At 46.1% G+C, this 287,366-nt stretch overlaps 5 protein-coding genes and 2 long non-coding RNA genes across 17 annotated transcripts; 4 read left to right on the top strand and 3 right to left on the bottom strand.

Moving 5' to 3' along the window:
- Positions 1-20,547: 20,547 nt before the first annotated feature.
- LOC142066924 (uncharacterized) lies at positions 20,548-28,072 on the bottom strand. Of its 2 annotated transcripts, none has more exons than XR_012663828.1 (3): positions 27,767-28,072; positions 26,569-26,818; positions 20,548-26,225 (listed from the first exon to the last, which is right to left on the bottom strand). It is a non-coding gene; the product is annotated as an uncharacterized LOC142066924 (long non-coding RNA). The 2 variants fall into 2 exon arrangements; XR_012663829.1 differs by having other exon boundaries at positions 20,548-25,431; positions 26,127-26,225; positions 26,569-28,072.
- Positions 28,073-28,123: 51 nt separating this feature from the next.
- On the top strand, positions 28,124-84,049 carry RLF (RLF zinc finger). 7 transcript variants are annotated; one of them, XM_075115041.1, is made up of 9 exons: positions 28,124-28,352; positions 33,262-33,416; positions 40,034-40,115; positions 52,201-52,333; positions 62,219-62,421; positions 68,093-68,160; positions 68,427-68,563; positions 76,252-76,393; positions 78,890-79,645. In XM_075115041.1, the coding sequence occupies exons 1-7, from the start codon at positions 28,140-28,142 to the stop codon at positions 68,437-68,439; spliced, it is 867 nt and encodes a 288-aa protein (XP_074971142.1). In that variant the 5' UTR covers positions 28,124-28,139; the 3' UTR covers positions 68,440-68,563; positions 76,252-76,393; positions 78,890-79,645. The 7 variants fall into 7 exon arrangements, with proteins under 7 accessions (XP_074971142.1, XP_074971143.1, XP_074971136.1 ...); XM_075115040.1 differs by lacking the exon at positions 68,093-68,160 and adding an exon at positions 29,339-29,472 and having other exon boundaries at positions 28,173-28,352; positions 78,890-84,049; XM_075115037.1 differs by lacking the exon at positions 68,093-68,160 and adding an exon at positions 29,339-29,531 and having other exon boundaries at positions 28,192-28,352; positions 78,890-84,049.
- Positions 84,050-94,228: 10,179 nt separating this feature from the next.
- ZMPSTE24 (zinc metallopeptidase STE24) lies at positions 94,229-121,845 on the top strand. 3 transcript variants are annotated; one of them, XM_075114475.1, is made up of 10 exons: positions 94,229-94,400; positions 95,981-96,127; positions 103,522-103,608; positions 104,273-104,389; positions 108,528-108,680; positions 113,213-113,354; positions 115,870-116,030; positions 117,488-117,592; positions 119,586-119,729; positions 120,030-121,845. In XM_075114475.1, the coding sequence occupies exons 1-10, from the start codon at positions 94,284-94,286 to the stop codon at positions 120,252-120,254; spliced, it is 1,398 nt and encodes a 465-aa protein (XP_074970576.1). In that variant the 5' UTR covers positions 94,229-94,283; the 3' UTR covers positions 120,255-121,845. The 3 variants fall into 3 exon arrangements, with proteins under 3 accessions (XP_074970576.1, XP_074970578.1, XP_074970577.1); XM_075114477.1 differs by lacking the exon at positions 108,528-108,680 and having other exon boundaries at positions 94,236-94,400; XM_075114476.1 differs by lacking the exon at positions 104,273-104,389 and having other exon boundaries at positions 94,238-94,400.
- Positions 121,846-123,373: 1,528 nt separating this feature from the next.
- Positions 123,374-170,533, top strand: KDM1A (lysine demethylase 1A). Of its 2 annotated transcripts, XM_075114472.1 has the most exons (20): positions 123,374-123,712; positions 126,770-126,935; positions 131,708-131,767; positions 135,380-135,513; positions 138,357-138,435; positions 139,419-139,511; positions 140,274-140,380; positions 142,331-142,412; positions 144,269-144,363; positions 150,800-150,942; positions 151,480-151,570; positions 152,306-152,440; positions 153,716-153,789; positions 154,480-154,591; positions 154,985-155,117; positions 155,891-156,078; positions 156,549-156,663; positions 161,047-161,174; positions 164,114-164,260; positions 165,373-170,533. In XM_075114472.1, the coding sequence occupies exons 1-20, from the start codon at positions 123,428-123,430 to the stop codon at positions 165,556-165,558; spliced, it is 2,553 nt and encodes an 850-aa protein (XP_074970573.1). In that variant the 5' UTR covers positions 123,374-123,427; the 3' UTR covers positions 165,559-170,533. The 2 variants fall into 2 exon arrangements, with proteins under 2 accessions (XP_074970573.1, XP_074970575.1); XM_075114474.1 differs by lacking the exon at positions 131,708-131,767.
- Positions 170,534-177,103: 6,570 nt separating this feature from the next.
- LUZP1 (leucine zipper protein 1) lies at positions 177,104-218,888 on the bottom strand. Its single transcript, XM_075114471.1, has 4 exons — positions 218,750-218,888; positions 185,383-188,653; positions 180,520-180,684; positions 177,104-178,953 (listed from the first exon to the last, which is right to left on the bottom strand). Exons 2-4 carry the CDS (start codon positions 188,533-188,535, stop codon positions 178,915-178,917), a joined length of 3,357 nt encoding a protein of 1,118 aa, XP_074970572.1. The 5' UTR covers positions 188,536-188,653; positions 218,750-218,888; the 3' UTR covers positions 177,104-178,914.
- A 2,553-nt stretch (positions 218,889-221,441) lies between these two features.
- On the top strand, positions 221,442-225,058 carry LOC142066685 (uncharacterized). Its single transcript, XR_012663761.1, has 3 exons — positions 221,442-221,581; positions 223,197-223,295; positions 223,424-225,058. It is a non-coding gene; the product is annotated as an uncharacterized LOC142066685 (long non-coding RNA).
- Positions 225,059-225,658: 600 nt separating this feature from the next.
- On the bottom strand, positions 225,659-226,889 carry HTR1D (5-hydroxytryptamine receptor 1D). Its single transcript, XM_075114478.1, has one exon. It carries the CDS (start codon positions 226,793-226,795, stop codon positions 225,659-225,661), a length of 1,137 nt encoding a protein of 378 aa, XP_074970579.1. The 5' UTR covers positions 226,796-226,889.
- Between the last annotated feature and the right edge of the window lie 60,477 nt (positions 226,890-287,366).

The raw sequence follows: 287,366 nt of genomic DNA on the forward strand, positions 1-287,366 counted from the left end.
GGAAATCCCGGCCCGGATCCGGCCCCCGGAATGGACTGCCGCGGAAAAATCGGACAGAATCCGGCCCCCGGAATGGATTGCTGCGGAAAAACCGGACGGGATCCGGCCCACGGAATGGCGTGCCGGGGGAAAAACTGGACCAGATCCGGCCGCCGGAACGGTGTGGCCAAGAAAACCTGGACAGGATCTGGCCCCCGGAATGGATTGCTGCGGAAAAATCAGACCGGTTCCGGCCTCCGAAATGGCGTGCCGCGGAAAAACCGGACCGGATCCGGGCCCCGGAATGGACTGCCGCGGAAAAACCGGACCGCATCCAGCCCCCGGAACGTTGTGGCCAAGAAAACCTGGACCGGATCCGGCCCCTGCAATGGACTGCCGAGGAAAAGCCGGAACGTATCAGGAAACAGGAATGGACTGCCGGGGAAAACACGGACCGGATCCGGCCCCCGGAACGGTGTGGCCTAGAAAACCCTGACTGGATCCGGTCCGCGGAACGGACTCCCTTGGAAATCCCGGACCGGATACGGCCCCCGGAATGGCGTGCCACGGAAAAACCGGACCGGATCCGGCCCCCGGAGTGGACCGCCACGGAAAATCTGGCCCGGATCTGGCCCATGGAATGGAGTGCCGCAGAAAAACCGGAACGGACCCGGCCCCCGGAATGGACTGCCGCGGAAAACCCGGACCGGATCCAGCCCCCGGAATAGAGTGCCGCAGAAAAACCGGACCGGATCCGGCCCATGAAATGGACCGCCGCGGAAAACCCGGACCAGATCCGACCCCGGAATGGCATGCCACGGAAAAAACCGGACCGGATCCGGCCCCCGGAATGGACTGCCGCCGAAAAACCGGACCGGATGCCGCCCCCAGAATGGAGTGCCATGGAAAAACCGGACTGGATCCGGCCCCCGGATTGCTGTGCCGCGGAAAAACTGGACCGGATCCAGCCCCCGCAACAGACTGCCGCGGAAAAACCCAGACCGGAATAGACTCCGGAATCGACTGTCGGGGAAAACACGGACCGGATCCGGCCCTGGAATGGACTGCCGCGGAAATCACGGACCGGATCCGGCCCCTGGAACGGACTGCCGGGAAAAACCCGGACCGGATCCGGCCCCCGGAATGGAGTGCCGCGCAAAACCGGAACCGGATCTGGCCACCGGAATGGACTGCTGCGGAAAAATCGGACCGGTTCCGGCCTCCGAAATGGCGTGCCGCGGAAAAACCGGACCGGATCCGGGCCCCGGAATGGCGTGCCGCGGAAAAACCGGACCGGATCCGGCCCCCGCAATGGACTGCCACGGAAAAACCGGACCGGATCCGGCCACCGGAATGGACTGCCGCGGAAAAATCGGACCGGATCCGGCCCCCGGAATGGACTGCCACGGAAAAACCAGACCTGATCCGGCCCATGGAATGGACTGCCGCAGAAAAACCAGAACGGACCCGGCCCCCGGAATGGAGTGCCGCGGAAAACCAGGACCGGATCCGGCCCCTGAAATAGAGTGCCACGGAAAAACCGGACCGGATCCGGCCCCCGGAATGGACTGCCAGAAAAACCCGGACCGGATCCGCCCCGCGGAATGCAGTGCCGCAGAAATCCCAGACCGGATCCGGCCCCCGGAATAGTGTGCCGCAGAAATCCCGGCCCGGATCCGGCCCCCGGAATGGACTGCCGCGGAAAAATCGGACAGAATCCGGCCCCCGGAATGGATTGCCGCGGAAATCCCGGACCGGATCTGGCCCCTGGAATGGATTGCCGCGGAAATCCCGGACCGGATCTGGCACCCGGAATGGACTGCCGCGGAAAAACCGGACCGGATCTGGCCCCCGGAATGGACTGCCGCGGGAAAACCCAGACCGGATCCGGCCCCCGGAATGGACTGACGCGGAAAAACCGGTCCGGATCCGGCCCCCGGAATGGCGTGCCGCGGAAAAACCGGACCGCATCCAGCCCCCGGAATGCACTGACGCGGAAAAACCGGACCGGATCCGGCCCCTGGAATGGACTGCCGCGGAAAAACCGGACCGGATCCGGCCCCCGGAATGGCGTGCCGCGGAAAAACCGGACCGGATCTGGCCCCCGGATAGGAGTGCCGCGGAAAAACCGGACCGGATCCAGCCCCCGGAATGGACTGCCGCGGAAAAACCGGACTGGATCCGTCCCAGGAATGGAGTGCCGCGGAAAAACCCAGAACGGATCCGCCTCCGCAATCGACTGTCGGGGAAAACGCGGACCGGATCCGGCCCCGGAATTGACTGCCAGAAAAACCGGACCGGATCCGGCCCCCGGAATGGACTGCCAGGAGAAACCCAGACCGGATCCCGCCCCCGGAATAGAGTGCCGCGGAAATTCCGGACCGGATCCGGCCCCCGGAATGGATTGCCGCGGAAATCCCAGACCAGATCCGGCCCCCGGAATAGAGTGCCACGGAAAAACCGGACCGGATCCGGCCCCCGGAATGGACTGCCGCAAAAACACCGGACCGGATCCGGCCCCTGGAATGGCGTGCCACAGAAAAACCGGACCGGATCCGGCCCCCGGAATGGACCGCCGCGGAAAAACCGGACCGGATCCGGACCCCGGAATGGAGTGCCGCGGAAAAACCGGACCGGATCCGGCCCCCGGAACGGTGTGGCCAAGAAAACCTGGACCGGATCCGGCCCCCGGAATGGACTGGCGGGGAAAACCCGGACCGGATCCGGCCCCCAAAACGGTGTGGCCTAAAAAATCCGGACCGGATCCGGCCCCCGGAATGGACTGGCGAAGAAAACCAGGGCTGGATCCTCCCCCGGAATGGACTGGCAGGGAAAACCCAGACCGGATCTACACCCAGAATTGAGTAGCGAGGAAAATCCCGGACTGGATTTGCACTGGAATGGACTGGCAGGGAAAAGCCAGACCAGATCTACACCCGGAATGGAGTAGCAGGAAAAAACCGGACCGGAACCGCCCGGGGAATGGACTGGCGGGAATAAACCGGACTGGATCCACCCCCGGGATAAAACCGGAGCGGATCCGCCCCTGGAATGGAGTGGCGGGAAAAACCCAGACCGGATCCGCCTCCGCAATTGACTGTCGGGGAAAACGCGGACCGGATCCGGCCCCCGGAACGGTGTGGCCAAGAAAACCTGGACCGCATCCGGCCCCCGGAATGGACTCCTGCGGATATCCCGGACCATATTCGGCCCCCGGAATGGACAGCCGCGGAAAAACCGGACCGGATCCGGCCCCCGGAATGGACTGCCACGGAAAAACCGGACCGGATCCGGCCCCCGGAATGGATTGCTGCGGAAAAACCGGACCGGATCCGGCCCCTGGAATGGACTGCCACGGAAAAACCGGACCGCATCCAGCCCCCGGGAACGTTGTGGCCAAGAAAACCTGGACCGGATCCGGCCCCTGCAATGGACTGCCGAGGAAAAGCCGGAACGTATCTGGAAACAGGAATGGACTGCCGGGGAAAACACGGACCGGATCCGGCCCCCGGAACGGTGTGGCCTAGAAAACCCTGACTGGATCCGGTCCGCAGAACGGACTGCCGCGGAAATCCCGGACCGGATACGGCCCCCAGAATGGCGTGCCGCGGAAAAACCGGAACGGACCCGGCCCCCGCAATGGACTGCCGCGGAAAAACCGGACCGGATCCGAACCCCGGAATGGCGTGCCGTGGAAAATCCAGACCGGATCCGGCCCCTGGGACGGACCGCCGCGGAAAAACCGGACCAGATCCGGCCCCCGGAATGGACTGCCGCGGAAAAACCGGACCGGATGCGGCCCCCAGAATGGAGTGCCGCGGAAATCCCGGACCGGATCCGGCCCATGAAATGGACCGCCGCGGAAAAACCGGACCATATTCGGCCCTCGGAATGCACTGACGCGGAAAAACCGGACCAGATCTGGCCCCTGGAATGGACTGCCGCGGAAAAACCAGACCGGATGCGGCCCCCGGAATGGAGTGCCACGCAAAAACCGGACCGGATCCGGCCCCCGGAACGGTGTGGCCAAGAAAACCTGGACCGGATCCGGCCCCTGGAATGGACTGGCGGGGAAAAACCGGACCGGATCCGGCCCCCAAAACGGTGTGGCCTAAAAAACTCTGACTGGATCCGGTCCCCGGAATGGACTGCCGTGGAAAATCCGGACGGGATCCGGCCCCCGGAATGGACTGCCGTGGAAAAACCGGACCGGATCCGGCCCCTGGAATGGCGTGCCACAGAAAAACCGGACCGGATCCGGACCCCGGAATGGACCGCCGCGGAAAAACCGGACCGGATCCGGACCCCCGGAATGGACCGCCGCGGAAAAACCGGACCGGATCCGGCCCCCGGAACGGTGTGGCCAAGAAAACCTGGACCGGATCCGGCCCCCGGAATGGACTGGCGGGGAAAACCCGGACCGGATCCGGCCCCCAAAACGGTGTGGCCTAAAAAATCCGGACCGGATCCGGCCCCCGGAATGGACTGGCGAGGAAAACCAGGGCTGGATCCTCCCCCGGAATGGACTGGCAGGGAAAACCCAGACCGGATCTACACCCAGAATTGAGTAGCGAGGAAAATCCCGGACTGGATTTGCACTGGAATGGACTGGCAGGGAAAAGCCAGACCAGATCTACACCCGGAATGGAGTAGCAGGAAAAAACCGGACCGGAACCGCCCGGGGAATGGACTGGCGGGAATAAACCGGACTGGATCCACCCCCGGGATAAAAACGGAGCGGATCCGCCCCTGGAATGGAGTGGCGGGAAAAACCCAGACCGGATCCGCCTCCGCAATTGACTGTCGGGGAAAACGCGGACCGGATCCGGCCCCCGGAACGGTGTGGCCAAGAAAACCTGGACCGCATCCGGCCCCCGGAATGGACTCCTGCGGATATCCCGGACCATATTCGGCCCCCGGAATGGACAGCCGCGGAAAAACCGGACCGGATCCGGCCCCCGCAATGGACTGCCACGGAAAAACCGGACCGGATCCGGCCCCCGGAATGGATTGCTGCGGAAAAACCGGACCGGATCCGGCCCCGGAATGGACTGCCGCGGAAAAACCGGACCGCATCCAGCCCCCGGGAACGTTGTGGCCAAGAAAACCTGGACCGGATCCGGCCCCTGCAATGGACTGCCGAGGAAAAGCCGGAACGTATCTGGAAACAGGAATGGACTGCCGGGGAAAACACGGACCGGATCCGGCCCCCGGAACGGTGTGGCCTAGAAAACCCTGACTGGATCCGGTCCGCGGAACGGACTCCCTTGGAAATCCCGGACCGGATACGGCCCCCGGAATGGCGTGCCACGGAAAAACCGGACCGGATCCGGCCCCCGGAGTGGACCGCCGCGGAAAATCTGGCCCGGATCTGGCCCATGGAATGGAGTGCCGCAGAAAAACCGGAATGGACCCGGCCCCCGGAATGGACTGCCGCGGAAAACCCAGACCGGATCCGGCCCCCGGAATAGAGTGCCGCGGAAAAACCGGACCGGATCCGGCCCCCGAAATGGCCTGCCGCGGAAAACCCGGACCATATTCGGCCCTCGGAATGGACAGCCGCGGAAAAACCGGACCGGATCCGGCCCCCGGAATGGACTGCCGCGGAAAAATCGGAACGGATCCGGCCCCCGGAATGGACTGCCACGGAAAAACCAGACATGATCCGGCCCATGGAATGGACTGCCGCAGAAAAACCAGAACGGACCCGGCCCCTGGAATGGAGTGCCGCGGAAAACCAGGACCGGATCCGGCCCCCGAAATAGAGTGCCACGGAAAAACCGGACCGGATCCGGCCCCCGGAATGGACTGCCAGAAAAACCCGGACCGGATCCGCCCCGCGGAATGCAGTGCCGCAGAAATCCCAGACCGGATCCGGCCCCCGGAATAGTGTGCCGCGGAAATCCCGGCCCGGATCCGGCCCCCGGAATGGACTGCCGCGGAAAAATCGGACAGAATCCGGCCCCCGGAATGGATTGCCGCGGAAATCCCGGACCGGATCTGTCCCCTGGAATGGATTGCCGCGGAAATCCCGGACCGGATCCGGTCCCTGGAATGGAGTGCCGCGGAAAAACCGGACCGGATCCGGCCCCCGGAATGGAGTGCCGCGCAAAAACCGGACCGGATCCGGCCCCCGGAACGGTGTGGCCAAGAAAACCTGGACCGGATCCGTCCCCTGGAATGGACTGGCGGGGAAAACCCGGACCGGATCCGGCCCCCAAAACGGTGTGGCCTAAAAAACTCTGACCGGATCCGGTCCCCGGAATGGACTGCCGTGGAAAAACCGGACCAGATCTGGCCCCCGGAATGGACTGCCGCGGAAAATCCAGACGGGATCCGGCCCCCGGAATGAACTGCCGTGGAAATCCCGGAACGGATCCGTCCCCGGAATGGTGTGCCGCGGAAAAACCGGACCGGATCCGGGCCCCGGAATGGACTGCCGCGGAAAAACCGGACCAGATCCGGCCCCCGGAATGGCGTGCTGCGGAAAAACCAGACCAGATCCGGCCCCCGGAATGGACTGCCGCGGAAAAACCCAGACCGGATCCGGCCCCCGGAATGGACTGACGCGGAAAAACCGGACCGGATCCGGCCCCCGGAACAGAGTGCCGCGGAAAAACCGGACCGCATCCGGCCCCCGGAACAGAGTGCCGCGGAAAAACCGGACCGCATCCGGCCCCCGGAATGCACTGACGCGGAAAATCCAGACGGGATCCGGCCCCCGGAATGGCGTGCCGCGGAAAAACCGGACCGGATCTGGCCCCCGGAATGGACTGCCGTGGAAAAACCGGACCAGATCCGGCCCCTGGAATGGACTGCCGTGGAAAAACCGGACTGGATCCGTCCCAGGAATGGAGTGCCGCGGAAAAACCCAGAACGGATCCGCCTCCGCAATCGACTGTCGGGGAAAACGCGGACCGGATCCGGCCCCGGAATTGACTGCCAGAAAAACCGGACTGGATCCGGCCCCCGGAATGGACTGCCAGGAGAAACCCAGACCGGATCCCGCCCCCAGAATAGAGTGCCGCGGAAATTCCGGACCGGATCCGGCCCCCGGAATGGACTGCCACGGAAAACTCTGACCGGATCCGGCCCCCGGAATGGACTGCCGTGGAAAAACCGGACCAGATCCGGCCCCCGGAATGGACTGGCGGGGAAAACCCGGACCGGATCCGGCCCCCAAAACGGTGTGGCCTAAAAAATCCGGACCGGATCCGGCCCCCGGAATGGACTGGCGAGGAAAACCAGGGCTGGATCCTCCCCCGGAATGGACTGGCAGGGAAAACCCAGACCGGATCTACACCCAGAATTGAGTAGCGAGGAAAATCCCGGACTGGATTTGCACTGGAATGGACTGGCAGGGAAAAGCCAGACCAGATCTACACCCGGAATGGAGTAGCAGGAAAAAACCGGACCGGAACCACCCGGGGAATGGACTGGCGGGAATAAACCGGACTGGATCCACCCCCGGGATAAAACCGGAGCGGATCCGCCCCTGGAATGGAGTGGCGGGAAAAACCCAGACCGGATCCGCCTCCGCAATCGACTGTCGGGGAAAACGCGGACCGGATCCGGCCCCCGGAACGGTGTGGCCAAGAAAACCTGGACCGCATCCGGCCTCCGGAATGGACTCCTGCGGATATCCCGGACCATATTCGGCCCCCGGAATGGACAGCCGCGGAAAAACCGGACCGGATCCGGCCCCCGGAATGGATTGCTGCGGAAAAACCGGACCGGATCCGGCCCCCGGAATGGATTGCTGCGGAAAAACCGGACCGGATCCGGCCCCCGGAATGGACTGCCGCGGAAAAACCAGACTGCATCCAGCCCCCGGGAACGTTGTGGCCAAGAAAACCTGGACCGGATCCGGCCCCTGCAATGGACTGCCGAGGAAAAGCCGGAACGTATCTGGAAACAGGAATGGACTGCCGCGGAAAAATCGGACAGAATCCGGCCCCCGGAATGGATTGCCGCGGAAATCCCGGACCGGATCTGTCCCCTGGAATGGATTGCCGCGGAAATCCCGGACCGGATCCGGTCCCTGGAATGGAGTGCCGCGGAAAAACCGGACCGGATCTGGCCCCTGGAATGGACTGCCGCGGAAAAACCGGACCTGATCCGGCCCCTGGAATGGACCGCCGCGGAAAAACCGGACCGGATCCGGCCCCCGGAATGGAGTGCCGCGCAAAAACCGGACCGGATCCGGCCCCCGGAACGGTGTGGCCAAGAAAACCTGGACCGGATCCGTCCCCTGGAATGGACTGGCGGGGAAAACCTGGACCGGATCCGGCCCCCAAAACGGTGTGGCCTAAAAAACTCTGACCGGATCCGGTCCCCGGAATGGACTGCCGTGGAAAAACCGGACCAGATCCGGCCCCCGGAATGGACTGCCGCGGAAAATCCAGACGGGATCCAGCCCCCAGAATGGACTGCCGCGGAAAAACCGGAACGGATCCGGCCCCCGGAACAGAGTGCCGCGGAAAAAGCGGACCGCATCCAGCCCCCTGAATGCACTGACGCGGAAAAACCGGACCGCATCCGGGCCCCGAAATGGACTGCCGCGGAAAAACCGGACCGGATCCGAACCCCGGAATGGCGTGCCGCGGAAAAACCGGACCGGATCCGGCCCCGGGAACGGACTGCCGTGGAAAAACCGGACCGGATCTGGCCCCCGGAATGGACTGCCGTGGATAAACCGGACAGGATCCGGCCCCCGGAATGGACTGCCGCGGAAAAACCAGACTGGATCCGTCCCAGGAATGGAGTGCCGCGGAAAAACCCAGAACGGATGCGCCTCCGGAATCGACTGTTGGGGAGAACACGGACCGGATCCGGCCCCGGAATTGACTGCCGGAAAAACCGGACCGGATCCGCCCCGCGGAATGCAGTGCCGCAGAAATCCCGGACCAGATCCGGCCCCCGGAATGGACTGCCAGGAGAAACCCAGACCGGATCCCGCCCCCGGAATAGAGTGCCGCGGAAATCCCGGACCGGATCCGGCTCCCGGAATGGACTGCTGCGGAAAAATCGGACCGGATCCGGCCCCCGGAACAGAGTGCCGCGGAAATCCCAGACCAGTTCTGGCCCCCGGAATGGATTGCGGCGGAAAAACCGGACTGCATCCGGCCGCCGGAACGGTGTGGCCAAGAAAACCTGGACCGGATCCGGCCCCCGGAATGGACTGCTGCGGAAATCCCGGACCGTATTCGGCCCCCGGAATGGACAGCCGCGGAAAAACCGGACCGGATCCTGCCCCCGGAATGGACCGCCGCGGAAAAACCGGACCGGATCCTGCCCCCGGAATGGCGTGCCGGGGGAAAACCAGGACCGGATCCGGCCCCCGGAATGCACTGGCGGGGAAAACCCGGACCGGATCCAGCCCCCGGAACAGACTGGTGGGAAAACCTGGACCGGATCCGCCCCTGGAATGGAGTGGCGGGAAAAACCCGGACCGGATCCGGCCCCAGAATGGACTGCCGCTGAAAACCCGGGCCGATCCAGCCCCCGGAATGGACTGGCGCGGAAAACCTGGACCGGATCCAGCCCCGGAATGGACTGCTGGGGAAAAGCCGGATCGGATCCAGCCCTGGAATGGACTGCCGGGGAAAACCAGGACCAGATCCGACCCCGGAATGGAGTAGCGGGGAAAAACCGGACCGCATCCGCCCCAGAACAGACTGGCGAGGAAAACCAGGGCTGGATCCTCCCCCGGAATGGACTGGCAGGGAAGACCCAGACCGGATCCGACCCCGGAATGGAGTAGTGGGAAAAAAACAGACCGGATCATCCCCCAGAATAAAACTGGCCCGGCTATGCCCCCGGAATGGACTGGCGGTAAAATACCGGTCCGGATCCAGCCATGGAATGGACTGGCGGGAAAAACCCGTACCGGATCGTCCCCTGGAATGGACAGCCAGGAAAACCTAGACTGGAGCCCCCCCCCAAATGGACTGGCGGGGAAAACCCGGACAGGATCCAGCCCTGGAATGGACTGGCAGGGAAAACCCAGACCAGATCCGGCCCCCGGAATGGACAGCCGCGGAAAAACCGGACCGCATCCGGCCCCCTGAATGCACAGCCGCGGAAAAACCGGACCGCATCCGGCCCCCGGAATGGAGTGCTGCGGAAAAACCGGACCGCATCCGGCCCCCGGAACGGTGTGGCCTAAAAAACTGACCGAATCCGGCCCCCGGAATGGACTGCCGCGGAAAATTCGGACCGGATCCGACCCCCGGAATGGCGTGCCGCGGAAAAAACGGACCGGATCTGGCCCCCGGAACGGACTCCCTGGGAAATCCCGGACCGGATCCAGCCCCCGGAATGGACCGCCGCAGAAATCCCAGACCGGATCCGGCCCCCGGAATGGAGTGCCGCGGAAAAACCGGACCGGATCCAGCCCCTGGAATGGATTGCCGCGGAAAAACCGGACCGGATCCGGAACCCGGAACGGTGTGGCCAAGAAAACCTGGACCGGATCTGCCCCCGGAATGGACTGCCGTGGAAAACCCAGACCGGATACATACCCCAGAATGGACTGCCGCGGAAAACCCAGACCGCATCCGGCCCCCGGGAACGGTGTGGCCTAGAAAACTCTGACCGGATCCGGTCCCCGGAATGGACTGCCAGGGAAAACCCGGACCAGATCCGGCCCCCGGAATGGACTGCCGCGGAAAACCCGGACCAGATCCAGCCCTGGAATGGACTGCTGGGGAAAACCAGGACCGCTTCCGCCCCCGGAATGGAGTGGCGGGGAAAAACCGGACCGCATCCGCCCCAGAATGGACTGGCGAGGAAAACCAGGGCTGGATCCTCCCCCGGAATGGACTGGCAGGGAAAACCCAGACTGGATCTACACCCAGAATTGAGTAGCGAGGAAAATCCCGGACTGGATTTGCACTGGAATGGACTGGCAGGGAAAACCCAGACCAGATCTACACCCGGAATGGAGTAGCAGGAAAAAACCGGACCGGAACCGCCCGGGGAATGGACTGGCGGGAATAAACCAGACTGGATCCAGCCCCGGGATAAAACTGGAGCGGATCCAGCCCTGGAATGGAGTGGCAGGAAAAACCCAGACCGGATCCGCCTCCGGAATCGATTGTCGGGGAAAACGCGGACCGGATCCGGCCCCGGAATGGACTGCTGGGAAAAAACCAGACCGGATCCACCACCAGAATGGATGGGCATTAAAACCCGGACAGGATCCGCCCATGGAATGGAGTGGCGGGGAAAACCTGGACCAGATCCGCCCCTGGAATGGACTCGCAGGGAAAACCCTGACCAGATCTACACACGGAATGGAGTAGCGTGAAAAAAACAGACCGGATCCGGCCCCGGAATAAAACTGGACTGGATCTGCCCCCGGAATGGACTGGCTGTAAAAAACCGGTCCGGATCCGGCCATGGAATGCACAGGCGGGGAAAACCCAGACCAGATCCGCCCCCAGAATGGACTGGCAGGAAACACCCGGACCAGATCCACCCCCGGAACGGAGTGGCGGGAAAATCCCAGACTGGATCCGCTCCCGGAATAAAACCGTACCGGTTCTGCACCCAGAATGGACTGGCGGTAAAAAACCGGTCCAGATCCAGCCCCAGAATGGACTGGCGGGGAAAACCTAGACCAGATCCGGCCCCGGAATGGACTGCTGGGGAAAACCTGGACTGGATCCGCCCCTGGAATGGAGTGGCGGGGAAAACCAGGACCGCTTCCGCCTCCGGAATGGAGTGGCGGGGAAAAACCGGACCGCATCCGCCCCAGAATGGACTGGCGAGGAAAACCAGGGCTGGATCCTCCCCCGGAATGGACTGGCAGGGAAAACCCAGACCAGATCCGACCCCGGAATGGACTAGCGATAAGAACCAGGAAAGGATCCGCCCAACGGAATGGACTGGCTCGAAAAACCCGGACCGGATCTGGCCCCCGGAATGGACTGCCGCGGAAAACCCAGACCGGATCCACACCCGGAATGGAATAGTGGGAAAAAAACAGACCGGATCCGCCCCCAGAATAAAACTGGACCGGCTATGCCCCCAGAATGGACTGGCGGTAAAAAACCGGTCCGGATCCAGCCATGGAATGGACTGGCAGGGAAAACCCGGACCGGATCATCCCCCGGAATGGACAGCCGGGAAAACCTAGACTGGATCCGCCCCTGGAATGGACTAGCGGGAAAAAATCGGTCTGAATCCGCACCTGGAATGGACTGGCGGTAAAACCTGGACAATATCCGTCCCCAGAATGGACTGGCAGGAACCACCCGGACCAGATCCACCCCCGGAATGGACTGGCGGGGAAAAACCCAGACCAGATCCGCCCCCGGAACGGACTCCCTGGGAAAACCCAGACCGGATCCGCCCCCGGAACAGACTGGTGGGAAAACCTGGACCGGATCTGCCCCTGGAATGGAGTGGCAGGAAAAAACCGGACAGGATCTGGCCCCGGAATGGAGTGGCAGGAAAAAAACTGACCGGATGCGCCCCCAGAATGGACTGGCGGGAAAAACCCGCACCTCATCCGCCCACCAGAATGGAGTGGTGGTAAAACCCGGACCGGATCAGCCCCCAAATATGGACTGGCGGGACAAACCCAGACCGGATTTGGCTCCATGAATGGACTGGCGGGGAAAACCCAGACCGGATCCGGTCCCGGAATGGACTGCTGGGGAAAACCCGGACCGGATCCGCCCCCAGAATGGACTGCTGGGGAAAACCTGGACCGGATCCAGCCCTGGAATGGACTGCCGGGGAAAACCCGGAACGCTTCTGCCCACCAGAATGGAGTGGCGGGGAAAAACCAGACCGCATCCGCCCCAGAAGGGACTGGCGAGGAAAAACAGGGCTGGATCCTCCCCCGGAATGGACTGGCAGGGAAAACCCAGACCGGATCCGACCCCGGAATGGACTGGCGATAAGAACCTGGAAAGGATCTGCCCACTAGAATGGAATGGCAGGAAAACCCGGACCTGATCCGCCCCTGGAATGGAGTGGCGAGGAAAACCTGGACCGGATCTGCCCCTGGAATGGACTGGCAGGGAAAACCCTGACCAGATCTACACCCGGAATGGAGTAGTGAGAAAAAGACAGACCGGATCCGCCCCCGGGATAAAACCGGAGCGGATCCGCCCCCGGAATGGACTGGCGGGAAAAAACCGGACCGGATCAGCCCCCAAGAAAAAACCGAATGGGTCCGCCCCCAGAAGGAGTGGCGGGAAAAAAAGGGACCGGATCCGGCCCCGGAATAAAACTGGACCGGATCTGCCCCCGGAATGGACTGGCTGTAAAAAACCGGTCCGGATCCGGCCATGGAATGCACTGGCGGGGAAAACCCGGACCAGATCCGCCCATGGAATGGACTGGCAGGAAACACCCGGACCAGATCCACCCCCGGAACGGAGTACGCGGGAAAATCCCAGACTGGATCCGCTCCCGGAATAAAACGGACCGGTTCTGCACCCAGAATGGACTGGCGGTAAAAAACCGGTCCAGATCCAGCCCCAGAATGGACTGGCGGGGAAAACCTAGACCTGATCCGCCCCCAGAATGGACTGCTGGGGAAAACCTGGACCGGATCCAGCCCTGGAATGGACTGCCGGGAAAAACCCGGACCACTTCCGCCCACCAGAATGGAGTGGTGGGGAAAAACCTGACCGCATCCGCCCCAGAATGGACTGGCGAGGGAAACCAGGGCTGGATCCGGACCCGGAACAGACTGGCAGGGAAAACCTAGACCGGATCCGACCCCAGAATGGACTGGCAATAAGAACCTGGAAAGGATCCGCCCACCAGAATGGACTGGCGGGAAAAACCCAGACTGGATGCCCCCCCAGAATGGACTGGCGGGAAAAACCCGGACAGGATCCAGCCCTGGAATGGACTGGCAGGGAAAACCCAGACCAGATCCGACCCCGGAATAGAGTGGCGGGGAAAAACCAGACCGCATCCGCCCCAGAATGGACTGGCGAGGAAAACCAGGGCTGGATCCTCCCCCGGAATGGACTGGCAGGGAAGACCCAGACCGGATCCGACCCCGGAATGGACTGGCGATAAGAACCAGGAAAGGATCTGCCCACAGGAATGGACTGGCTGGAAAAACCCAGACTGGATCCACCCCCGGAATGGAGTGGCGGGGAAAACCCGGAACGGATCCGCACCCGGAACGGACTGGTGGGAAAACCCAGACCGGATCCGCTCCCGGAACAGACTGGTGGGAAAACCTGGACCGGATCCGCCCCTGGAATGGAGTGGCGGGAAAAACCTGGACCGGATCTGGCCCCCGGAATGGAGTGCCGCGGAAAACCAGGACCGCATCCGGCCCCCGGAATGGAGTGTGACGGAAAATCCGGACCGGATCCAGCCCCGGAATGGACTGCTGGGGAAAACCTGGACCGGATCCAGCCCTGGAATGGAGTGGCGGGGAAAAACCGGACCGCATCCGCCCCAGAACAGACTGGCGAGGAAAACCAGGGCTGGGTCCTCCCCCGGAATGGACTGGCAGGGAAGACCCAGACCGGATCCGACCCCGGAATGGAGTAGTGGGAAAAAACCAGACCGGATCCGCCCCCAGAATAAAACTGGACCGGCTATGCCCCCGGAATGGACTGGTGGTAAAAAACCGGTCTGGATCCAGCCATGGAATGGACTGGCGGGGAAAACCCGTACCGGATCGTCCCCCGGAATGGACAGCCGGGAAAACCTAGACTGGATCCGCCCCTGGAATGGACTAGCGGGAAAAAATCGGTCCCGATCCGCCCCCGGAATGGACTGGCGGTAAAACCCGGACAATATCCGTCCCCAGAATGGACTGGCAGGAACCACCCAGACCAGATCCACCCCCAGAATGGACTGGCGGGGAAAAACCCAGACCGGATCCGCCCCCGGAACAGACTGGTGGGAAAACCTGGACCGGATCCGCCCCTGGAATGGAGTGGCAGGAAAAACCCGGACAGGATCCAGCCCGGAATGGAGTGGCAGGAAAAAAACTGACCGGATGCGCCCCCAGAATGGACTGGCGGGAAAAACCCGCACCTCATCTGCCCACGGAATGGAGTGGCGGTAAAACCCGGACCGGATCAGCCCCCAAATATGGACTGGCGGGACAAACCCGGACCGGATCTGGCCCCCGCAATGGACTGCCGCGGAAAACCCGGACCGGATCCGGCCCCGGAATGGACTGCTGGGGAAAACCAGGACCGGATCCGCCCCCAGAATGGACTGCTGGGGAAAACCTGGACCGGATCCAGCCCTGGAATGGACTGCCGGGGAAAACCCGGAACACTTCCGCCCACCAGAATGGAGTGGCGGGGAAAAACCGGACCGCATCTGCCCCAGAACAGACTGGCGAGGAAAACCAGGGCTGGATCCTCCCCCGGAATGGACTGGCAGGGAAAACCCAGACCGGATCCGACCCCGGAATGGACTGGCGATAAGGACCTGGAAAGGATCCGCCCACCAGAATGGACTGGCAGGAAAAACCCAGACTGGATCCGACCCTGGAATGGACTGGCGGGGAAAAACCGGACCGCATCTGCCCCAGAACAGACTGGCGAGGAAAACCAGGGCTGGATCCTCCCCCAGAATGGACTGGCGGGGAGAAGCCCAGACCGGATCCGGCCCCGGAATGGAATGGCGGGAAAACCCGGACCAGATCCGCCCCCAGAATGGACTGGCGGGAAAAACCCGGACCGCATCCACCCCCGGAATGGACTGGCGGTGAAAACCCTTTCCGGATCCAGCCCCCGGAATGGACTGCCGGGGAAAACCTGGACCGGATCGTCCCCCGGAATGGACTGGTTGTCAAACCCGGCCCGGATCCACCCTCGGAACGGACTGACCTGGGGTGGAAGCACAGTCCTACATTTTGTCATGCACTAATCCAAACTGCACTGGAACAGGGTCATGTCCCTTAATATCTACAATACATCGATGACACTATCATGTGGGGCAACAAAGCAGAAGTGTTTCAGAAGGGAAAAGGAGTAATTCAGATTCTTCTGGAAGCTGCTTTAGCCATAAAAAGAAGCAAGGTCAAGGGACCAGCAGAGGAGATTCAGGTTTTGGGAATAAAATGGCAGGATGAATGACATTATGTTCCTATGGATATGATCAACAATATAGCAGCTATGCCTCCACCAGCTAACAAGAAAGAAACACAAACAATCCTGGGTCTTGTGGGATTCTGAAGAATGCATATTCCAGGTTATATTCAGCCTGTGAGCCCTCTCTGTCAAATAACCCAAAAGAAGATTTATTTTGAGTGGGACCTTGAGCAACAACAAGCCTTTGAGCATATCAAACAGGAGATAGCTTGTGTGGTAGCTCTTGGGCCTGTCTGGACAGGACCAGATGTGCAAAATGTACTCTACACTGCAGCTGGGGAGCGTGGTCTGACCTGAAGCCTCTGGCAGAAAACATCAGGAGAAACCCAAGGCTGACCACTAGGGAGATGGAAGTACCACTACACCCTAAGAAAAAGATACTAGTAGCATATGAGGGGGTTTGAGCCACTTCAGAAGTTGTCAGTACAGAAGCATTTCTTCTCTTGCCTTTGCGATTGCCCATGCTACACTGAATGTTCAAAGGAAATATCCCCGCTACACATCATGCAGCCAGTGCTACATGAAGCAAGAGGGTAGCATCGTTCCATGCAATGGGTTAGACTGGGGAAACTCAACTGTCCAGGAATCCTCAAAGAGATCATAGACTGACCCGAATGCAGAGATTTTGGAACATTGCCTGAGGACCTGGCTTGTGCCCAAATGGCACCACCATATAATGAGTTATCAGAAGATGGAAGGCACTATGCTCTGTTTGCTGATGGATTCTGTTGTGTTGTAGGAAACTATTGGAAGTGGAAAGCTACTGTGCAGAGTCCCACACAACAAGTCATTAAAGCCACTGAAGGAGAAGTTGAGTCAAGTGAGTTTGCAGAAGTGAAAGCCATCCAACTAGCCCTAGAGGTTGCTGAATGAGAAAAGTGGCCAGTACTGACTCATAGATGGTGGCTAATGCCTTTTGGGGGTGGCTACAGCAGTGGAAGAAGACCAATTGGCAGTGCAGAGGTAAATCCATCTGGGCTGCTGCATTGTAGCAAGTCATCACTGCCCAAATAGAAAACATGGCTCTAAAGGTACGTCATCTAGATGCTCACATGCCCAAAAGTCGTGCCACTGAAGAGCATTGAAGAAATTAACAGCTAGACAACACTGTCAGAATTGAAGTAGCTCAGGTAGGCCTGAACTGGAAGTGTAAGGCTGAGCTATCGGTAGCTCGATAGGCCCATGAAACATCAGGACATGGATGGGCTCATGATCAAGGTGTAGACCTGACCATGGAGGCCATCACACAGCTCACTCATGAATGTGAAATATGTGCCACAATCAAACAAGCCACATGAGTAAAATCTCCCTGGAACAAAGGGTGGTGGCTGGGTTTTTGATATGGTGAGGCCTGGCAAATTGACTGTATTGGACCACTGCCACAAACACACCAAGGCAAGCACTACACACTCACCATGGTAGAAACAACCACCAGTTAGCTAGAAACATGCTACTACCCAAAACACCATCTTAGGCCTTGAAAGGCAAATTCTGTGGTGACATGGTAGCCCAGAAAGAATTCAATCAGACAGTGGGACTCATTTTCAAAATAACCTCATAAATTCATGGGCCAAGAAACACAGCATTAACTGGGTGTATCACATCCCCTATCACCCACAAGCCTCTGGAAGGGTTGATAGATATAATGTACTATTAAAGACTATGTTGGGCAGTGGGGCATGGAAACACTAGGATATAAATTTAGTGGAAACCACTGGCTAGTTAACACCAGAGGATCTGCTGACCATCCTGGTCCTGCCCAGACAAAACCCCTACATACTGTGGGAGGAGATAAGGTCCCCGTAGTGCACATAGGGAAGTGGCTGGGAAAGGCAGTGAGGATGGCTCCTTCCATGGGAAAAGGCAAACCCATTTGTGGGATTGTCTTCACTCAAGGACCTGGGTGTAGTCGGTGTGTAATGTGAAAGGATGGGGAGACCTGGTGTGTGCCTCAAGGAGATTTAACCTTGGGGGAAAAATAACCTTTGATGTGAGTTGTATGTTGTAGAAATTAATGTAGCAGGAATGACCTGAACCAATGAAGAGTGAGCTTTGCAAGGGACCAGGCAAGTGCAACGATGGCCCAAACCAAGCTGGTGTTGGCATCCAACAATCAAACATGCTGCTTCTCCTGTCCTGAGCACCCATCTTGACAAATGGGGCCCAAGTCATAGCCTGTTCTTACAAACATTTGGAGGACTGTAAGAAGCCCATGGAATGGGACAATAATATCTATCTGTTAAGGGACAGGGGGTAGTGGTTAATGAAAATGTATAAATCTGTACGTTGGGTATAAAGATGGTTTCAGCATGTATAAGTTGTAAGTGTTGGTAAGAAGGGATTTCCGTAAAGAGATGGGATGGTTAGAAGATACATAAACATATTAAATTACATGGGACCTGAACATTATGCAAATGGTATGGAATAAGGGGTGGAGACTATATTGACCCTGGCTGGGATGGAGTTAACTTTCTCCTTAGCAGCCCCCACAATGTTGTGCTTTGTATTTGTAGATAGAGAGTTATTGATAACGCACCATCTAATTCTCCCACGGCAGAAGGAGGCACACAGTTTGTGAGCACAAAATGGACAACAAACTCATCCCATACCCCTAAGAACTGATCTCCTTCTGTGCTTTCGCAGAGTCACGGAATGGTGGGTGTTGGAAGGGCCCTCTGGAGATCATCTTGTCCAACCCCCTGCCAGAGCAGGCACACCCAGAGCAGGGGCACAGGACTGTGTCCAGGCGGGGTGTGAATGTCTCCAGGGAAGGGACTCCACAGCCTCTCTGGTCAGCCTGTGCCACTGCTCTGGCACCCACACAGGAATTGAGTTTTCCTCATGTTCAGGTGGAACTTCCCGTGTTCCAGCTTGTGCCCATTGCCCCTTTCAGATCACCACCATGTCTCAGCAGTTCCACAGGGCAGGAAAACACTTGAAGGCTGACTCCAGATGGCATACCCTGTTTGTGAAGGATGCCTGAGAGCTGGACAGGTACGTTGTACAGGTACATTCCAAGCCAACAAAGGAAACCTCATGGATGGTCTTTACTCCAGGCCACCCCATCAAGGAGAGCCTGCTGACAAAGCATTATTACTTCAACTACAGGAAGCATCACACTCGCAGGCTCTGACCCTGCTGGGGGTCTTCAATCACCCTGACACCTACTAGAAAAGCAGCATGCCAAGCTGTAAGCAGTCCAGGAGACTCTTGCAACGCGTTGAGGATAATTTAATCTAGGTATCATGTTTTTAGCTGGGATAGAGTTACTTTTCTTCACTGCAGCTGGCACAGTGCTGTGCTTTGGACTTAGTATGAAAATAATGTTGATAACACACCAATGTTTTAGTTGTTGATGGCAGTGCTTACACTAGTCAAGGCCTTTTTTAGATTCCCATGCTCTGCTGGGTGCACAAGTAGCCAGGAGGGGAGGGGGCACAGCTAAGACAGTGGATTCAAACTGGCCAAAGGGATATTCCATATCATGTGATGTCATGCCCAGTATATTAACTGGGGGGAGCTGGCCAGGGGGGCAATCGTGGGTCAGAGACCAACAGCGTCATTCAGTGGGTGGTGAGCGTTTGCATCACTTGTTGTTTGGATTTTTGTTTTGTCCTCCTCCCGAGGGTTCATCTCTTTTTTTCTCTCTCTCTCATTATTTCCTTTTTCATTATATTACTATTACTGTTATTGTTGTTATTACTGTTTAAATTATTAAACTGTTCTTACCTCAACCCGTGAGTGGCTGCGTGGTATTTAGTTGATGACTGGGGCTAAACCACAACACCAGGTTATAGACAGCCCAGCCAAAGGATAAGCACCTGTTGCTTACCAACATGGATGAACTAATTAGAAATGTCAAGAGCAGTGCTGTCCTGGGCTGCAGTGATCATGCTCTAGTGGAAATCACAATCCTGAGGGACAGGGGCCAGGTGAAGAGTACAGTCAGGACCCTGAATAGTAGGAGAGAAACCTGCGGTTGTTCATCTGGGAATGGGACTCCTGGGAAACTGCTCTCGGATAAAGGAGCTGAACAGAGCTGGCAGGTCTTTAAGGACATTTTTCTTTAAGTGCAAGAGCTCTTGATTCCCAGCTATAAGAAATCAGGGTAGCAAGGCAGTTCAGCATGGCTGAGCAAGGACATCCTGGACAAATGAAAGTGTAAGAAGGAAATGCACAGGCAGTGGAATCAGGGGCATGTATTCCGGCAAGAATGTAGGGACAGGGCCCAGATGTGTAGGAAGGGGATCAGGAAAACTAAGGCACACCTGGAGTGGTTCATGGTGAGGTATGTGAAGAACTGTGGTGGGTTGACCCTGGCTAGATGCCAGGCGCCCACCAAAGCCACTCTATCACTGCCCTCCTCAGCCGCGCAGGAGAGAGAAACTATAACGAAAGGCTCATGGGTTGAGATAAGGACAGAAAGAGATCATTCGCTGATTACCATCATGGATAAAACAGATTCGACTTGGGGAAATTAGTTTAATTTATTACCAATCAAATCAGAATAGGATAATAAGAAATAAAACCAAATCTTAAAACACCTTCCCCCGACCCCTCCCTTCCTCCCGGGTTTAAATCCACTCCTGTTTTTCTCTACCTCCTCCCCCTGCATGGGGGTAGTTTCTGCTGCTCCTTCCTCTGCAGGGAACAGACTCCTCACACTCCTCCCCTGCTCCAGTGTGGGCTCCCTCCCACAGGAGACAGCCCTCCACAAACTTCTCCAACATGATTCCTTCCCACGGGCTGCAGTTCTTCACAAACTGCTCCAGCGCGGGTCCCCCACGGGGTGCAGTCCTTCCGGAATAGGCTGCTCCAGCGCAGGTCCCCGCGGGGTCACAGCTCCTGCCAGCAAACCTGCTCCAGCACAGGCTCCTCTCTGCACAGGGCCACAGCTCCTGCCAGGAGCCTGCTCCAGCACGGGCTGCCCACAGGGTCACAGCCTCCTTTGGGCACATCCACCTGCTCCAGCGTGGGGTCTCCCAGGGCTGCAGGTGGATAGCTGCTCCACTGCTAACCTCCAGGGGCTGCAGGGGGATACCTGCTCCACCGCTAACCTCCACGGGCTGCAGGGGGATACCTGCTCCACCGCTAACCTCCACGGGCTGCAGGGGGATACCTGCTCCACCATAATCTCCAGGGGCTGCAGGGGGATACCTGCTCCACTGCTAACCTCCACGGGCTGCAGGGTGGGTATCTGCTCCACCATAACCTCCAGGGGCTGCAGGGGGGTATCTGCCCCACCGCTAACCTCCACGGGCTGCAGGGGCACAGCCTGCCTCACCACGGTCTTCAGCACAGGCTGCAGGGGAATCTCTGCTCCAGCGCCTTGAGCACATCCCTCCTTCTCTTTCACTGACCTTGCTGTCTGCAGGGCTCTTTCTCTCACAGTCTCACTCCTCTCTCCGGCTGCTGCTGCACAGGGTTGTGGTTTTTTCCCCCCTTCTTAACTATGTTACCCCAGCGGCACTACCACCGCTGCTGATGGGCTTGGGCTTGGCCAGCGGTGGGTCCGTCTTGGAGCTGGCTGGCATTGGCTCCATTGGACCTGGGGGAAGCTTCTAGCAGCTTCTCACAGAAGCCAGCCCTGAAGCTCCCCACTACCAAAACCTTGCCACGCAGACCCAATAAGAAGGGTTTCCACAGGTACATTGGTCAGAAAAGGAAGATTAAAAAAAATTTAACACCTCCCCCCGCCAGTAAATAAGACAGGAGAACTAGCGATAAGTGACATGGAGAAGGCTGAGGTACTCAACAATGTTTTCGCCTCAGTTTTCAACAGTAATTTCTCTTCCCACATCTCTCAAGCCCCTGAACCCCAAGGCAGGGACTGGGGGAAAAGCATTGTAAGTGAAGATCAGGTTTGAGACCACCTGAGGAATCTGAACAAAGACAAATCCATGGGACCTGATGAGATGCATCCTAGAGCCCTGAGTGAATTAGCTGGGGTAGTTGCCAGGCTACACTCCATTGTATGTGAAAATCTGTGGCAGTGAAGTGAAGTCCCCAGTGACTGGGAAAAAAACCATCACTCCCATTTTCAAAATCAGTAGAAATGAACTGGGAACTATCAACCAGGCAGCCTCACCTCCACATCTGCTAAGATGATGTAACAGATCCTCCTGGAAGATGTGTCGAAACATACAGAAGACAGGGAGGGGACTGGAGACAGTTAACATGGCATTACCAAGGGCAAATCATACCTGGCTAATCTGGTGGCCTTCTATGACAGTGACTGCATCAATGGACAAGTGAAGAGCTATGGATGTCATCTACCTAGACTTCTGTAAGGCCTTTGGTATGGTCCCACATAACATTCTTGCCACGAAATTGGAGAGAGACAGGTTTGATGGATTAACTGTTAGGTAGATAAGGAACCGGCCAAATGGCTGTGTCCAAAGAGTTAGTCAGTGGCTCAACATTCAAATAGTAATGAGTGGTGTCCCTCAAGGCTCTGTACTGGTACCAATATTATTTAATACCTCATCAGTGACATAGCTAGTGGGACTGAGTGCACCCTCAGCAAGTTTGCAGATGGCACCAAGCTCAGTGGTGCAGTTGATACACAAGGGGGAAGGGATGCCGTCCAGGGCAACCTTAGCAGGCTTGGGGAGTGGGCCCCCGCAAACCTCGTGACGCTCAACAAGGCCAAGTGCAAGGTTGCACCTCGGTCAGGGCAATCCCCAGTATGAGTACAGGCTGGGGGATGACCTGCAGAGGACTTGGGGGTACTGAGTGATGAAAAACTGGATATGAGCTGGCAATATGCACTTGCAGCCCAGAAAGCCAACATTATCCTGTGCTGCGTCAAAAGAAGTGTGGCCAGCAGGTAGAAGGAGGTGATTCTCCCCCTCTGCTCTGCTCTGGTGAGATCCCAGCTGAAGCACTGTGTCCAGTTCTTGGGTCCCCAGTATAAGACAGACATGGACCTGTTAGAGTGGGTACAGGGGAGGGACACGAGTACCAAGAATTTCACGCTCATGGTCTCATGAAACACATTAGACTGCTTTCTTTGGGCATTGTTTATACTACAAATATTACCTGAAGGCTTTTATGGGATAGAAAAAGTGCAATTTCTTTTTAGACTACTGATCGTTGAGCTCACTGGTCAAAGTAGAAGGGCCTTTCAGTTGTGCCTTGAGGGAAAAACACTCCTGACAGAAAGACTCAAAGAGAAGATCAAAGAGAGAATGAGAACTAGTCACACCTCAGGGGAAAAAGAAAATAAAAATCTGAGACTCATACTGCATGCTGTTGTATTTCTGTGGCTCTCCAGGGAACATGCCACCATTGTTGGCAGGAGCAGCAAAGAAACTTCTGAGCTTTTGTGCCTGCAGATACAGAAGAAAGGAACAGATGAAAGAAAGAAATGGTAAAAAAGGCAGAAAGCAATCTAAAATGGAAACATCACTCAAACAAATGGTATTTTATCCTTTGGCTTTTCCTGCCTGGGAGAGATGATTTAGGCGACTTTCCAGCAGCAGGCCATTGGTGTTACTAGATACCTACAGGAATGTCCAACCCTGACAGTAGCTCCCTGCACTGCATAGATTCCTGACTCTTCAGCTGTACTCCTCTGGCAATGCACACTCCTGATTTTGACAGACTTCCTTCATAGATGTGGTACTCTGTGCGTAAGTGAGTGCACGCATATGTTTTCTCCCCACTTGACCACAGACGACTTCTCTAAAATCTTTTTGAAGCTAAATATCCAAAACTGATGACAGAAGCAGAGAACTGAAATTCTAGTTGTGGCATAACAGCCTGAAGTTAAAGTAAGCGTAATTCTAAAAGTCTATAAATTCATACAGGGTTTTCTTGCCACGACTTTGTGCCAGTAAAACACATATGATAAGACTGCTTTTAGCAGAGCAGGAGCAGGGAAGGAGGTTGGTTGGGCCTCTTGGTTAAACTCATAGATGGGTGTCTCCTTTGGATGAGCAAGGGTTGAGTGGTGTCTCTTGATTTGACTGACAGTATTCACCCTTTGCCCCGCTCCCCCTTCAATGCACACTCCCCCCAGACCTGTTAAAGCTTCTGTGGCAGACTTGTGGAAAAGGTGGCCAATGAAGCAACATTTTATATAATTTTCTTCCAGTGAATGTTTAAAATTTACAGTTAATTCTATTACCTTTCATTAAAAACACAACTGCCAATGAAACTTTTTATACCTTTTTATGTGTATATATATGTAGCTGTATTATTAGAAGTGCTTATAAACAAGGAGGTTGGACTTCAGTTGGCAACGACTCACAGGAGTTGTTAAATCCCAGGTACCTACTTTGGGATGGAACATGGGCTAAGGACAATGCCCTGCCCCTAATGGCCTTTAATGTTTCTCCAGGGTAAAGGGAAAGGTTTATCTTCCAACTACTTAAATGGCTCTCTTACACATATGTAAGTATAAACATATGTTTTATCTATCCATATATATGTATGCATTTAAACATGTATAACTAACATACACGTATGAAGGTGTAGAAACACATATAAAATGCATTTATCTCTGTTATATATACGGATATAAACACTCCACTGTCATCCTCCACTGCCCTCCCTGCAATGTCTGCTATTCGCCTCCAGGTGTACTCAGATCCCCACTTTTTCCTTCTGCGCATCCAGCGTTCTGTCCTGCTGCTGGAGGATGAAACGCAGAGGCCTCCTGCTGCCCCAGCCTCACTTCAACAGGAGAGCAGAATCAAGACCCAGGGAGGGGGAGAAGGTTAAAAACAGCAGAGAGGAGGGATGGAAAAGAGGCCTTTCTACAAAGATCTGTCCTCCTCCCTCCTTTCCTAATAATGGCTGGGAGACAGGTAAGGCTCAAAGTCACATGTACTGGCTCTCAGGTTGCCTCTTTACTGGAGCCACTCCACGTAACGGATGTCCTGCAGCATCACACAGTTGGCCACTCACCTGCAGTGTCCGGGGGTGATGGGCAGGCGAGCTGGCGGCACACAGACAGCTTGGTAGCAGGCTATGGTGGCCTACAGTTAACAGAGTCAGATGTACCAGGTCAAGTGTGCCTGGAAGGCTGCTGTGGTTCTCTCCTGAGCATGGTGTGAGAGAGAAACCAAGGACTAACATTCCGCAGGGACCTTAGGGGCTGTCACAAGCCAGCCAGCTCTACCAACTGATCTGGTTGCTGTTTGTTGACGTCATGGATCTGCCAGGAAGAGTCTGTTCTGGCCTCCCCCCCACTGTCAAAAGAGGTGTTGGCATTGACAGCGCTGACCTGGTAGATGCCTCTTGCCCCTTCCAGCTGAGAGGAAGGGCAGCAGGACACAGCAAGCTCAGAGTGAAGGAGGACAACTTCTCTGGCCATGCACTCACCTTCTTGTGCTCCCAGCTCAGGACTCTGTGCCATAGTAAAAAAATATCAGTAGAATGACAGAATACTTTCCAGTTGGAAGGGACTCCAGAAGGTTTCTAGTCCAACTTCCTGCTCAAACCAGGATCAGCTATGAGGTCAGGTGAGGTTGCTCAGAGCTTTACCCAGTCTTGGACACCGCTCAGAGCAGAGACTGCACAAGCTTTTTTGGCACCTTACTCAACTGCTTGGCTGTCCTCACAGTTAAAGTTTTCCCTTAGATCCACGACCCCATATAATGTCTTGTGCAAGGAGGGGACTTTCCCAGATTTTGGAAAGGGGGAAGGGTCCATTCTGAAGGGGGAACAATAGCACACTACACACACACACCCTGCCAGCAGTAGATTTCTCATACTTAAAGACTGTTGTTCACCCTACCATGCAATCCAGACTGGTATCTAGCAGACACCCTCTCCAAACAGGAAAAGTACAGAACTATTTAACTTGTAGGAGAAAAGTAGGACTTGCAAAAGCCCTGAGCGGACCTGCGGCCTGGGAGCTCCAGGCTTGTTTTACATCTCTCCTTCCCAGGACACCTTAATAGGCCCCCTTTGGCTTTAAATCTGCAGGAGGGTAGTTTTGTCACTCCTAACACATCTCTTAGTTTTCACCTACCTCTCCAAATGTTAAGCACTTCACTTCCTTTGTACCACAAAGCTACGACCTGAAATCATACAACTTACTTGCAACTAGTGAAAGCTTCCCAAATGGTTCCATGTCAGTTCATCCCAGGTCTTCCTGACTTCTCCACTCCTCTCCGTGTCTCATTTACCTTGCAGTGACTGAGGTTGAAAAAGCAGGTAATTCTTACCAGTTGGACAGAGACATGTTTCCCTCCCACTGTTCATGCCCAATTAGGCAGAGTATGAAAACGAAAAAGTGAGATTCCCATCTCACTGCAGGGTAGAAACCCAAGCACATGCTAATAAACAAGCCAGGGGTCTCCCTGACCTAAATTCTCAAATCAAAAGAGGAAGCTAAATCAAAAAAGCTACCCAGACTAAACCAAAGAAAAATATTTTGTTTGTTGGTTTTCAATTGTTGAGGTTTTTTTTCCTGCAGAAAGAAGGGACTTCACTCCCCTCCTTCCTAAGCAAGACAAATGAAGGATGCCAAAATACCTACCTGTAAGCGGATTTCTGGCCTGGGAGCTCCAGGCAACTGTGTTCCATTTCAACCTCTAAATCAGGGTGGACTTCAGGGATCCTCTTTGCAGTTAGATGTGGTAAAAACAAGCCTTACTGGCACTGATGGCTTCCTGAGAGGTTTCACAACCTCTACTGCTGGGCTTGCTCCCCTGGTTTTTTACCCTGGTGGGTCAACTTGTCAACCAGGGCTTTCCTCAATTCACAAATATTCTGCTTTCAATAACGTGCTTTTAAACAAGACATTAAAATAAACATAGTCTAAGTTAACAAGAAGACTATTCCGGCATGAGTGGCTGATTACGCCAGAGGGCTGTGCTGGCATCCAGCAAGACCTGGACAGGCTGGAGAGCTGGGCCCAGGGGATCCTCAGGAAATTCAACAGGAGAAAGTGGCAAGGTCCTGCCCCTGGGGAGGAACAATCCCCTGCACCAGCACAGGCTGGGGGGGACCTGCTGGAGAGCGGCTCTGCTGGGAAGGCCCTGGGGGTGCTGGGGGGCAGCGAGGTGACCCTGAGCCAGCACCGGGCCCTTGGGGCCAAGGGGGCCAGCGGTGTCCGGGGATGCATTGAAAGCAGTGTGGCCAGCAGGGCGAGGGAGGTTATCCTCCCCCTCTGCTCTGCCCCAGTGAGGCCACGTCTGGGGTGCTGCGTCCAGTCCTGGGCCCCCCAGTTCAAGAAGGGCAGGGAACTGCTGGAGAGAGTCCAGCGGAGAGCTACGGAGGTGATCAGGGGCTGGAGCATCTCCCTTGTGAGGAAAGGCTGAGAGACCTGGGCTTGTTCAGCCTGGAGAAAAGAAGGCTGAGGGGGGATCTCATTGATGCTTATCAATATCTGAAGGGCGGGTGTCAGGGGGATGGGCCGGACTCTTTTCAGTGGTGCCCAACGCCAGGCCAAGGGGCCACGGGCACAAGCTGGAACACGGGAAGTTCCACCTGAACATGAGGACAAACCCCTTCCCTGTGCGGGTGCCAGAGCAGGGGCACAGGCTGCCCAAAGAGGCTGTGGAGTCCCTTCCCTGGAGACATTCACACCCCGCCTGGATGCGGTCCTGTGCCCCGGCTCTGGGTGTGCCTGCTCAAGCAGGGGGTGGGACGGGCCGATCTCCAGAGGGTCCTTCCAGCCCCCGCCAGTCTGGGATTCTGTGACTATCTTTCAGGTAATCCTGCTCCGCGACTACCTTTATGGCACCCAGGTCCCCGTCGGTGCGGGTTCTGTGATGGCCGCCGCCCCTGCACGACGCCCCCGCCCGAGCTGAAGCCGACTCCGCGGCCGCCCCGGGGGCACCAGCGCGGCGCGCGCGGCCCCGCGAGGCGGGGGACCCATGAGGCAGGGTGGGCGCGCGGCGGCGCGTGGCGGCACCCGGCGGCTGCCCCCCCGCCGCCCCCTTCCCCCTACAGGAGACCCGCGCGCGCTCTTGCGGCGACTCCTGTCGCGTTACGTGACGCCGTGCGCCAGGAGGCGCCCGCCCACTGCTCCAGACGGCTGGTCGCGCGGACAGCGACGGGCGCGCCGCGTCACATGATGCACACACGTGACACCGTCCCGGGACGATGAGGTCAGCGGCTGCGAGTCACGTGATTCCTGCCTACGCGCAGTGGGGCCGGGTGCAGATGGCGGACGCCGAGGCCGAGGCGGCTCCGCGGCCCGAGATGCAGCGGCTGGTGGCGGCGCTTCGGGCCCGCCTCTGGCAGCTGCAGACGGAGCTGCGCGAGCAGGAGGTGTCGGAGGCTTCGTCCCGTGCCTACTGCCGCGGCTTCTGCCAGGTGGGGCCGGGCGGGGGCGGGCCGCGGCGCGGGGTGGGCCGGGGCCGAGCGGCGGGATGGGGATGGCGCCGGGGCCTGGCCTCCCCCGCGGCGGTGCGCGTCCGCGGCTTCCGGGGCCGGGAGCTCACGCTCCGGGCGCTCCGCTCGCTTCTCCGGAACTGCCGCGGCGCGCTTGGCGGCACCGCGCGGCGCTGCCGAACGCGGATGTACGCTCCCGGCCCGAGTGACGCCGCCGTTGGCGCCCCGCTGCCAGCCCGGGGCCGGGCCGCCGCTCCGGGACAGCCGCTTGGCTTGGGCTCCGGCAGGCCTCGGGCCCGGCCAGCCGGCAGCCGCTGGGGGGTCTCCGGAGCAGGCGGCCGCACCGCGTTCCCTTAGTGCGGGGTTGGCTTATTTCCTAGAGCTCCGCTTACCTGTTCTTTACCGCTCTCGGGGTCAGAACTACGTGCTCCGCCTCGATTGAGACACTCCGTGGGATAAGCAGTGCTTGCTGCTTTGTGAAAGCCTGCAGTTCGCCGAAGTCACTGAACGGGCAGCGGTCCGGTGATCTTGTCCAAATACTTGCTTAAGGCAGTGCAGGCTAAGGATCTGCAGTTTTTGACTCGAGCCTCTAACTTCCAGAAGAAGAGCTAAACTTTATTAAAATCGCAGTGATGAAGATAACTTACTCTTAAATAAACTATTCCAGTGGTTAATTCGTTTTTGCTTTCCCCACAGCATCATTTACTGTGAGCTCTAAGGCTGAGTAATCGCTGATAGGTTGCTGGGTTGGAGAGCTGTCCCCGTTGAATCTGAAGAGATTATGGTTTCTAAAATAAATTTTAAAAAAAAATCTGTTTTACAAGCTAGTCTAACCACACCTCAGCTGATACAGCCACTGTATTTGAATGGTGAATGGCAAAATCGGATGCCATGAGACAAAAAAATCCTACTGGTGTGTTGCAGATAAGTGATATTATCCTTCACGGTCTTCCGTTTTGCATCCACAGGTTGTGTACTTTGCCATACCGTTCTGGGAGGATGTTTATCTCACCGTTTACCGAAACAACAGAAGCAGTTTATTTGTTAGGTTTCAAAACTCTTGCTTCTCAAGCTGCAGAATGCTGCTGCTGCGTACCGCTATGTATGTCCCAAATTAACAATACTGTTAAGATATGTGACCTTGCATTTACACAGAGCCAGGTATAATGCACGTGGTTCTCTCCGTGTTTCAGGTTTTGCTAAAATTGTTGCCAGTGGCATTCACTGTATCAGAACATTGATGTAAATATTCAGCTAACACTTAGTGGAGGTTGTCTAGATTATCAGTATACATAGAGGTCCAGTCGCCCAGATTAGTTTGGTGCATATGAAGCTTTAGAGGAACTTGGATCAATGGAGTTTGATGGGAGACAGTTCTGTTACCAACCAAACAAAACCCCCCAAACTCCGTCCCACAAAAATTGTAGCCCTCTTTACCATTCAGGAACACCACAAATACCTAATCTCATTTTAGAACACTGTGATGGATCATACAGATAAAAATGAAAAAGATCTGTCTTGGGTTGCCATCAGTTTGGTACATTTCTGATTGTCATGGCTATATACCAAGAGGTACAGTGGAAAACATGAAATCATGAGTCTGTCAGGCAGCAACCTCAACGGAGTGTGAATCTGTGATGTCATCATGCAGTCAAACCACTGTGGTTAGGATGTTATTTTACATGTTGGTTTCTCCTTCTGACTGGGGATGTTTGTGAGCGTTGCACAGACTTTGAGTGATAAAACTTAAAAATAACTTAAGGTCTGCCCCTGAGTGAAACTTAAGGAGCTCAACTTTATTTTATATTAATGGCTTGGAAGGTACCGCTGGCATCTTGTCGTGAGCTTATTAAGCTACAGCAGAATGTGCCTGGTGTCCAGGATAACACAACAAAGAAACTCATGAAGCCTAAATAGTTGCTCAACTCTGCAGCTTCGTATTGTGCAAGCGTGAATGCTTTTCCCATTCACCTTAGGAAAAGCATGTCTGTTGGGGAGCTCAGCGCATACCCAAACAGCCAGCCAGAATGAATGGGGTGTGTCTGTGTTTGAGGTTGCGCTATCGTAAATATGAAGATCAGTTACCGGTGAAGCAGAGGTGGTAGGACATCAGAGCATTCCATCTGCCAATACCCAGCACCTCTTGGCTTTCTGATATTATTAAAGGTGACAGAGCTGAGGACTGTCGGTTGCAATCAGGTGTGTTTAAGAAGAGGTAGATTATTTTCTCTAAACAGAGACTTAAAGCTGTAATAACAGGTCAGGCAACTTGGACATGTTTGAATTGGTTCTGTGCAAAAAGTTGATGCTTCATAAGAAATGCAGTTCGGCAGGTATTCCAGCTTTGCAGGACACGAGAATCTATACAGTATTGAGGACCTAGGCTGGTCTGTAGACCATCCATCCTAGGTGAATGTGTGCGGCCTCTGCTCTTCTCATCCCACTCACCAATTAGATGTGTTATTGTAGTCAAAGGAAAGAGGATAGGATAAAGTGTAAGTGGATGTGTGTTAACCTGACTTAAAATGTTTGAGTACTCTCTTCAGGTAAATAGACTATAAAATTGTTACTTGACTGTTAAGCATCTAGGTTACATAATTTCTGACAAGGTAAAAAATGTCTACTATTATCGTGTATATAGACCGCCAGGAAAAGCCTGTAGCGGACTACTAAAACTTACATGTATGTTGCTTGTGAAGTAACAGAAGGGCTCAGTTATTGCATCTTGCTTATTTGTCAGTATGCTAATACTAATAGTGTAATAATATTCAAGAATACATATCTTTGAAGTTTAAGCTATTAATAAGTCTCTTGCCTAGAATCTCTATCTGGGGAGAAGTTTCTGATAAACGGCTACTCAATGAATTGCTAATATCAGCTGAAGGCTTTGATCTCAGTGCTAGGATTGCACTCAGGAGAGGGTGTGGTGTTTTCTAGTAAATTTATTTAATCTTAGGAAATATTCTACCATTTTCTGTGGTTTACACAGACCAAATAGTTTATGATCTGAGTGTCAAAAAAATTGATTACTAAATTTGGCTTTTAATATGGACTGGTTTTAATGGATGTGTTTTTAGAAAAGTGCAGAGATCTGTATGTTTGATCTTCTATTTCTGTAATCACTGAATAATGGCGTTACTGCTGGGTTTACTAAACAGATGACTTTACGATAGTCATCAATTGAGTATCTCCAGGGATTACAGCTTGACAGCCTTTGAATGTAATTGAATGCTTCTAATGCCATATATAATTTGAGTTAACAAATTTGTTAGAGAAGCACTTAGACTGGTTAGTTGTCATTCATTGCTTCTGCTCATGATCTTTGTGCTGTGTTTAAGAATGCTTTCTGTAAACTTCCAGTCTTCCCTTCCTTTCCCCGACCCCTTCTATGTCTTTATTAATATTGTGTAGGTTTTGGGGTAGGTTTGTAACTTCCATTCGCCTAGCATTTATAGTACTGCTACTGAGTTCCGGGAGAATAAGCTACAAAATGGTCTTGATTTTTGCTGATTCTTAGATGGTACTATTTTTTTTCCCCCTTAAATATCACACATGATTGTGCCAGTCTACTGGGTGTCTGCATTTTTTTTTTTTTACCCTAGGACTGGTATTGTATATATCGCTGACATAACACCGGATAGTCCACAGAATAGTCTTAGAAGTTTCTGGCCATTATAATGGCACTTGTAAACTTATAATAGCACATTATAAACTGCACTTGGTTTTAGTAAGCTCATTGTGGGTCCTGTTCAGTAGTGTCCTTAGTCATAATCTGATATGATCATGTGTGTGTTTAAGGTGTTAAAATAAATTAGCTGTGTCAGAGTCCCAACTTGAAGTGATTTGAGGCCTGATATGACTTGATCATCCTCTTGGGACAATTTGGCTTGTATTGCATTATAAGGTGAGGCACTCTGACTTTTTTTCCATACTGTCTTGGCCTCAAGGGCTCCGCAGAGCACAGGGTTGGTTTTTTTTGTTGTTTGTTTTCTTGGCAGCTGGCCTTAATCAAGATTGGTACCTGGTTTGGTTTAGGGAGGGTGCAGTGTGAGAGAGGGATTGTAACTGGTAGGAACACAAGCATAACTGGTCTGGAGTTGTGGGAGTGCATGTGTGCAGAGAAAGGATATTGTGAAGCATGCAGTCAGTAAAGCTAAGGTGTCCTTAGCTCAGTGCCCTGCTTGCTCTCAGTATTACTTTATAACCTCTAGGAAAAGAACACAGTAGTGCAGTGAAGTTTTAAAATGGTTAGGAGATACTACTGTCATCCCTGTGCTGATTTTTGAAACTTATTTTGATTTCTCTTAAAGCTTGCTGGGTTTTACATTGCTTCTTCAGTACTGTGCCTGGATAATGTAGGATTGCTATGGTCAAGTAGTAAAATCTAGGGTAATTCTGCATTTGAAAAATGACTACGTAATGGTCTGATGTGGGTCTTGTATCCCCTTCTGATGGCTTTATGTTTGCTCTGTGGGTAATGCATGCATCTTTAAAATACTGCAGCTGTAATAATGTTCTCAATCTTGACCTTCTTGCCTATTTTTCTGCATTCTCACTAGTACTAAAGATTCCAGTGTTACATATGTGGTTCTGCCTCCATAGCAGTTTTACAAAAGAAGCTGAGTGCAGAACTTCTCCCTGAATTTTTGACTTAACAGTTCACATTTCTGTGATTTCTACTGAGTAGCAAATTAGATGCAATTCTGATAACTTTATCAAAATAATAAAATAAATGAAAATATTTTTTAATAAAAGGGAGAACTCCTTCAGAGTAAAAACTTCTCACTTCCAGAACTCTTCTACTGTATATGCTTGACATTGCATATTGATATTTGGTTTTTAGACAAAAGTGTGTTATGAGAACTTCTAATGATAACTCATTTTCTTTCAGACACTACTTCAGTATGCTGGCAGTCGGGGTGCATCGGAACATATTTTACCTTTTTTGGAAGTATATCGAATCTCCATCCAAAGCTTTGCTAATGCACGACCCTACTTGACTACAGAATGTGAAGATGTTCTTTTGGTACTTGGCAGGCTAGTGCTGTAAGTTTTAAGTTGGTAAATTAATATTAAAAAAAAAAAACAAAACTAACTGTACTTTAAATGAGAGGGCAGGTTGTTGAAATAGTGTAACACTTAATTTGACAACTGTATTTAGGATTTATTATTATCTAGTAAATGTCTTTAGTGTTTTTTTAATCATACTACAAAAATGTACTTGAGCATTTTGTTGATTAACGTGAACAAGTGGTAAGGCTTTGTTCTTCTGTATTTGGATAATTGTACAAGTATTAGGAGGGTTCTGTTAGTTCTTAAACATTCTGAAAATTATTATTATTTTCTGTAGAAAAAGCTTAGTGTGGTCCTCATTAAACAGAAGCTTTAATATTAGACCTTCGTGCATGGTGTAATCAACCTGTATCACTTGCTCTGCAGTTGCTGCTTTCCGTGTGTCCTCTCACCCCTAATGCAAGGTAGTTCTGAGCATGCCCCTTTCTGCAAAGGATAAGCTGTTTTATATTTATGGCAATCGAAGTTGTACCTGTGGGCTGTTGCAATAGAGTAGCAAAACAAGAGAGAGTAATTCAACCTGAACTCTTTGACAAGTGACTGTAGACATGACTTAAAGCACAGCAATTCTTCGAACAAGAGAGAACTCTTTTACAGTCCATCAGCTAATTTGGAATAACTTGTAGCTTCTCAAAGTCTGTTTTAAGTGCAAAGCAGCTATTTGTAATCAAAGAATGTTCCTGAGGGCTTTCACATACATTGGAGTATAATCAGTTATTACCCCTAGCCTGAAATGATAACCTGATCTGCTGGTCATTCCATGTTGGTAGGTTCCATTCAAGGGGGGGGGACACCCAAGATCTAGAACCTTGAACATAAAGGTCACCATAGAATAAAAGTAGTTCTGTGGCAGTTTTTCAGTGGGCTGTTTCTCGTTATCAGTAGCTTGCTTACTTGACTTCAGACCACAAAGCCTTCTTTACCAGAAAGATTTTGCAATGAACTCCTTAGTCAGATGCTTTTTTTTGTAATGTACTAACTTGCAAGATAAATCAACAGCTCAGAACCAGATATCTCCGTGTGGTGCCTTGAAGTTCTTTCTTTGGAGTTATGAGAAATATGTGAACTAAGAATTACTTTTTTTTTAAAACCTTCTGTCAAGAAGGGAAAACGCGTAAAAGCAGGAAAAGTCCATCTTCTTAATATGGAAACCTGAAGACTTAAACTGCTAAAACACTTACCTGGTACATAATGTATGTATTTTTGGCAAAATATCTTAATTGGTTGTGCAGACTGTCCCTTTATGGATAGAGTTTTCTCACATTCATCATATTATCATTGATTAGCTTGTGTATTCTGCTGTTTCCTACTCACATCACTTAAAGTCTGTCTTTCACTGTCTTTGTATGCAGGTCATCTATACCTGGAGTACTTTCTATATATTTGCCACTGTTATATACTTTGGGGCAGGAATCCCAATTCTGTCTCAAAATTGCTTATCAAAATTGCTTTTCTCTTGTTGAGAAAAAAACAGAATATTCTGCTTCTGCTGGAGGTTGTTTGCTGTTGCTTGCATACTCAGAAAACTTTGTGGTGGAGGACAGTAGAGAGGTTGGCTTGCTGAATCTTCTTTGTTCTTGTTATGATTATGTTTCAGAGGAATCTAAAGAATGAGAAAGACAATGAGTGAGGTTGCAGATAGGGTGAGGTAAATGGCATACCTAACTGAGCTCTCCCAGGTTTTTCTTTTACATAAGAGTTTCCAAGGGAGGGAGAGAGAAGTTAGATCAGGGAATTAAAGATAAAAATTCCATTCCATGAGGGAGGAAGACTATTACCTAGTTAGGGACATGACAGCGTACTGTTCCCATGTGACTGTGATTTTCAGGGAGACAACTGGGTTACCCACAGCTGTCATACACTATGTATTTTCAGACTTGAAGCCCGAGGAGAAACGAAAGGAGCAAGCTTCCTGTTTTAAAGCAAAAGTGCTCTACTTACTATTGAAATCCTCCTCCCCTTCCAACATCCCTCCTGGAGAAGGGGGAAAGAACTTCTTCCTCCTGACATCATTCTCTGCAGGGCGAGCCAGTAACAGCAAAACTCAGACTGTCCCTTTCCCTGGCACCTGACCGGGCCAATTTTCACAGTAAATCTGACATGATGTAGAGACTGTGCACCCCATAAGAAACATGATGCTCATATGGTGCGTGACCTTGTTGGTCCACTGTTTAACTTTAGGAAATAAAAGGAAAGCTTGGAGTGATTGCTCTTGTAGTTTATAGATTTGGTAAGTGACTGTGGGGTACAGGAAAGTTCTTCCTGGTCCTGGCCATGAAGTGACGTATCTGCTTTTGTCAAGTAGAACTCAGACTGCTTGTTTCCACAGCCACGAAGCACAACACATTCCCCTCACCCCGCAATATTACTATTCCAAAGGTATTGCCTCTGTAGAATAATTAATAAAGAAGTAGCCATATCAAAGGTGTCTTTCACCGAGATTGGCCTAGCTGGCTCTCCTTGTGAATCTTAGAAGGCCTTTGAAGCTGATTATTCACGTGAGCTCCTGTGAGTGCTTTTTTTCTGAGGATACTGTGTGAGGGGAAGGTGCCATTCATGTTACCATCAGTATGAAAATTTTACTTCCATCTGAAAATGGTTTATATGGTCCTATGATTAATAGAGTGAAGTTAAAAAAGTAGAAAGAGGTGTACCTCGTTCTCATTGTGTTTGCCAGCAGCTAATATTTGACTGCTTTCTATTTTTTCCTGTTTGATGTGATGGCACTGTTCTGAAAGGGAGTTTACCATTTCTGTATCTTTGAAGGAGGTGTTTATATGCTTTTTTTCAACCATAAAAAGAAAGGAGATCTGGATGACATCTGGTCTGAGTAGCAAAACTGGATTCAACCGATAAGACCAGTCTACCTCAAACCTCTTGAGCTGTATCTCACCTAATGGTTATGCCTACTGAGTCTAACACAGGTTGCTTCCAGGAAGAGTGTGCCTGCTCTCCGTAACACCTCCGTGAGGAGGCACATGTGGTGGTTTGCTGCTTTGTCTATCTAACAAAGCCTTTTTCAACCTAATAAACTGTTGTAATTTGATTCACTAACTCGCATTTACTGTTCTGTTGTCTGTCTTTAAGAGCTAACTCAACTCTTAACAAATGCAGGATAATTCCTGACAACAGGTGAACTATTCCTGCTGATCATCTGATGTATAATTAGTCATCCTTTTAACTCCAAGAAGCTTAGGATAAGAAAAGTTTTCTAATACAATCTAAAGATTAACACAGTTCTGAAAGCTTTTAAAATACACTTTTTTAAAAATTTCTGTCTTAAAATAATAGTGAATGAAGAATAAAGTGATTTCAGAGTAACTGTATGCGAATAATGTGTTGATTTTTGCCTGGAGTTAGTCCTTCCAAAATAAAGAAATCAAAATCTAGGAGACTTTTTCCTAAAAGATATTTTCAGATTGAGCGTTTGAGATGAGTGGTTTTTTTAATAATGGCAGCATTCAAGCACCTGTCAGTTTATTTGCAAAAATTGTGATTAAAGTTTGGAATTGAGTTTTGTGTAGACAGGTATTGTGGTGGCACTGGGAGAATGGGGTGGAAAGGCTTGGCTTCATTAAGTGATCCTGGTGTTTTGATTTGTGGTCTTAGGCATGATAGCTAAATTTCATTTAGGCATTACAATAAAGAAGGAAATGGGCTCTCAGTGATAGAGGTAAGTTTTTTAGTATTGTTTAATAAGGACCAAAAGGAAGAATTAAGCTAAATGACTATTCCCGCCCCTTGCCTGTAGGGAGGGCTGGCTAATCTTCATGCAGCTGTGTGTTTGAGTCAATTCTTATAACAAAAACTTAAGCAATTGGCTTAGAATTCTGATTATTTTTTCTGGCAAGGAAATCGTGATTGGACAATCCTGGATATTACTTTTGTGGTTGTACTGTAAGTTGTTTTACATGGTGGCTATGCACGCGGAGCTCCAGATTTCTCATGGAGTGATTTCCAAACTAGAATCCTTGGTGTTGGGATCCTGAGGAAGGCTTAAGGACTCGCAACAAAAGAATTTTGGGTTCTTGTTTCAGCTCAGTCCTGTGTTACTACAACAGACAATAACTCTTGAGGCATAAATTCAGCCCTCTTGTCTTCACAGACTGTCACCTCACTCTGTATATGCGGTGCTTTGGAAATCTAATTTCAGATTTTTTTCACTGTCCAAGTAACACCTTCAGGGTTAACTACAGGAAAATTATTTGTAAAACCTTGCTTTGCTGTTTTGTTTAAACCCGATATTTTATATAACCAATATCACATATATGAAAAAGTATTTCCGGGAATTAAGAGTGGAAGTAGATAGGATTGGTTGACTTTAAGTCTGAAAATGAGGTGTGCATCAAAAGACTTTTCCAAAGCACGTTGACCGTGAAGTTTGCAAATGTTTTATTTGGTGAAAATAGTCTGGGTATGACACGCATGAAAATTGGACACACACGTAATGATGTTTTTGGTTGGGTTTTTGTTTTGTTTGGGGGTTTTTTTGCTTATGTTAAAATAAAGCTTGGCTGCTGTGAGCCTTTGTAAGGTTGTTTTTGATAGTCTAGTAGCCACTACCTGGGTCTAGACATCTGCACTGGTGGAGTAACTTGTACTGCCAAGCTTGAGTACAAGAGAAAAGTCCTGAGACCTATGATAGTTGGAATATCTAGCAATGCTGTTGCCCACTTTTTTATGGGCATAGTAATGATTGAGATTCTACTGCCTGATGATGTGAATACTGAATGACAGTGATGAAGTCTATCATATTTTCTGCCTGTCCAATAGAAGCGTTCAGAGCTTTTGCAGGTCTAAACCTCTATTTAAAGGAACAGGATTGGGCAGTGAAGGCAAACTTCTGAAATGTGAAAAGGATAGCCAGTTAATTCAGTATTTGTCCATTTGGTCTTGTTTATATATATCTGTCTGCTGAATCTGGCTAAAAACTGATTAGGCATAGCGTTTTGCTGGTAACTCTTCAATGTATTTGTCAAAAGTCGAGGGAAGGGAAAGTCATTCTATTTGGGTACTAGGCAGTTTTGAAACTCAGGTTTGCTTTATGGTAGTCTCTTCCTTTTCCCCTTTCCCAAGCTCAGCTCTTCTGTCTATGGTAAGAATGTGTTGTCCTGTTATTCTTCTATTTAATATTTGGGGGTGGAGGTTTTGAAGAAAAAATAGCACGAGTTGGAACTATCTAACCATGTAGGTATAACTTATAGCAATTATTCAGTGCCTATATTATGTGTGGAATCTTACACCAGTTTTCTTTCCTTATGTTGTCATGATTCATGAAAACATTTTTGCTATGTGTAAATCTTGTGAATCTCTAGACAGAATGTCATAGTTAATTCATTTTGTTTGATTAGGTAAAACAGTTCTGTGCAGCAGTTGGGGTTTAGGAAACCCATACGTCCCGTACGAGGTTAGATAGCCCCTATTTGAGAACACTATAGGCAGTAGTCCTGCCATTGCTTTGTCTCCTAGAAAAGTGATTCTTGTTTTCCAAGACTTTTCCTTGAAATGAGATGGATGTGCTAAATACATATAGTTGTGTCCTTTTTGTTTCTGAAAAGGGATACCATTGACCTGATGGTCTAAATGAGGGAATGTCAAGTAGGTCTTGTTCCCCCCCCGCTTCTGTTTTTGGTATCTGAACTTATGTATGGAATATGTAGGTCTCTGGATACTTCAGAGATGTTAAAGCTTTCTGAACCCTTCCCACTTTCATGAATTTTCATTTGGAAAACCTGATGCACAGAAGAAGTTCACGTGCCACTGTGGTGGGGCTGACTCATACTAACATTAACCATTGACACAGTTGAAAATGGGATGTAACAAACTTTCCTGGATATAAAATCAAGACGAGGTGACTGGTGTCCTATTTCTAAGCAGAAGCTTGGCTTAGTGAAGAAATAAGGGGATGTACACTTACATTGTACGGATACAGCAGCACCCTGAATTAATGAACTAGGAATTTTACAGTCCGATCTGTTTAACTCTGACTTTAATATGAGCATCTTTGATGTGCATATCAATGTGGGTGGGATTTTTTTGATTTGGTAACCTGAACTTATTGCAGTTTGCACCCCATGCTATCAAAGACTCGTAGAGTGTTTCTAGGAATATACTCTGTGGGTCCATTTCTGTGCCAATGCATGTGTTATCTTCTGTCAAGCTGACATGTCAGCACTGAAACTCTAAGTTAGGTAAAGCTGGCTTTCATTTTCAGTCTCGGCAAAGAGACCATGCCATGGTCAAATGAGTTTTATTCAGAATGGATACTAGGATTCCTCTGTGAGAGGGAAGAGCAGGGATTCTGTAATGTAACATTCCTGAGCCACATTGAACAGGCTGTCTTGGATTATAGGAGTAGCTGCAATCTTATCCTAGCAAGATTGTGCATAGTAAAAAGGAACACCCTTTCCATATAATGACTCGTGCCTGATTCTGAGGCTGTTTCTGGCCTTTAATTGATTTGTGCAAACATGTTTCAATGTTATTGTCATTTCTTATCTGAATGCTAAGTAATATGTGCCACAAATGTTATTCAACATAACAACAGAATGTGTTCAGGTAGCTTGTTTACTTGCCTCTTGCTTTTCCAGGAGTTGTTTTGAGCTACTGCTTTCAGTTCCTGAAAGTGAATTGCCGCATGAGGTGTGGTTAGGATTCCATCAGTCCATACAGGTAAGTGTTCTGAATTTATTTTTTCCAATTTACATATTTTTTTTAATATTAAAAAAGGCTGCAGTTGTGCTCCTCTTCTTCTACCCTTCCCCTGAATTCTACCTGTCCTGCACTGCTGTTACCTAGGCAGCAAGAATTTCTGAGCAGTAAAATACTAACTGCAACAACAGTATTGGCAGCCGTAGGCCCTACAGCAGATTTATGGCTATACAATCAATGACAGCTGCAGCAAGAGAACTGTAGCAAATCTAGATCTGTCTAATGATTTGTGTGAGAGAAAGACTGAGATGGAGTGATGTAACAGCTCTGAAGCTTACTTTGAAGATGACTAAAAAAGCTTTTGTGGAGATCTGAGTGGCAAGTTAGTGTCTATACCTGATTGGAGAGGGATGAAAATGGTTGGACAGGTCTTTAGTCCAAGTGGTTCCTGGAAGTGTTTCTTCTGAGGTGGTGCTGAAGCAAGCTCGTAATACTACTATTTGTACACTCAGATCACAGAATCGCAGGTTGGGAGGGACCTCAGGGATCATCCAGTCCAACCTTTCTAGGAAGAGTGCGGTCTAGACAATATGGCCCACCACCCTGGCCATCCGACTCTTGAAGGTGTCCAACGTGGTCGAGTCAACTACTTCCCTGGGGAGATTATGGCAATGGTTGACTGTCCTCACTGTGAAAAATTTTCCTCTTGTGTCCAATCAGAATCTCCCCAATGATGAAGATGAAGATGGCTACTCTAGACTATGTAGGAGGAAGAGATGTTTTCAAGGTTTTAGTCTGGAGATAGTGCCTAGCTGTCTGGAAGGACTCATGGAGTTGAAAGACAGGAGTGGTAGTCTTGCTGTGTTTATACTAATAGACCCTTCCAGGACCAGGGACTGATCTGTTGCTGCTATTGCCTGTTCTGGCTTTAACTGTGACTGATTAAGTTGGAAGCTAGTATTGGTTAAAGTTACTGAAGTGAAGCCTTTGGCAGGAAGTAGTCGGAAGGAAGTGAACTTAGACCTTGCAGCTGTCCTTGTGCAGACCTTATCACAAGACCTTAATACCCCTATGACTGGGGATTTCCGTAGTCCCTGAGGCTTGGTGGCTGCTGCTGCATAGCTCTGAAGATAATACAGTTGTAGAGGTTCTGAAGGAGCTTGTGCTTGTGTTTCACCTGCAGTCAGGGAAATTGAAGGTGCAGAATCTCCTCAGTAGACTGAAGATGAATAAACCTGGCAATTCAAACTGAGAGAAACAAGACTAGTAGAGCTTTGTAGTCCTGCTAGTAGTAGAAGGGTCAGAGGTGGCCTGTGACTGGTGACTTCAGGTGTGGACAGACCTCCTTTTCCTGAAATACCATGGAATACTTATCATCATGGCAACTCTAAAAACAGTTGGGTGTGGCATGTACTTGGTAGTAGAAAGAAGTGTGGTAGGTACAGTTCAAATCCTATGGTCTTAGTGGTCCTTTATTTTAAGTGCTGGTATGTAAGTCCTTTGACTCCCTTAGTGACTACAGCAGATCACAGTGGACATTGCGGCACTCGAGAACCAAGTTTGAAGGGATGTCCATTTATTTTGACAATACTCAGCTATGCCATTTATTACCCATAGTCTGTAGCTATTAGCCATGGTGTTGCAGAGGCTAGGTCTGTGCTCCCAACCCATTCATTTGTGGGATACCACAAATAAGGTTGGTGAGCCACAGGTTCATCTTTTGCATTATGGCTGATGGAAGAAGTTGAAATTTACTGTTTCCAAGGTAGCTCTTAAATTCACTAATCCAGTCGTTGCAGGATAAAGAGCAGTGTTGGAGTGTGGAGCGGTGGAGTTCCAACCTAGAATACCAGATTGGAAGGGATCTCAAGGATCACGTGGTCCAACCTTTCTCGGCAAAAGCACAGTCTAGACAAGATGGCCCAGCATCCTGTCCAGGCAAATCTTAAAAGTGTCCAGTGTTGGGGAATCCACCACTTCTGTGGGAAGATTATTCCAATGGCTGATTATTCTCATTGTGAAAAATTTCCCTTGTGTCCAATCAGAATCTCCCCAAGAGTAACTTGTACCCGTTACCCCTCGTCTTTTGCTTATTACGCCTTGTAAAAAGAGAGTCTCCATCTTCTTTGTAGACACCCTTTAAATACTGGAACATGGTGATAAGGTCTCCCCTAAGTTTTATGTGTTTTAGTGTATGATAAGCTTATATAAGAAGTTTGTAACTGAGATGTCCTAGACCTGAAACAAGGTGTTCTCTCAGAGTATGGAAGGGCATGTACAGGCTTTTCCCCCATTATAGCAGAGGTATAAAGTTGTACGAATTACTAGCTTTTAACTCAAGGAATCTGCAAGGAGAATTCTTGTTGCCAAGGAATATAATTTCTATGATGTAACAAGCATGTGTGTTTCTGGGTTTCTGAATCAGGTGATCGAGCTTTGATACTTCTGTCAATAGAGTGTAAATTTTTAGTCAGATGAGATGACTTTATTCAGGCTGAATATGTTGGAAGGAAACTATTAAATTCCAGGGGTAGAAGGGTGACACAAGCCCAGATCTCTGTTGTCAACTTACAGAACTAAGGGAAATTCATGATGTGCTGCTGCCAGGGGTAGTAATATACTTGGTTTTTGTACTGATGTTTTTTGAAACTGTGGCCTCCGAGTTTAATACTCACCTAATGCTCCCCATAGTTCAGATAGTAAAAGATTTTGGGAAAGCTTATTAAACACAGTAGTACTCTGAAACCTTGCTGAAGAGGTTTATGGACTTTTACAGACGTGCTTCTAATGAGATTTTGAAGTAGCCCTCTAGAAATAGGAGAATGAGAACATTTGTACCCTGCACTGCAATACAGTAGAAGCTCACTCTTCATCAGAGAAGAGGGTAACGGAGAAGGAGTATGCAGTCATACAGAGGACAATATAGGCCTTCAAACAGGAGGCTTGTAGGCTCTCATGTGAGGACTTGCAGGTTTAAAGCCTGTAACCATGTTAATGTGCTGATCTCCAGGCAAATCCAGTAGTGAAGCGCTGCAAAATTATGTGTTAACACATGCCACAGATTGGCAGATGCGAATGTGCTTATTCCTTTCCTAACAAAAGGGGTGAGTGTGGCTGTTGAGGAATATAATTCCAAATGTAACTGCTGTTGCAGCAAATGTGGGATAGAGGTATTTCCTTCAGTTCTGCCTGCAGTAATTGTTGCTCTGTAACAGTCTGCGCAGGTATTGAGTCAGTGAAACTTAAAGTAAATTGCCATCCCAGGAGTGAAGAGTAAGGGCTTGCATTTCAAAGCAGCTAGGTGTAGGGTCTGTTCAAAAGCTGAAAAGTGGAGTGTCACTGATGTCCGGCTTGTATAGAAAATGCTATCAAATGCTTTATTTGGTGTCTGAACCTGTTTTTTCTTTCATCCTAAATAACAGTAGTTATGCTCTGCAGTCCCCATGAGTCCGGTTTTCCTTATCTCTAAGCGAGACCAAAGGCATCCTGTGTGAAATGAAAACAAGATGTGAGATTGTATGGCAAGAGTCTCAGCATGGATTTTAGGCAGCGGCAGCAGGCAGAAGGATCCAGGCATGGGTGGGGAAATGCTGTGAAATAGGAGTGAAAGGACTGGGGCAGAATTATGACAGGGCGCTTGATACAGGCAAACTCAATTAACCTGGGGGAGGAACTCAGTGGAGAGGTACTGTGGGGTTGGATGTAATCTGACCGGTTGAGGAGTCCAACAAAGATGTCTTTAGTGGGAGTAGAGATATATTATCATGGGGATTGAATAGGGACTGTGGAACAGGGTTCCCTTCAAGCCTTACAAAGAGCATGAATGCTTTCTTTAGAAAAGTTGTATATTGAGGATGAGCATGAAACAAAAACTTTTCTGACACTGTAGTAGTTGCTGATCGCATAAATTGCCAGGACTGAAAAATCCTGGTATTTTCAGTAAACTGTTCTAAGGATTGTATTTTCTTTTTAACTTTATTGATAGGCTCTTAGTATATTATCCCATCCTGGCTTCATCTAGAATGCAGTGCTTCGTGCCCCTCTCCTTGGGACCTGTTTATGGTGTCCTAACTTAATGAGGTCTATATACTTAAATTTTTAATTAGATTTCTTCAAAGACTTTTGAAGTATTCGTAATAAATTTTTGTAAATATTTCCACTAATATTAGCCTTATATTCTTCGGTAAGTCCAATAATGAAAGGTTCAACTAAGCATCTAGAATAGAAGTGGAGTGTATTGTCAGTAGTTATTTACTTATGCTACATACGTTGATGAAGTTCAATACTGAAATACCAGATATGATACCTTGAATCTCAAACACAGTACTGACTCAGCAAATCTGTTGACTTTTAGGCCCCTTCTTTCTCACCTTCTAAGGTTCTTCTTTCAATCACCCCTTAATACAAAGGTGCTGAAATGTGAATTATCCTCACAACTGAACTGGGGTCTGCTAGCTCTGTACTGCATCCTGAAGCCCTCAGATCAGGGAGGAGTTGCTGTTGGGAAGATATAATTTACATTGGATGTCTGGATTGCAGAAAGTCTAATCTGAGGGACAGCAGTGTTACCTCACCCTTGTCCAAGTTAGATGATTTTTTTTTTTTTTGGTCAGCTGTATTGTTCTGGCGGTGGCAGCACATAAGTGATCTATTCTGTCTTTCTCTGAGGCAGTGGCTTCTAGCCCCTCAGAACGTGCAACTTGGTAGCAGAGGGACTTGGGATAAGCGTCACTAAGAGGCAAGGAATCTCAGCTAGTGTAATGTGCAAAATCTGTTTGTTTGGTCTTTGGTACCTTGCTGGGGCCAGGATGGGTATAACCCTGTCCTGTCAATAGAGAGGGTGAGTTCATACAACCCGGAGTTGGTGTTTCCTGTTCTTTGCCTTTCAGAACTGTGCAGAACTGAATATCCTGTTTGTAGTTCAGTCTTCTTCACTGTAAATATATTAGGGTTGCTGGGGCGGGTATTTGGGTGACACCGCTATATGTAATATGTGCTGAGAGCTCTCTGTGGCTTCCTAAAGCTACGTCTCTGCAGGACTGCAGTACATTGTACAACAGAGCACTGGTAATTTCAGAGGTGATTCTTTGTCTCATGTTTGTTAAATTATTTCTCAACAATAAGACTTGGGAGTGTCTGAGTTACATGCTTTTATTCAAATGATGCCAGGAAATGGCATAAATTCTCAAGACTGGCAGCAAAACTGTTAAATTTTTATTGATTTATTAATGCTTTGTTGAAGCTCTTTGTGAAGAACCTGAAGGTATAAATGATACCCTCAAAGGAAGTGTAGGCTGATTATCAAAGCTCTTCTGATATGGCTCGTTTTCTTCTTCAGGAATATATGCTGTTTGAAAGGCATGGTATCCTTTCTCCTCTTCAAGTTGTAACTGAGAGGAAGCTGACACTTCTTGCCTTTATTTGATCCAAACTGGTTGGAAGGGCTTTGCTGGTCAGTTCCACCTCTTTCCGAGACAACACGTGCTGAATGCCTTCAGAGAGTGCTGTAGCTCAGTAAAGCTCATTGAGTTCAGTCTTCCAGGTGAAATTTGAAGTCATAGGCTGTTAAACACTGATGGTTTTTTGGACTTAGTCTCTGACCTGATCTATGACCTCATCTACACTTGAGACTGATACAGATTAAAGCTGTAATGTTGGTATACGGGAGAGGAATGCACAATGGGTGTTCTGGCAGCCTACTGTACTGAAAAGACTTAATGGATGGTTCTGTACAGTTAAGAGTGGTCAAAAGTAGAGGTTTTCAAAATGGCCTGTATTTATCTTGTGGGTAAGATACAGTATCCCTTCTACCTGCACACCTGTGAATGTTATCTTAATCACCCAAATCTGAGTATGAAATGATATATGTAGACTTCCTGTATGATCGTAACTGCCACTTACAGAAACTCTGGACTGTGGTCGCATACTTCACAGACATAAATTTAGATCAATTTGTTTTCCACTGACATTTTTAAAGCTGTCCTGAGGCTATAACTTGAGCATCTTTTGACAGCAGGACTGACGTAAGCATTAAGTCTGTCATTCACCTGCGTGATTCTGCTGGCATGCCATCTAGCTGCGTGTAGAGTTGGGATCTGATCATGCTTTGATTTTTAAAAACAGAACAAAAAAAAACCTCTCTCCCCTGAGGCTCTTTCTGCTGAATTCGGTTTCCTGATCCAGCTTGCACAGGAAGGATAGACTTGAGAGAAGGAACAGCTGTGTGAGCGTAAGGATTGCTTAAGTGATGTTTTCAAATGATTAAATATGGCCTGAAACCTTTGTGTGTTGTTGCTCGTGTATTAGTTTCGCAATGGTGTTAGTTAAGAACATGTAAAGTCAATTGCATTGTCAGGGTGCAGCTGTGATACTCCAAATTTTCTTTTTTTTCCTTTGACCTTGAGAGTAACATTTCAGGCTCAAGGCCTGAAATCAATCATTGTAATCATCATACTTGGCTATCTTTGTTTCTGCAAATTAGCACCAACTCTTATACTGATATCAACAATGGATTTTTTAGGTCATCTCACCTATAGCTCACTTGCTAGTTTTCTTTGTAATCATTTTTAGAAGTAGCTTAGTCTTTAGAATTTATTTTATTTAGCAAGTATGGTAGGAGCTAAGAGTTGGAACACAGTTACAGCAGTTATCTAAAAATCAACATTGAGGCAATAATTGCAGAAAATACTGGGGACTGCTAAGGAAGACAAGATGATTCAAGTTATCAAAACTACTCGATTGTTGCATTCAGCTATGAAGCTTTTAACTTTGGTGCTCCTTAGAAGGTGGAAGTCTGCACTATAGTTCTGCATTTGGAACAAACTCTTAATATGTGCTTTTTCATTCCTGCTGCTAGTTTGGTTTTGTTCTTGCAGTCGGAGAAGAACTAGTGTAGGGCAGAAGCACTGACTCCCACTAAGTGTGCTTTCGGTATGTCTAGTAAATGCATTGCATATGCAGTGTTTTGAAGGTGTATAGTGTCAAAGAGTCATGAGGTGGCTGGAGCTGGAAAGTAGCTCAAGTTATCTGATCCACTTCTACACTCAGAGTAGTGGCTATCTTGAATGAGGTTCCTTAGCGTCCTGTCCCACCAAGTTTTAAGTGTCTCTAAGAATGCAGATTGCACAAACTTTGGGTAGCCCTTTCAAAGTGACGGTATTTAAACATTGATATACTTCTGCCATGCACACTTTACAGAATTTCTCTTTATGTGACCTGTCTATTGACTCATTAGACAGAAGAGTCTAGCTCCAGCTGCCTACTGGGGAGTATAGCAAAGATAGACAGCTCTAAAATTTCCTTCTTCACCCTCTTCCTAAGATTGTATAGGATCTCTGGTGGCCTTTGCTCAACTAGCTCCACTGTGGCAAATGAGTTGTACCGGACAGCCACAAGCTGAGTGTTGTACGCCAGTGGAGACTCAGAAATACCAAACAGTGGGGAATAAACGCTTCACCAACCTCCTGGTTTGTGAATCAGGACCTCCTCTGTTTTAAACTGTTCAGCATAGTTTCCTTTGTTTGCAGTAAGGGCTCGCTGCTGACATATACATAAATTATAGACCCTAGAGGCCTGTTGTGCCAAGCTGGAACCTAGCCAGCTGGTCACCAGCCTCTGCTGACACTTGGGGTTGTGCCAGGTGCCACACTTTGCATTTGCCCATGTTGAACTTCAGTGAGTCCCTGTCAGCGATGTTCTGCAGGCTGTCAAATGTCTCTGAATGGCAGCCCTGCCCTCCAGTGTCAGCTCCTCTCCAAGTTCTGTAGGAGCTGTGGACTGCTGAGAACGTACTTTGTCCCATTATTCAATTAATAAAGATGTTAAAAGTATCACCTCAGTGTTGACCCCTCAGAAGTGCTACTAGGAGACAGCTGCTAGTTAGTTTTTGTACGGTTTGGTCACAAGCCTTCTGAGCCTGGCAGTTTAGCTGATTTTTCCGCCTGTGTTATAGTCCACTTTCCCTATTTTAACAATTTGGTTTTGAAGATACTATGGGAGACTGTCAGAAGTCTTGCTAAGTCTGACTGTTCTGATGTCATCTGTAGGCTGTTATCACATCACAGAAGGTAGTCAGGTTGATAAAATGCGACTTGTACTTGGCAAATCCTGGCTGTTCCCAGTCTCGTTTCTGTTCTTCAGGTGCCTGGATGTGGTTTCCAGGAGAATTTGCCCCATAGTCTTTCTGGGGACAAGTTATGCTGACTGGCCTGTAGTTCCCCAGGGTATCTTGCCTTCGGTCTTGAAAATGGGCATGTTAGTTTCTTCCAGTCACCAGGAACCTTCCCCCAATGGCCATGACCTTTCAGAGCTAGTTCTGGTCTTGCAGTGACATCTATGATCTCCACTGACACTGCTGGCTTCTGTTTGGTAACGTGGATGCTAACATGGTTGCCTTAACATCTCATCCGTTGTGCTGCTTCGTGCCCATTCCCCACCCACAACTCTGCCACTGGTCATGGGGACCAGGAAGGCCAGAGTGCAGACCTGAACATTAGAACATGAGGCAAAGTTATTGAGTACCTTAGCCTCTTCAGTGTCCTCTGTTACTTGATACCCTGTCCTGTTGAGCTGTTCTCACACTTTACTTGGCCTTCCTTTTGCTTTCAGTCTTATATTTTCCTCAGCAAAGTGAAGAAAGCCAGAAGGATGCTCATGTTCTTCAGCTTGGCCCCCAGAGCCTTGTATTTACTCCTGATGTGCAGTGTGATTGGTGTCCAGGTGTGTGAGCAGCGAGTAGTGATAGTCTGAGAACAAGCCTTGGCAGCTTCTCTGCAATGTCCCAGATCCAAGTCCCTGTCAAGCACCAAACCTTGTGAGACAAGAAGTCAGATTAGCAGCTGAAGGTGGTGAATGCTTAGACAGGATTTTAACAGTGATGACTGATAACTTGCTTTGTTTCCTTCCTCCTTTCCTATCTCACCTATTACTTTAAAGATTGCTTATAGCTGGAAATCCTGTTTATTTAGAGGTTAGTCAGGACATTGTGTTACTTTAATGTCATGACTAGTGTAGGAAGAAGATTAGCCTAGCTGTGGAGTACACTAATACCAGTTTCTGGTATCAGGAATACATTTTGTACTATCTTAACAGCTTACATGGAAATGTACAAAATTCCTTGACTCCCTTGTGCTTCTTGTGACAAGATGACCTACAGATAGTTAACACCTGCATTGCAGGATACCACCCAGTGTTCTTGTTCATGCCATGTTCTTGGTCTAAAACTTCACAATTCATTGTGTGCTAGACGAGCAAGCAGGAAGGTGGTTGCTCTAATGAGCTTTTTAGGAGTATACACATCTTTCTGTGGTCCCCTTTTGATTGTTGGAATCTTCACTTAGTTACTTGCTGGGAATTATTTTCTTCTAAACTTGTCTGTGATATCAGTTTAGTGAAAGAATGCCCCAAAGTCACCCAGAAGCATAGACTCCTTGAGGAGCTCCATACACTTAGTTTAATATTCTAGAGACTGACTGACTACCCAGGGGATGAACGGATCCGTATAAACTTCCCACTGAACACAGACTTCAGTGGTGAAGTAATACTCATGTTTACTCCTTGGTGGTATCCTTGGAGCAGATAATAAGTAATCGGGGAGTGAGGAGGGAATAACTCTGTGTTAGCTGTACTTCACTTTAATTTGGGATTTACTAAGTAGCAGGTCTGATAGTATGGTTTCATAATTATTTGAGAGGAGTCTCTTAAGAAACTTTTGAGACTATTATGTAATGACAGCTATGGATAAATGTAAATGAAACCTTCATTGCAAGAATGTAATTTTCCCCTCATGAATGTTTTGCTGGGAATAAAGCTTCACTCCTTAGTGCGTAGATGCTTTTACCGAGAGATAAATCCAAGTTCTCCTGCGCAGGGATCTGTGGAATGCCTTTTGCTGCAGTATTAGAAAGGAAATAGATAGTTATATCTAAACAGCAAAGTTCGTCTGAAATTAGCATCTGATATCTGATCTTGGACAGCAATATCTAATTTATTAAACAGCATCTAATCATTAAATGCAAAGATGCCTTTTACTGTGAATGGTTAATGGGAAGGTTGGGTATTTACATAGCAGATTCAGTTGGTGATAGGAGATAACTCAGAAACTTGAAAAACGCGCCTTGTAAGTTGCAATGCGGAATGCAGTTTATTGCTGTCTTTTGACAGCCCATGATATGAGGCTCTTTTGATTACTGTGGGATTCCCAGTGGTCATAGCATTAGCCCCATTTAATTCTGATAATTCAGAACATGGAATTGATTCCAGTTTATACAGAATATACAACAGAGGCTATCAAAAGCAAACCTGAGGTTAATATTAGTGTTAAAGTACTGCCAACTTAAAACGCAGCTCACTAGAACTAGGGGACATTGTCACGTATCAAACTAATTCTTAAGATGTGTTGTGACTGATGTGAGAAGTGTTTCTACTGAACATGTAGCCACAAATTGCCTACAGTTAGTTGGGTTCGATTTGTCAGCATTAGAAAATTCTGTGTGAGTGATGATTAAATTCTTTCAGTGCAAGTTGCCCTAGACTGGTTTTCCTGCTAGGGACATTAAGTGCTGGAATCTGTTTCCAGTTGCTTTTCTTCTGCACTAGACTCTAGACTTCTTTCCATGTGTAATGTCTCTTCCCCACCCCCCTTCACTCCTCAGATTTCCAGAAGTAAAAGTGGTGGTAGGACCTTCATCACTCTGACTATTGTGCTGTGTGTAGGGGTTTGGTGGATGAACTTCAGCTGGAGACCTGTTCAGTCTGGGTCAGCCTTCACAGCATCAAAACTGTCAGGATTGGAAATCCCTGGATCTTAGAGTAAATGCCCTGGATATGGATTAGTTTCTAAGGAAATAATGTACCTATATCCAGTAGAAGGATGTTTTCATCTTAATAAAGGAAATTATTCATGATCCAGTTTGGTCTGCGTTGCAAGCATTGTACACCAGTCTCTGCTGTGTATATGGTGCTCTTTCTCTTAAGTTCCCTGAGACTTCTTGCCTCTCGGACCACCAGGAAACCTGCATTGTCATATGACCCCACCTCACCCTTTTGGTAGATGAGAGTCCTTTCTGAGCTTCTGCCATTGCACTGCTTCTTACGTAGCTTAATCCCAGAATCACATAATGTTGGGGCTGGAAGGGACCTCTGGAGTCCATCCCGTCCCACCCCCTGCTTGAGCAGGCACCCCCAGAGCAGGGGCACAGGACCGCATCCAGGTGGAGTGTGAATGTCTCCAGGGAAGGGACCCCACAGCCTCTCTGGGCAGCCTGTGCCCCTGCTCTGGCACCCGCACAGGGAAGGGGTTTGTCCTCATGTTCAGGTGGAACTTCCCGTGTTCCAGCTTCTGCCCGTGGCCCCTTGGCCTGGTATTGGGCACTGGAAAGAGTCCGGCCCACCCTCCTGACACCCGCCCTTCAGATATTTATAGGTATTTATGAGATCCCCCCTCAGCCTTCTCTTCTCCAGGCTGAACAAGCCCAGGTCTCTCAGCCTTTCCTCACAAGGGAGATGCTCCAGCCCCTGATCACCTCCGTAGCTCTCCGCTGGCCTCTCTTAAGGATGTTCCCTCCCCATGTCGCTCTCCTCAGACTAGGGAGTGATGGCTTTAATAATTCTCAGAGAAGTTAATTGACTGGCTCATCTTACTAGTGTTAACACTAAACATAAAATTCTATACTCTCGGCATTTTGTTATTCATTTTGAAAACTATTTAGTCTTCGTTCTGGATCCTTAAATGGCACTAAACGCTTTGATACAAAATCATACCTTGTCTTGTATGCAAGTACTGTAATTTTATTTATATGTACACATGTACATGAAGAAACATAAAAGTTGCAGAAGAGTTACAACTGCAGAGTAGGCTTTTTGAGTTAAGCCATTTCAGTTAACTTCCAGTACTTTGAAATTGGGGAGTTTTGCTGTAGGATTAGAGAAGTGAAAGGACGTTGTACTGTTAAAATCCCAATGCAAGCATGCCAAACCAGAAATGACTTAGAAGAATGGTGTGAAATTATTAGAATACAGTCAACTATTAGGACAGATATTGTAAAATTACATTGGTTTAAGCGTTAGCAAAGGCTATTAATGACTTTTTTTTTTTTACATTTTGTAGGATTCACATGATGCTTTACTGGAATTTGGGAATAACAACCTCCAAATATTGGTGGATGTCACAAGGGAAGGAGTATGGAAAAATCCAGTTCTTCTTAAAATTCTGTCCCAGCAGCCAGTAGAAATGGAGGAAGGTAAGAATGTGGTTTTATAGATTATATGTGGTTATTAAGAAATTACTTGGTGCAGTTTTGGTGGGGAACCAGTGATCTGAAGTCAGAAGAGGGTTGTATTGTAAATTGTATTGTGCAGTAGGATTCGTATGTTGCTAAACAATATTTATGATGAAGTGTCTCACTGGCACTCTGAATAATGTGTCCTTGCTAATGGACCTCTGCTTCAGCTGTACTATCCATTGCTTTGAATATTTTGAAAATCTGTTTTTTAAAAGGAATTATTTCTTTTTCCGTCATAAAAATACAGAAATTTTGCCCCCCAAGGTGGTTTTGTTTTTAACTCTGTCCTTTTAAATGTTTTCCTGAATGCTTCACAGGGAGGAACTTTGTATGCCCATGCCTTTGTGAGGCATAAAAGATGCATGTGGAGGGATAACGTGAGTGTGGAGGTTTACTTTTATTAAGCTCTGGGCTGGAAGGCTGTTGTGTTTAGACTATGGAAATAAGATCTTGTATCAGAAAATCTTGAGAGGTGAGGAAAAGGAGTTTTTAGTGTCACTGTATATACTTTTTGAATGTCTTCTCTTAAACTCTGTTCTTTTGCTCACTGAATTTTTTTTTCTATCAGTGGCACTAATAGGGACTTGTAGGTATTTGCTTCAACTGTTCCATTAACAGTACACGAGACTGCAGTTTCCCTCAGTGGTAATAGAAAGTTAAAAACAATATAGCAGGGGAAAAAGAGCTTAAAATATTATCTTAAAAATAAAATCCCTTTTTGTGCTCCTTTAAAGTAAAGCTTTCTTCCATAGCAGAATCCTTCTTTCTGGGTTTGGGTAGCCTCTCTTTGAGTTGTGTTAAGTTAGTACTTCTTAATGTGTTTCTTATTTATTTATTAAAGTTAGTGAGAGGATATGTTGCTTCCCTGTGCTAGAAAGCATTGAAAAGAAGCAGCCAAGGTGGACTGCGGTCTTTGCTAGCCTTCACTTCAGGTATTTTGTAGTATGGCAGAAACATTTGAACTCCAAACAGCATTTAATCCCATCTCCAACGTGTCTTGAGAGCTGCGTTGCATACTAACGTCCTGTCTTGGAGCCTTTCATTTATAGTATTGTTAAGCCATCCAGGTGCATGATTGTGGCTCTTAGCTCAACTACTCAGAAGGAGTTGCATTTCAAAATTGGTCCATATTACTGAAAACCTTCAGTTATTGAAGAATCCATTACTTGGAGAGTGCTATACCAGCGAGGGCTAACAGTGAGCTTTACAAACTCCCTTTACCTGTGGCAAGCCAAGAGCTGTGCTGGAGGACTGCTGTGAATTCCAGTAGGAGCAATTTCCTCATACGTATCTGTGTGGACTCCCTTATAGATTAATTTGCTTCTTACGCAAGTGACTGGTTTTATCAATGGCTCTATTACTAAATGCAGCTACACTTCTTCATTCATGTGCTGGAGGACCTTGACATAGTTCAGACTACCTCTTGACTTCAGCAGTAGCAGATAGAACTAGTTTGTTCAGTCCTTCAGCTTTTAATTTGGGTGGAAGTTTCTGCTGGCAGACCGACTGACTGACACATCTCTGACCATGCTGAATTGATTTCTTCATGTTCTTTATTTAGTACATATTTGTCTGTTTAGCTAGATCTGAATACATGCCCAGAAGAGTTGTCTGCACTGGTGTTTCTTCCATTTGATGGAAGCAGAGGCAACAGGACATTCATTGGAGCTCTTCTGGAAATTTTGTAACTGCAGAAGCGCATTCTCACATAGTCTGGAGGAGTCACAGGCATGCTTAAACAGTCTGAATGTGACTTTGGAGTCCCTTGTTAGACCAGTCTGTGAAAGGAAGGTTTCTCAAGTAAATCATAAGGTAAAGAGGTAGACATTTTAAATAAAGGGCAGTTCTAAGAAGCCAAATATTGGCCTAAAATGCTGCTTCTTACCAAGTGTCTTGCTCTTGTGGCAGTCTGGGAAACCTTGGTCTGGTTTGGATTTTGCTTGCTTTGAGAGTATTGAAGAGCAGATAAACTGAGAAAAGTGATCCTTGTGGCCTGCTGGCATGCAACATGACTGCTTAGACATATCTAAAAGACCTTTCTACAAGCTTTCCAAGCTATCTGAATGTGTCATCAATCAACATGTTTTAGATACTGGTTGAGTGCTTTCAGTTGACAATGCAGGGAACAGTAGGTCATAGCAGAGCTGCTGTGGTATCTGCCAACATGTAGAAAGACAAGAGCACCACGTGAGAGTGCTCTCCTGTTCCTGCTGTTCTAGTTTGCAGGAAATACTGTGAAAGTGGTAAATCAAAGTAGTAGCATTACTAGTAATGGAAATAGGAAAATAGCGAGAGGGGGAATGGGGATATTTAGTAGCTACAAATACTATACAAATATATATACACACACACACTATACGAATACTATAATACGTTATACATATAATTTATACAATTATATATAAATACATAAGTAATGCTTCAGTAGTTAAATAATTCTGTGAGCTTACAGAGGATAGAGGGGTTTTTATTTGGTTGGTTTTGTTCTAATTAGTCTCTTGGGTGACTATAAGAGCATTTTGAAAAGGTATTGAAGACTTGCAGGAGATTGTAGGAGAGAATGTAAGGCTGGGAAAGACTACATAGGACACAGGATTCTGTCTCCTGTAATTGTTCCCAGCTATTCAATAACATTTCAAAGAAGTCAAAATAATGCGTATCGTGAGGCACTGTGAGTCACAACTCCAAAATGTTACAGGAAGAGAGAAGATTGAAGGCATATGTAAAGTTTACTCTTTTCTCGGAAGGCAAGGTGAACGTGCCAGATTTGTATACCCTACACTTTGGTGCAAGGCAAAACGAAAACGTAAAGAAATTCAGCTCTCTACGCCAACAAATTATGGCATGGAAAATTTTTTGACCCCTAAATTGTGGTGCTCATGTAACAGGTTTATCTTCTTGACATCATCAGACAAGTGTAATTCAATGACTACAGAAGTTATTGCTGAAATACCAACTGATCCATGAAGCTATATCATACCATGTGTTATAATTAGTAAAATCTTGTTGGTTGTGTTTTACTTATTTCTTTGTTCATTCTCTTCTTTGCACCAGGAAGCCAGATGCTGCTGTAATATCATTTGGCTTACAGAAAGTCTGTCTGGGTAGCTGGAATTACTCTTGGCCTTGTGTAGGACATGGTTGGGTCTGGAATTCAGCAACTATCTCTGGATCTCTACTGGATTAACTTAGTCCCTTTTTTACCCAAAGAATCACATCAAGTAAATGCTTGCAGATGTAATAGTAGATCATAAATCATTGATTACATACCAGATGTATTGGGTCCATGTGGCAAGGTTTTGGTAGTGGGGAGCTACAGGGCTGGCTTCTGTGAGAAGCTGCTAGAAGCTTCCCCCAGGTCCAATGGAGCCAATGCTAGCCAGCTCCAAGACGGACCCACCGCTGGCCAAGCCCAAGCCCATCAGCAGCGGTGGTAGTGCCGCTGGGGTAACATAGTTAAGAAGGGGGGAAAAAACCACAACCCTGTGCAGCAGCAGCCGGAGAGAGGAGTGAGACTGTGAGAGAAAGAGCCCTGCAGACAGCAAGGTCAGTGAAAGAGAAGGAGGATGTGCTCAAGGCGCTGGAGCAGAGATTCCCCTGCAGCCTGTGCTGAAGACCGTGGTGAGGCAGGCTGTGCCCCTGCAGCCCGTGGAGGTTAGCGGTGGGGCAGATACCCCCCTGCAGCCCCTGGAGGTTATGGTGGAGCAGATACCCACCCTGCAGCCCCTGGAGGTTAGCAGTGGAGCAGGTATCCCCCTGCAGCCCGTGGAGGTTAGCGGTGGAGCAGGTATCCCCCTGCAGCCCGTGGAGGTTAGCGGTGGAGCAGGTATCCCCCTGCAGCCCCTGGAGGTTAGCAGTGGAGCAGCTATCCACCTGCAGCCCTGGGAGACCCCACGCTGGAGCAGGTGGATGTGCCCAAAGGAGGCTGTGACCCTGTGGGCAGCCCGTGCTGGAGCAGGCTCCTGGCAGGAGCTGTGGCCCTGTGCAGAGAGGAGCCTGTGCTGGAGCAGGTTTGCTGGCAGGAGCTGTGACCCCGCGGGGACCTGCGCTGGAGCAGCCTATTCCGGAAGGACTGCACCCCGTGGGGGACCCGCGCTGGAGCAGTTTGTGAAGAACTGCAGCCCGTGGGAAGGAATCATGTTGGAGAAGTTTGTGGAGGGCTGTCTCCTGTGGGAGGGAGCCCACACTGGAGCAGGGGAGGAGTGTGAGGAGTCTGTCCCCTGCAGAGGAAGGAGCAGCAGAAAAAACATGTGATGGATTGGCCACAACCCCCGTTCTCCTCCCCTGTGCTGTGCTGGGGGAGGAGAGGTAGAGAAAATTAGGAGTGAAGTTAAGCCCGGGGGAAGGTGGGGTTTTTTAAGATTTGGTTTTATTTCCTATTATCCTATTCTGATTTGATTGGTAATAAATTAAACTAATTTCCCCAAGTCAGGTCTGTTTTGCCTGTGACAGTAATTGGTGAGCCCCTGTCCTTATCTCAACCCATGAGCCTTTGTTACATTTTCTCTCTCCTGCCCAACTGAGGGCGGCAGTGATAGAGCGGCTTTGGTGGGCACGTGGTGTCCAGCCAGGTTCAACCCACCGCACCAGCTTTGTCTTCCTTCTTTTACTTGTGTCACTTCTTCGATCTGTGTGATGTTCTCTTTTGACTACCAGGCTCCATTTGATAGAAGTAGCAGGAATCAAAATGAACTTTCTGCAGGTGACAGCAGGGATGCCAGTTCTGCTGCAGGCATATTGAGTAAGGGCTGCAGGAAGAGCTCTAGCACAATGGTTTTTCAGCTGTTATAGTCAAACTGCCGTTTTATCCTTCAGTGCAACTGTTCCACAGAGTGTCTTCTGAAGTGTTGTAAATGGAAGCTATTTCAGTCACCTAAAAATTAGTTTCTTTGATAAGCTTGTATTTAATGTGTTTTGGCTTTTTGTGGTATGTGTCTGAAAAGCATTTCTAGTTTTTGCTGTTGTGGTCCACTGGTTGGCCAGATGTGAGAGCAGCTCAGTGTGCCTAGCTGGAGCTTTGCTTTGTGAACTGGTAGTTCTGGTCAATGATCATTAGATGCTTACTTGAATCAAAGATACTGGAAATGTGACATGTTCTTATCTCTCTTGATTAGAGTTCTTAATTTTTAGAATTTTTTTTAATGCACTGACCCTGGAAAGGAACAGACATCAACTGTAAATATGCCTTACCAAATTTGTTCCAGCAAGTTTCTTAGCAGCTTAGGTTCTGCTTGCTGCTTCTATGGCTGTTAATAAATTAAACTGCCAGGTGTCTAGGGTGGTTGTTGCTGGTTTGTACTGTCAGCTGGCTCAGGATGGTTGTTTTGGGCATGAATATTTGATTGGTGAAAGGACCACAGTAAAAACCATTGCTGCTTATGCCTTTTACAGGACCGAAGGATATGAGCATCCCAAAGTGAACATTATAGATGCTGTTCTGACATTCTTCTATGCCTAAGGAAGCTAGTTTTAATACTCTTAATTTCAAGATTATTTTTTTTTTGCTTAATAAATAGTATTCAGGAAGAACAAAGATGTTAGGATGAGCTTGTTGCTGTGTGCAGCAGATGAATACCAACATCTTGGTATGTCTCTAATGACATGAGCTGATTTTTAGGAAAGCTGGGAGAACTCTCCACCTCACTGCTATTGTAAAATATGGACATCAGTGTCGTTTGTCCATACTCAACGTGCTTTCCTGCACTTTAGCACATTGTTGTCCTCTTCCAGAGGTACTTATAGTGGAAATGCTCACCCAAGATGCTATTTCTTTTGAATGTTTCTCATAGTGACTGCAGAGTCTTTTCATGCCTTAGTGCCATCCATGCTTTATAAAGGCTGTATTCACAGTCTTGTATAACTTAAATTCATCTTATGCTGCAAGTGTTTTGGGTAAGAGGGGACTATCTTAGCCTTACATTTTGGTCCTCAAATAAGAGAGCACTTCAGGTATGTGCTGAGTTTGAAACTGCACTGACCCTTTACTACTCTGAAGGGTTTCAGAGTGTCTTTGCATTGATTTTTTTGTTGTTTTCTTTTTATAGCAAGCTGGTTTGGTCTTGAGATGCTTGGTAGAACACTGGGACAGAACAGACAACAGCAGGAGATCTAGGAAGAGAAAGAACCAGAAAATATGTTCATGGACATGTTTGGAAACAGATTCAGGACTGAGTACAAACTTAGGTTATCTAAGGGGAAAACAACTCTTCTGAGGAATAGGCAGCAAAATGAGTTTTTGTTCCCTTTTCAGGGAGAAGGAGGCTGTTGCCAGCAGGCTGCTGGGAAAGAATAGACACTTCAGCGAAAAACTAAGTGCTAAGATAGAAATAAATCACTGGTCAGATACCTGACTTTTGCTACTACCTTCATCGCTTACATCTGCATGCCACAGGACCTCAATTTGACATTTGCCTCCTTTGCAGGGTTCAGTACACACTCACTTAGGTGTGGAGGAATCGATCAAGGGGCACAGACCTTCCACCCTTGGGGGAGGAGGGGGTGCACATGCTTACTGGATGCTCCCAAAGATTGCAGTAAGTGGAGACCATCTTGTCCATACCAGCAGTGAGGCCATCTCCTGTATTTCATTAGCAAGGTTCTCTCATCCATGCTTAAAGATAACAGTGTGGCTGTTAACCTGAAAACACTGAATTTGTCTGGCTGACTGCAGGTACTCTTAAAACACTTCCTATGTTGTGACTAGCTGGCTCTGACATGTCAGTAAAAACTTTATTTGGGCAATTGCGAAGTGTGTTTCTAGTTGTGTAATAAACAAGAGGAATCTAAGTTATTCTTCGAGCAGATAAATATCTTATTTTTTCCTAGTATTTCGTTTAGTCTTCTCATGGACCTGAAAAAAATATTAATTATTCTGAGCCAAGAGCTGCAGAGCCACTTCGAGTGCTTGTGGGCACTAAAAACTGTTACTGACATGCCCACGAATAGTTTGCTTCACCTGGATAGATGACTTTGTTCTGATATTGAGGAAGTAAGCCTTCTTGGAGTTCTTCCTTAACAGTGATCTCTCGGCCACCTTGTTGTGGTAGCAGTCTCTTACATCAAACAGGATGGATATTGAAGCACTGTTAGTCTTCCATGCTAAATTTTCAAGCACAGTGTCATATACAGATGCAATTTTTAAGAGAGGAGATTTGTTTCCTAGCAACTGGAGATCTTGCAGACTATCTCTTGGTCAGTCAGCTTTTTTACCTTCTCTATTGAAGTTACTTTAATGCGAAGTGTCAGCGTCAGCTATGTCAAGAGTTTACTGCTCAGAGGCTTTTCATGTGAAAAATGGAAACCAGCACCATAGACTTGAGTCTTAAAATGACCTCTAATGGGCCACTAAGGAAACTTCTGCAGAATACTAGTAAGCCTCACTCAAGCATGTAGTATGTACTTGGCCCCTGAAATGATTTTTTTGTTTCGGTACACATTGTGAGCCTTCTTCCAACTAGCATAGTGTCTGTTAGAACATATTCTTATTCTGTTTGGACAATAATTTAAGTGCAGAGAGCATGGGAATTCTCTTGTTTTGTATTCTGTACAATCCTCTCTTTCAGAAATGTATATACTATTGGTTTCTTAGCTACCCACCTCATATAGTAATAATAAGATACTAAGACAGTGAAAATATTTTTATGCAGTGTCTCTTCCTATAACTTGTTATTCTGAAGCAAACTTTTTTTGCCTAATCCAGAGTCTGTTGCAGGCTTTACAGGTAGCTGGTTGACTACAGCTGCTGCAGAACACTGGTTCTAATATGTGTTTGATCAGAATGTCTCAGGCATTTCCATAATCTCTTCTACATATCATCGAAGTTTGTTCCTTGGTTTTTGTGTATTATTGCATCCAGTATAAGAATGTATTGACTCCTCTTTCTTAATTTTCAAGGGTCTTTTGAAATATGTACAAATCTGGGGACTAGTAGCAAGCCTTTCTGTTGTAGTTGTTTATGTTAAGCTGGAAATAGCAGCATAGCTGTCTTGAAGCATACTATTTTGTCAGCTACGGCAAAGTACACATATTTTAGCAAAGCTTTTAATGTTCGCACAGTATCTGTCTGGATAAAATGTCCAGCATACAGGTAGACAAGTCCTATTACATTGGGTGAGTCATTAGCCGATGGGTTGGGCTCAAAGAGTTACAGTAAATGAGGTTACATCAGGCTGGCGGCCCGTCACCAGTGGGGTTCCCCAGGGCTCAATTTTAGGGACAGTGTTCTTTAATGTTTATTATAAATGATCTGGGTGCAGGAATTGATGTACATTACACTATGTCAGGAGGAACTGTGGACTCCCTCGAGGGTAGAGAGGCCTTACAGAAAGATCTGGACAGACTGGAGAGCTGGGCAATTGCCAACCGTATGAAGTTTAACAAGAATTAAGTGCCAGATTCTCCACCTGGAAAGGGGATAGTCGTGGTTACACGTACAGACTGGGGGACAGGAGACTGGAGAGCAGCCCTGTGGAAAGAGGTCGGGGGTTTCGGTTGATGGCAAGTTGACTATGAGTCAACAGTGTGCCCTGGCAGCCAAAGGGGCCAACCATGTCCTGGGGTGCATCAAGCACAGCTTCGCTAGCTGGTCGAGGGAGGGGATTGTCCCGCTCTGCACTGCCCTGGTGGGGCCTCTCCTGAAGTGCTGTGGGCAGTGTTGGGCGCCTCAGTGTATGAAGGACATCAGGCTATCAGAGTGTGTCCATAGGAAGGTGACCAAGATGGTGAAGGCTCTCTAGGGCAGGACTTAGGAGGAGCAGCTGAGGTCACTTGGTTCATTCCGCCTGGAGAAGAGCAGGCTGAGGGGTGCCCTCATCGCAGTCTACGCCTTCCTCGAGAGAGGGGTGCTGATCTCCTCTCTGGTGACCAGCGATAGGGCGTGAGGAAATGGAATGAAGCTGCATCAGAGGAAGTTCAGGTTGGGCATTAGGAAAAGGTTCTTCATTGAGAGGGTGATTGGTCCTGGAACAGGCTCCTCAGGGCATGAAGCCTGCCAGAGCTCAGGGAGCATCTGGACGATGCACTTAGTCATATGTTTAGTTTTAGGTACGAGGAGCAGGGCGTTGGACTCAATGATCCTATGGGTCCCTTCCGACTTGAGGTATTCTGTGATTCTGTGAAGAATAACTGGGAAGAAAATCAAACTACATCTGTGAGGTTTTTGATCATATTAAGTAAATTTTGCTAACTACTTACAAAAATAATCTGAAGTTATATTTTTACCAAGGCATTAGTACATCAAGTCTCATAATGATTAGTTGTATTTGGTTGATCTAGAGCATAAGCCTAGCATGTCTTAAACACAATTCTTCCAAAGTACCAGAAAGATAACATTTTTACCTTTAACTTCGTTTTATATATTTTGGCATTATGTGGGGGTTTAACAACCTGGGTGGAAAAATCTCCAGTTCAAAAGTATGTAATGCTTTGTTTGAAGAGTTTTTGGTTCCTTGGAATATGAAGCTATAATTAAAAGTTGAAGACTTTGAATCTCAGCTGAACTACTGGTATCTTTTTCAAAACACTGTATGGTCTGATCAGTGTCCTTTAGCCACTGCTGTGGCACATTTCCTTATTGTGTTAATGGATGCTATCTTGGGGGGGAGGGGTGTGGAGTCTGTTTCCTATAGTCAGCATTCTCTTGCTACACAGTTGGTCTGAAGAATTTGTCTGGGAGAAAATATTCCATTTATTGCTGTCACTTTTTATCACACCTAGAGTTTCCTAAGAAGGCTGACCATACTTATACAAGTTTGTAATAAAATGAAGTGTGAATGCAGTGAGACAATTTCAGTTAAGTGTCAGCTGTAAATTGGTGTATTCTCAAAGGCTTTTTTCTTTTCCTAGCTAATAAATTGATTACACGAGAAGGGCCTTCCTTTCTGCAGATGCGAATAAAACATTTGATGAAGTCAAACTGCATCCCACAAGCTACTTTCTTGTCAAAATTGTGCGCAGATTCTCCAGAAATTGCAAATGTTTCATCTTTTCGCCAAGCCTACATCGCATGTGTGTGTTCTATGCTGCCTAATGAAGACTCCATTAAGGAGGTTAGTAATTCATAGTCCCTTTTTAATGTATATTTATCAAATATTTTAGAATTTATTTCTGCGATGCTAAGAACTGAAGCTGAAGAGTGAAAGTGTTGCAGAGGAGTTCCAAAAGAGAAATGATCTATTGCAGACTGCAGTAGGGAAGAACATTTGTATTAACTGCTGGTGTAGATAAGTAAGCACTATATGCTTGCATTCGAGGTTAGATGTGTTTGAAAGCTTAAAATAAAGCTCATAACTTCACTTCCCCTTGTAAGCAAAATATAATTGGAAAACTGTCTTTTCTGACTCAAATACTAGCATTAGAGCAGTTACTTCTCTTCTAGTGGTTCTGACCTAGGAAAGAAAAGTTTACAACAACGGCGGGGGAGGGGAAACCAACCAACCAAAAATCCCTTTAGAGTTGTTGCTCCTGAACTCTACTCTTGTTTTTAGCAGTCTTCCTCTTACAGTAACAGTAATGATTTGCGTTTACGCATTGCAGTCGTTACAGCAGTCATGCAACTCTTGCCTCTGTTGCCTCTTGATCTCACACGTTATTTTATCAATCTCACTGTTCTTGCTAGAATTGTATAAGTTTAGTGAAGTTTTAAATGTGAGACTTCAACATTTTTGAGTAAATCTCTGTGAAACTGGGGGAAGCATCACATATTAAAAAAAAGCAGCTCTGATGTCTGTACTTTCTGAGTGAGTGGCAGGCTTGTTTGGAGTGTTCGTGTTGTACATGTAAACTATTTTAAAAGTATTCCTTTAAAAATACTTCTTTCAAAAAAAAAAAATATTTGGATAGGTGTACTACCAGACAGGCTCTTCAGTCTGAGCCAGGCTCCCCTCAGTTTTCTGTACTGTAGGAGCAATGAATGCATTCAACAGCGCACTGCAGACACAATCTGCATACTGGAGGCATTGAGGATATATGGGTAACTTGCAACATGCTCTTTGATTGGATTGACTACTAATGATGAATGTCATAGAATTACATTAAATTGCGTTCAGTTTTTAGTTCCATTTAAGAGTTGCGAAGTGTAGCTGTATCTATTTTACTTAGATACTCAGAAAGGTCATTTCTTGCCAGTCAAGTATAAAAGCTAGAACATGGATTGATTAATTGAATCAAATTATGGTAATCACTTAATTAAATCTTTTTTGGGAAAATGAAGCCACTAGGCATCAAAGCAGTATCTCAAAACTGTCGTTTGTTGACTTAACTGGACTTGTAGCCAGCACTATAAAGTGTAAAGTCAGTGGTGTTACAATGCCAGAAAGTTGATGTAAATAATTGGCAATATGAGAATTTGCATGTAATGTTTCTTTGCATGCTTGGTCACAGGTACTGTGTAGTTGGCACTCTTTACGGAATTGCTGAAATCTGAGACTTCTAAAACACTTTTATTTCTACCATTGTTTTCAGAAGGCAAGAATTGTGTTGTATCTTCATGTTACCTATCGTCTTTCCCAGGTGGAAAGTTATCAGGTCTGACAAGTGGGGAAAAGAGATGTAAGCAAGATGAAAGATGAAGAGCTGAAAGAATGGCAGCTGTTGGAGAATGAGAGGTGGCAACGACTGAAAAGCCAGTGAGGGAAAGAGGGAATTAACTATAATATGAGAAACAAGGGTTAAGTGAGATTTGAAGTTTAGAGTGGGATGGGGTAGATGGAGCAACAGGGCTTAGCTAAGAAAAAAAGGGTGAATATGAGTGAAGATAGCTTGGGGAGGATTGGAGAGAAAGCATTTGTCTTGGAAGACTAGGCAATGTATGGTCATCCCTTTCCAGGAACTGGAAGTGATTGGAATGGCTAGGTCAGATGTGGAAGTTAAATTGCTGAGCTCCTAAAAGTTAAGGCTGGTAAACAACTTCTGTCTACATCTGTAGGCAGTGACACTGTGTGTGTATGTGTACGTACGAATATTTACATACATATATATGTGTGTATATATGGTTATAACTCGTGTGTGTGTGTATATATACACTATATATCAAGTTGTCCCTTGCATATCTGGTACCTTCTGGTACCTTGAATCGACCCTAAGGCACACATGTAACAAATATGGCTGTGATTATTTGTTCAGAAGAACTTCAGGCTGCTCTGAAAAACATAGAAAGTAACAGAACTAGGAATTGCTGTCTGGCTCACGGATTCCAATGTTTGGCTTGAATTTGTCAATTTATCGAACCAATTAAAAAGCTAATTAAAGAGGTTGGCCTACACAGTAGAAAACAAGTAGTTAATGATACTCTTCACTATTGCAAAAGCATGAACCCCCAAATGTTCCATCATCTAAGATGGCTTTCTCTGCAAGGCAAGTGCCAGACACATGTAGCAATATAACAGGGTTTTCAGATGAAACAACCAGTTCAAATTAAAGACAGATTGATTGTTTTAGTCGTAACTGGTCATCTCCGTAGAATGTCAGTGTGATTGTTTGCTAGGTTGCATTTAAGCTCCATATAGCCAGCCATCTCTTATCAAAGTTGATTGAGGGTTTTTTTTCCCTTTAGTGTGGACTTTCTTTGGGAAAGACCATTCAAAAATCTGAGAGTAAAGCACTTGAGGAAATCTGAATTTAAAGAAATGCCCATTATCCCATTCATAAAAAATTCAACTCAGAAGCTTAAGAACAGTCATCTTTTGGAGAGCCTCTCCAGACACTGGCTACAGAATAAGAAATTGTTCTTGGACTGTATGCTTAAAAGAGCAAGAGGGAAAGACAATGAAGCTTGTTAAAATACTAGGCAAGTATAGTTGCTTATCACTAGTTTGCTTGCAAAAATATTCTTAGTTACTGTGTTGTTTCCATTGTCAAGTTAAACCTAATGTTCTCTTCCCTCTGTAATTTCCAGTTTGATTGAGAGATTACTAGAACTTAACATAAGTATTCCTTGCCCTGCGCACTGTCTATGCTTAATGAAATACTTTTGATATAAAGTATGTTCTTTTATTAAATTTTGAGGCAGCAGCTCCCAAATTCTTGCAGCTGTAGCAGCATTATTTAATATAAGTAAGGTAATGTGCTGCAAAAGAGTAGCTGGCATTTACAGACTCAAGAGAATGTTGTCCCAATTCAGCTAGGGGGATTTTACAGTTTCTGAGCTGAAACTAAATTGCTTTGAGTTGGTTCATGGTGTAACTCTAGTTCCTGAAAGGAGGGTAAGTCTCCCTAGATAAGCAGGTCGGTTACCCCTTTTTAAGAAGTATTAACGTGATGTCTTACTAAAAAACTTGTAGAAGGCTTAGGTTAGTAGTGGGAAACTTTTTTGATGACACAAGAAGTGAAATATCTTTGTAATGTTAAACCTTTTTCTTCAAACTAAAATGTCATGGAAGACAAAGACAAGATAAATCTTACACGGTTGTATGTTTCGTGGAATAACTTTGAGGAGTAAACTGGTATCCCTCCTGTTAACAGGACGTGGGGAGGATGTTGGCATTTTTCAACAATTCTAATTTAAAATATCCTAGTACTGTTCACTGTGTAGTCTCTGAACTTTCTCAGCTGTTGGTCTTGTTGCGTTTCTAACAGAATAACAGAAGCACTGGTCAGTACTCCAGGTTCAATAAAGGCACTTTCATTTAGTGAGTGTCTGGTTTGTCACTTAAGTGACTGACTGGATAATGTTGGATGATTTCAAGCTGTGCATTTGGACTTTTTGTCTTACATGTTATTAAAGAAACCAAACCACAACCTCCCAACAAAACCTCACAAAACCAAACCAAATGCAAAACAACCACCACCCCACCACCCAAAAAAAAAAAAAAAAAAAAAACAGACCGAAGGTCTGAAATGAGATGGATCATTGACAAAGTTTGAAATAAACAGGAATTTAAAATAAATTACCTTTTTTGCTTACTCAGGAGTTAATGTCCTGAATATGATTGAGCTTGGCCCAAAAGAATCCAGTTACTGTGTGAGAAGGAGCAAGTCCAGTGAGCTGTGTGACTGCAGCTGCTCCAGGCACCACAGACACGCCTGTTGCTAGAGCTGGTGTTCCTGCTGCTCCAGCACACCACAGAAGTTCCAGGTCTTGTTACAGTGTGCGTCTGAGTGATGGCTATTAAAGATGTGGGTTATATCATTCTGTAGCCTAAGAAACACCAGTAAGTAGGTTTTAAGTTAGTAGTTTTTAAAACAGTGGTAGTGTTGTTCAGTGACTGTTCCTTTAATGGAACTCGGAAGCTGAGCATGGTCTCTGTCAAGTGTTGCCTGGCCAAGTAGATCATAGATAGGCTGCCATGTCGTCTTCAGATTTGTAGAGGAAGCGTATCCCATATTTACATGCACTGACAACTCTTGTTTTTCTAAAAACCAAGACCTGGATGATGAGGCTTGTATCAAACCACTGCAGGCAGCCTCACGTTAGTTAAGAATGTTTGCTGCAGTACTGAGGAGATGGCAGTGTGTAATTGTGGAAATTATCAAAGACAAAAGTTTAGGTCACTTGGCTTTGTTTTCCTAATTGGCTTTATACAATATGCTGGTGGAAGGTGTAATGTGTAAAGAAAAGGAATAACTGGGTGGAGAGAGGTGGTAGAATACTGTGAGGAGACTGGAGTTGCCTAGGTATCAGACATGTATTCAGCTAGACTTTGCACAGGAGCTGAAAGCCTGTAAGTACTGAAGGTACAATAGAAGATAAGAAAGGTACTGCTGGCAAAGGATGTTGGAGGGACATGGTATGCAGCAGTATCCTTTTTTTTAATCTGTAAGCTAGAACAGCTGTGTTTGCTCCTGTGCAGTGATGAACACCTTAGAAATTCTTCCATGTGGCCATTGGTATGGGCTTGCTTTTCCGTATTTGACAGCCTGATGCAGGTGGCACTTGATATGCAGATGTTGTAAAGTGCTTATTATCTTTGGCATGCAAAAAGCAACGATGTCTGTCCCCTTAGTTAGAAAGCATTGTCACTTAAATCAGTTCTCGAGGTTTCTCTCTTGCCAGACATGTCAGTGACAAAACCCCTGACCAAAATAATCTGCTACGCTTTCCCCTTTTTCAAATGCAAAACGGACACATCTGCGAGCACTTGGAGCTTGTGAATTGCTCTGAAAATGACTGCTGTAAAAGGTCAGTCGTGGGTCTCAACGTGAACACCAAAAGTCAGTGGACCCTAGAAAGTGTTGACATTGCTCAGTGAGCTCCAGTGTCAAGCCTGTATGGAAAACTGGGGTGGTATACCTGCTTCTGCTCCTCCTGCTGAATGAGATGTCTGTGACAATTAGTTTGCAATATTTTAACTTCCCTTTGTTTTTTCTATATCATTATTTTTCATGATTAACAAGAGGTTTGAATTGTTTATACTAGCAACAGCTGATTAAAGTAGACGTTGCTTGAGTAGAGCCTATTCTGTGAAGTGGAATATATCCTGTGGAAAAAATGTATTAAAAGTAATGTTGTCTTAATAGTAAAGGCACTTCATAATTACTGTTTGCAGTCTAAAATACTTGGCTTATAACTGAGCTCATGCCCGGTTTTGATACACAGATGGGTACTACCTTTAAGTAGGCTATCCAGAACTTCCATGGGATTTGTCTCTCCTCTAAACACTTCTGGTTTTAACATCATGCTTTGGAGCATGATTGTTCAGAAGCAGCACTCGTGGACAAAGAGGACAAGAGACTGGCTTTTTCACATCTCTTGACCTTTTGGACCTGGGGTTTAATTTTCAGAAGGAAAACAGTGGTGCCCCCAAGCGCAGAGAAGGAATGGGAGGTTTTAAACAGACCATTGCCTGTATGTAAGTATTTTGCTGGGCTGCCCAAAGTGAAAGATGTTCCCAGAGAAAAACTAATATTGAGAAGGGATCAGAATTAAGTTATGTGAACTTCTTATGGCACTCTTAGCTGAAAGGTGTGATATGAACCCGGGGTATTAAAAGGAGACATAAAGTTTTGTTCATCTGTTTTTGAGACCATTTCGTTTGAGACAGTAAACATGCACTTCTTTTGTAAATGTGCTGAGAATAAAGTGCCATTTCTTTTAATTTTCTTTTTTTTCTTTAAGATTGCAAAGGTAGATTGCAAAGAAGTACTGGACATTATATGTAATCTGGAATCTGAGGGACAAGAAAACACTGCATTTATTCTTTGTACAACATACCTTACTCATCAGCTTCAAACAGCAAATGTGTATTGCTCTTGGTAAGTAATAAGTATTACTGCTACTCCTAACTGTTCCTCACTGGCTTCAATGCAAGAGAATTGAGATAATATAGTACAAAAATATGTAGAGAAAGTGGATATATCTTTAACTTAAGAAGTATGTCAGACTGAAGTACTTTCTAGATAACTTGTGACAAAATAAAGAAGGACTTACCTTGCTATAGTAGTAGAGGACTTAGACAAAAGTAATGTTTAAGTCATTTAAAAATGAAACAGAACTTGTATTGTTGGCATTAGCAGTAATGCTTCAACAATGCAGTAGCTCTGTAAGTGGTGCTGGATCAGTGCTGTCTGGGTTGATATTAAACCCCTAAGCTTTGTGGTTCCACAAAGTATGTTGTAATTCAGTTCTTCCCTCTTGAATACATAGACCCATGAGAGTTTATTGCCTATTTTCACGTATTCCACAGAGATCCAAGCAGTAGGAATGTGCAGAGGCAGCACCCTTTAAATTCCCCCCACCCCCCAGAGAGCCTTTTTATATTTTTGTAATGTCTATTGAGAATTTTAGTATTAGATCTTGGCCAAATTGTGACTATAAAACGTCTCTGCCCTCTTAACGGGCTGGAGATACAAAAAACTCTTTGCATCTCTGCTTCAGCAGTGGCAAACTGGTAGAGCCAAAGCAGGGGAGCTGTTTTCTGCCCCTTACAAGGTGGATTTGTAGTTTTAGCTTTCAAGGCATGGCTAAATGTCTAGTTTTCTCTTGTTTAAATGCAGATCTGGATAAAACTTTACATTACCAGACATCTCAAGTATATCTTGAGAATTTGGATTCAGTGAGCTGTGGCATTTATTTACTCACTCCACTTTTTAAAGCCATTTAGAAAAGTTTTCATAGTACTTGTGCCAGCAGGATGATTGGTAGTTTAGCCTGGTCCAATCATCTGTACAAAAAGGCCAGAAGTATTTACATATTGCTTCTGTTTCAGGCCAGAAACGTCTTTTTGAACAAAAGCGTACCTTGCAGAGAGAAATGAACTTGTTGAAGACTCAGGAGGGGATAGTCTACCACACTTAAATTCTAGAAATTGACTGTTTTTCCACTACTGAAATATGTCATTAGAGATTAGATTAGAGCCATGTCCAAAGAGGTATGAGGCTGAAGTTCATCCCATGATATCTTTTTAAAGAAAAACCAACCAACCAAACAAAAAAAACCAATTACTAACATTCTTTCAGGGAACACTAAATGATTTGCTGTTGTCCAAGAAGACTTGCTAAGCAGTTCTATCTGAGAGTTGTATCCCTAGGGTGCAGATGAAGAGAGTTGGGCTTCATGTGTAGCTGAGAATTTTAAACTCTTGGGCCTGGAGAACAGACTTCAGTAATACAGCATTTACTGTTACAGAATAACATCTTTTTTGTGACAATGTACTGCAAGCAAAAAAACCTGCCCACCATTGAAGTCTGAAATGGAACTAGTTAGAAATTGAATGAAACTTTCAGGTCCTGTAACTCTAACCTACATTTTGTCCTGACTAATGAGTCAGAGGAGATCAGTTAGAGCTGCCGATTTCTTATCTCCATGCCAGTGTGGCCCATGTTGGGGCCTGCCTAAGGCTAAGTCTACACAAAACATGGTGTGGCTGTAACATGAGTAGGTACTTCCACATCAGCTTTAAAATTGGCTAGCCTAGGTGACAAGCAGTGAAGGCTTGAAGAAGCAAACGTTAGCACAAATACGTTCCTGCTTATAGAAGGTATTCGCAGGTTTGTGTCACTCATGCTGAAGTCATGTCACTTTGTCTACCCTGTTGTTAGTGGTTATTCAAATGAAAGGTGCTGGCTTAAACTGTGCTGCTGTGTCCATGCATGCCACGGTTGTCCCCCCTGCTACCGCCTGGACAAACTCCTCAAGTTCCAGCTGCCTTCCCCAGGGACGAGACAGGAAAATGAAGTCTTCTGTCTAACACTGAAATTGTATAGGTGTATAAATTCAAATTCTAGTACTGTGCATAGCACTCCCTTAGAGCAGAACTGCACAAAACTGATGCAGTCTGTACCCACTGAAGAGCAAAGCTTCCAGGATGCTGGAACAAGTTCACCACCTGATGGACTCCTGTTTTGTGAAACCGGTGTAATACTCCTTGACCATCAGATTACTTTCTTACTTTGAGGCTGTAACTCTAAGTCCCCCTTGCTGGTCTAATGGTGAACTGCTGTTTGGAGTGGCCTTTATTTATTGACCTCCACCTACTTTTGTTGTGGCAGATGCAGATCTAGTGATTATTTAGCTACAAGGTATATGAATTCAAGTGGCTGGTACCACATAAAGCTTTTAATTTGGGGGATTACTTTTGCCAGATCAGCCAGCTTGACTGATGAGGCGTGAGATTGCACATTACAGATGTAGTGGATATTATGGCTCACAAAAATGAGGAGGCCTCTGCTCCATCCAAACTGTAGTGATCAGTGAAGTCATTGCAGAGCTGATTTGAATCAGTACCCTGGAAAAGAGATATGGTAACACTGCATTCTCTACATTAGTAAATTGAGCTCAGTCAAAAGCATGAAAGCATGACAAATGTCAGAGTTGGCTGGAAGGACAGGAAATATTAAGATGGACTCGCTGCAATGTGCATGTTTAGCCTAATCCTACAACTAAAACTAATGTGGAGGAATCGCATGCTAGAATTTGCTTGCTAGCTGTTGTATAGACGTAAACGTGCACTTAAAATACTTTGTTAAATTGAATACCTAAACTGACACATACTCCTCTCTGTGACCAACTGCTGGTTTTAAGGAGCAGCAATTGCTTAATTCACTTCAAAGAAGGTCCTGTCTGGTTCAAAAAGACAGGATTATAGTTGAAAGGTTATTTTTTGCTGTAATGCTTGATCTACCGATGACTTGGACTCAAAATTTTTCTAGCAGTGTCATTAGCACCTTTTGGATTTTGATTGTTAATCATAAAATGTAAGTTTTTATTGTATTTATTTAGTCATAAGCCTGCATAATGGTGTTTCAAGTCAATAAACAATTTAAGCTTTAATCAGTTTTCATAGTGTACTTCTAGTGCATTATGTAATTTGATAGACCAGAACTGAGTGGTGACTAAAACACTTACTAAAGGTCTTGAGAGGAGAGCAGGGAGCAAGAACAGCAGAGACCCTCTGGTACAGTGGTGTTTGCAGGTGGGCTTCCCTTTGTGATGTTACGGATTTGCTTCAACAGACAAGCCCCAGCATACATACTTGGAAACGCTCCACTCATCTGTAGTTCCCCTAAATAAAATTGTCTCCTGCAGAATTTTCTGGATCATGTTCTTCTTGATTTTTAGAGTAGTGGTACATTGATGAAACACTTTCTGCTAGCCCCTGGCTGGCCTTTAACAGACACTGTAAGCAAGCAATGTTGACCAGTGCAGTCCTGCTTGCTGCCAGCCACCCACCCACTCCCATTATTCTGCTCCATATTGTGCTTTATGCAGCGTCAGAGTGAACCAGAATAAGTGATCCACATTGAAAGTATTCAGGTTTAGACAAAGGAAAAGACCTGTTCACAGCTGTGAACGGCAGGTCAAAGTGAGGATGCTTTTGAGACTTGATTAGTGTGGATGGCGGATGTTCTTGCTGAGCCACTCTCCATAATCTTTGAAAGGTCGTGAAGGACAGGAGAGGTGCCCAAGGTCTGGAGGAAAGCAAATGTCACTCCAGTCTCCAAAAAGGGCAAGAAGGAGGACCTGGGAAACTGTAGGCCAGTGAAAGGTGATGAAGCAATTCATCCTGGAGGTCATGGCCAGGCATGTAGAGGACAAGAAGGTTATCAGAAATAGTCAAAATGGGTTCACCAAGGGGAGACCGTACTTGACCAACCTGATAGCCTACTGTGACTGGCTGGATCAATGAAGGGAGAGCAGTGGATGTTGTCTATCTTGACTTCACTAAGGCATTTGACACTGTCTCCCATCACATCTTCACAGGCAAGCTTAGGAGGTGTGCATTAGATGAGTGGACAGTGAGGTGGACAGAGAACTGGCTCAACAACAGAGCTCAGAGGGTCATGATCAAGGGCACAGGGTCTGGCTGGAGGCCCGTAACTAGTGGTGTTCCCCAGGGGTCTGTGCTGGGTCCAGTCCTGGTCAACATATTCATCAATGACCTAGGCGAAGGGACAGAGCGTCCCCGCAGCAAGTTTGCTGACGATCCCAAGCCGGGAGGAGCGGCTGATACGCCGGAGGGCTGTGCTGGCATCCAGCGAGAGCTGGGCAGGCTGGAGAGCTGGGCCCAGGGGAGCCTCAGGGAATTCAACAGGAACCAGTGCCAGGTCCTGCCCCTGGGGAGGAACAACCCTCCGCACCAGCACAGCCTGGGGGGGACCTGCTGGAGAGCGGCTCTGCTGAGAGGCCCTGGGGGTGCTGGGGGGCAGCGAGGTGACCCTGAGCCAGCACCGGGCCCTTGGGGCCAAGGGGGCCAGTGGTGTCCTGGGGTGCATGGAAAGGAGTGTGGCCAGCAGGGCGAGGGAGGTTCTCCTCCCCCTCTGCTCTGCCCCAGTGAGGCCACATCTGGGGTGCTGCGTCCAGTCCTGGGCCCCCCAGTTCAAGAAGGGCAGGGAACTGCTGGAGAGAGTCCAGCGGAGAGCTATGAAGGTGATCAGGGGCTGGAGCATCTCCCTTGTGAGGAAAGGCTGAGAGACCTGGGCTTGTTCAGCCTGGAGAAAAGAAGGCTGAGGGGGGATCTCATCGATGCTTATCAATATCTGAAGGGCGGGTGTCAGGGGGATGGGCCGGACTCTTTTCAGTGGTGCCCAACGCCAGGCCAAGGGGCCACGGGCACAAGCTGGAACACGGGAAATTCCACCCGAACATGAGACAAAACCCCTTTGCTGTGCGGGTGCCAGAGCAGGGGCACAGGCTGCCCAGAGAGGCTGTGGGGTCCCTTCCCTGGAGACATTCACACCCCGCCTGGACGCAGTCCTGTGCCCCTGCTCTGGGGGTGCCTGCTCAAGCAGGGGGTGGGACGGGCCGATCTCCAGAGGGTCCTTCCAGCCCCCACCAGTCTGTGATTTTGTGAGTGTCTTAACACAGGGGACAAAGATGGAGCTTTGGTGCCATACTCACGGTTAAGCCAGTCCTAATAATTTGTTGCTGCCAAAAAGCAGAAGATAAATTCTTGCCATATTGTCATCCTAGCTGCATAAGTCTGCCTTGTCTGCTGTTCTGGCTCAGGGCCCACCTGACCTGTAGTGAGCACATTCATCTACCCAGGCAAAACTGTGTATAGCTTTCTACAGTTTAATGCTTAATTAGTTCACCATGTGATCAGACAAGTACCAGTGAAGGAGTGCTACACTGGTGCTTCTGGAAGTTGTAGCTGTTAAATCTGATCAACTGTAACATCACTCTCATTCTAGAAAGTGAAAATCTACCTCCCTTCTCTCCCGTCTACACTGCTCTAGCATCTCCCTGATGGCACAGGGCTAGCTTTCCAACCCAGCAAAAAACTCTTATTATTATTGCATATTTGGAGAGGTTAAGCTATTTCATTAGCTCAGCTCATCCTGTACCCTCAAGCCTGTACCTCTAACAGAAGATAAGTAAACCATGTATGTATGTGAATTAGTGCTGTTAGTGTGAAGTTTCATTTCACAGCTGAAGATGAAAGCAAACTTCAGTTTGTATATGTAATTCCTCACCAAAATTGGAAGAGTTTGCAATGATTGTTGCTGATAATAAAACAATGTATAATGCTACTTTTAAGATTGGAGGCATCTGCTTGGAACTTTATCTAAGTAGTAGTGCTGGTCTGGGCAGTAGTTCTGAGCTAGCTGATTCCCTTAGTCTCCAAGGAGTCAGGTATTTCATCAATCCATAAAATAATGCAATCTTTAGCATTAACACAAGTGGCATTAAGTATGAACTGTAGCTAAGCAGAGCTTCAAACAACTTCTCTTTGGTCTGATATGCTAATAAGTTTTTTGTACTTCTAAGTATTACTAGATATCTGTCTGTCTGGAGTTCTTTCTGTTCTCTGCACTGCATTACATCAGTTTTGAAATGGAAAATTGCCCGAATACTGATAGTTGTCCTTTCTTGCCTTGCCATGTGTGAGAAGATTAGCTGAAGAACACTTTTGCGTCACCATCCTTGAGGACTCCTTTCAACAACATACTTTAGCTTTGCAGAAAGAAGGGGTGGGATGAGGAAGAGAACAGAGCAAACACTGAAAGCTTTTTGCTCTGCCAAAAACTCTTTAAGAATAAGGAATTATCCAGAGTGAAGCTCTTCTCTCACTATTCTGCCAACTATGTAAACGTACTGAATAGATATACAAAATGACTGGTGTCTTGATAAACTGTTTCTGAAGTTTATTTTTTTTTTTTTTGGCAATGCTGAATTAACATTTTTTTGTAATACTATGTGTACAGATATATGTATATATGAATATATATGAATATATAAATACTCTGTGCCTTCCTTGTGTAAGCTTCCCTTCATACAGTTCTTCCATGTTAGTCATCCTGATGTTCAATTACATTTTACATTTTGTCAGCTTCTTGGGGCCAAAGCAGTAGAAGAAGTTGCTGATATTAAAACAGCTTGAATTTTACTGCCTGTACATTAGTTTCTTGTAGGCCTGTCTGGCTTCTCAGCTGTCTCTTCCTGACTATGAAAGGCAGCTAACTGCATTTCTAGGCCTTTAAACAAAACAAACAAAAACCACCAAAGAAACACACACACACACACACCCCGACCTGTTACCAGTAAGTATTGTCCATTTTTGTGCAACAGTAGGATTGTAGTAATTCAAAGGAAGAACCTTGCCAATAATCAGTGTAAAGTTTGCCTAGGTGTGTTTTCTCGAGTTTTGGTTCTTGAGGCTATGACTGACCTTGCTTCTAGAAACCTGTAGATATAATTTGATGCACAGAGTGGCAGGTTAGCAAAGGTGAAGTGTGTTCTACAAAAGGAATAGAAGAAAAACTTTTTTTCAAGTGGCATAAAAGATACACATCCTACCTCTGCTGTGTTTCGGTTTCAGTGGCACTCATTGTGATGGCAAAGCAACACAGAGTGACAGATTGCATCATTCAGTGGCCGTTTTGCCTTGGTTATAATAAATTGCTTAACAGACCAGCTCTGTGCTCACATGGTTCCAGCAGCAAAGCAGATAGCTGCTCAAAGCCAGCAAACAAAGCCCTCAGCTTACATATCCCTTGTGTAACACTGTACAAAGTGAGTTCTGTCAGAGGAATCTTTTAAGGCACTGAGTGGCAGTGACATAATTTGAGTGGAGGTGTCAACATCTAAGCTACTTGCCTAGTGGGAGAGAAGTGGCTGCTTTACATTAGGGTTCATCTTACCTATTTTACGTTTCTGTGTGAGATGTTAAGGCTCTGTAAGGGGGGGGGGGGCGTTTCTTGACTAGAAAGGAAGTCTGTGCAGCTATAGACGCCTGCATTAAGGGAGATGAATCCCACTGCCAGTGTCTTTCCCCACTAAATAACAGGATATACCGTGTTTTGCTCTGATGCTTGTTTAGGAGTAAGGCACAGTTGACAGTTCTTATCAGCACCTCTCAGAGATGGAGACCCAATTGAAGTGTGTGCTCTTTTTTAGTAACACTTAAATTGTTGCGGTGTCAACGCTGAACTAAAGTGTGTAGACTGTGGACGAACTGTGTACATGTGCAATGCTCTTACATTCTGCTTTCCCCTCTTTGTAGGGAACTGACACTTTTCTGGAGCAAATTACAGAGAAGAATAGATCCTTCTTTAGATTCCTTTTTGGAGAGATGTCGTCAGTTTGGCATCATTGCCAAGACACTACAGCATTTATTTTTCTTGATAAGAGTCATACAATCTGAAGTAAGTAAGCTGCAGTCCAGAGTCTTCGGACACAGCCAGAACTGTTTACGTGAATTTATTGTTTTCCTAATAACGCTACTAAACTGATATGAAATATAGCTTATTTCATTATTCATACTTTCTGATTAAGTGCCTAATAACTTACTAATAAAATCTCTGAAAAATGCCTGCAACTGTAGTTTTGTGTCAGCTTGACACATTGAAGTGACCTTCAGTCAGTGTGGAATGTTTATTTTGTTACTCTGAAAATACATATTACAGCATTTTGCAAACAAAGCATAGCTGTGTTTTGATCTGATGCCTGTTTAGAAGTGAGGCACAGCAACAATTTTCTGCGTTTCATCTCTAAGAGATGGAGACTTGGCTGAAATGTCTCATATTTTTGTGTTCTAAGAAAACACCTTTTCCTCAAAACATGTGATACAATCACACCTGAACTTCTACCTTCTGTTCTGATGTCTGTCTTCAGAAATTTCCAAAAATGTTCAGGAGATGCTTAACAGCAATTCTTATAAACTCATAGTCTATGTTTGAGGAGTAATGGAAAGACTTTAACTGATCCGTGTACCCAGGAGGCAAACAGAGCATGGTCTTCATAAGCAGAGCAGAAGGAATAGCTATGGTTAATCTGGGTAGTTGCTCTAATAGGATGTTTCTGTCTTCCTTTGGCCGTTACTCAGACTCGGAATTGGTTAGACTGAAATTTCCTGTGTCTCGCCACTGTATGAGTAGGTTTTTGAAGGGCAATTAATGAATGAAAGTGAACCAGGCACACTTTAATGGGGGAAAAATAAGCTAGCTGATAATAACACGATTTTAACTGTTTTAGTAACAGTGTTACATGGATCATGGACCTTAAACAGATGGGATTTTCCCCTAAGAATGGCACCATTTCCAAAAGACTTAATATATTTTTTTCCTGAAAAACAGCATAGTTTTGCACATGTAGAGTAGAATTTGCCGCATGAACTTCAGTTTTATTAATGTTTCAATTAACAGTACCCTTCCAAATTTGCTCATGTTTCTGCATTCTTATATGGACATGAGTTAAGGCATCAAATGGATTATGGATAAAACAGACAAGGTTGCTTTTTTCAGTTCAATCTCTCTCCAGCTTCAGGTTTGTTTGCCTGGCAGTCTCTTTCACTGACTAGAATTAATCCTGTGAACCAAATGAGTTATCAAGTGTGAGTTCATAAGAGAAGAGCAAGTATCAGAGCCCTGTTTTAGAGTCAAAGTAGAGATCAGAAACGTTACATGGTTCTCCTTTTGACAGATCATAGAGGAGAGTCCGGAACTCTGATTTGGCACTGGTGAATTCTGGTAGTGATTGCCCAGACAGATGTTTGCTCCTAGTTTCTCTAAAGTTAGCCTATTTCTACTTTTAAAGCGTGCATGAATGTGCACTTTATATAAAGCATAATACATTGTTGACTATGTACTGGTTCTTCCTGTTGTTCCTGCTAACCCATATTAACATTTTTTCTCCTGGGGAGGTAGCTATTTTTTTATTGCTATGTAGCAAATTAACACCGTTATTGAATTAAAGAAGTACTACGTGACTTCCAATAGGCAGTGCATGGTAGGTATGAGAGCTCGCTAATTCTTTGAACTTGTTCTTAGTTCTCTTGGATCTTTACCGTCTGAGCTGGTCTGGACATGGTTGTGTTAGCCACATGTCATCTCTCTACACTATTCATAAATATCTCGACTGTTACTTATCTTTATTAATAATGACTAAATAGGTACTTCATGCATTCAGATTCTTTACGCTGAAAAGTGTGCTTTTGGAAGAAGGTAACTTTCCATTTTCTCCATGTAGAATTTGGAATATATTATTTTTTTAAATCAGAACATGAATAATATTTGCAGGTATCTTCCCGATACTGTTGAGCAGCACCTCAGAGTTGCATAGATGCCTCAGAAAATGTTTGGAAGTGAAATGCCCGTTACCTTCATCAGGAATCATTTCTGCTACTGTACAGCTTGTGCTGTTGAAGGTTATTTTGTTCCAGGGTGTGAATTTACATTAATTTGCTTATTACACAGTATTGCATGTTCTGAGTTAATATCCTCTGTGGATGATGCAGGGGGAATGTATATGGAAGGCTTGCACCATTCTCTTTTAGACATCTGACTTAGTTATGATCGAGAGTCACACAATGAAGAGAGAGAGGAGTTAGAAAGATGTTTTGCAACATCTAATGCTTAAACTCTGTGACCCCTCCACAGAGCGCACTAAATGTGAAACAGCTCCCCTTGCTTGGAAAGTAGATGTTTCTCACATAAAATAAGATACAAATTTTTGGAGTATGCTCAGTGACTCGGACACTTAACACTCAGACGCCTGAATACGTTCTGAATGGGCTGTACTCTATTGGATGCGCTCATTGCACGGTTCTTTTCACAGAACAGTTCTGGAGAGAATGTACTTATCAAAGAAAAGTAACATTTGTTTTGTGGATCTTTGTTCTTTGTTTTGTTTGTTTTAAACAGGCAGAAGAGGCAGGACTTGCTGTGTCTGTTTTGTTATGTGTGAGAGCCCTTCAGATCAGGTCAAATGGAAGCGATGAAATGAAGACTTCAGTATGTAAAACAATTGCATGCCTTTTACCAGAAGACCTTGAAGTTAGAAGAGCTTGTCAGCTCACGGAATTTTTACTTGAGCCGACTCTGAGTGGATTTAATGTGTTGGAAGAGCTCTATATGCAACCAGATCAAAAATTTGATGAAGAAAATGCACTGGTTCCAAATTCGCTCCGTTGCGAGCTGCTGTTAGCTTTAAAAGCATATTGGCCATTTGATCCTGAATTTTGGGACTGGAAGACTCTAAAGCGACATTGCCTTAAACTGTTAGGGAAAGTAGCTTCTGATTCCGAGGATGATGCAAGTTGTAATATGTCAATCAATGAAACTGACATGTTAGAAACTTTCTTTAGTGACTATGATGAGACAAAAGAACACAAATATTGTGATGGAAAAGACACAATGAACCACCCTAAAGAAAAATCAAGGGTGAAAAAACCAATTGGTTCTTCAGAAAGATACCAGAGATGGCTTCAGTACAAATTTTTTTGTGTGCTCTGCAAAAGGGAGTGCATAGAGGCTAGAATACTGCATCATTCTAAGATGCATATGGAAGATGGTGTTTATACATGTCCGGTGTGTACAAAAAAGTTCAAGAGAAAGGAATTTTTTGTACCACATGTAATGGAACATGTTAAAATGCCGCCTAGTAGAACACACAGACCTAAAAAGAAAATAATACTGAAAAAAGAGAGATCACCGCAAAAAACAACAGCTTCCAGCAGCCCACCCCCAGCACTTCAGGAAAAGTCACATCAGCCACAGCTGCCCGAGAGCTTTGAAAATGACACACACGAGTATGTCACGTTCAGCCAACTGGAAAACTGCCAGCTACAAGACAGAGACATCTATCCATGTCCCGGAACGGATTGTTCTAGAGTATTTAAACAGTTTAAATATTTAAGCGTACATCTGAAAGCTGAACATCAGAACAACGATGAGAACGCAAAACACTACCTGGATATGAAAAACAGGAGAGAGAAGTGTGCTTTCTGTCGCCGCCACTTCATGACGTCCTTTCATTTGCGGGAGCATGAACGCGTGCACTGTGGGCCTCAGCCATACATGTGTGTGTCGATGGATTGTTATGCTAGATTTGGGTCAGTTAATGAGCTTCTCAATCACAAACAAACACATGATGATCTGCGTTATAAATGTGAGCTAAATGGCTGTAATATTGTTTTCAGTGACTTAGGGCAACTTTACCATCATGAGGCACAGCACTTCAGAGATGCATCATACACCTGCAACTTCTTTGGTTGCAAAAAGTTTTATTATTCAAAAACTGAATTTCAGAATCACCTTGCAGTGCATAATATTGAAGTGTCAAATGGGGAAGTGAAGCAAACACTAAAACTTGAAGAGTCGCTTTCAAAAGACAAATGCAGTTACCTTCCAGAGTCTCAGCTGCTTGAACAATCTGAAAGTTCCAGTCTGAATGACACCTTGGATCCCTCAGGCTCTCAGGAAATTCCACAAATTAAGGAAGAAGCGCTCTCTGACAGTGAGGATCTAGACAGTGAAAGTAACTGCAGTCTTCATTGTGGGGACCACAGCACACATGCTGCAGTAAACCAAGGCCAGGTGTCTCCTCTACTGATTGAAACAATGGCTCACAGTCAGTCAGTTCCAGGTTTTCTCATGTCCCAGGAAGAAGTCTTCCACCCAGCAGATGTGAAACAACAGTGTTCCAGTGTGGCTGTTTGCTTTGATGAAAAAAAACTTTCCTGTGGTTTTGAAGGCTGCTGTTCCACACACAAAAATTCCAGAAGTATGCAAAAACACCTTCGTAGGGCCCATCCATATAACTTTAAAGGTAAAAAAAATATGGAGATGAAAACTAAAGACTTTCTCGACCTGTTGAGTGATGCTCAGGACAGTAAATCCCCCACAGACATTAGTACAGAGTTAGGTCATAATTCAGATACAAATGCTGACTCTCCAGAAAGCTTGTATGGTACTGTAGATACTAAAGGAAGCAATGGCCTGAAGGAAGAAACTTGCCCTTCTTCTCCAGAAACATCTTTTTATGACAGTTCTAAAGAATCAAATATTGAAGATAACATGCTGGAACTAATGCTAGGCTTGAAACATCTCAGCTTAAAAAATTCTAACATTCAGAATTCTTCAAGACACAAGCCTTTTTTGGGTTCCTTACAGTCCTATTCATCTAGGGATGCCAAGTGCCCTGAGTCAGTAGATGAAACTACCTCAAAATTTCAGCTTCAAGAGCAACAAGATAATTTACCCAGCCAGTACCTTACTCAACTGGCAGCTAAACCATTTTTCTGTGAATGTCAAGGATGTACATGTGAGTTTGTGACCAGAGAAGCTCTCTTGATGCATTATGTTAAAAAGCATAACTATTCAAAGGAAATGGTTCTTCAGTTAAATATGTTCCAGCATCGCTACTCGCCGTTTAAGTGTCATATTTGCCAAAGATCATTTACAAGAAAAACACACCTTCGAATTCACTATAGAAACAAACATCAAATCGGCTGTGAGAGGGTGGCTCACAAGGTATGTTCTAATGACAAATTTGATCATGCAGGTTTATGTACAGATGACATGCATAAAAATAGCACTGTTCCAACACCTGTCTGTGCAACCAATGTTGAATTCATTGAACATTCAGCCCAGTCCGAACAGCTGTGTCATCCTAAAAAGGAGGAGTGCAGTTCTGAGACAGATTTGGAGTCCAGTGAAGAAGCAGACAACAATGTAACAAGAAAAACGTCTAACATAGCTTCTCTGGACAGTCATAGGGAAGAATTGGAAGCAAGACAGGGAAGAGGAAGCAAAAGAACAGTTGCTAAAGGGAATTTATGTTATATATTGCATAAGTACCACAAACCATTTCATTGTATACATAAAAGTTGCAACTCGGCGTTTACCAACCAGAAAGGTTTGATTCGCCATTATAGAACTGTTCACCAGTACAATAAGGAACAGCTCTGCTTAGAAAAAGACAAAGCAAGAACAAAAAGAGAACTTGTCAAATGTAAAAAAATATTTGCATGCAAATACAAAGAGTGTGGTAAGCGTTTTCTATGTTCTAAAGCTCTTGCTAAGCATTGTAGTGACTTCCACAATGAACACTTAGAGGATCAAAAACTGCTCTCTGAAGCTGAATCTGCAAGATTTGCGTGTAACCAAGCCCACTGCCCTGCTGTATTTTATACCTTTAATAAGCTTAAACAGCACCTAATAGAGGAACATGCCAATGAAGAAAAAGTAAACAAAGATTTTGAAATCCATTGTGACCTTAATGGCTGTGATCGAATTTTCACAAATTACAGTCACTACTCTCAACACGTCTATTTCCGGCATAGTGAATATTATGATAGTCTCTTTGGAAATCAGAAAGAGGAGGAAGATAATCAAGATAAAGATAAAAATGAACAAAGTTATTTGAAAGGCAGCTTTGACATAAGCAAGCAGAACGGGAAGCAGGTAAAAGAAAAATCTAAAAGGATTAGCAAAAGTAGAGAAAAGCATTTGATGAATTTCAAAACAAAGGAGGAAGCCCTACAAATGTGCGAAGAGAAGTCTAACCAGACGCAGTACCCCTGCATGGTTCAGGGATGTTTGTCTGTTGTCAAACTGGAAAGCAGTATAGTGAGGCACTATAAGCGCACACATCAGATGACCAATATGTACATAGAGCAGCGGATTCAGAAACTTGTTGTTTGTGTTAAATGTGGCATAATGATTGAAAAACAGTCCTGCTCCGAAACAGCTTTGGACTTGGATAAAAAAGCTGTAGAAGTTAAAGAGGATAAGTCCACTAACCCTGAGCATGTGCAAGAAAGTGAAAAACCTCTTGTTCCAAATACTGACTGTGATCCTCAAGACATAAGCAATGAAGACCAAAAACAATGTCCACCGAGTAGTGTGAGTTTCGATGCGAGTGCCTTCATGTATTCAGGCACTTTAAAATATAACCACGGTTCAAAGAACACCTGTTGTGAAGAGCGTAACATCAGGCAGGCAGTTACGTGTAAAACCGAAGATTTTTCTGAAAATAGTGAAAGAGAGAATAGCTCTTATTTCCCCAGTTTACAGTTAGAGTTGCCAAGAGAGAAAGACCTAGAAGGATGTCAACATAGCACAGTTAATCAAAACACAAAAAGAAATGTACTTTGTGCTACAAAAGACAAATTTCAGAAGCCTCCAGTGTCCAAACCATTTGATTTAAAGACATATAAACCAATGGGATTTGAGTCTTCATTTTTAAAATTTATTCAGGAGAGTGAGGGAAAAGACGATGATGATGATGACGATTTTGATGAGGTAGTAGAATGGGAGTCTCCTGAGCAGTTGCCAGTAGATAAAACCTTGCAAAAGGAGGGAGACAGTCAAGGTGATACACCAGTGAACAACTTCATAAATGACAAAAATGTAATCATAACCCAAAATAATCATGAGCAGCTACCAGAAATCCAGCCCTTGTTGTCAGAATCGTCATCTGCCCCTTCCTTAGAAAATTTGAGGGCGATCTTGGACAAGGCACTAACGGACTGTGGAGACCTTGCCTTAAAACAGCTTCATTACTTAAGACCAGTAGTTGTTCTTGAAAGATCCAAGTTTTCCACACCCCTCATTGACTTATTTCCAACGAAAAAGGGAGATGAGCTTTGTGTAGGAAGTACGTAAGTAGTTTTGCTTAGAGCAGATTGCCTCTGCTACTGCTATATGGGGAGAACTTCAAGTTAGAACAGTAATTGTTACAGTACACACTGTTTAGGTTAGTTTAGACTGTTTAATTCCATGAATGTATAATATCTGTCAAAAGTATTGGCCAAGTTAATTTAGCTCCCCATTTTTTTCAATGGACTACGCTGATTTTGGTGCTATTTAACACATCAGAATACTGGGGGCTTCCTCTTGAAGAGTTAAATGTGCATGATTGTATATGGAACAAGTACTAGGGTACCAGGGTTTGGGGGGCGATGGAGTTATTACTTGACTTGAATGTGCACCCTAGGGTGCTTTGTGTAACATATTGTACACTACAGCATCTTATATTTTTTGAGTTATGAGTTTCAATAAATTACAGTTTTTCACCCATTTGTTTACGGTACAGTAAATCTTTAATGTGGTTTACTTGTAATTGAATTTGGGACTATTCTGAGTGCATTGGACAATGTTGCTTAAGTTTTATGCATTTGTAGATAATTTATCAGACTGAAGAAGCAGTATAGATGCAAAAAAGTAAAGTATTACATTTTATTTTATAATATTCTCTGTGCTTTTTTCAGACTTGAAAGAATTATAATCAGTACAGGCAGAAAGCACTTGCCACTTAGGGATGAGAAAGTCCTAGTTACCTTTCCCTTTAAAGGAAGAAGGTGCTTCTGAGAGTGTGTGGTACAAAAGCGTGTGAAGAGCATTGCCAGACTTCCAAGAGAGTTTTGTCACATGAAAGTACCGGTGCAGGTTTTGGGTTCCCTGGTTAGCTTTCTCAATAATGAATAAAACCTCACTGGAAGACTCACCAGAAGAGCAATCTAACATTTTAAGATCTGTTTCTTGTTCTTCCATGTCTTGTTTTTTGCTGTACTTCTGGATGCTTCGTGAGGCCCAGAATCTGTTTCCCCTGGGAGTAGTGTTTCCCAGTCTCTGTGAGGATGCTAATGAGCAAGCAGCAATCACAGCTTCTTGCTGACTGAGGGCTTGGGTTTTATACTGGGATCTGAAAGGTAGCAGTGGAAAGGAAATGGAGAAAACTTGGGGAAATGTTGTTTAAAATAGACCATGTGTTTAAAATAGATCATGCTGGGTGCAGGAATGAAGAAGGCTGTGTAAAACACTATCTGGAGAACTGTGTAATGACCAAAACTAGGCAGAAATGGCATCTCTGTACCACACTTACAAAAGTTACTTGGGCATCCGTAAAATAAAAGTTAGATTAACAGTCGTACACCAAGCAGTAGTGTAGTTTATTGCATATCTTTTCCTGTCATTTCCTTTCTCTAGACTGTAAGCTTCTTGTAATGAAAGGAATATGGTGCATGAATCTTCTCACTAGCTTTTAAACATGGAGGTAGGTTAGGGTCAAAAGGTTAAATACTGCAACAGGGTCAGACACCTGAAGTAGCCAAAATGTGTTCCAGAGTGATTTCTGTCTCTTTAAAAAAAAAAAAAATCTACCTTTTAATGTCAAGTTTGTGTCACATTCAAACATACTTGAATCTTCAGGATCTCAAAATAGGAAAAGAAACTGAAAAGGTAGGAGGCAATTTTGTGATGACTCCTTAGGCCAGCTGAGTCCTCTGCGAAGGTAACAAAACTGTGTGTTCCTGGGGCAGTTGCATCATGTCGGATGCCGACTGCCACCTCCAGCCATGAGCAGCCGCTGATGGAAATCTGCTTGGTGCAGGGGCCTGAAGGTGGCTTGAGTGACCTGGGGACAGCTCAGTTTTTATAAGACATTTGAAAGGTAACACTCCTACATGTTTACACAAGTCAGAAACCAGAAGAAAATGAAAAAATTAAAAATGGGGTTTATTTCCGATGTGCTCCTTTATGATGTAGGTGCAGCTTTAGGTAAATGGGGTATTTAAGGTAGTATGTTGCAAATAATGTAATTTTACAGTTGAGGGGGGGTTTTACAGTAGTTTTGGAATAGTTACAGTGTCTTTGCAAACCTGACGGCATTTGAACACAGACTTTTTGCTTTTCATCTTTATCGGGTAAGTTGACAGTTGCTGGCAGACAGAAATCTGTCTAACTGGCGTAACAGTTCAGTTTGGTCTTTGTACTGATACACACAAGCACTTCAGAGAGGTTTACATTTATTCTTTCAGACTTCATTCACACATCATTCACCAGACCTTCCTCTGATGAATACTTGAGGTTCTTGGAGAACAGGGGTATTACTGTATTTAGAAATGCCACAAATGGTACTGCTCCAATTGCAGCTCTGAGCTTCCCCGACCCCGCGCTCCCCACAGTGCCCGAGCTGTATTTTGCACATATTAGAACCCAAAGCTGGATAAGATTTCACTTCAATGCCCCAGTCACAGTTTCCTTCTTTCTTTTTACACCTGACCGATAATCAAGTTTGATTGTACTTAAACTTTCTTCAAGTTTTCTTTGTTTTCTCTTGTTGCCTGTTGGAGTCAGCACTGGTAACGTCCTGCTCTGTAGGAAGCCATGGTCACAGATCCCAGTGAACAACCCCGCAGAGTTCATGAATTAATTTTTTTTTAGAATTTAAAAGATTCTGGGACCACAGAAGTTGTCCAGAAATAAGGAGCAAAAGAGTTTCTGCCTGGCATGGGTGAAATTTCTCTGTGTAAAAGATAAAAACTCTGCCTGTTCTGGCATGAACGTAGGAGCAGGTTCACTTATAATTCCATCAAAACCAGCGAGGCAAAATGCAGGACCTTTGGAGGTACCATGTGTCCTTTAGTGTGACAAACGAACAAATACAGGGTAGTGCAGCCTTGCCTCTCCCTTTGGAGCACAGCCTGCCTCCTCCTGTCAAGCTCCCAAATTATGGGGTTTTTAAAACGAGACTTTGAATGAGTTTGCACTTCTTGTGTACTGTCCATACAAGCTCTGCTGTGAACTTGCCACCAAAGAGCTCTACAAAACAATACAAAATTACCTTTATACAATCCTACTGCGTTTAAGCTGTGTATTAATGTTCTTCCATGTTCAGCCTTCCTTTTAAAAAAATTAATCCTGCTACTTGTTATATAAACAAGTTTGCATATTCTGCAAAGCATGAATTGTGGTTCTGTAATCCCACAGAACAGGTGTGTGTGAAACTTAATTCCTCAGACGTATTCTGCTCTTACCAAATACGAGTTACTGTGTGCATGTAAACTGCCGCCACTATACACAGGGCAAGCTTTTACAAATTGCTTCCCTGAAGTATTTTATACTGCTGGTAACTTAAATCACTGCTATTTCTGTAGGCCTGAATATAATGGAGGACAAGCCTGAGATACAGACATCGCTGCTGTCTGTCGTGTGGAGGCAGGTCCTGCGATATTATTCAGTCCAAGACTTGTATTTAGAAAGTGGTGAGTGGTTTCCTCAGTGGCCGTACACGAGCATCACAGAGGCGTTTGCCTCTGGTGACACGCACCCTGTGCACTACTGGGGCTTTTAATATCGCAGCTTCAAGTGGTATTTGTGTTTCTGTTGAAAGATGCCAATGTCGTGCTGGTCCATCAGCTACTGCCTCACTGTAGAAATAATGTCTTACCCGTGTCAGATGCTGACAGCGCATTTTAGTCTTTGAACCCTGCTTCTTTGTCATCTGTAAAATGCACTGCTGCCTCAGCAAGGTAATAGATGTGACACCATCAAACCTATCCCACTTGAATCCACAGCCTGATGCTGATTTCTTCTTGGGCTTGTTTAACTGGTGTTTCTAATCGCCTACCACGGGTGGGTATCGGGGCAGGAAGCCACAAAAGGGTAAAGGCTGAAGTTAAGAGTTTCTACTATTTCTGTTTTCATGTCATCGCGTAGGCCATCATTTTTCCTTCCATTTGCTACCAGAACTTGTCTTATAGTGAAGATGTAACATTTCCAGCTTCTTGCTTTCAGATGTAGAGGAGAAACGTGTTGTTCCACAGTAAAGGAACACCATCGTGTTGACTTCCTAAAAAAGGACTCTTGCTGTAAACAGCAGATACCTGAGAAAATGTAGGTGCTTCGTGATCATGGTGTGTTGTTTCTATTCTTTTAAATTGTTGTCTTCAGGTGTGTGGCTTTTCTAGGAAACCAACATGTTTGTCAGTTGTGTGTGCCTAATTTCCCCAAGGCGGTGGGCTGCCCTGCTGTGTTCCCAGGGGTAGTACAAAACTGTAAATACCATTACAGAGAGGCATTCTAGGCCGACTTCTGTACTGCTGGCAGGACTCTCGGCAGGGCCAGCAGGTTAGTGCTGTGGTTTTACTTGTCTGATGTTTTCTGGCTGTCTTTGTTCATGCAAGATCTTTGAATTTTCTGATGCTGATAAAGCCTTGTGATGCTGTATTTCACAAATTCTGCATCTTGGCTGGAGTGAATTATTTGAGGGAAGTTCGATTTCCAGTTAAGTCCAAGCATGTCTTGTCAAGAATCTGGGCATGGGTTTGGCAGAGAGGAGGGGAGGCTTAAGTGAAACCACCTTGCCTTTTGCTGACCCTGTCATGTGCTGGACCTGGTCTCCCACTCCCCTGAAGTTTGCGGCTGGTGCCTTTGAGCCCCTCTGCTCTCCTGGCCCGCTCAGCAGTTCTCCCCCAGAGGTGTTCCCTGTGCCTGCATGAGTTTGGAGGGGTGGGGGAGGGATAGGAGAGCTGTTGCTCTTCCTTGAAAATGTCTTAAGAGTTACGGTTACAGGGAAGGAAGTAGGTGAGGCGTTTGCCAGGATGCAGTGCGGTGCTGGGGAGGGATCTGGCTTGGCTGGCTTCGATGGATTGCTACAGCTTCCTCTAGGAAAGGAGAAAAGTGACTGCCCGTAGCACAGCTCACGAAGGGGAGCACTGCCTTGTCTTCCGTGGTGGTTGGCACGGATAGTATTCCTTTGGGGAGGAAATAACAGCTTGCAGAAAAGATAAGGCTGGTTTTTAATTTATTTGACAGGTCATTCTACTAAAGAGCTACAAATGGTAACTGATAGAAAATGAGAAAACTAAGTTGGCGTTATTTTATTAGAAGTTGGTGATTAAAAATTCCACAAACGTGTTCTGTTCTACTTCAGACTGGTAGAGAGGAGATGATTGACTGATACTAAAGTGCTATCTCAACTGGCTGAAAAGGAGGATCCACAAACACCCCTCACTGCACCTCTCGAGTTGCACGTTTGTTGTGCTCTGCATGGGACGTCTGTCCCCAGAACTGCTGTGGCAAGCTCTGTGGATTCCAGCAGCACCTCTGCTGTCTCACTTTACAGACAACATATATGAAGAGTGTTTTGACTCTAAATAAATATTTAATTCCTTGTAGGGCTCTGTAACTTCATATTTCCCAAAACATTTTTGGTTTATTCTGGTTCAGAAAGGAGGGGACCTGCTTACCTTCAGATGAACTGGGTTAGGCAAAAACCACGACAAGAAAGGCTTAAAGTATTTTAGCTGATGAATTCTTCGGTCCTTACTACAAAACCATGTAAACATGAGCACAGAAGCGAGAGAGGGAGAGGAGGGGGTTGGTGCTCCACTTTTGATGGAAGTGCTGATACAAGTCAGCTTCGAATGCTCAGAGATGACTGTGGCAGTAGATGTCTCACTGCTACCAGGAGAAGCCCTTGCTTCTCCTCTGTCCCCAGCTGTGATCTCCTGCTGTTTCCTTTGTGCCAGCTCCAGCACTTTTGTGAATTTAATGTCTTGAAATGTCAGGAAACAAGCCCAGCACCAGCAGCACCCAGTTAAGTACCTTTCCACCGTTACAGTGCAAGGGAATAGGGCTGCACCCCAAAGCCACAAGTTCTTAATGCTGTCAGGGCTACAGTTAATGTGAGAGATTTGTGTCCCCTCTGGATGCCCTTGCTCAGGCCTGCTGTTCGCTTGAAGTGTGGTGGCATCTCTACCCCGATTTCCCAAACGCCCTCTCCCAGCCTGCTAAGCATCTTTCCCCTTGCCCGTACTCTGGTCTCGGTACTCCTGTTCTCTGCCTGCACTATGATCCATCTTGTCTTCCTTTACAAGAGTAAACTTGGGCTCCATCTCCTTACCCAGAAGTGCAAGTCCCTTTGCCTACTCAGTGAGAAGGGAATTGCCAAAAAACAGCTCAGCCTCTGGAATCGCAGCCTTCCTGGCGTCAACTTGCCTGGTCGTGCCCTGCACCAGCCCCCTCCTCCCCCAGTTCCTTCCACTACAAGCTGTCACAGCCCTTCACAGGAGCGAATCACTGTCGTGCACCAAGTTACTGCTGCGGCAGCTCATCTCCAGGGATGGTCTGTAACAGCTGTGCAGCTCTGGGGCCGACCTCTGGTGCCTTGGCTGGGAGGGGCCCATTACCTTCAATTCTTCCCTGGTTTTAAAAAGGAAAGAACCCACATTGCTGGAATTCCCCTGCAGCGGTATCTGTCCCTCTGCACTGGGGATTCCCAGAGCAAGCAGCCAAACCAATGACTTTATGGAACATGTGTTGTGCAAGCCTGCTTTATTTTAAAAAGGACTTAACAGAGCTTACTCTAGTAGAATTAGTTGATGACACTGTGTTGCAAGGAGAGAAAAAAACAGCTGTTAGGAGACAGTCAAGGGATGGCAGCATATCCCAGGGGGAAAACTGTCAAATACTAGTTTAGTCAGTATTAATTTTTGCACCTCCCTTGTCTTAGTGTGGCTGAGAAAGGTTCGGGACAAGTACTAGTGTGGCTTTATATGCATCATTGTGTGCAGTTTGGGTAGCTTGTGCTGAAGAAAAATCTTGTGTGCAGATGGCAGTACCCGAGGTGAAAGGTCTAGTGGATAAAGAAAAACTAATGGCCCTTGGGCTGGTGAGGAGCGGTGCCTTTCCTTCCTTCCCCTCACATAACACCGAGAAGCTGTGTGAGCTTACAGAGAACAAATCAACAGGAACAGTCTACTGGAAATCAGGAAAAAAAGTTGCAAATTATTACAGCAGTTCTGGAAGATCTTCCCTTACAAGCAGTGAGGAAAGAGATCTCTGTGAGCTTGTGAAAGAACAGAACAGGGACGACTGGCCTCAGTACACAGAATTGCATCCATCCCATAATAAAGGAACACGTGTCAAGCTGCATGCTGAAGCAACAGAGAGGAGCTGTGCAGCAGGCAGGAGTGCACTCGTTTGCATTTTAGGTCACTAAGAAACTCCTTGCTTACCCAGGCAGGCCTTCTGCTGAAACTCTTGGTTTTACCGGGGAGCAGGGAGGGCAGCAGGGAGCGTGAACAGAGAAGCAGCAACACTGGGAAAGGTAATTCAGCTCTTGTATGTGAGTTCATGTTGTGCAGTACTGGGAAGAGTGACAGATGTAAATGGATGCGGACAAGGATTGCTGAGTAGCAGCAGCAGGAACCAGCAGAAACTGTCAAATAGCAAAGACTGGTGGAAAATTCCCTAACATGACCAGATGGAGCCGGCTGAAAAGTATTTGGGAGGTGGAGTTGGAGATAGGGCAGGATTTCAGATCCGCGCGGGGTAAACAACACAGCATGAGAAAGTTATTGATTCCACAGGATCTGAAATTGGACACACCAATGAAATGGATAAGACTTCGTACCAATTTCAGCACAAGATGTGCTTGTGTCAGAATAATGCCCAAGAAAACACTGAGTGGAATTAGGGATTCCAGGTTTATAGTTATAGGAGCAAAACTAGACAAAACTAGGCAAAGATGGAAAAGCTGAGCTGCTGTGCACCTCTTGTCTGTGATTAGCACAAGTTGCTGCGTGGTGGCAGTACTGCCCAGCAGTCCTCAGGAGTACCACGGGGTAAGTGCTGCTAGGCAGCACAGACAGCAGGATGAGTTTTCTCCAGAGCCTTGAGCACACCTGCCTCAGGGAGGAGGGCGCTGTGCAACATACACCGCGCTCCAGTCACCCAACTCTGCTGTCTCCAGGGGTACAATGGCTCTGCCTTTCCCCTGCCTCTTCCTTTGGGTTGCCAAGGTTATACCAGTTCACCTGCTGGATCTTTGGGACTGTGAGAAAACCTGATTAATTAACCTGATTAGTGCCTGTGCCCTGATGCCAGGCCCAGAAGTACAATTCCAGCTATGCTTTTCTCGATGATCTGGTGTCGTGGTTCAGCACCAGCCAGCAACCAAGCCCCAAGCAGCCACTCGCTCACTCCCCCCCAGTGGGATGGGGGACAGAATCAGAAGAGTAAAAGTGAGAAAACTCGTGGGCTGAGATAAAGACAGTTCAACAGGTAGAGCAAAAGCTGCACACATAAGCCCCAAGGGCAGGCGGGGCTCAGCCATCCCCAGGGCAGCAGGGCTCCATCTCGCCTAACAGTGACTGGGGAAGGGAAACACCATCCCTGCCAACGTCCCCCCTTCCTCCTCCTCCCCCAGCTCCATGTGCTGGGCACGAGGCCGTGTGCTGTGGGACAGCCTAGGGTCGGTTGGGGTCACTGTCCCGGCTGTGTCCCCTCCCAGCTCCTTGTGCCCCTGGCAGAGCACGGGAAGCTGAGAAACTCCTTGACTAGTATAAGCACTACTTAGCAACAACTAAAACATCTTCACATTATCACCACAGTTTCCAGCACAAATCCAAAACACAGCCCCATACTGGTTACGATGAAGAAAATTAACTCTATCCCAGCTGAAACCGGGACATCTGGTTAGCCCTGTGGTGATGGATTTAGTTGATGCAGAAGGGAGTAAGGCAGCCCTTCCCTCTGGAGTTCATCTGCCAGACCCATGAGAACGGGCACACGTTCTCACATGCGGTCACAATATCGTATAGGCTGGCAGAGCCCTCTCGAGACCATCTCCCTCGCCCCAACCTGCTGCTCAGGGAGAATCTGCAAGAGCAGGTTGCCTAGAACCACGTGCAGATGGCTTTTGAGTATCTCCACAGATGGAATATCTCCACAACCTCTCTGGACAACCTGTCCCAGTGTTTGACCACTCTCACAGTAAAAAAAATGTTCTCTTGTGTTCAGATGGAATTTCATGTTTCTTAATTTGTGCCCATGGTCTCTGGTCCTGCCAGCGGGCACTGCTGAGAAGTCTGGCTCCCTTGCTCCATTCTCTCACACATTGATAAGGTTCCCCTGAGCCTTCTCTTCTGCAGGCTGAAGAGTCGCAGCTCTCTCAGCCTTTCCTCATATGAAAGATGCTCCTGTCCCTTCATCATCTTCACGGCCTTTCACTGGACTCACTCAAGTAGCTCTATGTGTCTCTTGTACTGGGAGGCCCACAAAACATCTTCTCGGTGTCCCCTTCCACCTTGGTCAAGCTGTGTCCTCATGGTTGGAGTCAGGTGGAGACAAACTCCTTCCTGCCTGTACTGCACATCACTGAGGAGGCCCTGGTCTCCCGCTGCCTCTGGGTACCCGTGCAACCCCCTTTTGCTGAGTCAGACTGGAAGGTGGAGTGCCAGAATGGCTGCACGGGTAGGACAGAACTCCTGAAGGGTCTTTCCGTTTGGAAGGATTGCTGTTCATCTAGCCTTGCTTATGCTCTGCCCCTCAACAGCCTTTGCCCCAGCCTTGCAGCCCTGGCCAGCCTCCAGAGAAGTAGTTAAATTTGTTGTGACCACAGCTACAGTTGGGTTTCTGGAGAGCCGGGAACTGTGCCTTGCTCTGCACCACAGTTCAGTGCAGTGAAAATTTGCAAACATCCTGTGCCACCTGAGGAGGGATCAGGACGGAAAGTAGAGAATTACAGGGGTAAATACTTATCCATGCTCGTGAGGTGACCCAGCCCAGTCAGGGCACCCCAAATGCAGTTTTACACAGGCTTTTTACACCCCTCAAATGTTCTAGTACAACACGATTTGACTAGTCACTAACACCCACAGCACCAATTACTAATCATAGTAGAACTTCACAAAGCAACTGTATTTCTGCAGCACTCTTGCTGCTCGTCTGTTGGCCCAGACATCCCTGGAGTCAGTTGTGCTGGAGTTACTTATCTCCAGATGATGCTGGGAGGGTTTCAGGGGTTGTCTAGGGGTAACCTTTATCCTTCATGGACAGCTCTAAGACTCCAAGAAGCAAAGCCCTTATTTCAAGGGCTGGGCTGTCCTTTAGTTTGTTTTGCTTAAGCATGAACAATACCAAAGCCTCCAGTAAAATCCCATTACCTCACCACGTTGCAGTGAACTAATGTATATATTAAAAAGGTTAATACACTTTCATACTCCAGAGACTGAGTGATGCAATAGTTAGGGGAGGGAATTTGCATGACATCCGTCCCTGCACCTGAGCATGGAGAGGGGTCTATGCAAGGAGAAGCAGCCTCCCCCTCGCCTGCCGCCGCCTCCAGCTCGTCAGGGCGCCGAGGGGGCGCCGCGGCCACCGGGGCTACCTCGGGGACTCTCCTGGCCAGGCCCCCTCGCGCGCCGCCTTCCCAGCCTGGGCCGGGTCCTACGGGGCTCTCACCGGGGCTCCAGCCGGGCGGCCGCCTCCCGCGCTCCCGCTGCTGCCCGCCCCGCCCTCTCCGAGCGGAGTCCCCGGGGCGGCGGAGCAGCCCCGCGCCGTCCGGGAGCGGCTGACACAGGGCCGCCGCCCGAGCGGCCCGGCCCGGCCCCGCCCCGCCCCGCCCCCTCCGCCCCGCCCCGCCCCCTCCCTCATGGCCCGGCCCCGCCCCTCCCGCGGCTCCTCCGGGCGCCAGGCGGCGCCGCAGCGCAAGCGGCGGAAGGAAGCGCGGGAGCGGCGCGCGGCCATGGCGCTGTCCGGCGATCTCTGGGCAGAGTTGCCGGCCGAGAAGCGCATCTTCTGCTCCGTGTTGCTCTTCTCCTGGGCCGTCTACCTCTGGGAGGCCTTCCTGGCGCACCGGCAGGTCGGCGGGGACTCCGGCGGGGACGGGTGCCACCGGGCGGAGGGCTGTGCGGGTCCGGCCCGGCCTCACGCGGGGGGCGGCGGGGCCGGGGCTGAGCAGCGCGGGGCCGGCCTCGTCCGGGGCTGGCTTGGTCCTGTCCAGGCCGCGGAAGCGGGGCTGGGGCGCGGGGTCGGCCCTGCTCGGCCGCCGCTGGCGGGCTTGGAGGCCGTCTGAGGGAGAAGGGCTTGCTGTCGGTACGACCCGTGCGGGGGCTCGGAGCCGGCGGCGGGGCTCTCGGCGGCTCTGCCGGGTGGGCCCATCCCCGCTCCGGGGCCTGCGCCCGCTCACGCTCGCCCCGGTGTGGACCAAGGCTGGTCTCGCCCCGGCCTCGCCCCCCGGATGACCCGAGGCCCTGTACCCCGTTTGTTTTAGCGGGTGGTGGGGACGCTTGCCGTCACATCAGTGAGGGACGTGAGCTCACAGAAGCATCTGGAAAATGCTGGCACGGTGGGGTAACGTCAGCCCACAGCTCGATCCTCCGTCCCCAGGGCAGGTGAGAGAGCAAGAATGAGAAAACTCATGAGTCGAAGTAAAAACAGTCTAATAAATGAAGAGAAGTGGGAGGACACCCCACAAGTGCCGCAAAGGCAATTGCTTGCCACCTCCAACAAGCAGGCCAATGCCTGCCCAGTAACAGCCACCTTGGAAATCAAACCCTTTCCCCCCCTTTTCTTCTTCCTCTACTTCAGTTTTTATTGCCGAGTATAATGTTACACAACATGGAATATCCCTTTGGTCAGCTCAGGTCAGCCGTCCTGGTGGTGCTGCCCTCTTGCCCACCGCAGCCCGCTCGCTGGGCAAGAGAGCAGCAAAACCTTGGCACTGTTCAGCCAACGCTGCTTGGCCCACAAACGCAACGCATACCACCATACACGCTGCTATGAAAAAACATAACTCCGTCCCAGGCACACCCAGCAAGCTGGGGAGGATGCAACCAGGAGGGCGGGAAGCAACGCTGCAGGCTCTTGTGAGCCATTAGGTCAGCTCAGCCTCTGAGGCTGCAGCCCGAAGTGGCAACGGGTAGGAGCTTTTCCTTTGAGAAGGGATAAATATATCGAAACATGATAAGACTGTGGATGGAATAAGGACTTATAGTCTTTAAAAATTTCTACCTGGTGAGTTCTCTACTGAAAATGAAGTAGCCCCTCACGCAGCCACATCATAGATAGGTTTTTCTGGTGAAGTTGCATGGTTTGGTTGCAAGAATCCGGTGTTTAGTTTCAAACTCCGCTTAGTTGTTATTGTGGTGCAGTAAGTCATATCCTGTGGAAAAATGAGTTTGTGTGATCTTTATATGGTAACTGTATGGGAAATAAATTAATAAGTAGGCAGCTCAGTTGTAACATAATAATTATGCTTCAGTTTTATATTTGGGACTTGATAGACAACAGGAATTTAGGAATATTTGTTATTTGTGGGTTGGTTTGGGGTTTTTTTTCCAGCTTTCTATGGTGGCTTATGGGATCATATTACTTTTAAATCTTATTCATCTCCTTAAAAATATTGGATGTAGACTTTAAGTTTCTTTTTCAATTTTTCAGAGACGGGTGTATAGAACAACAACACATGTACCACAGGAATTAGGGCAGATCATGGATTCAGAAACATTTGAAAAATCTCGTCTGTATCAGCTGGACAAAAGTACTTTCAGCTTCTGGTCAGGCCTGTACTCAGAGGTCGAGGGCACCGTAAGTACCTGAGCTGCTCTAGCATTCATACAGTACTTGTCATATATTTAAACTGTGAAATACTTAGATTCCTAGTGATCCTGTGCAGCTGCGCTGTTGACATTCTGGGACCTTATGTCAAAAACTGAAATTTGGAAGGCCTGGGATTCTGTGTTTCTTGTTTGTGGCTGTATTCACCATAGAAAAAGAAGGAATTATTCAGACAGCACATAATTTCTCTATGCAGTGCTGACTCATCCGGTACAACTACAGTGTGTATTGTATTATTATGTTGTAGTGGCACAGCTGACCTGTTATGGTGTCCACTACCAAATAATTAAGCAACATTAGAATTATTTTAAATTGTTACAAATACAGACCTTTTTCTGTGTTTGGAGGGATGCAACTACTTCTACTTTTAGGTAAAATTTAAGCAGAAAGTAGAAAGAAAATCCCATGAGAACGGGAAGAGTGCCAGTGGATACTTCTAAAGTCTAAACAATTACACTGGGCAAGTCATGTTCACATCTATGAAAAAACAGGGCCATTGACTTGGAACAAAGTATTTACACGTGTGATATACAAACAGTCTTAAAAGAAACCTTTTCTGACTTACTGCTGAAAAGCACTGCTCATTAGTAGCAAAACTGGGTCAAACAGGAATCCTGAAATGCCTTGCAAAGTATACATTGAAAAGTATAGTTACACTATGATCGTCTACTTGGTGAACTTAAGGAAGCAAAAAGGTCAATTATAAAAGATCATTAAAATAGTATTGTAGAATAGTGTGAGTCATGTGGCTGTGTAACTGTGATGCCAAACCAGCACTAAGGAATTGTGACCCCTCTTAACTTTTGCATTTCCTGATTTCTCTTATGGAACCTACCCTGTACATTGTTTCACTCTGTATGAACATCTAAAAATATTGCTACATGTGTGTCAGTACAGCTGTTAGATTGTTCCTGTTGGGCTTTTTGGTACGCTGAGTAGAACTCAAGACGATTATTGTGTGAATTTGAAAAGCTTCTATGTTTTTGACCAACTGTAGAGGCAGTATTTCATTTGAAAAATGAAACTGTCCTCCCAGAGTGGATTAGTGGACAGGGTGAGATGGTAGTACCTAGCAAGTACAAGTCAAAAGGTTCTGAAGCTTCATCTGGATTTCAAGAGCGTTAGCCAAAGCAGCTTCCCGTGTTGTTTTTTTTTTTTTTTAAGGAAAATATGCATGATTGGAATGAGCATCTTTTGCCACTGACTTTAGTGTCCTGCTAAACAAAGACCTGTATCAGCAGTCTGTGCTTATCTTCACCCAGGCCTACTATTGTTATGGTTCTCCACAGCATCCTAGCTGCTAAATTGGAGAGATCTGGGTTTGACAGATGGACTATTAGATGGATGAAGAACTGGCTCGATGGCTGCGTCCAAAGAGTCAATGTCTCAATGTCCAAGTGGAGACCAGTGGTGTCCCTCAAGGGTCCGTACTTGTCAGTACCTTCATCAACAACACACACGGTGGGACTGAGTGCACCCTCACCAAGATGGCACCAAGCTCAGCGGTGCAGTTGATACACAAGGGGGAGGGGATGCTGTATAGGGCAACCTTGGCAGGCTTGAGGAGTGGGCCCACGCAAACATCGTGAAGCTCAACAAGGCCAAGCACAAGGTTGCACCTGGGTCAGGACAATCCCCAGTATCAGTACTGGGGGATGAAGGGACGGAGAGCAGCCCCGTGGAGGAGGAGTTGAGGGCACTGGTGGACAAAAACTTGGAGATGAGCCAGCAATGTATGCTCACCGCCCAGAAAGCCAACATTATCCTGGGCTGCATCACAAGAAGAGTGGCCAGCAGGGTGAGGGGAGGTAGTTCTGTCCCTCTGCTCTACTCTGGTGAGACTCCACCTGCAGTGCTGCATCCAGCTCTGGTGTCACCAGTGCAAGAAGGACATGGACCTGTTGGAGCAGGTCCAGATGAGGCCACAAAAATGATCAGAGGGCTGGGGCACCTCTGCTGTGAGGACAGGCTGAGAGAGTTGGGCTTGTTCAGCCTGGAGAAGAAAAGGCTGCGGGGAGACCTTATGGCCTTTCTGTACTTAAAGGAGGCTTACAAAAAAGGTGGAGAGAGACTATTTACCAAGGCCTGTAGTGACAGGACAAGTTTCAAACTGAAAGAGGATAGGTTTAGATTGGACATAAGGAAGAAATTTTTTGTGATGAGGTTGGTGAGGCACTGGAACAGTTTGCCTGGAGAAGCTGTGGATGCCCCATTGTTGGAAGTGTTGAAGGTCAGGCTGGACGGGGCTCTGAGCAACCTGATCTAATGAAAGATGCCCCTGCCCATGGGAGGGGGGTCGGACCAGACAATCTTTAAAGGGCCCTTTCAACCCAAACCATTCTAGGATTTTGTGATTGTGCCTGTGTAGGAAAAGCACAGCCTTTGCTTTCTCTCATGACCTTTTCTTTCTGTTCTGTCCCTGATACTGTAGTAACAGGTCCACAGTGATTTTAGCAGCTGATGGGTCTGTTAAAGATATTACTGCATCCAGCTATTTTCCACAGCCGAGCAACAAAACCTAGACTATGCTGGAGCTTCCAAAGCAGCAATCAAAACCTGTTACTAAATCAAGCATCTTAACTTATCCGTTGTTCCACTGTTTCAGCTGTGATGGTGATAAACAGCTGGAAAACAGTTGTGTCTCAGACTGCTGCTGCTGTTAGCAAATTCATTGCAGCGCTCTGCTTTTTGTGTTGCAGTGACACTGATGAACAAAAGCCAAGGAAAAAAACATGGAATATGTGAGTTAAAGCTCCTGGCTAATTAGTTGAGCACTGGCCTGAATAAACAGGTCTTGGAGCAGTCAGCTGAGATACTGTATGTCCATATTCTACTGGTATTGTCAGTCATTTTCATCTTCTGAACAAGAAATTGGTGTTCCTACTTGGGCTTGATGGGTTGTGGTGTTGGGAGTCTGGATCCCAGAACTTTGTGAGTTTGGGATTGGGAGTGAGCTGTCCTGGAGGGTTGTAGGCTAATGGGCCTGCACGATATTAGATGTCCAAGCTTTGCCCACATTCACAGATTTGCTGCAGAGGTTGCAGAGCTTTGTGGAAGCAAAGTACTGCAAGTCCAGTAGCTCCTACATCTCACTTCTTCATTATGGTTCTATTAATGTAAGTTTTGCTTAGCTAGAGCTAAATAATCTGCAACCATATAGTATCCCTGATACGCAGTCACCTCGGCAGCAGGGTTTCTTCACTGAGTTCTGTAGATTGTGTTACATTAGCTCTCCTGGTGCTGGGCATTGGCTGGGTACTTCCTTCTATGCAGCGTTGCCATGGACTGTAGAGTTTCCTTAATCTTATATTAAAGTTGCAAACTTTATGTTTGTGGTTGGACACTGAGGTTGCACTTGGGATGATGTAAGGGAAGTGTATCGTAGCCAGCTGTGAGCTTTGGAAGGTCTTCACAGCTAGTCTTCTCTACTGCCCTCGTGCTAAGAATTCCTGTCCTTTAAAATTGTTTTCCTTGTTAAAGCTTATCTTCCTGTCTCCCTGGGAAAGCACACCCTCAGGTTTCTCTATTTTGTTCCTGCAGAGGGAAAATTACACTTGAATGTGAATTCCATGCCCCTCCGCCAATCCATTGTCATGCCAGGACAGGAGGTTTTTTTTGAAAATTGAGAGTTGGAAAACATCCTTATGGTACCTTTTTTGGTATGTTTTAAAGATCAGAAGAAAACCCTGGGTAATAGCACTTTTGCAACTGCAATAACTGATGTAAAAAATAGACGATCCTGGAGGCATATAAAGCTGCTTCTGGTCAGTAATACGCTGAGAAGATAAGACAAGGTTGGAATAAAGTTCAGAGTGGACTTAGCAGCTGGAGCATTTTGAGTGGTAAAGTAGTTGTTACCTTTGGAGCAGTCCAAATCATAGGTATAGAGAACTAGGGTGATTATTTTTTTGAGATAATAGCTTGTGAAATATTGAGAACTTCCAGCTGTGTACCATGGACTTAGCAGAGACACTGAGTGTCCAGCTCACTAATCTTCCATCTGCTGCTGCTCACACCTCTAGACTTGATAAGCATCTTCTTGGATTTTGAGAACTTGTTCTCAGCTGTACTGAAGTCTGCTGGCTTCACTTCAGACTTGAAGAAGAGCTTGTGTTTCCAAAAAAACCTGCTTGCTTGTTCCACTGACTGTGATCAACCTAATGAAAAAAAGACATAACATACAAACCTTTTCCTTCATACCCTCCTGCTGTCGTGGCTGCAGCATATTTCCTAATAGGGAAAATACCTCTGGTCTGAAGGCTGCAGTAATGGCATGGTTGTAATTAAGGCCATTATTGCTCGTTAGATTTCAGACAGCTTCTTTATACATTCTTCATTCCTGAGGGGGACGGTATGAGATTCAACAAGGCCAAGTGCTGGGTCCTGCCCTTGGGTCACACCAACCCCAGGCAGCGCCCCAGGCCTGGGGCAGAGGGGCTAGAAAGTGTCTGGCAGAGAAGGCCCTGGGGGTGCTGGCTGACAGCCGGCTGGCATGAGCCAGCAGTGCCCAGGTGGCCAAGGAGGCCACCAGCCCCCGGGCTTGTGTCAGCACTGGTGTGGCCAGCAGGAGCCGGGCAGGGATGGGGCCCCTGTGCTCGGCCCTGGGGAGGCCCCACCTCGAATGCTGGGCTCAGGTTTGGGCCCCTCGGGACAAGAAGGCCCTTGAGGTGCTGGAGCATGTCCAGAGAAGGGCAGCGGAGCTGGGGCAGGGTCTGGAGCACAAGTGTGCTGGGGGGCGGCTGAGGGAGCTGGGGGGGTTTAGCCTGGAGAAGAGGAGGCTGAGGGGAGCCCTTCTCGCTCTCTGCAGCTGCCTGAGAGGGGCTGGAGTGAGGGGTGGGTTGGTCTCTTCTCCAAGTAACAAGTGACAGGATGAGAGGAAACGACCTCAAGCTGCATCAGGGGAGGTTTAGGTTGGATATTGGGGAAAATTTCTTCACTGAAAGGGTTGTCAAGTGCCTTGGAACAGGCTGCCTGGGGAAGTCTGAGTCACCATGCCTGGGGGTGTTTAAAAGACTAGATGAGGAGTTTAGGGACATGGTTTAGCAGTGGACTTGGCAGTGCTGGGTTAACGGTTGGTCTTGATGGTCTTAAAGTCTTTTCCAACCTAAATGATTCTATGCTACAATCAAGCTTATACCCCTGACATGTGGGGTCCGTGCAGCAGCTTCTCTACCTGCATGTGATGATGAGTTTATTACTCTTTTCTGTGATGTTGAGCTGTGTCTTTCTGTCCTGGGACTATCAGATTCCAGCAGAGCTAAAGTGAGGTGACCCCTACTGTCTGGATTTGCTGTTTCTTTAGAGTGTAAACTGCATCCTTTATTGGCTCGGGGAACTGCCTGAACTTGTGAGAGGCTGTCGCGGCCAAAGTTGGTGAAATTGGATGAGTTTTGCAACATTTTGCTTTTAGTAGGTAGGAGTACGATTCATTAACCTAGCAAGTTAATTGAAGGGGAGATGCTGTGTTAGAATTACTAGCATGCTTTGATTTATTTCAGCCATTAATTATGTGGGTTTCTTTTTAACTAATAAGTAGTATCAACATCATGCTAATAACTATCTGTCATACACAGTTCCCACAATACTACCCGCAGCGTGACAGATTGTTTTTTAATGTGCTTCACTGACGAGATGCCAGGCGGTTACCATATACCACAGTTTATTAGGTTTTACACTGTTCTTAAGCAAGTCGCTTTAATCCATATAGTAAGCTCAATACATAATAAGGCAAAAATTGGTAGAGCAAAAGATATGAAATCGGGGGAAGGGGGATCCAACCTATTCGGTGGTCCAGCAGTTCCCAGCAAGGTCAGAGGTGAATGGGGTCTCAGGCCAGCTGAGAGGGAGCTCCCATGAGTTGCTCCCACTCTCTGATTTTATAGCTGGTGTGAAGCCCTAGTCCCTACATATCTTTGTACCCAGAGTCTTAATCGCCGCAGCACACCCTGCTACAACTTTTGGAGCTGAACAGAGGCTGTTTGGGTGGATAAATGAGGGGAAAGAAGAAGGCAGGCCTCATGGTTCAGCAAAAATGTTCACACTTCTCTAATTAAAAGAGCAACACAACCCTCAAACGTGAGTTGTGCTTGTGATTAGTGTTTAGCTGCGAGTGGGTGACAGCTTCTTGATTTGGTTTAAATACTTGCCTTAGGGTGTTTTGTTAGAAACTGCCCCAGCTCTTGACATAAGTTTAGGTGCAGTTTTCTGGCAGCTGATAAGCAATGTGGGGTGTGGCAGAGGCCTGTTACCGGAATCTGCACAGCTGGGGCTAAGCAAGGGGTGAGTACCAAGTCTTCACCTAGTTCCACCCCTCACCTTGGCCTCATCTTGGCATTCCCCTCTTCATCAGACCCTTGATGTTAGTCCAGTCCCAGGGTCAGGACCCCACACTATCTTTGTTCAGGGACTGGTACTTCAGGCATTTCCAGCTCTGAAACTTACAGGTAGCCTGCAAAGGAGCAACAAGCTTGCTTTGGTCCTTGCCATCTCCTGCTGACCCTCAAAACACACCCTAGGTTATATATAATCACTTAGATTATAATGAGTAAGCCTTTTAAAAATAAGCAAAGAAAAACTAGGTACTGTCCATACTGAAGGCTGCCTGCTTGAAAACTGATTTTTATATATAAAGTGATGCATCACTTTCTAAGAAAGTAAATGTGAAACATTTGGAAGTCAAGCTGTTTAACAAACACTACCAGCCCCTGCCTTGAGGTGCAGTTAGCACTTGCTTCAATACCTCTGTCTCAAGCATTTCTTTGATGATGGTGTGTCCTGAGTAGTCCGTTCCCTGCTCCTTGCAACCTGTGTGGCAGGAGGCATTGCAAGGCAGGCACAAGGAAGAGGGCAGGAAGCTTTCTTAAAATCGTTGAAGCAGCACTAATACTGAAAGTGAAATTACGGCCTTATTCTAAACGCATTTCTCTTGGTGGGGGATGCAAGCAAGACTGTCCTTTTGCAGGCAAGTTGCTGAATCTTGCGTGGCCTTCCTAGAGATGGTAGGTTATACAACCATAGGGCAAATGAGTTTTAAGGTCATCTGAAAAATACACCTTATGTCTGAGCCAATATAGCAGCAAAGTCTACAGTAACAGTACAGGCTTGGAAACATGCTGGTATTTCCGGGGGGGGGGGGGAATAAAAAAATGCTTGACCTGATCTCTACTTCTGTAAAGTACAAATGAACCATTGCCAAATATTCCAGGCTTTCTGTATGCATTGCTGTGATCAGAAGGGGACAAAAAGCCTAATCATAAAACTTTCCTCACTCACCCTTAGCGGATCCTTACCATGCTGACATTTCAGTAGAATAAGGTGAAAATCTGTTTCATATTGCCTCTGTGGTATGTGTTTGTGTTTTCAAGATGATTCTCCTCTGTGGAGGAATTCCTTTTCTTTGGAATCTGTCTGGTCAGATCTCTGGTCGTGCGGGGTTTGGACCAGAATATGAGGTAAGCAGTCTTTAAATTTTAGTGAAAACGTTTGGTCCATGAACTATACTGTAATAATAATTTTTATTTTTAAGCTTGCTTTTATATAAAGTGTGATTTAGCTACAGGTACAATATAGTAAAAGTTACATGTTTTCTGGTGAACTCAATGATGAGTCTGAAAACTGATAACAGTATGTAACTTTTAAATTAGCTTACTAATTAAAATAGCCGTGTATGTTAAAAATATACAAGTCTCAAAGCTACTTGAGTCAAATGAGACAGTGCATTGGGTTTTTGGGGGATTTTTGTTTGGGTGCTGTTTTTTTGCTAATCCCAGATGTGATCTTCCTGCACTGAAAAAGGGTAAGAAATCTGAGGCTACTGCTCATGTTGTCTTTGTGTGGTGGACGAGACATCTACCCAAATTCTTGTCCCAAATCCTTAGTTTTTATTTAAATCTGTTTCATCAGTATATTTTGTTCTTTCTTGAGCATAGTAGGCTATTCCAGTGATCAGTAATTTAATCATCACAAATGTGTTATTTCTATGAATTTATCTGGCTTCATCTTCTAACCAGTTTCAGTTAAACCACTGACATAAAATGCGTTTTTAACACCTGGAATATTAATGCTAGTACAGGTCAGTAAATATCAGATTTTTTTCTTTTTTTTTTTTTTTTTTAGATTGTTCAGTCTTTGCTATTTCTGTTGCTTGCAACACTCTTCAGTGCAGTGACTGGCCTCCCGTGGAGCTTATATAACACATTTGTCATAGAAGAGAAACACGGCTTCAATCAACAGGTATTGTAGGTAGCACTTATACTGTAGGTGTATTCAGTGGGTGCGGTTGATTAGATGGACTGGTATGTCCATATCTGTGCCAAAGATCATTAGTTTTAGGAACATTTCTACTCACACTGTATAAAAATAAGTGCAGTGACAGTTTGACTGTTACAGAAGTAGCCATGCCGTACCAGAATGTCTCTGCGTGAGCCTGTGCCTCTGAGCATAGAGAAGTGTGGAGCAAAGAACATTTCATACCTCAGCTCTTTGTGTTTGGATGGACTGTTCTTTGCCCTTCATATGCCCTTCCTGAGAAGTCTGGAGGCTTGACAGGGGCAGTTCTGATTCGTGGACGCTGAACAGGTGGAACAAAACCAAGAAATTACTTTCCTCATTTTGTTTTGTTTACTAATTTCTTGTATCAGCCTTTACTAAATCAGAATCCAGCTCTTCATTTGTATTTCTGTAAGGTACTCAGTATCAGCCCTGGCTTTCTTAGTTTCTCTCACCAACTTAGTTTAACCTGTTTTAATACCAGTTTTTCATGGGGCCAGATTTTCCTTTTGGGAGAGGACCCTCAGTCTGGTACACCTCGTTAGCCACTTCATGCCAGAGCATGAGACTTGTTTTCTGCTTTTGGACCCAGCTAGTGTTGCTACAGTACTTTCTGTTCCAAGTCTACTAGGAAGTTTGGTTTTTTTCTTTTCTACAGTAGGATGAAATTTGGATGGGTAGCAGATGTGGGATAAAACTGGCTCATTTTAGTAAGGGTAGAGATGCTCTGGTATTTGCCAGTTTCATCTTCCAATTTCTATAGAGGCAGAAATACCTAAAGAAGTGGAATCAGTTTGTTTCTAAACTCATATTCCTGGTAAATTGATAAATTGATGTTTCTTATTCCTTTTTATAAAACAGGTAAGAAAGAAAGTGAGAAAAAAAGCTTTACATGCAGCGATCCTGTTTGCACCCTCTCTCAATCATCTGTAGAACAGAAGTGCGTAGATCCTGACACATCCTGTATAACTTTGATTCATGTCAGTTTAGTAGCATACTATTTTCTTTCCAGGGAAGCCCAGCTGTGAAAATTATTACTGTACAGTTTTTCCTTGAAACTTGCAAGGCTTGTTTGGTTCCTTCCCACCTCCCCGCCTCCTGACCTGCTCCCAGTAGTTGGATACTGTGCCAAAGGCTGGCTCCTGCTCCAATCTCTGGGATGCAGATCTGAAGATTGTTCTAGTTAGTCATAGGCCTTGAGCTTGTGACCAGCTCAGAACTGTTTTTATACTCCATTTAGCTCTCTAGTCTTATAAAAAACACTTGTGCTTCTAAAAACATATTTGTAACCTCTAAGGATCACTTTTTTCTCCTGCCAGCAAGTAAATACTTGTTAGAATGGTGGCACACCTAGCCATTCATATCCCAGGTTGATGCTAAGCCATAGTCCTCGAGATCCCCTTCCCTTTTGCAGACTTTACAGTGAGCACTCTGGCAGGCTAACATCCTGCATCTGTCAAGGGAGGAAGGAATGTCCCCGTGTTTCCAGAGCATGAGTCAAGCAATCTTTTCTTTGGGGAAATATGTATTTGATGTATTTAATTCGTTCTCTGGCTATCACTTCTGGTCTGTAGTCCTGAAAAATTGTAAGGGCTGGCCAAGTCCTAATTCTTGCAATGTGCTTATGCCCTGGTCTAGCCTAAACATCCCTTTTGACATTCAGAATCCTTAAAAATGCATGGAAAGCCATCTTTCACTGCTGACTCATGCCAATCCCAAGGAGTTGTATCAGGCCTACATATTGATTGTCTCTCCTGCCTTAGTCTGGACTAAGTTCCATCCTGGGGCCAGATCTGTAAGCCCTTCTGTCCAGGACACAAAAGTCCAAAGACTGTCAGTATCAGGATTTGTAAAACACTAAATTAGAGCAAACTGGCAGAGTGGCTGATTGATGGAGAGCTTGACTTGATCAGGCCCCACCTTTGTGCAGAAGAAGCAGAGGGTCAAATACTGAACTTAGCATCTCAGGCTTCTTTAAAAAACTGTCCTGAGAGCTTGCAGAATCTGTGTGGTTTCTTTGTATGCTTTAGGGAGGGTAAGGAGGGTTCTGGGTACATCCTGAATGTTTTCTCCTTGGAGTTGTGCTCTCTGGATGCTCTGCTGTTGTCAGTGCAAGCATTGTCTAATCACATGAGACAAGGAACACTTGGCACTGACACCTGTGAGCATTCTTAAGCACTTGACTGAGCTACCTGCAGGATGTCTTTTACAAGTCTTTTTCACCTCAGTGGTCCTCGTGCCAAGAACTAAAGGCTGAGTCCAGCTCCAATCCAGTCTGAGGCACCAAATGTCTTACACAGACAAATCTCCATCTTTCATTCCGGACTGATGGGCTAGGTCCTTTAGTGAATGAGCCAAATTCACACCTGGTACCAGCTCAGACTTTGGAATTTCTAGCAATGATTCTCAAATGATCTCAGATAGACTCCTCCTGAAAATGAGGATCTCTCTTGAAGTCACATCTGCCTTAGACAGCAGGAAACAGGCAGGGCAAAGATGAAAGACGCTCTGTGATTTTATAGCTCTACTCCTCCTAGACTGTGGAGCTGGAAGTAAAGAGACAAAATGAAAACCTGAGCTAAATGGATTGTAGTTGATGTGAAAGCCTGGTGGAAACAGTGCTTGCAGCACACTTCTGTTAGGAGTTCTTCTAGGTTACGCTGACTGTTTCTTCAGCTGTTTACTAAGCTAAAAAATGAAAAACCTGTATAACAGGCCTTTTTCTGGCTGAGTTGAGGAAGTAATAAAGGAGGGACACGCTGTTGTGTACTTTGTTTTCTCTCTCCTGGCTTGTACCAGTTTAAGAGTCTCGACCACACAGAAGCAGTTTTTCCTTTGTCCAGGATGACGCACAGAGTTTCTTTCAAGCTCCTCTGTACCGTTTTCAGGAAAGGAGCACTGCTGAGTGTGAATGAGAGCCACAAGTGTTGCTTTTCTAGTTACACAGCTGTTTAGCTGGAGAAGGTAGACCACGCTACCTGGGAATATTAAAGTCAGGCAAGGAACAGTATCTTCTGGAGTGCTCCTTTTGTGTCGGCATGTTTTATACAATTGTGTTACCGCTAATAGTAGCGGTCGCTTAGTAAGAATATATCAGCAGAGTGGTCGCAGTGTGACCAGAGTGTGTCCACATAGAGAATAGTCCAAAATTGTGGAGTTTTGTCTGATTTGTGCTTCTGACAGTCATGGAACTCTGAGGCATCTACCCAAATTCTTGCACCATATCCTTAAGTTTCTATTTAAATCTGTTTCACTGGTAAGTTTTTCTTTTCAGAGGAGTTCCGTATCTTTAATGTAGTAAGGGGTTTTTAATACGACCTTGTTGGGAAGGATCTTTACATACTAACCCTCTCACTTCTGTGCCTTGCAGGTAGCTGTAAGTACTGAAGTAACAATTCCTGAAAGAGCTAGTTGGGTGTCTAATCATGTTACAGAGTCACTAGATCAGATTCATTCAGGCAGAGGTCTTTGAATTCTCTATTGCTTCTATTAAAGTTATGCTAATTTTAAAACCTGAGATGGCTATATGACTGGTAACTGCACATCAGTGGAAGCTTGGAGTAAAATACCATATATATATCTAAAAATCTTTAATAGGACTTCTGTATATTTCCAGTTAAGACAATCAGCTTAGTGGTAACTGAAAGTTAAGATGAACAGAGGCAACTGTTCAAAGGCAAAATATTTTACAGTAGTTGTATTTCTTTAAGAGTTTCCTATTCTTTAAAAATCTCATAATGTCTAGGATATAGATTGGTAAAGGAATTAAGGGACAGATAAGCTTAAATTTTAATTTCCTTCTTTAAAGAAGGATATATATGCAACACTAAATAAGGGTTTGGGTCAGATCTTACTAAGGAAGAGTGCATCTGCACGGGCTTGGAGTCCGTGTGGATGTAAAGAGCTGCAGCCACCAGGAGAGGAGGCGAAAAGATTCTTCCACCTTCTCTTAACTGACATTCATTTCTTTATCACATTGGTATTGCTGTTTTGTGATTTGTCTTTTTTTGTTTCTGTGCATCCACTGAACGGATTAGTTCATTAACTGCTGTGGCACATCCATATTTACACTGAAAATATCACTGATATCCTTTCTTTACAGACATTGGGATTTTTTTTTAAGGATGCTATCAAGAAGTTTATCGTGACTCAGTGTATTCTGTTGCCAGTGACATCCCTTCTGCTTTACATTATTAAAATAGGGGGAGACTACTTCTTCATCTATGCTTGGCTCTTCACATTAGTTGTTTCCTTGGTGAGTATGAGAACATGTTTGTGTTTTTTCTAAATGTTAGCTTACTTGCATGGCTCAGTGTGCTGAGGTTTAAAAACAACTGAAGGGAAACGGAGAAAAATCTAAATCTCCTGGGAATTTTAGTGTCTACAAACTTTAACAGAGTGTCTCACCCTCAGTGTAGTTGTTCAGGAATAATTGTCCTCATTGATGTGGTATCTCATGAGTTATCTATTTGATACCGGCCTGTCTTCATCAGTAGAAAAATAAACATTCAAAAAGCTTTGGAAGAGACACTGGAAATACAGCACTGTGTGCTGACAGGTTTTCCTTTCTCTTACTTATAGAAAGGGCACAAGGGCAACAGCCAGCAGAATGTTTCCACTGGGCTTTTCTCACAGGCTGTCGAACACCAATTCTCCATTGCATTGCTTTGTATTGAGATGAGTAGCAATCTTCCATTTCTGGTTCTGCTTATATAGCTGCTTTTCTACACTGAGTTGGTAACTGATGTTTTTAGGGCTTGTATTAAAAGGATCTTTTTGTGTACATCTTAAAGATTTGATATTGTCTATTGTTACTCTAAGCTCTGAGGTCTGTATTTGTTTTTTTTCTAGTTCAACATAGTGCTCTACTATCTCTTTGCTCAATATACTAACCATTGCTCACCCAAGGAAGAAATTAAAGAAATACTGTGGTATATATTCATTCATTTTTGGATTAAAAAAACACCTTAGCAAGTAAAAGAATTATTACATTACAGTAATGTAATAAAGCCTGCCGTGCTAGCCTAACAATAAATTTGGGTCAATCAATCCCTAATTGGTGTGTCAAGGTCAGACTTTCTGGTTGGGCTGGAGTGCACCATCAAGAAAATTTTTAGGAATACCTCAGTGGGAAATCATAATTGTTTTCTTTCTTAAGCTTCTCTTTCATGACTTAAGTGTTGTTTTTTTTTTTTTTTCTTTCTTCTCCCCACTGCTTCTCGATTCAGATCACTTTTATAGCTTTTTCTGGACTTCCAATTTGTCAGTTCCCTTTATAAAGCACAGGCGTGGCTGACCACATTTGTACAAAATGTGATTGTAGCGCTGTGTGTGAGGCCGTTGCAATAATGCAGGAAAATCCGATTTCCCACTTAAAAATCCAGCAGCTGCATTGACTTTCTCAGACTTGGCAACGTGGAAGGAACTGTGGCTCAGTTTAAATCAAGACTGCAAAGTCTTTTCATAATCCTGTTTTTATGGGATACAGATCTTGTGATCTGAATTGTACTTGTTGCTTACTTGTGTTTTTGCTTCACCGATGTCTAACATGTAACTGAAGTAAAGCCTGGGTGGATGAGTGGATTTCTGTGTGGCCACTAATTCTGGCGTAGCGCAGTTACCAGTGACGTGTTTCAGAGGAACTCTGTGACAATGGTAGAGATGCAGAAGTGCCCCACTTAGGTAGTAGTCTAGCTTACAATTACTACTTTGAGTTCTTTCAAGCCTTTTGTTGATTGTTGGCTAAATTATACAGTGTTTCCTGTTGTTTTGTTGTGCTGGCTCCTGCTTTCTGTTGTCCAGGCGTCCGAATGCTCTGACATCTTCCCTTTTTATGTCTCTGAACGTGTTCTGAAAAATCATAGCGTTAGGTTAGGTCTCAAAAACGTCAGTTCACGTGTATTGAAATGAATGTTATGGGAAGTTTTGTGCAGACTCTGATCGGTACTTCTCAAAGAATTGTTCTTTATCTTCAAGCTTTGATCAGCATCATTCTCTTAAATCGTAATTTGGCATTTGAGCTACTGCTCTGTCAACCCGAGTGAAGCAGTCCATACTTAGAGATTATTCTAGTGTAGCTTTATTATTTGCAAAATTCGGGAGATACTAGTTCCTTATCTGATACCCAATTCACAGTTTTGCTTCAAATCTGTAAGAGGAAAAACTCACCTACACATCGTAGGTGAGCAGGCACTTCTCTGTTCCAGTGCTGGGGACACGGGGGATAGCTCTGCCAAACACAGGTCCACCTTTGCATTAAAATTCACCAGTTTTTATACACTTTTTCTGTCAAGTCACTATTACATGAATTGTTTAACTATGTTCGCTATTAAATTTAACCTTCACATTGATTGGTTTCTTTGATCATATAACCTCATCAATATTCATATCCCAAAATAACCATTCATCACCTCTACTAATGTCCACTAATTGGAATTCTTGATATTCAAGTCAAGATGGGAAGGGTAAGGGGATTTCCAAGCAGCATCACTGGTGCATAACAGGTTTCTACAGCAAGTTTCCTTGGTTTCACAAGACTTAACAAACGTAATAACTAATAAATACAGTTCTAAAGTTACAGGGTTCAAACAAAACCCCTCCATTCAATTCTTCATTGTTTCATCCAGTTTCTATTAGTTTGTTAATACAAAACTGTAACTACCTAGTGAGGTTTCTATGGTTACAAGTTTCAAAATACACAATATTCTAACATTTCTACTATAATCAAATCTGGTGATTTTTTGCAACAGTTTGTCTTTAGTCTTAAAGCCTTTAAAGACTTGCTTTTTCATAGAAGGATTAAGCTAAACTTTTAAAAGATTTGATAGTTTCAGGATTGAAAAGAAGATACAGGATTTTCTGAAATGGCCTGCCTTCATTTGTACACCAAAAGTGAAAGTTTTTTTTCGTTAGCTTCCTTCACTGACTGCTTTTATTCTTGCCATCTTTTCTTTAAAACATATATTGTAAAAAAAAAAGGTTGTATGATCTCATAACTTTCTGAATGTCTATTGTATAGTCTTTATCAAGCAAGTTTAGCAGAAAGAAGAGATGCAGGTGAGTAATACCTAACACTAAATGTCACCCTGAAATACTCAGCTGATACCACATTTCTTTCTCTGTCAATATAACAAACTACTGTTTTATTTTTGCTTTGCCTGCCCCTTCCAATTGAGCTGTCCATGTAGATTTTTTCCCTGAGATTTTACAAGTACTTTAGAAACTGATAAAGCAGGGGTTGGCCTACCTCTTACGCAACAAAAGCTAGAAAATAAAATGTTTTGTGTTAGAGCTACAGGCTTCTGTGCTGAAAAATTATGTAGTAAGAGGGAGTGGCTCACGGTTTTTACCTTTTCTTTTTCTTTCCCCCCTCTTCTGTTCCCCACCCCCCCACCCTAGGATTAAGCGCATTCCCAGACAATTACTGCTTTTCAGGTGTCTTGCAATGTCACCGCCACTTCACAGGGTGTTGATCAGGGTTTGAGGCCTTAAAGTGTGGGTTTGAACAGTCTTTGACATGCCAAATAACCTTAAGATGTGTTAGATTTACCCTTTAGAGTGCGGTTTAGGGAAAAATTCCAGTTGTAATCACATTCTATAACTCTCTAATCATAGTTAGAGTTGTATCCTTCTACCAGTGTGTTACGCCTGCTGATAGCAAGGGATTACACAAAGATCAGAGATAAAAACTTAAAATCAGTCCACACACACTATGTGGTCTGAAACAGGCAGCTGATTCCTGCTCTATAAAATACCCTCCTACAAGTGCTGCAAAATATCTGCAGAGGTTTAAAACCTCGTCCTAATAGTTACAATAACGAAAATAACATTCTCTAGTGGTGTTTCATATTGGTGCCCTCACTTGCTGTCACTTTGGAAAAGTCACTTTCCCTGGTTTTACATTTCATTGGACTTCTTCAACAGTGCAGATGCTTTCAAAAGTCAGGGTACTTGGTTTCAGTGTAAAAAAAACTGTCAAGATTACTTTGAAGGTAATGTTGATGCCCATTTGCCTCTTGTGTCCTGTTCCTTTTTCGCTAACCAGAGTTTAAACTTTTCTCCAGCCCTTTTATTTAAAATTAATAAATAAAAATCACTTTGAAGGTCCAGTGTTTGAGGGAAGGGAGTTCAGCTTTCCTTCCCATCACAGTGTTATTCCTGTCCTGGCTTTCTCATCTGCTGCCAGTTTGAAGAGGTGCAGGTGCATTGGGAACTGGCTGTTAGTCATTGTGGACCAGAGGCCTCAGGCAGTTCCTTAGCCCTGCATACAACTGGGAGAAGGGCAGTAAAATAGGGGATGTGGAATTTCTTGCCTCTCCTGGACCGTGGCGTTGCAAGTTTGCAGGAATTTGAAAAAGTGGGACTATTTCCTGTTCAGCCGGCTCTGCTGCTCATCATGAAACACTTCAGAGCTTTCCAGCATTGGTGAGATGGGTGGGTGTGACAGCCTGTCACTGATAGGACCGCTGCTCCCAGCTGCCATAGTGGCTTTGCCATCTTTGGAAACTGTCAGAGCAAAAGAACTGCTTACACTAATTCTGCTGAGGACTGTAGATTGTAGATTAACCTGCCCCCACCCCCATTGAGCTGTCAGCAGCCTAGTGGTTGTCTTCAGAGCTGGGATGACCCATAGGGCGCCTCACTACACAGCGCGCTTTGTACAGGACTCTGCTTTATCCAGTGTGTTTTTCTGAAATTGTGCCCTCTCTTTGCACTTATTCATGCTCCAGCTTTAGTAATGAACACACATTTGTATGTCTTGTTTTTAATATCTGTATGTGTTTGCAGGTGCTTGTTACGATCTATGCAGACTATATTGCGCCTTTGTTCGATAAATTCATTCCACTTCCTGAGGGAGAGCTCAAGCAACAAATTGAAACAATGGCAAAGAGCATCGACTTCCCATTGACTAAGGTGTATGTTGTCGAAGGTGAGATTTCTTTTTTAATAAAAAGACTTTGTAATTGATTGTGGATGCTGTAGTAGGGCAGTTGCTTATATTCATCAGCCATTGTAATTCTTGTCAATGTCTGTAACATTTTCCTTTTTATGCTTTGGGGTCAGAAAAGTGAAGCTGGATGTACAGCCTCAGCTCAGCAACTCGTTGGAAGCATTGCCTTTGCTCTGTGGAATGGAAATGCATAACAGAGTCAGAAATGGAAGCAGCAATCAGGATTCTAATTTTAGAACTTTAAGCCAGAGGGAAAAGGGGTTTTTTGGTTTGTTTTTCTTTATCGTTTCTAGTCTCAGTTTAGCATTAATTGTCTCAAAGTCCTTAGTGAAACAGTTGAAAAAGTTACGTACGTTAACAACACCTATTCCTTCTTAGAGTGTTCACATGGATGGTTTCTTATGGTATGGCTGGATGGACTCGTACCTTCTACTTGACACTGTAATTTTTTAACTTTCTAGTAATTTCTCACCCTCTTTTCTTAGGTCATGGAATATAACATGGAGCGTGCCAGCTGCCATGTCACTGCCTCTCCACTTCCGTGTTCATGGAGCACTTTACTGTTTGACATTTCCACTGTTACTCATTTTGCTCCTTTCCCAAATTTTATTCTGGCTTTGTTCCCCACCTCTGAAGATCGGAGGTGGTTTTAGTGCCTTGGTGAAAGCAGTATGAGGTGGCATAAAAAGCTGAAATGGTAGAATTTTGCTGAAAAAGAGGACAATAAAGGCTTTATCTAGCCAGGAAGCTGTTGCTTTCAAAACTTTGGGCTGGCCAAATCCAGCCATGGCTCTGCCTCAGTGCAGCCAAGTTGGGTATTAGGAAAAGGTTCTTCCCCCCGAGGGTGGTGGAGCCTTGGAACAGGCTCCCCAGGGAGGCATCACGGCACCAGCCTGGCGATGTTCCAGAAGCACTTGGACAAGGTCCTCAGAGACATGGTGTGAATTTGGGACTGTCCTGTGCAGGGACAGGAGTTGGACTTGCTGGTCATTGTGGGTCTCTTCCAGCTTAGGACGTTCTATGTTTTTATGATTCTACTACTACTGATATAACTGGGGCCAAGAAACTCCCCTCTTCCCTAGCAAAGGTGAAGCTTTTCAAGCTTGAGAGTTAGTACAGGGGCTTGCCAAATAGGTAAGTTTTTCCCATATTGATTGCTGGCTGTATCCTAGCTTTTAAGCATGGTGAAAGTCCTGTGAGCCAATTGTTGGTACTCTGGCACCTGTGTAGTGTAGTACTACTCTTCTGTACCATTTTCTTTTCTGATAACCCTGAAAGTGTTGAGCCAGCACCATTCCCTTCTGACATGGGGGACTGGATGTGTGAACATCTTTTTGCCAGTGTTTTTCTGCACTTTGTTTTGGCTGTTTCCACTCCAGAGCTGACTTCTTAGTAACATGTGCAACCAAGTCATTTAATTTCAGGGTTCATTCTGTAACAGGCAGATTACAAAGGCTCCCTCTCTACCAACACTTAGTGGAGGATGAAGTTTTTTATGGTACACAGGTGAAAGGGAACATTGCTACACTGTGCCTGCTCAGATTTCTTCACTGAGAAGGGACTGGATGCTGAGCCTTTGTACTCTGACCAGCATCTTCCTCTGTTGATCTGTCTTGGTTTGGTGCTGAAGGTTACCACGATGATACCATGGGCTGAGTTGCAATGGAACAGTGGATATTTTGTGCCCTAAGGAGTTGATGCAGCTCATACGTTTATAGTGAGAGTTGAAGGCAAACATCTTTGACTTGGTGTCTTACATTTTGCTGCAAAAACCAGAGCAATCCACCTCTTCTCTCACAGAGACCTCTTTAAGTCCTGATGTTGCAACAGCTCCTGTCCATAGGAAACACCAGGCAAAGTTTAACATCTGCTTTGACCTAGACAGCTTTTTAACCAACTGAAACAGTCCATGTTCCATGGAAAGAGGTGAGTTTCTTGGCTCCAAGTATATTGATACCAGAAACAGTCCATGGTTCACCTGATGTAGTTAAAAGTAGCTGTAAAAAATCACCTATTTCAAACAAAATAATTTTGAGGGGCTGCCAGAAGACTGTAGTTTATCTCTTTGTCTTCTCCTTACCTGTTTTGAATCATCTTTGCTGGCACACTGAAGGAATTGTAAGCATACTTGTCACAGGTCCTGTGCCAGGCAGCACGTGTTCTGCGCAGAATGCTCTTTCTACTCTGAACCTGTAATTGCAATAGAAATTGCTTTCCTTCTGGATATTGGATCTTCACATGACTGCTCTTATGTTTTCAGTCATCCTAGTGATTCCATGTTACGGATGAAAAAATGATTTCTCTGTTGGAGTCAGTAAATGAGGTCATCATTACTTAGATAATTTTAAAATATACTTCAGCCTGCAAACTCAGTTGCTTGAATTTGTCTACCATTCATTTGGGGACTTAGAATTCCTTTGGAAGAATCTGTTCTGTGTCTTCAGTGAATGGGATTATTCAGATCGTGGTCTGTAATGTAAATTTTCTCCATCAGGTTCTAAGCGTTCTTCTCATAGCAATGCTTATTTCTATGGATTCTTCAAGAATAAGCGGATAGTACTCTTCGACACCCTACTGGAAGATTATTCGGCATTGAACAAAGAGGCAGCAGAAGGAGAAGGTGGAGAGAATGAAGAGACAAAGTCTAAAACCAAAGTGAGTTCATCTCTGTTTTTCATCATGTTATTTACATTAATTTCTTGGTGAGAGATTCCCATGTGTTTTCTGAAAGTATTTTAAAGTCCCTGAATGAGATGCTAAAACCCAAAACCTAATGATTTCAATACCAAAGTATCCCTGAGCTGCTGATTGGAATTTCTGGGGCCGTGTGAGTGGTGCGGAGGGCAGCAAAGAGACCGTAGAAATCCACAGGGGCTTTAGCGAAATATTGGTTCCCTGCAAGTGAAAAATAGGCCTTCCTTGTAGCTGTTTGAATAAGGGACCTGTCCAGGTTTTTAGCTCATGTTCCTTCTCTGGGACTACCACACCGCAGCTCCCCTTTGAAGGAAGTGCTTTTGACTATCAGTGTGTCATTTGTGTGCCTCTTACTGCACACAAGAATTTTGGTGCAAGAGGGACACACACGTACATATTCCACATGTGCATCCTCCCCTGCCCTGGTCAAAAGCATTGTCCTTTGCATTATGAGCAGCTGCATGTGATGACTCTGCTGGAACAGCTTTTGTGGCTTCAGGAGAGTGTAGGGGTGGTTAAAACTGATGGCATACTTTCTGAAGAGCCTGAAAGAGTAATTCTGAGAAGGCCTGAGAAGACCTTTTGGTTAGGCCAAAGTACAACTGGACAACAGTTCAGTTCCACTTCTGTTTCTTGTAATCGTGTCAGTGGTAGAATTCTTTTAATCCACGGTTGGTATGGCGTACTGCAGAAGCGGGTGATGAGAGGAATCAATAGAATCAGAGGAGGGGATTTTGAGCCCGCCTGCACTGAAAACTTCAGAGAGCCTTCTCTAGGCATAATGGAGAACAATTTGTTCTATTTCAACACGTTCTTCAGCTATGTTCTCAGAGCAGAAGTCCACACGCTTGCTTCTGACTTGCTAATGTACCTTTGAAGGTGCAGATGTCCCTCTTTCCTGATGATGGCTTTAAGGCGTGTCATAGCATTTGTTGTGGAGGACAGGGATGTTGTCATTTGTTTTTAAAGGAACAGTAGTGCCTTGGGAGGGAGGCTACATGTTGAGTGTTGAAGGAAGATACTTTGCTCTCAATTCTCCATTAAAAGTCTGTGGCTCTGAATGTCTGTTTCCATTGTAATGGGTTTTCTTGAGTAAAGAAACAGGATGATGAGATGGTAGGAGAGAGTTTGGCAAATCTTCCAGCATTCTTCCAGGTTTCCATAGGCATGTCTGCATGCATAGAAATAAGAGAACACCACCTCATGGTAGAAATCTTTTTGAACTTGAAATATGGGGGGTTTGTGAGTACCTTCTTGAAAATGATCAGTAAGAAATTATATGTGTGTATCTGCAGCTGGAAGGGAATGGCCTGATCTAGGAACACTTAAGTGACTTAGGAAAAACCAAACTAAGTAATAAATCTATTCAGTTGTTTTCAGTCATACCTGATATTACTTCTGCTTTGTTATTCCCTCAGAATAAGAAACAAGGATGTAAAAATGAAGAAGTTCTGGCTGTTCTTGGTCATGAACTGGGTCACTGGAAACTAGGTCACACTGTCAAAAATATTATCATCAGCCAGGTGAGTTATGATAAACTGGTCGTTTTCCTAGAGCGTTCTGTAATTATTGCTGTTTCCAAATGCCTGCTTCCAGATTTGTCAGTGTGCATTCATGCAATATCCTTCTTCTCTACGACAGAAAGTTGGTTTGTTTTTTTCCTTTGCTGTATCTACAGTGAACATGCAGTAGCCTTTCAGTCCCCTCCTTGCTTAATCTGGTTGGTAGAAAGCATATAAGAACTCGTGTCTGCTGCCATTTTAATCCATCTCAGCAGCCTTCTGAAGCTGGGATTCATTTTTCTTGCTCTGTAACACTTGTTCCTTGTCTGTTTGAATCTCCCCTCTGAAGGTCTCTTTCCACCCCTGTGCCAGGGATAGGATCGGATGTATCCTGTCACCCAGGCTACATTTTTTCAGGTGTTTGGCATTGTCTCTGAGAAAGCTGTGTCTGAGAGTTTCTATCAGTCTTGTTCCTTGGAGGGCTGAGAAGCGAGATGTGGCTGAGCATTATGAAATCTGACACAGGAGGGCATTCTTATTTATACTGTATTCTCATACCTTGTGCATTGATTATCGGTAAATACCTTTGTTGTGCATTCTTGGTGCATGCCCAAATGGGGGTGAACACTGAAGCAACCTCTAGAAATTGCCCAACCTGCAGTTGAAGAAAAGGAGCCTGATGGTCTGTTACACATACATATGCCTCTGGTATATTCATACAAGTGAATACAATGTATACACATTGTATATGTATATTGTACAAAGTATATTAATATACATATTCATACAAGTGAATTCCTCCCCCAAACCTCCTACTTCAAATCTTTATTTTCAAGGCACAGCTATGTACCTTCTGTTAAATTACTATCAACAGTCTGCTGTATGCTTTGGTGTAGATCTGTCTTGTTCTAGGTGTCACTCACCCTTCTTTTCTCTGAGTTCCCAGCCTTTACTTTTTTTTGTTTCTCTTGCCTGCCATCCTATGACCTTCTGTAACTGGATCATGTCTGTTCTAAGATGTGTGCATCCTTCCAGGAATGCTGTTCTGTTCTTTTTCTAAGTCTATTCACATGCTTTTCTGGCTGTAAATATCACCATCAAGGTCTTGTTTAAGAAAACATGTGTTTTTCCATTTCCATACTGGATTTTTCTTATCCATGCAACTGAACACTTCAGTGAGGTCCTCCTCACTTTCTGCGTTAAGGCAATTACCTTCCAGCTTCTGACATCAGGGTTGATCCCTATTAACTAGCAACTATTACGATGCTTTTGACACTCTGCTAACTCATGTAACTTTTGTCTTTGGATCCACTTTCTAGATAGTATTTTTGCTGTAATATGTAGATTAACTTCACTTCCAGAAATTCACAAATTCTTCTGCAATGTCTTCTACTTTTTCTGTTGATTCTTTTTCTGTCACAGCCATCCCTCTTTTTTCTGTTCCATGTGTTTCAATAAAAAACAGTATTCTGGCTCCTTCCACATTACTCTAAAAAGACCAAACAGCCACTGGAATGGATCAAAAAGGTCCTAATCGCCTTCTCTAGAAAACTCGGTAAGGCATGGACCTGCCTCTTGCCTCTGAAAAGCCAGGCAAGAACAAGTGCTTGTACACAGTGATGCCTGGCTGAGATGGAAGCACAGGTTGTGTCCAGAAATAGAGCTATGGCACATGGTGTTGGCTTTAAACTTTTTGGAACCTATGCTTAAATCCAAAGAGATGGATTCTGCCCTGTACTCCCTCCTCACTTACCTTGTCGTCTTGCCTTGTCATCTTCCTTCACTACTCAGACTTTCTTTTTTTAGTTCACTGACAGAAAACGGTGTTTCTTTACTGCATGCATCTACAGAAAGCAGGTAAATGCCAGCTGTTTGTCCCTCTATGTTAGTTCTAAAGCAATCTATTTGGGTTTTTTCAGTGGTATTTCTATGCAAGTCTGTAATATGAGTAGGCCATGTTTTAGACTTGGATGAAAAACTCGTCTTAATCGAGAATGTTGTTTCCTTTCTCCAGATTAATTCCTTCCTCTGCTTCTTCTTGTTTGCTGTGTTAATTGGTCGAAAAGAACTCTTCGCTGCATTTGGTTTCTATGACACCCAGCCTACCCTGATAGGCTTGATGATTATCTTCCAGTTCATTTTTTCACCTTACAATGAGGTAAATTGTTTTTAAGACATAGATGCTGAAGTATCATCCTATTTAAATAATTACTGTGACTGGGGGGGGAAGTTTGAAGTTTCTAGGGGCTCTATCTGGTATCTCATTTTAGTAAGTAAGCGTAGTGCTGGGCAAGACTCCCAGTTTCAGGTATGGCCCGACTAAACCTCAGCCAGATCATTCGGCAGCCACAGTGGTGTGTGGGTTGTGGGAAGGAGGTGCAGTAGTACTTACTGCTACTGTAAGGAACTTGCAGATAGCTGAATTTTAAAGTAATCCTTAATATATTTCTCTCCACAGGTTCTCTCATTTTGTTTGACTGTATTAAGCCGACAGTTTGAGTTTCAAGCAGATGCATTTGCCAAGGAACTTGGGAAGGCTAAAGACCTATACTCTGCTTTGATCAAGCTAAACAAAGATAATTTAGGATTCCCTGTTTCTGACTGGATCTTTTCAATGTGGCATTACTCCCATCCGCCCCTTTTAGAAAGACTTCAGGCCTTGAAAGATGCAAAGCAAGAGTGACAGGAATCCTTGGTTCAGAGACAGCGCTTCCATCTCGGAAGCAAAGTTCAGAGCTGCTTTTTAATTTCTTTTTAAAAATGGATAATGCCAATTAAGTGCAATGGTAACAGCACCACAGATCTGAGAATCCTGAAACAGGTATTAAATTATAAATGACTTTTTTTAACAGAAACAAAACTGTGGAAGTTAATGTAGGAAAAGTACTGGGTGAAGACCTTCCCCCACACACGCTGGCTTTTATATCCATATCATAGTATAGCCTTGTAAAGGGAGGAAAACAAAAGGATAGACTTCAGAGCACCTGTTTCTTCAGTTTGTGTATGCCTTGAACATTGCTTTTGGTCATTTTCCCATTCTCAGTGTTCTGTGAACCTTCCCAGTCTCAACCCTCTTCATAATGAAGAAGGTTTGAGTGACTTGATTTCTTGTATAATAATGCTTGTACTTGCTGGTCACTGTTCTGTGTTTTAAAAAGCTAAATGCAAGTACAGGCCTTTCTCCTTGATTCATGTCTGTCATAACTGAAAACGCTACTTAGTAAAACCTCCTTTCTCTGAAGTGTGGGAAGAAGGATGCATTACAGCTGAGGAAATGTACCACGGCTTCCCTGAAAATGAGCACTAGTTGGTATTTAGTAGCAGTATAGTGGATTAGGGTCCTTCTCCTCTCCGCTGTGCTGCTGGGGATGTGGGAGGATGTTATGGAGAACCAGAATAGGACACACATGTTAGAGGCAGTTGCTAATTCTCTGTTCTTTTCCCTTTTGCCTGTGAGCAGAATGGATAACAGCTTTTCCACACCTCAGTTCCTCCCTTTCTGTTGTCCTTTGCCTAAGTTTTTTGCATATATGGAAGTGTCCGGTTGCTCAGACGGTGTATCAGAGCTGAACTTTCATTCTGAGGGGGTTTGTCCTCCACTCCCTGAAGGGTTTTCCATTGATATGAATCCAGCTGAAAGAGCAGTATTGGAACGCTTAGAAAATACGCCTTGTCATTGTTCTGATATAAATAACCCAAGAGACAGTTTGTTCATATAGGTTAGCGAAGGAGAAGGTGAATAGTTGTGGAAATGGCTTCTGCACTGATTCTCTCAGACCTTTCTGATGAAAGGTGGAATCAAAGTTGCTTCTGTTGAAATAAAGATAACAGTTAAATATAAGTTTGTATGTGCCATACAGATGTTTGGACCAGACTGAATGGACATTCTTCATGTAAAATTCAGATTTTATATTTGCAGTAAATTAAAGTTCTGCTCAGCTCTGTACAAAGAAAGACATCGAAGCAAATTCTCAGTGTTTCAGACGTCAGAGTATTCTCAGAGACTTTACTGTTAGCTTAAATCTGCTTTTCTGATGGTAGGGAAAATGACTTACAAAGCTGATGAGCACGATGATGTCTCAGGTGCAACAAGACACAAGATGTTGCTGGAAGCCCTTCGTATGCCTTATTTCTAAGTGTGTTTATACCCTAGCGAATAAGAAGCCGAACTATAGATATGGACTTAGGAGACAGTTTTACAAATAGGGGGAGCCTATGTTTGTCATGTTAATTGCATTTAATAAATGGCCCTTAAATAAAAAGATTAACTTGAATCTGTCAATTCAGAAGAGTAAATGCATCAGGTTTTGAGTTTGAGATGTTGGTTGGTATAAATCTATGGAAAACATGTTAAATGTGCTCCAAGAAAACCTTTTGTTTCACCCATTAGGTAAAACTTACCCACAAAATGCATTTTTTATTACATTTCAGAAATTTGGCTAAACACAAACAAAAGGAGAGTAAAGTGGGATAATGAAGGAAATGCCGGTTTCTATGGAAATATGAAATACTTGAAATACGTAGGCTTATAGGCGAAGATAGCGCGGCTGTGGCAATTGCCTGTTGCTTCCTTTCCTTCCCTGTCACTGTCTGGAGTTGGTCTCTGCAGTTCCCCCAGCTGGATTCCGTCGTCCAACACCGTGGAACAAGGGTTCAGAGCAAGTTCCAGTCTGCTCCCGTTGCCTCTCAGCACTTGCATCGTTTGTCAGTGTGCTGTTGACCTTCCGCCTGTCCAAACACCACTCTGCAGACATCTGGAATGCGTCAGCTACGTGTTGCGGACCTTCTACAGCCTCTAGTTGTTTCCCGTGTTCCTGAGAATGGGTGAAACCACACCTAAACCTTTTTGTGCAGCTGCTGCCTTCCCAGGTACCTAAACCCTCCTACAGTGTCTGCAGGGCCACAGACACCAGCCAGCCCCATGACAGGTATGTCTGCTGGCATCAGGCACACGTCCCTTCTGGTTAATGACCGGTTTTGAGGAGAGAGGCAAGAAAATTGGCAGGAGTGGGCCTTTGTTACCTTTAGCTAATAATGTTTAACTGCTTGAGGCAAGGGAATCCTGAGCAGGCCCCTCTGGCAGTACGTTCCACGCAGGCATCGGGCCTGGTGGGTGCAGCTCAGCAGCGTCCTGCCGAAGGCTGATAGCTCTGGCTTTCCCTTCCCTGCCTCACCAGCTTTTTCTGGTGGTGTAAACAGAAGCTTGAGAGAGGACACGGTGAGTAGTCCAGCCCAAGCCCTGGAAGGAGACAGGAAGAAGGCTAAAATTGGAATCCTTTTTGGAAGCGGGCACAAATGTCTCCCACCAGTCTTGGCCTATTTCAAGGGGCTCTGCAAGTGGACATCCTCATGTCCACATAGGACGGCTACGGCCACAGGGCTGCTCGCAGGCAGAGGGGAAGGGATGCGTGCACAGCCACCCTCGACGGCGGGGAAGGGAACTGATGGGCGCTGTTTCACCTTGAAGTGACGCAGCTTTGGCGCCTGGCCCTGAGCTCGGCAAGGCCAGGCCTGCAACCCGGGGCCCCCCGGCAACGCACCCCAGACAGAAACTATCATTTGTGAACTCGGGGGGGAAGCGCTGTGGCTGCGGGAAGGGCGAGGGCGGCAGCGACGCCCTGCGCGGTGCCGGTGGGCGCCGAGCGCTGCAGCCCCGGGGCGGGGCGCGGGGCGGGGGTGCACCCCGGGGCGGGAGGCGGGGCCGGCCGGGCTGGCGGCCCACCGCCGCGGGGGGGGGCGGGCGGCAGTGGGGGAGGCCCAGGCCGTCTGCGCGCGCGCCCCGCGGCCCGGAGGTGACGTAAGGGGGCGGTTCTGGCGGCCCGCTCGCGGCCTCCTTTGTGCGGGGCGGCCAGGACGATGCTGTCGGGGGGGAAGAAGGCCGCGGAGGCGGCGGCGGGCGGCGAGGGCGGGCCTGAGGCGCCGGTGCCGCCGCCCGCCGCCGCGGGAGCCCTGGGTTCCTCCGCCGAGGGCAGCGGGTCCGCGGAGCGCACTCCCCGAAAGAAAGAGCCACCGCGGGCCTCGCCCCCGGGCGGCCTGTCCGAGCCGCCGGCCACCGGCGCCGCCCCTGCGCCCGGCGTCGAGACCACGGGCATCGCCGAGACCCCTGAGGGTCGCAGGACCAGCCGCCGCAAGCGGGCCAAAGTAGGTGTGGGGGGCTCGGGTGGTGGGCCCGGCCCCGCCGGACCGAGCCGCGGCCGGGGCGGGCGTGTGGCGGGCGCCGCGGCCTCGGGCGGGCCGCGCTCGGGACTGCCGGGTCCGCCCTGCTCGGGGAGGTTCCCGGGAGCGGCCCCCGCCTGGGGGCCGCTGGGCTGAGCAGCCTGGCCGGCCCTGCGGGGCTGGTGCGCGGGCGCTGCCCCGGGGAGGTGAGGACCTCGCCGGGCTGATTAAGGCCTCGCATTGTCACAGCTCGCCTTCGTAGGGTCTGGGGGGAGCCGTCTGCAGCAGCCGTTGAACAGCCTTTCTACAGCTACCTGACCGCGGGGAGGTGAGGACCTCGCCGGGCTGATTAAGGCCTCGCATTGTCACAGCTCGCCTTCGTAGGGTCTGGGGGGAGCCGTCTGCAGCAGCCGTTGAACAGCCTTTCTACAGCTACCTGACCGCGGGGTGTCGCGAGGCAGGGGTCGGTGTCTTCTCCCAGGTCACTAACGATGGAACGAGAGGAAACGGCCTAAAGCTGCGCCAGGGGAGGTTTAGATTGGATATGAGGGAAAATATCTGTACTGCAAGAGTGGTCAGGGATTGGCACAGGCTGCCCAGGGAAGTGGGGGATTTACCGTCCCTGGTGGGCCTCAAAAAATGTGTAGCTGTGGCACTTCAGGACAGGGTTTAGGATGCCTGGGGGTATTGGGTTGGAGGTTGAACTTGATGATCCGAGAAGTCTTTTCCAACCTTAATGATAATATGAACTTTGTAGGCCTTCCTGGTCAGATACTGAGCAGTGAAATAAACCCCCAAACACCCTGGCGTTGCATCTGAGTTCTCATGATCTTACATTTTCATGAGCGCATTCATTTTGTTGCTGGGGGTATGTGGGTGCAGCTTTTTCTGAGGCTAGTGTGCATGGAATGAAGCTGGTGTTGCAAGATTATAAAGGTGATGGCCCCATTCAGTCCACTGTTCTTCAGCTTCCCTCAGTTGGCATTAGAGAGCTGAGCCAATGCTGTGTTAAGGGAGAGATTTAGCAATGAAATCTAAAGGCCATAAACAGCTTCCATTAATTTGGGCCTGTGGTATGTAATTCTCATGTATGATTCTGAACATCTGAGAACGTGGCGCTTTTTTTTGTGAAAGTTTTTGTTGGAAACCTTGTTGTAGAAGGTCTTGGCCCTGTCAAAGCTGAGTGTGTTTCATATGGAGCTGAAATTACATTTAGGAGCTCTGTCTGTTGTACTGTAGCTGTGGCATTGAACGTCTTGCTCTTTGGGTGTGATGGCTGGGCTGGTCCTTTGCAGATAGAAACTGTTGGGTAGGTCAGTCTGGTGCATCTTTTAAACTGAAAAAGGGTAGGTGTAGATTGGATGTAAGGAAGAAATTTTTTATGATGGGGGTGGTGAGGCACTGGAACAGGTTGCCCAGAGAAGTTGTGGATGCCCCATCACTGGAAGTGTTGAAGGTCAGGCTGGATGGGGCTTTGAGCACCCTGGTCAAGCGAAAGATGTCCCTGCCCATGGCAAGGGGGTTGGGCCAGATGGCCGTGAAAGGTTCCTGCCAGCCCAAACCATTCTGTGATTCTGTCATCTTCAGAGGCAGAATACCTGGGCTTTGCTTGCTTTATTAGTGGTCTGTTAACAACTAGGAATGAGTGCACAATCTGCGGGTTGTATTTTGGTGACGTTTTTCCTGCGTTCCCAGCACCTGCTTGCCAAAGGCAGTAATCTCTTTTCACGTGGTGTATCCCCACGATCGCTTCAGGGTAGCACAGGGTTGCCATTCTGTGAATGTTTGTGGTGTGAACCTGGTTGAGGAGGTTATCCAGGGAAAAGCTTAGTTTTTTATTGGACCTTATTGTTCTCTAAAAGCTGTGGAGCTCAAGGATGGGAGAGCCTTGGGGCAGACTAGCTTGTGTTGGTGATATGATACGAGTACCTGTGATGCTATACTTGTGGTGCCACAGGGTCTTTGTAACTTGGTGGAGGTTCACGAAAGATCCTGGTGGTGCAACTTGCGCTCAATAGCGTGAAAAACTGAATGTGCTGGACGGGGTGGAACGTAAATATTTGAAAGACAAGAGTGTTGTGTTACTGTTTTACTGAATTTAGTGTTTCCTATACGCGGGCTTCCCAATGCTACTTTAAATTGTGCCCATTAGTGCCCTTTCTTAATGACTGAACTTTGACTGTGAGAGATGTATCATTCTTTTGATGAGAAATGCAGCGTTGCTTTTGTCATCTCAAGGTAGAAGCTGATCTATGGGATGTTGGAATACACTCGCTGCTTTCTTTTGATTTTTCCCATGGCTGCATATTGTGAGAAGTGCTTTTTCCCTTTCCAATAGGTGGGGAAACTCAATAAGAATACACAAAGCTTCCTTACTTTGGAAAAAAGCTTGTTTTATTAAATAGGATGAGATATATCCCTCCTAGGTGATTTCTCAGGGCTTCCATGTTCCTTTAAGTTGGAGCAAGTCTTTTTAGCTGGTAATACTATTTATTTTTACTGGAGAACAGAGCAAAACATATATGGCAGTAAAGAGTTTTTGGTTTTGTTTTTTTGGTCTGTGTTGAGCCACTGGTGTGACCCTTCCTGGAGAGGAGGCAGATGTTATCCCTTGTGCCAGGGCAAGATGAAATCCTGTGTATAGTTCTGGTCACCCATGTTGACAGATGAATTTAAGTTGGGACATATAGACTGGACACCGGCAATTTGTTATCCCTGAGTTTGACAGGTATATGAAGGAAGGGAAGAAAACTAGAGAGGTTAAATGGTGATATAAGAAATACACATAAACCAGGCTTGATATGAATAGACAGTTCCTATTGGACACTTGGGTGCTGAAGATTTTTTTTAGTAGAGGTAAAAACATGTGGAACTTGCTAAGCTGTTGAAGTTTATAACATGGTAGCTGTAATAAGACTCTGGACAAGGTAACTCAGGCCTTTTCTTAGAGCTGTAAGCAATTTTGTTGCTTGCAATGTTCATTTTAGTAGTGAGACTTGCAGACATCTTCAGTGTGTTCATCCTCTGCTCTGCTTTTTACAGGTGGAGTATAGAGAGATGGATGAGAGTCTTGCAAACCTGTCAGAAGATGAGTATTACTCTGAAGAAGAGAGAAATGCTAAAGCTGAGAAAGAGAAAAAACTACCACCACCACCTCCACCAGCTCCTGCAGAAGAAGAGAATGAAAGCGAGCCAGAGGAGCCATCTGGTGAGTAGAGAGAGACCTTCTTCTCTGACACTACCTACCTGTTTTATTGCCAGAAGTTAAGCAGGATCAGGTTGCAGCATCATGAATCCTGTGTCTGGTTTTGAATGATTATTCTACAGTGTTTTCTTTGCTGGCCCCGTATGTGAAAGGAGGCAAAAAATGTGGAAGAGCAGCCTGACATATAGATATACGTGATCTAATTCCAAACTAAGCTGAACCTCTCATACTAGATTCTCGTGATCCTGACTGACTTGTCTGTGGAAGCTTATTGACCAGAGTAGTGTTTTTGGCACTCAGCTGCCACACCTGCTTGCGTACCAACGTTCACTTGCTCCTCTGAGAGAAGAGAGGTTGGACTTACAGAGGAGGGTTGCTATGCCAGAGGACATATTTAAACTACAGTGATTTATGTGGCTTTAAAGTGTGACTCTAATCTTAAGTTCTGGTTCAATACTGTTTGCTTAAACTTCAGTGCTTTCCTCCTTCCCTGTGACAGAGTTGTAAAGCATGTACAAAGTCATGCTTTTGCAAAGTTTAGATGTGATATGATGTGTGTGCTAGTTGGTTTTAGGCAATAGCTGAAATCTAGTAGCTGAACTTTCACTGGTTCATCACTGATGTGAATAATTGTTAGTCTTCAGTTCTACTGCTCTTACTTGGCTGATTTTTGGCTGGGAGGTTTGAGAATGTAGACAATAGGACTGACGTCAGTTTGAGGATACTTACCTTCAGTTTCAGAATATTTATTAAAAGCCACAATTATGTTTTATCTCTTAGGACCTGCCCCTGTAATCTCCCCTCAGTTGCGGCTGTTGGCTCCTGGCTTGATACAGGAATATACTGTAGCTCATTACGCTTCACTGGAATATCTGAAGTGATAAAAATCCTTCCCGCTCTTAGCTGTAGCTGATCTATAAAAAATGGAATTTTAATTGGTGTAATTAAGTAAGTATCTTAAGTTTACTATTTAATTTAGCTTAGGCTTTGGGTTTTATCCTTGAGACCCACTATTAATACACTTGTGATATTTCTTGGATGCCATTTTCTGCCTCTAAGAATGAAATCAGTTTGAGGCATAATCAGTGAAGTACAGTGAAGGAAGAAACATGGAAGATAGGCAATGATAAGATACATACAGCAGTCTGTTAAACAGTTATTCTGCAAGCACTATATTTAGTCATCTAAATAAAACTAATTTTAAAACAGTCTATGTCTAGCTGCCTAGAAATAAGTAGATTTCAGGTCACCATATCCTTTCTCCATTCCTAGAAATCCTGTGATATGCATGAAGCAATGATGTAGGAAGACAACACATTTTCAGTTGTCATTCCGTAGCTACTCTTGCTGCATTTTTAAAGGCTTCTGAAACTATATACATTGGTGGATCTCTCTATCTTTGTCGTCATTAATACAGGTGTCAAGAGCATCAGGTCATCTTATGCTGGCTGTTAAAGTGCATTGAAACTTGTAATTCAAACAGCTGTATATAGAACCGGTGTTTATAATAGAGGTGTTCTCTCTCTGCCACTTCTTTGAAGCAAAAATATAAGTGTTCAATAAGAAATATTAAACAGGACAGTAATACTAGAGCAGGATTGAATATTGAAAATTTAACAAAATACAAAATTTCGCTTATGTATTACTGTCCATTTATTCTCACCGCAGACCTTAATTTCCTTGTATGTTTCAAGCCTGCAAAACCATAGATAATGCAGTACAGGTGTAGAGCTGTCATGGTATAGGTTATGGCCTTTTGTGTTGAAAAGCCTAATTGTGTAAACTTTAAAATGTACTAGTGACAGTTGCTGGTGTTTCGTTGAGTCTGTCCTCACAGTTTACAGCAGAAGGGGGTTGTTAAGTATGACACTTCAGGTGGCAGCAAGATGCTGGATGTACTTGGGGTGGGTTCCATTAATGTGTTCAGCTGTGGGGAATTCCAGGTGTTCTGCCTATGCACATTGTTATAGTCTGGATTTGCAAGACTTACTGCACGTTATTGCAGAGCAGTTTTAAAAGGCATAACAGTATTTCATGATTAAGATAATTTCCTTAAAGTATCTCTCCTCTATTTTACTTGAGAAATATTGTCTGATAGCAAAAAGCTTCCAAACTCACTTTCAGTGCTGAGTGACATTTGTGTTCCTGTTTGCCAATACCCCTGTTGAAATTAAGGAGCCTGCTTCTTTCGGTTTTTTCCTCTAAGGATCTTTTTTGTTTGCCCTCACCAAATTGGATTTTCATTTTTACAGCTTCCTGAAGTTTTTCTCTATCAGTCCCTGTCCTTTTAGTTCTGTCAGTATTCTTATTTTGTGGTAATCTTATGATTCTAGCTACTGTTTTCCAAGGAAGTGTGAGACTGAATATGATCCAGATCGGCATCAAGTGAATAGTCAAACAGTGGTGCTCTGTCTTTCATCTGACTTGTCTGTTTCCTAATTAAATCCAGTACTCGGTGGTAATCATGTGCCGCTATTCTTTATTTTAAGACAGTGGATGATTGTATGAATTGGACTCCTTAGTAGACCTTCTTCCTGATTGCTGTTCAGCTCATCGTCCATTATTCTGTTGCCGTGAGCCTTTCAGCAGATTCTGCTCCTGCACATGTTGTGTTCAGCTGCAGTAATTTGACGTTCACATGGATCAGCAGTTTGCTTGCTGCTTTGTTCCTTTGCAGCTGGAACGAGACTTTCTTACAGGAGCGAGAGGTAGTTTGTACCAGCAGGCCTTGTCTCCACACTTCTGTACTCAGACTAGGCAGAGTTTAGAATTTTGTCCGAGCAAGCAGTAACGCTTTTTTTTTTTTTTTTTGACCTACCATTGAAAATGGTTTAGCTGTTACTAACAGAAGAGGAAAATATTGATTGCTTTTTGTGAGTAAACCAAGAGCAATTTTGTCTCCTCTAGTCATTGTCAATACTAACTCAGGGATAATGAATGCTACAGGCTGATGTCATCTTTTCAATTTCTTAATGAAGGCACAAGTGTAACTTTCCTGCAAATTAATGGCCTATGCTGGAGTGTAAATATTGTTTGAGTTGTGTTAGTCTCACCCAGAATGGAAGCAGGTCTTGTAATGTTCCCAGCAAAATACAGGACTTACAGTGTAGGTGAAGTGAGGAATTTTCTCTTGCTATTGCAAATGCATTAGTTCATAGCATCCCGATTTTGGGACTTCTGAGGCCTGTCAAAATACAATTATTTGTCAGTGTGTCTCTTCTGAGTTTCTGAACTTCCCTGCTGGTAGACTGATTATATAGAAGTACTGACTATTTCTCCCTTACTGCAGCTGAGTGAAAATGTCTTTCTTGTTTCAGTTCCTGTTTTATCTGTAGACATGTAATGTTGCATCATTCCAGATGTTAGTCCGGATTATCAAAGTATGAAAATGTTTGGTTCACATTCTGAGTCTTGCTTTAGGGGTTAAATTTGCAGTTCAGGTGAAATTCTTTCAAGTTAATGTATCCCCAAGGAGCCTCAAATTATTTTCTGGCAAAATTGTCCACCCAGTCCTAAACTCTAACAAATTATCTTAATAATCATGTGTTCAGCCTCAGGTTAGACCTTACTCTTACCTGTTTGGAGATGACATATTGAGCAGTTGTGCTCTAGGAAGTGAATGTTCCATTTACTACCTTGATTTCAGCCGTTTGTTTCAGTGAGGGTTTGTTTGGACTTGAGGACACCCAGTTTGCTGCTGACTGTTGGAGCACTTGGTTTGAAGGAGCCCTGGTACAGGAGCAGCTAGCCCAACAGCGCTCGACTGTCTCTGGAGTGTTCCACGGCTTCCTGCTGTCTGGAGGTGACTTCTGGCAAACATCTGGCTGTGGAAGAACATCACTTACGAACTAAATTTAGAGCTGGCATCTCCTGTGAAGATTAGCAGCATGTGGGGTGACCTCTGTTAGCTTTGTCCTGCAGACATCACAGCTGTTCTTGTCTCTGTTCTAGAGGGGCTCTCTTCCTGGCTGTGTTGTAGTCCTGTCAAGGCTGCTATTCAGCACTTAAATGCAGGCTAAGGTAATTTTGAGACTTCTTCAGATCTTCAGATGAGTGCTTTGCCTTTCTTCATGTTTCCAGCCCTGGATACATTGAAAGACCGGTGTCTTTCAGTGCTGGGTATTGATCATATTGCTGATCAATGGATCAGTGGTATCAACATGTACTTGACTTCAAAGGTGGTTGTAGTGCATTAGAGCATTGTTGGTGTATCAAGGGTGCTGAAGCCAGAGTGGTCTGAGCCTTTCAAGAAAAGTTCCGTCATCAAGGTTCAACGAAAGGTTTATGGCAAAAAAAAAAAAAAAAAAGAGTAGAAAGTAAGAGGCTTTTCAGAATGGTTCAGACTGTCCCCTTGCGTATGGGGAGACTCGACAGTACCAAGGGCAAGATTATCGAATTATTACGGTTTGAGATCCATAGAATCTGATGGTATCTACTCACCAGATCTTGGGAGTAAGAAATGTAATCTTATAATTCAAATCCTAGCCATTAATGAAGTTGATCATAAGTATTTAGCCACCAGGAATGCTACATATTGTGTACTACTTTATTTCCCATAAAGTCTGATGTAAAGCGTTCCAGTAACACGGACGACACTTTAGAAGACCACAGAGTTTGGTGCCCTGAACCTAGGTTCCAGAAGATGGGATTCTCAGAAAATGGGTTTAGTTAGTTGGTGAAATTTAATACCTAAAACGCCAACTGCCAGGCCTTTATGTCCAGTATGGTATAACTTATGGAGTAAGGTCCCTGAGTTCTCCTCTTTCCTTCCACAGGGCAAGCAGGAGGACTTCAAGACGACAGTTCTGGAGGGTATGGAGACGGCCAAGCATCAGGTGAGGGTGGCGTTTGATGCTTGCCACTTAGTAGCAAGAGCCGCCAAGTTAGGGATTGATGCTTGCAAGTGCGCATGGGTGTGGTTGTCCAGAACTTAGTAAGAGATGCAGGAGTTGTTTACCCACCTGTTAAAAAAGTGAGGGGTATTTCGAAATTTCAGTTGAGGTCTGTATCACCTGTGGAAAAGGATGCTAACCTATGTTGAAATGCCTCAGGCCGATCTCTCATCCCTCCACTCCTCTCCATGTTTAGAGGAGGAGTCTAAACACGCAAAAAGATACTTCTTGCCTAGCCGGTTCCTACCACCTAGAACAACACAGAAAGCCCTGGGCGTCAGCACAATAGACCTTTTTTTCTAATTTACTGAAGAAACATAGCGTGGAGTACCTTTCTGCTCCTTCGTTTTTGTTTTTCCTTTGAAAGGGTTTGCATTTGAGCTGTGTGCCAGCGGTTAGCCCAGGAGATTTACCTGTTGGGGAGATTCATAGTCTGCTTCTCAGTGGACCAGATTGTGAATTGCATTCGCCATTTGACCTAAGCACTGATGCTAGCACTATGCACTGACTGCTTAATTCACAGAACTGTTGTCTTTACTCTGAAGTACATGGAGTGCTACTGAAAATCTTCCTCCGACTTTGCCGCTTTTGCTTTCACTTGAGGATTGAGGCTTTGGGTTTTAAGCAAAGGAGTTGAAGGCTCCAGAATCTATTCTGTACCTCCAAGTTGCTCTTTTTGAAGCAAATATAACTTCAAGATATTAATCTGAGAGTGCATCCTTGCTGTTCTAAGTAAAGGAGCCTAGTTATGTTTTGGATCTTAACACTTGCACAGAATTTCTGGCTATTATAGATTGTGGTCTTAAGGACGCACTGCCTGTTTCACTTTTAGGCAGGCATTGGCTGTTTGGAAATTCTGCATATGTTGCATGTTACACATATATATATGCTGAGGGTATGCTTTAGCAATTGTCTGATTCAGCAGCCAAATAAATTCCCTTCAGAGTCTTTTCCATCTACATATGTTTCAGTAAGTCTTTAAATGAGCAGCATCCCTCAAGATTTCTTCTGTGGGGAAGAAGATAACCAGAACTTCAGCACATTAGTTGCTGATGCTGAATGTCAGGAAGTGGCAAGTGAGTGCATGAATGTATGTGAAGAGGGGATGAGAATCCAGTTAGGCAGAGCCGTTCCTACAGCCATTAAAGAGTTGCCTGCCCCAAGGAAAGCGTGTGTGGTTCTGAACTGGTGCTCCCTTTAACATGTTGCTTTCGTGAAATACAGGCAGTAAATGTGTGGGATGGGGGGGAATTAATCAGCCTGAAATTGATTTAACTTTGAGCTGTGTAGTTGCAAAAGTAAATTCAAGGGCATTTAGTTCTTATAAGATCTTCTCGTGGTTGGCCCAAATAAAATGGTATCTTTGCTAATAATAGCTAGGCTATTTCTGAATTCTGGTGTCAAACCCTGTTGTAGCTTTTCCCCCCCTCCAAAATACCAGTGATCATCCCGAGTTGTTCTGACATTTTAGTTTTAAAGTTTGAGTATTGCCATAAAAGACGTGTGGCCTTAAAAAACCCAGCAACACAAATCCCCCACCTTGGAGTTCTTTCCGGGGCTATTAGGAATGCCAGTTTCTCTGGCTTCTCAATTTGAAGAAATAAATCAAAGCTTTTTCAAGAAACTGGCAAGTTGCCTTAAATCCACATGTTCGAGAGTTTACTGGTAGTTGATCTCTGCATGAAAGTCAATGCTTTTTCGCAAATATCTGGAGAAGGCACACTTGTTTTAGCATAAGCCTGTAAGATGGGGTCTGGTTCAGCACTTTGAATCTTTAACTGGCCATTCCCTGAGAATTGTGTTGCTCAGCTTTTTGCTAACATTTGGTGATCCAGAACCTTAATTAAGATTTGTTAACATTAATAAAGTATCAGAGAATTGGTGGCTTTGGTTTGGTTTACACGCACAGTTGTACAGAGTTTAGCATATGCATTCATAGGTAGATGTTTGCACAGTTGGTTCGATGTTAAGCAGAAGGGCTGGGGGATGTTCATTCCTGGAGAAGCTGAAGTTTGAGCAGAGCTGCGGGTTTCTATTCCGTAGCTGAATGTTAGTGCCAAGAACCATTGTGGTGTGTCAGCTTTACCTGTTAATTTCATTTTACTTTCTTGCAGTGTTCTGTAGCCTCTGTTACTAATTTCCTCTTGTTGCAAAATTCCTGTAAATGAATACAGTTTTCTTTACCTTGAGTCATCACACAGTTAGATCTTCTAATCTTGCTTGTGAGTGAATTTCGTTAGCTTCATGACCATTTCCTTGCTTACATTTTTTCTTCACCTTTGGGATGTGAAAATGCTTGGAAATCGAAGGGGTGTGTGATTGCACCAGAACTGAAAGAAGATAATTCCTCTCCCCAGTGCAGTGACGTGTGTACCTCTGCACATGAATTTCAAACTTTCGAACTGTTGTCTTGGTTAGTGTAACACGCTGCAAACTTGTATTTTCTTTGATATTTATTATAATCTTGTGAACAATTCCAGTTTCAGCAAATGATCCTAATCTTACTGCATCACATGTGGGTTTTTTTTCCCTTGGGATGTATTGGCTTGTATCTTTCCAGATTGAACGTCCTCACCTCTGTCCTGATCTTAAGTCACTTCCTAGGACATACGAGATTGATATTGTTCTTGCTGTATTTCACGTCTGAGTATTTCATTTTGCTCACTGTGCCTGCAAGATTCGCTTTTTGTACTCATGCTGTAGCACTTTATGCAGCTTAGTTTATTACTTTACATAAAAAGTTTAACATTCAGATGAGAGTGATTATTTCATTGCCAGTGTTTGAAATGGTAGAATTACAGGTGCCTTTATGAATGAAGTCTTTCCAAGAGAAAATGTCTCCTGTGTGTGTTCAATGTTAGTCTTTTACATGTGGAGCATTTAAAAGGAAAAGTCAGAAGTCTGTAGTTGTTGATAATAGGCAGCGCTTGGGGAGGGGACACAGGAAAAGCACAAGTAGGCTTGTATTTCATTGCACTGCCTGTTGTGAAAATGTAAAACATGCATAAGGAGAGGTTTAGCTGGGTTCCTCTAGCTTGAGTATTTCAGTGCAAATGAAACCTTGAAAGCAGGTGAGAGGGGACTGTAGGCCTTGTGCTTGTATCTTAGAGACAGTCTGGCTTTGAATGGGTTCCAAAATGTTACTCATGCTCTGGTAGAAACTGGAAACCACACAAATGAAAGATGGCATCTAAAGCAGTTATGTTTTATTGATATTATATTTTATATATATGTTACACTATATATTATATTGATATATGCCATGCCCCCCATATTTTTCAGGTTTGGGGTTGGTTTTTTTGTTGGTTTTTTTTTTTCCCCTGTAGTACAGCTTTTTCATTAACCCTAGAAGATACCTGTAATTCAAAGAACTGTTGACTTGGGGAACCTGCATGTCTTGCAGAAATAAATAAAAGGACTAAACGAAGGCATGACATGAAATTGGCCACCATATCGCCTCAAGGCTAAATGCATTGGCTAGGAAGGGTAGTGTCAAAATACCTATTTAGCAGTTCCTTTTGCAGTGCCTGTAGACAACTTGTCTTTCTATTGTAGGTGTGGAGGGTGCAGCTTTCCAGAGTAGACTTCCACATGACCGTATGACATCTCAAGAAGCTGCCTGCTTCCCTGATATAATCAGTGGGCCACAGCAGACTCAGAAGGTGTTTCTGTACATCAGGAACCGCACCGTAAGTTTATTGTAAAAGTATTGATGAAAAAAGGGTAGGACGTTGTTGTACCTTGTAAAGACCTTTTGTCAGTTACCACGTCTAACCGTTGGTAGATTATTTTTTTTTTGGGGGGGGTGGATGGTGGGGTTTTGTTTCTGGCATCTTGTCATGCTCTCAGCTACTAAGGAAGGTGTTAAGCAGCTCTTGATTGAGGCAATACTGTGAGGCAGTGTAAAGAATCTGTAGTATATTTACAACGTCCAAAACATGGTCATAACAACCATCAAAACTACATGATTCAGCTAATACAGCTTTTAAAAAGTAAACAAACAGAAAGCTGGTGCAAATGTTCTATTACTTGATTTCAGCTTAAAGAAGTCTCTCTAGAATGTTTCAGTAATATTCAATAAAATAAATTGTTGCTTAGAACATGGCAAACCTCTCGCCTTTTATTTTTTTTTCACTTTGCTTAGTGTTCAGTTGCTGTAACACTGAGACATCAAGCCAGTCATGTGGCTTATTTTCAGATCAGAATAGTTACTTTGCCAGCTTTGTTTTCATAAAAACAAAGTGTAAAAGAAGTGAAACTCTGCTTCTGAATGTTTGTAGCATTTCTGCCCAATTCAAAACTTCCATGCATCTTCTGTAGAAAGAAGGGGCAATGTTCGAATAAGCCATTGGAGAGCTCATTCATTTGAGTTCAGGCAAGCGTGCCTGAAGTTTAAACCTTGATAAAACTTACACAGCAGCATTGCGTTCTGCAGATGAAGCTTTTAAATTGTGACAATGCTTTTAAGTTCCTCAGCACACAAACAAGGTTCAGGGCATTCTCCTCTACTTTGAAAAGAGCATTTTAGAAAACTTAAGTAGTGTTAGCAAGATTAACATAGGAAAGCAAGAAATATTTTGAACATTGTTTTGTTACCCTAGTTAAGAGAAAAAAAGCCGTATGCACCATTTGGGTTTTTTTTCAGACTTAAGATGATCAAGGGGCATCACAGTGTATTAACCATGGTGGCACCCAGTGCTTAACTTAAAGAAATTATTTGAAATCTATGCATAGTGGATATCTTTATGCTAAGAGTGAGATTTCTGCTATTCCTGTGAAATCTCCCTCTAATTAACCTAAGTTGTAACTTTTGGGAAGTCACGAGATGCGCAAAAACAGACCAAGGCAAGCCAAAGAGTTTGAAAACCAGTTTGCTCCAAATGTAGAGTGAGTAATCCTTTTACAAACACAGGAGAGCCTTCCACTGAGACTAATAAATGACTGGGATTTAAAGGCATGCTTGGAAAGGGTATTTGCAGGGCTGCGCTAGAAAAGCTGCATTGTTGGTCTTCGGTCCCCATTCGCTAGGGAGGAATGTAGGATAAATGAGGTATTGTGTCAGTACAGGGCAGCTGTGGTTTGAAGCCTTTAAAATCTTTTAAGGCCACACTGCTCTGTGTATTCGTAGAGGGTCTAAAAACCAGGATTTGTAAAGAAATGGGCATTTGCTGCACATACTGTTACTTGATAGTAAAATTAGGACTACAAAAGATGAAGACTCTTACGAGTAACTGGGTGATAACATAGCAGATTAAATAAATTTTAAATAAAAGTAAACTAATGTGAATAATGGAAGCAATTGTATATATACATACATAGAGATTATATATAAAAATACAGACAATGGGCTTTGCACTCTCCAGCTGAGAAGGAATCTTACCATTATGGCATGTAGTACTATGAAATGGTTAGCTCCACACTCAGAAATGATCAGAAAGAACGTTGTTAAAAACTACTTGGGAAACGAATAGAAGAAAGTACTATGCTAAAGATGAAATTTGCCTCAAAATGGCCTCCCAAATGATATGGAGAGTCTTTCTTAATCTTTCCTGTTCATTATACTTGTATGACTTCCACTTGAATTTGTATCTGTACGGAGCTGTGAAATTCAGTGGTGCAATTGTAGGGAAACACCCAAATAAATGTCTAATTCTGGAATGCAGAGTGGTGTGGAGATGCTGTGTATGACCTAGATCTAGGCACTGAACAGTAAAATGTTATTTATTAACTCTTGCCATCCATGCCATGAAGTAGGAGTTCTGTTGGGAAACGAGTTGTGACTCTATTATTCCATGCTTTTCTCCTAGCATGAAGTGACATAATTAATATTTCACAGACAGCTCTTCCTGCTTGGTTTTTGAACTGTAACTGTCCTCTTGTTCCTTCTTGTGTATACATGGCCAGTGTAGCCCGTGGTAGTGTCTTACATCAGTGGAGATGGATTAGGCTGATTAAAGGTCTGAGATAAACTTCATCAGATGACAAGTACTTTTGTAGCTTTTACAAAAATAATGTGAAATTTGATGCTGAAAAGTCAGGTGCTGGCTGACGTTGCATGCCCAATTAAAACATCACACACGTTACACTTGCCATGCAGGTGGAAGGAAGGCTGTGCATATAAGCATTCTGGTGCTTCCATTTTGTAGCTTTTTTTCTTTCAGTGTATGTTTTCTTGTATGTGTGATTAGGAGATTGCTGACTTGATGCATTTCACAGAATCCCAGACTGGTGGGGGGTGGAAGGGACCTCTGGAGATCATCTCATCCGACCCCCTGCTTGAGCAGGCACACCCAGAGCAGGGGGCACAGGACCACGTGCACCCTTATCGGAAATGGCGTAGGAATTTAAAATGGACTGTATTGCACCTTAAAGAACACTGGAAGGCGGGGTTTGCTGCAGCATGGATAGCACTGCCAAAGTTCGACTTGTTCAAGGGTTCCATCTCCTAACAGTATTTGGTAACAAACATGCACATGGAAACACCTCTTTTGTATTGCTTAACATAATGTGTCTTTTTTTTGTTTAAATACAGCTGCAGCTCTGGTTGGATAATCCAAAGATTCAGTTGACATTTGAAGCAACTATCCAACAATTGGAAGCACCTTATAATAGTAAGTCAAGTCTTTTACTGCCAAAACCATGCTGTACCTACCATTGCTGTTCTTTTCCAGTTTTGGTTGGGGAAAAGCTGCTCAGATTGAAGAGAGGACTTCAGATGGGTCCTTTTCTTAGTGGAGCTCCGTGAGCGTTTGTGCACAGGATATTGCAGTATGCTCATATTTCAGGTTTGTTAGTGTTCATTTGTCTGGTAAAGAAATACACCCCTAGCAGAATTCAGAAAAGCTGGTAAAACATGGGTTGTTACAGAAGGTTCCTACGAGTGAATTCACAGGCAGCTTTTAAGGTTTGCCACAACTTCATGGTGGTTTGCAGCTGTGAGATTTTCTTAATCATAAGGTTTCTGGGAGGTATTAAAAAGTTTCATATGACTTGAACAGACTGGCCGTGATGAAAGAAGGCAGTAAAAGAGCAAGGAGTTACTGCTTGCAAATGTATACCATTCCACCCATCCCAAAAGAAAGATCCCAATAAACTGGCAAAGGGTGGAGGGGAGACATAAAGTAATCAAAGAAAATAATGCTGATGTGAATGCAGATACACTGTCAAGTATTGCAAAACAGTGAATTATTGTGTTTGTGAAAACAGAAATGAGAATTCAGTGCTCCGGTAATGGGTTGGCTTAATACTGGTAAACCACATTATGGTTCTGTGTAAAGATATCTGGATTTCGGCAGTCGGTTTCAGAAAAGGTGTCCTTCCACTCTAGTAAATAGAAGCATTTAATGTCCTGTGCAGCTTTTCAGGCAGCATTCAAAGCTGCAGTGCAGCATGGGAAACAGCTAGTGGTTTCCAGAAGACTTTAACCTCAGCCTTCTTCAAGAAGATGGATTCTTCAGCAGGGCAGGTGCAGAAAGGGACATGTTCAGTGTGACTTTGCTGGGTTGCTGCTGTGATGGGTTTGCTTATGACTACGTTTGCAGTACATACGTGCTGCCGAACATACAGAATAATTTAAAAACATTACATTTTTTAGGTGATACGGTGCTCGTTCATAGGGTACACAGCTATCTGGAGCGGCACGGTCTAATCAACTTCGGTATCTACAAGAGAGTGAAGCCCCTTCCAAGTAAGAAACTTGAAAATTGTTTCTAATTGGAGTTTTGTTCTATTGTTCTGTGATTTCGTTAGGACAAATTTTTGAGTGCCTTTTTTTAGGGTTGTGGTGCTGAGAAAATAAAAAAAGGCTGGAAAGCCATCTGGCTGCAGATGTTAATGGTTTTTACTCTGTCATGGAGAAGCCATGTGTTTAAGTAAATCCCTCTGAGAGGGAAAATGTGAATCTTCTGTAGATAATTCGGTGGGTGACTCTGTTTAATGAGTTATCCTTGTTCCTCATGCGAATAACAAAAGACAAACACAATATTGTACTTACATCTGTTATGTGGTTATGTGATGCTTGGATTTTACAAGTGCTGAACTTGTCTGTCCTGTCTAGGTTTTATTTTTCTGGGGCAGAAAGAAAGAAAACTATGTTGCTTTGTCCCACAGTAATTAATAAGAATCAGTTTCTTCAAACAATTGTCCTTTGGAAGTATTTTTCCTCCTGTTTTCTTCCTTGTCACAGATTGCACTATTGGTGTATGTTTCTTGTAACTCTCTCGCTAAGAAAAATTTTGAAGTGTTTTACTGTTACCATATTACGTACACAATTACATCAGTTGTCTTTTTGTGGCTATTTGTTTTGTTAAAGGGTTTGATCTGTCAGAACTAGCGATGAGAGAGAAGCTGCTTTTTGTTCTTGGTATCCCTTAATTGCAACTTTAACGTGACCGATTACAATGTAGTAATGCACGTATAGAGCCTGTAGCTTATTCTTCCCTTTCTTTAGCCAAGAAGACCGGAAAGGTGATCATTATTGGTTCCGGAGTCTCTGGATTGGCAGCAGCTCGCCAGTTGCAGAGTTTTGGAATGGATGTTACAGTTCTGGAAGCCAGGGTATGAATTTCTGTGCTATTCTACTTCTATACGGAAACTTAACCAGTAACGCCATTCAGTACTGCGTGAGTATCCCAGCAACATGCCCAAGACGGGTAAGCTTGTGTGTGGGCACAGTCAGCCAGGGTGTATTGCTGAGTACTAAACGTGTCTCACTAGGGAACAAGTGTGCCTGTTCTCACTGGAGTTGGCTGATGCTTTCTCAGGAGAGGGCTGTTCAGTCAGGTGCTCGTGTCATATGCTTAGACCAGCAACAGGCGGAATCTCCCTCCTTTTATGAGGAGGAACTCATTTTTCACTAGACAGCAGAATGCAAGTCTGTATTTCAAGAGCTTACCCATTAAACAGAATCATTCTTTGGATGCCATACAATGTCAGGCAGGATATTTTTCTTGCACCTTTACAGTTTACATTAATTCTTGTTTATTACTGTGTGCTTAACAGAGGCCTTAATGTTATACAGAGTACGATTTGTGGTGTGTAAACTAGCTGATTGTTCTTCCAGGTATAAGTTATTCCATTATGTCCAGCCCTAAGTGGAATCCCCTTTTTTTAAGTTTTTTTTTTTTTCATATTATCTAATCAATTGGGAACAGCTTGATAGTCATTTAAAATAATAAATCCATTGACCAATTAAATTGGAATTTATCTTATGTTTTACTTCCTGACTTCATTTTGTTTCTATATTTACTTCTGACACTTTTCTAGCACGGATTAAAATAATCTGCTTAAGTTTTTTATTTGAGCAATATTTCAGGCTTTGAATTTTGCCAGCTACCGCTCTTCTGGCTAGGGAGCAAGAGCTGCTGGCTCTGCGCTTCACGGCTTCCATACCACTAGAGCAAAGGAGAGCGCAACAATCAAATTGTTCAGGGGTCTCGTGCTCACCTGAATGTATTGTGGGGTTTGTTTGGTTTGTTTTGGTTTGGTGTTGGTTTTATGGGGCTTTTTTTGAAGCTGGAAGAGAGACATCCGTGCTGTAGTCTGGCTTTTGTTCTATGCATCTGTGTTACAGCAGTATGTAGACCTGGCAAGAGGCTGGTTAAAAATAATGCACGATATTTTTCAGTCATTTTTCTTTAGACAGCTGCATCTCTCTTGAGTAGTCTGTATTTTTTTAAGGCTGTCTGGTGTTCTCTTGCATTATGTTTTCAGTGATTCAGTGATTTCCACTCATTTTCTGTCACTTTTAGACTATTAGTTTACATGCTTCTGAATTGCTGATTTAATTACTAAAAATCAAACATTTTTATATGGAATGGTAGCTGTCTGGGATCTTTGCCCAATTGTAGTTGGTATTTCTCTCTGATATCATCCTGCTAGCTGGACTGAGAATAAGGACAGGTGGCTTATTTTTCCTGTGTTAAGTTTAAAGTGGTAGGAAAATAAGTGTCATCCTTAAGTCAGTATTATGTGTCAAGAATCAAAAACTTTTTTTTTCTGCCTCTAAAATGGGCTGTTGATTTGTGGTTATCTTCTTGACTGACAGCTGGCTCTTCTGCAGAGAACAGATAATAATTGGCTGATGGTTTTTCTAACCCTAAATTTAGTTTTCTTAAGCACAGCTGAATCATTTCCTATATAGCTATTGGATTTTGGGGTAGGAAGTGGGAGGAGGGAGTCTAGTACATAACTTAAGCTACCCATGGACAGTGAAAGATTGGTTTTAGAGTCACAGTAGATCTTACTGTAGATATAGTTAAATCTGGTCAAATCAGGTTAGACATCTTTTTTTCTTTTAAATGCAACATAACATTTTATTCCTTAACTTAGGCAAATTAATTGACGTCAAGTGTTCATTTGCAGAGGTTCTTGGACAAATGTACGTTCTATTTATTGAACCTTTGGATAAGAGAATACTTATACCATGTTCTGTAGAAGTTTCCATGATTATATTTGCGAGATTTATTGCCGAATGTTACGAGGTTTAATATATTGTGCTTTTAAAAGGACCGAGTAGGAGGAAGAGTTGCTACCTTTCGCAAAGGGAACTATGTTGCTGATCTAGGAGCAATGGTGGTAACAGGACTTGGTGAGTTTTTCAAAATAAAAAGGAGCAGGGAGGAAGATTGTGGGACAAGATATTAAAAATCTGAAACCTTATGCTAGTTCCTTTTGGGGCCAAAATAATTGGATATTTTTAACTGTTAAAAAGTAGATGTTCTAATTCAGCCTCTTTGGCAGTTAGGATTTTTTATCAGTGAATCTGCAGAACAGATGGCAGCCCATGCTAAAAGCTGGGGGTTTTGTTGGTGCCATAGCTCTCCTTGGTCACTGAAGTCAAACAGGTGCTTGTCACATCATCAAACTGTTGTAGCTCTGCTCTTTTACAGTTTGCCTGTGCTTAGTGGAATTCTTTGCTTTTTCTTTGGCATGCTGCCCTTTTGTGTGTCTGTTCCTTTGCCCAATTCCTTTAAGGTGGTATTTGCACTGGGGTCACTGCATTTGCTGAGCAAGTCTTTCTGAAGCTGCTTTACCCAGGTGCCAGTGGCCTCTGAGCTCAGGTCCACGGACTGATTTTCTTGGTAACTCTCTTACTTGTTCCCTTGGATCTTCCAAAGTATAAGCTGAAGTTGAACATGGAGAAGTAGGAATGTAGTGAGGAGATTAGTGGAGTAGGTAAGAGCAAAGTAAATAAGAGTAAATAAATAGCAAAGTTAAAAGACGGGAGAGATCCCAAAGAGATGGACTATGTGTTTTTTTTATTTACACAGGAGAAAAAGGGCAGGACAGGGAGTGAAGAGCAGAGCCATTCTAAAGAGAAAGCCTTCTTCAAGTCAGGATTTAAACCCCAAAAGTCCTTTATCTAAGTGATTTCAAAAACAGTTGTAAAAATAATGGCAAACATGCCATATTTCTTCCTATTTAATGCTGGTTTATGGGGTGGCATCGGTTGTTGATACGGGCTACTCTGTTAAGAAGTAAACCATGGAAGAACTAAAATTTTTAGTCCGCTGTTGAACTTCAAACATGAACTTACATAGACCTACTTCAAAGCTCTGCTCTGCTGGTTCAGTCACCTCTCTAAAGACAGGAAGGTATTAGGGTGGCTGAACTCCCCCCTCTATTTTGAACTAAGGCTCTGGGTTTGATTGGATCACAGAATCAAAGAACATTAGGAAGCTAGATATGATATACTTTTCCAAAGTTAATTTTCTGGATTAATTCCATGTTGCCTCTCCTCTATGCCATTTTCTGTTGTGCACGTTCTTTTCCTCTGCTCTACTTACAGAGAGGCTTTGATGTTCAGTCACTCTGTATGCTTAAAGTCGATGCTTTCTGCCTGTCTCCTGTTTCTACAAGGAATCTCCGAGGTTGTTTTCTAACCTGTTCAGTTACGCATCTCCCAGGCACAGTTGGTGTGCATGGTTCGTCTTCATAGATTGTACTCACTAGTGTCACTTGTTGGAGTTCCACTAGGTTTTTAGGGACTGAACTACTTGGGTTCCATCTCCATGTCACCACACTTTGAAAAGCTCCTGATGTTGGTGTGCAGCTGTGGGAGCTTTCCTTGGCTTTTCAAAAACTCTGTTTGCAAACATTTTGAAGATATGTTTAAAGCTATAAACTCTCAATCATACTAAGGCTGCTGCCACCCTAGGACTCTGCTTTTGTAATGAGCCCTTTTTATATAACATCCTTAAGATGTTAGTGGGGACGTTGCATGGGTTTTTTTGTTTTTTGTTTTTTGGGTTTTTTTTCATGACCTTGTTGCAAGAGTTGCTGTGGAGAGTAGACCTTTGGCAGTGTTACACTGCTCCACTGGAATGCATTTTGCACTGGAGTTAGTGTGTTTAGTCTCTGAAATAGCTTTAACTGTGGAATTCTTATTTCATTACAGACAAACTCTGCAGGAGTACTCTGTTAAATATACAAAATGTTTTTCAGGAGGAAATCCAATGGCTGTGGTCAGCAAACAAGTGAATATGGAATTGGCTAAGATCAAACAAAAATGCCCACTTTATGAAGCAAACGGACAAGCTGTAAGTCTGATACTGTTTTCATGAACCTTTTAAAAAGAAATAGTATCTCAAGTGTATATGCTACCAGGCTGTTGGTCTAGCAGGAGATAGCTTCCTGGAAGAGGGAGAGGAGTGATGACAGTGAGTGTCCATTTTTAGGCAGTACAGTAATAATCCAGCATATCTGTGCCTGTTCTTGTAAAATCGGTTCTTTCCGTATGACTTGAAATTTCAGAGGTTTTGTGGAAGCTAAGTTCCTGTTTGCTCTCCCAAATTCATTACTGTTCTTCTTGAGCAGTCTCACTCTTTGAAACAATTGTTTGCTGTGCTGGCACTCTAGCTTTTGTTGTTACTGCTGCTGCTACTCCTTTTCCCTGGACATAAGCTCATTCGGGCTGTTGTACTTATCTGTTGCTTTTTAAAGAATTGACTGACTGATGCCAGCTGGTTGGATGTGTGCAACAGTTCAGCAATAATATTCTAGAGCTGAGATTCACAAACTTATTTAGCTTTATTTCTTTCCGCTGTAGTGTCAAGGAGTGCTGTTAGAGGTAGAAATGATGGGTCCTGTGTTACTGCTGAATTTTACACATGTATTGACTGGAAGTGTTCCTACCTCCTGAATCTTAAAACGTGATACTGGGAGTAACTTCAGAAAGAAGACAGATGAGGACACTGGGCCTCTTGCTAGAGGCCTGAAAGAGTGACCTTTGGCATAAACCTGGTGTAACCTGGCACCTGCAGCTTTTCCTACTGCACATGAGTGAATACGGTGTTTCAGTGAACTCAGGGAAAACTACCAAGGCATTGTAGAGAGTTCTTGCAGTCAGTCTGCTCCCGTGTTGTGTAGCCAGTCCTGTATGTAACATGCTTGCCTCTGCACTGCATGTTCCCCCTCTCCCAGCTGTTTTCAGTATCTGCCCGAGTAATGCTTCAGTATCTCACAGTGGGGTGGATGTATCCCTGTGCAATTTGAGCAGACTCCCTCTGTTAACACCACCCAATAAAACACAAAGTTCAGCTACTTTGAGTGTTAGACCATGCTGTTATTGTCTCTGTAAGCACCATGATGCCTGCAACTTGGCCACGCAGCTTTCCTTTCTGTAGCCCACTCCTTTCTGTTCACTGTACACTAGGTCATTTACATGCAGCTAAGCCGCTCAGGCACATGCAGCTCCAGCATCCTGTGGTCCAGGAATTCCCCTTGCTCATTAGATAGGCTCTTACAGAAGAAGCCAGTGCAAATGGGTTGTTTGTTTGAAAGGGAATATTGCTTACGATTACTCTGTAGCCTTTCCTGTACTGCATTCAAATGCCATTTATCCTGGGAGACCCAGTCAGGATAGACACCGGCCGTGTGGCTGCATGCTGCCAAGGACTGGGGTAGGGAAGAATCCCTGAGCACAGAAAAGGTTCTTACTGCACCTTTGGCTAACCTTGCGCGACAGGTAACATCACCTCCCTGCGCTTGAAGATGGTTGCTGCAGCAAGGAATAGCACCTGTTTAGATCTGTGCATTTGTTAGTGTAACGACAGGAAGGTTATAACACTAGTCATATTTTAAAAAGGCACATCACAAAATTTGTCACCTTACTGTTGCAAATAAAGCTTGATATGTGTAACTGGATATGTTTTCCGGACTGAATTTTATCACTTCCTTGTGTTGAATGTTGTGTTGGTAACTCCGTAATGAACCAGAGTGCTCTTCCTTGGTTTGAAAATAACTAAATTCTCTGTGTGCTGCTTGTTTCCTAGCATGTCTGTCGTGTATAGCTTCTGGAACGTTTGGCTATAAATGGCTTCAAATTAGATAGTTAATATGACAGATAATTAGGAAGAGAATTTGTGGTGTGAGTAATGACCAATATTTTAGTCTTCTATCACCCAGATACCACAAATGCCAATATAATCTTGATTAAGTGACATTCAGTATCTGTGCGTCTATCTGTGATCATCTCTCTCTATTGCCTGTAGCTCATGACCATCTAAACATTAAAGGTTGTTACTTCATATGATAAAGAGCAAGTAAATGAATATGGAAGCTCTAGAAATAAAATTTGAATTTGCTTGCTCAGATGTGGTGCGGTTGTACCTTGAAAGCAGTGGGTTTTGACATGTACTGCTCATTTTGTCTGTCTTGTTTTTCCTAAATATACTCCATAGTGGTACTTCCACCAAGGCAGTTACTTTATTAATCCTTTCTTTTCCTTTTTTAATGTTGCCATACTTTTTCCTTTGATTATTAGCACTGCTAAAAATTAAATGCTCATTATCTATTTCTGCAATGTTCTCACATCTTACTACTTTGATTTTTACCCCACTGTATAAAGCTTATCCTGAAATAGCTATCAGGCTACTTACGTTATTCTTGTTTCTACTGTAATTGTTGAAACAACACTGTCAAGGTGCTACTTCAGATATCCTTCATACCTTGGCTACTGTGTTGACGGTTTCCCACATCTACACAAGTATCTTTTCAGTGATTAACTGTTCCTGCCGGTCTATCTATGCTTTTTTTCTCCACTATCTGCATTTTACTGAAGAGCAAAGTACATAAGAGTTACATGCTGAGTTTACATCCTCATTGTTAAGCTCTGCACTGAAGGCATAAATCTCTCTTGCTGCTCACAACTGTATGATGACCCAAGACTGAGCAGTTTTATACCTCCAATTAGCACTCCTCTAAAGTGGTTATTATTTTAGTCTTTGCCATGGTGTTACATAATTAAGAAAGACTTGTCTCTGAAGAAGTGAAGATGGAATCAAATATAGGATATATTTGCATATAGGACGCAAGCCCTCTGCATATCGGTTACAAGTTTCAAATCCTTTCTTTGTGGTGAGTTGGTTTGCTCCAAAAAATTTACTGATTCAGGAGTGCTGAATAGTCTTTGGGAAGTTTCCCTGCCTGCACAGCTGCCCAAGCTTCTGAACGAGGTGTTGATGCCAGCCGTGAAAAGGTAGGCAGCGTGACATCAAAATGTCATTTCTCTTCCCTTTCTTCATCCTAACTCCACGTTGCTGGGGAATTGTGCATTTTGTTATGCCATCTTCAATTTTTTGTCCACCAGGATCCTCACATCCTTCTCTTCAGAGCTGACACCCAACAGTCAGGCCTCAGCCGGTCCTGATGCATGGGGGTATTCCACCACAGTTTCAAGGCTTTGCCTTTGAATTTCCTGAGGTGTTTGTGAGCCAGTTACCCCAACGTGTTGAGATTACAGTGAGAGGAGAAGAGACTGGGGAGGCAAAGAGGAATTCGGTGCTTTAGCTTTTTCCATATCCATTGCCTCTAGGTTCAGCAGCAGCTCTGCAGCCTGCATTATCCTTACTTTTTTGCTACTGCTGTGTATGTTGCCATCTTTATGTCCAGCATCTCAGTTTCAACTCTGGCTGACTTCTGGTTTTCCTAACGCCATCTCTGCATGCTTAGGCAATGATTCTTCATTCCTCACAGATGACTTGTGGTGTAATAATAGATGCTTAAGCTGGAACTTGGAAGACAAAGCTTAAATGATAAAAGTGATTACCATCAGTTTCTTGAAACTGGGGCTCTAATTTTAATTTTTCGACCTTCAGGAGAGCTATCCTATACCTCTTCATTCAGAAAAGATCTTAGAAATCTAATCATTTAGCGGAGTCTGCCCTGAGGCTCTGGAGAGCCTCTGTTCAGTCCTAAGGCAGTGCTTAGTGGTAGCAAGTCCTCTGTTTTCCACTGAGACTTCTACTGAGGATGTGTACCAGGGTCTGGCCTACAGACAGGTGTTTTACTTAAGCCAGAAGCTGCAGCAGCATCCTGTTCATCCCCAGGGCCCTCTCTTCAGTGACAGAATCACTTCTCCATGGATTGACTGTAAGGAGGTGACCTAGAAACCAAGTCATTTAGGTCATGCCTTTTCATTTCCAGCTGTTCCTTTTTAATGATTAAAAAAATTAAAAGGGCACAGTATTACCTACCCACGCTGTTAAAGCAGATCCTAGCATTCACTTGTGGTACAGGAATGCAAAGGCTAAGTCAGTGTGGATGTATCGCTGGAACGTGACAAAAAAGTTTGCACTGGGGAGCTGCCATTTGAAGCTTCTCTCATAGCTTTGCTGTGCTCAGTAGCGTTGCTGAAGCTTTCTGGTACAGGAGAAGAGTTTCCTAACTGTGAATTACATGTTCTAGGTAGTATAAACCCCAAATCTTTTTAAATATAATAGGTACAAGTTACATTGTTACATAGCTACAGAGTAATGTAATTGTTATCAAGTGTGACTGGCAGCAGCTACTAGAGAGGGTGGCATAGAAGAATCATAAGTACAGATCTGGCTAAAGAGGAGGTTTCAGCATGTACTTCTGAAGGCGAGCGGTATCCATCAGGGAAGGTGATACAGGTCTTGGGTAGATTTTAAATTTTTACACAAATGAATGAGCAGAAATGTAAGCATGCATCTACATCTTGAAACTGCCCATTGGACAAGATCGGAGGTAAGTATAGGGAAAGTTTGAAATATCCTCCTATATAGTTAAAAAGAATAATCTTTAGAATGTTCTGGTCATCATATAATCTGTGTCTTTTATAGTGCTGTTGCATATAACATTCCAGTCTTTGAGCTGACGCTATCACAAAACTTTCACCATGTTTTAAACATGCATAATCTTGAGAACTAAATAGTGGATATAGGATCGAATATAGTAGTGTCAAAAATGAGGTAATTTTAGAGACATAATAACCTTGAGTGAGAGGAGAATTTCAGTAATAAGAAAAAAGGAGAACTCTGCACTGATTGCAGAGTAGGTGAGTCACTAATCTTTGGCAGCTGTGGGGCAGGGGGAGGTATCTTCATTCTTAAAGATTCTCTCAAAAAGGTAGATCCATCAGAAAAAGGGAAATCCATTTCATGACGCAGAAAGTCTCCAGGGAGAAACTACCTGCAGAACAGTTTAGGATTCTAAGACATTTTACTGCAAGGATAGTGGAAGAATCAACATCTTAGTGTAGGCAGTTGGAAGAGTTGCCTTGTTATGCTTGTGACGTGTACTCAGAGATGAAGTATGGCTATTAATTGTGAACCTCAGTGTTTCAGTCTGGGAAAATGCCAGACAAGAAAGATCTACAGAGCTAGAAGATAACCATTGACACAAGAATGAATGCTTAGAGTAGCCAGCTGCAAAGCGGAAGAGGAATCCTAATTAGAGCAATGAGATGCTGATATAACTTCCCCGTTGACATAGGGTGTGCTTTGAGTTAGGGGTGAACAACAATTGGAGAAGAGCCATGTGATAGAATCACAGGGATAGGTTTAGCACTGTTAACAGTAACTCTCAAGCTCTTGTTCTGGTTAGCAATCATCCAAGAGCTTTCCCAGTCTTTCTGAAGTGTATACTTTTTTCTCTTCCTCATGCTGATCTTTCTTTTACACCCATCCGTGTTTTCTCTCTATCCTTTGTTTAATGTAGATGAACAGATTAACGGATGTTAATACCATGTGATGTTTGCTCTTTCCAGCACATGCAGCTGTCATCACCTAACTGCTATTTCCACACTGGCAGCAGCACACACTATCTAAATTAATATCTTCAGGACGGTCAGATACCATCACTCCTGAGAAGTGGAGAGGGAGGTGCTGATCTTTTCTCCCTGGGATCCAGTGATGGGATGCGTGGGAATGGTTCAAAGCTGCGCCAGGGGAGGTTTGTGGCCAGCCCTGAAGTGGTCGGGCCGTGGGACTAGATGATTGTTGTAGGCCCCTTCCAACTGAAATAGTCTAGTCTATATTCTAGTCATGCTGACCACTCCAAAAGATAAGTTACTGTCTCCTTGTTACTTCACTGAGCTATGCCGAGCCTTCTGAAGCTTCATGATTGCATAGAGCCATCCTACCTTCAGAGTGGTCTTTCGTCTCATTGGCAAGCTTCTGGAGCTTTGATGAACGTACCTTCCAGTAAGGAAATCTTCATGTGCCCATAAATTGCTTTGCTTTCCCCATGCAAGAAAGTCAGTTGTCATCGTGATTTGCCTGGTCGTCTTGTAGCTCTTTGGCCGGACATCCTGGTAAAGTGACTGTGTTGTACAGACCTTGGTGTCTGACCATTTGAGAGAGCTAAGGGTACTAAATTTCTTTGTACAAGGGCTATTCTCTGCTACTTTTTTGTTGTACTCTTGAAGTGTCGCTATAGTTTAGGGCATGTGATACCTGTTGTTTTGAGCGCTGCTCTAAGAATTTATCTGCACCCTGCCTTTCTTATTCATCTGATTTGGGGAATGGTAGCATTTTGAGTTTGTTATAAGGTGTTGTGAATTTAGACTGCACTAGAGGAGGTAATCTATGTCATTGCTCTGGTTTCTTTTAAAATTTTCTCTCTACTACTTGAGTGTCTTGTCTCTGTGGCTTTGAACTTTGGTGATCTATATTTGTCTTTTTTATTTATGAATAGGTTATTAAGAAGAAAGTTTGTTATTTTGACTCCTAGGTTCCAAAAGAGAAAGATGAAATGGTGGAGCAAGAATTTAACCGTCTGCTGGAAGCCACCTCCTATCTCAGTCATCAGCTGGATTTTAATGTTCTCAATAACAAGCCTGTCTCCCTGGGTCAGGCTCTGGAGGTTGTCATACAGTAAGTGACTTCTCTCTTCGTGGTAGACTTTCCTGTTTTGTGGAGGATTTTCCAAAAGACACCTAAAACAATTGTGATGCTCCTAGGGTAAGCATTTCCCACTTGATCCAGCTGTTTGGCCTCTGCTGAGGTCTTGTTTGTGTATGTGTCTCTTGTTTATTGAAGCAAAATATGCCAAAGATGGTTAAAGGAGCAGACATCTTTTCTTGAAAGCTTCCTGAAAATCACTACTGCAGTAACTGGTAGTGGAATATTGACTAAGTATGAATTGGTATGCATACAGCCCGCTTATGCTACTTGAAAGCTAATGGCATCTGTAATAATCCTTTTAATAATAGTAGGTACTCACTTTTTAGCTAGTCAAGTATCCCTTTTTTATAGAAACTTGTATTAATTTTCCAATTGCTATGTGAGGATTTACTAAAATACCCCATGACGTGCTTTTACTGCGTTACACTAATTAGATTGTGATAATGAGCTTTCTCAGTACCACTAGGATTTTTCGCTGAACTGACTCTCACTTCTTACCTTTTCCAGATTGCAGGAGAAGCATGTGAAGGATGAGCAGATTGAGCACTGGAAAAAAATTGTGAAAACACAGGAGGAGTTGAAAGATCTTCTTAACAAGGTCAGCTGATGACATTTAGAAAAAGACGATAGCATTGTGTTCCTCAAAGTGGCAAAATGCACAAAAACTTCCATGGAAAAATATCAGAACGTTGCCATTAATGCTGTTCTTAAACATATCTGTTGATTTAAGATCTGCGTAGAAGCACTGTTAAGTCAAAGGAATCTCTGTTTTTGAGGAGGAGCACATAAGTGGTGGGCGGAAGACTGTAAAACATAAATATGTGAAAAGAAAGGGACAGGACAGACCTGATAAGCAGTGTTGTGTCATAGCTGCCTTTAGAGGTGTTGATAATGACTGAGGCTTTGGGGAGTTATTTTTAAATGTTTATTGTCTTTATGAAAAATCTGATTTGTAGTGTAGAAACAGTGTTTTAGGCCGTCTTAAAATGTTTTTGGTTGTGGTAGATGACATGTTTACTTCTCTGTGTAAGTTTTCTCAAATTGAAAACGTCTGAGGACAGCTCTCATATCCAAAGTTACTTGCAACATATTTGTAAGAAATCAATGATGTTGGGTTTAAGCCATGTTGGTTTGGGGTTGTTGGCATTTATTGTGGTTTCTTGGAGGTAGAATTGCATATAAGTAGTATCTGCCAAAACCGGGAAATCTCAATGGAATAGCTTGAGATGACTATCCATTTTACACAGTAACTTGCATGAAATCTACCTTCCCTCATCTTGATTAGTTTTTTTTTCTCCTTTCTTTCTCCCTTTTCCTACTCCACCTGAAAAAGATGGTGAATTTAAAAGAGAAGATTAAAGAACTTCATCAACAGTATAAGGAAGCATCAGAAGTGAAGCCACCTCGGGATATTACAGCGGAGTTTCTTGTGAAAAGCAAACACAGAGATCTGACTGCGCTTTGCAAGGTGAAGGATGACATCCATGCAGCACCTAAGTCAGTGGTTTCTGAGGATTTCAGCAGCCAGATAAAATTAGCCAATATAAATGTTTCCACATCCCTCACTCTGATCCAGCACTATCGAGGATGTGATTGATGGTAACTCTGGGTTGTAATACCAATAACAGGGCTGCATTAGGTTCCTTTAGGTATCTGTCTTTCATGGGTCCTGATGGAGACTATGTTGACATGTTGAAGGCTTAATTTTAGGTAACAATCTGTGCTGGCTCATGTCAGACAGCATTTAATGTTTTGAAGGCTAAATTTTAGGTCAGACTTGGTCTTCAGTACTGCTGGGTCTCACCATAGTCTGGAAAAAAAAAATCTGTATTTGAAGAGATATGCTCTTTCTCTAAGATAAAAAAACATGGTTTCCTGGGTAAAAGACTTCTATCCAGAGATTACCATTTACAGAGCTCTATCTTGACAGGCAGAGTTAGTCTCCCCTCCTCTGTGTGTATCTTGATGTAGAAGTATGCCTTAAAATGGAAACCTTAAAAACTTCTTTCTATGATAGTGACAGACACCTTGCCTAACCCAGGTCAGACAGAATCAAGGACTGTTTTTCAGCTACTTGTTCAAAAGAAGATATGTACCTTTATTTGGATGCTCAATGTGTTTGTGTATACATAAGTAGTAGGTCTTCTATTTTGTCAACAGTGAACAGCTTTGTGCTCTTGTCAGTATTACTGGACACTGCAAATTATTCTGCCTTGAAGGAAAATGGTTGTTGCCTTTATACCTAGTTCTACTGATGTTCAATAATTTAAAAAAAAATTCTGAAAGCAGCTTGAATTAGATCATGTTTTTGCCTTTTGCATGACTGCTACTGCTTTGGAAAACCCTGTGTTCAATATTAACTACAGCCTCTTAAGAGAGAAAGAAGAATAGAAATAACATTTTGTGCAATATGGAAAAAGGTCTTAGTACCACAGGGACCCTTAAAATACCAGGACTGTAATAGAATGGAAGACTAGAACTTCATGCTCTTCAGATCTAAGTGCTTACATTCTTGAAATACTGGCATGCTAATCTTTCCTGCAGTGTGGCATGGACTTCCGTATATTTGAACAGCAGGAGGGCAAAATACTGGATTAAACGTTTAAAGAACTTGATTTAGGTTCCACTAAAACCCTGCATCTTCCACTGATTTCTCTTGAGATCAGGTCATCTGATGCTATATGAAGCCTTCAAGTCCTTTTACATGTCAGCTGATTTTAATGTTAGCTTTTAATCTTATTAGGAGTATGATGAATTGGCAGAAACACAAGGAAAGCTGGAAGAGAAGTTACAAGAACTTGAAGCCAATCCACCAAGGTAAAGATACAGACTATAAAAATAAATGCTCAGGAAAGCAGGTTTTTTACTACTTCTCACTGAGTTTTTAAACGCTATGGTAAGCTTTCTTTTAGTTCTGGTAACTCAAGGCGTTGGGAAGGTACAAACAGGAAGTTTAAGCTCCCTCTCTTTTAGAACCAATCTTCGTCATGTTTAGAGGTGGCTCAGATTAAAAAAATGGTTCTTAGCTGGGGTGCATTGCAGTAGAACTCCTTACTGTAACCAGTGCCACATCTCAGGTACTTTGAGATTTACAATCCCAGTCGATAATGGTAGCATACCGATCCTGCTTATTTTGGTAAAGTATTATTATTTTGTGCTCTGTGTCATTAGACTAGGCTTTTAGTCATCATCTTTATATATGCTACATAAGCTATTATTTCCTTAACTGTTTTTTATTTCTAAAGTTAAGTTTCTAGCTTCACTTAGAATATTTTACATGAACTCTACTTTGAAAACGTGAATTTGCCATTTTTTGATACTCGGCTCTCATGAAGGAGGTCCAAATCTTTGAAACAGAATCTGCTTGTGTTCTTTTTAACTTCTTTATTTCTCCACAAAGGAGGGTCTGAAACAAAAAAGATGGTGAATACATTTTCAAAAGTAATGCATTTGCAGCATCCAACTCCAGCAAACTAAATTTATTACCTTTTTTTCTTTTTTTTCTAGTGATGTTTATCTGTCATCAAGAGACAGGCAGATACTTGACTGGCATTTTGCAAACCTAGAATTTGCTAATGCTACACCCCTGTCTACACTTTCGTTGAAGCACTGGGACCAGGTAGCTAATTAATATATTCATGGAGTAATACACTAAAAACTTAAGCTTAAGTTCATTCTCATGGAAGCTTCTCTATGTTAACAGTTTCTAAACTCCTACGTGCTGCCTGCTTTTTATGCACATATTGAGCTCTTACATGATTGTTATTTGCTGATGAAATTTCAGATGGCGTTTTGTTAGTAGTGCCAAAACAATCTGTGATAACACTGTCTACTGGAAGTTCCTACGCTTACTACTTGACTAATACACAGAAAGGGGTTCAAATCTATTCGACTCACTCTTTGAGAAAAAGTTTTTGAAAAAGTTTTGCCATTGTGTAGAGTTGCTGAGTATTTTCTGTCGAATTATGTGATTTCATTATAAATGCCTGCTTTTTATGCATCTTCGTTTTAGGATGATGACTTTGAATTCACAGGCAGTCACTTGACTGTGAGGAATGGATATTCCTGTGTGCCTGTAGCTTTGGCAGAAGGGTTGGATATTAAATTAAACACAGCAGTTCGACAGGTTCGCTATACAGCATCAGGTAAATGAAACTGCCTCCTCTGGAAAACTGCTCTGAGGGAATATGACCATAGAAATAATATTTCAGTGTTTCTAGAAGCAGATGTGAAGACTGATCTTGTAAAAACCCTCCCATTATATGTTCTGGGTTAGATAAACAGACACATTTCTTATTGTGATTAATTGCGTAGGAAGCTGTTAGAGATTTATTAATCTTTGATGTTCTTTGCTTATTTCTGTGGCTGGTTTGACATCATCCTTTGCAGTTGCATTTACTGATTCACAAGATCACATTCATTCTCCCATTTCTTCATTGATTGAAGTGTTTTGGAGTAAGAAGTCTGGGATGCTTAAGGCTTGGTGCCGCAGGATCTGGTATTACAAGTATAAACGAATGTAGTATGGACTCAAACAAATGGAAGGAATATATCTTTTTGTTGTGCTTCAAAACATTGGGCTTGGGAAACTGTCAGCTGGGAGAGCAACACAATAAGAGGCTCAGTCTCTACTTGCTATTTATTTTTGCATATATTTAAATATAATTTCATGGCCTAGATGAACCTTTAGGCCATTTTCAGATGTTGTGTAAATTACACTTTCTGGACTTGGGCTATGTGGCTGGTAAGTTGACTTGCCTACAAGTTAAGTAACTGTTAGTGTAAAGCTGCCTCCATAGCTTTAATGAAACAAAATGTTTTCTGCCGTGGATATGTTTTTATGGTAGTTCCTTTAATTTTTAATCCAGTCTGTTGCATCCTGGCCTACTAAATGATTGTTTTTCTCTGCCCTTTCCAGGCTGTGAAGTGATAGCTGTAAATACCCGATCTACTAGCCAGACTTTCATTTACAAGTGTGATGCTGTGCTGTGTACTCTTCCCTTGGGAGTGTTGAAACAGCAGCCTCCAGCAGTACAGTTCGTGCCCCCTCTGCCCGAGTGGAAAACTTCTGCAGTGCAGCGTATGGGTTTCGGCAACCTTAACAAGGTGACTTGGTCGTTGAGGGAACTGCAGCAGACAGTCAAACAGTGAACAGACAGTGAACTAGCAGGGGTTGCGCTGGGTTCAATACATCTGAAATGTGTATGGGATGTGTGTGGTGGACGAGAGGAAGAGTGTGTTTTTCACTGCTGTTTTGCTTGATTTTGATGCTGAAAATTATCTGAAGAACTGTAAGGACCTCTTCTCTACTTCCCACTTTTAAACTAAACTTCAGAACTAAATTGCAGAAGGAGGTTGAATTAATATGTAGCTTGTTAACCAGTAAATTTGTAAACTAGAGAGCGTACTAGCCGATGGAAGGCAGTATAGGTATACACTTAATGTATTATGTACATGCAGTATATATTTGCCAGATTTTCCTTTCTTGACTTTTCCAGTGATAAACATCAATGAGTGTAATCGTCTTTTATTTTTCCTGTGTGCTCTTCCCAACTCTTGATTCTTTTTGTTTCTAGGTTGTTTTGTGTTTTGATCGTGTCTTCTGGGATCCAAGTGTCAATTTGTTTGGTCATGTTGGTAGCACTACTGCAAGCAGAGGAGAACTCTTTCTCTTTTGGAACCTGTACAAAGGTAGCTGTGGTGCATGTCCACTTCTGCTGGTGTCTTATTTGTGTAGTTTCAGATCTAGAAAAGAGTGCTTTTTAAAATGTTATGTGTTCGCATATGGATACAAGAAGGTAGTATTTGTAGGAAGACAAATGGAAGCAGAGAGCACCACTGACTTGCAAACAATTCTGTAGTAAAATTAGGGCAGAACATGGACGAGTATGGGTTCACTAATGCTGAATTCCAGGCTATGTCAGTTAAATTGCATTGCTACCTGTTGTTACAGTAGTAACGCATTTTTATAGACTACTTTATTGTCTTGCATCTTGGTGAAGTTGTCCTGTGACTTACTGAGTGTTATCTTGGTTGCTTCTATTAAGCATCTATTTAGTTGCCACTGGTGTTCTGAAAGACTTAACTTTTTTGATTATTATTGTGCCGCATTAAGAAAAAGCCCAAAGAACTAATCTAACACGTTCATATAGTGCTTCAGAAATACAACAAATAATGTGTTCTGTTTGCCTAAGAGTAGTGTTAGTCAAGTATCTGCTTTTTCAGGAGGATGTATTGGGTTCTCCAAGAAAAGGGTGGCTTGTCTCTGCAGCATTTCTGAATTAAAAGCCATTTCCTAGTTCATAGAAACTTAATTTCAAAGAGACTTTATCTGGCCACTTAGACCGTTATTTGAGCTCTTCCCCTCTTCAACTAAGCCTCTCATTCAACTGGGACTAGCATCCATTAGTCTGAGTTTTGAAAACCTCATCTTCCTGGATATTTTTCAAGTTGAACTGACAGTTTGAAGCCAGACCTGTTTCATGGGGCTGTCTGCCTAATCTGGGTTGATTTGATAACTGTAGATGGGCCCCTTTCATCTGCAACCTCAAGTCCTTTCAGGGACAGGTGACTTTGCTGCCCAGGATTTCAAACTTAAGTGTCTAGGAACTAACCAAGATAAATTACATTTTTTTCAGATATAAGGGGTGCTGTTGACTTGTGTGTTCTCTTACGTGGCTGATTTTCAGAACTCGGAGCTCATAGGTTATCCTGCTTCGATTTCTCAGGGGGGCACTTCAGAACTTTTACAGTATGGGGCACAGATTTCAGTGGAGCAGACTAGCGGCTTGGTGATCGCTCTGTTCCTCTTGCTGAGCATTACCATTCCAGCTTGATGAGCTGCTGGCCCATCCGTATGGTTAAGACGCAGCGTGCCCTGGAGGAAAGCAAGCTGTGGTGTCTCCAGTTTGTTGAATGGATGACCTCGTTTCCTGTTTTGAGCAGCAAAGTGGCTATGACTGTAGACCACGGGTCTCGGACTGACAGATAAATTTAGAACTCTTTAAAAAATGCTTAAGTAGGCAAAAGGTATTGCTCTGCCTTTTTCTACAGCTGGACTTTGCCGTTAGTTTTGTTTTATCTGCAGCTGGTGTCTGCCACAAGAGGTTGTCAAAAGCTATTTTCAGTAAGCATACTGGTTTTGTTCATTGCCATTTATCATACTAAAAGCAAAGGTGAGCACTATTAAATGAGTTAACTTTTCTTGCAGATGACTATTTAAAGTGCCAGTGGGTTTTCTTCCACTCTACCGTGGGCAGACCAGGTTTTTCTTTTAACTGGAGAAAATTGCTGTGCAAGGAACATGTCTTTCTAGGGTGTGAATTGTTAAAATGGTTGATAAGACTTTAATGGAGAAATACAAGTAATGAGCCTCGGATAACAAGGCTGTTCGTGTCTGCTTTTGTGGCTTTAAGATGGCTCTACTGCATGCTTAAGTAGTGTTGGGGTTTTGGTTTAGATGGAAAGACTCTCACATACAGGGTTTTGCTGCTAGATGCAAAACCTTCCTTCTCATGAAAATTGGCAGAGCACATAGAAATAAAATAGAAATGCAATAAATCCCTATGCTAAAGCACAAGTCAGGTGAAATTGAAAAAACTAATTACCATTTCTCATGGATAGTTAGGTGGCAGTTAACATGATTACGCTGTGAAATATTGAAGCAGACCTGACTGAACTTGTGAAGCTGTTATTTATTTCTGACATATTCTGTATTTCTGTAGCCAGAGCATTTTGGGCAGACACTATTTAAAATGAACAGATTGGAGAACAGTTATTAATCCAGAAACAGACAAACTGAAATTATCACAGCACATGCTGTATCAGTTCTGTGGAAGTTCTTTAAAGGTCTTCTGTTGGCAGAGCCAGCTGGTCTCTGAGAAGTGTTTAAAGACAGGAGAGTGGAGTGAAACTTGGATGGAAAGACTGCACACATCTGTACTGCTACTGGTGAGCTGTCGTAGCTCAGACATGAATCCTCCCAGTGGTTTAAGTCTAGTTCAGGTGATGACTGCTGAGTAAACCTGTGCCTCGTGCTCTGCTGTGTTGTTGGATTACTGTTGTAGCTGTGGGGACATCCTTCAAGATGGAGAAACTGCATCAGCACAGGGCAGAAACGCTGTTTTCTGGAAGTGCAGTGACATTTCAGTCTCTGTTTTCTTGCCTGGCTCTTCTGTTTTTCCTAGAGGCATGTGATGAAAAAGGTGAGGCCCTTTGTCACAGTTCTGTGCGTACTCGCTGATCTCTGGCTAAACCACGTCCTCTGCTTGTTGTTTGGTAGCAAGGTCTGGTAAACATCACTGCCTCATGGAGAGAATTTTTTGTGGAGCAGTGACACATGCTCATCATGCAAGAAGCTTTTCTGAGTGGCACTTCGGTGTTTGTGTAGCGAAATAGTCACTGTTCTTCTACAACGTTTTGGCTTTCTGTTACTGTTCTGAACTAATCCAGCTGACTGAATAGAAACATTTTCAGGCCTGGATAAATGCTTACAAAACAGGGTCTTGTGCCTGGAAAGGCAGGATTTCCATAAAATATTTTGGGGTTGCCTGAATACAAGTTTCCGTGAACAAACTCACTGGAAGCTGCATTTTGAGTATGTAGCTGTTCCATCAAGAAGAAGTATGTTGACTGAATAAGTTCAGGGAACTCACTGTGTCAAGGATGGCAAACTAGGAAAAACTTTGCTGCTGAAATTACAAAAAAAAAAAAAAATCCCAATGCCTGTGGATAACAGGAAGCCACTTTTTTGATCTTCCTTCAATTGTTTAAAAGACTAGGCTTGATCTTTCAGAAAATGGAGTTTAGCTAGAGGAGCAATCCTGTATCTTTTTTCTTTAATAAACTGCTTCTAGTCCCAGAGGTCCCGTGTATTGAAGTGTTGGAATTGTAGCTTGAGTAGTGTAATTATCTTCGTACTAATAACAGCCTTACTGGTCTAACTTCTTCAGAATTTCAAAGACTTTTGGTTTTAACCAGAATATATTGGGTCGTCCAGCCTGTATATCACAACGGAACTTTAGCCAGTTTGCTTTACGGAGCAGTAACTTGATGGGAAAGTGTATCAGATCATCCACATATATTCCAGGATATAAGGAAGTCACTCATCACTTTGGAAACCTGTACAAAAGTTAAAGCTGAGTTTTTAACAAGGACTTTATTTCCTTGGACTTGACATCTATTTCTAGCTGTAGTATTTCCTTTGCTAAATTTAGGAGTTTATTAATATCTCCGGGAGGAAGAAGATCAACTGAAGGAGTTTTCATTAAATAACAGTGCTTGGGTCTGAGTCACTTCTTGTAAATGCATGTTTCTTGCCATTGGGTTATTCTGGTAGGTCTTCAGTACTTACCTACGCTTTTCCTTGAATTTGTGACTACTGAAAATGTATGCTTAGTCCTACCATAGCTGGTCAGAGGTAAAATGACCTCATGTATTTGCTTTTAAATCCTGTAGTCACATGAACAATCTTTACCACAGCATCAAATGGGCAGCTGAGTTATGTGATATCTGTCCATTTGAATTCTGAATTCTTCTCAGAATTGCTGCTTTCCTGGATATCGTTCTACTGTTCATAGTTTCCACCCCATTGAGATGAGTTAAAGTGAATGTGCATTGATAATGAAGAAATCTAAATACTTTGTATGAGTAAAGTACTTATGCAGGTAACTTAACTGCTATGCTGATGTTAATTGTACCTAAATGAGATTGCTCAGAAGGTATTAAGTCCCTTAAATGTAACACAGATGACTTAAATCCGACGTCAAACAAGTGGTGTCTTCACTGAAGAAAGGTTTTCTTCTCTTCTGCATGCTGTACTTCCTAATGTGTGTATTTAATTTTTAATGCATCAGATCTTTTGATAATTCTAACCATAGCATATATTAATTAATTTTCCTTTTGGTAATTTGATACGATGGTGGAAGACTCAGGACTATTTTTGTTGGGTTTGTTTAGTTTTTAACCTCAAAACTTAGCTGCAGATCCATGCCTATTCGAGTCCAAATTGTCTGATGAAAATGTTCAATTTCAATAACTAAATTGTGTTTTCTCTCTCCTCCCTCCCACCCCCAGCACCGATTTTGTTGGCCTTGGTAGCAGGCGAAGCAGCAGGGATCATGGAAAATATCAGTGATGATGTCATCGTTGGACGGTGCCTTGCCATCCTCAAAGGCATATTTGGTAGCAGTGCTGTGCCACAGGTTAGTCCAGACAGTGTATTGGGGTAACTTCTCTGCATTTCAGAGTGTACCACAGCAGTAGCTTGGCTGCAGTATTGAGCTGTTTGGTGTATGTACCACCTTTTGGTTGTTCAGGGGTTTTTGGGAGGAAGGGCTGTTTGGGGTTTTTGGGGGGTTCTTTGGGGGTTTGGTTTTTTTGGTGGGTGGTTTGGTTGGGGGCGGCGTGGAGAAAAGATTTTCTAAGTCTGAGTAAGACTTGAGCTTTTCCAGAGCTTTAGTTAATATTCTATCTTTTACATTTCTGGGGTTACAGCAGAGCTGTCCATGGCTACTGAGAGCACTGCATAGGTACTCCCTGCCATGTTCTGCACCTTCTCTAAAGTACAGTAAAGCTCTTGACGAATGAACTCCACAAAGAAACTGGTTTGGCTGGAAAATAACTGAAGGGGGAGGAAGGGATTGAAGGCAATATTTCATCTGGATCAGTTCCCTGTGCAGCTAGTCAAAGGGTATTGAGGCACGCTAAGTGTAAAAGGAATGGTTAGTGAAGGGGGAGTTTAGAAAATACTTAAATATTACTCAAAATAAAAGCTTATGTACTTAGGGCATCGATTTGAGAAGTCTTATAGCTGTTCAACTGACAGTGTGTGTGACTTAGCTGAATACTTGGCCTGTTCTCCCAACAGGCAATGTGGAAGCAGTTCTTGCAAATGGCATTGGTTGTAAATAAATAGCTCTGCTCCATCGGGGGATGTGGTCTGCAACCCCCAGTGGTGCCTTATACCTTGGCACATGGCCCCAGTCCTCCGGCCTTTCCACAGACTCAGCAGAAGGCATCAAACGTACTGCAGCTGAGGCCAGCCTCAGAGAGGTTGTCTCAGATCTGTTGGTGTTGGGGTCCAGGAGACTTCCCTTGCCATGATGTGGTATGGTGCCTGCTGGATGGTTTCTGGATAACACCCTCGCTAGATAGAGGCCCTTTCTCTTCCTTTATGGGAATGTCTGTTCAAGCATAAACAATTCCATGAAACATCTTTAGGCCCAAGAAGATGAGGCTTCTGTCTTGATGGTTGCACTTTTACAAGTTATGATTCCTGTTAAAACTCAGTAACACATTTCAATGGAGTCCAGGGGATTTTAAGCTTGACACCCATCACTTTTCAATGTTCTGTCTGCAAGGTTACGAATACATCCCATTTTCTCTTGGCTGCTGTTACGTCTTAGAGTGATACTGGTTTGAGTCCTGGTCATGCTCTCACTGTTGCATCTTTCAGTGGAATATCCTTCATCATGACCACTACCTTGGCAAACCAGACGGACTGGAAAAATATAGAATCATAGAATCGTTAAGGTTGGAAAAGACCTCTAGGATCATCAAGTCCAACTGTGAACCCAACACTCCCAGGTGTCCTAAACCATGTCCTGACATGCCACGTCTACGTGGTTTTTAACACCCCCACGGATGGTGACTCCCTCACCTCTCTGGGCAGCCTGTGCCAGTGCCTGACCACTCTTTGAGGAAAGAAATTTTCCCTAATATCCAAACTAAACCTCCCCTGACACAACTTGAGGCCGTTTCCTCTCATCCTGTCACTTGTTACTTGGAGAAGAGACTGACACCCCACACACACTCCAGCCCCTCTCAAGCAGCTGCAGAGAGCGAGAAGGTCTCCCCTCAGCCTCCTCTTCTCCTGGCTAAACCCCCCCAGCTCCCTCAGCTGCTCCCCAGCACACTTGTGCTCCAGACCCTGCCCCAGCCCCGCTGCCCTTCTCTGGATGTGCTCCAGCACTTCAAGGGCCTTCTTGTCCCGAAGGGCCCAAACCTGAGCCCAGCATTTGAGGTGGGGCCTCCCCAGGGCCGAGCACAGGGGCCCCATCCCTGCCCGGCTCCTGCTGGCCACACCAGTGCTGACACAAGCCCGGGGGCTGGTGGCCTCCTTGGCCACCTGGGCACTGCTGGCTCATGCCCAGCCGCTGTCAGCCAGCACCCCCAGGGCCTTCTCCGCCAGGCACTTTCTAGCCCCTCTGCCCCAGGCCTGGAGCGTTGCCTGGGGTTGGTGTGACCCAAGGGCAGGACCCGGCACCTGGCCTTGTTAAACCTCACACAACTGACCTTGGCCTATTGGTCCAGCCTGTCCAGGTCCCTCTGCAGAGCCTTCCTGCCCTCGAGCAGGTTGACACTCCTGCCCAACCTGATGTCGTCTGCAAACTTACTGAGGGTGCCTTCAATCCCCTTGTCGTATATATCAATAAATATACTAAACAGAACCAGCCCCAACACTGAGCCCTGGGGAACCTGGCTTGTGACCGGCCACCAGATGGATTTAGCTCTGATCACCACAGCTCTCTGGGCTCAGCATCCAACCAGTTTTTTACCCAGTGAAGAGTACACCTGTCCAAGCCACTGGCTGCCAGCTTCTCTAGGAGGGTGCTGTGAGAGACAGCGTCAGAGGCTTTACTAAAGCCCAGGTAGATAACATGCACAGCCTTTCCCTGTAGGTGTTGGTGCAGGTGCCCTTCATGCAGTCATTTTCCCAGATAAGTTACAGACCTTATATAGGTCTATATCACAGTCAAATCAGAAGATCTGTTCAGATAAGCTGTGGCTTGAAAGAAGGTAAAGGAGTAGGAAGTGTGCACTGTTGTTATGTTGATAATGGGGGAAGGAAAAGAGCAAACAGTACACAGTGTGCCTGTACAGCTGACTACAAAGTCTGAGTTCTAGTGCAAAAGCTATGTGCAGTGGGTTCTGGTAATACTGGAAAGCATTAAGGTATTGCCACCAAAGACAAGTTTTGTACCTTGGTATGTGTTGTCATGGAATATGAACTTGGAGTCCCACCATTAACATTGGCCTAAGGGCTTTGTGTCTTTTATTCTTGCAATTTACATCTTTCGTATTTTGCACTAACTGTAGAACTTGTACTATGTCAACAACTGAAGTTCCTGTCTTGTCTCAGCCTAAAGAGACGGTGGTGTCGCGCTGGCGTGCTGACCCGTGGGCCCGGGGATCGTACTCCTATGTAGCAGCTGGATCTTCTGGAAATGACTATGATTTGATGGCTCAGCCCATCACTCCAGGGCCAGCCATTCCAGGTGCTCCTCAGGTGAGAGATGTTTCAATTCCTTTTAGAAAAACCTCAAAACAAGGATGATTTTTCTAAGTAATTTGCATACATATCTAAACACAAGTTTAGATGATTTGCGTTTTCTGGTGAATTATTAGAACCAGTAAAATCCATCCATGAATTCTGCCTTCCCAGGTTTGTTGTCATTTTTTTACTAGAATAAGAGCTTTTTTTTATTCACAAAATCAATTTTGTAATGTCCGAACAGAGTATTATATTATACATTGTGTTTAAACATTATACATGAGTTTCATACTCCATATTTATGTTGTCCATCACCATTTAAGTGAGTTGTAGGGATATGAAAAGAGGGTGAAAGCCAGAGTGAGAGGGACAGGAATCCAAAGGTCTCTCCCAAATTGGGAGCGAACACAATGAAGGCCCACGTCATTTCCAGTCCACTCTGAGAAGATGGAGCTTTGAAACAGTAGCAATTCTGAAAGCACTAGCAGAGAGGATTTTCTAGTGATACAAGTCATTAACAAACGTAGCTATGGATAGAATTATTCTCTGCAGAGTATAATATACGAAAGTCTATTTTTCTCCTACTTTACACTCTCAGTAGTTGTTTTAGGTCTCAGCTTATAGAGAAACTGCTACTTGAAGTGGATTGCTGAAGTTTTTGTTCGCGTATTGTGCTAGAGTTCATGTCCCAGGATTAGGAACCATCATTCTTAAACACATTTAACTGTTCAGCTCTAGATTTGTAGATACATTTCAATGCTTTTCCAGTATACAGCTGGGGATGTTAATCTCCCCTGCTTATGTGGTTCTGAAAGTATTGGTTTTCAAGTAGAGCTTTATTTGTATCAAAGCAAAGATACTGGAAAATAATTGCAAAATACTTCCTCATACTGCAGTCATTACAAACATGAAACCCTCCTGAGAAATGCAAGCTGTGTATAAAGATTTTCTTGGTAATTTGTAGGACAGGCTAAAATGTTTCTAATATAGACTATTTCATATTCACCACCTTCATGGGGACTGTGGTGTGATTAGAGGACTTCTGATTATTCTTCTGAAAGTATTTGTTTGCTGCTGATTCTGACAGAACGTTAACAAGCCGTAACCGTGTTCTCTGTTACCCCCAGCCTATTCCTCGCCTGTTCTTTGCGGGAGAACATACAATTCGCAACTACCCTGCAACTGTCCATGGTGCTTTACTGAGTGGACTGAGAGAAGCCGGTCGCATTGCAGACCAATTTCTTGGGGCCATGTATACTTTGCCTCGCCAGCCTACGCCTGGGGTCCCCCCCCAACAGGCTACCAGCATGTAAGAAAAGTAGAAGGAACCAGAAGAGGAGTGGCAAGACCACAGTGCTACCGTTGTCAACTCCTTGGGACAAAGATACTCACATAGTCTGTAACGTCATGTGCTGGAAGGACCCAGCCATGAGTTACTGTATAACACTTCTGTTTGAACGCCCTTACCAAAACCTACCTAACCTTTGGCTTGGCCCTTTTACAAAATCTCTTACAGCAGTCTGAAGTGTTGGTGTACACAGAATCCTTTACTACCAGGCTGGTCAGGGACTTCTCTGACTCTGCAGATACTTTTTGAAAGTCAAGCTTATAGCTGGAGGGTTTTTATGTTTTTTTTTCCTACCTGTATGTGTATTTACAACTTGGTAATCGCACAAGGCCCTCTAGAAGCTGGTTGCTACGAGTAGTAGCTTAGTGTAGAATTTATGTAAACTTCTTTGTTGGGGTTTTTTATTGTATTGTTTTGAAGAATAGTATTTTTAGACTAATTCTATTCTTATCTGGCATTCTCAAATGTGGTGCAACTGTTTCCCTGCCAGTAACAGCAAATCACACCCTGACAAAATGGTCCATTGGCTGCTACACCGTATGCATCCCGCTTTAGAAAGAAAGCTGGTATTACTGAGTGTGCGCTAAGCATACTATTCTATTAAATACTTTCAACAAAAGAAAAAACTGGATATTTTTAAGTTAAACAAATAGGAATGATTTTTGTAGTTTTTATGTAGAAGCAGAGTTGCCTAGGCAGTAAGTTAGCTGAGGGACCTAATCTCTTGAGTTCTGCATGCTGCAGGTAGGCACTCTGTGTACCTGTTGATTTCTGCTAGTGTGATGAGATCATGTTACAGCTGCCATTGTTCTGCTTCTGAAAACCACTTCGATTTGGCTGCCTTTCGAAATATTTTCATTCTTACTAATCCAGCACATAGAGCCTTCCTTTTGTTGCACAGAGCGGTCTTATTTAAACATTTAGGTCCTCTTTCCCTGTCCCCCTTTCCCCATTTAGCATTAGACTTTTATTTCTTCCAACTTCCCTCATCCTCCTCTTTCTACAGCTTATTTCTATCTCATCTAGCCATGGTCTCTCTTCACACTGTTTGGTTTTGGTGTTTGGTGTGGTTTTTTGTGGTTTTGTTTTGTTTTTAGTTTTTCTGTTCTCACTTTCTCTGACCCAGTGTCTGTACATGTGCAGTCTGTCCCAACTGCCTTCCGTCCTTGCACCTTCTGTTTCACTAGAGGACCAGTACCTCCTCTTCTTCCATGCTCATCTCTCCACAATTACATTGCCCACACTTCTTCCTGAAGAAAATACATAGCAAACACGCCTGCAGCCCCTGCTTGTTTACACAGCTGTATTGTCTTTGGCCACAGACTCTCCATCTTCTAGCATCGTTGCTTCTACTGTTGTGTTTCCTTAGTAGCTGGAGATTGCTCTTCTTCCTGACTATGCCTGTTACTTTCTGGTTGCTTTCTCACTAGATGGTGAAGTCTCTGAGGGCGTATCTCCATAGGCAGACCTTCTGAGAAGCTGTGGGAAAGGAGAGGACTCTGACATGGTGGGGTAGCACTCTGAGGCGGCACAGCCTTGAGGCGTCAAGGACTAAGCCCATCTGAAGTGGCTGGACTTGGTGCCGTGGGGGACCCTCTTTCCCAAGCTTCGGTCTACATTAGTGCTACCTTTCCTGTATCTCTAACTTTGCTACTTGAGCTCTTTATTGAAAGGGGTACTCCTCAGCAACGCTACTCATCCTCATCCCTTCCAGGGGACAAGACAGACTTTGTGATGGTTGGTCAGAAAACTGCCATTGCAGTGGGGCAGGAATTGGAAGTCCAGCAGGACATGGAGGAGGGGTGTCCAGGGGGTGACTGAGAGTAATTTGAGACTCAGGATTTCCAGCCTTATGTTCAGTGAAGCCTATCAGCACCACTACCTGGAGAAATCCTGTTCCAGGATGAGAGGTGTGACAGGCCAACAGCTGACCTAGTCTCTTGGCTAGTCTGGCTGAAGATGGGAAGAGGATCCGAGAATTGGGGTGCTATGTTCTGAAACAAGGCTTCCAGCCTCTGTGGGTCTCTGTATTTGTGGGGTGGATTGTTGTTGGGATTAGTGATGGTGCTGTCTCTTGCCATGAGGACTGTCATCCCACTTGTTCTAGCGAAGTGTCAAAAAGTCAGAAAAGCACTTCTGGCCCACTGGGAAATAAAATAGCCCTCAACTTAACATGGCCAAGTGGTGTCTTTTCCAGACAAGTAACAAGCCGCTTCTGCTTTGCCTATTAATGTTATTTTCTGCTGCCTTGTTCTGCTTTGTTTGTTACTTAGCAGATTATTCAGCAGGCTAATTCTGTCAAACAGCACACAGTAATTTGTTGAAGCCATTCAAATATAACCAAACTTCCTCTTGCACTTTGCCATCAATTTGACTGAGTGGGGCTAATCTTTCACCCATGCCCAGTCTGTCCTGTTTTCTGTTTTCAAAAAGGCATCTGAAAACTATGGTGACTGACTGAAATAAGAAGGTGGAGGTGATGGTTCCCACCCATTTTGAAGGCATGCAAGGAATTGGTGGGTGTTAGCTGATGGTGGTGATGGGCATGGGCAATGGAGCTGGAATGCCAGGAGGAGAGGACAAGGCCCTGTGACTTGATGTAGCCTGTTCGTAGCTTTCAGAGTCTTCATTGGAAGATGAAGACCATGATCTGTGGCCTGCTGCAACCTCCCCTCTCCATTATCTCTGGGGGCTCTGGACCTATTCCTCAGCCAGTCCCTGCTAATAAACCTTAGTGGGTATTAGAGAGTGAACAGCTCAGAGTACTTTCAGCTCTTGGGGGTGTCTGAGGCTCAGCAAAGACACAGATAAGGCTGTGCAGCAAGTGCTGGACACCCCAGAGGTGCTGTGCTGCAGTTCCTGCCCTCCATGGCCCAGTTTTTTGTGGTCTGTGGCATTGGCTGCACCCTGAGCAGTGGGGAGCAGTGGTTGGGTGAAGGTCCCTTGTTCTGGTTGTATCCTGTGGAATTGCTGGGATGGAGGGGGGAGCTTGGGGGAAAGCACTATCACCCCAAGGGCAGCTGGAGCATGCAGACCTGGAAAAGATGGCCTGAGCACATGGTGATGAGCCAGTGTAGTGCTGGGGCTCAGCTCTGCCAGGCCACATCATGAAACTTCCATTGTTTGTCCAGGAGCAGGGCGGTCTCATGCTCTTTGCAGTACCATCAGTGTGTGATATTCCTCGAGCAGGTACTCTCCCAGCAGTTAGCAGCTCTTGCTCCGCTGCTTCTGTGGTCCCAGGGGTGCCTCCTGCTGTGCCTGAAGTCACAGAATCACAGAATCGTGGCTCCAAGTCCAGACTATCAATGTATGTGATTTAGAGCATAGTGTTCTCTGCTCCCTGTCAGGGTCTGTTAGATGGACCTTTGGTCTTGACCCATAATGGCTGGTCCTATTTAAGTGCTGCCTGTGTAGCCTTCCTACCACTGCAACCTATGGAGGAGGAGATGGCATTGCAACTAAATGGGTCACCAGGCCCTCTTCATCTCACCATCCTTCCTTGCGGTGCAGCTGTTCTGTCCTTGCTGCTGTTAGCTTGCCCTGACTTACTGTGGGGATTGCCCGATAGGTTTCAGCAGATCATGGATGACCTTTATCTCAGGTTTGAGGCTGCCGGGCGCAGTCGCAAAACCTTGCAGTCAAGTCTGATTGCACACCTTTCCACCTGTTCTCAGGGACTTGCCACTTCTCACTCTACTCCATGGGTAGGTGAATTGCATTTGTGACAACAAAACTGGTGCTCGTTTTGGAAAGAAAAACATTCTTCCCTAGTCGGGCCTCCTGTTCTGAATGAAGGACTGCAGCAATCTGCCATGGATGCATTCGCTGAGTCAGACTGTGATTTTGGATGGGGTGAATCTGCAGGAAGGTTGGTATTTCTCAGTTCTCCACATGCCTGTGGTTTTGTCAGGTGCTAGCATCTACTCTGCAATAAACTGCTGGTGGCTCAGGATCTTTGTGTTCAATCTCTGTAAGGAATTGAGAATACTTGCTATGGTCTTGCCTGTAGTGGAAATTAATAGCAAAGCATGGGTTCTTCCTGTTTTGTTACCTTAGTAATTGACTGGATCATAAACATAGAGGACCAACTTCACTGGGGTGCTTCAATTTCTGCTTTTATTATGAATATTCTCACCTGACTAGGTCTCCTGCTATATTTCTAAAAAAGTTCCACTGAGAGTACTATGGTCAACACAGTGCTCAGAGTCCGTCCTGTGGTGATGAACACTGGAGCCACTTTAAACCATGAAGTGGCTCCATAAAGCGACGTGACTAAAATTCATTTTTTTGTGTGCTTCAGGTGCTTTTTAAAGGTGGTGCTAATTCCATGAGTTGCTTGTCCCAAAAATGTTTACCAAAAGAGAATTAGATGCCATGTTTTCATGTTTGTTTTCCAGTTTGCTGCTTTTACCAATGACTGTTTTGCAATTTCCAATGTGTCTGATTTCTGAAGGTGCAATTTTTTGTTTATTTAGAAGGAATATTGAAACTTACAGAAAATGCCTACACTGACATTCTTCTCCAAAGCACACAGGTATTACAGAACTACTGGCACGCTGCCAGACCTTATGCTCTGAGTGTTACCAGAATTGGCTGGATAAATACCCAAAAAACCCACAAGAAGTCACCTCTAGAAGGTCAGTGGAGAGTGAAAGCATCCCTTTAATTACATGTGGTATCAGTCATGGAACGTGTCTTATGTAAAGAACAAATTGTCTTAAAATTAGTTTTTTGCAGGTTTGCCAATTTGTCTGCTAAAAGATGTTGCTTCTCTACAGAGTCTGTTGGCTTCTGTTTGCAAAGCTCCTGCAGGGCTTGTGGCGTCTGTCCATTACTTCCAGGTGCTAATAGGCATCAAGTCAATGTGGTGTTTAGAAAGTCCCTGGAAAACATCAGTCACAAAGGCTGAGAAATGCAATAAAATATCCAACACAAAGGAACGCAGCTTCGTCACGTTCTTACATGTGCACATAGATATGGAGCAGCGTGGCTGGCCAGATTCTCCATCACACATGGTTCTTCCCCATTTCCAGCCAACTGAACACTCTGGTGATGTGCTGCTGGAGCCTTTCGGTTATATGAAGTGTGACCGGGCTTCAAAGAAACGTAGAGCAGACATATTTTCACTGTAGGTTCAACCTTTCTGTGTCCTGCCAGATAAATAGGTAAGGAGGGCTGACAGCTCAACTGGCCTTGCTTCAGCAATATTGTTAATGCGCCTGTTATTGCACTGATACCCTCAGAATAATTTTTGTAGTTTCTCATGCAAATATTGTCTGGTTTAGTACATGCTTTGTAAAATAACAAGAAAAAAAACCAGCAGCAGGGTGACTTGCTCACAAGCTTCCAGAAGTGCTGTTGAGCTGCAGAAATCACTGATCATGTTTGTGCTGCTTCCACGTATTGGAGGTGAACTCAGTTACACAAGTAAGTGCAGGCTTCAGGGCACTGCCAAATAAAAGGTGTGTGAAGACATTTCATGGAAGATTTTGCAGAAGAAATTACGATAATGTTTGAAATTCCTACTTAGGGTGGGGTTTATCTCACCTAACCATATGCATTTCCTCTGCACTGGTGGTCTGGACTCCCTCTAGCCACACTTCTCTAGAGAAACTCATTATGTCCCTGGGTCCAAATAATTTCAGGACCTTTGCTTCTGTTAATTAGGGCTTTGCGTTCTGGTAATGCAGGACCTACTTCCAAGTCTTTTGTACTACTATGTGGCCAAATGTGCCACACTCGCAGACCTCAGGTGTTGGTTGTGCGGTTCCACACAGTCACCGCAGGGACCTGTGGAGGTGGTTTCCATTTACTGCTTCCATGTTCCAGACCCAGCTCACAGCTTTCCACTCCTGCAGAAACTGCTTTGGCTATAACCTGCGCTTGGGGATCTGCTGCCTCACTGGGCCGAAAGTTTGGATCTCTGTTTTATTAAATTGTTGGTCCCCATCATTGAAGTGTTAATTACACCTCTCCATGAAGGGACCTCTGCTCACTGTAACTTTCTTTTCTAGACACTCTTATCATTGCACTCCAATAACTTTAAGGCTATTTCACTAGAACAAGGGTAGATTGTCTGATTTTAGACTTCACACTTAAAAGACAGAGATATCTTGGCCTGCCAACCCAGCCTGGATGATGAAGTATCTCTTCCATCTATGGGTTCATGCCTTTCAGAAGCTCCTGAATGCATTTACTGGGTTCATGGAGAGGTCCTAGGTACATGTCTGTCTGCAGAGACCATCTATTTGGATACCACTTGTTTTAGATTGCAGTTACCCAAGTGTAGTCCCTGGCTGTAAGCACCTCATGGCAGTGCGCTGTAATCCCCGATAGTGGTGCTCAGCGTGTCCATCCTTCTACACAGCTTCTGGAACATTCCCTCTTCATACGGCCACCAGATGCTGCTCCTCTGCTTCTCTAACAACTAAAGTAGAAAGGTTCGCAGCTGGAGTAACAACAGCGTACGCTTGTTTGTAGGCAACGTAAGGACTACTTAAACCCACCAAAGCAAGTAGATGTGACTGATAAAAAAGAGTAAAAAAAGACTTCAGAAAGAGTGAAGTGTCGTGGCTAAGCAGCGATGCTGTAGGTGGGCTGTTAGTCCACTACACGTACTGCAGTGTCCCCACATAGGAGTGGTGAGCCTGGCCTTGAATCACAAACAAAAAGAACCACCCTGTGGTACGTGCTTGTGGTGGTGGTGGGGGAGAGACTTCAAGCAGCCTTGGAAGCTACGGACAGTAGCCAGACACGGTGGCATTTGTGTTGTAGCTACAGTAACCGTTAAAGAGGTGAAGGACCACCTCTTTAATGATCAGTAGCTGCCTGTGTGAACTGGGGTAGAAAGGGGACTCGGCAAGCCAAAAGCCAGTTTTCTTAGACAAATATTTTACAGAGGGAATATTCACAGGATTTCACCTCTAGTTAATGAGCTCTACCCAGGGAGTAGCAGCTGAAGTGACAGCTGTGGATGGCTCCTAAAATGTCAGTCAATACTAATAACCTATTTAATAGAGCTGGAAATACACCCAGTTTTGCAGTCAAATAGAATAAACCAGATAAAAGGAATCACAGACTTTGGGGGCTGGAAGGACCCTCTGGAGACCATCCCATCCCACCCCCTGCGTGAGCAGGCGCACCCAGAGCAGGGGGCACAGGACCGCGGCCAGGCGGGATGTGAATGTCTCCAGGGAAGGGACCCCACAGCCTCTCTGGGCAGCCTGTGCCCCTGCTCTGGCACCCGCACAGCAAAGGGGTTTGTCCTCATGTTCAGGTGGAACTTCCCGTGTTCCAGCTTGTGCCCGTGGCCCCTTGGCCTGGTGTTGGGCACCACTGAAAAGAGCCCGGCCCCATCCCCCTGACACCCGCCCTTCAGATATTGATAAGCATCGATGAGATCCCCCCTCAGCCTTCTTTTCTCCAGGCTGAACAAGCCCAGGTCTCTCAGCCTTTCCTCACAAGGGAGATGCTCCAGCCCCTGATCACCTCCGTAGCTCTCCGCTGGACTCTCTCCAGCAGTTCCCTGCCCTTCTTGAACTGGGGGGCCCAGGACTGGATGCAGCACCCCAGACGTGGCCTCACTGGGGCAGAGCAGAGGGGGAGGATAACCTCCCTCGCCCTGCTGGCCACACTGCTTTCAATGCACCCCAGGACACCGCTGGCCCCCTTGGCCCCAAGGGCCCGGTGCTGGCTCAGGGTCACCTCGCTGCCCCCCAGCACCCCCAGGGCCTTCTCAAAGCTCTAGGAAAAGAGCTTTGTCTAACATAAAGTGTAGTGCCCGGGGTCCCTTACAAATCAATGTGCTTCTCTCCAAATGATGTGGTTATAGTCGCTGGGGCTGGTCCTGTGTATGATAGGTGCTAATCGTACCTGTATATTGCAAAAAGTTAGGAACTGTGAAGGAGACTTTGCCACTTGCTCTGACCTCTGTAGCCTCCAGCCTCTCCCAGGAGACACCAACGGATCTTGGTTCCAGTACAGTCTGTACTGGCTGAGAGAAGGAAATTTAATGAAGTGGTGGCTTGCTTCCCTCTGTAAAAATGCCCTTCCTCCAACCCACGCTCAGCAATGCCAAGTCCAGGTCATCCAGTCTAGGTGGAGAGTGGCTGTGTTCAGCTTGGTCTGCCATGTGTGTATGCCCTGTCTGTGCCTTAAACGCAGCCTGGGGTGTATGGGACCTGCCTGGGTACAGGCAAAAGTCTAAGAATAAGGCAGTTGGCCTCAGCGCTAAGGCAGTGCTGCAGCCTGGAGCTGCCTCGGCACTTCACTGAGGGGCATCGGAACCTGAGTAACAGATCCTGTGCAGGGATTCAGCCAGAGCTACAAATACCACATCACAAATATGTAAAAAGAGTTTTTATTAGTTATATACTGTAGAGCTGACAGTGTTTGAGTCAGGAGAGACATGCAGATAAAGTGTGTGTTTACATTTGGCATGCAGACTAAGAGCACTGTGTAACTGGAAGGAGGTGAGCACCATCTGTATCCACTGCATGGGCAGCCTGGGGAGGAAAGAGCTGGCTTCCCTCTGTTGAGCATGCTGAGACAAGGAGGGGTTTGAGGGGGTGAAACAGTGCTGATAGCTCTATTGGACACAATGTTTGGTTTAGGGAAATGGGCAATACTGTAACCCTGGAAAATTTGCTTAACTTGGATGAGTCTGTGATTATGAAAAGATTTCTTGCATTATTTGCCTTCTAAGCTGCCCCAGCCCAAATATATGTCTGCAAATACAAAAAAATAGATTTATTCTCTTAAAAATACATTCCATGCAGCCTGGAGTGCTGCTTCCCCAAGGCAGGAGCCTGCACTGGATGCTGGGCAGCCTAGGAAGACGATCCTTTGGATCCTTAGGTTACTGACCATCAGCGGCACCTGCAAACAATGGCTTCATACTCCATCACACACAGAGCAGTCCACTGGAGGCTGGCCTTGGAGCAGTGCTTCGACCGCTCCAGTAATGTGCAAGGGCAGCAGAGATGAGGTCTACTATATTAGAGATGACACCAATGTGACTATTGCTTCAATCTGTAGCTAGGAAATTGCTCATGTCAGGTGTCTCTTGAAGCACCAAGGTGCGCCACCCTGCCCTGTGCTTCCTGCCCTTTTCCTTTCCTGGAGGTACCATCTGCAGGAGGACTGTGGAGCTCCCCTCATCTGTGTCCAGTGAGCTGCAGTGCGACAATGCACGCGCTGGTGGCGGTGCCGCAAAGCTGTCGCCCCTCCGTGCTCCCTGAGCGGCTGGAGAGGCATCGCACCGTGCGCCGCAGTGGTGTTCCTGGACACAAAGGGAGCCACTATGTGAAACAGCAAGCTGCTGGGCCCTCAGGCTGGTGCCAGCCCTTCTGGGAAAGGCTGCTGGCTCTCCAGGAGGGACCAGCGTCTCCGTTTCCTTGGGAGAAGTGAGCACTGACACACTTCCTCTGTACAGCAAATAAATTTACAACTTTGGAATTACCCAAGTGCTTGATGCACAGCCTCGTGGCATCGTCAAGCCCACTGAAAAGCCTGTTACAGTTATATGCTAAAATTACAAATACTTCTTCAGTGATGGCAATATTTACACATATACTCTATTTTACAGCTGTTCAAAAAAGTGTGCAATTTGAGTAAAACACATTGTGTTTCCTTAAGTCATTGCTATAAGTTTAATAATACAATCAGCTCCTATTGCACTCACGATTAGAGGGCATGGCCCCTTTCAATTTTAAGGAGGGTTTTCGTTCTCAGATTTTATCTTGGTTGTGGTAAAAACAACCCAGTGTCCAGTTACTCAGTGACATCTGTGTTATTATTTACAAGCAGTAAGACTCAGTCTAGAGCAAGAGTTCAAAGTATGTGCTGTAAAATATTGAACAGAAGACTGAGGCAGCTGGAGAAAGGAGAGATGTCACCTGTGAGAAGCACCTGAGGAGAGCAGACAGTGCCAGAAGAGCTGCATTGCTGGGCCAGTAGCTGGGGCTCCTGCTGCATGCTGGGAGCCACCTGAGCAGCAGGGTGAAGCCCTCTGGTTGCCTATGGTAGGGAAAAACTTGGTCCTGCCTGACAGAAGGGGAAAAGCAAGAGCTATTGCTGGGGGTGGTTCTTCCCTTGCACTTCAGACGGGGGCTGCATTATTGGGGTGAGCTGTGGGGTTGAAAAGCCAATGGGTAAGCCAGAGTTTTTGGGGTAGGTACAGGGAGGCCTGTGTTAACCCAGCACGTCGTGTCGTAGAGATGCTGAGCTTTTGTGGCCAGGACTGAAACCAGTTCCCTTGGAAGGCGCTCTGGAAGCACCATGCTAAGCTGGATCCATGCCAAGAATGTGAGAAGGAGAGAGCTGGTGGATGTGTATAGGCGCCCAAGTGTCCTGGGGGACATGGACCACTGTCCTGCAGCAGGACGGGGCTCATTGCTAGGAGGAAAGCCATACAGTTGCTGCTTAAAGTGATCCTCGTCCTCTTCAGCACATATGCGCCATCCGGCTGTTTGTAAAACTAAGCTGCAAGTCCTGGGCAGCAGCGACAAGGGGCAGGGGAGGCCCTTTGAGGTACACCGCTTCTCTGGGAGGCTGAACTGCAGCTGACAAGGAGGTGGTCAGCAGCAGGTCGTCCGTGTGATTGTAACTGGGTATAAGTTATACAGCTGGAGAGCTGCTTGGCAGCAGGTTTGGGAATGTTAAATGGAGATAAATAACTACTGTGGTGTCTGAAGAGGGTTGTACGTGCCAAGATACCTCCATGATGCAAACTCCCAGGCTGAGCAAGCAGGTACTGCAGGAGGCATTCGGGCTGCTCACTGCAGAGCAGCTGCACTGGCTTGGCAGGGTTTTTGCAGCAGCATCTCCCATGCAACAGATGGAAGACGACCTGAGGCAGCATGTTTAGTTTTGATGGGAAATATTTTCTTTGATAAGAAAATAAGGGGCAAAGAGTCAGACTGTAGCGTCCCAAGGCCAGCAGAGGCTAGCAAGCAGGCCAGCCCTGCAAGAGCACTGCTTAGCTGTGGCACTTCTGGTCAGGCAGCAATTCTGTGTATCGGCTGCTGAAAGCTTGCAAGGCGGCGCAGTGAGGCACGGGAAGCTGATGTTGTTCTAGCAGTCGATCTCAGTAATGTCTTCTTTTGCATGGTGGCGGTGACCCTGCCATACAGTTAACCTCTGAGCAAAGCAGGGTGCTCAGGGTGGATAGTACAATTCCACAGGCTCGTTAAAAAAAAAAAAACCAAAAACCATTGTGGTTTCAGATTGGAAAAAACACACCCATTTTCAGTGCTTCCTGATGAGCACGGGGCACAGGGAGGCCATACAGAAACCTGAATTTCAGTTTGTTTCACTTTTAGTTTGGATTTTGAGTTTAAAAATATTTTCCCGTTATACTTGAGGACAAATTTACCCATGCTCTACTAGCACTGCCATGTCATGAAATGGTAAGAGATAGCAGCTGATATAATTTATTTTAATACAGTGTAAAGATTATTAGAGCTGTTGCTTAGTACTAATTTAAAAGCATTATCTTTTTCTCTTTTTTTATGCAAGTTGACACTTAGGCATGTAATGGAATATAAAAGAATAAAATGAAGGGTTAAAATATAAATTTGGGACACCATCTAAAAAATTGCAAAAGGAAACACTTTTCGTCAAAAATAATTTTTCCCTTCCTCCAAACAAACATTATTTAAAAAAAATCATGTCATTGAAACAGTATCCTTTTTCTATAAATGTTTTCCTATATATTTTCCAACCAGCTCTGTTTTTTTTGATTAATTTGCCTCTCAGAATTGAGGCATATAATTCCGAGGGCCAGGGATGATACGGCACATGGATGTGCAGGTGTGGGTAGCCACATGCGCTCATCTGGCAGGTGGGATGTGGGAACAAGTGTGTGGTGCAACGCGGACGTGGCAGCTGCTGTGTTGCAGCTGTTCCCGCAACACCTCCAAAACAGGTATGGGACCTTTTCCCTTCTGCAGCATTGTCCTCGTCCTTCCGCAGAGCGGAGCGTCTGTTTCCAACAGGCAGAAGAAAGCACTGGGGGAGATCAGTGGTGTTTGTGTACAGGGCAGGAAAGCCATGGGCCAGCCCTGCAGCTGGGCGGTGGGGTGTAAAGGAAGGGCTGGCCGAACTCTTGCTGTGCGAGCCAGAGGCGATCACCTTGCTCAGGGCAGATGCTGCTCCAGCACCTAAGCACTTGTTGGAGCTGCAGGGGCGGCATCTCCCCCGCCAGAAAGGCCATCTCAGCGACGCCATCTGCACTCGGCAGCCTGTGGGTACTGACAGGGTAACGTACCGCTGTGTTTGAAGCAAACGCTGACAATAGGTGGGTCCCAGACATGGTGGATGGGGCGGTCCTGAAAAGGAACACAGCCCCAGGCTGCCAAGGCAGCCATACCAGAGCCTGCTTAGGGTGCAATCCTGCTCTCTCCACCCTGTTTTTGGAAGGGACAAGGACATTCTGCTTGTCTGTGAGGAAGAGCACTTGTTTCTTTTTCCCTTAGCGCTCAACTGCTGAGAATGAGCAGCAGAGTTGTTGCTTGCAGAGCATGATGGACATAAAGTTTCAGGTAAAAAATCAGCCCAGTCCAAGTCAGGAGGAAGGTTCGCTGCTGCGTGAACTGCTGTTGGTTTGGCTCAGATGATGACTTCTTCGTGCAAGACCTCGGCTGGTGATGAGTAGGTCATGCAAAGATTGTTGAAGAGACTGACAGCAATAGGGAAGAAACTGCTTCTAAACAACATTTTCTGCTCTCCTTCCTTCTTAATATGTAAAGCAGCCAGTGGGGAATGGCTTCTTCCTGCCTAGAGACAGAGGGTGCTGGGAACACAAGTACTGAGGTGACCACTATCCAAGCTGACAAGAGTGTATTAGGAGAACGCAAACTCTCACTAGGAACTGAAAGCTTTCAGTTGTGGAACCGTGTAGGACAGCTATCATGGGCTGGGGGACCGTAATCACAGGGATAGTTCTGGGATCTTGTCTAAATGCAAGTGATTAACAAGAAGTTCTCTCTCGTCCAGGGAGTACCATCATCAGAGCGGCTATGCAGTCAGGGTTTCCATATGGAGACACCTATCATCCTGTGGAGGAGACTAAGATTGCAGGTACAGAGATGAGAAGCGGGAGTCCCCTGAGCAAAGTCTCTGCAGCTGCCTCTTCAGCAATGAAGAAAAAGAATTCACTGGTAAAGCTCCTGTACCTTGCAAATCGCATTTGAAAAACTGGTTTCAGGCTAGCTGAAGCCTCTGGAGAGGTTACAAACAGGTGTGATTGCCCGTGAGCTTGGTACTATCCTGCCTCTTGCTTCACTGTGCAGTGTGTTCACTGAGTGGAAGGGAATACAGCTCATCTCCGTGATGTTGTCCGGCAGGCACGGGAAGCACCCTGTAAGAGACAACCCCGCGGCATCACAGACTGGCTAGGACCAACAGTTGCCTCTGGCAGCATTTTTGCTCTGGGGAAGAGTATCGTGATTGCTCTTAGGCAGCCATCCCGAAGCCCACCAGGATCCTAGCCCAATGGTGGGGCAGAGGAGGGCAGCAGCAAGATCATACTGGAAGATAGAGGCTCTGCCAGCATTTAAAGTGCAGTAATCCCGAAGCAGAATGGCCCAGCCCTGCCCCACACAGGCAGGGCCTATTATCTTTTTTTATGCTGTAGCATACCCTGCACCCACTTCCACTCCTGGCACAGGGATCTTGCAAGCGAGATGCACAACACCTGACAATACAGAGGAGATGGAGCTGATCTAACATGAGAGTACATCTCCATGTGCAAGGTAGTCAGGCTACTGTTGGAGTCTGTGGAGGTCTGGGCAAGATAGAAGATCCAAATGATGGTGTGTATGTTGTGGGGGCCTGACTTTACCCAAGTTCTTATTTGCTGTTGACAAGTTGGTGCAGACAAAGAAAGCACAGCAGAACCTCAGGTACCAGGTTCTGCATCTGGATGAATGCCACTGTGGGTACCACCTCTCAGTGACCACACAGAGCATTGCCGCGCTGGCCCTTTCCTCAGCCAGCAACAGGGACAGTGTCAGATCACCACTCTCTACTGCGAACATTACCTATCTCTAAGTGCCAGCCTGCAAAGCTCAGCTGGGACCATGTCCCTCTGGGCTCTTACTCTTGTGCAACTTCACCAAGCGGTATGACTACGTTGGGCTCTCTGCCTCACTGCGGTCCTGCTACTCTCACATCGAGACTCAGCAACTCCTGTGCATGTCCAGTACAATACACTGGTGACAGGTTTGAGGTTGAGGAAATATCTTATTTCCTGCTGCAGGTGGTCCACAAATGGACAGATGCACTTTGCTCTGGGCAGCTGCACAGGCAAAGAGGGAATGCCAGGAGAAACAGAAAGTCTTTTGTACAGACATAAGCATGGCTACGCACCTAGGCATTAAGGTCTGCCCGGACCCCTAGCTCCTCTGAAGGGAGCCCCCTCTGAAGAAGCTGGAATAGATTTTTTTTTCACATTTCAGGCAATAAGTCATAGTCACTGTAACGTGGGCCATTTTCCACTACTCTGTGTGTCCCAAAGGAAGGGTTTTAGGTGGCAGAGTAGCAGACAAGCACCCTAGCAGCACAGCTGCCAGCTGAAGCAGGTAAGCTGGGGCTGTGATTTTGTCTCTTTTTTCCATCCCTGATTGTCCAACGTGTGCCAGATGATGAATAGATGCAGTGCCTCTTATTCCCTAGAGTATGTTCTTAGCCATAAAGCGATGTGAAACAACTTTATAACAGAAAAATAAGGTAGTACTTTTTTACTGGTATAGGAAATGAGTTGAGTAATTTACCGAGGCAACCCAGTAGATACTCCACCTCTGGGCAGTGCTGATTTAAGACTGGCTTGCTCCTAAAAGGTTTACATTCATTTTGGACAAGCTCTCCGAGTTATGTTACTGGGAGGTCAGTTCAGATACTGGCTTCTTGCCTTGAACTCACATACCTGCTCCTCCATTTGGAGACCCAGTGGTGCGTGGGGGTTGGACCCGGGGTCCTGCAGCTCCGTCTTGGTGGCTGGCCTTTTCCCTGGGGCGTCAACGTGTGAGAGGTACTCAGAAGAGCCATACTGTTTTCTTCTGGAACTGGGCGCAAAATCTTTGCCTTCATCCTGTGCAAAGGAAAATAAAAAGGGTTGGGACTTGGGTAGTGTGAAGGGATCTGGAATAGCACTGGATTCCTGGTCTTGGGGTTTGTGGTGCAAAGGTGCTGGCTTGAGTCCCTTTGGTAAGGAGGGACTTGGGCCAGCAGGCCAGCTCTGGCATGTCCTCACTTACTCACTATTTCGCACTTTTTTTTTCCTAAAACCATCCAGTAATTTTAACTCCAGTTATGGGTGTGGAGTCTTCTGTTCAGCTGGGCAAACTGTGCACAAGTCTGTGCTTAGCCCGTGTGGCTCACTGGGCCCAGAGTGCTTGTATCCATGAGGCACTATCAGCAAATGATCCCACAGTTTAGTGTCTGAAGCGCTTTCCTGAAAGTGTGAACTCTGAGTTTTAACTATCGGGGTGGGGAAGCAACCTGAATCTCCCGTTTTCTTGGCAATGAGGCTGTAATGGGGGAGTGTCCTACACTGTTTTCCTGCTACAGGCATCTAAATGGCACTTTTAAACTCACTGATGTTTTCTTGACTGTCTGCAGAGATCATGGGCTCATACCCTGGGATTCAGATGCCTACGGTCTGCCTTAGGGCTGGTTTGGGCACCTGTATCTTTACTGAGGCTGCACCCCACTGCGAGTCATGGGGGTGAGGAGTCCCCATCACCCTCCAGCTCCCCGGGAATATGGCAGTGCTTTTGCTGCTGTTGTCGTTGGCTGGAAAACCAACTTACCCACAAGTTCCAGCACACCGTAAGGCACCATCATGTCAACACCAGAAACAAAATAGATCATCACAATGGTGAACTTACAGTTGCAGGAACGTAATCAACTACTGGGCAAAATGCAACGGCTGCACTGCGCTACTGAAGGCTTTATCAGCTCTGCTTGCTTTTGGGGATTGCATTGTGTTTGCTGAAACATGCAGGGCACAGCCCTGTGAAGGGGCTGTGGGCACTGGTGGAACAGATTTGGCCCCTGCCCTGAGGCAAAAGGGATAGCAGGGAGGGGAGAGGCAGCAGCCCCTGTGCCTGGCAGAAAAGCATCTCTGAGATGGATGCCAGGCATTGACAGACTCTCAGAAAGAAGGTGACATCTGATAGATCTGGATGGGCAAACACCTGCCCTGAGCTGGCCCCGCTGTGGGTGACATTCAGCAAACACTGGCCCTGACCCTTGTGATCCAAGCCCTACCACAGAAGTGAGACATTAGCAGCAGCAGCAGCACCTTGGTAAACAGGCATAACTCAGGGACAAGTGCCACAGGGCCCTCAAACCAACCATGGGCCAGAGGTAACCCTGATAGGCCAGGCTGCTCATAAAAGCAAGGTGATAATTTTAATTTAATGAATGGCAGTCATCTCGATGGACCCGGACAGTTTAGCAAGGGCTAGGCACTGCTGTATTTCTGCTACAGTAGCTGCCTTTAGAGGTGAGGCTACCGGGAAAGCATGTAGGAGCACCACCCCCTTCAGCATCTGACAGTGTCAGTCTGTCTCTGCTGTCCAGCAGCATGAATTGATGACTATCACTCCAGATACACTGGTCTCAAAGAGTTTTGTAGGTAAAGAGCTGAGCCAGGGCCATCAGGCTGAACACCCCCACGTGTTGGCGATGTAGACCAATACCTCCTGGTACTGCACCAGAGCCAAGTCAGTGCGGAGCTCGACACGCTCCACGGCCCGCCATAGGACAAACAGCTGGTCACTGCCAAGCACCTGGGAAGCTGCTCTGAGCAGACTGTGAGCCCCAGGATTCGCACAGAACAGACTGGAACCCTCGGAAAAAGTTACTCGGGTCCAAAGAAAGATGAAAACACTGATGTGGCGTGGCTGGCTGCTTAAGCAGGTGCTTCTGTGGAATCAGCAAGGGTGAAATGGTGATGGCTGCGCTTTATATTAGTCCCTAAAGCAGAGGACAGGAGGGGCAAGAGGCAGCACATCCCTGGACACTGTCGGGGGACTTTTTCCACAAGGCCCGCCCACCATAAGAAGGTACACATAGCTTCACTTGAAGAAACGCCTACGTTTAGGTTTTCACCTAACTTATGCAGCACACAACCCAGCTCCAGTTGTATTAATGTCACAGCCACAAGAAAAAGTAACTAAGTGCATTCATCAGGCGTGCCAGTGCCTTTGGACTAAGTCAGGCATTGCAAATTTTCTGCAGTCAAACATCACACCAGAGAAATACCGTCTTCATTATCTGAACCATGAGGCCCAACAGAATGACTGCTTGAGGTCTTGCACCTCCTTAGGTCTTTTACAGGAGCCTGAGGAAGGCTGGCTGCAAGCACTAGAGGGAGCTGGTCCTCAGGCTGCAGCATCCATCCATGAGCACGAAGAGCTGCTGCTTGTGTAGCACAAGCATTGCTGATAGCTGCTGGTACCTCCTGTAGCTTCATTAGAGACGTTTGCCTACATCAGTGGTACAAAAGCAGAAGGCTGAAATTACACCTTGTGCCTTGGCATCGCCTTGCAAGAGTTATTTCCAAGTGTTCCATCTGGGTCTGTCCTGAAGGACAGGCTGAGGCAGGGGCCGAGACTCCTGCTGTGCTGCATCAAATGGTCAGACACCGTATTTCACAGAGGAGAGGAAGATGCATTTGGGCAAAACCAGCACACACCCCGTGCTTCCCAAATAGGATTCTTAAGGCAATCTCAGACTTTGGCCAGTGGAGCTGGGAAGAGGTGACAGTGATGTCTTTGCAGGAAAGCTGAATGTGCAAAGTTAGCCTAGATCTGTGCCAAGCTTCCTCCCAGAGAAACAGCTACATCTTTAACTAAAACACAAATCCCAGCAGAAACAGACTCCTTGTAATATGAAGCATATTATAAGCCTGGAGATATCCTTCAAAGGCAGATAATTTGGGTTTTGTGGTTTTTTTTTTTCAAAGGGCATATGCAATAATTTGAGCTGCCCATATACATAAAATTTGGTATCTCTATGTAGCGGCAGTCTTTCAGGGTAACTTCATGGTCCTCATTTACAAGCCAAAAATACACTTAATTTACGATCAGGAATACAGACTTGTGACTATGTGGTGTCAGGTTGATTTTATTTCAAAGTATGATGCAGAGCGATACCTAACACACAGCCCTGCGTGAACTAACCATGCGGTTGCTTTCCTGACTGCTTGTGACTGCAGACACAGGCAAGGCTGGAAGCCAGCTAATTCATCAGGAGTACCCAGGATGATCATGCAGGGGTCAGGTTGCTCTCGGGTACGCTTCAGCCGCTGTGGTAGGCACACTACACAGCTTGCAAATTTGATCTGACTGTGACCTTGAGACCACCCGCAGAACATGCTGCAGAGCTATGCTCAGAGCTGGGCAGGCTGCAAGGGGGAAGACGGGGAAGAAGTATGTGAGTGTCCACTTTTTAGGGCTCCAGGACTGACCACATGCGAGCCCAGCTGCAAGTGGAGCCCTCTTCAGCTCTGAGACTTGAGGTTGTGGGTACTATGAGTTCAAACTCCTGGAATAAAGTGAGGCCTGGGGGTGGGTCTCCCATTTTCCAAGCATGTAAGCTGCCATTATGCAAAAGGACAACCTCAGTCAGGTCAGTTCTGCCTGGATTCATGAAAGAGAAGTACAGGCTGACTGTGACCCACAAGTGACCTGGCCAGGGAGACGATGTACTCTGAGTGTCCAAATGTAGCTGGAAGGCCAACCTGCACTTCGTACCATCAGGCAATAGATGCTCTGCAAAGCAAAGCAACGATGCAAATTCTACTGTGCTTCTCATTGCCAGAGAAGTGGAAGAGAAGTTCTGCAAATGTAGAACTCCTTTCACATCTTCACCACTCATCCTTGTCATGCCAGAGTCATTCGGTTATGAATCTGTCCCCGCTGCTACCAGCCCTGCAGATTACTCAGCTGGGCTCCTCCTGGAGACTGGCTGTGGCAGCAGCTGCTGGAGCAGCTCTAGGAGCAGAAGCAGGAGCTGCAGCAGGAACCAGTATGTGGTGGAACAGACTGGAGGGGCCTTTGGTGCCAGTGAGCTTGCCTGAAATATGCTGGAGCCTGCAGCTCCAGTGGCAAGTATAGCTCACCAGGCCCACTGTGTGCTTGTGTCAGCCCTGCTTTGAGGGACTCCCCTCACTGGTACCAGCCAAGGAACAGGAAAAGAGCTCCCATCCCCGTGGCTCTCGCTCCTTTTCAGGAGGTGTATTGACACAGACCAAGAAGGGAGCAGCCCTGTGTAACTGGCCACCACTCATCTGTTTAGGAGATGCCCGGGAAGCATTTCCAGACCAGAGTCTGGTTTCACATGGGGAAACTGCGCAGCTCTTACCAAAAGGAGCTACATCTCTAGGGCTGCCGTTAGAGCTACAGCTCTGCCTGAGGCACAACCCTATTAAAATCTTCTCATTTCCATCATTTTTTCATCACTGCTCCAGGTTGACAGTGCCACGCAAAGCCACTCTCAGAAGCATACCACATCCTACATAAGCTGTGTCTACATCTTCGCTGGTCTTGGCAAGACCAAATGCTACTATACGGTTATTCATATGGCATTACAAGACCCAAGCAGATGGACCTATTTTCAAGAAGTCTAAATCGGGTACTTCACGTACGAGATGCTCCACTGAAGACAGCAGGAGCTGGGAGAGGGCAGCACCTCAGGAAATAAGGTGTAAGACAACTAACAGCCAACTTGGAAAACCTCATCCACTGAGAGACAAGAGTGTTTAACACAGGATACTTACAGGTAGCGTGGGCCGGTGCCAAGCAGAAGCCACTGTAGGATCACTTGCATGGCTTCTGCGTGTTAGCAGTTCAGACACACTTAAGTTACTTTTGGTCCTTTGGGACCCCAGTTCAGGGGCACTCCAGGAATTAGCCATGGCACTGGTCCTCGCTGAGGTTTGCTCCAGGGAGTTTGCTCTTCCACTGTTCCCCTCCATTTCGGAGAGGTCCACTGAGGACCTGCACACATTTGCAGTACTGGAAGCTGCACTCTTCTCCACTTTGGTTTGAGAGTCCTCCAGGGAATGTAAGCCTTGTCTTGTTCTCCAGGAACTTCTCACAGTGACATGTTTTGTTTCGGCTGAAGCTGCCTCTGAAGAGCCATGGCTCTTCCAGCTGATTGTCTCCGAAGGTGGCTCACTGTTCCTCTCCGTGAGTTCAGAAGTCTTTATCACAATGCTGCTTCTGGAGACCATTGTTTCTGCTTTACTTCTAGGTGCTGCCTCTCCAGTTCTGTCTGTCTCAGACAATTTCAGAGCACTTTTATTAATTGATATCTCGAAGGGTGTGGGGAGATTGTTTGTTATTGGTGAAGACTCATTTGGAGCAACTCTGATGTTACTGGTGGTAACATGCCTTTCCTTTGCTGTTGTATCTGCACTGGTCCTTGGAGCTGTTGGCTCAGAAGGGAAGATTGTGATGCTGCTTGTCATTTTATTTGTTACCATTTTAAAAACAGACTTTTGTTTTTCTGACTCTGCCTCAGAAACAGTCCCTCCCATGACTGCCTTCATATCCTTTTCAACAATTGCAGGTTTAATGACAGCTTTTGATCTCAGAGCTTCTCTCGGGCTGAACGACCTTCTCGATTTAAATCCTCCGGTGCTGGCATCTGACAATTTTGTACACTTGGTGGAGTCTTCATCGTTTACAGTGGTTTTGTCATTTTCAAATAGTGATGCTCTAAAAATTCCCCTGGAATTAGAGAACTGCTTGGAACTGACCTTCTTTCTTGTCTCAAAGTCTGATTGAGTGGTTGTTTTTTTGCTTCTTCCCGATTCTTCATCTGAATTAACTTTTTCCTGGTTACTCTGGATGGTTTTGGAGTCCATTTTTGAGCCAGCATTTACCTGATCCATTGCCGAAGTTGAAGACTGCTCCATGTCTTCTTTATCAAGACCTGCCAGAATCTGCAGAATGTCTTCCTGACTCCTGGAGCAATGGGAACGCTTTTTTAGTGTTGAAGGCTTCACACTTTCGAGTGATGTGTCTGGGAATTCTTTTTCTTGGGAGATTATTGCTCTTTTAGCCCTCCCCTCTGAGGGCTGTCTGTGTGATACAGCAGAAGTGTTCACTGCTTCTGCTTTAGAGCCAGTGGAGTCCAATGCCGACACATAGGAGGAGAGGTGATACTTGTACATGGAAGCTGTGCCGTTGGAAGAGGTGTGATTATCCCTGGTGAGCAGCGTGTCCCCCAAGCAGTCACTGACTTCTGCCTGGCTCGTTTTCAGCTTCTCAGACAAAGAAGCCACTGATTCTCCTTTGCTTGACTTTTCATCCCGTGTGTCAGCACCGCTTTGGCAGTTGCCACGGAGCACCTGAGACGGCTTTTCAGCCCTGGATCTCAGGCCTGTGTCACCAACAGTTTTGGAAGGTGCTTTCCAAGATTTCTGCTCCTGGGCAGCAGGAGGGTATCGGCTGAGGACAGAGGGCTGCTCTTTTGATCTCTTCCCCTCATTCTGTGTGACACAGCCTTCCTTCTGACCAGAAGAAAAAGTGGAAACTAAAGGTTTCTCTTCCAGTCTTTTTGTATCTGTCACAGCAGTGTCTGAAAGGGCAGATGCACCAGATGCTTTTCCTGCTTTTCTGTTCATTAAGCTTGGACTGGGCACCTGTTTCCCACCGTGGCTGTCGTTACTGACAGAGAAGTCTCTGTTCCTTACTCTTTCCCGGCGCTGCTGTGGTGAGAGTTCCCTTGGCTTGTGCTTGGCAGCTGTCAAATCAGCTGCGATACCTCTGTATTTAGGTCTGTCATGTTTTCCTGTGCTAGAAAAGCTTGTATCTTCATTTTCAACCTCTCCATTCTCCAGATCTTTCTGTTTCTTTATTTGCATTTTTATTTCTTCTAGTTGACCCGTTAAGAGTTTGTTTTTATTCTGTTCACTCAAGTAACTGTCTTGCAGGTCATTGTTTTTGGCTCTCATTTTTTTAAGTTCTTCTTCTAAAGATTCAAAACGTTTGATCTGGGTTTTAAGTTTCTCAATTTCTTGGGTAAGATCTTTCACCTTATTGTCTTCCTGATTTTTATTCTTTTGGTTTTCTGATTTATTCCTGGTTTCATTTTCTACATGTTTCAGGTAATCCACACTTCCCTTCCTCCTGGTCTCCTTAGAGGGCAACGCAGAACTCAAGTCATCTTCAATTCTCAAATCATTTCTGTCCAGGAGATTATTTGATGATCTTTCTAGCAAGTTGGATGCATTTCTAGTTTGATCTGCCCTGTTTAGTTTATTGTTTTGCTCTAGTTTCTGTGTTAGCTCCTGGATTATTTTTTCGTTCTGCTTTTCTCTTTCATTAAAATGTTTTCTTTCAGTGATAAAGCTCAGTGCTAAGGATTTCAGTTTTTCTAATTCACCCGTTAAGCTCTGCTCAGTTTTATCCAGCCTGTCCTCAGACACTTCCAGTTCTTTCACTTTCACTCTAAGTATTTCTAATTCTGTAGATATCTTTTTGGTCAAGTTCTTTTCTTCATTGAGGCTAAGACACAGCTGCGTACAGTCGTTCTTGCTCCTGCCAAAGGCCTCCTCCAGCTTCTCCAGCTCCACCATTCTCCTCTGAAGGTGTTCAATTTCTGATTTCAGTGCTCGGGTGAGGCTCTCTTCCTCTTCAAGTTTTTCTTTCATTAACCGGCAAAGCTCTTCAGCCTTCCTAATTTCTTCATCCTTGCCTTCGATCTTCAGCACTCTTTTCCGCAGGGCTTCTATGTCAGCCAGCATGCTGGAGTTGCTGCCTTCTGCCTGGATAACTTTGTCCTGGAGGTCGAGCAGCTCATCCTCTGCTTTCTGCAGGTTTTTGGTTGCTTCCTCCAGTTCATCAAGGCGACGACTGAGACTCTGCAATTTGAATCGTAGGTGCCGATTTGAGGTTTCCTTGTAACCTGTAAATTCTGCCATGTTTATTTTTTGTTCCTTCTAGGTGAAAGCTTTACTTAGTCTGGGTGAACGGTGTGGTCTTTAACACCTTGTGTATTCCTGGTATGTCACCACTTCTTTGAACAGAGGCAATCTCACCCTGAAACAAAAAAATGCTTAAAATTAATGTGAGAGCGCAGAATATAAATATTCTCCCTGTATAAGTTAGACTATAATTATTTATATAAGTAACTTTTTAATTAAACACATTTCTGAGTGCTAAATTAGGAGAAATGAAACTGCAGAGAAGAGCCACAGTCCATTTATTTTGATTATACAGGGTTTCCAAAAATAGCCTGTTCCCAATAGCTGGGGGAAGGAAGTGCCCTCCTCTGCGGGTCTGCACAGGCGGCGCATGCAGAACCAGCAGACCCCCACCCCCGTGTTCAGTCAGTACAAGTTGCCCATGTGCAAGCTCTTGGGCTGCAGAGGTTCAGGCACATGCAGGACTCGGGTCCCTGTACACAACATGCCCACGCAGCAGACACTTCTCTTTTCAGCACTGCACCAGTCTCCTGAAGATGCCTTAGAGATGGATATTCAGGAATCATATAAAAGACCTGAAAACTAGAAAATGCAGCCCCCAGCCATTTGGTGGCCCCTGAGGAGGGGGCAAGCCCCCACACATCCAGCCTGCAGACAGAGGGTGTGAGAGCTGCTGCCAGTCAGCACTGTGCACCGCTGCTAGTATTCCTCCTGCAGCCCAGGCTGCTCGGCAGAAATCTTCACCTGGGCTGTAGTCACATGCTGAGGACATGGTGCCAGTGGTGTTTCAAGTTTCCCCCTCCTGTTTCAAAAGCTGTCATTGCCCTCGGCTGCCACCCACTTGCCCACCCAGGAGATAAGCAGTTGCGAACGCCAATGCCTCTCCTTGCTGCCACTGACAATGAGCAGTGATTGTAACACACAGGCATGCTCTGACACACTAAATGTAGATCTCTTCCCAGCTCCGCTCAGAGGCAGGGCGTTTTTTAAATATCCCATCTGTGCATGGCAGTGAGAGGGACCTGAGTGGGCCAGAATGGCTGCTGGGGGGATCTGGAGTCCCTCTTTGGTGCTCAGCATTGGCATCACCCTGTCCTGGGCCTAAGGCATGTCCCCAACATGTGCGAGGGCTACCACAAACCTGAGGGAAGGGGGTGACTGCAGCTCTGACCCACGCCCTTGCTCAGGCTGTCTGCCTTAAAGCAGGACTTGGCCTCCATTTTTGCAGAGCTCCCTGCAGAGGACACACTCAGGAGTTTCCTATTTCACAACACCAAGCAGCAAGGAGCAGGATATGGGGAGGGGACAGTGCCAGTAAGGGAGGCTGCAGCACCACGACGCAAAGCCTGTGCCTGAAGGCGATTCATTTCCTGCGAGGCAGGGGGGCCCGCACTGCTGAGGCACCCGCACACACAGTGGGCGCTCGTGCTGCACACCAGGCACCCTGCGACCCCTCTCCTGAGGGACCTCCCTCGCTCTGGGGCGTCACCAGCTGATCTGTGTGGTCTCAGGCACCTGGAGAAGAACCTCACCCCGTGCGCAGGGGTATGCCTGGCCTTGGCCCCATGCCACTGCCCTCCCTCACCGCCATGACCACATCCCGCTCCTGGGCCACTCTCCCTCGCCCTGCCCACAGACCGTAAAGGCCAGGCGGGACACGGCTGTGCTGCACAGCTGTCTGCTGACAGGAAAGGCTGTTCAGAGCCCAGGCAGGATCCCGTCAGGAAACATCACCAGAGCGTTGCAGGAAGGGCCAAAGCAAGCAACTTGGCCGGGCTCTGGAAACAAAGCCCTGTCGCCAGTAGGCCTCAGAGCAGGGAGTTAATAGTTAAACTAGCACCAGGCAGAGCGTGGCACAGGCAGGCAGCAGGGCTGGTGTGCAGCACTGCTTTTCAGGCTGCAGCTCCCGCAGGTTGTTTCTGCAGAGCCCAGGGGTGAGGGCTCTATGTGGCCCGTGAGCATCGTGCCAGCCGGGGTGGGCGGCTCCGGCTCCCAAGCGACAGGCTCCTCACCACAGAGAGACCATGGTGGCTCAACAAGCTCTGTAGGGGGACCAGTCCCAATGCCCCCTTCATGGGAAGGTGTGGGAAATGGAATGCTACCTCCACAGGTGGGTGGGCAGAGGGGCCGCTCTTCCCTTTCCTCCCTCTTCCTCTACATCCCAAATATTCCTGCAGCTTCAGCTGCTGCTGGGATTGGAGCAGGACACCCCACACACATACACACACATTCAGCCCCCTGGGGAAGCCACACCATGGAGGCCAGTAGAGGCTCAAGCTCAGTGAGCAACTGGGTGCACAGAGGTGGCCTTGCCCTGAAGACAATGGGCTTCTGCAGCAGAAGAAACAATCGCCCTAGGAGGTGACCTGGCATGGTCCAATGCAGTCTTCACCAGGAAGGAAGGGGGCTGTGGGCACAGACTCCTAGGAAAGGACCCAGTACTGCTGGTGAACCACCCATCTTGGTGCTCCACCAAACCACGCTCCTAAAGCTGTTTCCTACAGTGTCTGGACCATGGCTGAATAACATACCTTTGTGTCTGCACAGGATAATACTGGGTGAAGAGCTCAGTGCGGGCCATGAGTCAGGATTTAGACCCTCCAGCTACACTGTCACAGCCCACGGGTCATAAAGAGCAGGAGAGGGATATTGGGACTGAGTCACCGATCTCACGCTGTGGATGTCAGAGGTTGCTCAGAGGCCCAGAGGAAAACCTGATTTAGGAGGAAACACTCAAATCTTCAAATGAAGCAGAAAATGGAACTCAGCAATTAATTGCATGAATGAATTACTAGTGGTGTCCCTCAGGTGCTGATGATGTTTAATGTCTTTATTAATGACAGAAATGACACGGGATGGAGCACACTCTCAGCCAGTTCAAGGATGATGCTAGACTGGGAGGTGGGCGGAAGCATGGCTGATACACTGGAGGGCAGGGCTGCTACTCAGAGGGGCCTTGACAGGCTGGAGAAAGGGGTGGACAGCAGCCTCAGCAAAAACAAGCCTAGGGCACCAGGATAGGCTAAGGATGATGGCTAGAAAGCAACTTCACAGAAAAGGATCTGGAGAATCCTGGAGGATGAGAAGTTGAACAGCAGAGTATCCTTCTGGCTAAGAAGGACAACCTCAGGCTGGGCTATGTCAGAAGTGTGCAGGCAGCAGGTTGAGGAAGGTGATCCTTCCCCTCTGTTTGGCTCTTGTGAGGCCACATCTAGAGTGCAGTGTTTTGTCTGGGACTGCCTGGTACAAGAGAGACACAGATGTACTGGGCTGAGTCCAGCAGAGGCCACCAAGATGGCCATGGGCTGGAGCACTGGGCATACAAGGAGACCCTGAAAGAACTGGGTTTACTCAGCCTGAAGAAGAGAAGGCAAAGTCCTTTTGCTGCCTGTAGCTACCAAATGGGAGGGAACAGAGAAGCTAGTCAGGCTCTTGTCTGAGGCACACAGTGAAAGAAGCAAAAGATAGAAGCTGCAAGAAGAAAAATTCTAAGCAGACATTAGGACTAACCCCCCTCCCCACCATGAGGGTGGTCAAACACTAGCACAGCGTCCCAGAGAGGCTGTGGGACCTCCCTCCATGGAGGTACATTGCTGGGTCATGTTGAGCTTCTCATCAACCAGCACCCCCAAGTCCTTCTCCTCAGGGCTGGTCTCAATGCATTCAGGTATAATAAGGACAGTTCAGTTAAGCAGAGCCATCTGAGTCACTGATCAAGTGAGAACAGACTCTGAAGGACTGTATCCTGGAAACACTGAAAAGGCTTAAATGGTCACAACAGAAACCTTATCTACAGAAGCAGGTAATGTACTGCTGCAGCTCAGAGGCAGACCTTTTTGGCTGAATCAGCAGGAGATACTGAGTAGAAGTATGACAGTAGAAATGACATTACAGTGTATGCAGTACTGGACTGTGTGTTTACACAGCCAAGTCTGACGCATCTCACCTTGCTTAAGGAGTGACACAGAGCAAGAGACACACCTACACATTGCTCTTGAGTCTTCTAGATTCGAAGAGGAAAAGACACTCAAGTGTCTTCATCTGACCTTCCCAGGGAGGCAGGACTTTCCACAGGAGGAGAGGAATCACCCTTTGAGGGATCGTACTCTGCCCACTGATGACAAAGGGAAGCTAGACCTGGGCTCAGGCACAGATATCTGGATGGCAGTCCTCTGCCCTGGGAATGACGCCCCCCTCTCTCCAGGGGCCATGCATCAAAAACAGAAGCTGAAAGATTGGGAAAAGCTGAGGAAGCTGAGGAAAGTTTTTGGCAAGTAGTCATGAGTGCTTTTTTACCCTGATAAACTCTAAGAAATCACTGACTTCACCTGAACAACAAGGGGAATCCTGCATTAAGCAAAGAGCTACAATAACATCTGTTTGGATTTGAGTTCTTGAAAAAATGCCTTTCTGATGAGACACATAGGAAGCCTGGAGAACCACAAACTATTTGTTATTCAAAGCAAATATCAAGGCAAAATGTGTGGCTAGTAAATACCTACAATGAGAAAAGATTTTGTCCGATCTAAAAGGTTCTTTATTATAGCACATTAAGCCAAACCCCAATTTCACAAAAGAAATGTGACGCAAAATTTAACCAATTCACAGTATTAACTTGTTAACAAACACTGCAGTGAATTTACCGGGATTCACTGTTTAAATGACTCAGTCTGATTCTACTTTTCCCCATGTATTTGTCATTGGGTTTTCTGGTATTCCTGAACAAGTGTGTATATCTCTAACTTTTTTTTGTATTTATCATTATCAGTTGCATCCTCCCCTGTTAGTACAATTATCTTCCAGGGCTCTTCTGACTCTGCGGTTTTGGCCATGGCATCTTGTTAAACATCTGTGAGAATTCAGTATTCAGGACATTTACTAAAGTACTTTCATAACACTCAGTTACCCTTCACGTTCTTAAATTCAATTTTTTCTGCATACTCAGTTTTGGTCATCATTACCTACAGTTTTATGGAGACATTTCTTTAGGACCATCATTGGATATAACCTTCCACTGGGACTACGCTATCTTGTCTGCACAAAACACAGTCAGTTCACAGCTGTGCATGGAGGCAAAAAACCTCCAGCTAGAAACATTTGTGCTAGCTGAAACAATCTATGAAGTGTGAGATAATCATATTTTCTTTCAGGAACAGCAATTAAATGACTACTACTTAAGACCTACACAGATACTCTGCCAGAAGTCCTTAGGACCCTGATGCTGTTCTTCTCCAGATGCACAGAAGCATCTTACACCACATGTCATGTTCCTTGCTCTGATTTGGCTGCTGGCAAGAGTCCCACAAGCACCCACTGCTCTGGGTTTCAGGATGTCCCCAGCGCCCATGTGGGAATAACTGTTGGCACCCACTCCTACTGTGCTCTCTGCTACACCAAGATAAAAATGCTGCCAGCTGCCATGCATGACTGTCGAGTGCTAGAAGACTCTGCTATCTCTTATGAGCACATTTTGCACTTAATCTTTGGGGTTTTATCTTTTTGCTTGTGCTTTTATACTGATAATGCAGCATCCTTCGCTGTGGTGGGGAAGCCTGGGCCCCCAGTGACGGCACTGCTGGTCTTCCACAGCACCTGCCATCAAAAGGATAATGTTACATCATATATGTTAGGTTTCAGCCGTACCCATTCCTAAAGATGAATGAGAGTTATTAATGCCTTGGCCTACAGCCACTTGTTATTAATTTCTTCTTTTGCTCTTGAAGCTGTAGGGGCTTCCAGTAGACCTTGGAGAACAGCCCTCATCACAGGTAATAGAAAATCAAGAGATTCAAACACAGCTTTAATCAGAGAATAGCAATTTGCCCCATTGTAGTTGGAGCTCTTGGGGTCCTGTAGTTGGAGCTCTTGGGGTCCTCCGCACTGTCAAATCCACATAGGCGGAGAGGTTTGCATTCCTCAGCTGACACGTGGTCTAGTTTCAGGGGAGGAGCAGAGTGGGGCTATTGTCCATGCTCTCATGGATGGGGCAAACACCTGGTACTACTGCCTCCACCTCCCCAAATGCTGGGGTGAGATTAGGTCCTCCCTGTTCTGTTTTCTGCTAAATTATTACTCAGAATACCCATGGGAACTGTATTTTTGCACTGAGCACAATGCCGGGAGTGTTTGCCCACACCTAGGGAAAGGGAGCCTTAGGCAACGCACGCCTCCATACTCCGTATTCAAATTGCATTAGGAGGCTGAGAGTCACTTCAGGCGTAAGGACAGCTCTGGAGACGTACATCAGCAAAACCTGGGGTAGCAAGGGGGTTCCTTTTAGCAGTCCCAGAAGGCCAGGCAGGGCAGGGGGCAGTCGATTCGACTATGGTCCGGTTCTAATGCACACTCATCCACCTGAAGTAGAGGTTAGGTGTGTTTGTTGGATTCTGCCCCGTGTGCATATACATCTACAGTTTTAATTTAAAGGTTTCTGGTGTTGCTTACGTACGCAAGGGAGCATGAACATGTCATGCTCAAATGCAGTAATGCTACTGACGATTCATGCTTGTATCACAGCTCAATGTGGTGAGAGCATCAGCAGGATTTTTCTTCCCTGCCCCTGGGTGGAATGGGCTGGGAGGAGTCCAGCATGTTATTCTTCATTTGTAAAGCAAAACTTCCCTGCCATTTATATAGAAAAAGGACATGGGTGTCACAGATTGCAGCAGACGAGGATACTGTCGGCAGAGCCTTCAGTCAATGAAAGAGCGAAGGAAGGGAAGTTCTTAATTTGATTTTGCCTTTTATGAGCTCCTCCTAGCACCTGGTTCTTGACCCCACACAATGATACCCAGTCGTGGGAACAGGAGAAAAATACTCCAGAAGAAAAAGGGTATAAAACAAGACATTCAGACTAAATAAGAGCTGGAGTCCACTATGTGTCATCAGCCCTGCATGCCACCTAACAACCACCTGGGGCAGCTGAAGAGATGCAGACGCTGCCTTCACTTGCGTAGGGTGGGGAAAGGGCCACCCTGGCCCCACCGAACATGGAGGCAAAATGCCAAGTGACTTTTAGGGATGTCTGTATTTTGGGGGATGAACTGTCTCAGAAATGTCTGCATCTAGTGAGAGAGGAAATTCTCAAAGCCAGAACAAGCTCAACAAGCTGGAAGTGGTTTGAATATTGACTAATACAATGCTAGACTACAGACCTGAAATAATGAGATGGCAGCCAAAAATAACCACAGCAACCACAATGTTCAAGGATACTAAAACAAAGACACCAAATAGCATCTACAGCAAGCGTGGGAGACTGCAGCAGGCTCTGCAGATGCTGGAGATGATCTGGCATGTCACTGAGTCGCACCGACCCTATGCCAACACTCCGATCACCCACCAAACTCCTCAGCGCTGCTCTGCTCCTGGCAGTAAAAAAGGAATTTCTCTACATGGAGCTGGCAGGGCCAGTGTGAAAAAAGCAGAGCGTAAAGCCACCCCCAGTTCATGACAGCAGCACTGGGGTTTGAGCAGACACAGTCACTGATGCTTTACTGTGCACAGCAGAGATTTTGCTTTCTCTACAAAGCTGCCTCCGCTCTCCTCTGGCTCCCCTTCAAAATCACTGCTTGCCTTGCACTGGAAAGACTCACAAGGAAAGGCTCACTGAGAGCAGGTCCGAGCGTTTGGTGACTGTGCAGCGTCTTCCTTCCAGCAATACCCGATGGTGTTACCCTGCACAAGCACCAAACAGCCCTGAAGCTGGTGGCATCCTTGCCCTGGGAACCCCATGGCAAGGGGATGTTACCTGTACCCTGGAGCTCTTGGTCAGAAATGGATCGATACTTTCAAAGCCCCTCAGCATGCTGCTCCTATCTGCCAGGTATCAAAGAATGCCTTGTACATGCAGCAGACAAGTTACCTATTTTGACAAGCTCTACATTTGCCTTATATTTGAATTCAGCAACATGTTTTTATGTATTGTAGGCAAGCAGAAGAGTTGGTGGGACAGCTAGGGACCACATCACATCATAGACCTCAAGAATGACCCTTCTACCTTCTTCACACTGTCACAGGAAAAACGTCCCATTCTGCACTGGCGTAAAAGCTGAGGAAGATGTTTTTCTTCTCTGACTCAGTGTCCCATGCTACTACTTGTACTGTGCTCAGAAACAGATTTTACCGTCACATTTGATTTCACAAGCACTATGCGGACATCTCTCAAGCGAGTCACAAACTTGGCAGCCTCCTGCAGATGGCATGGGAAAAGCAGCCCCAGCTCAATGGTGCCTTTATAATATTTATATGGAGGTCTTCCATCTTCTTCACCCCTCTGCCTCTTCCTCCCACCTCTGTCAGACATTGCAAGGGCTTCAGGGACCATGGCTGTCACCATCACTTCTCCCCACCCCTGTAACATGTGCTAGCAGCAAGGTGCTGCCTGGAGCTGGACTACCCACGGGCTGGCTGAAAGCCGCAGGATCCAAACTTTAGGAGAGCCTCAAACTAACTGAAGTTTCCCAACTGTCCTGCCACAAGGCCAGCATTTTGTCTGTTACTGTTGTCTACTTTGTACCCAGTTGTCATTGGTTTTTCTCTGTAATTCTGCAGCACTACCCCTTTTGAGGACAGGGGCCTTGGACTCCTCAGGGATACTGCAGTACTTATGAAGACACTGGTTCAATGTTAATAGCAGTACAAAAACCAGAGTATTAGAGGAGGTCTGTAAACCAAGAGTGAAAACTGCTGCTCAGTCTGGAGTGCTGCGTGCTTCTGGCTTGTCCATCTCAGAAAGGCTGCACGTAAGGAGACTGCCCAGGATCAGCCCCTCCAGCCTGAAGCAGAGAGACCCGATGTGCGGAGGAGGTACTAATGCAGAGCCACAAAAATCAGGAGAGGAGCAGAGGAAGTTGAAGTTTGCTGCCGTCCATAAAACACAAACTGATGGGCATCAGCTGGAATGACTACAGGGAGGTTCAGAGCAACAGCAAAACCATGGAAATCACCACTTTCAGGATATTATAGATGCCAAAAGTTTATAGAGATCCAGAAAATTATTAGAAAAATTAGTGGAAGAAAATTTCTAAGATTATTGAATGTAAAGAACACAAAGTCCTATGACTTAGGAAGTCCCTGGAAGTGGGCGGGGGGAAATCATACTGTATATTAGCTATTCTCATGCTCCTCCCCAACATCTGCTGTTGGCCACGTGCAGCTAGGATGCTGAGAGGACGGGCACCTTGGTCTGATCTACAGTGTCCTCTCCTCTGTTCCTTTTCTTCTCTCCCCCATCACATCAGTCTATCTCTCTCTGCTTCTCAAACTTCCATTTTCCCCAGATATTGAACATACAGTAAAAGCCCTTCTCAGACCTATCTTCCATATCGTCACTTTTAACAAGCTTGCCTCCTACACTTGCTCTTCTGACCTCTTCATCTGGCCACCACAAATCTTACCCTTCAGGCATGGCTCTATTCCCTCCACCCCCTTCTGTCATGCTTGTGCTGAAGGCTGGGATGTAATAATGGCTCCAATTCCTGCTGCTGTTTTCAATCCCTCTTCCCATCCTGTTGCCTTACGCTCATCTCTGGTTAGGCTCACTCTCTTCAGCGCTCTGCTTCTCCCTGTACATGGTTTTACACTGGGGAACTCCTTGCTGCAGGACGTTGTGGAAGCTAGAAGTTCTTCGGGGGTTCATAAAGCAGCAACTAGAAAAATTCATGGAAAAAAATCCCTCAAGGTCATACACACAGGGACTGGGACCCACCCCTAGCTCAGCAAGTCTCTGAGCCAGAACTTGGAGGTTGGGAGAATCCTCTGGCCTGCATCGTTGCACAACTCCCCTGTCCCTATCCTCCTTCCTGGGAGTCCATTTCTAGATCTTGCTGGAGATGGGAGAACCTTTGCTCTTATCCAGTAGAGCTCTTATCATCTTCAGCTCTTGTCCCATCCCAAACACCTATCCAGGTTAGACAGGACTAACACTGCACATCTGACAAGTGCCACACTACAAATGGGCTACGTGCCCAAAAGCATAAACCTGCACAATATATCATCCAGCAACATCTACAGAGCTGGGAAAGGCATTCCTGGTACGATACACGATAAGATCAGCTTTAAGTACTCATAGCCATCTCTGAATCATTTGCTCATTAGGCATAGACAGCTTTAACCTTCACATTCTTCCTAGCATTATACCCAAGAGCCACATGGGCACCGATACATCCCTGTTGGCATGAAAACTGGAGCATTATATGTTTCTCTGCACCCCGTCTGATACAGGGTATATGACACTCTCTGAACAGAGTGGTGGAAGGACATCTGAGCCAGCTCCTTCGCAGGAACGCTCCTTTGTTGCTGTGAGCTTTCCTGGACAACAGCCTGGCTCTGCCAGTCAGATGTTTCCACATGGATCCCTATAAACCCTGCAGAAAATGGGGATTGCTCCAAAAGCTCTCCCCAAAAAAACGAACTTATGGACCCAGTAACACTGAAACTAGTTATTCTTGTGTCTTTCTACCTGGAAGAATTCAATCAATGAAGTTCCTAAGTGCTAAAATGAAAGCTTTTTAGCTCTCTTATAGCCACAAGAACAGCTTGGGGAGTTGCCATAGCTACTGACTGCCCTGAACTACTGCAGCTACTGAACCATCTTTTCTGCCTTGGACAGAAATGAAAGGACAGGCAGGCAACCAGCCTGGGTGTGAGTGGCACAGAAATGCAATTCAGCAAACTCCCAGCAGATCGCAAAAGCTGGGACAGAGCAGAGTTTTGGAAAAAGGAAGATACGCTTCACACCAGCACCAGTGTCTGGAGGCCAAGGCAGCAACGTGTCTGCAGGGCAAAGCCATGTGGGGACACTAAGCAGAAAACCACCACCTAACAGCTCCCAGCGCGCTGTTCTACAATCAGAGGACAATGGGATGCACCTCTCATCTCCACCCATGCAGTCCCAGGATCCCCGGTGTTCAGCGTGACAGTGCAGGCTCCTAGCTTTCTAACACATGTCCCCAGTTTTCTTCTCTGGGACCAGCAGGGCTGCCGTCCTCACAGTTTGAGTTGTGTTTCAGAAGAAGGCAGCAGCTCTGCTAATCATCCCAAAGTGCAGGGTCTCAGGCTGGCTGCTGCTGCCAGGAAGCAACTCCAAAATCCACAGTAGCATTTTCCATTCACCCAAAAGAGGCTGTAGGGCATCACACTGAACCCCAACCCACTGCTACTGGGCTTCCCCAGCAGCCCTGACTGGTCTTTTGATGCACCGCTGCCCAGCTAGTCCCATGGCCTATTTTCAACATTGTTTTGGACATCCCACCAAAATAAAGCAGCATTTGACAAATCTGTGGCCACAGCAATGGCTCTCTGGCCCTCAGACCACACGATAACACTCAAGAAGCAAGATGGCACTTTCCAGGTTTTTTGATCTCGTCTACCCAAGGAGGTACTCTTTGATAGTATTTGTTCAAGGATTCCCCCAGGTCCTCTTTCTTCTGCTGCCCATTTTTCACAAGGTTTACAAGTTGTCTTTCCTGAGGTCCGTGCTCTGATGAAAAAACAAGCTTCCTTGCTTGTGTTGCAATTCAGATTCCTACGCTTTGCTCTGCTTCCGCCATTTAAACAAGCACTGGGTCTATTGCAGCTTGCTCAGGGATTCCCAAACTGTCCTAACACTGCAGCTGCTGGAGCAGTGCATGCTGGCTGAGTTGGATCTGGTGCCTTCTCACTCCCAGCTGCATATTCCCCCCTCCTATACACAGTCACACACTCCTATCCCACACATTCATGCAGGACTCATCTGGGCTAAAACTAATCTCATTAAGGTAAAAAATAGTGGACAGAAAAATGTACGTCCCAGCACAGAAGAGTACAAGGTATGAGCAAGGGTGAAAGTGAGCAGCACAGGAGCAAGGAAGGCAGAGGCAGAGGAAGGCACCATTTCTCAATCAGTGAGACTGCCGACTGCCCGCAGCTGCCAGGACCATTTCTTCAGGAAAGCAGTGACAGAGCTCTTACTAGGTCCCACCTACACAAGCACTTCAGCGGAACTGGGTTTACCTACAGACAGCTTCCTGGATCTGCACTTCAACTTTGAACTCACACCTTTGTGGAGAAGCTAGTGCCCCCACGTGACGCTAGCAATGCAGGACCTGCCCTCGCTGCCACCCGACATCAACGCATTCCTCCACCGCGTTACTAAAAGCAGCTGAAGACACTCTGAGCTCAGGGTATAGAGGCAAAGGCTAACTCTGAAGGTCTACATCTCCAAAGCTGTTTGTAATTCCGGCCCTATTCTGCTGCCAGCTAGAAAAGATATGCCACAAAGATGCTCAAAAGTATGATTTCTGCAGAGAAAAACACTGACAAACGAGAACTATTTAACCTGGAAAATTAAATAACTCAGGAGGAATATTACAGATCTGTAAAATTATGGATAGTTTGGAGAAGAGGGATATGGTCAAATGTTCACCGTCTCTGCAGTCACGACAAACAAGGAGAGATGCTGCTCCTCGTGACACACAGATAAGCTGTCAGACTCCACCACAGGACACTGTGGATGCCAGAAGTTTCCATGGGTTTGGGGCAATCAGATAAAGTAACACCATAGATGTCTTTTGAGGGTTAGTAAATCTACAGAAGCCACATCCTGCTCTGTAAGTGCCAGTGCTACAAGGGGCCAGAGGCTGGGAGAGCATGCAGGAGCTACTTACCGCATGTTTTCCTGTTTCTACTCTCTTCCCTAGGGCCTGTTCTTGGCCACTGTAAAAATACAGGGCTAGATACACTTGTGGTCTGGTCCAGGATAAATGTAATGGTCTTGGGTAGGAAGGTCAAGCCCAGCTTAAAATCACAAAAGAAAGAAAAGATCTGTCCTGCTAGATTTGCATCAGGAGCTGGTTGAAACAAGGATTATGGCGGAGATGGAAACCACAGATAGAGGCTCTTCATTGACAGATCTCTGCCCTCTTTGGCAGGTCAGGCAAAGCAGCACCTCTGCTCTGCTTCATGACTTGGCCCAGATGTAAAAACCTTGAATCCCACATTGCACGACAGCATGGCTTAATAGTAAGGGTAAAGAATGAGTTCACCTCATCTACACATCAGGCTTCAGCACACTCCTGGAGGCGGGCAGAGCTACAAAGTAAAGCCAAAGCAAACACAGCATCCAGGTCTGCTGGTAAATCCTCTGATCCTGAAGCTGATACCCAAGCTGACACAGGTGACCTGCTTGGTGCTTTATCGTAAGAGGACTGTGCAAGGCTAGACAACTTTGGCCTCTTCAGGGATATGCCTGGTAGAGTACCATGGGATAAACCCCTGGAGGGAAGAGGGGCCCAAGAAAGCCGATTAATATTCAACGATCACCTCCTCCACGCTCAGGAGTGATGCATCCCAACAAAAAGGAAGTCAGGCAGAAACGCCAAGAGGCCTGCATGAGTGAACAAGGAGCTCCTGGACAAACTCAAACACAAAAAGGAAGGCTACAAAGGGTAGAAGCAAGGACAGTAGCCTGGGAGGAATACAGAGAAATTGTCTGAGCAGCCAGAGATAGGTTAGGAAAGCTAAAGCCTTAAAACTAAACCTGGCCAGGGGCATCAAGAACACCTTCTGTATGTACATCGGTGACAAAAGGAAGACTAGGGAAAATGCACGCCCTCTCCAGAAGGAAACGGAAGACTGGTTACCCAGGCTACGGACAAGACTGAGGTCCTCATTGACTTTTTTGCCTCAAGTCTTCACCGGCAAGTGCTCAAGCCGCAAGTGATCACGCCACAGAAGGCAAAGGCAGGCACTGGGAGAATGAAGAACACGCACTGTAGGAGAAGATCAGGTTCAAGACCATCTAAGGAGCCTGAAGGTACACAAGTCCATGGGACCTGATGAGATGCATCTACGGGTCCTGAGGGAACTGGCAGATGGAGTTGCTAAGCCGCTATCCATCAGATCTGAGAACTCATGGCAGTCCAGTGAAGTTCCCACTGACTGGAAAAGGGGAATCATAACCCCTGTTTTCAAAAGGGAAAAAAGGAAGACCCAGGGAACTACAGGCCAGTCAGTCTCACCTCTGTGTCTGGCAAGATCATGGAGCAGATCCTCCTGGAAACTCTGCTAAGGCACATGGAAAATAAGGTGATTGGTGACAGCCAGCATGGCTTCACTAAGGACAAATTGTGCCTGACAAATCTGGTGGCCTCCTACGACAGGCTTACAGCATTGATGGACAAGGGAAGAGCAACTGACACCCTCTACCTTGTGCAAAGCATTTCACAGTGTCCCGCACGACATCCTTGTCTCTAAATTGGAGAGACACGGATTTGACGGATGGAGCACACATTAGATAAGGAAGTGGCCAGATGGTCACACTCAAAGACTTGCGGTCAACAGCTTGATGTCCAAGCGGAGACCAGTGACGAGAGGCATTCCTCAGGGGTCGGGATTGGGACTGGCACTGTTTAACAACTTTGTCAGCAACATGGAGAGTGGGATTGACTGTACCCTTAGCTAGTTTGCAGATGAAACCAAGCTGTCTGGTGCAGTTGACATGCGCAATGCCATCCAGAAGGACCTCGACAGGCTGGAGAGGTGGGCCCATGTGAACCTCAAGAAGTTCAACAAGGCCAAGTACAAGGTCCTGCGCATGGATCACAGTAATCCCAAGCACAAATACAGACTAAACAGAGAATGGATTGAGACCAGCCCTGAGGAAAAGGACTTGGGGGCGCTGGTTGATGAGAAGCTCAACATGACCCAGCTCTGCTCTGGTGAGACCCCACCTGCAGTGCTGTGTTCAGCTCTGGGGTCCCCAACAGAAGGAGGACATAGACCTGGTGGAGTGAATCCAGAGGAGGGCCATGAAGATGATCCGAGGGCTGGAGAACCTCTCCTATGAAGACATGCTGAGAGAGTTGGGGTTGTTCAGCCTGGAGAGGAGAAGGCTACAGGGAGACCTTATTGTGGCCTTCCAGTACCTGAAGGGGGCCTACAAGAAAGCTGGAGAGGGACTTTTTACAGGGGCATGTAGGGATAGGACAAGGGGCTTTAAACTGAAAGAGATTTAGATTAGAAATAAGGAAGAAATTCTTCACTCTGAGGGTGGTGAGGCACTGGCACAGGTTGGCCAGAGAAGTTGCGGGTGCCCCATCCCTGGAAGTGTTCGAGGCCAGGCTGGATGGAGATTTGAGCAACGTGGTCTAGTGGAGGGTGTCCCTGCCCATGGGAGGGGTGGTTGGACTAGATGATCTTTAAGGTGCCTTCCAACCCAAACCATTCCATGTTTCCATAAATGTGCAGTCTGGGGCTGGACACAGGTAGCTCCGTGCTTGCTTCTGTGTTGTTCAGTGTCTGCTGTTTCAGAGGGCTTTGAATCCACACTTGCCCAGAGGTGGAAGCCCTGCAAGGAGGCAACAACATGTTATTTCACAGAGGGAATGTTCTGGTCTTGTGTCACAACCCAAGACAGAGCTGTCAACAGATTATTTAACAACTGAATTTGCATATTTTTTAAAAGTAGTTTTGTGCCAGCCTCAATGAACAAGATTCTGCTCATCATCAAGAGCAAAATATAATCTTGCTAACTAGCCTAAACTCTGATAAAGGAGACTGATCCCAGGTTAGGGAGGTTCTCATCCCTAAAACCAAGCTGAAGGCAGAGTCTGATACATGAAGCACATAAGCTTGTGAAAATGAAGAGAGAACTGGGACATCCGAATTCATAGCTGTGCTGGTAACTACTTTAACCCTTGTTAAACTGGGTAAGAGTTCACACTGAAAAGTTGAAGAAGCAGGAGACATAAGGTATCTTGACTTTATTAAGGTTTTGACACTGTCTCCCATGTGGATTCCCACAAACTGAGTAGGGAAACACATGCCTAGATGAAACCACAATGAGCCAGAAAGCCCAGGACTCTCTGAAACTGTCCCAATTCAGTGTGAAAATGAGAAACCTTTTCAATAATCAAAAAGAGAGATGGTAAGAACTTGTATGGGACATCAGAAAATGGTCTGTGTAGCCCAAAATCTCTCTGAACGTCGCCAGCAATGTCTGTCAGGGGAAGAATTTAAGAAACATGATAAACAGTGATCTTTCCCCTCTTATGTTCTCCTAGCACAACCCCTCCATTGGGTCTGTTGAGCAGTCTCATTAGCAGCATGGGTAACGGGGTGGAAAGGAGATTGAGACAATGTAGAGATGCTACCAAACTGAGAGCAACAGTGAGCCCAGAACAGAATAATCCTGACACATGGGAAAAATAATTCAGAACCCAAACCAAAATTCACCCCAGGCCAAGTCCTGCACCACAGGCAAGCGAACCACCTAAACAGAGAACGGGTGGACTCACAGCAGAAAGCAAATACAGCAGTAAAAGTGAGCTTCCACCTACCTACAAGGTCATCTTTTGTGAAAAAGGCAAGTCATGCTCTGGACACATTAAAAGAACAGCTGTGCACACAGCTGATGAAGTAATTTTTGTGAGGACTTTGGGGCCTGATGACACAATATGGTCTTCAGGGCTTGGCTACAGGGCCGCACTCTGGAGCACATGCCCACACAAAGGGATCACTGAGGCATCGCCATGTTACCAGGAATTGGCCAGAGACAGCAGGCAGCTCCGTGCTGCACTGAAGATGCAACTGCAGTGTTGCACGGTGCTGATAGGCAAAGCTCTCCTCACAAGCCACATGTGCTGCTCCTCACTGGCTCAGTCCCATGTCCCTCTCACAGCCCCCTGTATGCAGGGCTCAGCCACCCGCAGCAGGGAACACAACCTCAGCACCGAGCGCCCAGCTCAGCCACAGTGCCACACCATCACAGGCAGCCAAGCGGCTGCTGAAAACCCAAGGTGAGCAGGTCAGCCCTTTGGCATCCCACCCAGCTCTTCTACACTAGAAAATCTGACTGCCTAACATCAAGGTCCTACCCTACAGGGTCTGTACTGGGACCAGTACTATTTAATATCTTCATCAATGGGATCAGTGGGATCAAGTGCACCCTCAGAAAGTTTGCTGATGATACCAAGCTGAGCGGTGCTGTTGACATGCCAGAAGGATGGGATGTCACCCAAAGAGACCTGGACAAGCTGGAGAAGGGGGCCTGGGAGAACCTCATGAGGTGCAACAAAGCCAAGTGCAAGGTCCTGCACATGGGTCGGGGCAGCCCCTGGTACAGGCTGGGGGATGGAGAGCAGCCCTGCGGAGAAGGACTCAGAGGTACCGGTGGACGAAAGGCTGGACATGAGCCGGCAACATGCACTCGCAGCCCAGACACCCAACCGTGCCCTGGGCGGCATCCCCAGCAGCGTGGGCAGCCGGGCGAGGGAGGGGGTCCTGCCCCTCTGCTCCGCTCTGGGAGACCCCCCTGCAGCGCTGCCTCCAGCTCGGGGCTCCTCAGCACGGGACAGACACGGGGCTGTTGGAGCGGGGCCAAGGGGGCACAGAAACGCTCCGAGGGCAGGAGCCCCTCTGCTGCGAGGCCGGGCTGGGAGAGCTGGGGTTGTTCAGCTGGGGAAGAGAAGGCTGCAGGGAGACCTTATTGTGGCCTCTCAGCGCTTAAAGGGGAGCTGTAGGAAGGATGGGGGTGACCTCTTTAGCAAGGCCTGTTGTGACAGGACAAAGGGTGATGGTTTTAAACTAAAGGAGGGGAGATTCAGACTAGATATAAGGAAGAAATTGTTTACTTTGAGGGTGATGAAACCCCGGCCCAGGTTGCCCCGAGAGGTGGTCAATGCCCCATCCCTGGAAACATTCAAGGTCAGGCTGGACGGGGCCCTGAGCAACCTGATCTAGTTGAAGATGTCCCTGCTCACTGCAGTGGGGTTGGACTTCTAAAGGTCCCTTCCAACCCAAACCATCCTATGATTCTACCCAGCCCTACCTTTGTACGGTCTGAGGAAAGAACCTGGCTTAGCTCTCTGCTTGAACGGTCCATCTCCTTAGACAGAACCTGTGTCCCCAAAATTTAGCCTTCTAAAGCATTTGATACAAAACAGTTCAAACACCCTCCACAGATAAAAAAAGTAAAAAAGAAAGTGGGCAGCACTGTCAGATAATTGTTCAGCTGATCCTTGTTTGCTGACTAAGGCCAAGCAGATGAATGGCCCCTTGGAGACTGCACTGTCATCCTGCTGACCAGAGAGAGCACTTAAAGGTATACCTATATCAGTACATGAGCCCTCCTTAGGTCTGTCCTCTGCCCCAGGGCCAACTACTATGGAACGAACCTCCCTGCACTACTAAACCCGCTTTGTCTCCAAACGGGACTGTCCTCACCTGTGCTAACTCCTGAGCCATCCCTGGGAGCCATCTGGGAGGGTCCAGGCCACACCATGCCAAGAACCATAGCACCATAAACCAGCACCAATGACAGTGATCCATGGCTCAGGAGTGTCCTCTAGCACTCCTTAGTACTAGTAGGGAAAACCTTTTGGGAACAGCTTAGACGAATGGCCAACTTTTAGCTATGTTTTGGGAAAGGCACCCTGTCCTCTCTGCACTGCACCTCCTCCCATGGCCTGCACCCAGAACTCACTCTGAGCAGGCCCAGCAGGCACCGCACAGACCCTCAGGCTGATGGCATGGCAGCACGAGGAAGTAAAATGAGAACTGAATTAAAAATGATCACTCAGATTTAAATAAATGTCTAAACTTTAATTTTTCATTAATCTTTACTGATAGCCCTTTAACTCAATAACCCTCAGCAGACATCTAGGACAAATTACTTGATAAAATTCAATATTCAAGCATAAGGCCAGTTTTAACTGCTCTCTTGTAGGGCCTCTTTATAAACCATTAGCACTGCTATCTACCCACTGAACAGAACGGCCCCACCGCTAGAGGAAAAACATGATCACCAAAATCCCCAAAATCAGTAAAGGTGTTACCCTAAGTCTATGGAAAGTTGCTCTTGCTGTGGGGGGATTCGTCTTCAGGGTACGCTGCTGTTTCCCTTGGCTCATCTGCTCTCCCTTGCTCTGGCCTAGCTGACATCTGACACAGCTTCCCCGATGCAAATTCAACGCTTGCCCTGCTTAGTGCAGGTGCAAAAGATGAAACTGCTGGCACCATTTTAGGACACTACACTGGGACATACGGACAGCAGTGCTTCTGCAGGAATGCTCAGCAGCCTGCCCTGCCCTGTGCTTGCAGCCAAAATGCATGGGGTTGAGCGAAGGCTACAATTAGTAGCAATTCAGACTTGTGGAAGGGCCCCCGAGGAAGCCAGGGAAGATGAATAGATTAGAGGTGCTGCTGCTGCTCCTGGAGCAAACCAGGGTTTAGACCTGAACTGTAAATGTCTAGTGGCAGGGCTGTGTCTGTACGGGAGCCTGCAGTGCACTGTGTGCGTGCATGCTGGCAGTGGCAGGACTGCAGCAGCTCACGCATGTGCTGGAGTCCAGAAGCACCAGAAATGCTGAGCGACCCTGCAGCTTTTGGACAAGCATTTGTTAGAGAGGGGAGAGACTAGCAGCATCCCTCAGCTCAGCTGGCTGGGAAACAGCAGTGCTTGACGATGCTGGCACGAAGAGCCCAGGATTCCTCCTGAGGACAGCCATTTGAAATGCCTCTGGCACGAAGGGTAGCCAGCTTGGGTTACACCATGCAGCCCACCTACAGGACTCCCCAACACTGGCAGCATCGTTGCAGGCTCGAAGCAAACCTTTCAGTGCAGGGAGGAGACTGTCTCCTATCTGCTCCTTCTGCAATCCACGAAATCCACATTCTGCCCTAAAGCAATACTTTGCGTGCCGTTACTAAACCGAGGCTCCATCATCTGCTTGGAGTCTCTTCCAGAGGTGCTTGGGGTGCTCTGTGGGAAGCAGCCAGCTGAGCCGAGTGAGCCCCTCACGGGCTGGGAGCCAGCAGGACAGCAGGCAGGCAAGACAAGGCATGACACACCAGCAGGAAGCCCTGCCATTAGCGGCACAGGAGCGGCGGATACCCCACCCACAGCACACACTGACTCACAGACAGGCAGCAACGCAGCCAAAGCCTGCGCAATTTCTCCCCGAAGTCATCTGAAGTAAGGGGACCTCAGGTACAGCGTTTCACGACGACTTGCGCAGGCAAATGAAGGCTGGCTGGCTAACTAACTCACTGCAAGTAATCTCCAAATCCTCCATGGCCTCCCAACACAAACGCTCGGGAACTCTGTCCCCTGGCTGTTCCACAAATATTAATTGTGATCTTGGACTCCCTTATAATGACAGGCATTTTTTTTCCTGTGTGAGCTCCCACCCTGCACCTTCAGAATATATGGTTTTTGCTCACCAGCAAGTGCAAACGTAAATGAAAGGAGGTATTCAGGAGCTTGTGTCATTCTCTTAAATGTGATTTATTCAGTGAAGACAGCTGGGTGGATTGGAAGACTCTAACAGGAGTCTTTTGTGTTCAATATATTGCTGAAAATACCCTCAGGTAACAAAAAAGTAAATAAAATTACTTTTACAAACAGATAACAGCCTGGATCTCTTAAGGAGTATGCTGCCTTTGGAGAGCACAGTTGTAGCTGTGGGAACTTAAACACAGGACAGTGCTATGACACTGGGCAGTTGTGCCATTGAAAACAGCCCACTCAAACCCCCTGGTGGATTTATGGACCGAATATTTTCACCTGCAGTCTGAGCATGTCAAAAGGACAACGGGCATTTCACAAACAGGACATAGAGCATTGCACCAGAAGCTGGGCAAGTGGCCCAAAAAGGTGAGCGTGTCTCACTGCCCTGGCAGGCAGAGACCAGCCACGCGCACTGTGCTACAGGCCCTGCTCTGGGCTAAGAGCTGTGAGGGAACACTCGATGCTGAGTTAAGAGGTCCAAGGTCTGGTGACTGGCCACTGTTGAGCCTTAATGCAGAAAGAGACAGCAGAGGGATGTCTGGCCTCTGATCCCTCTTCCCAGAAACGGGCTGGAGTTATTCCCCACTCGCTTGCATAAAGTGAATAGTGTGGGCACTGACACAGCAGAATAGCCACAACCTCCCAGGAAGAAGATCATCCAGAGCATCCGGCTGCTTCCTTCAGTACACAGCTAACAAGCTGTCTGGGGTCAGAAGCGTGGGACAAGATTTCCATCAGGAAGGTGCTGAGCGGTACTTCTCCCACAGACAGGGCTGGATACCCTGAATACACCAACTTCAAAGTTTGTCCAGCTCCTACCAGCCCACATCCATAGGGCACAAAAGGGTTAAAGATGCCAACCAACTCATGACTATCATGGGAAAACTTTGTTCCAAATTCTCAGTTTCATGCTGCTAGAAAAGCAGCAATCTTTAAATACCCTACATTAATAAAGAGGCAGTTCTACTGGGCAACTTGCATTTGCTTTTAAGTCCACTGGTATGTAATGGACCATGGACAACAGGTACTCTGGACAGAAGACAGACAAATTCTATTGCTCTCAAAGCACATGTATTCCTGCAAGCATTTCACAAGATGCTAATGAGGAAATCTGCAGGTTCAATGCCAAGCATTAATTTATCTGAATCCCACCCATCCTAAATGAAGATCAGAGCCAAGAGGGCATATGCTGTTCTTACAGCACGTTTAAGAAGTAGAGAGTGAAAATTTGAGTATAAGCCACAAATGGCAGCAGAGGGTCTCCCTCCAGCACTCTTCCAGGGCATGGCTGGCTAACCTTGCTCCCTCGTGTTATTTATGTGTTCTTTTTCCCCTTGTACTCCCTGGACTGAAGGAAGGATGTTTCACAGGAAGGAAGGACTGGCTTGGCTGTACTGAGATGGGACCACACCACTTCCCCCACCAGGCTATTCCTTTCTACAGAGGAGGGAAGGAGTGGGAAATCCACATATTCTGTCTCATCTTGGTTGCCAGTAAGGGGACGAAGTTAACCCCAAGTGTCACAGAACCTAATCCAGGTCCCACTACAAGCAGGGTTAGTGTCTAAATCCGAAGCAGGTTGCTCAGGACTGCACCAAGTTGTGAAAAATCTGCAAGAGGCCCCTGGGACACTGTTCCTCTGTCAGATCAACCTTGTGGTAAAAAACATTTTCTTTTACATCCAGTGAGAATTTACCATGTTGCAACTTCCTGCACCTGGATTGGGGCAATCCCCAGTATCCCCAGTACAGGCTGGGGAATGAATGGCTTGAGAGAAGCCCTGCGGAGGACGACTTCGGGATGCTGGTGGATGAAAAATTGAACAGGAGCCAGAAACATATACTTGCAGCCCAGAAAGCCAACTGTATCCTGGGCTGCATCACAAGAAGCATGGCTGGTGGGTGGAGGGAGGGCATCCTGCCCACTCTGCTCTGGTGAGATCCTACCTGCAGTGCTGCGTCCAGCTCTGGAGTCCCCAGGTCCACAGGAGGCCACAAAAACGATCTGAGGGCTAGCACACCTCTCCTGTGAAGAAAGGCTGAGAGAGTTGGGGTTGTTCAGCCTGGAGAAGGCTCTGGGAGACCTTATTGCAGCCTTTCAATATATAAAGGGGGTTTATAAGAAAGACAGAGAGAGACTTTTTACCACGGCCAGTAGCAACGGGACAAGGGGAAACGGGTTCAAACCGAAAGAGGGTAGGTGTAGATTGGACATAAGGAATATACTTTTTACAGTGAAGGTGGTGAGGCACTGGAACAGGTTGCCCAGAGAACTTGTGGATGTCCCATCACTTAAAAGTGTTCAAGGTCAGGCTGGACGGCGCTCTGAGCAACCCGGCCCAGTGGAAGATCCACCTGACTCTCAACACTTCAGACACCACCTCACCCACACCGAGCAGAAGAGAACAACCGTCTCCCTTGACCTGTGCTGTTACTCATGCAGCCCCACACAGTGTCACCGCCATGCCACCGGCGCTTTGCTGACCCTGTCCAGACCATTGCCACCAGATCTGCTTTTGCAGAGAAGTGCTCTGTGTGCCCCAGCAGCTCACACACAGCACAGCCAGGCTCCAAAGCAAGGACCGTGCTGAGCGCTCCCAGCCACATGTGCTGGCAGTCACAGCGGTCACTGGAGGCACACACGGCAGAGATCTCTAAATAAAGAAGAAATTAAGAAAGAAAGGAGGAGGGGAAAAAAAAAACACCGAACAACAACAGCCTTAATGTCCAAATAGGCTCAAAATGCAGGCAGCAGAGGAAAAAGTGAATGGACATAATCTGTGGGTAAGGGCTTGGGAGCATATTTTTGTTGTAAGACAGGGAAAGAAAGCTAGAGCATGAGGCTTGCCACTACTGCTGCTAGGGGCAGATGCAGGGAAGGTGACCCAGGCTCAAGGAGTGTTGCACAGCAATCAAGGTGCCACACGGCAATCAAGGCAGTCAACAGGGCACAACTGTTTCTCTGCACACAGCCGCTGCTGTTTTACTCTGCCTGTGCCTAAACCCAGCCTTGCATCTGTAGCTATTTAACACTCAGCTACCAGGAGCTCGTTTACTGTCTATGCTCTGCAGAGACTAAGCACTCAAAGAGCCACCCCCATCTTCCAATCACCACAGGAAAATGGTCCCCCCACCTCCACAGCAGGCTGTAGCATTGCCTGCATTCACCTTCAAACACAGTTTCATAGCTTTCCCAAAACACTGATAATACTCACCCTCCCCTTCGTAGTACCTCTGTGACGGTTCTTTTCAGAGAAAAAGAAATGCCCTATTCCAAACCGTGCTTCTTGTTGCTGCGCTCTGCCCAGTGCAAAAAGCTACCTGAAGGCAACATCCAGAGAATTTAAGAGCATATGCAGGCAGTTTATAATATACTATCAAATCTCACCAAATATGCTATCAAATCTGAGCCAAATCTCACAGAGAAACATCAACACTCACATGTTACACAGGACAGCTTTATGCTAAGACATTAATCACACTCCACAATACTAAAACCAATCCCAAACAGTAGCTATACAGAATGGTATACAGACAGTGGAGTGAGAAGTTTCATTAGGATTTCTCGACTGCTGCAAGTTCAAATTCTCACCACAACGCAATACTAACAGTTATTTATTATCACACAGGAATTATTGTTCTCCAGTAAAAACAGACATATTTCCAAATGATTCACACTACCTGAGGAATTAGTGTTTTTTCAGCTCTGTTCCAGATCCCAGGTCAGGAATCTCCTTTCTATTCTGGTAAATTCCACTAAGATATCACATGTAACAACAAGTTCTTGAAGCAGTTTCATCAGATTTTCCCTTTAAGGTAACCCACTGCACTCCCACGTGAGGCACAGGCACCTCAAAGGCACAAGCAGCTGAAAGTGCTGCAGTGGAATCAGATGATCAGCACAAGCTTGGAGCCTCCGCAGCCTCCTTTTGGCTTTGGAAACATACCCTGAGATTTTCAAACCAACCCAACAGGGAAGCCACAAGCCAGCGCTGTAGCTTAAAACCCAGATAATGTGTATAAAAGCAATTTTGAGAATGAACGTGAAAACAAAGTCTGACAGATTCTGCTGCAACATGTAACGAGGGTGCAGCACTGCAGCAAAATGTGTCGTTCCCAGCTGCAGGACGCCGTGCTGCATGCAGCACGGTGTGGCAGAGCTGACAACACCAGGAAGCAGAGAGCTACGCTGCCAGAAGCCTGCGCTGCACAGCCTTAAGCTGTTTCACCTTTCTGCAAGTGTCTGGACTGCATGCAACAACAGAGGAAAACATGAAAAGTAAACATTCCAGGTAAAGAGAAACGTGCTTGACCTAATTAATGAGATGCTTGGGCTTACGTTCATTGTAATCAGTCATGTAGAAAGGCATATCTTCAGCTTAGGATGAAGCTACCACTTTAGAGGTCAATTAGAACCCTGCAACACATATATTACAAGTATGGACACAGGTCTTACCACGTCACATAACAATGTCCTCGCTCTTTCACGCCTACTCCACCTTTTCCTACGGTGGCACTTGCATTTCCAGCACAGCGTGCCAGCTGTTGCCTGCTCCTGTGCCCTTGGAGTGGATGCCAGTAGTTGATGGGACGACCCGCTACACGTTGCCCGCTGGCTCCCAGAGTGGGAGTGGTGCTGTCCTGCAGCAGAGGTGGCATGCGCCCAGGAGGCATGTTCCTCAGCCGCCTGGCAGGACTGCTCTGCCGTGACACAGGTCAGGGAGCCCTCTCACATCACCTGCCTACAGAAGCAGATGCTCTTCTCTCCTGCTGTGCAGCCTGACACATGACCCCCAACCTTCAGGGGTTTTGTAATATTAACCACCAAAGCCGATTCCTACCAGGACTAAGAAAGCCTCAGTTCTCATATCCTCCTGCTGCTCTGCTTCTTCAGAGGCATGCGGCGCACACCTGGGGGGGTGTGTCTGGTCTTGGCTACAACGCCATTTGCAGGGTGTTCGAATGAAATCTGTCCTGCTACTTCTGAGCCAAGCAATCACAAATCCAACCAAGGAAAATGGATTTTCATGACAAAAAATCTTATTCGTATTCACCAACACACCCCCCAACCATCAAGTTTGCAATTTGAAATCACAAGCCTCAAAAATGTCTAAGTTAATGAGTTAACTTGATACTAAGTGAGGTTTGATACCATGGCATGGGCTGTACAGAAGGTCAAACTATGACTTAATCTATGACTTAAAAACCAATTAGCTAAGTAAATTCAGAACTATAAATGTTTGCATGCAGGGGCTTGTCCATGCAGCACTGATTAAAATCATTAAAGCCTAACACTTTCCCCTTGGTGACTGGAAGGGGCAAAAGCACCACATTCCTCCCAAACCAGGGCAGATGGCGAGGGGGTGGCGCAGAAGTGCCCGTGCTTGGCAGCACAAGTTCCACCCTGCTTCACCCTGAAGCGTGCAGAAGCCCACCTGTAAAAAGTGGGATCTGCCCAGAGAGCTGGGCCAGCCCACTCATGCTGGGCTGTGCACAGCCAGTTCCACGAGGGCCAGGGCAGCACAGGGGATGAGGCAGCTCAGGATGGCCAAGGAGCAGCAATACAGAAGTTTCCAGCTCACACAAAGTATTTACACATGTGAGACCAGTGCATTTTGCTGGCTCAAGTTCAATATAGCTGATGAGAACCCTGATGATATGACTCAGAAGTTACTTTGAGAAGAAGATATTTGATGTTTGCCCAATCCAGTGAAGCTCTGACGAACAGGGCCAAAATTGTTAGGACTTAATAAATATGGGAACTTTTCCACTGAAGTCCTCTAAACACGGTGTCTGTGCGAGCAGGAACTCTGCAAAGGCAGCACGTCCAAAGTCATCACGAAAGCAAGGTGGTGGGCAGAGATACAAATGCTGGCACACATGCAGTGATGCTTAACGGGCTCAGGGGATGCTATCACTGCACAAGTGACCTCACAGACTTTGGACCAGATCCTCACACTGAAGTTCTACTGTAATTTTTAGGTGGCCCTGCACCACGCCTGCCCTCTTCTAGCCCTGCGCTCCCCTCTCCTAGCCAGACAAAAGCAACCCTGCAGCCAGGCTGGGAATTAGACGGGGTTAAAGCAGGTGGGGGGAGGCCAATGGTTAATTTTCACCCAGACCAGCTCCCACAGCTGCACGGAGTTTGTATCGGCCTGGTAGGGCTGGAAAGGGCACCCGGAGGAGAAAGCGGCTGGGATGAAGGGAAAGGCAAACCCATCTCCTCCAGCTACAGTGCCTACCTACACTGACATAGTGCTTCCCAAAATCGTGACTGCAGAGGATGTGAAAATCCCTGTTTGCCCTCCGAGCTGCAGCAGCAAGCAGCAGCTCCCATCTGCCCACTGTCACACAGAAACAAACTTAGCAGCTGATGTTTCCTTCCACTTCACAGCTGTGGATTTTGGCAACCCTGTCCCTAAGCGAATAAATGATCCATTTCATTCCTGGGGTGTTGGTGTGGATCCTAACAGGTTCCACCATTGGCAAAGCTTATCCAGCTCTCATGGCAAAAGGCTACGTAGCAGGCTGATTGCTAGGTATAACATTAAAACTCATGTTTTCTAAAAGCCCTCTTTCCTTTCAGCCCTTTACTGTAACGGTGCATTCACCTTTCCAGATTGTGTTTCTGTGAGAATCTCAAATGTTCAGGAATGCAAACATAAAATTTGATGCACCGAAATAGTCTTGGCTCTGTTTTACAGAGAAGGAAACAGAAACTGCCTGTGCATGGTGTTTATGCTCCTGCGCATACTGACAGTGCGCTTAGGTAAGGCTGCTTGTTGCACCTGCGTATCTTACTCCACCCGGGCGAGGGTTAAAGAACACAGGGCTGAACTGTGTTACAACCCCTTATCTGCCAAGATTAGGGCCTCCGCAGGGGAGCATCACTGCCAAAACCTACAAAGAGAAAGCCAGAGACACAAAAAGATTAAGGCCTGAACTGCCACATTTTGGTGGCTGACATCCAATGCCACATGGTATATTTGATCATCTCAAAAAGTGCTCTGAATTTCAGGTTGCTGAATCAACCCCGCCGACTCCACAGCAATGGCATGATCGCAGCACCTTTCTGGAGTCAGGATGGTTCTGAAGGCTCCTAAATCTGGGCAATTAAAGGCAAATTTTTTGTGGGTTTTCAACCAAACTGATTCTGTCACCAGCTTTTAACCCTCAAATCCAGAGAGATGTGACTGTCCACAGTGTGTGCAGCGGGTGGCTGCAGTCACCACCACAGAAGACTGCCTTCCCCTGTTACCCTGGCAAACAGCTGAGCTTGGACAGGGAGGTGAATGCCACCCTTGGTGACTACGGAGAGAAAAGGAGATCAAATTAAATGACTCAAAGCCCTCCAAAGATGCAGCCCACCTAAAGCAGAGGGAAGGATGAAGCAGATCACCAGCACCAGGGATGCAGGAAGTGATGGCGAGCAACACTGCCCATCAGCTGTCACCAAGTGTTTGAGAACACTCAGGCTTTCTACTTCACATGTGCAGATCCAGACAATACCCAAGGCAAAAAGACTGTACAACAGACTAGCAAAGACGTAACTAACAAAGTCATAACCACCACAACTAAAGTTCTCCCTTCCAATACATTTTAAGGGTTCCTATGACCTGCCTTGCACTAGCTAGTGCAAAACATATTGCTGCTACTAATCCTCACCATTATGTGACTCTTCCAATCCAAACGGCCTCCTAAAAGAATTATTTGCTTCATTTTAGTGTAACAATTATATCAAAATTGTCCTGTTTTGTCACTTGGATCAGTCATACCAGCCACACTTTCTGAAAAGCTTCCACGAGGAAGGAGGCGCATATCATTTGGTTCCTCACCGACCGCAGCCCTCGGTGGGAAGGAAAGGTTTTGCAGAGGACAAGCACAACCTTGCAGTGCCTGTGTGCAATACTATGGTAAGGTCATGCTCGAAGATGCAATCACCAACCCCTTTTAACAAACAAAATAATGTGGTCTAGACTGTAAGGCACACCGGGCTTTCAAACATTACTTGTTCTGGTAATAGCCACATTTGAAAGCATTGTTTTTTAACAAGAGCTATTTTTGTCTACACTTCCTAAGTCACGTTAAATAAATGAATTCAGAAACTTATTCTCAGTTGGGCCAAATTTTCAGACCACAGAGAATGCCAAAGGGCTAGCAAAGAGCCCGCACTGCCATAACTTATTTTGACTTCCTAGAAAGTAGAAATCAGTCAGATTACCCTGCACTGGAGTGAAGAAACTTTAGCATTTATAGGATTATGGGGAAGCTGAGGCTGAAGAGCGGCTCCAACCAGAACAGAGGCATAGGGGTTAGTTAATGGGCACCTGCCTACTCTTGAATTGCTCCATTCTCCCACACCCCCTTACCCCAGATTTACTCCTGCCTGCAGGAACTTTCAGCCACACATCCAAAACAAACACAGCAACCATCCCTCCACATCCTCCTCCTCCCCACAGTGCCTGGCCTGGTACAGGCAGCCCCAACCAGCCCCCGCTGCCGGGGTGTAATCCCAGCAAGGGTGTCCCAAGCCCGGGAGGCATCCTGCACCCCAGCCCCCTGCACAACCACTGCTCCCTCGGGCCTCTCAGAGCCCCAGGGTGGGGGTTCAGCCCAGCAGGCAGTGCCAACCGTTTTCTGCCATCCTTACCGCTGCAGAGCCAACACAATGGAGGAATTATGCTTCTACAAGTGCCGTGGACACGGAACAGCCATGGAGCACACTGCCCCTGCTGAAACATGCTGGCTGGCCATGGGCTTCATTAACTGACCAGCGCACATAGCTGTTGGTTTTGTCCTCACAGAGGGAGCAGAAACACTGAGGAACTCTGTCCCTCCTCACTATCCAGCAGGCCGGGAGATGCGTACCTCTGCCAAGAGACTGTGGTAACTGCATTTTTTCCCTAAACTCTAAATGCCTGAGACTACTCCAGGGTTGTAAAAATACTTCCCCCTTTCACTGTCATCGCTGTGTGGTACTGCTCAGAGAGGCGCTCACCCGCCCTGGCGGCTCTCAGAGACTTGATGAGAAGCAACTCAATGCACACTGTGATGACTAGCACTCTTTCCCGTGATTTTTGTGGCAGATTTTAACAGAATTTATGTACCAATTAAAATCTAATCCCACTGCGCTTAACTCAAATGCGCTGATTAGTTGGGACGGTCACTTTAACTTGTGTTTAGTTGGTTTAAAGGCTTCAGATGTAGCATTAGAGGAAGAAAAAAATGCAGATTTGCAATGAAAGCGTGGTCACCAAGGACAACCACCAAAGGTCTGCCATTCCAATTGCTTCGCATGCCAGCACGTGGAACACCTGGTGAAGCTGAATGCGGTACTTCTAAGAAATTTTATGAAGAGAAAAAGAAAGGTTTTGCAACACCCCATCAATGAACTCCCTCACGATGGGGGAGCCAAGGAAAGCTAAAGTGACTAACAAAGGCAGAGCATCAGAAGAGCTCACATATAAAAGGGAGAACATTATTAATTATATGATAAGTGTGGGTGGGCTGGGGAAAGAAGGGGGAATTCAGAAAAACTAAGCAACAGGAAAGGGAGGATATGGCTGCAGCCATTAAAAAAAAATTATTATTCCAGAAATCCCATGCTTTGAGCGCCTGGAAGCCTCCAAAGTCTCAGCTAAGACCTTGCCCAGGGCAGCTCGCAGCAGCCCCGGAGGGACGGAGCCCTTCCCGGGCGGGCACCGGGCGCTAGCGGGGCCGCTCTCCGCTCAGGAAAGCGGCTGTTCCGGTCACGTCGGAAGGAGCCCGACGGCGGCTCCATTTCCGAGCGGGAGCCGAGGCCCCGGCGGGCGCCGCAGGGCCGGGCAGGGAAGGCGGTCTGCCGGCCGCGGAGACAAAGCGGATGCCTCGAATTCCTCCCCGCCCCGCCGGTGTGGCGGGGCCGCGGCACCCCCCGCCCGCACCCTCATCGCCCACCTCCGCCTACCTGGGCAGCGGGAGCGGCCGGGCCTCCCTCCCGCCCGCGGCGCGCTCTGGCCGGCGGGGCAGCCCGGGCTTGGGCAGCCGCAGCCCGCGAGCGGCTCCGGGCTCGGACGGCGGGTGCGGGCGCTGACAATGAGGGGAGGGACGCGGTACCGGGCGGTGCTTGACGTCAACGGGCGCGGGGCGGGGGCTGCTGGGCCCGGCCCGGACGCGGTGCGGCGCCGCGGCGCCCTCGCTAGGCCCTGGAGAGGGGGGTGAGGGAGCGTCGGCCATTTTGGGGGGGATCGGGCCGGGCCGCGCTCGGTGGGAGGGGCGGGGGGAGCCTTGTGGCAGCGCTGAGCGGCCGCTACCTTGTGGAGGGCCCCAGGAGGGAGACGGGGGGACCGGGGATGGGGCGAGTCACTCGCCGGCGCTGAGCGCCGTGGGGCGGCTGCGGGACGGGGCGCAGGGTGCGAGAGAGGCCCGCTGGTTTCACGGTGGGTCTGTGCACGGGAGCCCTCCACGCCGAGTCCTTCCCGCGGTTCCTCCGGGGGCTGCCGCCGCCCCAGGGTTCTGGGGTGGGCACGGCCGGCGCCGTCGCGGGCGCTTCCTCCCGGCCCGATACACGGGGCGTTCACAAGAGTCTCCCGAGGAACGGGGCAGAGCCTACTGAGGCGTTTGCGTTCCAGGACCTTCCCTGCCTGCCCCCTGCTGCGTCATGTCTTGGAGTCTGCGGCTTGGCTTAGAATCAATCGGGGACCCAGCTGTGGTTGTTTCCGCCGCTGGTACGTGCAGCGCAGAGACATTTAGATGGGATCGGAGACAAGACACCTTTCAGCACTAACAGGGAAAAGCTGCTCAAAGTGTTACTCGGCTGTGAGCAAAGCCCCAGGGCTCATGGGTGCCGACCTGGAGGGTGGTACGGTGGCAGACACCGAGGAGCGATGGCTCAGTGCGTTTGTGCAGCACGGGGCTGCAGCTGCGCAGCTGAGTCAACACAGGATCCAGTCAGCAGCTGGTGGGTGCTTCCAGCCTCCCGGCAAATGCAGCTGGATGTGGCAGTCTCACAATGCATTGTCCCCTTTTGCCAGTAGGTATGTTAGCTAAAATTATATTTCCAATACTGTTTTATTTCAGACAGTGCCGAAGCAAGGTGCTTCAAGCACTAGGTGATTTGGCTTGTGATGCTCTGATATTGTACATGCTGTCATACTGAGTTAAAGTATTACTCTTTGGTTCTGTTCCCATAGCACAGTCTGAAATATACTTGTTCTGAAAGAAGCGTCAACACTTCAGAGTGAATTTTCTAGGTTTACGGCTAACATCCAAGCTCACACAAAGATAAAGAATGAACAAGACCTTACTTTTAGGCAAACTGAGGAGGTCTTGTGTACAGTCATTCTAACTGGGGAAAGTCTTTGCTTTTCTGAAACTCCACCTGTGCACCAGCGTTCAGCAGTGGAGGCACATGTCGCATGTGCTCTGCAGTAGCAGTTTTTTGGTTCTCTGCATTACAGATTCTACTTCTAATTTCCAAACTGGTATGAGGGAGGTTTGCTAACGTAATGCCAGCTTTTGAAATACATCTAGCAGTGGCATAGCTGGGTATAACTGTAAGATGAAATGGAAGAAAAAGGTAAATTTTTATTCAGCATGTACTAAATGCACGTGCTCCAAGCTTGCCAGGAGTTGCGTACATTAGAGCCTAGGGTGCTTTCCATGTGCTTTTTGGACTTGCTGTGTTGGAAGAGGAATGGGGCTGTGCGTGGCTACTTTTTTGTAGAGAGTTTATGGTGAAACTCATTGCTGCAGCATGATATTGGCACCAGATGTTCATAAGTGTTTCAGAAAAGCATGAAACAAATAAGGGAATGAAAATTCTGTGAGGGACTGCCAGGGGATCACAACGATGCCTCCTCTGACTAAAGACGAACCTGAAGAAATGTTGGGAAAGTGTTGTTATATGTTTGGCTTATTCTTATACCCTTCTTCAGGCTTAAGCTACTTGCTGTTGTCCTCATTGGTTTCCACAGTGAAAACATCTGAAAGTGTATCAAAAGCCTAAATTCCCTCCTGGATATGGATGGGTGCAGCCAAATAGAGAAGATCCAACTCCATATCATGGAGAATATGAAGGAGTTTAGAGCATCGAGATGTTTGGAGGCCAAAACCTCTGGTTATGAGGCCAGAGGTGAAGGTGGCTCGGGTGGCATTGGTCCTGCAGAACCTGCTCACAGCAGGAGCAAGACAGGGGATGTGGAACACACTCATCGTCTGGATCAAGTAGTTGAGAGATGCTGTGGGGGGACCACCCCATATGCAAAGTCAGCATAATGGGATCTACTTGATCTTGCTGACTGTAGTTCAGGAAGTATCCAATGTTGATGACACTGGTCAGAAAAATCCAGCATTGTCTTTCTGGATAGAAAGAGCACCATGCAAGCCCCACAATCTTCAGTGGCTTTAAGTGCCAAGAGATAGCATCTGCCTGGCCCGAAGTTCCAGCAGCCATTGTGGGCACCAGGTGGGGCCCATGGGATAAGCCACCCTTGCACTAAACAGGTTTAAACATCTTGCAAGATGTTTAAACTTAAATATAAATGTATTCCAGCTGGGAGAAAATCAATGTGTTTCCATCCAAACACAGGTGTTCAAGTCTGGTTAGGCCAACAAGCCCCAGAGAGCAGTCACCCATGAGAGATCCTGAGCATGCAGTGGCCGAGCATTTCTCCCCCAGTGCAGTCCAGTTGACTCACCATGATAACACCCCTGTGCCCGTTCCATGTGGATCCAAATGTCTGTGGAAGGTGGAGACCTGCTGACGCACATATACCCTGGGCCCAGCATTGAGGTGTAGGTATGTAAATAACGGCACACCTTTGTCGCTAGGTATGAGGAAAACATGTTCTCCGCTTCATCACGGAGATTTTGGTGGAAGCGGCTGCAAGGGCAAGGAAGGCATTGTGAAAGCTGTGTGCCTGCTGCTCCCTGACAACATGCCGCGTGTTGGCTCTTTGCTGGTGGCAGGGCACCTGGGGGATCCGGGCTAGGGCAGGGGCTAGGCAAAGGGCCCGTCTCTGCCACCAGGCTCAGCACCACCATCATGTGTACCACGTGTAGAAGGCTGTGGGGACTGCAGTGTGAGGTAGGGACAGTGAGTGGAAAAACGGAATGACAAATGTCAGACCTCTGGGACTGCGTGGGAGACACCCGGCCCGCTGTGGGTGGTGTGGAAGTGGCATGGCTGCAGCTGGCGATAGAGTGGCTGTGGCAACAGGGCTGCAGCTGCCTGGGCAGGTATCTCAGAGAAATAAGCTTAGTATTGTGGGATTAGAGAATTAGAAGTTTCTGTCCCGGGAAAGGAAATGTGATACATGAGGAAAAGAGGAGAAATAAGGAAGCTTTCTTGGCTGGAAGACTATCACTGAAGTGGCGGCCTCCTCTTCTTATGGTACTTGATAGACAGGTTGTTTAGTTCCAAGGGTGCAGGGTGTAAGTAATATGGGAAGATGTGTCCAGAGATGATGGGGGCAGGGGAAATGACAAACACTCATCAAATCATGAATAATACGGGGAAGCAACAGCAGCTGTTAGCATGTCTGACAACAGAGGACCCATATGGGTGTAGTAGGTCTAAACAAACAGAAGTAGCTCATGCAGTTTATGCACAGCTTGATAACATAAGAAGTGGATGGCTCCAGGATGCCACGAACACCAGAGGCATGAGGTTGAAAAGGGATTAGACAAGCTCAGAGAACAGATTTCTCAGTGGCTATTAAAAGTGTCTGTCTGAGTCATCTTCCGGTTCATGAACTCCCTGAACTGATTCTTCAGATATTCTTGCTATTCTGTACTTGCTCTGTTTCTATGGTGAATTTAAATGAGGTGTCTAAGTTGATCTTACAGCTTGCTGATGATGATACATGCAGTCTCCTTCCCTCCCTACTTCTGTGTCTGTGCTGCTTCTGTTGTTCCAGTTCTGGCATTTGTTCGGTTCATTAAACTGGCAGAAAATCAATGCAGAGTGAATACTTTTCTGCCAGTTTAGTGAGTTAAATCAGCCCACTGTTTTCTCAGCCAGTGGTATCCATCAAATCAAAATTTCTTGCTTCATTCTGCAGACTAGATTTTTTTAAGTGGAAGTGGAGATTCTCCTGTTATTACCTGATTCCAGGTAGTCAGGCTTTAAGTATTTATAACATCAGAGTCATGGTAGCATCCTGATATTTACTGAATTAGTTTCTAAAAGCTCCTGACAGAGCTGGAGCCTTGGCTGTGCTAGGTGCCACACCGAGTTTAGGAATATTATTAAACACAGTAAGCAGGAAAAAGAAAGAGATGCATGCTTGTGTGGGCAGCAGTGCTGCATAGCTGCTAGTCTTACATCATTATCAACACTTTATACAGCAAACAACATAAGTCTTGTTTGGTTTGGGTTTTCTTGTGTGTGTGTAACTATATCTTGTTCCTAGGATCAGCAAGATACCACCATTACCTCCCCTAGGAGCCTGCAGCTGTATCAAGGTTCAGTAACAAAGGCACTGGGAAGCAAGCAGCAACATCAGAACCAGGTCGATGTCTTATTCAGTTCATACTGCTGCTATCTTTCTCTTGGTCAAAAAGCATGTGCTGTGGCATTACAGTGAGAATGTCATGTCCTCCTCAGACAGAGGATCTTCTGTTTTTCTGTTTCCTTTAGAAGATGCCAGTATTCTGGAATATGCAATGTCCTATGTTAAGCTAGGAGACCTTCCCCCAGTCTCCACAAATGGTTCTTTGAGTTACAAGACCGTGCAGGATCCTGGAGTTGTATCCCTTTGACTTCATGTAGTCACACAGGTCCCCTGCTGCAGGCCTGATATGAGACTGTATATCCCATTATTCCAGCAGAGATGGTTACACCAACCTTTTGTGATGCCTGCATACCTCAGCTACCACCAGACTGACACTGGACTGGCGGTGCCGTCCCATCTGTCCCACAATGGTAGAAGCTGGGAGTGGCCAGGACACAGGGATGGCAGCCCAGAAGGGAGCCTGGAGCTACAAGTTATACACTATGTCTTCACACAGGTTATGCCAAAACAGCAAATTAAATAGTGCCAGGGCCTGGCCTCAGGTGTAGAGAACTCAGTTGTCTACAGTAGTGAATGGTTCATTCCTTCCCCAATATGGCTGTGGCCTGTGCTAGCTCGCATGTCCCCAGGCAACGCGCTAGCACAGTTCAGGAGTGAGCACAGGCGGGAGAACCACCACTGCCAGTGGGCACTCTGGACACACTCTGGAAGCTGTCTGTGGACATGGCCAGGTAGTGCCACCATCAAAATCTCTTGAGCTGGACCGAGCTAGATCAGCTCACTCTTGGAAGGGGAGAGGAGCTGTGTCCCACACAGGGCAGCCTTAATTGCCCTTGGTGTGTACTGTGAGAGAGAGGACTACAAATCTGTGACCTACACAGCTGCTCTGCCTGATTCTGCAGCATGTGGGTGGTCTGGGACATTACTTTATGGTTCAGTCCTGAGCAGAGGCACCAGCACCAGGAAGAAGCTGCAAGACTGGAGAGCGAACGCAAAGGAGAGGCTGAAGAGCTGTTGTGGACCTGGGCTGTGGTGGAGTGTGTTGGGATGGCCACAGCAGTGGATGGTGGAGATGAATTTGGGCAGGCCTAGAGATGGAAGAGCAGTGAGAAGAATGATGGCATAACTCTTTCAAAGCAATGCATGCTGCTGATATAGAGTATGGATGTGACGCTTCTGCTGTAAAATGCCCAGAGACTCAGTTAAATGAACTTTGGGATGCACCACTTGGTGTGCTGGCCTGTCCAAGACTTCAACCAAGAGCTCCATATGCCAGCTTCTCACCTGCCAAATGGGGGAAATAATCCCAGAGACAGAAGTTCAGGTTAGAAGGGAGCTGCTCCGCTCCCCACAGCCCCAGCAGAGCGTCCTGACATTGTGACCTCTGACAGATGTTTGTCTGACCAGTTCTTAACGACTTCCAGAGACGGTGATGTCACATCCACCCCAGCAACCTTAATCACTAAGAAAGTTTTCCTTGATACGTCACTTCATTCTATCCTCCCTAGCTCCCCATTTCTTGTCACCAAGGAGTGGCGGCTCTTTTCTGAGGTCCCAGTCATCCGCACGGGCACTAACTGTATTTTCCTGTTTCAGTTTGCGCATGCAAAATTTAAATAACAGAAATATAAGATCAAGGTACTTTTCAATAATTTTCATGCTATTTATTTTGTAGGATTTCTGCACTGGCTATTCTGTTCATGATAAAATGTGTAAAAATTATTTCAAATAAATTGTCTTCTTTCTATGGTTCACCAAAAGCATAGCTTCAGATGACATATTTGTGAAATATCCATAGAACTTATATACATGCTGTGCCTTCCATGCCCTGCTGCTTATAGTCAGGCTGTGTCACACAACAACTGAAAAAGTTACAGGTTTTATCCGTTTCATATGGCTAGGATACGTGCCATAGAAAATGTAGACATCAGATCCTGTTCTCCAGAAACTCTCTCAGCCTACATAAATTGTTAATAACATACAGCAGAAATATTGATGTCCTGCAAATATGCACATTTTCCTCCCATCTGGTTACAAAGACATGGCAGAGTTGGATAATATGTGTCGCCTCACCATACAAACCCAGCTCTCTGGTTCGCAGTCCTTCACGTTACAAAGCTTGCTTTGTGTGTTGATCTTATATACACAAATGATCGCTGCAGAGACCAGACAAGTTCTGTTACAGGATACAAAATTCCAGACAGAAAGTACCAAACTGGCAAGAAGTTCCCACGTACATGCACAGCACAGGGTAGCAGCAGAGATGGCAACTACCACTCTGTACCTTAGGAATAAAAGCACAGACAGTTTCCAGGTAGGCTGCAAGATTGCACAGGGGTCAGTAACACAACAGGAGAGGCTCAAGATGAACACTTTTTGAAATTTATTAGTTTTTTGAAAGCCTGTTTAAATTCTTCATTAAAAGCTGTATAAATTACTGGATTGATCAATGAGTTTAAGTAACCTAACCATGTAAAAAAGTCCAGTAGGATGGGATGAAACCAACAAGCATCTTGGCAGATTGGTAGGACAAGGGACATGACAAAAAAAGGCAGCCAGCAGAAAATGAAAGCTCCCAGAATAATGCCTAAAGTTTTGGTGGCTTTCCGTTCTCTTGCAGCAGAAATTCTTTTTCTTTCCAGGACACTGTCTGCAAGTTTTATTTTAACATGATTGATAAATATTGGCGATCCACCTGAATGGGAATGCCCTTCGTGCAGGCTAGCATTAATGGAGCAGAGGGAGGACCCAGCAGAGCCGGTAATCAGGTGTGCAGTAGTAAAACGTTTCCCATATAATGAGGTTGGCTTCAGAATCCTGGATCGAGCTGCTATGTAAATTCTACCGTACAATATCAGGAGGAGCACAGTCGGGATGTAGAAAGCTCCACAAGTGGAATAAATTGTATAGGAAATTTGATCTGTGTTCACAGTGCACTTTGCAATTTCTTCATTAGCTTTCACTTGCCTCCAGAAAAATGGTGGCACAGAAATACTAATAGATATCATCCAGACCACGGCAATCATGAGCGCTGCTCGGCCAGCGGTCCGGCGTTTGGCATATTCCAGAGCATCTGTGATAGCCCAGTATCTGTCCAGTGCAATAACACAGAGGTGCAGAATTGAGGCTGTGCAGCATGTGATGTCTGATGATAACCAGATATCACACAACACTTGGCCAAAGGCCCATGTGTGGGTGACAGTGTAAGCGATACTGATGGGCATTACTAGGACAGACACTAAAAGATCGGTCACTGCCAAGGAGCCAATGAGGTAATTTGCAGGTGTGTGGAGCTTTCTAGTCAGAAAAATTGTAATAACAACAAAAAGGTTTGCAAGGATCGTTGCCAAAGTTATAACAGACAGAAGGACTGACAGTGAAATCTTCAGCCCTAATAGTGTCCTTTCATCCAAAGCCAGTGACGTTTCAGTGAAAGTTAATGATCTATTTGCTGAGCTCTGGAGAGAGAGCTCTGCTGAATGGTTGTACTGAGTCATCTGCTCTGATTTCACTTTTCACTTTCCAGTGTAATTTTTCTGCAATGGTAAAGAAAAATGCTTACTATTTTGCTGAAACAACTTTTCATACTGGAGTCCAACAGTGAAGAAATATTAACCTGTTGACAACTTCAGCTTACACCATAGATGAGGTACTCTCCTAAGCTAGATTTTCCATCACATCACATCAATGGCATCATTGTTAAAGCAAAATGTTAACATAATCATCCAGACATGATTCTGGTGTACGACAACACAAGCGGGTACAGTAAGTGGTGGGAATTCAGGTGGTTTTCCTTTTCATCTTGCAGATGACTAAATCATTCTTCATTATCTTTTATTCACACCTCCTTTCTGAACTGATCTTCTGCAAAGCTACATAAATCAATACTGAAGAGTGAGAGGCTAAAAAAGAAACATCTGGGCATGTAATTGATGTCCCTATGGTTGGGACAAAGCTATCCTCTCTAATAGCTGAACGCCATGTTTTTTATATTTATAAGGGACACTTTATTAGTAGAATACCCAAGGTACAAAACAATGCTGTCTGCATTCCTTCTGTAAACATGATTTCTGCCAGATTTGTAAACCAAGACCTTTTTCTGAAAAGTGCAGAGCTTTGTTTTCATTTATTTCTCCAGACCATTCAGGTTTTCTCTTCAACATACAGTCTTCAAATGCTGAAGTCAGGTGTTGGGTACCAGAATTCATTGCGTTGGTGCTGAAACACCACAGCATGTTCCAAGTACGGAGATGTTTCTGATCATGCACATGGTGATTGATTGTAATGACTTGTGGAGTGGTGGTTTCCTCAGAAGAGGAAGAATAGACTGGTTAAGGGGATCTGGAAAAAGAAAGCGAATAGTTTCGTCCAGAATAGCGACACATGAGTTGTGGAAGTCAAGGTATCACAGTATACAGTCTACAGGCTTTCCATACTTTTCTTTAGATTCACTTAGTGTAACCTGAAATCTTTACAAGCCTGAAGGAAACACACTAAGACAGGCTTCCTTAAGACCTTTCATTCAGATTCACCCGCAAGTACCAGAATATCACTTACATTATGCCAGCCCAAGCTTTCTTGAAAGAGATGCTGAATATGGGTCACGAACAGCCTTGAAGCACGCTGTGAAGGCTAAAAAGAGAGATGCCGAACCTCTCCGAGAAGACAATCACCAGGCCAGCCTCTTCGCAGCCGTCGAGGAGAAACGCCTCTGTCAGTCATAACTGGTACAGTTTCATGCCATCTGAGACGCAGAGCTGAGAGTCACTCGGTTAGGAATCTGTGGAGCAAGAGCATCACATATTCTACGTGAAACACTAACACTTTGGTGTCAAACAGCCTCTCTTGAGTTCCTGAATCCTAACAGAAGAAACAACACTTTTTGTGTTTGCATGTTTGATTTTTTTGTAAACATCGACCTTCTGTGAGTTAAACTTATTTTTAGAGGTACTTTTAAGGTGTATTTTTCCAACAAGGGGACCTAGAAGAGTCTCATATTTCACACTAGACTATTGCTTTCTGGATTCTTTTTTTTTTTGCAGGAAGGCTAACCCTCTTCCTAATGACCATTTTTTGTGACACTGAGCAAAGGTTCAGCTTATAAGAACTTTTGAACGTAAGAATGACCATAGTGACCAAAGTCCATCAAATCCAGTCACCTGTCTCCAAAAATGGCCCATATGTTCAGCTCAACCCTGTTGCCTTTTTCTGACGCTTTCCCAACTCTGATACCTCTGTTTTTTGAGGCAGAGGGACCAGAACCACAGTGCTGAAGATGTGGACACACCACAGATTTATACTGCAGCATAATGCTGTTTTCTGTTCTCTTCTCGATTTCTTTCCTAATAATTCCTGGGACTTACTTTGCTTTTTTAATCATTACATAGCACTGATCTGACATTTCCAGAGAAGAGTCCCAATTAATATAATTCCAAAGCCATGAGTGGTAACATTGCATTTTTTCCTGTTTGCTCACTTTTTGCATCTATCTGTATAGTATTCCTCCTCCCACTTTTTAACTAAGGTTCTTTGCAACTCTGCACGGTCGGTCCGTGTGTTCATTACCCTGAAGAGCTTTGTTTCATCAGCAGATGTCATCACCCCACTATTCATGTACTTTCCTGATCACTTGAAGTCTCTTGAGAGTCCAAGTAATTGTGTAAGCTGGTCTTCACTCAATCTATGTACTCATCAGCTTTTCTTAACTGCTTCAACAAATTTGTGAGGCATAACTTACCTTTACAAAAGGCATTTTAACTGTTCCCTAAAACGCCATATTTACTATGTGTATAGTAATACTATTGTTTATTATAATTTCTGCAAACTGGCTAGGTACAGACATCAGGCTTTTGGATAAGCAGCTGCCCAGGTCTCTTTGGAAACTGGTATCACAGCAGCTGCCTTGCAGCTGGCAGGTGCAAAGGGAGTATTAAGTAGAGGCTGATGCCACTGCATTTTGGATCTTGAGATGCATCAAACTCTCTAGCCAAGTGCTGTCTGATAATGCCAATTTGTTGTTGTTTACTTTGGCCAGAAATAAATGTTCCACTTGTAAACACCCTCCAAATTCCTTTAGTGAACGCGGATGCTAATCTAGTTTCTCTGTGAGAAATTTCCTTTATCTTCTCTGGATTTTTTTCCTATACTTTTACCATCCCTTTTAACTCTCTGACTCAGTAATAGCTCACTTCAGAGCTGTCACTTTGAGAGTCTAAGAAATCTCTTTACCTGAACACTGAGCTGATCGCACGTCCCACGCAGGAGAAAATCTAAACCAAAAACACCAGACAGACTGACAAGCAATATTAAAGACAATGACTGTTATTACTCAAAAACTAAAGCCAAGTCCAATATTGATTTCAGTTACTGAGAAAAGTGATACTGAGCCTTTCTGATACCTTGCAAGTATCAGCCATTGTTCAGTGTTAGAACAATTCCAGCAATGTGAAATAAAACAAAGTGCACATTGCCCACCCACCTATATATGCACAAGCCTATTAGTAGTCCTAGTGCTTTCAGCAGCTGTCAATCACTGGGGGGGGGGGGGCGGAATCTGATATGAAACATGGTATTTTCAGTTGAATGAACTAGTCTAGAGTTCAAATGAATCATTAATCTTCGGCATAACAATAAACTGGACAGCCTGACACTGGAAGAGAGTTTTACTGAAACCAAACAATGCCTCAACAGATACCAAGTTACTGAATTAATTTTTATAAATAAATTATGTTTTCCTGTGATGTGATCACCAATGGAAAAGAACCAATTTTTTTCAAAAATGCTCCAAATCAGGTATTTATCATGTACTCAGAAAGAGTGCATTGGCCGTTTCCTGCCCCATGAATAGGCTATCATAACTGAAAGAAGTTTTCAAAACTAACTCCAGGTCAGGTTTCTAAACTCCACAACAGACACATCTTATAGGATTTCTGCTGGGGTCCTCAAAACCTTAAGTAGCATATATTCTTAAATTTAATAAAATCATGCATTTGTGCATACAGAAAAAGTATTTTGATTGTGATTCTTTCACCAAAAAATGCATATAGCACATTGAGCAGCTCTTATCCACTCTGATTGGTGGGGGGCATCTATCAGACATGTCAGTAATCATGCAAGGCAGCTAGTCAATGTTATTAATTGGTTTCAGATTAAAACAGATGATGAAAGCATGTGGACCCGACAGAATTTTCGTTCCCTACTTTAGAGCTTTATCCTGGGTGTTCACTGTGCTGACATTAAAATTTATTCCCCGTATGCTAAATTATCACCAGGGCATATAGACTTATGTAGAATAATTAATCAAAATAATCCTTCCCTTACAAGCAGTAAGGTCCCATTCTGCAGTAAAATGTATGGAACTGTAAATATGCAAAATTAAAAAACTCCAAACAAACACAGTGTAGTATCTATGCAGAACTGTGATCGACTTCATCTGGCTGGAAGCTCTCGGGCTCAGTGGACAAAACTGGCAGGCAGTGCTCTGCTTGGGGATGTGCACAAGGTCAGGCAGGATGGTCATAAAAGTTTCTTAAAATCTACAGCCCCTCTATTGCAATGACTTATGCATCTCCTTAGTGATACGACTTCATATGCTATGAACAACCACTAAATTCAATGGACTACTGAGAACACAAAGTTACGTGCTTACATATGTGCTTAGGAATCAGGGACTCTGAATCTATTTTTTAAAGTTTGTTTGAATGTACTTCCCTGCGATGCCTGTTTTAGAGACTTGTTACTTAATTTTTGTGAGTTGGTGATCACTACCATTGATATAATAAAAAAAAATCAGTGATGGGACTCCAATTAGAATTAGTATATTAGGTTGTAATAAATTTTAGTTACCATCTAGATAAAATTAATGTTTTCCCAATAATTTTTCAATTAAGTAAATTATTTTCCTGTTGAAAAAAACAGAAAAGAAAACAAAATTCATTTTCTTAAACTACACACACTGAAGAAAAATAACATTAAATCTCAAGCAGTCATTAAATAAAGTCAAGTAAAAGATCATACATGTAGCTGCATATTAAGGAAAACAGAACACAAATGCATAGACATACACATTCTGAAACACTGGGAGCCCTGAAGGAGGAAGATCTGGATGGTCTAACTGATGCAGAAGGCCTGACCCAGCACATCTGACATCTAAAGAGTCATCTAAGCAGGAAGAGGCCATCCAGTATGTTCCACTGAGAACAATCTCCCAGTGGGACGTGTTGCCTAGGCAGGGTTTACATGATCTCCAGCGCACGAGGTGTACTGAGTAGAACCTAACGATGTTAGCACCTCTAGACAGGATTATTGTCTTCAGTGTGTGCAATTTACAGCCTGGGTAATCCCAGGCCATTAGTTGTGGTGCCGGTAGTTATCTTTACAGTGCTGAAGGCATTAGCCCACGTCATCCCTCTGGCCCCCCCACCAGGCAGGACAAGGTGGGTTTTTCACCCACGTTTCTCAAGATGGAGATCCTCTCAGGTGAGTTGGCTGCGTCGGCGCTGTCCCTGGTCCATTTCTTCTTGGGCTTCACCTGGTGCCCTTGGCCATGGGCTGAGGGTGCTTTTTCAGTTCAAAGTGCCTGAAATAAATTGAAGGTGATGTCACAGCTTACCAGAGTGAGGCTTGCACAGCACAGCACATGTGACATACAGTGCATACTTTGGGGCAAACTGCAGGGTTCTGCTGGATGCTTGCAGGCAAGGCTTCCAACAAGACCAGTCGGGGGCAAAGGAGGCCAAACCAGTCCTTAGTTTATCCACGCTACCATCCCAGGGTGGCACGCAGGTTCAGCAGTCAAGGGAGGATGGTGCAAACTTAGACCCATGCAGTGAGGATGATGAGAAACCGAGGCACAGAGTGACCCTGGGGTGAAAATATTGGACAGCGATGGTACAACCACAGCAAGACCCTCTTCTATAGCCAGTGCAGAGAGAATGGCACCTCCTAACTGCAGGACTGCCCTCTGCAACTGCCTCCCTCCTTCACCCTAGATGTGATCTGGGCTAACCATGTCCCTCATTTATACACCTCCAAGAGTACTGAAGGCTGCGTGAGGGAGAGACCTGTTGGTTAGTTCCTGTGTCCACACATTCAGTGGTTCCTGGGAAAGTTGAGGAGGTGTGTAATCATGTCTTGATATCCTGGAGAGATTCTTTTTTGTTCATCAAAAGGAAGAAAAGATAACTTCATCACAGGAAATAATATTTAAATGGAGAAAGAATTTTAGACAGTGCAGTGCTATTTAACTTAGCAGACAAAGAGAAAGCTCAGTTTGGGGTCTGGAAGGTGAAGTGAGGCACATATTCCATGTGAAAAGCCTACATCATCATGCAGGTGATAACCACTGTGACGGCTTCACAGTTCAGGGTCCTGCCTTAAAACCAGCTACTTCTTTTGAGAAGATGCTTTGCATTCCATCTCTGCAGTTAAACTAACACAGCAAGGGCTGGAGGGTCTCCAGCCTGGGTAAGTCGGAGAAGAAACCAAGCGCCAAACTGCGACAAGGCAGGTCAACTTGCACGCAGGAGGCTGCGTGGCACTGGCAGCTCCTCACGACAGAGAGCCATCGCATGGGCCCTGCTGACACAGAGCCACAGCCCTGCAAGGCGAGAGGCTGCCAAGGATTGCCGAAGATATTCAGGCCAGAGTGTAAGCAAGGTCATGACACATTTCTGTCCGTTCTGTAGCACAGCTACCATTTCTGGAGAACAGGGTGATTCTTGCAAACAGCAATTTTATGGTGCATCTGACAACAGATTCTCACAACGCCCGGCTGCGGAGAGAATGCTGTGGTACCCCCCTGCAGGTCTGCATTGGAGTGAGGTAAACAGGGTATACAAAAATAAGTATGTCGAAATGAAAATACAGAATTTGCTCCTTCACTGAATAGAACAGGAAAAAAGAGAATAAGATGAAATGTCTTTCAGTAAGTTGAACATTTCCTTTAAGTTCGCACGGAAGTTAGAGGGTAACAACCAGGGGAATTGCAAAGGGATGGCTGAGAACAGAGGTAAATTTCAGCAAACTACTGAAAATCCATTTGCTCTCCCACCTTTTTGTAACCGATTCTAATTTTTTGTTTAAATGTAGGATCCACTGTCTTGCCTAAATAAAATGGGTATATTCTGTCATGCTGAAGCCTTGACCAGTAATAAAGCTACTCCATGTGTGAGCTGGCAAACACCAGGTGGCACTCCTAGCAGGAATAACACCTTCAAAAGGTACATCTCACAGGAGAACTCAAAAAAGGGACAAATTTTTGAATAAGTTCTTGCATATTTGGGACAACTGATTCAAGCATGCAGCATAAGAATGTTTGTGGAGTCCAACTTGGAGATGAGAACCGTGTTCAAACACCATGAAATACAGTTAGAAGAAGCTGTAGGAATCTGCCAGTCCATAGATCATAATCAAATGAGGATGCAGCTTCTGGGAGAAAAAACAAGGCAATGCCATAGTGAATTGCCCTGAAAAATGAGATCCATAGAAAAGGCAGAGTCTGTGTAAAAGTAAAAACTGGTAGAATCTGTAAAATGTAATGTGAGCAGGTTTCCATGCATCAGTATAAAGCACTGGATATGCTGCAAAAGCAACCATAGTCCTAACCAGCTTCCTAGTGTTGGATTAAGCTGCCTGAAATACACAAAGAATAAACGTGACAGGAAATAAAATACATATGTGCCTTGCACAATAAAATTGGATTAGTCTGCACTATGTACTGAAAGGACTGCCCATTGCCATCACAAATAAAGAAGAAAAGTTATCGGGGGATTAGTTTAAGAACTGTAATGGGAGCTTGGTTACTGGCTGTCCATTATGCACAAGCTAATGAGCCATTGGAACTTACAGCTAGCAGCTTAAAACAAAAGCAGAGTAATCTAGAAGTGTCCTCCTATGATGAGGACATGATTTCAACATTGGCTACACAAGTTACACTCACAGCAAAACAAGGGGAATCTACAAAAGTGTCCCTGTTGCCCTGAGACAAGCTGCCGTGTCCCGGGGAGAGAGGGATGAGCACAACTGCAATTGCTCATTTGTTTTCCACTCAAGCAAGTACAAGCTGGAAGGATGTCACAGTATTTGGAGAAGCCAGGAGCACGTGCAGGAAGCAGCAGCCCTCCAGGCCACAGCAAAGCCATGCAAGCACTTACGGCAAGGTCTTTCTTTGCTCCTCTACGCTCACCCACTGATGTGCATAGCAGAGGCATTTCCTACACCTCTGGCTCCGGCCCCTCCACTGCCTCATGCTCCAGCCAGGGAGGACTGAGCACGGTTCAGCTTTGCAGAGTGCAGGATCAGCTTTGCTGGCAGGAGGAAACAGGTATTGCTCACAGTCTCAGCCCCCTCTCCCTCTCCCACAGCCTCTAACCAGGGCTGTGTGCTTTGGGCTGGCAGCATGGGTCCTGCACCCAGTGCAGGCTCTCATTTGGCCACTACTCAGGGCAATGTGGAGGGTGAATTCCTCCTGCCTCTGTGCCTGCAGGTAGTGCACACACTTGTAGGCACCAGCCAGCGTAGGCATGCACATCTAGACCCATGCCCAGCCCTGCTCACACCTCCCTGCATCTGGGGAGGAGTTTTCACTTACTGATTCCACCCTGACATTTTACACAGGACCCTGATTCCTGATTTTTGCAGCCACCTGTGTTGGTAGAATAAATGATTAAAAATTCTTCAGGCTCTGAGCTGAATCAACAGGAGCATGAGTTTGCAACTGAATGTCTCATGCGTTGAGGGAGTAGCCGGCCACTGTGGTACTGGCTAGACTGGTTATTCTGATTATTCAAGATGCTTTTGAGATCTCAGGTGTACTTCCCATCAACACCAAACAACTTTTTAATACTGGAACATCTTTCATGAAAAAGAGCTCTAACACTCCAGTCATAGCTAGATTATACCCTCCCGACCTTTCTTTGCCCTGAGATGCCTTCATCAGGCTTTCTGAACTCAGTGTGCTGTTGCACTTAATGAGTTGTCCAAACAACATGGGGAAATGACAGACTTCAAAAACTGCAAGTATAGATTGACCGTTGATTGATAACACTGTATTGTGTTACTCATAATACAATGAACCATACATTTTCTAAAATCTTTATTAGAAAAAACTATTTGCTTTTTTATATTAGGTCTATACTGATGTATCAGTTCTGTTTGTTATGGATTTTCCACTGGTTATAAAATCAGCAATATGATCACTGTTTTCAACATACCTGTCCTTGCCCCCTACTTCAGTGGTGCATCACAAAATAACAATGTTAGGGTGGGATTCATCGCAGTCCACTTAGACATCTAAAACTCAGTCAGAGCTGAGAGGACAGACAGCCCTGGCAGGCAGCGGAGCCCGTTAGGGCTGAGCATCTCTCTTGGTTGACTATAAGGGGAGCTGGTACAAGAGAGTTCATGCTTCTAGAGACGTATACATGACACTGCATATGTTTACTCCAGCATGATTCATGCAGCACAACTAAATCTAATAATAGGATTATTGTGACTGTTTCAAAGCAAATCAGGTATGCCTGTTTTGTTTCTTTGATATAGAGAACAGTTCACTATATGATAAATTCTATACAAAACATTTGCCATTTTAAATAAGCAACTATGATAATTGGCAAGCGAATATTGGTGATGTTTAATGCCTTCCCTCCCCTCTTGCAAGAAAAAGTAGAAGGTGGGGAGAAAGTGTTGATATTTTTTCTCTCTTGCCTTTATACACAGACAACATGTATTAGCTATCCAACCCGCTGCTAACTACCAAGCTACAACTGCTGTTACACCTTATAACTAAATATTACTTATCAAAGAGGAAGGTTGGGACTTAGTGGGCAGTGATGCTGGCAAATACTACACTACAAAAACACACTCTACAGCATGTTACCAATAATTTCTTTGGAGGGAGCAGGGGCTGGAGCATGTCGTTCTGGTGTTACCTAGACTCCCTCAGCCACAAAGTCTCTAATGACAAACATGCACAATGCAAAGTCTCCAGTAAACCTTTTCTTTGTCACGTTTCCTCTCCCATTATTATTTGATGTCATATAATAAGTGGAATTGTAAGGGCCAATGAAATACCGTGGGGTGTAAGATTGCAATGCAGACTGTGGCAAGGTGGGATCTGGGATGAGCAGACTGACGTTGACTCTGATGTGGATGGTCTAACCGATGCCAAAGGCCTGACCTGGCACATCTGACATCTGAAGAGTGACTAATCATCTCAGGCTCCCTCTATGGAGATTTCTTTTCCCTCCTGTCTTAGAGACCTGTTTTAGGTGGTGCCCTTTTCTTTCCAGTGCCTGCAAAGGAAGCCTGGAGTGACAATGGCACTTAAAAGCCCAACTGGAACCTATCAGCCTTGCCTGGAGCGTGGAGGCAGTGGGGGACATCAGGAGATCAGTCCAGGGTCTCCCAAGTACCTATCCCAACATACTGGAGCCGGTTTGAAAGGGAGAGGCAAACACTGTTACAGCTTCCTACAGAGTGCCTCTAGACTGTTTCCAGACTTAGGAACTTTTCCAAGTGTTTAACAATGTTCTAATTCCTTTATTTTTAAGTCAACAAAATGTTAGCATTCATTCAATGGAGCAATAGGAATTGGGCTCATACTGAGTGCTCTGGGAAAGCCCTCAGTGCTCAATCTTGGCACTTTTAAAATCAGCTGGAATCTATAATGATAAAAGCTGGAAAAGTTCTGCAGGTCTCATCCAAACTATCCTTGCTCAGTTCAGCACTGCACTGTGCTCTCTGGATCACCCGCTGATGCTTTATTTAACTTGGTTTCAGTGCGCTCAGCTATTCCCATGAGTCTTTGTCTCTGAGCACAGCAATCCACTAGGATTTCTCAGGGTCAACCATACGTACTAAGTTTCACTTTCACACTTTAGCCATTTTTGCTTGCCTGACCTTTTCTCCACTCCAGAAGTCAATAAGAATTGCATTTTTTCCAGAAAGTATCTGACAGCTTTGCCTATGGAGGGATTTGAAAAGCATTGGTTGATGTGCTAATACTTGCACTTAAAAAAAAAACAATCAAGCCTTAAAAAGACAAGCTGTTATGGTAGGATCGATCTGCCTAACTACAGACATCTAATCAGAGCATACCCCCTATTGCCAACACAGAGAATGAGGTAGCTTCAGACAGCAGCACACTGACCTGCCACGCAGCACTTACTCACCTGGTAAATAAATTCATAATCCACATTTGCAGAAACATGGCCTTACACTTCTTGGAAGAAGCAGTCATCCACCCCGGTTCCCCCCACTCTCTGTCCTGGAGGCAATGCAGGAAGAAACTGGGAACAACTTTTGCTTGAATGACCTTGGGCTGGCAGCCAGATGTATCGGAGCACACAGGGATTTGCCTACACACGTGCCGAATGAAACACGCAGCACTTGTACCGTGGTGGGAACAAGGAGGCACAGTAGCCGGTACTTTCAGTGATGGTTCAGGGGATGAAGTGAATGGCTTGCTTCATCCAGTGAAATGACACTGGAGGGGTTCCAGCACACAGGGGAACAGGACTGAGAGGGTTAAACTCATGTTTAAGAACAAATGCAAGCTTTTTAGTTCAGGTAAAAATTAGCAGCTGCTACTGTGTGATGAAGAGTATCCAGCTAGGTAAAAGCTCGGCATAATGCAGGACCAACATGCACTGTCAGCAGTGTCAGTGATAACGTACCCTGGCAAAATGGCAAAGACCTTGGCAGGTGTGTAACTAGGGACAGGACCTCAAATAGATCTTGTTCTGTTCACCTTGGACAAGGCCACATGGGAACCCTGTGTTCAGCTTTGGGCACTGCTCCCAAGAAGACACAGACAAGAGGCAGTGAGAATCATCAGAAAAGCAAATATATGGGAATAAACTGAATAAACGGGGATGTGTGGGCTAGAAAGAACACAGCTGAAGGAGATGTTCAAGAGCCTGTATATGCATGAAAGGCTGCTGCAGAACAGGAAGGAATAGTCCATTCCCCATGGCTGTGACTAATATCACTGAAAGGAGAGGGATTTAACTGCAGCAAAGAACACTGAGCCATTAGGAAAACCTTGCAGATAAGGGTAGTGAAACTCTTAAAGTATTGCTCGGAGGACACTGTGACATCTCTGTCACAGAAAGTCTTTAAGGACAGGTCAATCAATCCTTCTGGAATGTGATTTCCAATAAGCAATTCAGCTCTGGGGAAGCAAAATGTCTACAAGCCTACCCTGTGTAAAATGGTGCAAAAGGTAAGAATTTTTTTCAGCTGCAATACAGCGTGAACGTAGTCAATTCAAAATGAACAAAACCCAAGACAGTGCAAGCTTTGCAGAACATCACAGTTCAGATCTGTGTTGAGCATTGTGGTGTTCCACATGGGCAGAGGAATTAAGATAATTTGTATTGCCTTCAAGCACAGACTGCTAAGGAATGATACAGCTGCTTACAGCAACTGTCACGGGGTGTCACTGGGGCACCAGAGCCCCCAGCCCCCACCATTTCGGAGCATGAACAGGAGGAAGGCATTCACCACGATTGCGGCAGGTGGGAGCACTCTACCAAAATGCTGTCAGGACAGATGACTGCACCAAACTCAGCAGCATTTTTCACATGTCTCTGGCTGTTGTTCCCTACTAATTCTGTACCCTCATCTCTCACTGCACTCTGAAGTTTGTTATACTCCTCTGCCTTGTCACTCACTTTGTAGGATACACACACAAGGTCCCCCGACAATCACTGCTTGTTCCTTTTATTCCTGACCATTTGTAAGGTGCTATGAAGCAGCATCCCATCCATGACCTGTTAAGAGCTCTCTGGGTATAGAAACCTAGGCAAATAAGAAGCAGCAGTTACTGCTCTGACTACAGTATTTACAGTAATGATTATTCTTATTTTTCACCTGGTTTAGAATAAACTCCCCTAACCACCCCAATTTCAGTGAGCTCAGAGACCGCACTATTGTCAGTTCTCCTCTGCACAATGTCTCTGCACATACAGGGTCAGTACTGGGCAGGTTGGGAGCTGACAGGACAGACAGAAGGAACATCTCCGACAAGTCCTGCACTGCAACTCTGGGCATCACGGGGGATGGATCATAACTTGTGTGCACTCTGAGTGCATCGCCAATGGGGTGGGAGGGGATCTTTACTCAAAAGGCACAGGAAACACCAATTTTTTATGCTAACTTTTTATACCGTGACGGTTCCACTCAGAGCTGTATGTAGGGCAATTCTAGCCAGGCAAATGGCTCCAAAACGACAGCATTGCCTTCCTGTGTCCCTGCTAGAAGGCTGTTATCTTTGCCATTGTTTTTTGTTCCCCATTTAGGTGAGGACAACACACTGCCATCGTGCTTACTCTGTGTTAGACACTGAAAGTAGCCATGCCCCTCACATCTTCCTGGATTTTGACATGTCTCAATTTAAGGAATATACTTCCCAGATTTCTAAGAAAACTGCAAATCAGCACTGTTCACACCACAGAGAGGGTCTGATTTTTTTTTTTTTTAATTCCTTATTCTCTGCCATTTACTCACACGTGCCTGCGTCACACATGCTCAAATTCTACCTCTTCTTTGAGAAGCATGCATGATGTACAGCCTAAACCCTTTGTTATGATGCCACCTTAATTTTGGGAAGAACATGAAAAACAAAAGCAAATCAGTCTTGAGAAACCTCACAGATCCCAGCCATTGCTTCCTGGCATAATCTGTTTAACAATCCATTGACAACAGTTCCTGCGATGAGGGAGTTACAGCTACTGGCAAAGTAATTCACATAATCCCAGGTTGGACGGGACCTCAGGGATCATCTAGTCCAACCTTTCTAGGAAAAGCACAGTCTAGAAAAGATGGCCCAGCACCCTGTCCAGATGACGCTTGAAGGTGTCCAACATGGTCGAGTCAACCCCTTCCCAGGGGAGATTATTCCAACGGTGACTGTCCTCAGTGTGAAAAATTTCCCTCTTGTGTCCAATCGGAATCTCTCCAAGAACAACCTCTGTCCATCCCCCCTTGCCCTCTCCATGGGACTCTGTGTAAAAAGGGAGTCTCCATCTTCTTTGTAGCTACCCCTTAAGTACTGGTACATGGTGATGAGATCCCCTCTGAGCCTCCTTTTCTCAAGGCTGAACAAACCCAGTTCTCCCAGCCTATCCTCATATGGCAGCTTCCCAGTCCTTTGATCATCTTGGTGGCCCTTCTCTGGACCCCTCCAGCCTGCTCCCACCGCTCTGAAGTCAGTTGGCCACTTAGTTTTGCAAAGGAAGTTTCTTCGTTGGGGTTTACGTCAGGCTCACAACTTAGAAAGGGACTGTCTTTGTCTCTTGGGGGAAATGTTATTCTCCTCGAAGTCCTTGTTAAGTCTCATGCATTGCTTCCCACAGCATCCTGGAAAAACCAGGACCATCTCACGATTGCAGGGCAATGCCAGCAGTCCTTTTGCTTGGCTGGCTCCTGCTCTTTGCTGTAGCACCAAAGCCTATCCCAAAAGTGGTTCACATCCACCATTAGCTACAACACGTTACTTGGTGGCAGTCCAGTGGCTGCCGGTGAGAAAACAGTGGGCTTTGCCTTGGCAATCCTGGCTTGCATCCAGGCAGGTACACAGGCACGGAAGGGTGAGGACTCCAGGAGCACAGCGTTATGGCAGATGCTCCCAGCTTTGTGCTAGTACCTAAATGGTGGTGACATTAGGTCACCATCACACCTGAAGGAGAAGAGAGGAGGAAGCCAGGCAGGTGGGTCACTCATGGAACACAAACCAGGATGGTGTGGGATGATGCTGGGACAACCGTAACAAGACACATCTCAGAGCCGTGGTCACCTGAAGCTTTCCCCACAGCAATCCACATAAATTAACACGTTTAAAGGGGTCCCTTCATTTACCCAATATCAGCCTATACCTGGGGGAAGGAACCTGCGACATCCATTTCAAACTCCGAATCGCCTGTGGGAGCAGAGCTTCCCTTCGAGATGAGCTTGCGGGACAAACGCCAGCGCCACTCGGAGCCCCGCTCGGCGGGGCGATACCGACGAGGGAGCTTTGCTCGTCCCGTCCTCCGCCGCCGCCGGGCCCGGCTGCCATCCCCTGCCCCCCGCCCCGCTCCCCCCCCGCCGGCCTGTCCCGCGGTGGCGGTCGGCCTGTCCCCGCAGTGCCGGGGGGGCCCCCAGCGCCCCTTCCCCTCCGGCGGGGCCGCGGCACCGGCACCGCGGCACGGCCCGGAGGGATCCCGCCCCGGTAACCAACATCACCCGGGGCCCCGCGGGCGCTCCCCGCCCGGCCGGGCCAGGCGTCGGCGGGAAGCAGCGCCCGGCAGCGCCCCGCACTCACCTGCGCTCCGCGCCATGCCGGCTCTCGCCCGGCTCCGGCAGCGCCCCGCACTCACCTGCGCTCCGCGCCATGCCGCTCTCGCCCGGCTCCGGCAGCGCCCCGCACTCACCTGCGCTCCGCGCCATGCCGCTCTCGCCCGGCTCCGGCAGCGCCCCGCACTCACCTGCGCTCCGCGCCATCCCGCTCTCGCCCGGCTCCGGCAGCGCCCCGCACTCACCTGCGCTCCGCGCCATCCCGCTCTCGCCCGGCTCCGGCAGCGCCCCGCACTCACCTGCACTCCGCGCCATCCCGGCTCTCGCCCGGCTCCGGCAGCGCCCCGCACTCACCTGCACTCCGCGCCATCCCGCTCTCGCCCGGCTCCGGCAGCGCCCTCCCTAAATACCGGCGGCCCCGGCTCCGCTCGCCGGCGCCACCGCCCCGCGCCCCGGTCGGCTCGGCTCGGCTCGGCCCGGCTCGGCGCTGTCTCAGGAACCCCCGCCGCCGGCGCCCCCGGCGCAGCCCCCCGCCACACGCCCGCCCGGGGGCTGCGCCGCCGCGGGGGGCAGCGCGGTTTGCACCCCTCCTCCCGGGCGGTTCTCGCACTGGAGCCCGCTCCGCCAGCCTGGGCCTTGTGCCGGTGCCGCGACACATCGCCCTGGCGGGCTGCGGTGCCCCGGAGCCCCGCGCTGCGTCGGGTGGTTTGGTGACGAATAACGCGACAACGACGATGCCCTGGAAGGCGGCAGAGGCAGCGCCCGTGGCCAAGCATAGCCTGGTCGGGCTCGGCCACACCGCTGCCGCGGACAGCCCTCCTCTGGGCTCGGAGCTCCTCTCGCAGTGCAGACCTGCTGCAAACAAAGCTAAGAGACGCAGGGTGTTAATTCCGGCTCCTTGGAGAGATGCAGTTATTGGCTTTTAACTGGTTTTGGTCGCTGCTGATAAATAAAAGCTGGTTTTTTTCGGAGAAGCAGCAACTTTGTCCACGCTAGATGAAACATTTCTATCAAAGCAGTTCACATGAGCCAAGGTCTTGAAAGAGCAATGCTCAAGTCACAGCCCTTTTGCAGTATCATTTGACCTTAAATAGATTTTGAATTAGCCATTGCCAACCAGCTGTCTCCGTTTCCCTCTGGCAGCTAATCTGCATATTGGATTATTTTCAAAAAACAGATAATGTCATGATTTTTGAACACTTACTACTGCTGATAGCCAGGCTTTGCCATCTGCCCCCCGTTGTCTCAGTGCGACAGGGTGAGACTCATCACACGCCAAAGGTTTGTGGCTGAGCCCAACTCTGCTGTAGCTGCCCTGAGCTCAGCCTAGGCGGAAATGTCACGCTCTCTCCAAATATATTAGAGGGTTTTGTCCCAACTTCAACACCTCAGATAGATGGCTGCTCCCAGGAACAGCAGCATTTCATCTATTCTCCATTGCAATTTAGGACTTAGAACACGTTTTTAAACCGGAAGAGGCTGGGTGTTGTGTAAGTCATAAAGCTACAGCCTCACTTGATGAGAGGAAAACAGGGACTTTTCAGGGTGAATCTTTTGAGCCTCCAGAATTTTCTAGAGAGAGGCTGAGACGTGTATTTACAATAGATAGTCTTCAAAAGTCTAGCGAAGTTGCCTCCTGGTCTGTTTTCCTTCCAAACAATGTGGGTCTTCTGTCATGGCAAATGTGTTTGGTGTGATACAATGTGCAAGGAACGAGGCTGGCTCTTTTGTATCTCCAGCTGAGGAATAAACTCCGCTCTTGGGGCGAGAGAAGCTTCAGGGAGCCACACAGAGCTTTGCAGCAGAGAGTGCAAGCTGGCGCCAGGTCTGCAGCCCCCCCCGAGGCAGCTACTGCCACGCTGCTGTCGCTCCACAGGAGTGGGGAACTCGCGTGCCACAAGCAGAGCCAGATTCCTCGTAGCACAGGGAAAACATTTGCTGTCAAGTTGTTGTCCACCCATGCCAGGGCTTCACAGATGTTAGATATTTTCCACAAACATTAATTCCATGCAGAAAAAAGGAAGTATCTGGTGGCTTTCCGTAGGCTGACTGGGAAAACCAGAGATAATTTGGGGTGCAAACTGGTCTTCAGATAGTTAAAAAAAAAAAAAAAAAAACAAAAAAACCACCCCATTTTTCTTCTCCCTCTGACTTTGGTCATCCAGACACTCTCTTGCCTAACAGCAGCTGTAGCTCATTTCACTCATGCTATATAAGGTCAAAATAATCGTTGTGTTTAATAGCCTGTGTTCAATGTCCTGCTTAGAAAAATAATGCAACTATTCTTTTTTGAGATATGTTATCTTTTTTTGTTTTTGGCATGGTGAGTGCACAGACAGAATTTGTGCACATGCCCAGGGACAGTGTGAATGTGCACTAGCAAGGCAGGCAGATCTGCAGATAAAGGAGCCTTTAAAGCAGCTCTACTTTTCAGTTTAACACTAGGAAAAAAAAAATAGCTGTGCTGGCATAGTTGACAGAGTCACAAGAAGTGTGTGGTGATGCTCGGTCTATAGACTCCTGTGCCGAGCTGTATATTACTGTAGCTCAGGTATGTTTGTGTGAAATGTGTTCATCTGATTCGTGTCAATATGGAACTGTTTGTGCTTGTGTAACCGAGGGCCGTTCAATTGACTTGCTAACTGTCTGGGTGGTTGGAATGTTGATTGGGGGTTTGCTGCTAACAGTGGAAGCATCCTGCTACAAAGGGGAGTGCCAAGATGGGGGGGGGGGGGGGGGCACAGGTCTGCCAGTGGTGATGGCAGGGAACTTCTTGGCTCAGAAGGCGCTGAAGCATGAAAACTGGGGGAAGGGTAATTCCAGCAGGGGGAGAGTGCGACCACCGACCCAATTCAGGACCAAAAAGACTTGCCCCCCCACACCTGTAAAGAGCATGCGGGCTAATCTACATGGCAAGCGTGGCTAATTTAAATACGGCTGACCAACGGCAAGTGGGATGCTTATCACTGACCAGTGAGTGTAAACTTAGAAACTTAATATAAACCCTGTAGTATTGTATGACGGTCTGCACGTTAGGTGGAAGGATCCCCCGTGCATCCAGCACTGCTTGCTTGTCTCTATTCAATAAATTATAAACCTTAATTGAAATTCCGTTTAAGGCTAAATAAATTATAACATTTGCAACTGCTTGGTGCTGAGGCAGATCCTTCGGGCGAGATCTGGGCTTTCCATGGGCTGTGGGACACAAACGCAGCTGTTACTGCGTTTCTTCCTTGCATCCATTTATTTGACTTTCACGTGGCTGACTCCGTTTTTCCTTTCCAAATTGAGCCCATCTCAGCAGTCCTACCTCTCTAATTTTGTTTCCTATCACGCATGACACTAGGAATTTCTCACCACTGTTTCTCACAGCTTAATGATTTCCTCAGCAGCCTGAGCCAAGGTTATGATGCAGCTGAGCCCTGGGTCCCTCGACCACCAGGTGGAGGTGAAGGCCACGGATGTGTTACAAGAAGAATTAATCCTCATTCTTCAGAATCTCAGTGAATGCCTCGCCAGCACTGGCTAGAGTGTTGATTGCTCTAAGGTGGTGAAATGCATCTCGTGGGTGTTCAGCTTCAAAAGGCTCAGGTTTTTATTCCCCTGCTGCAGAAGAGAGGCTGAAAATGAGATTTTCACAGTGTGGGAAACAGTCTCTTTCCTTGGTGTAGCTGGAAGGCAATCAAAGACAAAACAGATGCTTTCCTTCGCAGGGGCAGGAGAGTATTGGCTGTCCAGTCCTAGGAGCGAGGCTAGGACCTTTGGTTCTGAGCCCCGCTCTGGCCTGAGCTAGCTCAAGATCAAGAGTGCTGTTGCTTCCCCTGCTACCAGACTACCGTGACTCCCCAGGGAATGGAGAGATGATTAATTATTTAACTTTTTCAGACACACTAGGGAGTGGTTTTACTTGTTTGAGCTGACTGGAGGGGTGGCGGTTGGTAATAAAGAGCTCTGCAGCACTGTGCATATGCACAAACTGGTCTCTTTCTGGTTTACTTAAAGACCTCTGTGTTATGCTGAACTCCAGCACTACTCACGCAAGTCCAGACAAAAACTCTGACACTGGAATTACTTTGCTGCCCTGGTTGAAGCTCTCCAAGAGCTGGAAACTGTCACAGACCTGTCTCTGCTGGCAAAGTTGTGTCGCCCAGCGGATGGGAAGGTCAGTGGACAGAGCAGTTCATGTGAATTCTGGACAGCATGGAAACCGCCACCTGAATTCGTCCTCCTCAGGAGAAGGGAAATGACATTAAAAAGGCTACTTGGATGGTGTCCAAGTAAAAATACCTCCTTCCTCATCAGCGTCGTGGCTCCCTGTGGATGCCTCACAGTCAGATGCATCGCTCATGTGAACAGCGATAACGCTTTTTCTTGCTGTAAACCTTGCCAAACCCGCACTAGAGAAGAACAGCAGGGGCTGATGTCATCCTGAGAACTACAATAAGTACCTCAAAAGTGCTTTTGCTCATTGTTAAACTGTGGTCAGAACACTCCTAGATCCTCCTAATTTTCAACCTAATTTTGACCATTACTTGTTTTCAACTATTTGTTTTGCATCCAGTGGTGTCCTTCCCTGAGGTCTATCCTTGTGATTAACCAACCAACTCTTCTCTGAGTCAAAAAAATGCACTGGGTTCTCATCAAATAAATTTACTTTGGCTAAGAAGGCAGATGCACCCAGTGAGGTCCCTCCTTTTGGTTTGGGAATTATCTCTGCTCTTTGGTGTTTGATGTCACCTTACTTCTAACACTGAAAACTGAATAAAAGACACGGACATTTTAAAAAAAGAGGAAACTCACTGTACTTACTTTTCCTACATGAGTCATTTTCCTCTGAATTCCACGTTTTTGTCACATTCCAAACCTCACAGTTAGATGCTGGCATATGGAGAGTCCTTCAGGCATGCTGCTCTGCAGAAGGTGTATTTTGGCTTTACAAGGCTTTATCCTCAGTCTTGCAAAGGACTATAGCCCATAGCCCAGTCTATGCTTCCTGCCCTCCCTCTCACTTTCCTCTCTCTGTATCAGGCAGAGACATGCTCAGAAATTGGTGCAGTATCAAAATACAAAACCTGTGTTATAATTGCTAGGGTAACTTGCCCCAGAACCTGGAACTGCTTTGCAGCCGCCTTCACCAAAGAGTTACTTGAACCTGTTTGAATTTCCTGATAAATTCAAAAGCTGGCTGAGGAAGGCAGACAGCCTCTGAGAAGCTGTGTTACTCACCGAAGCTCCATGAGGTCACAGACCTTATTTGCACATAAATAAAATAATTCTGTTCCAGGTAAACAGTACTTTCCTTCCTCAGGGGAGAGGAAGTTTCTATCAGCACAGTTCTTCCACTGATTTAGTGGATGATTTTCCTGGACAGAGTATATGGAACTGGCATCAGGGCTGGAGACAACCCACTGGAGGGCACTAAGACAGTTGGGGCACTGGAGCACATTGAGGAGAGGCTGAAGGACCTGGGCTTGTTTATCTTGGCAGAGGTAAGGGAAAGGGGGATCTAACTGCAGTCTTCAGCTAGTTGATGGAGAAGCAGCCAGACTCTTCTCAGATATGCACAGTGAAAGGGCGAGAAAGCTTGTGCAGACACAAGCTGCAGCAGGGGAAATTCCAACTGGACACTAGGGAGAGTGGCAGCTCCTGCTCGGCACACTGTCTCACTGGAAGTTTCCAGTTGTCATGAAGGAGTAGAACAATCAAAGGTGTGAATAATCATCACAGCTCTGGGAAGTGTCAGTTAGGAGTGTGGTGAGGACAGAATGGTGCGGAACAACTCACTGAGTGGTGGAAGCAGGTAGCTGGGCTTGGAGGCATGCTGCAAGTGTCCTTGTCTGCAACCAGCCTCGTGATAAACTGTAGTACTGCAGTCAGTCAGAGGAAGAAGAGCAATAGCACTGCTTGGCATAGCAACAGCTTTGAACGATTCATGACTTGAAAGCAGATTCATGAGTGAGCTCCCAGACAGGGTCCCTCTCTTGTGATTTCCAATAACTGCCTCTGCCAGGTTTTTTTTCTGCGGCAAAGACAACCCACCTCGAAGCTCTCAGTACTGGCTAAAATGAAAACACATATGTCACACTGTAAATGAAGAACTGTGCGTTTTGATCCTGGCCATCTAGTGAGATTCACATAAGCTTTTCCATTTGTCCTGTGGCTGGTGTCCCAGGAACAAAATGATACATGCCAAGCTCTGTAAAACACACATCTGGCTTCATGCTCTCGTGTTCACACTAGAAAAGTGGATATTAAAATTTGGAAAGGAACCTAAATGGTTTGGACTTGAACCAGGAGCTCTGGCACTCACCTTGTTACACATCTAGTAAAGAGACTCCATCCATCCAATGCCAAAACAGCTTCATGGAAAAATAGGCTTTGGGAAATAAATTTTATTTCATTCTTTAGGGACATGCCATAATTAACAGCTGTAAAGGTGCTGGTGCATCAGTAGTACACAGCATTTTAATTTTGCATGGCAGGGCTGTTCCATAGTCATGTATCCTGGGAGCCTTCCCCAGGTTTCCCAGCCCTTATGCCACTGTGAGGAATATGGACCGTCAGGTCTTGGTGTCCACACTGAACGCCGAAGACATACAGGTTCCTGCTTCCAGCTTAACAGGACTTGCCTTCTGACCACTCAGAGCCAAAGGTCAAGGCAGAAGTCCGCTGGGAATTGAGGACAAAGTACTCATGATTCACTTAATTATTTTATTTAAACACTGTCATCAGCTGTAATTGCAACTGCTGCTTCCCCTCAGGTAACACCCACCCAGGAACAGAGCAGCACATCCTCTGCACCCCACTTTCAGTGGGATAGAAGTTGCATGGGGTGCCCAGTGAGCTTCACTCTGAGAGAGATGCTGAGAACCAACACAGAGGAGTCCCCAGTGCACATGCATCGCGTCCCTGCAGCCTGGTTATTGCCATGTCCACTGCTGGCTGGGTCTGGGCTCCGTGCACATAAAGCAATCATCAGTCATGGCATGGAAAGAAGAGGGCTATAAACAGGCTGAGTCAACATTTATTTCTTTTGACAGTGATCCCTGCATACAACAGCCAAGAATCTTGAGTTTTGGGCTGACAGTCAGCTCTGATGTTGTGGCAAATTCTCTGTGAAGGAAATGTCCATCTCCTCCAGGTGCTCATTAATGTGAACCCTATTGACTAAATATTTGTATTCTTGATTAAAAGTGATAGATCTCTCTCTGTTATTTGCCGTCCTTCCCTTGCCTTACAGGCTATTATGAAATTAAGTATGTGAAGAGAAGAGCAAGAGAAAGTACTGAATGCTGAAGCACAATATACTTTGATTTTATTTACAAAACCACTTGCCCCTGTCAAGTACCATTATGTCCCTAACAATGTGTTTTGCAAAGAGAAATTCAAATACTCAAAGCCGTGAGAAAAAGCAGTGCATGGGAAGTGCATGTTCTGTTTCAATAAAGAGCTGCAGCACACACGGCTGTGCCAGGCGATGTGACAAGGCACACACGGGCAAACAGCAGAGACGTCCTCCATGGTGGTGGTATCGCAGCTCTGCTGTTGTTTTCATAAAAGTCAGAGACTCAGGGATAGACCCTGCATGAGAGAACGCAACTTGAATAACAGAATAACTGGAAGGGATCCCTGGAGGTCTCTAGTCTAACCTCCTGCTTGAAGCTGGGCCAGCCTGAAAGCTATAGACCAGGTTACTCAAAGCCTCACCCAGCTAAGATGTGAAAATCTCTGAGGATGGAGGTTCATGCAGAGGTAGATTCACAGACTGCCATTTGCCATGATAGCAGGGGTGAAAAAGAGGGGGAAGTGTGGCCTCCCTGTGGAAGCGGTTCCCGTGATGGCAGAGTACCAGGGATTCCAGTGGTCCCACTGGCACGTACCAGGGGAGGGCATTCCTCCACCAGCACAGCGGGCAAGCATCCAGCAAGACGGCTCTAGACTGTTGAATGTACGTAGACAGAGGAAGGAGGCAAAACAGACACTGAGGAATAATGCAGGGAACAAATCAAATTATGATGCCTTTAATGCATGTTTCAAAATTACATGTTCAATTGTTTCAGTGGCAAAAAAAATGGAGTAGAAAAAAAGGAGAAATATCAACCTGGGAGTGGAATATAATTCATAATTCGTCTGGAAGAATCTGGCCTTAGTATTTTCAGTCAGGAGAAAGACAGAATGTACAGACAATGAGTAATTCCTCCTAATTTTCAAATTTATAGGTAATTACAAATTAGAAACCATATGTGGGAAAAATCTCAAAATAATTTCCACTTTATGCATTTGGAAAACCCTTTTTTTTCCAAAATCCCTTATGAAATTTTTGAACATTTGGGATCCTAAATTTTTGATTGGCTATTATTTTTTGTTTTCTGTTTTTTTTCCTTGTCCAAAATTTTGAGTGGATTTTTGTTACATTTTTTTCTTCATTTCTCTTCCTTGTATTTGACATTGGCTCACTGTGGGTCTTTTGGGGGGCACTGAGCAGTGGAAAAAAAAAACTATCTGTGCTGATCTAAAACCTGTCCAAGGTTTTACTTCCAAAATACCAAAAAGAAGTTTAAAACAAAACTTTCTTTCTGACAGAAAATTAAGATGGGAGAAGATAAAACCCACCTGATCAGATGGAATCTAGTCTTCTAAAGAAGAACATACCAGAAGAAATTTCTGGAGGCCACTGGACCCACCTCCCACTCTGAGCAGACTAGGTCCTCAGTGCCTGGTCCAGCTGAGCTTCAAATGAAGGAATGGGAGTCCTCAACTCCTCTGGGCTCCTGTTCCACTGGTTGGCCATCTCCACAATTAAATTATTTTCTAATATCGCACTGGAATTCCCAGTGTTGCAGCTTGTGTCTGTTGCATCTTGTCCTTTTACTGTGCACCTCCAAGTAGACTCTGTCTGTGCCTTCTCCCTTCCATTCGGTACTTACAGAAAAAAAGATCTTACTTTTGTCTTCTCTTCTCCAGGCTGAACAAACTCAGTTCTGTGAGCCCCTCCTTGTGCATAATATGTTTCAGTCACCTGATCATCTTGGTGGCCTCTGCTGGACTTGCATCAGCATATCAGTGTCAGTCTTGTACTAGGGGCAAGACTGGACACAGGGCACCAAATATAGTCTCAAAAGTGCCAAAGAGGAGCAAGTTCACTTTCCTCACCTTGCTAGCTCTAGAATCACAAAATCATTTGTGTTGGAAGGGACCTCATGAGGTCATCTTGTCCTCAAGCAGTGTCAGCTAGAATAGGTTGCCCAGGAACTCCGTCAAGTTAGGTTTTGAAGGTCCCTCTGAGCAGCAGCCATGCTCTACAAGGTGTTGCCCACCTGCCATCTGTCATCCATGAGCTTGCTGAGAGTGTAATCTGTCCCATCACCTAGGTTGTTAATAAAGACACTAAATAGTGTTGGTCCCTGTATCCTTCCCTGAGGGACACTGCAGGGATGAATGTCACAGACTCCTGACAGATGTTTTACAGAAGACCTTTATTGTCAGCTTTTCACTGCTAATATATCTTTTTGACACATTCCTCACGCGATCACGCGCACAAACAATTTCTGTTATTTGTCAGCTAGCTCTAAGCATGCGCCTTATGCTACAGTCTAATAGGCTGTTCTATTTGTGCTACTTCATTCGTTTTTGCTTACTTAAATTCTTCTTGGCATTTCCCAAATTCCTGTTTCTGTCTTTTACTGCCACATTGCTTCAGTTCAAGGACGTGTCAAACAGTGCTAAGTTACTTGCAAATTCATCCCCCACAGGACACCACTAGCAGCTGGCTTCCAATGGACATAACCCTTGGGATGTGGCAATCCAGTCAGTATTCTGTCTGCTTTATCATCCACTGCCTCACCAATCTGACTCTGAGGTGACAACAGCAGATCGTAGAAATGTAGAATCACAGAATGGTTTGGGTTGGAAGGGACCTTCAAAGATCATCTAGTCCAACCGCCCCTCCCATGGGCAGGGACACCTTCCAGAGTATGAGGTTGCTCAAAGTCCCATCTAACCTGACATTCCAGGGATGGGGCATCCACAGCTTCTCTGGGCAAACCTGTTCCAGTGTCTCACTGTCCTCATAGTAAAGAATTTCTTCCTTATATCTAATCTAAATCTACCATCTTTCAGTTTAAAATGGTTACACTTTGTACTATCACTACAGGCCCTGGTAAAAGTCCCTCTCCATCTTTCTTATAAACCCCCTTTAAGTACTGAAAGGTCTCTGTGGAACTTTCTCTTCTGCAGGATGAAAAATCCCAACTCTCTCAGCCTTTCTTCATAGGAAATGTGTTCCAGCCCTCTGATCATTTTCATGGCCCTCCTCTGGACCTGCTCTAACAGGTCCATGTCAAAGGCCTTGCTAACGTAAGGTATAAAACATCCACTGCTTCCTCCCATGATAACACAGCTTGTCTTGTCACAGAAAGCAATGAACCAGGTTAGTTTGGCACAATTTTCCCTTGGTAAATCTCTGCTTGTCTTTCACATGCCTGGACGGGAGGATTGTTCCATCTTCTTCACAGGGACTGACATCTAGTTCCCTGATTTCCCCTTCTTGAAGACAGGTGTAACACTTGCCTTCAGGAATCAAGTCAATGTTAAAGATATGCCATTCACCATATTGTGAGGCTGTGTCAGGGTGCCAGGGGGTAAAATGGAAAAGCACCGGAGAATCACGTGAGGTGTAGGGACCCAAAACTGGCTTTTCTTTCGGTACCTACTTCCCAGTTTCCAGGCACAGCTTAATCAGACCTTCTCCTCAGTACAAGGCCCTTGAGGTGCTGGAGCGAGTCCAGAGAAGGGCAGCGGAGCTGGGGCAGGGTCTAGGGAACGTGTCTTATGATCAGTGGCTGAGGGAGCTGGGGGGGTTTAGCCTGGAGAAGAGGAGGCTGAGGGGAGACCTTCTCGCTCTCTGCAGCTGCCTGAGAGGGGCTGGAGTGAGGGGGGGTTGGTCTCTGCTCCCAAGTCACCAGTGACAGGATGAAAAGACAGCCTGGAAAGCCTGTCCAGAGGACCTCACGGCAGAAACTCTTTGCCCCAGTAGGAGGTTAAAAATCATGAGAGAATACTTGTGCATGGCCCAACGGTCCATTTTGAATAGACCCATTCAGTCAGAGCAATACTCCTCTATGCAAATTTTGGATACCTACATCTTGCCATTCTGAGCTCCTTTTCCAGACACAAATGGCTTTGGCCAGTGGGTTGGAGGGTGGTTGTTGGGGTCTGTGGCATCATTCATCAGCCTTGGGGACACCTACCTGAGGATGAAATGAGCTTTAGTTCCTGGAGCCTTCTCAGTGCAGGGAATAGATGTCGCTGATTGACTGTATTACTGACAGGAGAGCTTAATGTGGCTGCACAGCTACCATCTTAATTTATATCAATGAACTCCTCTTTGGAATATCCAGATTGTTCCATACTGCCCAGTGCTGACCACTGCAGTTGGTCCCAGTCCCACCATCAGAGCACAGGCTCCTTCTCCTGGGGCTCCCTGCAGTTCTTCAGCACAAAGCATCCTGCCTGCTCATGGTTCTGTGCATGGGCGACACGCTCACTCGTGGCTGTGTGGCTACATGCAGACCGTTCATAGCCCTGGCTTCTTCCCAGAACTACAGAGCTGGCCAGATGTTTGCTGGCAGCTGAGGAGGAAATGGTGCTTCCACATCACTAGAAGTCCCATAGAAGAACATGCAACAAAAATAAGAAGCACCAGCCCTCTCTCTTCTTCCAGCTCATGCTTCAAGACCCAGCTGTGGGCTATCTGTTCACATGCTTAGAAATTTGCCCATAATTAGAATATTTTTTAGAAATCACCTCCATCAAAATCATAATGAAGGAAAAACAGGGCCATATGCCCAGCCAGAGTGGGACCAATGTTTGGCTGCAGTGACTGTCCCTCTAGAGCCGTAGCAGTAGCCTCCAGGCATGACCTTACCATGTAGTAGTTTCCACTGGGAAACTGTACTGGGGCTGTCTGGCAACCAGAGCCCTTGCACCCAGAGGTAGGCAAAGATTTGTTTAGTTCACTGAACAAGGAGACAGTCAAAGCAATCATGTTGTTTTTATTGTGAGGTGAATGTTGACATAAGGACAACAGGCTACTTATTGAGCCTTAGTGTTATATTTGTATCATACCTTAGGTAACATCTGAGCCTGGGCTGCTTTCTATAGTTCCTGGATGTTAGTGAGGATTTTTTTTATATTACTATCTCTCTTTTTATAACCTTGGAGTTACTCTCCTTTTAATGTTGTACTTAAATTTTGTGCTTTCAAAATAATTGCTTCAGTATCTGGTGTTGTCATTAAAGTAATGTATTTTTGATATTTCCCCTGGGTCTGATCCAATTTTTTCCTGAGAATTTTAGCAAGCGCCCTCAACTATACTGAGGCAGTTCACAATGGAGCTTCAGTGCCTAAGCAATTTGGTAATTTACCTCTTTTAAAATTCTAGCATAGAGCTAGAGTAGATAAATGCTTTGCTCATGAAATTCAACAGACGAAGAGATTGATCATTTTCATAGCACTGGATTAAAATACCTCAGAAACCTCTAAGCATGGCAAAACAAAGAGCTAAACATTAAAATAACATTTAAATGTCAAATAAAGAAGCAGATACTGTTTGTTTTTGCCTTAGGAATAAAGCCGCTTGGCCCACAGCTCCTCAGGCAGGGCCATGATGCCCTGTGATGCGAGCAGCACCCAGGCAGAGCAAAGGGTGGCTCCTTTTGGAGAATCCAAAGACACTGGAGACTAAGTTGGCCCAAAGAAGCGGATCAAAACCCAGACCAATTCCAAACCCAGAGCACTCCACCTGTGCTTCCTAGTTCCCAGCCAGGAGACAAACTGTAGCTGGGCAGGCAGGACTACCCTGCGGCTGGGTTCTGCTAGAGAAAGGTCAGATCAGTACAGAGATGGGGCAAGCACTAGCTCTGACTCAAGGAGCATGCATTTCCTCTCTCCGCTCAAGTCACATGCATGAATGCAAGGACTGTCTTACATTGCATATCTTAAGTATTAAGCACAAGGGGACCATAATCCAGAATGAGGTCTCCAGGTGCTACTCTCAGACAGTCGCAGTTGCTGAGCTGTCCCTGGCCTGGCAGTTCCCCATATCACTTAGACATGAATATTGCCCAGGAGCAAAGTGAAATCTGCGAAGCAAATCAGAGCGGGTAGCAGATAGACCATTGCCAAGTAAATGTCTAAAGGATATTTTCTAATTATTACTTACTTCTTGTATTTGTTGTGCTTGCCCTACCACTTGCACTCATATTAACAGCAAAATCTACTGGAAAAGTGGGTGAGTTGAAATGGCACTCTGGCTGCCTGGGGGACTCAGATACTCACCCATCCCTCCCTCTTTGTGGGAATATTGAGGCTGCATTCATGCATATTAAATATCAGTGGGCTTTATGCTATATTCCTGGAAAATGTTCCATCTGAAAACACTTCAGATCTTCTGTGTTGCAGGAAAGCTCCTTAGCAGTTACCTGGCAGTCTGTAGACCCTTCTGTTCTCACAATGGAAGGATCTTGTCTCTTGGCAGGGCTTTTTCCCACAGCCACAACTCTCCTTACAAGTTGCACAAAATAAAGAAAATAAGCGTGGTGTTCCATTTCCCTCTTTTGATTCCTGCTTCTAGCTAGGAACAGTGCTTACAGTCAGTCTTCCTTTTAAAATGAGCACGGGCATGTTGCTAGTTACTGCTCTGTGTAGAGCACTGCTGAGATTTGAATGCCTTGTCCTTGCTGTAGGTGAAGTTACACCCTCTTTGCTTGTTTATCTTCCCTTGTTCTGCTCTCCCTATTTTTAGCTTTTCCTATGAAGCAGGTTTCATGTCCCTTGCTTTAAGGCCCTACATTGCAGCCATCTCAATGAGTCACTTAACACCCTGGAAAGTCACCGAGAAGTATACTCTCCCAAGAAGTGACTGATCTCATCCTTGTGTTTGGGTAACCGCACCTTCCAGTGAGTTCCCTGCTAAGGGGAGACAAAACCACCAGTTTCATTCACTGCTTCCACAGTGCAGCTGGGATATCCTCCAGTGCGCCTCTGTCCCCGGTGTTTCCCCTGCAGAAGAGCAGGTAAAACAACGGCCGCCTTCCTTTGGAGCTCTGTATTTGCACCACTGCTTTAATATGCCAGCTGATACCCACATATCAGGGAGGGGACTCGCCCAGGGCCCTGGCCCACCAACCATCCTTTGCATCGCAGCAAGGGAGGATCGAGCCGGGATTGCTACCTTGAATGGGCTTCTCCCATTCTTTCCAATCCAGATCTACTAGTGAACACTGGCCAAGGAAAACACTGCAAGGCAGCAAGCAGACCTTCAGTGAGGAAGTTCAAGAACAGACCATCAATATGCTGCTCAGCCTGCAGCATGGGTGGGATTTGTCTGGCAAGCTAGACCTTCACCCTGTCCCTCTGCTTCCTTCATTAGACTCTTATTGCCAAGGCCATCGTTCTCTCCGGATCATGGTGAGAGGAGCCACAGTCACAGTCTCCTCAGACAGCCCCTCTGCTGGTCTTTTGTGGGAGGCAGGAGTCTCCTGGTGGAAGTTTCCCTTGGGTGGGTGAAGCTGCAGCCAGCAAAGCAAAGGGGATTCTGGTATGTGGAAGCAGGTTCCTGGATTGGGAAAGAATGATGTCTATGAAGAACAGAGCTGGACCACAGCTCTTATTGAGTCAGAAACTCTGTGATGCCTGTGGACATGAGCTCTTTCCTGACGTCAGGGTGAGGTTGTGGTTCCAAATATATGTGACGCAAACACCACAGCTTGATTGGTGTTGATGCTTTCACAGTATCTGCCCTACCAGTCGTCTTCTCTGCTTTACACTTCCCTGCACAGCCACCCTGCACTGCTGTGTTGCTGGATTCAGCCGTGTCCTCTCCCAGGGCAGGGACAGCAAATGCTGTCACATGGTGTCTCAGCTGGCATTGGGTCTAGAGGCAGAGTGGGCTTTTCCTCACCTCCTCTGCTGTTCATGGGAGGAGGAGAGAAGAGTAGGGAGCAGGAGGGCAAGACATAGTGCAGCAGGCTTTGCTTAAACACAGGTTCCAGTACCTCCTGAGCTCAGGAGCCAGACCTACCTTAGCTGCATCACAGAGCTTTGGGACAGGTTCCAGTCCCATAGCAAGAACAGGTCATCCAAGAAGAAAGGTCAAGAAAGAGCCCACCCAACAGCAGCGCTGGGACATGCCATCTTATTGGGCTCTGCTTGCTTGTTCTTACTGCAGATGTAATTGCTCAGGTGAAAATGTCCTGTCTACCTCTGGGAGCTGTCCTGTGTGTGAGAAGCTTTGATAAATGTTCAGGAGCAATTTGTCCATCTGGGTTTTCTTCCTACTGCTGAAACCTCTCATTAACTTCTGCTTCACTGGAATTAGAAGAATCACTGACTTCTGTACATAATTACTGTATTTCATACTCTGCATCCAGAATGGAAAGAAAATCATGCTAGTATTATTTAGGCAATTAAAGGTAGACTGGCTTATGCTTTGCACACTTTCCATTGCTCTCTCAAATTTTCCAGTGCAGAGATTTTTTGCTTTAGAGTTAAGAATACACCACAAGCCAAGTTTTGTTGCTCACTCCTGAGCATTTCAGTAAAATGCCTTTCTGGTTGTGCACACACAGAAAAGAGAGTAATAATCCAGGTGAGCTGAGGAGACAGATGCGATGCCTTCCTGTTATATGACTCCTCTGAAGGTACCACCTACAAAAACTTCCTTTGGCTGTCCAAACACAGAGGGAAAGTCTGCTTACTTTTCTAATATTGTCCTTAGATTTGTCAGACAAGCTGTTTCTTGGGCTTTTCCTTATTACTGGGGTCTTGATTTGGCTTTGTGGTTGTGTAGAGTTTGGGGGAGGTTTGCAGTGAGGAGAGAAAAGGTAGTAGTGGGAATATCACACAAGAAACATGGCAAGGGGAGACTGGGCACTTGCACAGACCTTTCCAGGCCACTTGTCCTTCAAAGCCACAAATAAATAATTTTTAATAATTATATGATTTTAAGAGGCATAAACCTGTCTCACAGGCCATTTGGGGTTTTGCTAGAGGTGTGAGTGCTTCTCTCCAGAAGGCGTGCTGGTTTGCTTCAACCAGAGGAAAAGCATTTCTAAATCCCAGCTGATAGCAAACCAAAACTCCACTCTGCAAAGCATGGGGAAACCTCCTCCTGAGCTGCTTTCCCCACTGTTTTTTCAGACCTGCCTACATGCAACTCTCCATGTTAATCTGGTGCCTCTGCAAATGACTTACCAGGAAGGACTGATCTAGCACTGTCTCAGGTCAGACTTACACAAAATGTTACTAGGAAAGCAAGTATAAAATGCACCTCCAATCTCTGTTTCACAGTATGTCTCCCTGAGTGTCTCCATTTCTAGGATGCTTTTAAAGGCACCTTCCTGGTGACACCTGGCAGCCTACCCTGCCAGCCCTCCACTAAACCTGACTCTTTCTAGCAGATCTGCCTGCAGGACTTTGGATATTTAGAACTGAACATTTTGGCTAGTCAGACCCTTCCAATATCAACAGAGCTGCCATCCAGCTCTCCCTGAGGCTCCTGGGTCACCTCTCAGCTCCCATGGTGAAGAGCATGCCCCTTTGTTTGGATCCTAAATGGTGATGGCAAATAGGCAACTCTCATTCAGGTCTAACCTCCAAGGATGCACACATGTTCATGCATTTCTCCTGCTTCATGGTTTCTCTTGGTGAAACCTGCAAAATCTGAACAAGGTGTGCAAATGAGACTGCTAATAAGCAGCTTGCTGTTGGTTTAGACACTCAAGTAATGGACCCATGAGCTTATAATAATGGGTCAGACAGCTAAGGACCTGTAGGAATTGATTTGTCAGCATCCTCTTCTCCTGAAACAAATTTATATAATGATAGCAGAGGTTCTGACATAGTCATGCAGAAACCCCACGCTGCAACTAGCCATGCCCTTGCCAGAATCCTGCTCTGTTTCGGGGAATCAGTTCCAGAACAGGTATTTTCAAGGTCAAGACTACCCAAGAGGGATGGAGATATATCATTAGGGCAGTGAACTCCAGATATATTCTCAGCTTCAGCTTCTCTGAAATCTATGCCTTTGTGAACAAGAGGAGTAAAGACAATCTTGCTGCTAGACAAGGGCTGTGCTAAGTGTACCAGCTTTGCTGTCCCGAGCAGGCAGGGTGCTACCACTTCAGATGTGTTGAAGAAAACAGAAGCTATGGGGACAGAGAGATTATGCCATCAGCTGTAGAAATCATCTGTGCTTGCCTAAGAAAGCTTTCCTCTGAGGGGCAATTAGCAAGAAAATGCAAACCAGTCTGTTGTGTGTTACATGACCATTACAACTGGAACAAGACTTAACAAAGCATGTAGATGACACTGCAGGTAACTGACAGGTCTCTGCTGCATCAACTGCTGCCGCAGTGAAAGCAGCATTCCTATGACGATAAAGGACATTGCGAGACTTCCGTGAGACAGGTGCTGCTATTCTGTATTTCACTGAGTTTCTAATAAGCTAGTTACACTTTTGCATTTGCAGTTCTTGATGTTTACCCTAAATATTTGCTCTTTGAGGTGACTTGTCAACATCTAGAGGAAGAAATCTTCAGTGAGCAAAGCAAATATCCTTGTGGAAGAAGACAGGGGCTGCTCTTGGAGGCTGGATCCCTGGGGCATCAAATGGATCTCATGCAGCACAAATCACAGTTCTTAGCAAAAGGCTGTAGCTTGAGCATCAGAAGTGGTATTTAGCTGAAAACAATTCCTCCATGAGAGGAAAGATCTTGGTTTTTGTATTGACCATCTGTAGCAGAGCTGGAAAAAAACTGTTCCACAATTACTACTTCCTTTTCTTGTCCATAGATCACTCTTTGAAAATATTGAAATATTGGGGGAGAAGAAATTATGTACTACTGTGACAGTGATCTATATTAATATATATTTTCTTCAGGGATAAAAACGTTTTTCTCTTTTTAAAAAGTCCAGAAAAATGACCTGTGACAAACTCAGATGGACTCCAGAGCTGGACAACACAATTTGAAAAGAACGGTGAGGAATGGTTACTTCAAAGCAGAGAGTTAAGAAAAAGAAGAATGCACATCTGAAAGGGCAAAAATTAATCTCTCTCACCCATTAAAAACCTTATCTCTAATGCTCATTCCAGTGATCTCACCCTCATGCCGTTCTTCACTGGGAGAAGGAGGTAAGCCAACAAGATGCGATAACTCCTCTGCCAGAGCAGCTATAGATGGTACTTTCTGCCTGGAAGCTGCAAGGCCATGGCAGAGTCCCCCCTCACACCCACAGACCACCCTCCTAGGCACACACTTGGCACAGCCTCCACCTGAACTCCCACCTCAACTCAATCTTCATGAACAAGGCCAGAACAAACCACTTCCAGTCTGAAGAGCATCTTGCAAGGATCACTTTCCCAGGGCAATTTTCTCTTTTTCTTGCTGGCAGGAGGGTTCAAAGCTGCTTCCCAAAGAACAAAACCCACCTGCCTCACAAGTAGTGGAGAGAGCTTGGTCCTTGCTGAGCTGCCACTAACACAGCATGTAAATTACTGATAGCAACATCCATGGCAGCACAGCTGTCTCCCTGGGAGGGCAGGAGAGAGATCTGAATCATCGGCTGGAAGCACTCCGTCTCTCTCCACTGTCTTAGCTAATTTAATCACTGCAGTCAAGTGCCAGAGCAAATCCAGCCATACAGGCTCTTGCTTTTGGTGCAGATGGCCCTTATCCTGCCCCTGATGGTAATGCTGAGAAGCAGCACAAGGGAAGGGCTCACCACAGCTAGCCAACAGCATCCAACAGCTAGTTGTCTCCGTCTGAGCCAGTCTTCTGGGCTTGCTTTATTGTCAGCAGAAACAAATATATCTGAGGGGGTCACTTGGACATTCAAAAGCAGTCAACTAAGCAACCCTCAGGAGGATGAGGTTGCTCTGTCCTTCTGGCAACCCAGAAGATTATATAGAGTTACATGAGATTAATCCCACCTGCTTTAGGAGTTGTGAGAAACAGATTCCCTAAAGAATCATGTAGCTACATGATAAACCTCTATCAAAATGACACCTTATTCAAGACTTTTGCTCTGCCTGACTTTGGAGTGACAAACCATGATGGCTTAATATATTTCATGGGGTTTCCTCCATGAGCAGATAGGAAAAAGAATTTTTACATCTCAGTTGTTTTGGGATAGTAGCATTCAAAATATCATTCTTCTGCCATGCTCTCAATCCCTAGGCTGTGTCGGAGCCTCCCTCCCACCAAACTCTTTCTGATTCACACTACTGCCAACGGGGTGTGAATATTTCCTATGCAGTGCAAACATGTTCCCACAACAAGCCCATCCTTTTCTCTGACAGAGGGTAAAAAAGGGATGTTCAGCTCAAGTTAAATGTCAAACTCTAGAGCATCTCACTCTGAAACCATCGGGCTGTGAACTTGGTAGAGAAGTAAATAAAAAGAAGGCATGGCTGTGATTGCTTCCCATGGCTCTAATTCAATGAAAATTTTAATTCTGGTCATCTGGCAGGTTCAGGTGCCACAGCACCCTGCACGGTGCAGGCAAGTCCGAGTTAGATGCAACAGGGCCTGTGCTGAACAGAAGGACCATCCAAACCAGGGCTCTGGAGGCGCTCCTGGCTTCCTATGGCTGCTTCACAGGTGCTTTCCCAGGAAAGTGTTATAATTTAAATGGAGATTACTTCCTTCCCATAAAGCCACTTGTACTCCTTTTATTTTGGAGCCCCTTCAATAACTATTTTGAAATTATTTTCATTGGTAAAAAAAAAGGCTTTGAGTCAGGTTTGCCTCAAGTGTGATTCCTGAGCCATTGTGGGGCCTCATCATAATGATCTTGTCCCTCATATTGATCAATAATGACTATTTATAAATGCAACACTGTAGTCCATCAATAGCCTTGGAGTGTCCAAAGGCCACATCTTGCTCTAGTTAGTGCTATTATGTAATGACAAATGAGAGGTGCAGTTCTTGGTAGAGAAGGGGAGGTCTCACTGAACAGGAGGCAAACAAGCAAAGACTCAATGCAAGAGTTTGTGGTGAAGGAGCTCTGCCACTCGTTGGCTCGCCCCTGGAGACAGATGTGGTTCATACCAGGCAAGCACTGTGCATCAGCTCTTTCCTAGAGGAAAACATGTAAAGTACCACTAATAAGACAGACGCTGATGTTTTCCAAAGACTGTGTCTCCACAGCATTTTGGACATTCCTGCTATCTGTCCCTGTGACAGCACACCATCCTGGATCTTCCTCTCCATTGTCTCACTGCTCAGCAAAGTATGCATCCGTGGGGGCCTGGCTGTGTCCCGCCTGCACTGTCCGTGTCACGCATGTAGCAGGGCCCCTCCTGCAGGCACGTGAAGCCCACCTTGTTGGTACCTGTCATGGTTTAGCGGCAGCTCAGCCCCACACAGTCGCTCGCTCACTCCCCCACCGGTAGATGGGGGAGAGAATCAGAAGGGTAACGCTCGTGGGTTGGGATAAGAACAGTTTAATAATTAAAATTAAAAGAAACAACAGTAGAAATGCAATGTAAAGGAGAACAACGAGAGGTGCAAAGCCCCGGGGGAGGGGGAAGGGAGGGGAGAGGAGGAACGAACCGCCGGAACAAACCGCACACGCCGCAGCCACTCGCTGCCCGCTGACCCGACGCCGCGCCGCCTGCGCGCTGCCACTGCCCCCCCTCAATATATTGGTCATGGTGTCACACGGTATGGAATGAACCTGCCATTGGCCAGTTGGGGTCAGCCGTCCCCACCATGGCCCTGCCCCTCCCAGCCCCTCCCCGCCACGCGGCAGAGCGCGGGAAGCTGGAAAGGTAGCCGACCCCCACAGTGAGGAGAATTAACCCCTTCTCAGCCAAAACCAGCACATTCTCCACCCCTTATTCCATACCATTTACACCGTGCCCAGGTCCCATATGATGCAATACAACCGTACCAACCACCACCCCTCCCCTTCCCATCCTTTAACATAATACGCAGACATCATTCCCTTAGTTCATGGACCTTCCCTGTAAAATGTCCATTAAAATGTCCATTGAGTTCACCCAGTCCATGACTCTGGGCTCCATCTGTTGTATCAGTCTTTCCGGGTGGGAGAGATGGTGTGTGGCGTTGGGTTGCTGCATACCGAGTCAGTCATCGTTCCATCACTGCTGCACGGCTTGTTTCATAGTTGATCTTCCATGGGTTGGGAGGCTCGTACTCTGATATCATTGATACAACACAGAGGTGACACACAATATTATATAGCAGTTCACATTGTGCCATTCAGTTCATTGACTGTTTTCACCCAAAATCAAACCCCCTTGAGGCATCGGATTTCTCCATCCTCCCGCATCACCCACCAAGTGCACCCAGGTCCTCGAGCAAAAGCAACCCCACGAATGGGTTTGCCTTTGCCGGAGGCAGGAAGGACCCAGACTGTTTTGCCCAGCATACTTTTTGTGTGCGCTACAGGGACTCCGTCCCCTTCCACAGTATGTAGGATTTCTGACCAGGCAGGGCCAGCTCGCCTGGCAGATCCCCTCCTGTTGACTAACCACGTGGCTTTTGCTAAATGTGTATCCCAGTGCTTGAATATTCCACCCCCCCATTGCTCTCAGCATAGTTTTTAACAGTCCATTGTACCCCTCCATTTTCCCAGAGGCTGGTGCGTGACAGGGGGTGTGATACACCCACTCAATGCCGTGCTCTTTGGCCCAGGTGTCTATGAGGTTGTTTCGGAAATGAGTCCCGTTGTCTGACTCAGTTCTCTCTGGGGTGCCATGTCGCCACAGCACTTGTTTCTCAAGACCCAGGAGAGTGTTCCGGGCAGCGGCGTGGGGGACAGGAGATGTTTCCAGCCAGTCAGTCGTTGTTTCTACCATTGTAAGCACATGGCGCTTGCCTTGGCGGGTCTGTGGGAGTGTGATATAGTCAATGTGCCAGGCCTCCCCATATTTGTATTTCAGCCATCGTCCCCCACACCACAGAGGCTTTACCCGCTTTGCTTGCTTGATTGCAGCGCATGTGTCACATTCGTGGATAACCTGTGCAATAATATCCATGGTCAAGTCCACCCCTCGATCACGAGCCCACTGTATGTTGCATCTCTCCCTTGATGGCCTGAGGTGTCATGGGCCCACCGAGCTAGAAATAGTTCACCCTTTTGTTGCCAGTCCAGATCCACCTCAGCCACTTCAATCTTGGCAGCCTGATCTACCTGCTGGTTGTTTCGATGTTCTTCAGTGGCCCGACTCTTGGGGACGTGAGCATCCACATGCCGTACCTTTACAACCAGGTTCTCTACCCGGGCAGCAATATCTTGCCACAATGTGGCAGCCCAGATGGGTTTGCCTCTGCGCTGCCAGTTGCTTTGCTTCCATTGCCGCAGCCAGCCCCACAGGGCATTTGCCACCATCCAGGAGTCAGTATAGAGATAGAGCACTGGCCACTTTTCCTGTTCAGCGATGTCTAAGGCCAGCTGGATGGCCTTTACCTCTGCAAACTGGCTCGATTCACCTTCTCCTTCAGCAGTTTCTGCGACTTGTCGTGTAGGACTCCATACAGCAGCCTTCCATCTCCGGTGCTTTCCCACAAGGCGACAGGACCCATCAGTGAACAGGGCGTATTGCTTCTCATCTTCTGGCAGTTTGTTATACAGTGGGGCTTCTTCAGCACGTGTCACCTCCTCCTCTGGTGATAATCCAAAATCTTTGCCTTCTGGCCAGTCCATAATCACTTCCAAGATTCCTGGGCAACTGGGGTTTCCTACTCAAGCCCGCTGGGTGATCAGTGCAACCCATTTACTCCACGTAGCATCAGTTGCATGGTGTGTAGAGGGGAGGTTTCCTTTGAACATCCAGCCCAGCACTGGCAGTCGGGGTGCCAGGAGCAACTGTGCTTCAGTACCAACCACTTCTGAAGCAGCTCGGACCCCTTCATATGCTGCCAATATCTCTTTTTCAGTTGGAGTATAGCGGGCTTCAGACCCTCTGTATCCCTGACTCCAAAACCCTAGGGGTCGAACCCGGGTCTCCCCTGGTGCTTTCTGCCAGAGGCTCCAGGTAGGGCCATTCTCCCCTGCTGCAGTGTAGAGCACATTTTTTATATCTTGTCCTGCCCGGACTGGCCCAAGAGCTACTGCATGAACTATTTCTCGTTTAATCTGTTCAAAGGCTTGTCGTTGCTCAGGGCCCCATTTGAAATCATTCTTTTTCCGGGTCACTTGATAGAGAGGGCTTACGATCAGACTGTAATTTGGAATATGCATTCTCCAAAAACCCACAACGCCCAAGAAAGCTTGTGTTTCCTTTTTGCTAGTTGGTGGAGACATGGCTGCTATTTTGTTGATCACATCCATTGGGATCTGACGACAACCATCTTGCCATTTGTTTCCTAAGAACTGGATTTCTCGTGCAGGTCCCTTCACCTTACTTTGTTTTATGGCAAAACCAGCTTTCAGAAGGATTTGGACTATTTTCTCTCCTTTCTCAAAAACTTCTTCCGCTGTGTTGCCCCACACAATGATGTCATCAATGTATTGAAGGTGTTCTGGAGCTTCTCCCTGTTCCAGTATAGTCTGAATCAGTCCATGGCAAATGGTAGGACTGTGTTTCCACCCCTGGGGCAGTCGATTCCAGGTGTACTGGACGCCCCTCCATGTGAAAGCAAACTGTGGCCTGCACTCTGCTGCCAGAGGGATTGAGAAGAATGCGTTAGCAATATCAGTTGTGGCATACCACTTGGCTGCCTTTGACTCCAGTTCGTATTGAAGTTCTAGCATGTCTGGCACAGCAGCACTCAATGGTGGAGTGACTTCATTCAGGCCACGATAGTCTACTGTTAGTCTCCACTCTCCATTAGACTTCCGGACTGGCCATATGGGACTGTTAAAGGGTGAGTGGGTCTTACTGATGACTCCTTGGCTCCTCAGTTGGTGAATGAGTTTATGGATGGGGATCAGAGAGTCTCTGTTGGTGCGATATTGCCGCCGGTGCACTGTTGTGGTGGCGATCGGCACCTGTTGTTCTTTGACCTTCAGCAACCCCACCACAGAAGGGTCCTTTGAGAGACCGGGCAAGGTAGACAGCTGTTCAGTTCCCTCCGTCTCCAAGGCAGCTACACCAAAAGCCCACTTGTAACCTTTTGGGTCCTTGAAATACCCTCTCCTGAGGTAGTCTATGCCAAGGATGCACGGAGCCTCTGGGCCAGTCACAATGGGGTGCTTCTGCCACTCATTGCCAGTGAGGCTCACTTCGGCCTCCAATACAGTTAGCTCTTGGGATCCCCCTGTCACTCCAGCAATGCTGATGGGTTCTGCCCCTATATAGTTTGATGGCATTAAGGTGCACTGTGCGCCGGTGTCCACTAAAGCTTTATACTCCTGTGGGTCGGACTGCCAGGCCATCAGATCCACACAGTCCAGTAAGCCCGGTTATCCCTTTCCTCCACCCGGCTGGAGGCAGGGCTCCTCTAGTCTTGGTCATGGCAGTCACAACTCACTTCCTGTAAATGTGAATCAGGAGTCCCTCTATTACACTTAGAAATAAAATCTGCGCTTCTACTCCTCTGTCTGGGGACTTGCTCGCTGGAAACTGGAGCAGCAGCTTTCCTGGAAGAGCCTCCCTGAGTGACTGTTCTTCCTTGCAGTTCATGTACTCGTGCCTGTAGGGTCGAAGTAGGCTTGCCATCCCACCTCATCATGTCCTCTCCGTGGTCACGCAGGTAGAACCATAGGGTGGCCCGTGGTGTATATCCCCTTCTTTGAGCCAAAGGACGCTTATTCCTAACAGCTGAGACACTGCTCTGTCGAGGTGGGGAGTAGGACAGATCTTCTTTGTGTTGCTGGACCACTTGGGATAGTTTCTCCACAGCAGAGACAAACGAGGAAGAGATATTTGTGTCGTAATCCTGGAGTCTATCTATCACCTCTGCCACCGTTGGTGTCTCGTCACCTTTCCAGGACATCACTGCCAATGAGTTTGCATGCGAAGATGGTGAGCTCCGTACAAACTTCCGCCACATGGATCGTGTGCACTCAGCTTCATCTGGATCTTTGGATGACCGTTGATCGTCCAGGTCACCATAGATCACCTCAAACACAGCTAATTCCTTAGATACTGGATGCCTTTCTCCATAGTTGTCCATTTTCCTGGGCGATATGTAACATCTTCTTTAAAGGGATACCTTTCCTTCACTCCAGACAGGAGTCGCCTCCAGAGGCTGAGGGCTTGTGGTCTTTTCCAATTGCTTTGTCAACGCCCCCTTCCCCAGAAAGGGATCCCAATTGTTTGGCTTCTTTTCCCTCTAGTTCCAGGCTACTGGCCCCATTATCCCAGCATCGGAGCAGCCAGGTGACAATGTGCTCACCTGAACGACGGCTATAATCTTTTCGCATATCTCGCAACTCGCTTAAGGACAGGGATCGGGTGGTCTCTATTTCATTTATTACTTCTCCCTCCTCTCCCCGCGATGGCCCTGGTTCTTCATCATCCCGTTCTAAACAAATTGATGTCCGCTTTCGTCTTGTGTATGGGGGCAACTGATACTGGTACGGGTTTATTTTCTGAGCTAGCTCCGGTACTTGTTGTGGGGGTTTGAGTGGCTGCAGTGCCTGTTGTCAGGGCTGGATTGCCTACAGTGCCAGTCACTTTGCATTTCAATCCAGAGACATTCTCTTCCCCCTGGGGGCACTGACTACTGTTGAGCAGGGCTCGGTATGCATGGGCCAGACCCCAGCATGTTGCAGTTATCTGTGTCTCTCTGGAGTTCCCAGCGTAACAACATACTTTCTCCAAATATTCTACTAGTTTTTTAGGATTCTGCACTTGTTCGGGGGTGAAACTCCAAAACACTGGGGGCGCCCACTGCCCTAGGTATTTGCCCATGCTATCCCACATGCCCTGCCACTCGTAACTATCAAGCGTCGGGGCAGATTTCTGGGTGATATTCTTAAATTGCTTAGTCAAAACCAAAACAACATGCCCAAAAACTAACAATAAGTGCACCTTAACCACCCAAGGATGTTCAAGATACAAAAACGTTGTTGTAACAAAGGCACAGACATCATAGAACAAAGTTGCAAAGGTACTATTCTGTTATTTCCTCCATATAAAATCTCTCCGAGGAGGAGGTATAATTGCTAATTGCCTCAACAAGGTGGTATCCGAAGTACAGTACCGGTTTCAGCAAAAACCCCAAATACCAGATAAAGCTGAAAACGAGTGTTTGTATAACAAATCTTGTAGGCAAAACATTACTAATCACAGCAGAACACAGCAGACTCAACAAACCAACACCGATTTTTAACACCAACTGCAAAAAGGACAACATGGTGCTGTGACCAGCAGCTGTTGTTATCTCCAACTCTTGAGCCCCACGTTGGGTGCCAGAAAGACTGTCGTGGTTTAGCGGCAGCTCAGCCCCACACAGTCGCTCGCTCACTCCCCCACCGGTAGATGGGGGAGAGAATCAGAAGGGTAACGCTCGTGGGTTGGGATAAGAACAGTTTAATGATTAAAATTAAAAGAAACAACAGTAGAAATGCAATGTAAAGGAGAACAACGAGAGGTGCAAAGCCCCGGGGGAGGGGGAAGGGAGGGGAGAGGAGGAACGAACCGCCGGAACAAACCGCACACGCCGCAGCCGTTCGCCGCCCGCCGACCCGACGCCGCGCCGCCTGCGCGCTGCCACTGCCCCCCCTCAATATATTGGTCATGGTGTCACATGGTATGGGATGAACCTGCCATTGGCCAGTTGGGGTCAGCCGTCCCCACCACGGCCCTGCCCCTCCCAGCCCCTCCCCGCCACGCGGCAGAGCGCGGGAAGCTGGAAAGGTAGCCGACCCCCACAGTGAGGAGAATTAACCCCTTCTCAGCCAAAACCAGCACAGTACCGCATGCCCTGCTGTGCTGACATCCCTCCCACCTTTCAGCAGAGATTTCCTCCTATAGGAGAGAGGTCATTTAATCCCACCTAAATATCTACAAGGGGGATCTTTGCCTCATCTAGACCCACGATACGCTTCCTTTGCTGCCAGTGACAATCTAGTCACTGGATCTGGAGCATGACCCCTACAGAAACAAATGGCTGAGGTACAAGAGGTGAATCACATCATAACTGTGCGCGTTCCTCTGGCTATGAAGGATGCCCAGGGTGGCTGCCTGCCCTGCAGGTGTTTCTGCCATGGTTATCTGAAGCTAGATGATGTGCCTGTCACAGGCTAAGGGCTGGGAGACAGCTGACATGGGCCTCCAAGACACCTTCCCTTGGCTCTGCAGCAGCAGCAGGTCCTGCCTGGCCCATGGGGGACGGGGAAGCACAGGAGGGAACTGGTCACACTGTGCCAATGCTGACCCATTCCCATCGGGCCAGTGCTGGCAAGTCTGCCATGGCTACCAGCACAGCGTAGTCTGGGCTTCAAGTACCAGTGGGCTCATTTCACTTTAGACTTTATAAGGGAATTGTCAGAGGAAGTCACCTAAGGTCCTTGTGGAGTTACTGGTTAGAAACAGACCACACAGATCTATCCAGTGGTGTCAGGATGGCCCCAAAATTCCCGTTTTAAGCCTATCTGGCTGAGGCACCAGGGGTTTCATGCCCGAAGATTAGAATAGAAACTTTAGGTTTTAACTTTTTTACCTGCCTTAAATATGGAAAAACTGAAGCATAAGGGGATGTAGTAGACTCAAAAATCTCAATGTGAGAGACTTTGGTTGCAGAAGATGTCAGGGCATGGGATTATTACAAGCTAAAAGAAGACATGCCTGGCATTTATATGTCCAGAGACCACTTGGTGACATGCAGGATCCATTGCTTCAGAGAACTGTGCTCCCCCGACTTAAAATTCCTCCCTGTTCTTAGAGTTCATCGGAAGATGTCTGAGAGGAAAAGTGGGATTTTTCACCTCCTTGTGAAACACAGCTGCAAGTAGAAATGTGCAGCTGGTAGATGTGGAACTGTCCTTGTCTTACCCTAGAGTTGTGAGTGACTTGGTGGGGAATTTGTACTGCTTTAACACAAGGGAATTTTTGCAACATCCGGTTCACTGAATATTCCTGAGAACCCACATATTCTTCCCCTGTAGTTGTGCAGTCTTCTTCCTACTGCTAAATGGAAAGATGGAGGTGACTGCATCTGTTATATTAAAAATAAATTGACTGCAAACTTCTAATTATACAGTGACCAATTTACAGAAATGTCATATTTTAATCACTCTTCACTATGCCAGAAAAAAATTATTTTAAAAACGCAGTTCTAATCGTGGTTTTTTTTGTTAGTGGGAGAAGTGCAAGCCAACATTTTGTCAAATGTGCTAAACTTCATGAGGAGGGAGCTGCATATAGCTTTAACTGAGGATACTGTCTGAGGAAGGGCCTGTGAGGAGAGGGCTCTGGCATAAGAGCAACGAGTGATGACAAGAAACTACTAGGGGTTAAAAACCATACAAAGCAATGTCCACCACAGCCTTGTATTCCTTCCAGTGCAACCCTTGGGACTTCAGTTCAAACCTGAATGACCAGTTCATTACAGTTTTCTTTGTTATTTGTCCACTCAACATCCCTAAACAGGCCCAGCTTTGAAGCTGGATTAACTTTGAAATAGAATCTGGTTGCTGAGGGCCTTGCACATTGAATATCCTCAAGAATGGAGCCTCCACAACTTCACTGGGCTCCTCTTCCAGTGCTTGACCCCTTCCTCAGTCTGGAAGCATTTTGTATTTAGGAACCTGGAGATGATCATTCATACCCCTCTAATAGCCTGAGCAGGCAAGTTCCAGCCTATTGTCTGTTTTACAGGACTGAAAAGTTTGCAAGGCACATGAAGCAGTTAATGAGATCGAGCCTCCTGCTCCTCTAAAGTCTGAGAAAATCCCAAACATCCCATTTTTCTCATGTTTTGGAGTTTTTTTCCAGCATAAACCAGTTGGCATGCATCCAAATTATCAGAGCGAATTTTCTTGGGCAGGACATGTTAGCACTTCTTGCTGTGTTGTTTGGAGACACCTGATACAGTCCCGAGTCCATGTGCTCTGGCACACTCACTGGAAGCGGCTGGGGGAACTCTCACAGCTAACTGATTTGTAAGCTGCTTCACTTCTTTAATTTATCCTATCTGCCTATGAGCATGTTTGTATGCAAGATAAGACATCAACAAAACGCGATCCAGCTTTATCACAGCTCTGCTGTGGCAGAGGGCATTCCAGATAACCAGATAAAGTCAGATTGCGGTATGTTACCCTCAGTGGCACAATGCTTCCCGCCCAGTGAGAGAGGCCCATCTGTCTAGCAGTGTAGCAGCAGACAGACATTTTGTAACTTAGGCAGATCCAGTCACTCCAAAATCATGTTTGCAGATTCCAGCGTGCATAGACCTATCCGTGTGCAAGGAGTGAAAGCCCAGGGTGGCTCCCACAGGGTCTGTTTGACTGATCTTTCATGGGAGCAAAGCAGTCAGCTGGGAGTTGAAGCAGGCTCTGCACCAGGTGTTCCTGGAGCTGGTGGTGCCAACACATCTCCTGGGGTAGTATCTCCTTTTGGGGGAGCCACAAGGCCATGCCACATACTTGTTGGCCCAGCTGCCCTTGACTGCAGAAGACCCAGAACAATTCCCAGTGCTCCAGCCGGCAGGGAGAGGAGGGCAGCACCTGCCAGGCGTGGCTGAGAGGATGAGGAGGCTGGTGGCAGTGTGTCACAGGGTCTCCCCTCCTATGCAGCATCTTCTCGGGCCTCCTGTCCATCCCTGCCTGCTTCCCATAGGCTCTGTTCCCTGCTCAGCGCTGGGGTCACCTGTGCAATAGCTTGCTTCACACTTGGACACAGGCCAGCCTCTCTTTCTACTGAACTCTTCATGCAGCATAGCCTTTGGGAGCTGCATCCCTTCGCTGTCCTGTTTTCCTTCAACACCATAACTTAATTCTGCAGGCTTTACCACTGTGGATCAGAGCTATGCATCACAAATGCAGGGAATTGTGGGGCAGAAGGTGGGAGCACAAGGTCAATTGCAGAGGAACCCTTAAGACTGACCGCGACAGTCTGTGGACGTGACACTTATTCCAGTTGTTAAAAGAAGGCCTCATCTACTTCATCTTGATCAGGAGGTCTTTAGCAGATAGACACTACAACAGCACCCATGTTGGTCTGCCCACTAAACCTGACCCATCAGCACTCAACTGGCTCCTGACCCATCCCAGGCAGAGCTCTCTGCATTCCGGCTGCTCTTTCACATAAAGGACAGCCCCACCTTGCCTTTCTCCCATTCATTGCAGCACTCCAGTCATGTGAGCCATCCCACCACGTCTCCGGGATCCCAAGGGGTCATAGCCCTGTAACGGCGCACTCACTTCTGATTCTGCCTCTTTGTTCCCTGTGCTGCATGTATTAGCATAGAGGCATTTCAGAGAGGCACCCAAGCGTGCTGGTTCCCCAGTACAGTCTTGAGAGCTTTATTTATAGACCTTGATGGGTTTTTCCAAGTATTCATCTTTTATAGAACTAAGACGTTTGATAGGCATTGCTTCTTTCCTGACTGAACTGATAATCCTTTTGCCTCAGAAAGCTCCAGCTCAGTTTTATGTATGCTGGGTTTCTTTGGTTATAAACTGATATTTTCAAGTCTAAGCCTTGTCCCAAGCCCACACCCAGAAAATCAGCTCAGCTGTTCGGGAACTCTGTCAACTACATATGCTTGGGAATGATGATGCAAGTATTTTAGCAAAGCAATATGCTAGAGACAAGGAGAACAAGAAGATAAACAAGGTACTCTCTGATGAGCAGCTACTCATCTTCCAAAATGTAGCTGTAGCACTTAAAGGCTTTTTTGTTGTTGTTGATCTTTTTATTATGAAACTGTTTGGAGAAATAGCTGCTCCCCTCATCCTGCAGACTCCCCCTACTCATCATGGGTGACAAGCTGTGTGACTGCCTCAGCCAGATAGCAAGACCTTGCTGCTCTGACCCTCTAGTTTAAAATCCCCAGTAGTCCTTCTGGATGCTCAAAGACCCACTCTTTAGTTTGAATTTCCCAACACAAGGGACCACACTCAGTCTCTCCTATCCCAGGAATGATTCTCAGCTAAAACCTGGTCTTCTTCAGGTGGGAGATTTGCATCCCTATTAGATTAGGGTGATCACTTGTCTCAGCAATTTCAAAAGTTTGATTAGCCCTTTTATATTATTAGATCTTCAAAACTTTTGCACCTTTATTTTAAGATATGTTTCTCCAAATATCACAAAACAAAATGCAAATAATTGGTTTTAAGCTCTTTTGAGTAGTCTAATGCTACACTGATAGTGGATGGTGAGGACCTCTGGAAACATCTCACAAAACAACCTTAGGCAACAGGTGGCAGATGAGCTGAAGTGTAGATAAATATAAGAGAATACATCTAGAGAAAAATAATCTAGACCAAATTTACACAATGCAGAGACAGGAATGGATAGTTATAACCCAAGAAAATTATGTTGGTAACATCACTGATACCATCAATTCAGTGTGCAGTGGCAGTGAGGTTGTAGAAAGAAATCTTGAGCATCATCAGGAAGGGCATTGAGAACAGGACAGAGGACATCACCCTGCCCTATATAAAGCCTTGTTGCACTCTCATTTCAATGCCTGCACCTTGCAGTTCAGGTCTCTGCACGCCAAGCAAGAACAAAGGCAAAAATAGTCTAGAGAAGGGAGCAATTGCCTTCCAAGGAAAGGCTAAAAAGGCTGGGACCCTCCAGTTTGAAGAGGGAAATGCTGAGGATGGTTCATGATCACATGATCAAGGTTCACAAAATCCTGAAGGCAGGGACATGCTGAAATTGGAGCTGCTCACCCAGTCCTGCCGTACTAGGACTGAAAGTACTCGGAAACTCCTTGGAGTTGGGTGGGAGACAGCGAAGAAGTTCTTCACGCGGCAGGCTGTGGGCTGCTCTGGGCAGCCGGGGGAGCTGCCGACCACAGCCGGTGCGGAGAGGGACCGGGCAGGCTCGTGGCAAACAGGCCCGCGAGCGGGTGCTGGAGGACGGGGCAGGGGTGTCCCCTCGGTGGTCCCACGCCGTGGCTGCTGGAGGGGCGTGCGGGGGTGGTGGGGGGCGGCCAGGCGCACGCGCTGCCCGCGGCGGCATCTGCAGTTGGAGGCAGCAAAGAGGGGCTGGGTTGGGCCGGACAGACCATTTGTCTGACCCGGCAAGGTGTTTCTAATGGTCTTACATTTTGGGCCTTCCCACTGGTCCCTTTAATTCATTTTCCACCTCTCCACAAAAACAATATACGTTCTGCTCCTTTCACAGGGGCTTTTGGTAGAGACTGCTCTTCTCTTTCAGGCCTTGGTCGCAGGCTTACATCTGCCAGACCCTGGTCTGAAGCATCTACAACACAGTACAACTAGGGTGGAATTCCAGGAACGTTATATTTGGCAGCAATGCCAGTGCAGGCAACACCACTCTCTCCCTTGGTTGCACCACAAATCCGGATCAAAACAACCAATTAAAAAAAAAACACAACAAACCCCTCAGTCCACGTTATTTCATGACTGCACTACACCAGCATTTTGGAAGAGGTTGTGTGGTCATTTGTGTGCGTGGCTGAAAGCGAAAAGCTACTTAAAACTTGATGACCACTGGAGTGCTTATGAAATTAGGCTTTACAAATATAATAATATTTTAAATATTAATATTATTAGATATTTTTATTATTAAAACTCATAATTACAGTTATTACATTTTATATTTTACATACTATTTCATTGATTACATATAATATGCAGACTAAATCCTAAGGCCACAAGAAGACAAACTGGGAAAGTTTTTAGTGCAAAAAATTTATAAAGGAAAATATACAACAGTTGGTTGGAAAAAAACAGCTTCATGTATAAATGGACCCCATGTCCAATGCAAGTAATTAAAATGAAAGGGCTAAATAAGACCAGAACACAAAGCTGAACATTTATTATTGGTTGAGAAGAATACACCAGGTTTACTCAAAAGTTTAAAATCGCCTTAAAATTTCTGCTTGACTTCTACCAGGTTGGATTTTCTCAGATGCTTGGATTGGCCACACAGTCACAAAGGTACTTTTGCCTGATGAGGTCTGAGTGATGGTGACTCAGAGAAGGTGACGCAGGGTTAGATGTAGACACATTTTGGGGAATGACTGTGTTGGATCTTCTCTCCTGTGGGATGCAGCCACTGTGGGAACCAGGGATTAGCATGAGCCTAGGATGTCTAGGAGAAGGGATGACTCTATAACACAGCCTATATTTGTCGCAGTGGGTATGTGAGCACATACAGAAAAAGCAGTTGACACGCATGACATATTTAGGTTTTCTATACATAGAGTGGAGGAACTTTTTTTATCTATGCACATAGATCCAAATGCTAGAAAGCTGCTCCACGAGACTCAACGCTACTGACACTTAGGACTTAAGCAGCAAGATTTTTCACTGAAAAATGTCTCTCTTGGAGACCTGTGGATACCTTTGGCTGATCCCAACAGTGTGAATGGGGCTGGACCCCTCTGAGTGCTTTGGCTTCTCTCACCCAGCCTAAATGTGCTGTAGAGGGGCTCCGTGACCACACTCTGGGAGGCTGGATGTGGAGGCAGGCAGGCAGGCCTTTGCAAGAGGAACTAAGCCAAGCTTCGCTGGCAGGTGGGACTACTTTCTTAAGCAGTAATTAACCTAGGCTGGAAATATTGGGAATGAGTGAATCACAGAATCAGATAATGGTTTGGGTTGGGAGGGACCTTTAGAGGCCATCGAGTCCAACCCCCCTGCAGTGAGCAGGGACATCTTCAACTTGACCAGGTTGCTCAGAGCCCCATCATGACAAGATGAAGTGGTCATTTTTACCAGGTACATTGCGCTGCATTCACACAGCCCCAAGTATTAAACTGGGTATTGATCTGTGAATCTTTCTACTATAGTCATGAAATAGCTGCTATTTCCCAGCCCTGCCATGCAATCCCACCAACACAGTGCTCCCACCCGGACCATTGGCTGTATGAGCTCTGATTTTCCTGTTACCATATGGTTTTCTTGTATTGCAGACTGATATGACAAAAATCAGCTTGAGATCTAACTTGATGCTGCATAGTCTCAGCCTCACACCTACACTCACAGGCACCAAGACACCTCTCTCAAGGTGGTCAGGATCACTTGTCCTGAGATGGAGGACAAGTGACACTATTACATCCTCACTGTGTCTCTCCTTTCTCCTTGGTGGGCAACAGTGAACTAAGGCAGCTCTGTCACACCCTTTAATAGTAAACAGTTATTGTGCAGACTCCACTCACCATGTAACCCAGTCAAAGTTGCAGCCCTTTCTTTGCGCTTCGTCATTTTGGGTATCTTACAGCAGCCGTCTGTCTTCCAGTCAGGATTACAGGAAAAGGAAAGGTATATGTGATGTGTGGTACCTTGTTGCCATCCTCTTGTTGGAATGCATGTGATCTGCTGAACTCATCTGCATCTTGTTTTGATACAAATGACACTTTTCCCAGTGCTATCCAAATAGATTGCTTGTCTATTAATGCTCTTAGTCCTTGCCCTGGTTTTCTTCTGGTGCTTTCACACACGGACATTCCCATTAATTCAGATTGAGCTCAATATTTCTATTACAAATCTCTAAACTAGGATGTATTTCACAGCTGCCCAGACCCAAGTTTTTCATTGTCTTGGTAGTCCATTTACACTTCACTCATCACCAAAGGGCAAAAGGCTCTTAGCCAGGTTGGAAAGGGCCGTGATCCTCTACTGGTGTTGCCAGTAGGTGTTCAGAGGGGTTTTGCTATTTGATTCAAAGCAGCCTTTACCTTTTGTGTCAGCATTTATCATGTGTTTCTAATAGATGATGACTGGTGGCTTTCAAGCACTTGGTCCTGGAGCAACTATTTGTACATTCCAGCAAGTTTTGTCTTCCTGTAAGTGAAAAGCAAGACTGCTGTCTGTCTGCTGTGTTCCCTTGTCACTTCTGCTTACAGCTGCCTCTTTTAAAGCTTCAACATGTAGCCTGTGGTTTATAGCTCAAAAAAATAAAAATTGAGTCAAGGTAATCCCACTCTGATTCTCACTCCCTCCACTGACCATGCAGGAAACACATGGCGAGCACTTTAACCACTGTGAAGGTATGAGCACTACCTTGCTGTGCCTGTCTTTACAGCTTCCCTCAGCAGGAACCTGGGGACTTTTCTTGGCATTAAGAGTTGCTCTGGGGACAACAGAGTTGGTGTCAGGGATTTTCTTGGCAAAGGAAATAACAAAACCATCGCTGGTGCCAGAAAAGCAGTAAAGGAAAGACCTTTCAAGGCATCTTCCTACAGTTTTATTTTAAATATGTATTGCCTCATCTGTAACTCAGCAGTTGGTGTTCAGTGGAGGAAAGTTGTGGAAAGGAAGACAGAACAGGTAGCCTTCACTCAGCCTATGGCAGGTGTTTAGGGTACCTGAACTCTGAGCAGAGATGGAGGCACTGGTAGGGCATACATCATCTCTTGGAGTACTATCTGTAGCTGTTGTTGAGCTGTTGGCATTTACTTTGCTTAGGGCATCAACAGACAAGGCTGTTTGCACATAGTTATGGCTGGAGACACATGATTCATATGCTACACTGTCTGCCTTCAGGGGAGCCCAAAGGGTTGCAGACTAATGAGCAAAGCCCAGCTTTTTCAGCAGTCCTCCAGAGATGCCAGTTAGTAAAACTGCTAGGGCAGCTCTGTAAGACTAGAAATGTGTTTTCTTGGCATAGTAAGGCAAAACAGCTGAAGAGGTCTGAAGCAGTTCTGGAAACTGTAGGATCCTTGAGTGCTTCTACCCAGAACAGCTAACTCTGATGGGTTTTCTTTGGACCTGCCACCCAAATCTGGGTGAAACTCTGTTGTGGTTATTCTGGGGATGACATCCAAGCTGCTGCCAAAGGCGAGAGTTGGTGCTACCTTCTTTTGCAAAGCACAGTTCATCTGATCCACAGGACTCTCTGAAAACCAAGGTTATTTGCAAAGCTGATGTCCTGTTTAGCTCTCACTGCTTCCATCAGCAAATAGTCATATTCTTTCCTGGTAGCACAGACACCCTTCTACTCCTTTTTGCATACATATCCTCCCTAAGTCAATATATTGCACTTGACTCAGAAAACAGGATGCTAGGAAGCCTGGTGGTGTCCTTGGTGGACCTGTTCTTTTCTTTCTTGGGACTTTACAACCATATTGAGGGGAGTTCTCAAATGGCTTCAGTAGGTGACATCATGGGTTTTCTAGGGAAAGATTTCTCAAATGGAGTGTTTTGATAGTAGTTGTTATAGTTAAATATAGATTTCTAAGTTTAGGAAGAAGGTTACAGAGTCAAAAATCACTGATTTTGGCTTGGGTACGTGAAAGGCTTTCTCTGTCATTTGTGTAAGAGACCACAATGATGAACTGGCCTCTCAAGACATCTCAACTGGAAAGAGTCTCAAGCAAACTGTTACAACTGGTTGCGTCCAGCTCCTTCCATCCTATATTATCCAGTGATTCCATGGTCTATTAAACAATCCTTTACAGTTTTTGGAATAAACTGACAGATGTTTTTGCTAGTGTTTTAAATGCAATCCCGAATTTTCAGCAGCCAAGTACTCATTAAAGCCAGCTCAATGAGTGCTTTTGGTGGGTATTTACCTAAGCAAAACAGGAATGTTGAAACCTTGCAAGGGGAAAATGGAAAAGGGTACAGAATGCAGAACACTAGTGCTCAGCTGAGAATTACTGTTTTCATCTAAAGTAGCACTCAGAACTGGTCTTACTCAGCATTTTCCACCCAGATGATCCAGCAACACCAAGTCAGCTTTTCTGGAGCTCTTATTGCTCACCCTTGAAGCACTCTTTGAGGCAGTCCTGTCCCTTGGACTTAGGTTGTGCTGTGATGCTTCAGAAAGGCCAGCTAAACCTTGTGCCACCACCAAAGATGCTGCCTATCCCTTTGCATCCACACAGGTATTGGTCTGTTCCTACCATGAGACAAGGCAGGAGCCCAACCTGCAGAAAATGGTTCCGTTTTTTTGGATAGGCGTACACCTGTGCCAGTTCAGCTGCCTGCCCCGGCTCCCTAGGGATGGGAAGAGCAGCAGTGCTGAGGGGGGAAGCAGCAGGAGGGAGGGGGAATAGCACAACTCCACTCAGCAGCACCCTCTCTGTAGCTTTCAGGAGTGCCTGGAGGGCTGAAGCTGCTGGAACAGCTGGAACATTTCCTGACATTGTATGTTTAAGAGCATGTCCAAAGTCCTGTGTCAAGGTAGGCTGCAGGGAGAGGAAGTCTCTACTTCTCACTGGGAGTCTGAGAGGTGAATAACATCCTGACTCCTGAACCACAGTGCTTCTAAGCCTCAGCCCCTCCTTCAGTCAAATGTTCCCACAGAGAATGCATTGCTAAGTATTTCCTCCTGAAATGCTACACTACTAATATGTATTTTCAGGAAAAGGAGAAACCATTTGAACCAAATATTGGCAGATGCTGGGGAGAGAGTGAGCTCTGCTGCCCCAGATGTGTTGCTGGTGTGAGAGAGGAGAACATGCCGCAGTGGGGACCACTGTCTGACCAGTGCTGTCTTGATTAGCACTGAAGCTGTTGTCACCTGTCAGAAGAAAAGGATACAAGCCAACAGCGTGCCCTGGCAGCCAAGAGGGCCAGCCGTGCTCTGGGGGGCATCGAGCCCTGCATCGCAGCCAGGCGAGGGAGGGGATTGTCCTGCTCTGCTCCGCGCTGGGGCGGCCTCACCTCGAGGGCTGGGCGCAGCGTTGGGCGCCGCAGGACATTGAGGGTATAAAGGTACTGGAGAGTGTCCCAAGGAGGCATGGAGTTGGGAAGGGTTTAGAGGGGAAACTGTACGAGGAGCGGCTGAAGTCCTTGGGTTTGTTCAGCTGGAGCAGAGGAGGCCGAGGGCAGCCCTCATGGCGCTCTGCAGCTCCCGCCCAAGGGGAGGAGGAGGGGCAGGGCTGGTCTCTGCTCTCTGGTGACCAACGCCAGGACCCGAGGGAACGGCAGGGAGATGTGCCAGGGGAGGGTTAGGCTGGGCATTAGGAGAAGGCTCTTCCCCCAGAGGGTGGTGGAGCCCTGGCACAGGCTCCCCAGGGAGGCATCACGGCACCAGCCTGGCGATATTCCAGAAGCACTTGGTCAAGGCCCTCAGAGACATGGTGTGAATTTGCAGTGTCCTGTACAGGGACAGGAGCTGGGGCCAATGGTCCTCATGGGTCCCTTTCAGCTCAGGATATTCTATGATTTCATGATTCTATGACAGAAATGCTGGTCTTACCATTAATTAATGTGACTCCCAGTGTCATTGTCCCTAATGACTTATCAATAGTTAGTGCATGTGCTAAGGCCATTATCCCTGATGACTTGAGGGGTTCAAATGTGGTTTTTGCTGTGACTTTCTTTGTTTCATCAAGCAGCTAAATTTGACCTGAGGGCATGTGTGACCGTCTTGCCCTGCTTGCTGCTCCGTCTTGCTTCATTTCAGCTGGCAGAGCATGCTGAGCTCAGGCACACGTCAGCATTACAACACAGAGCAGTGCATACATGCAGCATGAGACACCCAGTGCAGTACAGTTCTGGGTGACAAAATAAGCATCCATCCACTTTGATCTGCCTTCCTCAACACTGAGGTGAGTGTTCGATGGTCGGGACATGTACCGCTATGGTTGCATGGTGGCTGGCCATTTTGTGTTCAACACAGGGAGCCTGCCGAAGTATAGGTAAGACACTTGGTACAAGCTGCACTGCTTAGTTTACATGTCTACTTCGATGGAAAGGCATAAATCCCTCAGTCAGGTCCCTTGATAAACCCCTCACTCACATAATGAGTAAGAGCACAAGACCTCCAAGAGCAATTCAGACTCCACTCAGCTGACTTGCTCAGCCAGCTTTGTGGCCCATAGTCCTGGCTTGCCTCTTACATCATTCTTATTATGTTATTACTGTCATGAAAAGGTAGGTTTAATTTTCCCAGCAGTTACTCTGCTACTGCTTGGGCCTCTTCCCCAGCAGCATATTGTCATAGGTCCTGTAAAATTTAAGTTGGGACAAAAGAAGGGCTCACAAACAAGGTGAGGAAACTTGCTGGTGATGCAGAGCAACGGATGACAATCCCAGGGAGGCATGCTGAGGAACACTGCCAGAGCACATCACAATGCAGAGTGACAGGTGATGAAAGCAGAAGTTGAATTTAGTTGGCCAAGGATACAGAAGTGACACTTCTGAAGATCTGCAATGGAGAGAAATTGTCTACTCACACTCAGTTTGTGGGGGCAGTTTTCTGCAAAAAGGAGCTTTGTGCTCAGCTATAGCTCAAGACCAAATTATGGAATTGCCAGGAGAACAGAGAACAAAATGCACCACCTCTGTGTGGAATAATTGCTGGAGGTAACTTAGAAATTAAAGTTATGTTTTTAGAAAAGGTCAGCACTGAATAAGCTTTCAGGGTGACGTGCAGCTGATATGTGAGGAATCCATCCCATGGAAGTTCCCTAGTAACCTTAGCTGTTGGCAATGCCAGGAGAACTTGGTGTACTGACTCTAAGAGGAGTTGTCCAGAGGGTGGAGCAGTGCAGAGGCATCGCAGCCAGGCTCTGTGATAAATGGGAACTCGAGGTGCCCTGGAGCCGGTGCGCTGCATATCTGCTACCCTGGGCCAACAGTCCGTCATGCTTTTGACAAAATGCTGTCCTTTTGGTGAACTTTGTTCATTATAATATCATTATAATACCAAAACACACGTCCATCCCAAAAGTTACCTGCCTCTAATGTGCAACCACCCCTCACTGGGCATGTGCTTTGAATTTCTACACTTCTAAAAGTAAAGCAAGGAAATTTTACCCCAATCATAGTAAAGGTATGTATGACTAGAGTCACTTAAGCTCCACCTGAAAGATAAAAAAACAGTATAAAATGTGTGAAGAGAAAGAGTGTGGTGGGGAAGATACCATCGTGTACTACTCTGACTCCTGGGACCAGTCGACGGGCTGAGCCTCTCTTCCCCCCACATTGGGATGCCTTTGGGTAAGATTTGAACACTTGGTTATACCAAGTGTTTCCCCGGGAAAACTTAGAAACTTCTCTATAGCTTCACTTTAAATCTCTGGTGCTTCATATCTGCTTAACCCACTTGTAGCCCAGCAGTGTTACTAGTTTTCCTAGTATTTGTGTGTCTTGTAACCAGCAATTCTATCAGCAGTAATCCAAAGAACCTGTGTATCTGTTGCTTTAATAAATCGTACTACACATTAATCCAGCCATGATCGTTCTCATTGAACACGACCGGCCTGGGCCGCTGCCAAATTAGTCACTAACAACAAATACTCCAATGGGTGGTTACTTCTACAATCCTTAGAAAATAAACTGTTGACCAAGACTGAGACTAAGACTGGACTTAGCCATGCCTAGACTCCTCTCAGAGAAGGAGTTTAGAAAGCAAGGGGGTCCTGTCTGAACCTTGTGATTCAACAGTAGGGTGTCCCCTAGTCATTCCTCAGACTCCTACCATTAACACAACACTCTGGTGTGCACAAACCATTGCTGCTGGATGGAGTTCTGATACTCCTATTTCAAATGTGTACAGGGTCTTTGAAAGGAAGGACAAAAGTTCAGGTATGGAATAGTTTTGCAGTGAGTGGACATTATACAGACTAGGAGCCAGCAGGTTGGAAAAATGTGTAGAAGACCACAAATGCAGAGAAGACAACAGGGAAACAATTACCTTCTCACAATTCAAAGGCTAGAGGCCTTCCAGTAAAGTTACTTGGTAATGGGCTTAAAACCAGAAACAAGGGACACACTGTCAATTTAGTTGTAAAACTTACCACTCCAGAAAAAATGTTAAATTTAAAGGGAAAAAAAATCCATTAGATGTAGATAAATTCTGCAGCTGAATTTTGTCCCTTGTTCAGGGTGTTCTCAAAGCACCGACTGCCAGAAGCTTGGAAAGGATATATGGGATGAGATTACTTGCGCTGTGCCATGTTTCTTGTACTCTTCCCCCAAATAAATGATGCTTGCCCTGGCCAAAGAGCTTATTAGCTAGTGGTCCTTAATGCCCCTTTCTGCTTCTTGCATGCTGCCCCTTGCTCGTTTAGGCCTCTCTGGGCACTAAAATAACCCCTGACTCCTTCCTGGACTGGAAGAAAGATTGTATGGAAGCCAGACACCTGGCAGCAGTTTGGGTGCTTCTGTGCGTCCCAGCCAGCAGGAAGGCAGAGCGGATGCCATCCTTAACACTCCAAGGCTGCTTTCCGCCCTCAGGACAAGATGGAGATACTCTTCCTCTTGCAAGGAAATACTCCTGATGTGTTCAAGAAAGCAACTCAGGCAGCCAAAAAAGGAGTAATGGAGAAGGGTCCTTTGCTGGTGAAGGAGTCAGAGGCAGATCCCAGTGAAGAGCCGTGTGCTTACACTCAGGGTGCTGACAAATCCAGGAAAATAACACCCTGTGGACAGCCAAAAGACACTCCCAGTAGGAAAAGCTAAAAATAAGCAGAATCTCTTTGGTACTTACCCTGTGGGCTTCCCGTCCATCTGCTCACCCTGGGTCACAAATAATGGTCCAGGTCTGGCAAGAAAGAGAAAATTAATTAATGGTTAAATGTGATTCTAATTCACAGGACTCAGAGAAAATCCCTGTACAAGGAGGCTGTTTGGACAGCAGAGTTAGAAACCTCCTCTCCAGAGACTCTCTTGCACTGAAAGCCAGTGAACAACTCCACACTGACAATGGGTCCTCAACCAATGTTGGTTTTTCCTTTGACCATGGCTGTTCAGGAGAGTACCAGTCAAGCTGAGGCAACAGGACATTTGTTGACTTTGCTGCCAAGTGAAAATGAACTATCACCACTTTTAGTCTTGAAGTCTGTGAATTACAGAGCCCTTGATTAGAGTTAGCTCTTAGGGCTCAGTCTCTCAAGGTGGGTTTCTGAGAAATGTATGAATGATTTTCCATGTCCTGCTGTGCTGTATAAGGGGAAGAGTGAGGTGTTGGCTGAAGGCTAGGAAACGTCAGAAAGGTGATTATAACAGGGCAGGCTTGGCAAGCCGCTTCAAGCTGTTCTACAGACAAACTATCTAACTATCAACTAGTCATAATGCATTATCTTCTTCCAGTCTGACAGCTGAACAAGTACTTATATTGTACAAGATGAACAGGCAGCATCACAGAGAGTTCATTAGGAGCAGCTACTGGAGGTTTTAGTTCATCTGACAGCATTGCCAACACAGGCTCTTACCTTTTTTTATGGAGTCAAAGTTTCTGGCTGAAACACTGGGCACTTTTCTCGCCTTAAAATCCATCTTGCTGGCAATCTGTAAGCAAACAGGATTCAATAAACTTATATCTGATTCTTCTGCATACAGGAATGGACTAGCCTCTTTCTCCCACAGGAAATGAAATAGAACATTTTAAGACAGAAAGATGAAGGCCAGACCATAAGTGAGATTGAAGATGTCCCGTGCAGTCTCGTGCAGCAGTGCCAGCAGGACAATGTTGTGCAGCAATTAGGAAATAGCAGCCACTGCTTAGTTGTTCTGTGCTTCAAAAGAGCCACAACAGCCCTGGGAATAATGGCCAAAAAGGCAGTGAGCAGCAGCAGCTGGATCGTGGTTCTCCTTTTGGGTATGTCAGATGGGTCAGCAGAGAAAGGCTGAGCTACCTTAACTAAAAGACAAAGATGGCTCAAAACTCATGGGCTTTATCTCATGGGTTTAAGCTCAAAACTTATGTGTTATGCTAGAAATCCAATGCGCCCTGCCACAAGATCAGTGAACACCCAGAACTACCTCACCGCAGGGTAGCCAGGAGTAAACACCACAGCTGGATCAAGGGTTTCATGAAGAAGAGGATGTGACACTGTCATGTGTAAGCTCTGGGATTGAATGGTTGATCCTGAAGATGCCTTTCAACACCACTTCTTTTGATGAGAAGTGTAACAGAGCAGATTTGAAAACTGCCCTCAAAAGATCCATCCCAACACCACCACAAGTAGTCACTGCTTTGGAAATTTCTTTTGGGTCATATTTCCTCTGTACCATCCTAGATACCAGCCCCAGCACAGAAAATAACACCTGAAAAAAGTGTCTGGATGGATGTTTCAATAGTGGGCAATAGTTTCATATATTCAAATTGTGTTAAAAATATTTGAGAAAACTGATAGCAAATTTTTCCAGTAGCTCTACTAAAGCCTTGACTTCTTTTACCATAGTTCTAGTACATTTAAACATTACTTTTTTCCCTACATCTCTAGGTTGCTGCAAATCATTTTAACTGCATGAAAAAAACTGATTTGCTCTACCTGAGCACCCAGCATCCAGTGTGAACCATGCCCAGTGATGGGCAGCTTTAGCTACCCACAAGGTCCACAGATCTGAAAATGATCCAAAATTCTCTTCGACTTCTTGGCTGCCTGGGGACTCAGACTCAAATGAAGTGTTATTGCAAGGACTGGAACAAAGCCTGTACAGTAAAGTTTTTTTGCTTTACAAAGGCTTTTCTTTGTGGTGGTGCAAGGGAAGCAAGAACCCCAAGATAATCTCCAGAGTGCTGATGACTACAGGAGGCATCAGGAACTGTCTAGAGAGAAGACAGTTCATTTGTTCACATTCAGAATACTATGGATTTCTACTATCTCTGGAGAAAACTCACTTAGGTGTCTAAATCCAGATATTCTTTCAATGCAGTTTATTCAGAATACAATTCCCTACACAATTGAAAAAAGCAACCTGAACAAAAGAAGAAATGGTGATTTGCAGAGGTTTATTTTCTTGACACGGACACCTGCCATTTGAACTAACAGAGTTTGGCAACAGCAGGAGTTTTCTGTTTCCAACATCTGAGGTAGACACTTCACCAGATTTCATAGCTCATGGCCGCCTGCTTGCCTGCAGGTTTTGGAGAAGATGCTGCTTTCTGAAGACCAGTGTGTCAGGAGCTGAGGGTGATCCCGCACAGGCGTTCCCCTCACCGAGAGGGTGGAGTCTCTCAGGGTCTGAACACAGTGGACAGACTTGGGTACTGGTAACTGAGTCCTTTGTGACAGACACGGCAGGTGGTGAACGATGTCCAAGTCCATCCCTGGACTCCAGTCAGGAAGAAGCGGAGATGGAGCCAGAGGCAGAGCTGGAAACAAGACTACATCGTGGGTCCACTATCCATCCAGGAGCCAGATGTTTCAAGCAGGGCTAGCTTGGAAGAAAGACCAGGTCACTAAGGATGCAGTCAAGTTTTGAAAACCTCCATTGATTGAGACCCTGCAACCTCTATAGGCTTCTGCACTTGAGTTTGGCCACTCTGCGTAAAGTCTATTTTCAGTTCTGTCTGTTCAGGCTTTCCCTTTCTGCAACTTGTGCCCATTGTCTCTTGGCTGCTATTCAGCCAGAGTAGCCAGTGTGTGAAAACACAACCTGGTGAGGCAAGGAGCTGTGGGAGGCTCAAGTAGATCACAGAGGATGAAACCTCACCAGAGCCACCACTTAGCATGATACAAAACCTTCCCCGAGTGAAATTCCTGGCTCTTCACCAAGGTGTGGGATGCCAGAGCTCTTCCAGGAACAGATTGGGAGAACTTACTGGCAAAAAGAAATAAATCCTATATTGCTGGAAATTGCTGTAGAATATATTCAAGCTATAGAGAACCACTTAGAATAAACAGGATTGTGCAAAGCATATAGAGTGCAGAACATTTCAGAAAAGGATCAGTGTGTAGGATTACATGAGGTATATCCAGCTTTAAAGGGGGAGAAGAAAGATAAAGTTGCTAGTGCAGGTAAATTGAATTTTCCATCAATATTATGTTGACAGCTCAGATTTGCAAATTAAGCTTGGAAGCTTGAGTGTGGATAAGAAAAACCCTACACAGCTTGCTGTTCATGGCGTTTAGTCTTCCTTGCTGTCTTTGAATGAGTTAGGCCAACAGGTCAAACTCAGACACCCACAGCACAGATTCAAAGTAACTGCATGTTAAGTACTTAGATACATGACTGGCTTCCCTAGAGTATGGAGCAGCCATAATTCCACACCATCCATGCAAAGTGAGCTTGCTTGGTCCTACTGATTTGATGAGTTGTTCTTTAAGGAACTAAGGGATGCCTCTAAGTCATCTGCCCTTGTCCTTAAGGGGGACTTCAGCTTGCCAGACGTCAACTGGGAATACCTACAGCTGGGTCAAACAGGCCCAGAAGGTTCCTAAACCATCTGGACAACAACTTCTTGGTACAGGTACTAAGGGAGCTGACGAGGAAGCGTGCCTTCCTTGGCTTGCTGCTTAGTAACAGAGGGCCTCATGGGTGAAGTGGAGATCGGGGGCCACCTTGGACACAGTGACCATGAAACAGCCACATTTAAAATCTATGGTGACAGGAGGAAAGCTGCCAGCAAGACCTCAACTCTGGACATGAGGAGAGCAGACATCAGGTTGCTCAGGGAACTGCTTGGTAAGGTCCCCTGGGGAAAAGCCTTTGAAGGTGCCGGGGTCCATCAGTGCTGGTCACTTTTTAAGTACCACCTCCTAAACGCACAGGAGTAGGCACAGTACACTCCCCACAGTGTAGGGAGTCAAGCAAGCGAGGCAAAAGGCCAGCTTGGCTGACCAGGGATATTCTTCTAGGAATAAAGAGAAAAAAGAAAGTATATGGCCAGTGGAATCAAGGTCAGGCGACATGGGAGGAATATAAGGATGCTGTTTGCCACTGCAGGGAGGAAATACGTGCAGCCAAAGCTCTGTTAGAGTTGAAGCTGGCCAGTGCCATGAGGGACAATAAGAAGGGCTTTTTAAAATACATTAATGGCAAAAGGCA

This window comes from Phalacrocorax aristotelis, chromosome 20 (assembly GCF_949628215.1).
Source record: "Phalacrocorax aristotelis chromosome 20, bGulAri2.1, whole genome shotgun sequence".
In the NCBI taxonomy this organism is placed as follows: Eukaryota; Metazoa; Chordata; class Aves; order Suliformes; family Phalacrocoracidae; genus Phalacrocorax; species Phalacrocorax aristotelis.

Coding starts and splice junctions, on each gene's coding strand:
- HTR1D (XM_075114478.1), bottom strand. CDS start 226,795: ATGACTCAGTACAACCATTCAGCAGAGCTCTCTCTCCAGAGCTCAGCA.
- KDM1A (XM_075114472.1), top strand. CDS start 123,428: ATGCTGTCGGGGGGGAAGAAGGCCGCGGAGGCGGCGGCGGGCGGCGAG. Junction 150,943..151,479: donor GCTCTGGAGGTTGTCATACA/GTAAGTGACTTC, acceptor TACCTTTTCCAG/ATTGCAGGAGAAGCATGTGA. Junction 161,175..164,113: donor GTAGCAGTGCTGTGCCACAG/GTTAGTCCAGAC, acceptor GTCTTGTCTCAG/CCTAAAGAGACGGTGGTGTC.
- RLF (XM_075115035.1), top strand. CDS start 28,140: ATGAGGTCAGCGGCTGCGAGTCACGTGATTCCTGCCTACGCGCAGTGG. Junction 28,353..33,261: donor ACTGCCGCGGCTTCTGCCAG/GTGGGGCCGGGC, acceptor ATTTTCTTTCAG/ACACTACTTCAGTATGCTGG. Junction 76,394..78,889: donor TAAGAGTCATACAATCTGAA/GTAAGTAAGCTG, acceptor TGTTTTAAACAG/GCAGAAGAGGCAGGACTTGC.
- ZMPSTE24 (XM_075114475.1), top strand. CDS start 94,284: ATGGCGCTGTCCGGCGATCTCTGGGCAGAGTTGCCGGCCGAGAAGCGC. Junction 94,401..95,980: donor CCTTCCTGGCGCACCGGCAG/GTCGGCGGGGAC, acceptor TCAATTTTTCAG/AGACGGGTGTATAGAACAAC. Junction 103,609..104,272: donor GGTTTGGACCAGAATATGAG/GTAAGCAGTCTT, acceptor TTTTTTTTTTAG/ATTGTTCAGTCTTTGCTATT.
- LUZP1 (XM_075114471.1), bottom strand. CDS start 188,535: ATGGCAGAATTTACAGGTTACAAGGAAACCTCAAATCGGCACCTACGA. Junction 180,685..185,382: donor GGCACCGGCCCACGCTACCT/GTAAGTATCCTG, acceptor TCCTTTGCACAG/GATGAAGGCAAAGATTTTGC. Junction 178,954..180,519: donor GTCTCCAAATGGAGGAGCAG/GTATGTGAGTTC, acceptor TGTCTCTTACAG/GGTGCTTCCCGTGCCTGCCG.